Below are 252133 nucleotides of genomic sequence, written 5' to 3' on the forward strand. Positions count from 1 at the left end.
CGCACCAGCTCAAGTTCCTTCCCCGCCAATGAGGTGACATTCCACGTCCCCAAAGCTAGTCTACGCCACCAAGGGCGGTACGCCTAGATGCCCGCACCTGTCTACGAGCTCCCCCCCAGACCTGGCTCCAGGGAGAGGTCCCGGTTTCCCTAGTCCGGGCGAGGTAGTGGCTTTCTTCTTGGTTGTTGTCATCAGGGTTTTCTGAATCGCTCTTTGTCTGGTCCCTCCCCCAGGACCAATTTGCCTTGGGAGACCCTACCAGGGGCTATTGCCCCGGACAACATAGCTCGCAGGATCACAGGGACACTCAAACCCCTCCACCGCGATAAGGTGGCAATTTATCGGGGGGTGAAACTAAACATTATCATAAAAAGTATTCTGTAAATTTTGAAGGCATCACTCATTGATTTCTATAATATAATGAGGCTTACTCACTTTAAGGACATGGACTTATTTCATCACATTTCTGCACATACAATGCCCAACACACTGCCCATAAAAATGTCCTACAGCACGAATAATGTGACACAAACAGACACAAACTGAACGTTGTGATAAAGACGCTTTTATTGGAGAGCTATGATTTAAGCAGTATTCCGGCACTGACTTCTTCCCATCCTGCGGTTTACACCTAACTGCTTCTAAATACGATCAGCATCAGTGTGTGCTGCTGGATGTTTACTATTGTGTGTTTATGCTTCTTTACCTGTGTGTGCATCCACTTTTCTCCCAGATTCAGCTCTCCTGTAAGCCTTTACTGTATAATTTAACGTTTCCCTTCTTTTACCCCCTCCAGATACCCCTTTGTTCCCCTTCTCCACCTATTCCACATCCCCTCCCTCGTCCTCGTCGTCAGCACATGCTGTGAACTCCTTCTCAGGTAAGAGGCCGTATTCATTGAGAAACCCTTCCACATCCGTTGCAAAGAAATCCTCGTTAAAGTGTTTGGTAACAGAGAGGAAGTTCCCCAGTAGTTCCCCGGCCTTGTACACCAGCAGGGCAGGAAGAACCTGGAAGGACAGCAACAACTATTAAATGTACTTTTAAGTTTTCTAAAAATATATATATATATAACTTAATAGGGACAGAAATACAGCAATTACTCTGATCAGTAATAACCCTCTTGTAGCGATAATTTTAAGGTCGGTCGTGTTACTGCAGCTGCCATCAAGCTATTTTTGTGTTTTTGTTGTTGAACTTCTGTGTACAACAAGGAAACAATTGGTTGCATCATCGCTGCAGCTATCATGATTAACTAGGCATTTAATATTTTTAATATAAAATTTAAAATGGCATGACACGGTTTACAGTTCAAGCAGTGATACACACAATAAACAGGCTATAAGTTTTCCTGCAGTCATCCTTTTTAAAATCTGAAATGACAACTGTAGGGTGCAGGTTTCATCAGCTGCTGTCACCTAAATAAATTACTTCATTGTTAGCAGGTCTTTGGCTTACTTTTTATTGTTTCTAGCTGACTCTTATGAAAACAAAAAACGGAAAAAAGGAAACTCGGAAACTAAATCTCCATTTTAGCTGGAAAAGCTAGAGTGAAAATTAGGTGTTAAGGGGCAAATTTTCAAAGGTCCAGCAGACGAGTTCTTCTGAAGATGAGTTTTCAGGGTTCACAGTTGCTAACTGGTGAAACACAGACACAACTTGTGTAGAATTTTATTCACAAAATAAATAATGCCACGTGTAACTACAATCTGTATACACAGAAAGAGATTACAGCTTCAACAAGGAAAAGTTAGAGACAAAGTTCCTGCTTCAGTTCCACAGTTCCTGGAAACCTGGTCAGTGCCAAATAAAAACTTCAAGTTGTATTGTGTGACCTCTGGTTTTGAAAAGACAAAAAAGTTCTTGCATATCAAGTCTCATTAACCTCTCGTAAACTCAGTTCTTCATAGCATCGTGTCTACAGACAGTGTTGCATCACTACTAGATATTATACTGCTAACACTGCGGCCCCGTGTCCCAATAGGCAGAATTATAATCCAATCAATTTGTAGTAAAACCTATTGTTCATATTATTACAATACAATTTCTGTTTACATTTTTAAAACTGTACTAACCTCAGCAGAGAAGCGCTCTGCAGCACCCGTCTCCACAGCATCAATACGACAGAATTTGACATTAGTGTACTCCAGAGCCAGGCAGTCCAGACATGAGTTCAGCTGCTCACAGCCTGAGAAAATACAGACGGTGGGTTAATAAATGACTTCCTCCTGCACTGACGGATGTATGAAGTAAGACTAACCTTTGACACCGTGCTGGTAGATGTGGACCACCACTAGGGTCAGCCGATGCTCCTTCTCTATCACTTCCAGGAAAGCTTCTCCACTGTCCAGCTCATAGACATATTCAAATTTGGGACCAAAGCTCAGGCGCTCGTGCATTTCCTGCATACATTGTTTTCTGTAGCGTTTCAGGCAACGTTCATCCTCCTCCTGGATCAGTTCATACTCCTGAGCGCTCATCTAGAGTTGAGCATAAATGTGTTAGAGTCATTTTTTAGTTGCATGAATTTATTTGTGTGTTTCTGTGTGTGAGGTTTGGTGAGCGTGTCCATCCACCTTTCTGTTGAGTCTCTCTTTGTCGTCCTCTCGAGGACTGGACATTTGTCTGAGCAACTCTCTCTTATTCTGAGGGACAGTCTGATCCACGCTGTCCAACTTAAACCTTCGCCAGTCATTAATTACACCTTTTGGACCTGGAGAAAAAAAGAAAAGTCCACAAAAACATCTAAAAATTACTCAAAACAATAAAAACATATTCAAAATGACTCATAAAATAAGTGTGTTCTCAAAAATGTTGTTAAAATCACCCTAAAGGAGCAAAATGACTAGAAATTACTGAAATTTGTTAAGAATTTCTTTTAAAAAATCCACCTTAAATTACTCAAAATGTGTCCAACATGACTTTAAAATGTCTTCAAGCTAATAAAATTTTCTTTACAATTCATTTTACAATTTCATTTCGCAGACGCTTTTGTCCAAAGCGACGTACAACACAACATTTTTCTTTTTTTATAACATTTTTCTTTCCAAAGTAAAACAGTTAGTTTTATAAACATTTGTGGTCCGCAGTGGTGGATTTGTAGTAGGATCACAATCATGTTGTGATCAATCATGTGTGTCACTTGTTGTCATGGTTACAGTGATGCCGTGTCACTGCCAATAATACAGAAATCTTTTAACAAATCCGTGGAGGCAGACTATAAGCTGTATCACTGCCAAAACCTAATCACTTGGTCCCTGAGTCATTTCTGATCTTTCTTGAATGCTTCATTCAAATCCGTTACTCCGTTTTTGAGCAATGTTGCCAACAGACAGACACACACACACATACACTGATGTCACATGTGCTGAAATATTCACTAACAAACCAATAAGGTAAACTGCATTGGCCGGGAATCGAACCCGGGCCTCCCGCGTGGCAGGCGAGAATTCTACCACTGAACCACCAATGCTTACTTTTAGTAACAAGAAACACCAATCACAGCCTTCTCACAGCATTTTTGGTTGTGCGAGAGAACTACTTTCTTTCAAACAGCAGTGAACTTCAGATAAATAAAGGAATGCTCCTGTACAAAGAAAAAAAGATAGCACTCCCCGTCGGGGAATCGAACCCCGGTCTCCCACGTGACAGGCGGGGATACTCACCACTATACTAACGAGGAGAAGACATGTGTCAACAGTAGACACACAAGTCTAAAAGTGTACACATTTCTGTTAGCTTTTCGTGCATTCTTTACACCGTTGTATACGATTGCTGTTAGTACTTTATGCAGATCTTCATGTTTTTACTTATAATCATATGCAACTTGTATATAGTGAATTATGCTATGTTGGAGACTTTTGAAATGTTTAACAAGTAGGACTCGATAACTTTTTTGTTGTTGAGAGCAAACAAATGTACTCACCACCACTGAGCATTAGTTTGCTTAAAGCTGCATCACTGCCAAAATCTAATCACTTGGTCCCTGAGTCATTTCTGACCTTCCCTGAAAGCTTCATTCAAATCTGTTACTCCATTTTTGAGCATTGTTGCTAACAGACTGTCAGACACACACACAGACAGACACATGTACACTGATGTCACATAACTCTGCCAAGGAACACAGAGTAAATATCAAAACACAGTTAAAACAGTGACAACGTATTTAAAATTATGAAGAGCAAAATGTACTGACACCACAGTCAATATTTTCATTGACACATCATCAGTAGATTAGCATTGTATCCTCATTGCTAAAGGTCTGTAACATCTGTCTGTCTATGTCTCTAACCTGTGTGATTGGCAGGCAGCTCCTCTTCTTCTTGGGTTGAAGCAGACATCTTACCAGCAGCCTGCAAAGCAGAAAACACAAACTGGAAAACCTGACAAATCCAGACAGAAAGCAGGTGATGTGTCAGCCATGTTAAAAGCTCATCTCAACTCTTAAAGATCTCACATTTAAGCCTTGTTTTGAATCTCCTTTATAGGCACCAACTTATCAAGCCCTCTCTCCTACTTACATCATAACCTGCTCTGTTTGACTGAAGATGTGACCCAAGATTCAACCAATTCCAATATTTCCTATTTAACATTGAACATTTTCTAATGCTGAATACATAAGGTCATGTCTTGGTACTTAACAATTTAATAATTACTTTTTTCAAAGTAGCCTGGGGTTTCTAGTTTGGCTTTAGCACTACTTTCTGATAAAGGAGGAAAGACTACCTCCAAATCAAAATGCACCTTGCATAGGCTAATTAATCTGCCTTTCTGTTGTGATACAGAAACTGCCCTGTGCTTAAAACCTTCAGTCCTGAGGTAAGAATTTCAAATGTTATTAACACTTTAGTAGTTTTAGAGGACAGGAGGTGCCCTGTATCACACTAATCCACTCCAACGCTCCCTCTCATTGGTTCCCATGATGATTAATTTAGCTTATTTAGGAAACTGAATGGTTTCTTTGCACCTGTCCTACAGATTTGATAATGAGCCAGTATTATTTTATCAATATTGAACAATGAAATCTAAGTATCTGCAGCATGTTGTGAGTTTGTGTGTCCATGCAGTTGAACATACTGTCACAAACACTTACTATGAACCAGGCTGAGGTTTACTTATCAGATTATGCAGAGATTACCAGGACATGCACGCACGCCGAGGACATCTTCTCATGTACGTGCGTGTGTAAATGTGACATAATTTGCTAGCTAAGCCTATCATTGTGTCTACCTTAAAGAACCCCAAACAAAATGTATTCTATTGTTGTGATCTTGAAAATAGTAGACCAACCTCTGGAGACACATTCAACTTTCAAAATGTAAAAAAAACCTCATGCTGCTAGAGCTGAACCATCAGTGACAACACAGTCCTAACTGAAACTACGTCACTCATTCAAGTGATAAAGCTCCGTTAATCCGAGGAAGCTAATTCCTTCATGTAATCAAAGCGATACATTTCTGCACAGCTGGTATTAATGAACCTAAATGCAGTTGAGGACGTGAACTTTCACCCTCAAGTGCAATTAAGAAACTGTTTGATAAAAACAATAAGGACAAATAAAGGCATGTATGCAAATTAATCACGATGTGCTGTGGGATAAAACAACTTTTGAGCAACATGTATTACAACAGTGCATATACAAAGAAGGCATCTGATTATAAATTTACTGCAAACGTATCACAACTGCTCCAGAAATAACTTTTTTTTTGATGCAAAAAAAGCGTATGGTACCTAGCTAAAACAGTTGGCATTTCTTACCTTTGTGTCTTTAGTGGTAACGGGTGTTTGGAGGCCAATCAGTCGACTGCTTTATCTTTGAGTCTTCTGTCGGTCTAGACAATCACTGAGCCGTATGTCCAAACAGAGAATTACCAGCAGAGAGGGGAAGACAAGTTTAGAAAAGGGTGGAGGGAGAGAGATGAGGGAATAAGCTTTATCTACACTGTCATCGATATGATGTCTCATATGATTAGGGGTAACACCAGGCTTAGTGGATTATTGACAGCAAAGCAGAAAGAAGACATATTTTCAAATTTGTTGCATCGGCAGCTAAAAGAAAGCACATTCAAATATACTGATACTTTCATAGCTTCGAAAGTGTAGGAAAAGAAGCATTGATAAATATTGGCATCCAGTCATTATTTAGTCATTGTGTTTACATTTAGGGACTTAAGCTGTGTAGCTTTTGTCATCTTTGTCAGATTTTTTTTACATTTTCTCTCTTTTCACATGTCTAGGTCTGTGGTGGCAGGAAGAACAATCTATTTACCATTTAAAAAGTTTCATTATAGGGGTTCCGGTTCCGGTCTCGAGCCTGATGGCAGCTTAAGACTTGCGCTCCTCCTATTAGATTTTATAAATACCCCATAAGGTATAGAAACATCTGGGAATGACTTATCTACAAATCACGAACGGGGTAAGATGATGGAAACACGAGAGAGAAGTAAAAGAAATGCCACCGACGTGCTAGACACCGAAGACGAGCCACAAGCCACTGGCAGCTATGCTAATGCTAAAGACGGCGCCGGAAAATCAAAAGGCACTGACAAATCCAAAGTTAATTTGGAAATGATTCTCCGAGAAATACAGGAATTCAGAGACGAAAACAAAGAGCATCTGGATGTCATCAGAGAGGATATTAACAATGCAAATCGAAGACTTGGAGAAGCGGAAGATTGCATAGGGGCAGTGGAAGCTAACCACCTGCACCCCAATCTAGATACTTCAAACCAGAAAAGTTTGAAAAGAAAGAAAAGATAGACTTGAATGTGACAACACAGGGCTGACACGTTACCCACAAGTACCCAAGGCCAGGAAAAAGAACACAAACACCTGAAAGGGGCACTGAAAACTTGTGGATACCCTGACTGGACCTTTGTGAAGGCTCACACAAGATCCAGAAAGGAGAACAACCCAGTGAAGACGGAAGAGAAGGAGAGCAGGCGCAACAATATAGTGATCCCATATGTGTCTGAAAAACACCAGATCCCTGTCTTTTTTAAGCCAAATAACACCCTCAGGCAAAGACTGGTCCACCCAAAAGACCCCACACCACACAGCCAGAAGAGCAACCTGGTGTATGCAGTTAAATGCAGCGAGGAATGCTCAGATCTCTACATAGAGGAAACCAAACAGCGACTTAACAAGCGCATGGCTCAACACAGAAGATCCAGTTCCTCAGGACAGGATTCGGCAGTCATCCTTCACCTTAAGGAAGAAGAACACTCGTTTCAGGACACCAATGTTCAGATTTTGGACAGGGAGGACAGATGGTTTGAGAGAGAAGTGAAAGAAGCCATCCATGTCAAAGTAGAGAAGCCATCTCTGAATGGGGGGGGGGGGGGGGTCTGCGACATCATCTTTCGCCAATTTACAGTCAGGTCCTTTCAAAACTCCCCAAAAGAACTACTCAGCAGACTCATGCTAATGACCACCATTAGCACACAAGGGCTCAGTGACGCATTTCATCGACCCCCACCAATACTCACAACGACCATTGTTGAGTAGTCAGATGAGTTTTGGTATTGGTCGTTGGAATAATAGCCCTGGACACACCTCACAGACGTTTAAAAGCTGAGGCAACACCAACCACCACCAGAACTGAAGAAGCCTCTTGGATGAGAGGTCAAACATCTTCAAGGAACTTTCTGAAAGTCCAGTGGATTGATTTAACCTACTTTGGATAACAAACCAAAAAAGGTGAGTTGCATTGGCCGGGAATCGAACCCGGGCCTCCCGCGTGGCAGGCGAGAATTCTACCACTGAACCACCAATGCTTATGCTCAGTAACAAGAAACACCAATCACAGCCTTCTACCAGTATTTTTGGTTGTAAAAGAGAATTACTTTCTTTTAAAACAGCTGTTAACTTCAGATAAATAAATAGAATGCTCCTGTACAAAGGAAAGGATAGCACTCCCCATTGGGGAATCGAACCCCGGTCTCCCGTGCATAGTCAAGCTTAACTTCCTTAACTTTTCCCATTCATTCTCTATGGTAGTTCCTTACAATACGAATGTAATATATTTTTGGCCACTATGGAGATTTGTGGGGTGCTGTTTCATCCTTTTGGTAGCGCTTAAAAGATTTGCATTCTACTATACTGTACTACATGTTTTTAACATAAACTTTAGCTTAATAATGTAATCTGTTGATTTTAACTCTGAGTATGACTGGAATTGAGTTCGGCGATCTACATGACTTTAAGTTACTGGAATTGTGTCGGGTTTTTGTGTGTATTTTGTAAGATTTGTAACAGTTTTTAAAAGAGAAATGTGACTTTTACTTGGGGGATATTGTACTCAATGACATTTGCCATCTTAAAAATGTGAAAAAAATAATAGCTTAACTGAGCAATGTTTTCCATTAACTAGTGTTACCAAATTACCAAAAGAGCTAAGCGTTAATATTAGATTTATATTTGAGAGACTCAATGCTGAAACAATACTTGATATGAAACAACAGGTTGATACTCAATATCTGATTAATCTTAAGAAATGTTCTCAATTTTGGTGTAATTTACAGTAAATTAAACACATTGAGTGTAAAAAATACATTTACAGTTTTACTGAGGCAGTATCTATCAGGGCATTATGTTTTGTGGATATGCAATATTATGTCTTCAAATGGAATATTTTAAATAATGTAATTAAATTTACTGTAACAGGACAAACTGCTACCCTGTGGAATTTTTTGGGCCAGATATTATTATTATTATTTTTGCCATATAATACTTAATTTTGAATTAAATGTATTTAAGTATTTTAATTAAACTATTTAAAACACAGAAAAGTTTAAATATTGTCAGTACTGTAGGGAAAATTTTATAAAGAAAGCCTTACCATTACCTGTGTGCCTTTCTGTAGAGCCAAGTTTTCTTTTTACACAGAATAAAAGCATAACAATAACCATTCTTATACATAACCACAATATTTTTTGTACTCTTTTCACCCTTGGTATTATTGATTTTGGGACAGCAAAAATATTTTCCTGTTTCTAAGAGTGTAAACAAACTTTGCAATCCACACATTTTAATTTTGACACACTCTTACAGAATAAATGTCATATTTGTATTGTGTTTTAGCTGTATGTTATGCTTTCTAAATGTATACCCCTGCATATAATAATCAGGCCTTGGCAAAAATACTCTGCCATTTTCAGAATTTGTCCCAATTTACTTGTTTTCTTGTTTATAACTTTACTGCATGCTTGTGCTTTACTGTGTACATAGGAAAATGAAGAAAGGGGTCATCATTTTTCCTGGAAAGATACAGATATACGCGGCTTGATTCCCCATCTGGCAGAGAGCCTCCATGTCTCCAATATTTTCTGTTACAAGTATCTGTGGCTGGCCCCCACTTGACAGGCAGGGATACTCACCACTATACTAACGAGGAGAAGACGTGTCCACGGTAGACATACAAGTCTAAAACTGTACACATTTCTTTTGGCTTTTCGTGCATTCTTTATCTAAGGTATTTAGCCTTAGATGGAGTTTACCACCCGCTTTAGCATATACTGCACCGCGTACTATTGGCGTCCACTTTACAAAAGTAGAGCCACGTTTTAGACCTTAGAGGCATCTTTTCCCCCCACTTCGACGACACGCTACACAACTGCAGTAAAGTCAATGTACCTAACGTGAAACCTGTCTGTGAATAGGCGGGGCGCGTCACAGCATGTTTTTTTCCGGCTTGCCGCAATCACGTGTAATGTTACAGCCAATCACAGGTTTGCTTTATCATAATCACATGATAAGTACCGGAACATGGAATCGAAAGACGAGGCTTATTTCGATACTCATTACTACCGAAACATTTCGGTCGGTGCCATTAAAGAACCGAAGTTATGTACTCAGCCCTATTGCTAGTATATATATGCTATACCAGTATGTCAGAAGTTGTCTTGATATATCACCAGTATTTATTTTGTTCAAATAATACACAGTAGCTCAAGTTTTAAGAGAAGTAACCTTCCATTGAGACGCCTTTCTTTGCTAATGTTATCTGACCTAACACACAGAGCTACAGTTAGCTAATGTTAGCTAGCAACTTACCTTAGCACAGATGTAGGTGTTCTTTTTGATTTTGGAGGGATTCAGCTGATTATGCGGTCTCCCACACTGCTTAATCCACACGCGGCACCTTTCTTCTTGTGTCTTTGGCTTGGGGAATGCAAAAAAATCAACACCACCCTCCAAGCTTTGCGGATAACGAGTGTCAGACTTGCAAGTACCGTACGCACACCGCTTCGACATATTGTCTTCTGCAGAAAGCTTGACAGACCTCTCGTGCCTAGTTACAGTTGCTAAGGTAGGATTGGACAGTAGCCATTTGTGGGAAGGGCTTAGCGAAGGGTCAATTGTCACTTGTCTCCCACAATTTTATCACAACAAATAAGCTTAAAACATCGCAACTTTTATCGCAATTTTTTAGAAAAGCTCCGGCGAATTCAGGCATTTTAGGCCGCAACAATCACGAAAAACACCTGCGAAATTCTGGAGGGACTGTTATATATATGAATTATACTATGTTGGAAACTTTTGAAATGTTTAACAAGTGGGACTCGATAACTTTTTTGTCGTTGAGAGCAAACAAATGTACTCACCACCACTGAGCATTAGTTTGTTTAAAAGTGCCAAGGAAACCTTTACACCACAGCTCTTACAGACACTATACTGAGATTTTACATGTATGGGTAAAATGAATTGTGTAAATTTGTTTCCATTCATCCAAAAGTACCTCCCCGTCGGGGAATCGAACCCCGGTCTCCCGCGTGACAGGCGGGGATACTCACCACTATACTAACGAGGAATGGCCATGTGCCACACCTTGTCGTGAAGCACTTTGAAAAGACACTAAATGAACTGACCCATGACTGTCAGATTACTTTCTTTGATATCATGAAAGCAACAGCAGATTACAGGCAATGCTCTAATAATGTTTGCAAGCTCTTGGATAAACGGTAATTATATGATGACGATGTCTTGACATTATGTTAAGACGTTTCATCTCTTACCCCAGAGCCTTCCTTCACTCTAATTAACTGGCCAAAAGTCTCAGTTTTTTCCCAACCTGTGGCTAACGACCTGTTAATGACCCAACACTCACATGGCTTTAGGTGTGAATGGCTACGAAACTACGAATATACCAGTTTAATAGTCATTTTCCAGTGCAGTTCTTCCAGGTACAAACTTTAAATACTGGCAACTGAACAAACACATGGAGGATCATTACCAAATGGAAGTATAGATGTCAGTAAAACTTTAAGTATGAGCAGATTTTGCATAAAAAAATAGTGTAGTATAAAAGCAAAGAAGAATGAGGGAAAAAATAACCTCCCCGTCGGGGAATCGAACCCCGGTCTCCCGCGTGACAGGCGGGGATACTCACCACTATACTAACGAGGAATGGCCATGCTCCACACCCCGTAGTGAAGCACTTTGAAAAGTCACTAAATGAAGTGACCCATGACTGTCAGATTACTTTCTTTGATATCATGAAAGCAACAGCAGATTACAGGCAATGCTCTAATTATGTTTGCAAGCTCTTGGATAAACAGTAATTATATGATGAAAATGTCTTGACACTACGTTAAGACGTTTCACCTCTTACCCCAGAGCCTTCCTTCACTCTAATTAACTGGCCAAGAATCTCATTAGTTTTTCCCCAACCCGTGGCTAACGACCTGTTAATGACCCAACACTCACATGACTTTAGGTGTGAATGGCTATGAAACTACAAGTATACCAGTTTAATAGTCATTTTCCAGTGCAGTTCTTCCAGGTCCAGACTTCAAATACTGGCAAATGAACAAAAGCAGGGAGGATCATTACCAAATGGAAGTATAGATGTCAGTAAAACTTTAAGTATGAGCAGATTTTTCATACAAAACAGTGTAGTATAAAAGCAAAGAAGAATGAGGGAAAAAAATAACCTCCCCGTCGGGGAATCAAACCCCATGTGATTACCACATTTGAAAGCTGACAACCTGAATTTTCACCCAGTGCAGTCAGAATTACTCAAGGTGCTACTGGCACAGAGTATTTATATTGGAACACACCACAAACCGGCAGCCTGAACGAAGGAGCTGGAACTCCCCGCTCACATCCCCTGAATGAGGAGTTCCAGCTCCTTCGTTCAGGCTGCCGGTTTGTGGTCCCTCAGGGACGGACAAAACGCTATAGGTGCAGTTTTGTACCCTCAGCTATTTTAATGCTTAACTGCAAGTCCACCAGGTGAACACTCTTGTGCAGATTGTTTTTAGGTAGATCAGGATATGTTGGAGCAGTTTCCCTTTTCTTTTATTTCCAATTATGCTTTTTGTGTGATTTGTCTGGTCTGAATGTTTGTTGGGCGTTTTGTTATTTCACTTGTTGTTGGGATCGCCGAGTTCCTTTTAGCACAACAATTTTACCATTTGGTACAATAAAGAAACTTTGAACCTTGAATTAGGATGATTTTTTTGCCTAAATTTTTTCACTAATAAAACACCTGAAAATAAGCGTGGCAGTACCGTGAGAGCTTCAAAACACAAAAAGGCAACAGCCTTGGGTATTACCTAGTTCAGATCAAAATTTCAGAGCAATACTACAAGAAATGAGTGTTTTACACATGTATTTGTAGAGATATGCACAGGCGTTGTACATTCTGTACACCCTCTGCACCCCCTGGGCACAATGGTATATTTTCGTTTTCCAGTCCATTTTGAAGTTATTTTCACTCCAAAAACTCATAAACAACTCAAAAACAGTCAATAATCAGCTGCAGTGAGGAGCACTCCAGTGGGACACTCTGTGCTCCCAGCTGCAGACACACAGAGCAGCAGGGGAGGGGGGGGAGAGGTGTGAAAATTCACACAACCTTGCTAAACAAGGCTGTTTTTTAGAGCCTGCTATTCAGCAGGCTCATTGGCTACAAGACCTGTCAGTCAAAAGTTTCCTCCGACGTGATTTGCTCGGCGTTACTAGGGAAACAAGTCCCGTCCAAATTTGTCACCAGCAACAACGGTTGGCTGTTTAGCTCAGGAAGGCCCACCAGAGTCACTTGATTGGTTGAAATGAGATGTCAATCAAAAGGTTAGCCTTCAGCCGCCATTTTGAGCAGTAGTTCAGTAAAAATAATATGCCACATAAGCTTACATAGAGATATGAAGAGAAATGTAGAGTACGGAGCGCGCATCGCGACGTGCACGTGCACAAAGCCAAGTTATTTGTGGATTATTTACTGATTTCAAGACATGTTTTGGACAAAATATTTTACTTGCTAGTTTTGTCTGAATTATGGCCGTGTCTTGTGGAAATTTTTCATCTCTGACCAGTTATGAGTCTTCAAAGGTGAGTTATGCTGTTTACGTGATTTGTTGTTTGTTGGACAAATGTGTTTATATTACCCGCTGTTGTAATCACATCTGAAAGTGGCTTATTCCGGCGGATTCATGAGAATCTAAGCTTTCCATGGGTGTATAGTGTTTCTATCATCTAGTTTGCAGCTTTGGACATTTGATAAAATGCTTATGCAGATACTGAAGCGCAACGGGTTAAGCATGACTTAACCTGTATTTTGTTCTTTAACCCTTTACGCTTCAGTGCGTCGTAGGTGTACCGCCGGCGGTACACCTACTAATTTGCATAGGAATTTCAAGAATGTCCGACGGCTGCAAACACGATTATACAAACACTATACGCCGATGGAAAGCTTAGATTCTCATGAATCCGCCGGTATAAACCACTTTCAGATGCGATTACCACAGCGGGTGAGAAAAACACATTTGTCCGACAAAAACAAATATTCATCCATCCGTTCTCTATACACGGCTTCAACGCACACAGCGCGACTCACATTTCCGGGTTTATTATTACACACAAAAAAAAGATTCCACAAAAAACGGCCATAATCCAACCTTTTACATCCAGATGACACAAGCCAGTAAACTATTTTGTCCAAAACATGTCCTGAAGTCGGTATAAAATCCACGAATCGGTCGTTTTTAAGGAAATGCACCTCGCGATGTGCGTCCAATATTCCCTGTATTTTTCGTCATTTTTTTTATTTAAAAATGGAATATTAGCGATTTTTTGTACTGAAAACGGCTGGAATTGACTGAAGCTTAAAGGGTTAAACCTTATTCATATCATGATTATTGAATTATACGGTAACAGAATTACTTGGCAGTAGTTATAACATAATTTAAGCACAATATATACCTTCATATGCCTTACTTATTTTGAGATGAAAATATTTTTGCATGACTTTGTGCAGTTACAGATTAATAGTGCTTAAATGGTTTTACTCAAATCAATTCAGCATTTGTACACACAGTAATTACCATAAATGTTGAACACAAAAATTGATCATGATGTGATTTGAACTGGTTTTGATCCCACACCTGGCAGACGGCATCAGACTCTCTGCTACGGGTATCCGTGGATGGCCTGCCAAGGAAACCTTTACACCACAGCTGTTACAGACACTATACTGAGATTTTACATGTATGGGTAAAATGAATTGTGTAAATTTGTTTCCATTCATCCAAAAGTACCTCCCCGTCGGGGAATCGAACCCCGGTCTCCCGCGTGACAGGCGGGGATACTCACCACTATACTAACGAGGAATGGCCACGTGTCACACCTTGTCGTGAAGCACTTTGAAAAGACACTAAATGAACTGACCCATGACTGTCAGATTACTTTCTTTGATATCATGAAAGCAACAGCAGATTACAGGCAATGCTCTAATAATGTTTGCAAGCTCTTGGATAAACGGTAATTATATGATGAAGATGTCTTGACACTACGTTAAGACGTTTCACCTCTTACCCCAGAGCCTTCCTTCACTCTAATTAACTGGCCAAGAGTCTCATTAGTTTTTTCCCAACCTGTGGCTAACGACCTGTTAATGACCCAACACTCACATGGCTTTAGGTGTGAATGGCTACGAAACTACGAGTATACCAGTTTAGTCATTCTCCAGTGCAGTTCTTCCAGGTACAAACTTTAAATACTGGCAAATGAACAAAAGCAGGGAGGATCATTACCAAATGGAAGTATAGATGTCAGTAAAACTTTAAGTATGAGCAGATTTTGCATAAAAAAATAGTGTAGTATAAAAGCAAAGAAGAATGAGGGAAAAAATAACCTCCCCGTCGGGGAATCGAACCCCGGTCTCCCGCGTGACAGGCGGGGATACTCACCACTATACTAACGAGGAATGGCCATGCTCCACACCCCGTAGTGAAGCACTTTGAAAAGTCACTAAATGAACTGACCCATGACTGTCAGATTACTTTCTTTGATATTATGAAAGCAACAGCAGATTACAGGCAATGCTCTAATAATGTTTGCAAGCTCTTGGATAAACAGTAATTATATGATGAAAATGTCTTGACACTACGTTAAGACGTTTCACCTCTTACCCCAGAGCCTTCCTTCACTCTAATTAACTGGCCAAGAGTCTCATTAGTTTTTTCCCAACCCGTGGCTAACGACCTGTTAATGACCCAACACTCACATGGCTTTAGGTGTGAATGGCTACGAAACTAGGAGTATACCAGTTTAATAGTCATTTTCCAGTGCAGTTCTTCCAGGTACAGACTTCAAATACTGGCAACTGAACAAATGCAGGGAGGATCATTACCAAATGGAAGTATAGATGTCAGTAAAACTTTAAGTATGAGCAGATTTTGCATAGACACAATGACAGATATGGAGTTTGAAGAAGAACAACTGTGAACGAGTTTTGTGACGCTGTTAAGAGCATGACAGGCGGGTGAGGTTGCCAGTAGTGGTCAACCAATTATCGGCCAGGCCAAAAATAAAAAAAAGACATGGTCCTTGATCAACTACCACTGTCTTAGCTAAAAGATAACGCTTGCATTGGCCGGGAATCGAACCCGGGCCTCCCGCGTGGCAGGCGAGAATTCTACCACTGAACCACCAATGCTTACATTAAAAAAAAATGCTGACACCGGGTTCTAAAAACAGATAGCAGCCCACTGGTAGACACCCAAGGGTAAAAGGGTAAAATGAAAAAAAAGGTTCGTTATACCAAATGAAACCACCAATGTTGGGAAATTGAATTTGAGAAGGAACCTGGAAAAAAAAACACAACAGGCAAAGCATGACATGAGACAAGGATGGAGTAGTGGGGCGAGAACCAGAATGTAATCAGTATCCTTCTTGTTTAGGCGGGGGAGAGGAGCAATTTCACCTTGTTTGTTCTCAATTCTTTTAGACCTCAGCTGTGGCAATCCTCACCCATTATTACCATCACTGCTTTTACACTACATAGTTTCACAACCATTCACACCTTGAAACACATTCGTCCAGGGTCGTCAATGGGCCATTAGCCATGAAAGTGATGATAAACATCTGAAAATACAAATAAATACAAATACAACCATTTGAAACTCCCATCAGTCAGTGACCTACATAACTAAGAACCGACAAAGACAGATGTCTGTCATTCAGGCAAACCGAAACAATATTTCAAAAAACTCAACAGTTGCTTAATAGTTACCTAAAGTACAGAGTAATTCAAATACAGCATTTAGAAAATTTGTCACAGATGTGCACTTACTTGCACATGAAATTCTAGTTTGTTTAAAAGCTTTTATTTTGACCTGATCTCACCGGGTTGAGAGCAGGCAGTCTGTCAGTGAGGCAGAAGAGGTATTAGCCGTGGGGCAACACTCCATGTTGGTTCAGTACATTCACCCCTCCCCCATCAGCCACAGGGAAAATGTGTGGAATACAGACCACAATATAATCAAGTATGGTACAAGTTTTAGCAACATAATGCTATTGCAGAGTATAGATAGACCTGGGGCACTGCAACATGACTAATAGTGATATGATATAAATGTTTGAACCATCCCTTTAAAAAGAGCACAGCAACAAAAGGATCTCATCGTCCCTGGGTGGGCTCGAACCACCAACCTTTCGGTTAACAGCCGAACGCGCTAACCGATTGCGCCACAGAGACAGATGCACAGCTGTCCCCACAAGAAGAAGATGTGTGTGATCATGTGCACACCAACTGTCCATTTACCAAGATTTCTTCACATCACAGGGATGTGAATAGCTTTTGTGTTCCACTGAATGACTTCATTTGCAAGCTGCTGAATTTCTTACTTTGAAATTTTTGCATCAAAATTATGTATGTGAATTTAGCTCATCAAAATTCTAAAAACCAGTTAAAAATTCAATGTGTTTGAAATTCGCCATCAAAAAAAAATTCAATGTGCTTCCATCGCCTGACAATGTCTCCAGTACGAGTCAACAGTTGTCCACCTTGACTGTACATAGCCTGAGCAAAGCCCTGCATCCCCTTTCTGAGGTGTTGAATTGTTGGCCAGAACCTCCTTGAGGCCAACCAAAAGTCCTTCTCCATAGCCTCCCCGAACTCCTCCCACACCTGAGTTTTAGCTTCCACAACTGCCACAGCTGCAGCCCTTTTGGCCGACCGGTCTATCAGTAGCTTCAGGTGACCCCAGAGCCAGTCAGGCGACCCCCGAGCCAGTCAGGCCCAAAAAGCCTCTTGGTATCCACCAGCGGGTTTTTGGGTCGCCACCATGACAGGGACCACCAATTTTCTGGCCACAGCTCGGAACAGGTGCGTCAACAATGGAGATTTTGAACATGGACCACTCACACTCCATGTCCCCAACCTTCCCCGGGATGCAGAAGACACTCTTCCGGAGTTGAGAATTGAAAACCCCACAGACAGGGTCATCCACCAGACATTCGAAGCAAAACAAGGCCTTCCCTGGGTGGGCTCGAACCACCAATCCTCCCACATAACAGGCAGGGATGCTCACCACTATACTAACAAGGAGTGGCTGGCCTCTTTTCACCGGCAGTCTTTTTGAATGCAAACACTTGTCAAGCGGCAAACAAAGACACGATGACAGATGTGAAGTTTGAAGACGACCAACTGTGAGTGGGTTTTGTGGTGAGGTTGCTAGTTGTGGTCGAGGTATTGGCCAGGCCAAAAAACAAAAAAAGACATGGTCCTTGATCAACTACCACTGTCTTAGCTAAAAGAACATGCTTGCATTGGCCGGGAATCGAACCCGGGCCTCCCGCGTGGCAGGCGAGAATTCTACCACTGAACCACCAATGCACTCTTGTGAGACACACTGACACCATTGGTTCAGGACATTAACCTGTCACTGATCAGCCACAGGGCAAACGTGTGGATAACAGCTTCCAGTCATTTGTTGTAGTTTGTAATGCGTCTGTCATCTCCTGAGGAATCCCAGCCCCTTTTGACACTCAGAAAGCACTCTCCAGTCCCCCTTTTTAAAAATGGGAACCACCACCCCAGTCTGCCACTCCACAGGCACTGTGCATGATGCCCACGCGACATTATAAAGATGTGTCAACTCGGGGTGCCGCGGTTCTCGTTTTTTAACTGAACCGTTCGGTACGACATACACGGATCAATACGCTTATAAACCGCGATCTTTTGTTGCGCAATTAATTAATTTCTTATAGCTGGCCACTGACTTGCAGAACAGATCTGCAGTCACTGTGTGTGCCTGCCTGCAGAAGCAAGCACTCTGCCAGAGAAATCCAATAGTATGTGTCTGCAGCCGGATGCTGCACGAATATGGCCCTACACTTCCGGTAAGTTTAGAGCACTTTTTAAAGAGAGCGCCACTTACCGGAGGCTGCACGAATACGCCCGCACGAATACGGCCCTACCGCAATTTACGTGTTAAATTGGCGATTTCATTCAAAATATACTTACAACACAAAAGGATTATTCAAGGAGAATTCCCTGTTCATTTTAACCCCTGTAAGTTTTTCTACAGAGCCGGAGGCTTCTCTTTCTGGACCACACAAAGTACTACTTCATGTTCTACCTATGATTTTAAATGTTTAATTCACACAAGTAGTACTTATTACAGTGTCACAAGTTTTGAAAATATTCTTTTTATTAAGATAAAATATTAATGGACTCATCTGTAATGGCCTTTGTGGAGTCTAGATCTAACAGAAAAGAGACAAAACGCAAGGGCAACTCTTAAGACAGATATATATTTATTTTACATGATAATATGACATAAAAATAAAAGCTGCACACACACAAAAGTAAGTGAAGTCTATGACTCCCGCTGCAAAACGTCTGATCTCACTTCCTCCTGACAAAGACACACAGACATTAATAAGCATAAGTAGATATAGCACCGATTTATCTGAAACTCTACATATTTCACTTATTTAATAAAATATATTTTATTTGTAACATTTCAAGCCAATACACCTCCTTTGAAATGAGCAGCACATACCAACTGAACAGTCTGCCTGCTTTAGTCAGGTCTTTTACAACTGAACAGTCTGCCTGCTTTCTTCAGGTCTTTTTCGATCCTTCCAGAGAATTCCTCCACTTCACTGAACTAGTAGTCAGACAACATTATCACTGCAGGCTTGACAAATACTGGTAACACTTAAAGAGGATACATTCACAGACATTGGTACACTTTAACGAAGGTGGCAACTACTTGTATTAGTAAACAGTTAAAAAATGAAAACATTTTAGTGCATTGTGTAAATTTAAAAAAAGAAAAAACAAGAGTCCTGATGAATCGAGGTAGAGCATTTGCCAAAGTACGTCCTGAGGGCAACCCAAAGTACAGAAACAATGAATTTCTGGAACTCAGGAATTCTTTCAAAACGCAGCCAAAAAATGTTCTGTCCACTAATATTACTAACAAAGGCCCTATGTGAATCTTTTCTGAGTCAGTCTGCAATGATGAGAAAACAGGAACATTTTCCAAGTACCACCAAATGCTGCTCAGCTCCCTTTGACTGGATCATGAAGTCCACCAGTCTTGCTTCCTTTGCAGTGCGCTCAGTGACAGCCTGTATATGGAGAAGAACTTCCTCAGTGACAGCAGCCCGCCTTGGCACTTTGTAAATGGGCTTCATGGTTCCTTGGAGCAGGCTTCTGGCTTCATTCGTCCAGAAAGCGAACCTCTTGCCATACCTTTCAAACAACAAAATTCATTCAAGATAAACAATGGGGAAAAAGGCCAACACAGTGATGAAAAAAATGACATGCACAAATACTCTCGACAAAGACTGCCATCCACAGTCTGATGAACTTAATGTAGTTACCAGATGCTCTACTGACATGGCACTGATCGTGTAATAGCAGTTTGTAGAAGTGGAAGTGAACCCCTACCTTGCAACTAAAATTTATATACACGTTTTGTTTCAGGCTGTCGTACCCCTCTGTTTGGAAATGCTCCATGAGAAGAAAATACCACTTCCGTACCAAAGGCATGTCCATCTGAAAGCAGTGTGACAATAGAAAGAAAAAACTGAGTTCAAAATGTGTCCTTTCTCTTCCAAATGAATAGTATGTGGCAACAACAAAAGCATTTGGAGAAATCAGTTTCTTCTTTGTGTAAACCTTTTTAAAACTAACTTCCTGGAATTCAAACCCTTGGTTTGTGACAATGGAAAGTGTATACTGTAACAGATAAGATGGAAACAAAGCATTTTATTTGTAGTGTTGACAGAAGCTTCAACATACTCAGTTTAAAAAAAAAAAATGTGACCTTACCATAAGCATAAAAATCCCACAGACATCTGGCGTGGCAGGCCCTAAAATAAATAAAACAGATGAGATTAGACACACAACTGAAAACTGCTGCCTTCTCCATTACATGATGATTTATATATGAAGTAAGCAGTAGTATCAACAGATACAAGAATATAACTCTTGTAGTTCTTCAGTGATGATGCAAGTAAGCCTACAATGGCTGCCACATGTTTCAAAATCTATATCTAAATCTCTCCCTTGTTGAATTGTTATGTGCATCTTCAAATTAAGAGAGAAATTGAACATTTTCAGATCATTTTGTGAACATAAACATCAATCAAGCTTTATCCGAGAGGTGAACAAATACATTTAAAATGTACTGTCCTGGATTCAGTCTGTGAAATGATGCAACTTCATACAGGCTGTTCAGTAGACGGAGTGAAGGATAAGCCTACATCAAAACTGAATGTTAAATATACTAAGCATCTCAGCATCACAAAAAATGTGATAATGAAAAGTCTAACTATGAAGTAAATGTACTTTCACAGTTTAATCCTTTTCACAGCAGACATCTGAACTGGTCGCAGGTGGAAAAACTAATAACAGGTCCATAAAGTTTCTTGGTAAACTATGTCAGAGAAACCAGTAGAACACAAACAGTTCTAACAGGAAGAGATCATTTCAACATGCTTTTACCATCTGATGAAGGGTTAATTAATATGCTGCTTGTAGTTAATTATAATCACCTGGACTTGGGTCTCCAAATATGGCTAGGACTCAATTAAACAAATTATTATAGAAGCTAAGCATTGGTTTTACAGCAGCGGGACTATATAAAAGTGGTCGTCTGTGCTAATGAATGACAAGCTCAAACATAGCTTGTTCCTCAGTTTAAAAACTTTTCTCTGGAAATGAAAACAGCAGAAGTGTTTATAACGTTAAACTTTAAAACGCTCAAAATCAATCGTTTATTGTTTACCAAGTTAAACTAATAAAACGATTCACAGTTAGTACTCACGTCTTTACCGTCGTCCATCATGGCGATAGATGCTGCTAATGCTTCTTTAGCATCAACACAAACAACGGGGCCCGAGATGAAGGAGGCGGCCCTTAAATTGCCGTCTTATCGTGTGGTCCAGAAAGAGCAGCCTCCGGCTCTGTAGAAAAACTTACAGGGGTTAAAATGAACGGGCAATTCTCCTTGAATAATCCTTTTGTGATGTAAGTATATTTTGAATTAAATCACTAATTTTAAAACATAAATTGCGGTAGGGCCGTATTCGTGTGGGCGTATTCGTGCAGCCTCCGGTAAGTGGCGCTCTCTTAAAAAGTGCTCTAAACTTACCGGAAGTGTAGGGCCGTATTCATGCGGGGAGTATTCGTGCAGCATCCGGCTGCAGACATACCCTTCTCGAGAAATCCCCGCCTTGCGAGTAGCTGTCCAATCACTGGCCTCCCACATCCCCCACCCGCCTGTGTGTGAAATCTGAGCTGCAGAGGAGCAGGAGGCAGAGCCCACAGACAGAACAAAAATCAACCGTTTCAGAAAGCCATGGCGAGTGGAGGAGTGGAGAAGAACAAGAGGGAAAAGTTTGTCGAGGGACCAGCCTCACTCAAGTCTGCAGTTTGGGAACACTTTGGCTTCCCTGTTGACTATGGTGATGGGGGAGAGAAAAAAGTGGACCGAACGAAGACCATTTGTAAGCGCTGCTAACACGGGTAGCATACGCACATGGAAACACTTCCAATATGACCACACATTTACAGCGTCACCACCCAGACGCAGCCCTCGTTTGGAGCCGGCCATCCATGCAGGTAACATTGGGCAAAAAACAAAAGACAATCGCAGAATCTATGCAGCAGCCCTATAGCTTTGGTTCTGAGAAACATAAGAAAATAACCCTTGCAATTGAAAAGTTCATCGCTAAAGATATGCAGCCTCTTTCGAGTAGTAGAAGACGTAGGCTTTCGTTACGTAGTGAAGACACTTGACCCACGTTACATTTGTCCCTGGCCGTACTCATTTTCACGGACAAAGTAATCCCTGCCATGTATGAAACTGTGCGCACAGAGCTTGCAGACGATTTGGCTAATGCCCCAAGCCTCGCGCTGACCACCGACAGCTGGACGTCCCGTGCGACAGATGGTTACCTCACTGTTACAGTTCACTATTTGTCAGAGTGGGAAATGAAAAGCGCAGTGCTGCAGACGCGTGCAATGCACGAAGTCACACACAGTGCCAACTTGGCAAACGAGGTGAGAAGTGTAGCGACGGAGTGAAGTTGAAGCGACCGCTTTTAAGCATCCCAGTCGCCACTGATAATGCATCAAATATAGTGAACGCTATCAAATGAAGTGGATGAGCTCGGCCACAGATAGGAACCACTGATATGTCTAATTGCCAAAACTTTGCATCTTGTTTTTGCACTAATATTTCATACTTGGAAATAGTAGGTTAAGTTGAGGCACTTTAATTTTGAATTTGTGCATTTTTCTTCCATGTAGTTAAATTCAAAACTTCAAAAAGGAAAATAAATTTTTTTGAAAAGTCTTTTTTTTGTGCGTGTGTTCTTATATGCAAAATACATACCGAAAGTGAACGAACCGTGAGCCCAAACTGATCCGTGGGAAAACTGTACCGTGGCACCCCTAGTGTCAACCAAGACAGTCCAACAATGTCCAGAGCCTTCAGCATCTCAGGGCGAATCTCGTCCACACCTGGCGCTTTGCCACCAAGGAGCTTCCTTAACTACCTTGGCTACCTGTTGCTCTGATAAACATTTGAAACAAGTCAGTCTGAATCATAAACATAAACATCCATAACCTCAACAAACAGTCCTATAAACAATAAAATCATAACTAAGCACACTCTGAATATACTGTGCAAATAAAAATTATCTATATCTGTATATCATGTACATAGGCTCCAGAAATGCACCATTTCCACTGATCACTTTAAACTAAATTACTTTATGTTGTTATGTCATGGTATGTTACGTTACGTTAATTTTTCTTATTACATAATGTTAAAGTTATGTTAGTATTTTTTTATATTTTTGTTACATAATTTATGTTTATTATTTAATTTTCCATTTGTCTAGTAGAAGAGGGTACTGTAAAATACGGAGTCAAATTCTTGTACGTGCTCACATACTTGGCAAATAAAAGTGATTCTGATTCTCTTCTAGGATCCACATTTCCGCCACCTCTGACCCTGCTGTCCTCACCAACTGCAACCCACACTGGACCTATAAAGACTGGTGGGAGGGTGTTTGTGCTGACCACAAGCGCTGGCCAGCTTCCATGAAAAGACGACAGGCGACCTCCTTCAATAAACACCGTGGCAAAAAGGACATGCTGAAGCTGGTGGACCAGGAGTATGGTGCTCTAGTTCACAACAGCTGTAAAGACCCGAACAGCACGCTCCATCCCCACCACTAAGCTGCACATAACACAATATATTAAACACCTGAGCAGCTGCAGAACACCAGCTCCTCTTTGAACACCAGCCCAGAGAAGGTGGAAGAAAGGCCAGCAGCTTTGGCAATCTCTGACAGAGGCAGTGAGACGACCAGCGTGCCAGTCGTTGCCATGCCGGTTGCTGTTTTTAACCCCCCTACACCTGTTCAGGACACCCTAACGCAGGACTCAATAGAGGAAAATCGTTAAAAGTATCTTGACCAAGCAGCAGCAGCAACCACCACAGCAACAGCCGGGGAAAGAACCCAGATGAAGAAGTGCCTGTCCTGTGGCCAGCCTAAGTCCAGATATGAAAATGACGGTTCTTCCGTCCATTTCTTCTATCAACAGGGCCCGGTCAGGTACTTCTACTGTTCAACTAAGGTTTTTAAAACATATGGTGCTGAAGGTCTGACGGATGCAAATGGACTTCGAAGACTTTGCACAGACAGAATTCTTTCAGCATGAACTGGAGGCAACAAAACAAAGGGTGGAGGAGAGAGTACAGCAAAAAGAAAAAGGACTGACTCCCAGCCGACAGGGACACGCAAATGCCGGTTCTGCAGACTGGAGCTAAAGCAGGGCCTGGACAGTCCTCACATCCACACTGGCTTCCCTGGAGTAGCAGGGAAGTACATCTACTGCCCAGCAAAAGTCTTTTCTTTCTATAAAGATAAGGGTATGGACAAGGAGATGACCTGGAGAGAGTTCCAGGAGTCTCCTTTCTTTGAAGTGGAAAGGCAGAGGTGGGAGGCTGAAAAACGAAAATGAGTGAGAGGGTGGGCTGGTGGCTTAGCATGTGTGTCTGTATATATGTATATGTAATTTTTGCTCTTTGTTCAATTTGATTTGTTTGTGAAACAGTTGAACTGTTGTTCTGTGTGAATAAAGAACACATTTCATTCAGTTACATCTGCAGCTCTCATTTATATGTGTGTATAATGTACAGTAATCAGAATATTGTCATTGAAACTTTGAGGACATTGAACCAAGTTAGTCACTTAAAGAACATTCCCTTATCTTTGATTTGTTTTCGATTTAGTTCTTCATTTCTGACATGTAAGTAGTACTAAGAAAAGAAAACACAAAAAATGGAAAAATACAATAATAAATCTACCAGAGAATCTCTCTGTAGTTCATGCACAAAAGAAAAATAGAAAGGTTTAAACTAATTTAATCCTCCCCCTTGATTTCATTCATTTTTCCAATCGCGCAATCCTGATGAGACCCCAGCACTGGGGCAGTGTCAGGAATGCTGCAATTTCATTGGCTGTCACTGATTTCCAACTATACATGACTGGCCCCGCGTGGCAGGTGAGAATTCTACCACTGAACCAACAATGCCTTCATGAGAGACACACTGACACTGTTGGTTCAGCACATTAACCCGTCCCCGATCAGCCACAGGAAAACGTGTGGATACAGCTTCCAGTCGTTTGAACGAATCTCTGACATCTCCTGAGGAATCCCAGCCCCTCTTGACACTCAAAAAGCACTCTCCAGTCCCCTTTTTTAAAAAATGGGAACCACCACCTCAGTCTGCCACTTCACAGGCACTGTGCACGATGCCCACGCGACGTAGAGATGTGTCAACCATGACAGTCCAATCATGTCCTGAGCCTTCAGTATCAAAGTGGATCTTGTCCAAACCTGACGCCTTGTCACTGAGGAGCTTCTTAACTACTTCGCTGACCTCTGCCATGGATATGGGACGAACAGCCCCCGAGTTTTCAGGCTCTGCCTCCTTCATGGAAGATGTGTTTACCGATTCAGGAGTTCCTTGAAGTGCTCTTTCCATCGCCTGACAATGTCTCCAGTACGAGTCAACAGTTGTCCACCTCGACTGTACAGCCTGAGCAAAGCCCTGCCTTCCCTTTCTGAGGTGTTGAACGGTTTACCAGAACCTCCTTGAGGCCACTGAAAGTCCTTCTCCATAGCCTCCCCGAACTCCTCCCACACCTGAGTTTTAGCTTCCACAACTGCCACAGCTGCAGTCCTTTTGGCCAACCGGTACCTGTCAGTAGCTTCAGGCGACCCCGAGCCAGTCAGGCAAAAAAAAAAAAAAAGCCTCCTTCAGCCTCACGGCTTCCCTCACTGCTGGTGTCCACCAGCAGGTTTTTGGGTCACCGCCATGACAGGGACCAACGACTTTCTGGCCACAGTTCAGAACAGCTGCTTCAACAATGGAGGCTTTGAACATGGACCACTCAGACTCCATGTCCCCAACCTTCCTCGGGATGCAGAAGACACTCTTCCGGAGTTGAGAATTGAAAACCCCACAAACAGGGTCATCCACCAGACATTCGAAGCAAAACAAGTCCTTCCCTGGGTGGGCTCAAACCACCAATCTTCCCGCATGACAGGCAGGGATGCTCACCACTATACTAACAAGGACTGGCTGGCCTCTTTTCACCGGCAGTCTTTTTGAATGCAAACACTTGTCAAGCGGTAAACAAAGACACGATGACAGATGTGAAGTTTGAAGAAGACCAACTGTGAGTGGGTTTTGTGGTGAGGTTGCTAGTAGTGGTCGACCATGTAAAGCCTCGCCAGCATTTTATGCATCTTTAAGTGGTCATTTCTCAGCCTCTAGACATACCAGAGAGCTGTGAGTTGGTAAACAAGACCTATGCATGTAGATAGTGCCCCACAAACATCCTCAGGTGTTTCCCTACACTCTGCAGGCCATGGGGGCTTGCTAAAAATTAAGAGATACCTATTCACGAGTGGGGTTTGGGACCTTAAAAGTAATAGAAATACTGCACAGAAGTGTTCCAACACCCCTGGGTTCCATTCTACACAAACTTGTGTGATAACTTAGCAAACTGGAGCTTTCTAGGTACCTCAGTTTGGAAAATATGAGCTCCCAAAGTTGGACGAGATTTTTAATCTATGAGTCTACATCCAAAATAGTGATCAAGGGCCATAACTCAGTTAAATATTATCGAACAGGTCTCATTTTCAAACTTGATCAAGGTGTCCATGGTGTGAAGCTACACACTAAATTTCGTAATCCTAGCTGTAATGGTTTCCGAGAAAAGCTGTCCCCTTCATGTCCGACGGACGGACGGACGCACGCACGCACGCCAAACCTGTATCCCCTTTTCCACTTCGTGGAGGCGGGGGATAATAATTAATGTTACAAAGCATTTTGACAAATGGAGCATAACAGGAGTCAACTTCTGAGGTGTCTATTTGTTAGATATGCATCTGAAATGGAGCCACAAGGCCCGCCTCATGAACAATGGGATTGGGAACAGAGGTGAATAAACCAGCTGACTTCACCTAAGACGTTTTACTTTTCCCTTTTAACAGAGGACACTCCTTTTTAGAGTGACCCTCTTGGCGACAGTAGTTACACACATATGAATTATTTTTATCTTTACCATGCTGTTGCAACTTTGGGGACAAAGAATCTGCTGTCTGGGATTGGTCCATCTGGTGCCGCTCACCAAAAATGCACTTGTGTGTTAATACATTTTCATCAGCCAGCACAGCGGCCTTATGTGGACAAGTGATTTTGTGTTCATTAATGTACACTCCCTGTCAAAAGTTTTAGGACAGGTTCTAATTTATTTGAATGAGAAAGTGTCCTAAAACTTTTGACAGGGGGTATACATTGCAATATAATCTGGTACAGACTGCTTAAACTGCTCCAGTACAACTAGATCAACTAACTTATCAAAGGTTGTCACACCAGATGAAGAGCATCATTGAATAAAATGTGACATCAAATCATGTGCAAATTCCATATGGGTTTGTCTACCAATCTTCCGCCAGCTCCGGAAATGTTGACATGCTTCAGGAATTAACTCATATGCTTTCAGGACAGCTGCTTTAACAGTCTTGTAATTTTTACAGTCTTCAGAAGAGAGAGCGGAATAAACCTCTTGTGCCTTACCTGTAAAGACACATTGCAACATTGGAGTTCTCTGCTCATCCAGCCAGCTCCTTGAATCTGCTACACACTCAAACATGGGGAAAAAAATCTCCATCTCTTTTTCATTAAACTTTGGTAGTAATGTCAGGTCACTTGCAATATCAAAATGTGGACCACTGGTCTCCCCATTGAGAACAGCTGCCGACATTTTACCATCCTTAATCATTGTTAGCGTTTGCATTTCCAAATCCAACTTATTTGCTCTGCTTTGTATTTGATCCTTTCCATTTCCTTTTCATGCTCCATTTTCAATAACAGCAGTTCTTTCTGTTGTTCAAACGTCAAAGTCTGAGTAGTACTTACTCCACTCTTACCTTCTGTATCAGTGAGAATCCCACCCTCTTGCAGATTAGCCATTATGATACATTTGAGGTTTTTCCTTTGTACGTTTGAGATAAACCTCAATAGAGTAATGCTGAGCAATCTTCACCAACTGTTCCTTGGTGCACTGTTCCAGCAGCTCTTCTGTGGGAGACTGAATAAACTCATCAACAATAGTAGTCATCCCCACCAACCAAACTTAACACTTTATCAAAACCAAATCAAACTGCCGTACCAATCAATGCCATGTACATGTGACCAAACAAAACTGGCATCTCCTCTTGCTAACTACCTAGCCAAACAAATTAACTAACTCATTCCTAGTCTTCGTACAGGTACTTGTGGCGGGTACTTATTCACTTGAACTCAGTGGCCTTGGAGAGCAACTGTATAAGAAATACTCCAAAAGCCATGAATGTGATCCCGAGCCAATGGCTCCAACCACTTTCCCTGTCACACTAAGAACTTCTTGCAACAGATTCTCTATTAGAACCTGCTGCTACACCTGACAGAGGAGAACACCAGTCAAAGTAACAAGAAGTCCAAACAATGCACAACTATATTCTCATCACAAAAAACCAATTCACAAGCTGAAGTTGTTCAGACGAGCCCCCATTTTGTCACAACCTGGCTCAAAGGAAGGACAAAAGATGGAGATGACCCATAGCAAATTAAAGTTAAATGCAATTTATTAACAAACTGAGGTAAATCTGCAATCAGTTCATCAGTAATGTATGTAATGAATGGATGGATGGATGGATGGATGGATGTGTGGTCGTGTGTGAGAAAAGAAAATAGCTTTGTCAAACCATACCCTAGGAAACCCAAGAGAAAATGGAGGATGAGCCCCATTCCCAGCTAAACACCAGTTTATATAGAAGACAACCCAGGTGTCAGAAATCAGGTGAGCAGTGAACCCAGGTGTCAGCCATCATGGCCAATGAGCCACTCTCCCAGCCCTAGCAACCAGCTGAACAGGAAGAGGTCCTGAGGCCTAGGAGCTGTCACAACCTCTCTTCACCCGAGTTTTGAAAACATACAGCCACGGGTCTGGGGCCTGTTTCACAAAGCAGGTTGAACAAACTCTGAGTTTAAATGGTAAATGGTTGTATTTATATAGCGCTTTTATCCAAAGCGCTTTACATGATACGTCACATTCACCAGTTCACACACACATTCACACACTGATGGCGGAAGCTGCCATGCAAGGCGCTAACCACAACCCACCAGGAGCAATTAGGGGTTCAGTGTCTTGCTCAGGGACACCTTGACATGAGCTTGATGGGCCAAGGATCAAATCTTCCAGTTACAAGACAGCCACTCTACCCACTGAGCCATGCTGCTTAATCCTCAACTCTGAGTTGATCTACTACGAGATAGGAAACTTTGAGTTTTCGGTTTCACAACGGCTGATTTGAGTTGGTTTAATCAACTCGGAGTAGTTTCACTCGGAGTTAAGCGCGTGCACCTCAACTCTGAAATGACTCACTCATATGGTGAGTTTGAACACGTTTTAAGAAAGAAGTGCAACACCGCTGCAGCTGCAAAAGAGAAGGAGACAACATGGAGAACATTGCTGCCCGGGTCAATGCGTAAGTTTAAATGTAGTCCTTTGTAATTGCAATAATATTACAGGGAAAAATTGTCTGAATGGTAGCCTATTAAGTTATTTCATTTAGGTGAAATCCTGCGGGGGAGAAGCTGAATATGAAATATAAAAACATTGTTCAAACAGGTAAGACCTTGGCATAATTTCATGGAGGTACTTCATGTTGACCATGTTTTACATTGTGAAGTAGCCTACATATTAAGTGGCCGTTTGACTGTGCAGTTGTTTTATCCACACATAGCCTAAATGTCTGCACCAATATCATGTTCTGTTAAATAATTAAGCCTATTTAAAATGCGTAGGTTCTCATTCATCCAGGTCATGGTTATCCAAAGTTGTTTAAATCAATCCACTGGACTTTAAGAAAGTTCCTTGAAGACGTTTCACCTCTCATCCAAGAGGCTTCTTCAGTTCTGGTGGTGGTTGGTGTTGCCTCAGCTTTAAAACCTCTGCGGAGTGTGTTCAGGGCTATTATTCCAACGACCAATACCAAGACTCGTCTGACTACTCAACGATGATCATTGTATTGGTGGGGGTCGCTGAAATGCACAGATGTCACTGAGCCCTCGTGTGCTAATGGTGGTCATTAGCATGAGTCTGCTGAGTAGTTCTTTTGGGGAGTTTTGAAAGGACCTGATTGTAAATTGGTGAAAGATGATGTCGCAGAACACCCCCCCTGTTCAGAGATGGCTTCTCTACTTTGACATGGATGGCTTCTTTCACTCCTCTCTCAAACCATCTGTCAGTGCTATAGATAAGATTTTGCCATAGAAGAATAATGCAATTCTTATGTAGTGATGGAAGCACCAAACAGACTGCTCTCGACCAGAGTAACAACAAAAAGTCCACGACACAACTGCAACACTAATGCAAACAAAAGAAGCAAATCCTTGGAAACAACAACTCAGCATCATCATGTCAGTGAAATCAGCATAAAAATTAACCTCAGAGGAGCGACTCACCCTTACGATATCAAAAGTATATCCTGTAGAAAGTAAATTAAGTAATTTCCGATCTTTAAAAACACATCAGTGAACCTGTAAGGGCTGCAATCACTTTTTTGAAACCTCTTTTCTTGTTTTAAAGTTACAATTTGAGAATAAACGTAGACAAATTGCGCCATCTTGTGGTGTTACTTCTCGACAAACATTTATGCACACAAGAAATGGGGAAAAGAAAAACACAGTAGAATGAATCAGTAAAACATCCTTCATGTAATTTTAAGCTATTTCTTCCGTTTCTGTTGCTTTTTTTAAAGTAAACAAACCAATAAATCTCATCCAGTGTGGACGTTTATCATGAAATAAAGCATGTATTTTTTAAATAAATTTCACACAGCAGTAGGGAATATAGCAGTGTAATGTAAACTGTCTGTGTGCGAAACATTTTGAGGATGCCACATTTAACAGTTAAATTGACTTGCCTTATCAATTCTGCCTTCTATAAAACCCCAAAAACAAATTACATGAAGAAATCCAATACATTAGCTTGACTTGTTGATGCCCCTTAGCTGAGGTAACTTTAACTCGTCAAAGTAAAACTCCTAAAAAAATATACAAATTCTAACTACCATGAATTCCTCTTAAGTGTTTCTTTTTACTTGTGACAAATTAGATAAACATGGACAAGTCTACATAAATTGCAATTTACTCATAATCGGACGAAGAATCTAGCAAAACATACGGCCACGGGTCTGATGATATGACTATGAAGTCGATCATTCGACCTAAGGTGCTCTGGTACCAAATACACTTATGAGCCACCTTATGCTCGGACATTGTGTTTGTTATGGACAATCTATGACTAGCACAGAAGTCCAATAACTAAACATCCCTCGGGTCCAGATGGGGCAGGCCGGTCCTAACAATCATCCCCCTCCAGGTTTCTCTGTCGTTGCCCATGTGAGCGTTGAAGTCTCCCAGGAGAACTATGGAGTCCAAAGGTGATATCGCTTCCAGGACACCACCCAGAGACTCCAAGAAGGCTGAATACTCTTAAGTGCTGTTTGGTGCATAAGTACAAACAACAGTCAGATGGCAAGTCTGAGTGCCAAATTCAAGGAGCCATAAAATGTCAGTCCACGCAAAGTCCAAACCAAAAATGTTTTCTCTGAAAACCTGTGAACCTTCAAATATCCCTGGAAAGAGAATACGCAAAACAAGTTCGTCCCTGGGTGGGCTCGAACCACCAACCTTTCGGTTAACAGCCGAACGCGCTAACCGATTGCGCCACAGAGACGATGTCTTTCAGCGTACCATGTGATGTTTTTTTTCAAACACTCAAACACGCTGAATGTGTGGCGAGTCAGTGTGCAAACATACTATTAGCGTGCATGCATACTACTGGGGTTGGATTTGCGACAATGAGATAATCACAACTGTGATATCACAAAAACATCAATACTGTCTGAGCAACAACAAAAACTGGCATATTTTAACATTGAAACACAGCCCGGCTAGCTCAGTCGGTAGAGCATGAGACTCTTAATCTCAGGGTCGTGGGTTCGAGCCCCACGTTGGGCGTTAACTTTTCGTTCATTGTGTTTTTGTATATATTTACATACATTCAAGACAAATTCTAATTTACTTAGGCCTCTTACAAATTTCAGTGAAAGAGAAATACCTGATGTTTGCTCTGATAAAATGCCATAGTATTCTACATCAAGCTACAAATTAGAGGAAAAGTCATCTGAATGTATACAAGGTCTGTGGTTAGCACGCATATGGTCAAATTAATAAAATAAATAAATAAATAGGTGAGAGAGAAACATAAGCATGTTTCCGCCCGGTTTCGAACCGGGGACCTTTCGCGTGTGAGGCGAACGTGATAACCACTACACTACGGAAACCCTGATGACCCTGCCCCCCACAGGGACCTACACAAAGTAGCCATCCAAAAAGTCTGTATGAGCCTTTTCACTGCAGCTCCACACTGACATAATTGTGAGTTAGCAGACAAGTCATTTGGAGCAGTTTAAAGATATTCTGCTCATTGAAGTCTACAAAACAGTAAATGTGGTGGTTAGCATAGCTGTCTTCCAAACCGTTGACCTGGGTTCGATTGCTGGCCAACACATCACTTTTTACACCTTTTTTGTCTTGTTGATAAAAAGTACACAACTGCATTCGGTTTTGTTGTCATTTGTACCGTTTCACTACACTATTCAACGAGAAAAGTGCAACAACAGCAGACACATGAATAGCAGAAAAAAAATGTCACTACAACTTTACCGTTATAGCAGGAGTAATAACTGAATCACCAATCATAATAGTAGTAGTGATGACAGAAGTAGAGATGCTAGCAGCAGTAACAATATGGATAATACTACGAGCATTAGCAGTTTTCATACATTGAAAGTAGCAGTACCTAGCAGACTTCATAGTATATGTAACAGTAGAAGCAACTCCCTTTATATGTAAAATGCACATTAGCACCGGTAGCTAATGCTATTTTGATGGTGATCCCCTTCCAGAAAGAAAGAGAGGCAAAAAAAAAAGGGTATTCTACTAACACTAATGAATTAATGATTACGTTTAAGTCTAAATTATTACAAGTGATGGAAGCACCAAACAAACTGCTCTAGACCAGAGTAACAACAAAAAGTCCACGACACAACTACAGCACTAATGCAAACAAAAGAAGGAAATCCTTGGAGACAACAATTCAGCATCATCATGTCAGCGAAATCAGCACAAAAATTAACCCCAGAGGAGCTACTCACCTTTACGATGATCTCTTGCTTCTGAAAGGCTTGCAACTTCTGTCTTTGGGTTTAGACAAAATACGCTATAATGAAGAAAACACATACATGTTAGTGTCCAATTTTAAACACGATAACCTAACATTTCCGATCATTACAAATAGCCTATGATTCTCCCTTCATATGGATCATTCTCATAGCTGAATCATACACCCATTTGTGTACGTAAGTACAGAATTTTGAGGTTTACCTTTTAGCTCATTTCCTGTGAACTTACATGACTTTTGTGCAGAAAACACTACTATAGCATAAACATATCATCCATACCCGATTAACATATTTAGCAGATGTGTTTTATATACGTAATTAATTTAAACCTAATCAATTTATCAAAAGTATATCCTGTAGAAAGTAAATTAAGTCATTTCCAAGCTTTAAAAACACATCAGTGAACCTGTAAGGGCTGCAATCAATTTTTTGAAACCTCATTTCACGTTTAAGTTATATTTGAGAATAAACGTAGACAAATTGCGCCATCTTGTGATGTTACTTCTCGACAAACATTTATGCACACCACAAGAAATGGGGATAAGAAAAACACAGTCGAATGAATCGGTAAAACATCCTGTTTATCATGAAATAAAGCAAGCAATACACACAATCATCTCAAAATCCTAAGTGTTAAATGCTTTTTACCCCAATAAACAATATAATACGTTTGCCGATTTAACATTTGAGGTAGGAAGTGGTGCAGTTTTCCTGTATCTTATATAAATTTCACACAACAACAGGGAATATAGCAGTGTAATGTAAACTGTCTGTGTGTAAAACATTTGCAGGATGCCACATTTAACAGTTAAATTGACTTGTCTTAGCAATTCTGCCTTCTATAAAACTCCAAAAAAAAAACAATTACATGGAGAAATCCAACACGTTAGCTTGACCTGTTGGTGTCCCTTAGCAAAGTTGACTTTAATTCGTCAAGGTCGACAAAACTCCTAAAACATACAAATTCCAACTTCCATGAATTCCTCTTCAGTGTTTCTTTTTATTTGTGACGAATTAGGTAAACGTAGACAATTCTACAATTTCATTTAGCAGATGGTTTTGTCCAAAGCGACGTAAAACACAAGCAAGAATTCAGACATAAGGAAAAACCTGTAGTAAGTGCAAAAATGCTTCAAGTGCCATTGGTCAAAAGTGTTGCCATCAAGTTGCAGAAGAATTGCCAACAACCCCCCCCCCTTCCTGTTTTTTCAACTTTGTCAGCGCTAAATAAGTGCTGGGTTTTGGACCACCTGACTTATTCTACCCCTAAGGCGGAGTCGGATTAAGTGCCTAGGTGTTCTCTGAACAATTGAGTCTTCAATTGTCTCTTAAAAGTAGAAAGGGACTCAGTAGAACGCAGAGAGTTTGGTAGTTTGTTCCACCATTTGGGAACAACAGAGAAGAGTTTGGCGAGAGAGTTCGAGCTGTGCTGGGCTGGAAGCACCAGGCGTCTCTCACATGCAGAGCGAAGTGGGCGTGAAGAGGAGTAGACTTGGATCAGGGAATCCAGGGAGCCTGGGGCTGTTCTTGTAAATGTTTTGTAAGCCAGGAGGAGAGTTTTGAATTTGATTCTGGCTGCAAATGGAAGCCAGTGAAGGGAGATGAACAGGGGAGTGACATGAGCGCTTTTGGGCTGGTTGAAGACCACACGTCCTGCTGCATTCTGGATCATCTGTCGCGGTTTGACTTTACATGCAGGGAGACCTGCCAGAAGAGAGTTGCAGTAGTCGATGCGTGACATCACAAGAGCCTGAACCAGAAGTTGTGTGGCCTGTTGGGTCAGGAAGGGTCTGATCTTCCTGATGTTGTAGAGGGCATAACGACAAGATCGAGAAACTGAGGCCACGTGAACCTTAAAGGTTAGCTGGTCATCAATCATGACACCCAGGGTTCTGGCTGAGTTTGTGGGCACAAGTAGGCTCGAGTGAAGTTGGGACACTGATCTGAGGCTGAACAGATGGACAAGCTGGAAAGACCATGAGTTCAGTCTTAGCCAGATTTAGCTGAAGGTGCCGTTCCTTCATCCATGTGGAGATATCAGCCAGACATGCTGATATCCGAGCTGAAACTGTTGTGTCGTCAGGTGGAAAAGAGAGGAAAAGCTGAGTGTCGTCAGCATAACAGTGGTAGGAGAAGCCATGGGAGTGGATCACTGCACCAAGTGAGGTGGTGTACAAAGAAAAGAGTAAGGGACCAAGCACTGAGCCCTGAGGGACTCTTGTTGATAGGTCATGTGACTTTGACACCTCCCCTCGCCATGACACTCTGAAGGATCTGCCTGTGAGGTAGGACTTGAACCACAACAGGACAGAACCTGAGATGCCGAGCTCAGAGAGTGTGGAGAGGAGGATTTGATGGTTCACGGTGTCAAAGGCAGCAGACAAGTCCAGTTTTCAACCTGGGCTGAACAAGTCTACATAAATTGATGCTATTCACAACGGCAAACGCTACGCTAACAACTTGCAGCTAAATTAGTGTCTGGAAAACAACAGCTAATAATGCTTTAAAATTTGAGACTTTATGGGCAAATAAAAGTGACTGAACAGCAAAGAATGAATAAAATCGAAAAACTGTAAATGTTACAGCAGGAGACAAACAAATCAAATAATCAGTAGAGCATCTTCAGATGTCATTACTCATGTTTCTATTGTGCAGATTCAGTCACAGTAATTATGATTAACGAAGTTAAGAATACTTGATGCTGTCACATGCACGCATATTTTCAAACTAATAAAATAAATAAATAAGATGACATGGTCATCAATATCCCCCGCCACATGTGATGTCTATGAGTCTATATCCAAAATAGTGATAAAGGGCCATAACTCTGTTAAATATTATCGCACAGGTCTCATTTTCGAACTTGATCAAGGTGTCCATGGTGTGAAGCTACACAGTAAATTTCATAATCCTAGCTGTAATAGTTTCCAAGAAAAGCTGTCCCCTTCATGTCGGACGGACGGACAGACGGACGCACGGACGGAGGCCAAACCGATATCCCCCTTTTCCACTTTGTGGAGGCGGGGGATAAAAAGGAGAGAGAAAAACATAAGCATGTTTCCGCCCGGTTTCGAACCGGGGACCTTTCGCGTGTTAGGCGAACGTGATAACCACTACACTACGGAAACCCTGACAACCCTGCCCTCCACAGGGACCTACACAAAGTAGCCATCCAAAAAGTCTGTATGAGCTTTTTCACTGCAGCTCCACACTGGCATCATTGGGAATTAGCAGACACATCATTTGGAGCAGTTTAAAGATATTCTGCTCATTGAAGTCTACATAACAATCAATGCTCTACAAATCTGAACCTGAATCTGGACCCTGCAGATCAGTTGGTAGAGCATAAGACTCTTAATCTCAGGGTTGTGGGTTCGAGCCCCACGGTAGGTGTTAACTTTTCGTTCATTGTGTTTTTGTATATATTTACATACATTTAAGACGAATTCTAATTTGCTCAGGCCTCTTACAAAAATCAGTGAAAGAGAAATACTCACCTAATGTTTGCTCTGATAAGATGCCATAGTACTCTACACTAAGCTACAAATTAGAGGAGAAGTCATCTGAATGTATACAAGGTCTGTAGTTATCACGCATATTGTCAAACTAATAAAATAAGTAAACAAATAAAAAGGAGAGAGAGAAACATAAGTATGTTTCCGCCCGGTTTCGAACCGGGGACCTTTCGCGTGTGAGGCGAACGTGATAACCACTACACTACGGAAACCCTGACAACCCTGCCCTCCACAGGGACCTACACAAAGTAGCCATCCAAAAATGTCTGTATAAGCCTTTTCACTGCAACGTTATTTGGAGCAGTTTAAAGATATTCTGCTCATTGAAGTCTACAAAACAGTAAATGCGGTGGTTAGCATAGCTGCCTTCCAAGCAGTTGACTCATGTTTGATTCCCGGCCAATGCTTCACTTTTTTGTCTTGTTTATAAAAAGTACACAACTGCATTCAGTTTTGTTGTCATTGGTACCGTTTCACTACACTATTCAGGAAGACAACTGCAACAACAGCAAACACATGAATAGCAGAAACAATAAATGTCATTACAACTGGTTACAGTTATAGCAGGAGTAATCCATCCAAAAAGTCTGTATGAGCCTTTTCAATGCAGCTCCACACTGACATCATTGTGAGTTAGCAGACACATCATTTGGAGCAGTTTAAAGATATTCTGCTCATTGAAGTCTACAAAACAATAAGTGCTTTACAAATCTGAACCTCAATCTGGACCCTGCAGCTAGATTTAACAGGTTACGCAATCCAGCTGTAACAAGCGTTGGTGGTATAGTGGTTAGCATAGCTGCCTTCCAAGCAGTTGACCCGGGTTCGATTCCCGGCCAACGCATCACTCTTCACACTTTTTTTGTCTATGTTTATAAAAAGTACACAACTGCATTCAGTTTTGTTGTCATTTGCACCGTTTCACTACACTATTCAAGGAGACAACTGCAACAACAGCAAACACATGATTAGCAGAAACAATAAATATCATTACAACTAGTTACCGTTATAGCAGGAGTAATAACTGAATCACCAATCATAATAGTAGTAGTGATGACAGAAACAGAGATGCTAGCAGCAGTAACAATATGGATAATATTATTAGCATTAGCAGTTTTCATACATTGAGTGCTGCTGCATTCTGGATCATCTGTTGCGGTTTGACTTTACATGCAGGGAGACCTGCCAGAAGAGAGCTGCAGTTGTCAATGCGTGACATCACAAGAGCCTGAACCAGAAGTTGTGTGGCCTGTTGGGTCAGGAAGGGTCTGATCTTCCTGATGTTGTAGAGGGCATAACGACAAGATCGAGAAACTGAGGCCACGTGAACCTTAAAGGTCAGCTGGTCATCAATCATGACACCCAGGGTTCTGGCTGAGTTTGTGGGCGAAGGCTATGCTAACAACTAGCAGCTAAGTTAGTGTCTAGAAAACAACAGCTAATAATGCTTTAAAATTTGAGCCTTTATGGGCAAATAAAAGTGACTGAACAGCAAAGAATGAATAAAATAGAAAAACTGTAAATGTTACAGCAGGAGACAAACCAAATAATCAGTAGAGCATCTTCAGATATCATTACTCATGTTTCTATTGTGCAGATTCAGTCACAGTAATTATTATTAATGAAGTTAAGAATACTTGATGCTGTCACATGCACGCATATTGTCAAACTAATAAAATAAATAAAAAGGAGAGAGAAAAACATAAGCATGTTTCCGCCCGGTTTCGAACCGGGGACCTTTCGCGTGTTAGGCGAACGTGATAACCACTACACTACGGAAACCCTGACAACCCTGCCCTCCACAGGGACCTACACAAAGTAGCCATCCAAAAAGTCTGTATGAGCCTTTTCACTGCAGCTCCACACTGATATCATTGTGAGTTAGCAGACACATCATTTGGAGCAGTTTAAAGATATTCTGCTCATTGAAGTCTAGTAAACAATCAATGCTCTACAGATCTGAACCCTGCAGATCAGTTGGTAGAGCATGAGACTCTTTGCAATTTGCTCAGGCCTCTTACAAATTTCAGTGAAAGAGAAATAATCACCTGATGTTTGCTCTGATAAAATGCCATAGTATTCTACATCAAGCTACAAATTAGAGAAGAAGTCATCTGAAAGTATACAAGGTCTGTAGTTAGCACACATATGGTCAAACTAATAAAATAAATAAATAAATAGGTGAGAGAGAAACATAAGTATGTTTCCGCCCGGTTTCGAACCGGGGACCTTTCGCGTGTGAGGCGAACGTGATAACCACTACACTACGGAAACCCTGATGACCCTGTCCCCCACAGGGACCTACACAAAGCAGCCAATCAAAAAGTCTGTATAAGCCTTTTCACTGCAGCTCCACACTGACATCATTGTGAGTTAGCAGACACGTCATTTGGAGCAGTTTAAAGATATTCTACTCATTGAAGTCTACAAATCAATAAATGTGGTGGTTAGCATAGCTGCCTTCCAAGCAGTTGACTCGTGTTCGATTCCTGGCCAACGCTTCACTTTTTTACACTTTTTTGTTTTGTTTATAAAAAGTATACAACTGCATTCAGTTTTGTTGTCATTTGTACCGTTTCACGACACTATTCAAGGAGACAACTGCAACAACAGCAAACACATGAATAGCAGAAACAATTAATGTCATTACAACTGGTTACCGTTATAGCAGGAGTAATAACTGAATCGCCAATCATAATAGTGATGATTGAAGCAGAGATGCTAGCAGCAGTAACAATATGGACAATACTACTAGCATTAGCAGTTTTCATACATTGAAAGTAGCAGTACCTAGCAGACTTCATAGTATATGTAACAGTAGAAACAACTCCTGAGCCATTAGGTGGAATGGCTGGCAGCTGGGGTTCCACAGAGACTCTGAAATGACTCCGAAATCAACCCACACATGCAATCTCTGACACACAAAAGCCCAGCAGAGAACCACCCAGAAACCAGATGGCACACAGATACCTTGTGGCCGTAACAAGCGCTAATAACAGTAGCAGCACTAATAAAAGGCTACAGTGACACTCAGAGCAATAAAAGCAACAGAAGTACCAGTATTGGCAACAGTGACAACATTAGCAATGACGGTAGTACTAACAATAAGACTATATTAAGGACAGAGTAGGGTTGGGCGATATGACGATAGATATCGTCTGGACGATAGAAAATGTCTATCGTTTTATGTGAAGATCCTATCGTTTATATCACAGTGTCGCAAAACACGCTTTATGGCAGTATTTTACATCACCCACGTGCCTTACGGCAAGCCCAGGCACGCGGCAATGTCCCAACTTCGCGACTTTCTTGCTAAATCTAGCAACTTTCCAAAGCGTCCTCGCGACTTCTTTTGTCAAAAGTGACTAGCGACTTTTAGTGCAGTTTTGGAGGCTCGGACAGGAAAACTCGGATCATTCTGCAGTTACTGTCTTCAACAAGCAGCAGGTGCTGCTGTGAGCTCCTCCCTGTCCCAAAGCACAGGCTGTCAATCCAGTGACTCAGTAACCTGCAGCAGTCCCAGTGTCTGACTAGGGGAGACCCACATCACTCCGCGGCCAGACGACAGATGAATCGCGCATGCACAAAGTCACTACAGATCCCATCCAGACTTACAGAGCGGAATATAAATGAAAATGTTTTCTTCACTGTCATCCTAAAATAAACCACAGCATTTAGCCTCTAGTACAGGGGTCTCAAACTCGCGGCCCGTGGGACGATAGTTTGTGGACCCCGTCTTAATATGAAAGACTAATGTTAGTGCGGCTCGCAAGTTTGATATGAATGACACTTTAAAGTGTTGTGCGCGGAGCTGAACGAACCTACCAATCACAGTGGGGTATATGGCTCTTGAGGGTGGGACATCGGCCAGGCTTGTTGCGAGCTCGCGACATTAGCTTACGTTGCTGCTGAGCGGGACAGAAAAAGAAGCGGAAATGACGCACATTGCGGACATTAAGTTCTCCGCGCATCGGCAAAACACTGAAACTGTCTATGTATAAAACTCCCTGCAGAAGGAGCCACTTCCTGTCTAGCCCTCGGACTCAGACACACGTGCGACACCTAGCTAGTTGCTCTACTATCATATAGAATAGATATTTTCTGTTCACCAAGCAGAGCTGCAACTGCCGCTATACCTGTTTTTTGTTGGACGGTGTGCGTCTGTGATAGCGCAAGTCAGTTCCACATCTCTTTCTTTACGTTACGTCTGCTGTAATAATGATGTTATTTAGCTACGGGAGTTACAGATTATATCGAATGTTGTTAGCATGCTTTAGCTTGTGTTGTATCATGCACCGTTCTGCACCAAACGGTTGTGCAAACGCTGTTCTCATTACCGCATGTTGTTCATGCCGAAACTGGTCTGTATAATTATGTTGCATATGATGTATACGTAAATAACTGTTGTGCTGATGTGTCACATATATTATAACGGAGCATTGAGCTCTATTGCACACTGAATGTCGATAGTTAATCCCGGTCACGTGACGATACGCTGTGAAGCTGTGTTTTTCCCTAAGTTTCATTTGTGGTCAGAGTGTGACCCCTTCTGACCATTTTGTGGTACTGCTTGTGTGTAACACTGCATTTATTTGCAATCCTGTTCCTGTTAATCTTAGAACTCCTTTATTTTCATTTCAGATCATAAACCACACAGACATACAAAACTCAGACGTTGCAATCAAAGTTCAAGACTGTCAATCTGCCTATTCAGACTGCATTTGGAGGAATAATTATACATCATTCTGAAGCAGAGAAGTTGCTGCGTTTTCTCTGACCGGAAAATTAGGCCAGTGGTGCACAGCCAGACAACAATCAGGTGGAATGGCTGGCAGCTGGGGTTCCAGAGAGAGACTGAAATGACTCAGAAATCAACCCACACATGCAATCTCTGACACACAAAAGAACCCGGGGGGGAACCACCCAGAAACCAGATGGCACACAGATACCTTGTGGCCGTAACAAGCGCTAATAACAGTAGCAGCACTAATAAAAGGCTACAGTGACACTCAGAGCAATAAAAGCAACAGAAGTACCAGTACTGGCAACAGTGACAACATTAGCAATGACGGTAGTACTAACAATAAGACTATATTAAGGACACAGTACTATTAATAGTGTGCAAAGACAAAATAGTCTTACTCTATGTCTCTGCTTTAGGTCTACTTTATATGTAAAATGCACATTAGCACCGGTAGCTAATGCTATTTTAATGGTGATCCCCCTCCAGAAAGAAAGAGAGGTAAAAAAAAAAAAGGTATTCTACAAGACACTAATGAAATAATGATTACATTTAAGTCTAAATTATTACAACAATTACATGTAATCAGTGCTATAGACAAGATTTTGCCATTGAAGAATAACGCAATTGCAGATGTGTTTTATATACATAATTAATTGAAACCTAATCAATTTATCAAAAGTATATCCTGTAGAAAGTAAATTAAGTCATTTCCAAGCTTTAAAAACACATCAGTGAACCTGTAAGGGCTGCAATCACTTTTTTTGAAACCTCATTTCACGTTTTAAAGTTATATTTGAGAATAAACGTAGACAAATTGCGCCATCTTGTGGTGTTACTTCTCGACAAACATTTATGCACACAAGAAATGGGGAAAAGAAAAACACAGTAGAATGTATCGGTAAAACATCCTTCATGAAATTTTAAGCTATTTCTTCCGTTTCTGTTGCTTTTTTTAAGTAAACAAACCAATAAATCTCATCCAGTGTGGATGTTTATCATGAAATAAAGCAAGCAATACACACACTCATCTCAAAATCCTGAGTGTTAAATGCCCCCCCCCCAATAAACAATATAATAAGTTTGATGATTTAACATTTGAGGTAGGAAGTGGTGCAGTTTTCGTGTATCTTATATAAATTTCACACAACAACAGGGAATATAGCAGTGTAATGTAAACTGTCTGTGTGTAAAACATTTGCAGGATGCCACATTTAACAGTTACATTGACTTGTCTTATCAATTCTGCCTTCCTATAAAACTCCAAAAATCACAATAACATGGAGAAATCCAACACGTTAGCTTGACCTGTTGGTGTCCCTTAGCTAAGGTGACTTTAATTCATCAAGGTCGACACAAAACTCCTAAAAAAAACATACAAATTCCAAATTCCATGAATTCCTCTTAAGTCTTTTTTACTTGTGACGAATTAGGTAAACATAGACAAGTCTACATAAATTAATGCTATTCACAATGGCGAAGGCTACGCTAACAACTAGCAGCTAAGTTAGTGTCTAGAAAACAACAGCTAATAATGCTTTATAAAATTTGAGCCTTTATGGGCAAATAAAAGTGACTGAACAGCAAAGAATGAATAAAATAGAAAAACTGTAAATGTTATAGCAGGAGACAAACCAATCAAATAATCAGTAGAGCATCTTCAGATGGTATTACTCATGTTTCTATTGTGGAGATTCAGTCACAGTAATTATTATTAATGAAGTTAAGAATACTTGATGCTGTCACATGCACGCATATTGTCAAACTAATAAATAAATAAAAAGGAGAGAGAAAAACATAAGCATGTTTCCGCCCGGTTTCGAACCGGGGACCTTTCGCGTGTTAGGCGAACGTGATAACCACTACACTACGGAAACCCTGATGACCCTGCCCTCCACAGGGACCTACACAAAGTAACCATCCTAAAAGTCTGTGTGAGCCTTTTCACTGCAGCTCCACACTGATATCATTGTGAGTTAGCAGACACATCATTTGGAGCAGTTTAAAGATATTCTGCTCATTGAAGTCTACAAAACAATAAATGCTCTACAAATCTGAACCTAAATCTGGACCCTGCAGCTAGATTTAACAGGTTACGCAATCCAGCTGTAACAAGCGTTGGTGGTATAGTGGTTAGCATAGCTGCCTTCCAAGCAGTTGACCCGGGTTCGATTCCCGGCCAACGCATCACTTTTTACACTCTTTTTTTGTCTTGTTTATAAAAAGTATACAACTGCATTCAGTTTTGTTGTCATTTGCACCGTTTCACGACACTATTCAGGAAGACAACTGCAACAACAGCAAACACATGAATAGCAGAAACAATAAATGTCAGTACAACTAGTTACCATTATAGCAGGAGTAATAACTGAATCACCAATCATCGTAGTAGTGATGATAGAAGCAGAGATGCTAGCAGCAGTAACAATATGGATAATATTATTAGCATTAGCAGTTTTCATACACTGAAAGTAGCAGTACCTAGCACAGGGTTCTCGCCAGCGCATTTCAGCGTAACGGGCCGTTACGCTGTCAGTTTAAAAGATTACGCTGTGATTAGGGCTGCTCCGCTGCCTTTCAAGTTGTGGTATTGTATTTTGATCACATTTGCTTGCATAATATTTCCATATTTACATGAGAAAACTTCTTTATTGGGGCAGTTGGCGCTGTGAAAGAGTAATTTTGACAGATAACACCATGTGCATTTGTTTTTATCAACTGGGTGCCTATCTAGGTTAATTTATGTCTCCCCACCTCAGCCGTACTTTCCTGACGATTGACCCGTTCCCGTCTAAAATTAAGAGTCGCTTGCAATCTCAGGGTTACAATTAGCATGTCTCGGTTCTTTCCGTGAGCCATATATGGTGAATAGTCACCTAAAACACGAGCATTTGGAGCATCTGCATGACGCTCATTGGCTGACATCTGGGCCGGCCGCTCGTGAGATTTAATGAAGGCTATTGCGCATGCGCGTAGTATCGGGCAGTCCTGACCTGCCGTTACGCTGTAAAAAAATCCTGGTGTGAACCCTGTAGCAAACATCATAGTATACGTAACAGCATGAAGCAACTCCTGAGTCATTAGGTGGAATGGCTGGCAGCTGGGGTTCCACAGAGACTCTGAAATTACTCCGAAATCAACCCACACATGCAATCTCTGACACACAAAAGAACCCGGGGGGGAACCACCCAGAAACCAGATGGCACACAGATACCTTGTGGCCGTAACAAGCGCTAATAACAGTAGCAGCACTAATAAAAGGCTACAGTGACACTCAGAGCAATAAAAGCAACAGAAGTACCAGTATTGGCAACAGTGACAACATTAGCAATGACGGTAGTACTAACAATAAGACTATATTAAGGACACAGTACCATTAATAGTGTGCAAAGACAAAATAGTCTTAATCTATGTCTCTGCTTTAGGTCTACTTTATATGTAAAATTAACATTAGCACCGGTAGCTAATGCTATTTTAATGGTGATCCCCCTCCAGAAAGAAAGAGGTAAAAAAAAAACAAAAATAAAAAAATCGGTATTCTACAAGACACTAATGAATTAATGATTATATTTAAGTCTAAATTATTACAGGGTGACCCAAAAGTTTGGAAACAAAGTTTAACTGCAGTGTCTATCAGAGTTGGGGGTGCATGAATTCACTCTTATTTTACCCATTATTGTTATAGCATAATAAAATAATTTAAAAGCATAGTATTTGCCGAGTGCAATAACTCGGAAGAAAATTAATAGAACCATAAGGTACAGGTATGCTGGAGCATATGTTGAAAATGCAGGCCATCAGTGTCAGATTTCAAAACTCTTGATGATAAAGTATCTGACAGTTTTAATTGTTTTAAACATCCAAAAGTACTATGAGGCAACATTTACTGGCCAGTTTGAGGAACCTTCATAAGCGTGAATGAAGATACATTCCAGAAGATACCAATGTAACCAGGTGGTGGAAACGATCACAACTTTGAAACAAACATGAACACGTCGAAATATGCTCGTTTTACACTAATCTGTTACTCTTCTCAATATATCTGTGGTCCTGATTTATTGAAATAACATTTATTATTTGGATTATAGACTTTTCATTTGTTTCCAAACATTTGGGTCACCCTGTACAACAATTACATGTAATCAGTGCTATCGACAAGACTTTGCCATTGAAGAATAATGCAATTCTTATGTAGTGATGGAAGCACCAAACAAACTGCTCTAGACCAGAGTAACAACAAAAAGTCCACGACACAACTACAGCACTAACGCAAACAAAAGAAGGAAATCCTTGGAGACAACAATTCAGCATCATCATGTCAGCGAAATCAGCACAAAAATTAACCCCAGAGGAGCTACTCACCTTTACGATGATCTCTTGCTTCTGAAAGGCTTGCAACTTCTGTCTTTGGGTTTAGACAAAATACGCTATAATGAAGAAAACACATACATGTTAGTGTCCAATTTTAAACACGATAACCTAACATTTCCGATCATTACAAATAGCCTATGATTCTCCCTTCATATGGATCATTCTCATAGCTGAATCATACACCCATTTGTGTACGTAAGTACAGAATTTTGAGGTTTACCTTTTAGCTCATTTCCTGTGGACTTACATGACTTTTGTGCAGAAAACACTACTATAGCATAAACATATCATCCATACCCGATTAACATATTTGGCAGATGTGTTTTATATACGTAATTAATTTAAACCTAATCAATTTATCAAAAGTATATCCTGTAGAAAGTAAATTAAGTCATTTCCAAGCTTTAAAAACACATCAGTGAACCTGTAAGGGCTGCAATCACTTTTTTTGAAACCTCATTTCACGTTTTAAAGTTATATTTGAGAATAAACGTAGACAAATTGCGCCATCTTGTGGTGTTACTTCTCGACAAACATTTATGCACACCACAAGAAATGGGGAAAAGAAAAACACAGTAGAATAAATCGGTAAAACATCCTTCATGAAATTTTAAGCTATTTCTTCTGTTTCTGTTGCTTTTTTTTTTAAGTAAGCAAACCAATAAATCTCATCCAGTGTGGATGTATCATGAAATAAAGCAAGCAATACACACAATCATCTCAAAATCCTGAGTGTTAAATGCATTTTCCCCCCCAATAAACAATATAATACGTTTGATGATTTTAACATTTGAGGTAGGAAGTGGTGCAGTTTTCCTGTATCTTATATAAATTTCACACAACAACAGGGAATATAGCAGTGTAATGTAAACTGTCTGTGTGTAAAACATTTGCAGGATGCCACATTTAACAGTTACATTGACTTGCCTTATCAATTCTGCCTTCTGTAAAACCCCAAAAACAAATTACATGGAGAAATCCAACACATTAGCTTGACCTGTTGGTGTCCCTTAGCTAAGGTGACTTTAATTAGTCAAGGTCGACACAAAACTCCTAAAAATATATATAAATTCTAACTACCATGAATTCCTTTTAAGTGTTTCTTTTTACTTGTAAAAAATTAGGTAAACGTGGACAAGTCTACATCAATTGCAATTTACTCACAATGTCTGTAATCCAGCAAAGAATCTAGCAAGGTGCTAACGTTAGCCAACAATTGCTACACAGCGCAGCATGCTAATTAGCCAGCTCGCATCGAGTAAAGTAACATTTACCTGTATCCTCGGTCCATATTCGGCAGATGTCTCAAACGCAAACGGGCGAAAATAGTTCCCAACAAAGTTTTCTTTACTGTAACACTGAACCATACCAACTAAAATGAGTTAAGATAAAGTTTCTTCTCCTTTTACAGGTTTGACCTTGTCCACTTGAACTTGCTAACTAACGTCCGAACCCCACCCAGAGTCACCCGCACTGACACGTGACTCGAGCTGCGTTCAGGTGCTGGCGGTGTTAAATCACTGTTAGATCAGTGATAGGAGATGTGTAATTTGCTTTAATTTGTGAAACATATGCAGCACACCACATTTAGCAGTTTAATTACGGGCTTTATCAATTCTGCCTTCTGTAAAGCCCCAACAAACAAAATATACGGAGAAATCCAACGTGTTGGCTTGACCTGTTGGTGATCCTATAGCTAACGTGATTTTAACTCCTCAAGGTCGAGGCAAAACTCGTAAAAAACATACAAATTCTCATTTCCATGAATTCCTCTTCAGTGTTATTCTCACTTGTGACGAATTAGGTAAATGTGGAACAGTTTACTTAAATTACAATGTACTCAGAATGTCTATACTATCGGGCTAAGAGTTTGGAACATGTTGTGAGCTAGCAAGGCGCTAACGTTAGCCGACGGTTTCTATGCACCGCAGTATGCTAATTAGCCAGCTCGCATCGAGTAAAGTAACATTTACCTGTGTACTCGGTCCATATTCGGCAGATGTCTCAAACGCAAACGGATGAAAATAGTTCCCAACAAAGTTTTCTTTGGTGCAATACTGAACCATACCGACCAAAACGAGCTAAGATAAAGTTTCTTCTCCTTTTAAAGGTTTAACCTTGTCAATGTGAACTTGCTAACTAACGTCCGAACCGCACCCAGAATCACCCGCACTGACACGTGCTCGAGCTGCGTTCAGGTGCTGGCGGTGTTAAATCACAGTTGGATAAGTGATAGGCGATCTGTAATTAGTTTTAAATGGCGAAACATATGCAGGACACCATATTTAACAGTTAAATTACTGACTTACTTTATCAATTCTACCGTCTGTAAAGCCCCAAGAAAGAAAATACACAGAGAAATCCAACGTGTTGGCTTGACCTGTTGGTGATCCTTTAGCTAACGTGATTTTAACTCCTCAAGGTCGAGGCAAAATTCGTAAAAAACATACAAATTCTAATTACCATGAATTCCTCTTCGGTGCTATTTTCACTTGTGACGAATTGGGTAAATGTGGATCAGTCTGCAAAAATTACAATTTACTCAGAATGTCTATACTATCGGGCCAAGAGTTTAGAGCATGTGAGCTAGCAAGGCGCTAACGTTAGCCGACGGTTTCTATGCACCGCAGTAGCTAATTAGCCACCTAATAGCCAGTAAAATAACGTTTACCTGTGTCCTCGGTCTCTATTCGGCAGATGTTTCAAACGCAAACTGGCGAAAATAGTTCCCAGCGCAATTTTCTTTGGTGCAATACTGAACCATATGGACCAAAACGAGTTAAGATAAAGTTTCTTCTCCTTTTAAAGGTTTAACCTTGCCAATGTGAACTTGTTAACTAATGTCCGAACCGCTCCCAGAATCACCCGCACTGACATGTGACCCAAGCTGCGTTCAGGTGCTGGCGATGTTAAATCACTGCTCCATAAATAATAGGCGTTGTGTAATTTGTTTTATATGTGTAGACACTGGTGTGATAGTGTTTAAGGATCATGAGCAATTGTGACTGTGGGATATGTGCAATAGTGCTGATGATATGAAATGCACTCTTATATACCCTGGGAATACAATGAAGCTGAAGCATGTCAAGCAGGACATAAAGTATTATGGAATCACTTGCATTTTATGCCGTGTTCATTGTAATCTTCAGGTAATGTATGTGCCTGTGATACCAGGCATCAAAATGAACATGAAATTTCAAAAAACAAGGGTGGTCTAATTAATTTTTTACATGACTGTATTTATATATGTTATATATTTATTACTTAAAATAACAGACAGATAAAGCATTATTACAAAGCGGTGTGCTTTATTATACATTGTACCCAAAATGGAACCATCTTTTACAAAATAAACAACATGTTGTATTTAAAGATGTCTACAGATTGAGATCATAAATTCATTTGGAAAATACTAAATGAGGAAACAGATCCAGTGAGAAGAAGGTTCATGTTCTAACAGACTTCTACACAATCTGGCTTTGTGCGTTCGCTTCACTTTAAAGTTCTGGAAGTTACATGCATGATTTATACAAAAACGATTCATCAATTATCGGCCTGGTTAATTATCAGGGACGATATCCTGCATCTTTTTCCCAATTATCAGATATTCATTTTACAGTCTGCTCTAACTGCCAGATGTTTCTCTTCAGCAGAAACACAACCTGGGAAAAAAAAGAACAGGAAGCACAGCTGTCACCAAAAACCAGGAAATAAGATGTTATTGATAAGGCTACGCTAACAACTAGCAGCTAAGTTAGTGTCTGGAAAACAACAGCTAATAATGCTATAAAATTTGAGCCTTTATGGGCAAATAAAAGTGACTGAACAGAGAAGAATGAAAATAACAGAAAAACTGTAAATGTTACAGCAGGAGACAAACCGATCAAATAATCAATAGAGCATCTTCAGATATCATTACTCATGTTTCTATTGTGGAGATTCAGTCACAGTAATTATTAATAATGAAGTTAAGAATGCTTTCTGCTGTCACATGCTGTTAATACATAATGTTTAATGTACACGACCGGTCAGAAGTTTGGGCACAACTTCTCATTCAGTGATTTTTATTTTTAAGTATTATTTTCTACATGGTAGATTAACACTGAAGATTAACATTTTTTTGCTTACAACATAATTCCACAGGCATTCTTTTACAGTTCTGATGTCTTCGGTATGAATCTACAATATTTAAAATACTTAAATTAAAGCCATTGAATGAGAAGGTGAGTCCAAACTTTTGACTGGTAGTGCACATCAGTTCCAAATATTGATCATCATTATTATTTCTTGAGTACCAATCATTGATATCAGTATCGACCCTGAAAAACAACAACAAAAACATTAGTCGAGTGCTAACTGCTGTCAGCTCTTAGTGTTTGTGTTGGCCCAAGACACTAACATTAGCACGTACCTAAGATTTACAAACAGAGATTTTGCATAATGTCTGGATCTTACGCTTGATTCTGTCGCCTACTAGAGTGAGCGTTATGTGACATAGTTCTATTTTACTCACTTAACTGTGATCTTTTACTACAAGACTCTATGTTAAGACCTTTTTATAAAAAAAAGAATTGTTCACTTTTGTTCACTGTGAACCTGTAATTTCTTCTCGTATGAACAATAGATTAATGTCTGCGCTGCGGAATCAAAGGAGTGCCACAATAAAAGACAAATCTGTTCAACAATAAGGAAATAAATGTGTAAATATAAAGAGGAATAAATAAAAGAATGAATGAAAAATCTGTTGAACAATGAGACAATATAAAGAGGAATAAATGAAAAAAGTAAACAGATTTATTTTAATTCTTTTTATTTATTCCTCATTATATTTGCACATTTATTTCCTTATTAAGTTTTATTTATTGCTATTTATATTTACACATTTCCTTATTTTTAACAGATGTTTTTATTTATTCCTCTTTATATTTACACATTTATTTCCTTATTTTTAACAGATTTAATTCTTTTTATTTATTCCTCTTTATATTTGCACATTTATTTCCTTATTAAGTTTTATTTATTGCTATTTATATTTACACATTTCCTTATTTTTAACAGATATGTATTTATTTATTCCTCTTTATATTTACATTTATTTCCTTATTTTTAACAGATTTAATTCTTTTTATTTATTCCTCTTTATATTTGCATTTATTTCCTTATTATTAAGTTTTATTTATTTATTGCTATTTATATTTACACATTTATTTCCTTATTTTTAACAGATATATATTTTTTATTTATTCCTCTTTATATTTACACATTTCCTTTTTTTCTTGACAAATACATTTTTTATATTTTTATTGTTTCCTCTTTATACTTACATGTTTATTTCTTTATTTTTAACAGATTTCTTTCTTAGTTTTTTATTTATTCCTCTTTATATTTACACATTTCCTTATTTTTTAACATATTCATTTATTGTTCATTTTTCTTTATATTTACACATTTATTTCTTTATTTTTTAACAGATTTGTTTATTAGTTTTTTTTATTTATTCCTCTTCATATTTACACATTTCCTTATTTTTTAACATATTAATTTATTGTTCATTTTTTCTTTATATTTACACATTTATTTCCTTTTTTTTAAAAACAGATTTATCTTTTACTATGGCACTGCTGTGATTCCATCCTGCGCTGATGTAAACCGGCCTAGAAGCACCACGGAGCGTCTACAGCTGGGTGCTGTTGAGCGTCTCTGACAGACCGGTGGGACCATCAGAGGCCTGGTGTCGGTCGTCTTGAACCTCAGAGTCGGACTGCAGCCTTCTCCTGGTCAGGTATTGGCTGCAGGAGCAGAAGGTATGGTAGAAGGAGGAGGAGAGTCCAGCGATGTCTGTGGAGATGTAGGGCAGTACCTCTGGAGACGCCTGGTTGTAGTAACTGATCTGCACAGACGCACAAAATAATCGCAGTCAGGGTTGAGAGATTAAGATCGAAAAGTTTCCAGAGAAAATGCATCGAGTCTCACCAGGGACTTGTTCTGTTTGGTTTCCAGAATAGTAAATCCAGCACAGAGGACCTCTCCTCTGTTGAATCTCTCAGTAGGAGGGTGAGTAGGGAGGGTGACTGAGCGCAGAGCGATAACGTACGGATCTCTGAGCAGGAATAGAAACAGAAAGAGACAGTTAGTGCTGCTGGACAGAGCTGGATGAGCTTCAACAGTAAGTGGGATTAGATTAGGAATTATTTTGTGCCGACAAAGTGAGTAATGTTTCGATGTCTGCAGTCTTCCTCAGAGCGCCATCTGTGTGTCTGTTTGTTTTGTAATTTTGTTTCTCACTTTTATCATTTTTTGTCTCATTTTTGTTGCTTTGTGTCCTTTTTTACTTGCTGGTGTTGTGTGTCTAATTTCTGTCGCTTTGTAACTCTGTTTTTGTTTTGCTTCATGTTGTTTGTGTTACTTTTTGTAGATTTCTGTCTCGTTTTTGTCATACTTTGTCTTGTTTTTGTTGTTTTTTCTCTTTTTTTGTCTGACTTTTGTCGTTTTGTTTCTCCTTTGTGTCGTTTTGATTCTCGCTTTTGTCGTTCTGCGTTTCCTTTTTGTCACGCTTGTGTTTTTTTGTCTTAATTTTGCCATTTTGTGTTTTGCTTTATTCGTTGTTTTGTGTCGTTTTTGTCATTTTGTGCTTTTTGTCTCGCTTCTGTTGTCTATTTGTTTCTCGCTTTTGTCATTTTTTGTCTTTCTTGTGTTGTTTGTCTTAAGCAATAAACTCAAACTTTATTCATTTATACAAATAAATAAATAACGTTTGAGTTTATTCTTTTGTCGCTTTGTAACTGTTTTGTCATTTTTTTTGTCTAATTCTTTGCCATTGTATGTTGTTTTTTGTCTCATGTTTTTCTAGTTTTGTGTTTCCTTTTTGTTTTTTGTCTTTTTTTTCATTTCGTTTTTTGCTTTATTCGTTGTTTTGTGCATTGTTTTTGTCATTTTGTGTCTTTTCTTTGCCTCAGTTGTGTCATTTGTCTCATTTTTTTGCTGCTTTGTAACTTTTTGGTCTCATTTTTTTGTGTAATTTTGTGTTTTGTGTCGTTTATCTCTGTTATGTTACTCAAATGGGAGCGGTTAGATTCTGTATGGTACAGTTTTACATTTGAAACCCAAAATGACCCTCAGCCTTGTTTTAAATTTGTCAGGATAGCAGCTCATTTGGTCGGTTTCTACTTGCTAGGTCACTGAATAATTCTTCTGTGAGAACAACACTGGGTGGAACGTGTTTGTTTGTTTTACAGAGAAACAGTTGCGCCTTTTTTCTTTAATAAGAAAACGACACAACGGACACAATCAATCAACCAGTGTGACCTTCATTACCCGCTGCCACACGGTTTCCTTCTGGAAGCCAACAAGATGAAATCCTGTAGAATCCCTCCTGGGCTGTTGGCTGAAGTCGGGGATCCCACGGCTCCAGGAGGAACTGATGGAGTCACCACACGATAGAGGAAGTCGTCGTCATCCACCCGATGAATCCGCTCACATTTCCTGGTGCAGAAAGAACATACGCTGATGAATGAAGCTCTTCTGCTGTTCCTTTATCCAGCCAATCGTTTCCTTTTCCATCATCTGCTCGTAAGGTAACCTTGGCAACAAGGACAAGAAGTCCCTCAGGAGGATAGTGGACGTAGCCTCTAAAGTAGCCGGGGTATGTTTGGACAGTTTCAGACATTTTTAATGCACAAGTTAACCTCCTGTTGTCCTCATTTACAGGCACCAAAAAATACTGTTTCCTTGTCTGAAAAAAAAAACAAAAATTCCACAAATTTATGAAAATTTGCAAAACCTTCAGGAAGAAAACTCCAATAATTCCTTAAAAGTTTCCCTTAAAAGTTAATTTAAAAAAATCCCCCAAATTTGGCAAGAAAATTCTTGTAAATACTTTCAATAAATGAGTAAAAATCTTCCAAAAAAATCCTAAAAATATCTAAAGTGATTACATATATATCAGTAAAACTTCTAATATTTTCTTGAAGAACATTCACAGAAAAATCAAGCAAAATCCAGCAAATTTCACTGGATTTTGGTTGATTTTTTTATTGTGAATGTTCTTCTTTTCCACCAAAAAATGTTAAAAGATTTTCCAATAATGTTAAAAATGTGGACATCAGAAGTTTCACTGTGAAAATATATATATTTTTTCACATTGTCAAACTTTAAAACGAGTCGATTTGACCCGCAGGACGACACAAAGGTCAAGAACCTAAACGGCCTGAACCGTCCAGCTCAAACTGATTTTTCAAACAGTGTGTGTGTGTTTCTATGAAAGCATTACTTGTAGTGTGAATCCCAGCTCGGTCTGTCGCTCAGCTCGGCCAGCAGATAAAACGCCCTGTCAGCGGGAACGTCCACCTCCGCCTCCACCCGGAAACTCAGCATGGATTTCTGCTCCAGGGTGTAGAGACGAACCTGAGGACGAAGAATCACATCCAACATTCAGCTGCTTACACAAAACAAGACAAAACGACACTCATAGAGCGTGTGAACAGAAGATACCGTGTCTTTCTCAGAGCTGAGACGCCAGTTGTTTCTAGCAGACAGCATCTTCAGAGCCGACACGTTGTTGTAGCTCAGATACACCTGGAAACAAACACACAGAGCCGTCATGCTGCGATACACCTTCCCTGATATTATTTTGTTCAAGAACTAATACTAATGTCTTTTTAGGGTCCGAGCACCGATTGAAACTCTACGGTTTCTTTTTCTTCTCCTTCACTCTTTTCAAACTCCACTTTGCCGGTCTAAACATCCCAAAACATGTCAAACTTTGCATGCACAGGGCTGGCGAAAAATCTGATATTTTATGGGAGTTGCGCACACGTGTGTGGCAAAATGGCTCCATAGCGCCCCCTGTAAAATTGAAAACGTGGTCACTAGGCTAACTGCTGACTGAGCCGTCTGCAGCTACACAGACTCATACAACAAGCTACTATAGCAGCTAAAAGGTGTTTTTTTTTTCTGTGATTGAACCAACATTTGCTTCCTGAGAGCATCGGTGATCCGTAGAAAGCCATGACCCAAACAAATGTGACTATTTGGAGCAAAATCAGCATTAATTAGTGTGTCATTAGGCCTGAAGTTTGCGCTCACCTGGTTTGATGGGTTCCAGGGTACAGACAGAGGGACTTCAGCCTGCTTACGAGAAATTATGTATTTTCTAAAACACAAGAAGAGCAATTAGAAGTGAATGACAGTTACATTAAAACCGAGTTTTTTAACCTCTTCTACTATTTCAAATGCAAAGAAACAGACAGGTATCATGCAAACTGTACCAACCCCTGATACACACAAGAAGATTAAGAAGGTATGAGCCGGTAAGTGCTGTTAATAGACTGATATGTCACCTGTCCAGTCTGATCTTTTTTCTGGCTATGGCCTCCTGGAACCTCCTCTCACCTTCCTGTAAATCATAGAAACAGACAGAAGAGGATAAATAAGCAACTCAGTTCAACTTTTACATCCTGCATCAGTTTGTCTGAGGTAGGAGTGGCTGTGTCCGTCTTTCTGGTCATCGATTTAACTCCATAAACTCATTTCTGCCATTTAAAGTTACACATCTAGAAGGCTTTGCTGTGAAAATAATCCCTTCCTGCCTTACACTGATTAGATGTAACTCTATGACATCCCAGCCTTTTCCTCCAGCCACCAGTCCGCTACTTGCTGCAGCTAGAGCACACCGGCTCACCCACAACTCTGCTTAAACCACTGCAAAATCACTTTACACGACAGTATTAAAGCTGAAGAATGACGCTACAGAAAGCCCCACCATGCACGCTGACTCGATTAGTTTCTTGCTTCTGAAAGCCCAGAAGTCTGAATCTATGTTTCTGAGACTATTATTAGCACACTGAAGTGGAAAACTATGCTTCTTTTTCTTCTCATGATGTGTCTTCAAATGTATAAAAAGGCACCACATGGACACGTTAAAACATGGTGAGAATCTTGAATTTCACAGGAGACGTCTTCAATCAATGATATCATTTGTTCAAGACGCTCCAAAAGTTTAGTCCATGACGCTGGGCGACTCCACAGAGATTCATAAAAGGTCTAAATTAAAGCATCACACTCAGATATCCTCATTTTTACGGCCTGCTGTGGGACAAACTCACTGATTCCTACACTTCTCTTTCAGGCGCTTCCTGTTGTGAAAACATTTAACACAGACCCGAGCTGAAATAACCCTCAGCGTTGATTATTTCTCTGTGATTTCATTAAAAAAATGTCTCCAGAGCTACACCCCCTGTCAAAAGTTTTGAGACACGTTCTAATATATTTGAATAAGAAAGTGTCTCAAAACTTTTGACAGGGGGTGTAGATAGCTCCAACAGAGCTACGCTAAAATCCACGGTGTCCAAAGCAGAACTGGAGGTGATTCTACATGCTCTTATTTCATCCTGTTGAGATGACTATAAAGCTGTTTTTACCTGTTTAAAACAATCCTTTTTTAACCGGCTTTATTTTTATTCATTGTTTTGACGCACTTTATTTTAGCTGGTTAACAGTTTAATACCTTTAGCATTATTCTCTTTGTTTTTATCCGTGTTTTATGATGGTTGCAAAGCACTTTGTGATTTTGTGTCTGTAAAAAGGTGCTATATAAATAATTTTTACCGACTTACATAAGACATAAAACAGCTTTCAGCGACTTAGCGGAGCTTTTCTTGGCCAGAAAACTGATCCCGATGTGTAGATTCAGTGCAGCGAACCTTTAATCTTTCCTGCTTTTGTTTACCTTGATGATGTTATTATCTCATGAAAACACAGCACCTTTCACCTGTACTCTTTATCTCCTGTAAGTGTGACTCAAGACTGATTAGAGCTGCTTTAGTGAACACTAACGCTGCTTCTTCAAAGCGTTTATGACGGACGATATTTATCGTTCCAGCTCTGATCTTTGTTCTGTCAAACCTTCACACCAACACATTCATAAACTAAATAAACAAAAATACAACACGTTGAGGTACGAGCTGTGCACATGCTTTAAGTGTGTTGTCGAGCAAACAATAACAATAATAATATTCTACATCTGGAAATGTGTTTTAAACACAGAAGAAACTTTCGTCAGTGGTCCAAACTTTCTGCAGCCACAACTTCAAAATTCACATCAAACAATTCAGACTTCAGGAATGAAATATGTTCATTTCATTTACTAATTTGTTATTTAGGACCCAAAACTAAGGTCTGAAAAATTTGTATTTTTGCATCTTCACCCTCAGGAATGTGTTTCATCTGGAAAACCATCTTAAAGGTTCTCCAAAAACACAACTCCCAATGTGACAAACAGATACAGAAGAAAGTATTTCAGCAGAGGCAGATTTTATTTAAAGTATTGGTGCTTGAAAATGAGAAAAAAAAAAAAGCAAAAACTTCAAACAAGCCCAGTTTTGTGACCCCAGGGATCTCCTCTAAGTGTTCATCTATGAACACATCTAAATTTCTCCAACTTTGGAGTCTTCTAACAGCAGCAGATTTAGTAAAGCACGGCAGCTTTTTACCGTTTGGATGCGACAAAATGGTGTTTATTGTCATGTGTGTAAAGTTACAAGCTGTTCCTAAGCTTTCTTTCTGATGAAATTAAACAATATAAGAGGCTGACTTTGCCTCCCATAAATACTAGATACCACACTTCACACTAAATCATATTTTTATTAAAATATATTGAACATTTTGTACTGTCTTCTGTGGTATTCTGAACATTAGCCGAACTAGGGCTTCACTGACACTATCTAATGCAGAATTTGGCTGTGATGTTCTCTAATTGACCTCATTTTTGTGTATTTACTGATTAAGAACACGGATATAATTCCCATCCTCGTGCTCCTACAGGGACAGGGTCTCCTATTGGCCAACTCACCAGAGGTTCAGGTCGTATCCGTGGTAACGTGCATGGCTTCCCGTGGTCGTCGAGCACCTCAAAGGTCATGAAGGCTGAGTTTATGTGTCGGTTAGGCCCCTCCTCATGGTAGGCTTCTGCACGAACTCCCACCTCCATGCTGCAGGAAACACACCAGATCTGTTTTCAACCTCTTCTTCTCTGCTGGAACACCGAGCTGTTATCAAAGCCCATTTTCTCCCCCACGGTTCATTTTATCTCATCTCATCGTCCGTATCTTCACGACTGATCCTGAATACCTGTTTTTGAAGGCGTTGTTGACTATCGCCCTCATCAGCAGTCTGTCTCCAACCTGAGAAGGTCCTCTGAAGGTGAACATGTCGATGGTCCGAAGAGTCGGATGAGCCTGACACAGACGGCTGAACGGAGGAAGAAAAGGTGGACAGAAAGATGGAAAAACAAGAACCAGAGAAGTTTGGAGCTAATTTCTGTTATCTAGTTAAGCTTATTTGTACTTCTTGTTGTCGTTTTGCTGTATCTCTTCTGGTTTACTTTAAATAAACTCGTGACTGAAAACATTTTCTGTGCAGACAAGCTCTAAAAATATGTGTTTCTGCTTCTCTGGTGCACAGCCGGTCATTAAATAGAATTTGGAGAGGCCTTAAAGCATCCATGTTTTGGTCTCTGAGGCATTTTTTGATTCTCTCATTGAGTCTCGGTTATGGCTGCTAACACCCACCAGTAAACACATCCTGAGTGTGTGAATGTGCAAAGAAGGTATTTTGAATGTCTGTGCTTTGTTCCATCCTCCTGACACACCACGATCAAATTAAAAGAGAAACTACATGTATGTTTGTGAATGTACCTGGCAGCAATCGTTGCTACATTCACCATCCAGGCCATGATCTGTCCTCCAAACGTGTTCACCTGATATTTAGACAAACAGGAAGCATTTGACAGTGATGAGAAACGAAACACACGGACAAAAAGCCGCCACATTCACCAAAGGCCACGGGCCTCATTTTTAAAACTCTACACAGGGATCCATACCAAAAGTCGAGAAATTTTCTGCCCCTTCTAACGATGATCTTCAGTCACTCCCACCCAGAAGCTCCCACAATTAACCCTCCTGTCGTGCTCATTTACGGCACCAAAAAATATTGTTTCCCTGTCTGCAAAAAATCCAAAAACTCAGGAAAAAAATTCTCCAAATTTGTAAAAATGTGCAAAATCTTCAAGAATATATTTTTTTAAATGTTTCCTTTAAAAGTCTGATTTTTCAAAAAAAAAAAAATCCCCAAATTTGGCAAGTAATAAATTTTTTAAAAAATTGCAAATATTTTCAAAAAAATGAATAGAAATCTTCCAAAAAAAATCCTAAAAATATCTAAAGTGAATCCATATATATCAGTAAAAGTCTTAATATTTTCTTTAACAACATTTTTAACATTTCTTTTTTCCATCAAAAAATGTTAAAAAAAATTTCCAAAAATGTTGAAAATGTGGACATCAGAAGTTTCACTGTGAAAATATTTTTTTTCCCCACATTTTCAAACTTTAAAATGGCTCAATTTTGACCTGCAGGACGACACGGGCGTTAATAAACTAATGATGTCACGCATAATAATTTATCAGTCAGAGGGACCAAACCAATGCTTTTACTTTCATACTTTAGCCCTATTTTGCAGCTGATATTGACATATTTTCACTTTAGCTGGATTTTCATGCAGGACTTTTACTTGTAATGAAGTGTTTTTAAGCTGCTGTGTTAGTACTTCTATTTAAATGAAGGGTCTGAAAACTTCTCCCACCTCTGCTCGTCACTAATTAGTAGCACAGCAATGAGTGAACAGGGACGCAAAGGAAGCAGCTGAAGAAGAACAAGAAGTGAGTCAACAGCTTCTGAAGACAGCTGATGTGTTTTCATTCATGCTTCGTCCATCCGTATGCTGACTTAAAGGGGGCTGATATAAGGCAATCTAAATAAACATTACCACATCTGAATCCCCTGAAATTACCGCAACATCAGAAAATGCTGTATCTTTCAGCTTCACTGCACATTTGTTTTACTGCACATATAAGACGTCCACACAGTGCAAGCAAGACACAAAGCAACACAAAATGACACAAAATGACTAATACGACACACATGTCGTATTAGTAGTTCGTGGATAATTGATAAAAACAACACAAAACCGCATCCTGCTCAACATAAAAACCGCAGAATTACATTTAAAACATTTTCCGGAAAAATGTCCCTTATTACCCCGCTGTCATAAAAATAAAAATCAGCCTCTTTCAGTTCCAGATATGAAGCTGGTCGAAGCAGACAAAGTGCTCCGAGATAAGATAACGCTACTGTACTGTGTGTGCTCAGACGAATGATGCATAAGTGAGCACATGGAAGTGAAAGGGGAATCGCACTCATAACGTATCCAAAGAAGGAAGTGTGGGAAGAATGAAAACAGTTCGTGCTCTCTTGAAATTTCCCCAGTGGGCTGCGAACACACAACACAAGGTGAAGACATGCAGTGTGTGTCTGTTTGTTTTAAATGCACGGCCTCCTTCAGTGGCATCATGTGTTTCAGCCTACGCGTCAACATGTGCATTGCTGGTTGTACTATCAGCGGGTGACTCACCGAGGCTTATGAAAGCTCCGAAGGATGTCAGAATAACCTTCCTCTGGAATAAAAGTCAAATGTTTGGCCTTTTCAGTAGTTGTGTGTGAGACTAAAAGATTTGGCATCGATCTTATTCTTTATTCGGATCCCCATTAGCTACCACTGTCGTGGTCGCTAATCTTCCTGGGGTCCACATAAAACATCACAACATATACAAACACTAATCATACAAATAAAAACTGATGTCGTCAGGATACAAACTACATTACATTAATATACCTATCGCTGTTAAAATTCAAAAACAAACAAACAAACAACAAAATACAAATATACAAGGATTGATTATTCTAATTGTACTAATTGTGTGGTCTCACTCATAAATACTTTTTAAATAGATTGTTTAAATAAGTATTTGCTTTTAATTCTTTTCATATTTTCAGGTAGTAAATTCCATTGCTGGATAGCTCTATAAAAAAACTGTTTTTTTAAGCAATTCCGAATTCGGTTTTGGACATTTCAAATACCCCAAACTTACTTGTCTAGTTTTATGACTATGTTTAAGACCTGCATTTAATAATCGATCACTAAAAAAATTGGCGTCCCTTCCATATTTGCATTTCTAGAAAACTTTATAATACTTGATGTTAACTTGGCCTCTACAGGTAACCATGCCAAACTGTGATGCATCCTAGCCACATTGGTTTTAAATGAGCAATTGAGTATTAATCTAGCGGCTCTATTTTGAACTAATTGTAGTTTTTTTATGTCCATTTTAGCAGCAGAGGACCACACAACCATACAGTACTCCAAATGTGAGAGAACTGATCTGATACCAAGTAAATACAAGGCCAGTGTTGGCGATACGAATACTGATATTTCAGATTGACTTTTACAGCAGTTGGTGGGTTTAGAACAAAGGTTAGATGCTGTATATGGTCACCCACATCTGGAATGAAGATGGGGCTGTAAATGCTCACAAGGACTAAAGGCTGCAACACACTGTGCGATGAAAGATAACAACCATGAGAGAATTGTGGAGAAATCTTTGGTCTTGGCTCTAAATTGATGGTCCACGAGGGTTAATTATAAAAGGACAAACCCCTGCTGACTGAGTGAACAGGACACTTCTGATGTGGGCTGTTCAGGAGCAGGAATGTGCTGATGATCCAGCAGTGGATGGAAGCTGCACAGTCAGCTGTTAAAATAAAACACAGCTATAAAGGACTATGATTTGGTTTGGCCTGTGTGTTTTAAATGGAGAGGTGTCTTTTTACGCACATAGATATGAGAACACTTCTGCCTTGAACAGGTAGAATAAAGAGAAAACCGCTGTTGGATTCCCAGCCTGACTGGATCTATCATCCTCTTAGCTTCATAAAATGCACTGCTCTGTGCGTACAGTTAGAAATGAAGCCTCGGTATTTAGATTCACTCGGAAAACTTTTACTGATGAAGACATGACAAAAATCCCAATCTAACTGAAACATAACAGCACCAAACACAGCATCAACTGATATCCAATATTTGAAAACTGCTGCTTCCTCTCCTTAAAAGTGCCACCAACAGACAAACAGTTAAATGAAGGAATAGCTGACCTGATGGTTTGCATGTGGAGGTAGAACCAGCTCAACGCTCTCCACCTTGGTCTTCTCTGCTGCCACTTTATTGGAGACCACTGAGCTGTCGGCTGACACACACATGCACATCTGAATTTTAATTATTATTCACCGATTACATGACTTTAAAGTCAAGTTCAATATATACTAGGAACCACTAGAGGGGAAAAAAAGAGCCATCCATCCTTCAAAAAGTCTCAGATGTTGACTAACTAGGCCAATCCAAGGACCCAGAGACTTACAAAGGCAGAGAAATCTGAGCCAAACAATTAAAACGGATGCATAAGGTGTTAAACAAGCAAAATAAAAAAACAATACACGATCTAACATGATACATTTCTATATTATTGTTTTAAAGCTTTTTTGTGATATGATAATACTAGATTTATAGAATTTTGGCAAAATAAACTGCACTATGCTTTTTAACCCTCCTGTTGTCCTCATTTACGGGCACCTAAAAATATGGTTTCCTTGTCTGAAAAAAATGCAAAAAAATCTGCAAAAAATTCCCCAAATTTATGAAAATTTACAAAACCTTCAGCAAGAAAATTCCAATAATTCCTTAAAAGTTATATTTAAAAAATCCTCCAAATTTCACAAGAAAATTATTGCAAATATTTTCAAAAAATGAGTAGAAATATTCCAGAAAAATCCTAAAAATATCTAGAGATATTTGGAGAATATGTGAAGGCTTTGTTGTGGCCAGGCAGCGTAATATATCGTAACATAATAACAGTTTCTCACTGTTTTCAGCTCTTGACAGCCAGCAATATGATGCACGCTGTCTGACTTTAGTCCTATTTCATGTTTGATCACTGCTTCACTGTATTTCAATAAATAATACTCTATTACTGTACTCTATTCAGCTGCTGTCAACAACCTGATCATCTACAATTCCCTCAGGATTAATAAAGTGTCTATCCATCTATCATCCATCCATCTATCATCCATCCATCCATCCATCCATCCATCCATCCATCTATCATCATTCATCCATCTATCATCCATCCATCCATCTATCATCCATCCATCTATCATCCATCCATCCATCTATCATCCATCCATCTATCATCCATCCATCCATCCATCCATCCATCCATCCATCCATCTATCATCATTCATCCATCTATCATCCATCCATCCATCTATCATCCATCCATCTATCATCCATCCATCCATCTATCATCCATCCATCTATCATCCATCCATCCATCTATCATCCATCCATCCATCTATCATCCATCCATCCATCTATCATCCATCCATCTATCATCCATCCATCAATCCATCTATCATCATCCATCCATCTATCATCCATCCATCCATCTATCATCCATCCATCTATCATCCATCCATCCATCTATCATCCATCCATCTATCATCCATCCATCAATCCATCTATCATCATCCATCCATCTATCATCCATCCATCCATCCATCTATCATCCATCCATCTATCATCCATCCATCTATCATCCATCCATCCATCTATCATCCATCCATCCATCCATCATCCATCCATCATCCATCCATCCATCTATCCATCCATCCATCATCCATCCATCATCTATCATCCATCCATCTATCCATCCATCCATCATCTATCCATCCATCTATCTATCCATCCATCCATCCATCATCGATCCATCCATCTATCATCCATCTATCCATCCATCCATCATCTATCCATCTATCCATCCATCCATCATCTATCCATCTATCATCCATCTATCCATCCATCCATCATCTATCCATCTATCATCCATCCATCCATCATCGATCCATCCATCCATCATCAATCCATCCATCTATCCATTCATCATCCATCCATCATTCATCCATCATCTATCTATCCATCCATCCATCATCCATCCATCTATCTATCCCTCCATCCATCATCCATCTATCCATCCATCAATCATCTATCCATCTATCATCCATCCATCCATCCGTCCATCCATCCATCCATCATCGATCCATCCATCCATCCATCATCAATCCATCCACCTATCCATCCATCATCCATCCATCATTCATCCATCCATCTATCTATCCATCCATCCATCATCCATCCATCCATCCATCCATCTATCCATGCATCAATCATCTATCTGTCCATCCATCCATCCATCATCCATCTATTCATCATCTATCCATCCATCCATCCATCCATCCATCATCCATCCATTCATCATCCATCCATCATCCATCCATCCACCTATCCATCCATCATCCATCCATTCATCATCCATCCACCTATCCATCCATCATCCATCCATTCATCATCCATCCATCATCCATCCATCCACCTATCCATCCATCCATCCACCTATCCATCCATCCATCCATCCATCCATCCATCCATCCAGCCATCCATCCATCTATCCCACAGTGTCTGTTTTATCAAGGACAGCATTCATGTGGTCTACCCTACCCTGCTGGATCGACCCACTGGACAGCAGATCCTTGATGATGTCATCGTGGACCATCCGGACCCTCCTCCTCTCGGCCGCCACGCTGTACTCCACCTGCTCCTTCTGACTGTGAGGGACGATGGGCTTCAGAGTCACCTGAGACGTAAAGAGTAAATTTAACCTGGACTTCATCACAAACACACGCAGACTAAACCTTAACAGCACCGAATGACCTCTGATCTACTTTAATTTCTGTAAACTGACATAAGAAGTCAGTGCACTTCTTGTTTTTTATGACTCTCTGATCTCCAGAGAAAAGCACGCTATCCACAAAAAATTCACCAAAATGACAAAATTGAAGCTGTAAAACAAACAATCAAAAAGTCGTTGGATTTTCCTCTTTCCGGTGGTCCATGAACCTGTCATAGGTGACCTACGATCGCGTCTGGAAAAATAACTACGCTAAAATGTGAGATATTTCTTCAAAAGCACTTCATTCTACATGTATGATTCTGTAAAAAACAACCACAAATTCTGCTGTCCTCACCACGACTGACTAGCTATGAGCAGAAAGGACACAGGAAGGGAGATTAAGAGGAAAATAAAACATATTTAGTCAGTAAAATAACTGCAGTATGGCTCAAAAATGGAATACAGAGGAGCAAGTTGTCAGCAAGTTGTTGGAAGATACAGTCAGTTCCATAAATATTTTTATTTATTTTAGCTCTGTACGCCACCACAATAGGTTTGAAAAGAAAAAAAAATAGATGTGCTTTAAGTGCAGACTTTCAGCTTTAATTTCAGGGCATTTACATCCAAATCAGGTGAACAGTGGAGGAATTACAACACATTTAAGATTCGCCCTCTACCTTTAAAAGCACCAAAACTGATTGGACATTCGGCTTCTCTGCTGTTCCAAAGTCAGGAGTGTGTTATTCCCTCATTATTCCATTTACGAGGAGCAGATAAAAGGCTTAGAGTTCATTTTAAATGTGGTATTTGGAATCTGGTGAGGACAACTCTCAAAAGAGCCGTCACTGTCGGTGAACCGAGCCGTCGTTAGGCTGAAAAATCAGAACAAACTGTCGAATAAAACTGCTAAAACTATCTGCGGAGTTGTTGTGCAGAGTGGTGTAAAAATGTCTATGTAGAGGCTATAAAAATGTGATTTGGCTCGTTCAAATAGACCTAGTCGTAGCTGTGCTTCTTCAACAGAGACGCAGGAGTCGATGTCACAATGAAAAATGAGCCAACAGTGAGTAAAAATGAGCAATGAGCAAAAGAAAGGCAAAGAAATGGCTTTTGGTTTGGAGGGTTAATTTTATGACAGACAAAATCCAGAAAGCTCTTAATCATAACCTCTTGTCATGTAATCCCCTCACCTTCTGCCCTGTGCTTGTGCGCTGCGTTACAAAGGTGGCGTAGGCTTGACAAACCCTCCAGTGACGATCAGTGAACAGGTCCTCGCAGCTCACCTGTACGCCCACCTGTAGTGAAATACACAAGAGATAATCCATGGTCGAAATCTATCACAGCGCTTCTTCACATGTTGAGGGAAACATTCTATTTTAATGATGACACAAGCTGATGAAGCCTTTAAACAGCAAGAATCAGTGTTACCTTTATCCTTCATGCTCACAAAATTAATCACGATAGACAAAAATGACCCAAAACACATTACGAAAGGTCAAATCTGCTCTTGGAACTGGTAATGGCTTCTGACATAGCCGATTAACCCTCCTGTTGTCCTCACTTACAGGCACCAAAAAATAGTGTTTCCTTGTTTGAAAAAAATCCAAAAATTCAGCAAAAAAATTCCACAAATTTCCGAAAATTTGCAAAACATTCAGGAAGAAAATTCAAATAATTCCTTAAAAGTTATATTTTACAAAAATCCCCCAAATTTGGCAAGAAAATTCGTGTAAATATTTTTCAAAAAAACGAGTAAAAATTTGCCAAAAAAATCCTAAAAATATCTAAAAAATGATTACATATATATCAGTAAAACCTCTAATATTTTCTTTAAGAACATTTTTAACATTTCTTTTTTTCCACCAAAAAATTTCCCAAAAATGTTAAAACTGTGGACATCAGAAGTTTCACTGTGAACATATTTTTTTCCCCACATTTTCAAACGAGTCAATTTGCCCCTCAGGAGGGTTAAAGGGTGGACATTTCTGTGCTGTTTCCTTCACAACAGAGAAACTACTGACGATGAATATCTGCAGCAAACTAAGAAAAAGAACCAAATCTTCCATCCAAAGACATTTGAAGCACCAACCCCAAAAGATTTTAGTCACAGCTAAAGGAGAAACTCCAGCGCCGAAATGACAAGAAGTGAGAATGTTTTGTTTCTTGTCATTTCATTTCATCAAGAATAGCACATTTTGTTCTATGAAGTGATCTGAAATGACAGGAAAATGCATTGATTTCTATTAATGAGGTAACACAGACTCATTTTCAACTGTTAAAGTCATCTAAGACAAAAGCTGACAGTTGAAATTAGAGAATGAATGTTGATCCCTAATTTTTATGAGTGTTGATGTCGTTATATTTAATAACAATTATTGACAGAAATAAATCAAATGTGCTACTTTAGCTCTGATGCAGACGTCTTTCTCTCTGTATAGTCCCTCTAGTTACATGACATGAGCGCCATCCAACACTGAAATCTGACGTTTACTGACAGAGACGGACGACCACATTTGCAGAACTGAGCTGTGTTTTGAAGGCGAGGCAGCAGATTCTGCTGAAGTTGAAGAACCACAATGTTACACAAGCACGCCCAGTTTTACGGACAAAATGCCACAATCTTTCACTTTGTCGTCATTTTGTTGCTGTAACTGGACTTTTTTCTTTTTTTGCTGACTGTGCTCAGATGAGGCTGTCACTACGAGGTTTGCTGCATTATCTAGTGTAACATTTCACCTTCCAACAGCGACTTTGGCATCTAGCTCCCAACTGACAGACACATCACTCCAGCAGAGACACAACCTGCAGAAACTCAACGCTAAAACAGCAATCTAAAGAAATGAACAAAGTGTGGCTGACCTAACCGAACCCTACGCTAGTGGCTTGAAACATCACCGTTCAAAAGTGTGGAGTCACTTAAAAATGACCTTATTTTTGAAAGAAAAGCATATTATTTTTCAATAGAGATGACATTAAATGAATCACAAATCCAGTCTACAGGGTGACCCAAAAGTTTGGAAACAAATGAAAAGTCTATAATCCAAATAATAAATGTTATTTCAATAAATCAGGACCACAGATAAATTCAGAAGAGTAACAGATCAGTGTAAAACAAGCATATTTCGACGTGTTCATGTTTGTTTCTTATACAAAGTTGTGAACGTTTCCACCACCTGGTTACACTGGTATCTTCTGGAATGTATCTTCATTCATGCTTATGAAGGTTCCTCAAACTGACCAGTAAATGTTTGAGGTTTAAAACAATTAAAACTGTCAGATACTTTATCATCAAGAGTTTTGAAATCTGACACTGATGGCCTGCATTTTGAAGTTATGCTCCATCATACCTGGACCTTATGGTTCTATTAATTTTCTTCTGAGTTATTGCACTCGGCAAATACTATGCTTTTAAGTTATTTTATTATGCTATGACAAAAATGGGTAAAATAAGAGTGAATTCATGCACCCCCAACTCTGATAGACACTGCAGTTAAACTTTGTTTCCAAACTTTTGGGACACCCTGTAGACTTTGTTAATGTTGTGAAAGTTTGGAGGCACCCAGATAATTCCATGTTTTCCAGTAAAACTCACATTTTTATCTATGTGCTAACATAACTGCACAAGGGTTTTCTAATCATCAATGAGCCTTTCAACACCATTAGCTAACACAATGTACAGCCATGGCCATAAGTTTGAACACAAGTACCATGACGCTTGTGAATCTTAGAAAATACCACAAAATTGTCACTTACAATACAGTACACAACTCCTGAGAACTATATTAAGTTTCATATTTTTAAAAAACATCAAAAGAGTTTGGTGTCATTTTGTTATTCTTACCAAATTCGGTTGTGAAAGTACTGCTTTTTTTTGTTATTTTCTTCTAATATTATGTTTTGGGAACAAAGTTGTTCCAATTGTTGGAATTTATTGATAATATTATATCCCTTGTTGATTTGTTGACTAATTAAACTGGTGCTGTCAAAAAATATTAGTTATGTTCTGTAATGGACATCAAAACAGACATAGTAAGTCATGCTGTGTCCAAACTTATGGCCATGGCTGTAGCATTAGAACACAGGAGTGATGGTTGCTGGAAATGTTCCTCTGTACCCCTATGGAGATATTCCATTAAAAATCAGCTGTTTATAGCTACAATAGTCATTTACCACATTAACTATGTCTACACTGGATTTATCATTAATTTAATGTTGTCTTCACTGGAAAAAAAAACTGCTTTTCTTTCAAAAATAAGGACATTTCTAAGTGACCCCAAACTTTCGAACGGTGGCGTACACGCAGGTATTTAAATTTTTCCATCAAGTTGCACCTTTTGTGTCAAACTAGTGAAAAGTGACCCACATGTGAGCTACTGTGTCGACGTTTTTGTGCGCATATCTTCAATTATTTGTAATGTAAACTTCACTGACCTCCATACTGGTGTTAAAGGCTCTGTTGACCTTCGCCCTGATGTTCACCACCTGACCCACGCTGAGTAGAGACAGAAAGAATGAATTAGTGCATTTAGACCTACTCTTTTCCACACACACACACACACACACACTCTCTCACACATTTATTACCTAATCGTGTGTTCAAAGTAGATGTCGTCGATGGAAGCGGTGACGCAGGGACTTCCAGCATGCCTCTCAGCTGACCACATGACACAGAGATCAGTCACTTTCTGTCTGGTCGGCTTTGAACCCTACACTGAATGCTGACAAACGGAATAAAAGGCATTTCCACGCACACAAACCTCACCAGACAGGCAGGCGGTGGAGTCCATCCATTTGAGCAGCTGTCCCGCGCTGAGCTCCTGCCGATGGTTGCTGTGACACGGCATCACGATCTGACTCATCTTCACCTCCGTCGGGTTGATCCTCTCTTCTTCCTCCTCTTCCTCCTCCTCATCCTCCAGATCACCAAACACTCTGGAAGTCATCGCCAAAGCTGAGAGAAGAGTTTTAAAGATTAAGTTATCAATACGTACTACGATGTAATTACACCTTTCACCTAAACAGGATTACAGATTTTAAGGTTGCTAATAATGTGCAGTAAATAACAGAAGTCATCTGTTGTAGACTGAAACAATTAGAAAATTAGGAGAAAATCTAAGTTTAACCCTCCTGTTGTCCTCATTTACAGGCACCAAAAAATAGTGTTTCCTTGTCTGAAAAAAAAATCCAAAAATTCAGCAAAAAAATTCCCCAAATTTCTGAAAATTTGCAAAACCTTCAGGAAGAAAATTCCAATAATTCCTTAAAAGTTTCCCTTAAAAATTATATTTTTAAAAAATCCCCCAAATTTGGCAAGAAAATTATTTTCAATATTTTTTAAAAAATTGTAAAAATCTTCAAAAAAAAATCCTAAAAATATCTAAAGTGATTCCATATATATCAGTAAAACGTCTAATATTTTCTTTAAGAACATTCACAGAAAAACCACATTTTTTCTGTGAATGTTCTTCAAGAAACATTTTTAACATTTCTTTTTTTCCCACCAAAAATGTTCAAAGATTTCCCAAAAATGTTGAAAATGTGGACATCAGAAGTTTCAGTGTAAAAATATAGAATTTTTCCCACATTTTTAAACTTTAAAACGGGTCAATTTTTACCCGCAGGACAACAGGAGAGTTAAAGACTCAGAGAGACGAAGAAATCAGGCAGCCAAAAGTAAAATAAAACAAGAGAGAACATTTAAAATAATCAGGACATAATATATAATAAAGCACTAAGACTGATTATAGCTGAAAGTAAACCTCACATCTATAAAAGCGGGTTTCAAAAAGAGGAAATCCTCTTGTATTCAACTTAGAAGAATTGTAGTTATGATCTTTTTTTTCTGAATCAACTCATATTTAGGTGTCATTGCACAGGTTTGAACTAACTTTTTCTATGTGATCTTTACTTTAAAAGTCTGTGTCCTTTAACCATGACTCACTGGGTTCAGTGTTTACATGGAGATTACAGTCTTACTGCTAATGATGGCGACACAGATTACTGCAACAGCTTCCTGATAGTGAATCACGTCCAACTGAATGCTATTTTCCTTCAAGAGCTGGAAAGTTTATCTTGTCTCAGACAGAAACCCACCAAACCGGTTTAAATTTACGAGTTGGTATTTTGCTTGTGTTACATGGATCACTGCCAAACACAGTCTGCTCTAGTCAGCTTTCATAGTGACACACAGAGCTTGATGAGTTTTCAGTTCAACATGTATGAAGGTACAGTAGCATTAAGCTGAACAAGCTAACGTTACATACCTGTAATTTAATATAAACTGTATAGAAACGATGGACTGTATCTTTTATAAACAGTCTGTGTAGTCAACATGTTTAGCTTTGAATGGGTTTTAACCATGTCAGACGACATATAATACATATATTTACCTTTTTCAACAACATACTTGTTGGCAGAGATGAAAGTTTGCTAGTCGCTAAAGTTATCGAGTTATTAATTTTCACTCAACTTCAAAAAAACTTCCACGTTAACCGCTCAAAACGGTACCAAACACCGACATGCCAGCTGGTTAAATCACCTGCTGTTGCTAACTCTAGCTAGCTACCTAACCGTCCTCAAAATAAAACGAAATAAAACGATAATTAGTATAAAAGCGTTAGTTTAAATAAAGATGCACGAACCTGCCTGCTGACCGTCACAGCGTCAAGCTAGACACAGACACCGTGTTATGTAAAGAGACGGTCATGTTCCGGTAATGCCTTTCAAAGTAAAAGATGCGCTAACTAACACGCTCTTCCTGAAGTGCGTCTGCATCTATTCAGGGGTTGAACTGTCCTTTCAGTATCACATAATCCTGACTTTCAGGCACTGCATGTATAAAAGCAGCACAGAACATCTTAATTTACTGATTTATATAAACATTTTAAATTGCAAACATTATTTTGGTGGGTTAGGTTCACAGAGTAATATTGTTAATTGCGTCAGCTTAACATTATGTGTTATTTAAATTCAAATTCCTCAATAAATTCATATTTGCAAGAACAAAAATGTAAAATTATTGATTTAGATAAACATTTAAAGTTGTAAACATTATTTTGATGGGTTTTGTTCACATAATAATGTTGGTAATTAAAAAAATACATTTATCAATTAAGATAAACTTTCAACATTGTAAATATTATACTAAGTTACTGTAGATAGTTTAGTTGGACCGATGCAATTCAGATGTTTCATTATTTTCCTTTTGTGATACACTTTTTTAAAACTTGAAATTCATTGAACGTGTTATTTCATCTAGGTTAACATAAAGTACAGATTACTCTTTTCTCAAAAAAAAATAAGAACGCTCTGATGTTTGACCACTGATTTTTGATGATAACGGAAAACCTGTGGTTGATCTGAAGACAGCTGTTGCAGCATGTAGACCTAAAAACATTGCTGAACTGGACACCAGTGCCCATGAGGATTGGGCAAAAATTCCCAAGGAGCTGCCAGAAGCTTGTTTGAGACGATGCCTCCCGTCCACAGCAGGTCATTGCAGCTAAGGGTGCTGAAGATACAGCCTCAAAGTTTAAATTTTGGATGGATCATTATTAATTAAATCTTGATTTTTGCTTTGGTATTATATTTCAATAAACTAACTGTTCACCTTTTTTATAATTTAGTAGTCACCTGCAGTTGTGATTTTGCCAGAATGTCAGGTTGGTTGAATCATTTTGCATGCAGTTGTACACAGCAGAGTCTAACTTGAACTTCAGAAAGCAGAAAGTAAAACAGCTGTAATAAAGCTTTAATTTACCTTCCTGCATCTTCCTCTCTGTCATGTTAACTCCACCGGCTGGTCTTCTTCTGTCACTGTGAGGTCGCTTCAGTCGGTTTCATGCAACCTTTTCCTGTCATTAAAGGGCGTGAACCAGCTCCTACCTGCCGTGACCTCACAGGTTTATACACCAACATGCGTCTGGAACGTCCTCTTCCACATACTTCATGAAAGCACCATCAGTCAAAAAGATAATCTCACATAAACCGATCAAATCCGTGTTATTCCTGCTGCCCTCCCAGTAAAGCTGAAGCACAGGTCACCAGGCCAGGGGGCATTTTAGAACACGTGGTCATTAAAAGACAATCATTGACTTTTTCAGTCTTTTATTTACAATAAAGCTTCGCTGTTGTTTGATGTAGCAGATAAAGCACTTCCAGGCAACTTGCCCGGAGGAGCTGCACATATCTGCAGCTCCATGCCCTAAATAGAACCTGTTCCTGCTGCGTCCTCACATGACAAGGGCTGATTTTGAAAATATGACCTTGCTGCAACTTTTCAGCAACAGATTCTCTCCAGTGAAACTCAATTTTTTTCTCTTCCTCGAAAACGCGCACAGATAATGTTCTTTTGATGCATTGTTTTTCTGCAGAACTGGTGTCTGGTGCAAACACATATTCCTGAATTACTGCAGTACTCCAGCTTATCCTTGTGTAGTAGAGTTTTACATCGTTTGAGCTGAATTGTAGGTGAGCTGGTGTGCTCAAGCTGCAATAAGTGGGGAGTCACGAACGTCAGTGATCTGCACAATGCTGTAAAAGCAAAGGTTAAGTCATTTTTAAGAAGTAAAACAAAACTCCTTAACATGCAGCTTTGGTTCACAGAGACCAGTTTTTAGGGGTTTAACCAACGACCAGAGAGGAACTAGAACTATCTCCCAAAATCCTGGAAAAACTATGAAGAGTACCGTTGTTATCATAAATACAAAGATACAGAGTTCAGAATGTTACTGGGAGTTTGCAACGATTTGGTTAACGTTGGAAAATTTTATAAAAGGACCAATTTCTTTGCTGCATTTCTTTACTATCAGAAGATTTACATTTAAATCACTGGATAAGAGAGAGAGAGAGAGAGAGAGAAAGAAAGACAGAAAGAGATAAATGCAGAAAGAAAGACAGAAAGGAAGACAAAGAAAAACAGAGAGAACGACAGACAGAAAGAATGACAGAAAGAAAAGACGACAGAAAGACAGAAAGAACGACAGAAAGAAATAAATGCAGAAAGAAAGACAGACAGAAAGGAAGACAGAAAGAAAAACAGAGAGAACGACAGACAGAAAGAATGACAGAAAGAAAACAAATACAAAGAAAGACAGACAGAAAGGAAGACAGAAAGAAAAAACGACAAAGAAAGACAGAAAGAACGACAGAAACAAAGAGAAAGAAAAACAGAAAGACAGAAAGAACGACAAAGAAAGAAAAAAGGAAAAACGACAGAAAGACAAAGAAAGACAGACAGAAAGAACGACAGAAAGGAAGACAGAAAGAAAAAACGACAGAAAAAGAGACAGAAAGAACGACACAAAGAAAGACAGAAAGAACGACAGAAACAAAGACAGAAAGAAAAAACAGAAAGACAAAGAAAGAAAGACAAAGAACGACAAAAGAAAGAAAAAAGGAAAAACGACAGAAAGAGGCAGAAAGAACGACAGAAAGGAAGACAGAAAGAAAAAACGACAGAAAAAGAAAGAACAACAAAGAAAGAAAGAAAAAAAGGAAAAACGACAGAAAGACAAAGACAGAAAGAAAGAAAGAAAGAAAGACAGAAAGAAAGAAAATCAACCTTTGTTCTCATTAAATAAGTCGAGCAGGAAGTTCCATTCAGGTTTTATTAACACAGAACGTGAAGATGATGATAAACTAATGAACTGAAGCTTCAGTCGGTTCAAACTGTCCACAAAACACAACATGGTGTCTGTTTGACAGGAAATGAGGAGTCGTCTGCTCAGACGTTGGTTTAGAACACACACACACACACACACACACACACACACACACACACACACACACACACACACACACACACACACACACACACACACACACACACACACACACACACACACACACACACACACACACACACACACACACACACACACACACACACACACACACACACACACACACACACACACACACACACACACACACGCCCTATGCAGCTCCATGCAGGTACAGAGACAAGAACTTTGTGAACACTTCAGGCTTGTATCCAGTCAGACCAGCTGGAACCTGCAGACAGAATAAACAGTCAGAACATGTTCCCAGCTGCTCTTCTCTTCCCCCTCTATCACACAGTAAATACACAATTCATTTAATTCATTTCATATCATATGTAGAAGAATCTTTCTCTAAAATGCCATGTGGTGTTTGGTTATATGTTGAGTTTCGGCCTGAAAACAGCAAAAATGTCGACTATGACACAAAAAAGGCCCCGCAGTTATATATTGATCCTTCTATTTGACAGCTTCAAACTGGGACTAAAACAATTCTGGGAGTGAATATCGTACCTTCACTTGCTTCTTCTTGATGAGTGGTCGGACTTTTGCAAAATCGTACAGCTCGACATCGTCCTCCAGCCACAACTGCAAGAGAACGAATGAAAGAAAGAAAAAAAATCAGACAACTAATCATGAAAAGGAGACTGTGGCTGTTGGACGCGCTGCATTCAGTGTTAAAACAATGCGGGAAGACCGTTTATGGCTGCTACAGTTCCTCTGATTAAAAGGTATTTTGTGTTTTAACTGCAGAGGACGTTCAGCTCACCTGGTTCTTGATGCCGTCGTCTCCTGAGAGATCCGTGGTGTTGAGCTGGAAAACCAGAAACTGGAAAATTCTACCGTTTGTCCCGACTGCCTGCACAGTTACGGGACGATCTAGAAGCTGCTGGGGCTCAGTCTGAAACACGCACACAGATGAAAAGAGGAGGATAATCAGGACTGATGGCCAACAATCTGAGAGTGTCATGTGAGAGATTACAGCATTAAACGTGTACGCTTCGATGTTTGTTCTTACCCCGTACAGTTTGTGAGCGCGGGCCAGAGCGTTCCCAAACGTGAACATGACCATCTTGGCTCTGAACTGCTCTGGGCGGAGCTTACAACTGTCGGTCGTCTCCAGGAAGTAAAGAGTGTGAGCGTGAGGGTAAGGGTAGTCTCCTGTGAAACCTGATGACGGCAAGAGATGAGGTTTAGATAGACGTAAAGATCGAACACTAGGGCTGAAACCAAAATTCTGCGAATCAAGGCTCCTTGAATTTCCCCCGGGATTAATAAAGTTTTTATCTATCTATCTAGCAGACTTGACTAACTAACTGGCAGACGCAGACTTCATCCTATACAAACCAATAATAAATACATTATAAGTGGATTTGAAACATGACGGGACGCTTCTATTTTAACCGGCGCACCTTTTCTAATGTTTACGGCATTTATCAGGTGCTGCTCTGATAAACACTAAAGCAGGACTGAGCTACGAAGACAGTTGAACACAGTCAGACTTTCTTTGTGCGAGTCGACAAAAACTAAAGCCTCAGTCAGAGGTAACAGCTATGAAGGTGGTTTTCAGCTTTCTTTGTAAGCTCAGACTTTCTGCTACACAGTCGTCACACAAACAGGAGCCTTTAACGATCATCTGACTCGTTTTCTGCACACAATAAACCGATGGAGTTCAGCTGCAACAGTCAACAGGTTGTTCTAAAGGAGAACAACGAGGAACATAAAAATGTATGACGGTAAAAAGCTGCGACTGGAAGTCTTGTAGTTATTTTAATTATGTAAGACAGGAATTCTGGTAGAAAACATAAACGTGCGTTAATGTATTTATTTTGCTGATCAATCCAGCTGATTATTGATAACAGAAAGCTGCACAATTCATATATTCAATCATAATATTGTATTGGAGTGCATGTAGGACTGACACTGTCTCATAATGAAGGAAATCAGCTTAATTTGAACCAAATCAAAGTAAAACTAAAGGTACCGACTGAATATTCTCTGTAATAAATACTAACAGACTGATCAACGTTCTATCACATAAAAACAGATTTATGAGATTTCTGCATCATCAACTACATGTGGGGTTTGAGTTTTAGTTAAAAACTCCTGTACTACACTATACATGTATAATAGACCGCAGATGTCCACCCGTGTTCCACCAGGATGGTTATTTCTGTTGCACAGCGTCCTCACTTCCATTTTTGATGCTGTAACATGCATGACAAGCTAGGCCAGAAAATAATCAATATCTGCAGCCCTACTGAGCATAAGCACGCTCTTTGTGCTATGACACAGAAACTACGCTACGTTCCAGACGGCTATCAGCACAGACCGTAGCTGTCCTGTACCGATTCATTCAGTGTGCATACAGTTGGGATCTACTCATAGACTGTATATAAAGATGGATGTAGCATCTGGCTCCAGAATTGAAGTCCACCCGGAAGTGTCAAAAACTTGCAATATCACGCCGTCCGCTAGGGTTGGCTCCAAAAAGCTTTTGCTCCATAGACCCCAATTCATTTTTGGAAAAAATAAAATGTGATAGACTGATGTTCTGCAGCTCAGGATTTTTTTCCTGTTAGCTTTCATGGTGAAAATGAGAGATCAGGTGGCCGATCTTAAAATAAATCAATACTGAATTTTAAATAAATCGTTAAAGTTGGCGGAGCCAGGGGGCGTGGCTATACTTGATAGACAGCAACAGAAGCCTCTGCGGTAAAATGTGGGCGGGATAAGAGAGTCCTCAGCCAATCCTGCCCCTAGTTGCTCTCCGGTCCAGTCTGTTTGATGACGCTTTTTACGTCACTGGCTCCAAAAAATCCAAAACGGCGACCAGGAAGTAGCAAAATCCGGGCTTCATTTTCTCGGCGTTGAAACCAACGGGTGACGTCACGGTTAGTTTACGCCTGGATCTACTACTTCGTTGTATTTTGCACGTTAAGCTTTGACTTTTGCCGCCCGTAGTGCAAAATGAGAAGTTGTCTGTCTGTGCCTCAAACTTGTTTATACTCGTGCAGATCTTGCAACATGTGTGACGTAACTGCAAAAAGAATTATGGGTCAGAATGACAAGAAGAGCATGCTGCAAAATCCAAACAAATGTAGGAGGAAATCTGGTCATTTCTGACTACATTTGACGTGCTATATACTCTGGATGTATTAAACCTTTACCTGTTGTATTATATAGTATGTCAGTATGTTATTGGAACGACTGCAAATTAGCTGAAGCTAGACGTCTTATATACATTCACATTTTCCCATTGTGGCAATGTTGTATGTAAACATTAAACCCCTGGGCTCAGCAAACTACCATGAGAGGAGTATTTCTTAAAGATAGGACTAAACATCTTCTCACCTGAGCAGTTCACGTCCTCTTTGTACACGTTTACTTGCTGCAGGTCGATGGTGGGTGAGACGGGATAGAAGGTTTCCAGGACGTAATCGGCTGTTTGGGACACTTCATCTTTCCCAGAAACCTCCGGGAGGGGATCCATGCTGGTATGCAGCAAACCGTTTCGACCCCTGATCTGGAACAGGTCGTCGCCTGGTGCACAGATAGGAAATGGATCAGAACACATGCAGGAATAACGGCGTTCATTCAGGCATATCAAACGTGAGCGTGTGGCTCAGTGATCTCAGTGACCGTGTGATACCTCGTGTCCATGTGGCTGCCAGTGAGTGGTCTTCAGCAAGAATCCTCCTTCCAATAGCAGGATTCCTGGACTGTAGAGTCGCACAGAGATGGAGCAGGTTGAGGAGTAAAGTGTTGCTGCAGGAAAAACAAAACACACCAACAGTGAGAGAGCCGTACAGTTTCTACTCTTTCTAACAGACCGCTGTGACCAGTGCTGTACCTGTATTTCTCTTTACGCGGTCGTTCCTGCGTCGTGTCCCAGAAGCGGGCGTGTTTGATGGCGTTCTGCACACGCTCATCCTGATCTGGGATCTGGTTTTCAGGATTCTCTGCCAGCGAGAGGAGATGAGGAGGAAGACCAGGAATGACCTTGGCTTTGGTCAACCAGGCAGCCTGACGCACACCTGAGAGACAAAGAGGAGGAGACAGACGGAGCTTTAAAGGACAATCAGATCACAAATCAACGCTGACATCAAGGTTGAACAACACGCAGAAAAAAATAAGAATATTCCAATTATTTAAAAAAATAATAATGCATTTGAAATAGTGGGAACTTTTACATCTTTCTTCGCCTAAAACAAATGTTTAGATGATGTGATTTTGCTGCATTCCCTTACATCTGGACAACATGATTTGTGGCCCCGTAATGCTTCATTTATAATGACATAATATGACATATTTACTGTCATCCACCAGGACCAGGATATTACTATTATTATTGTTATTCCACTGTATTTACACGTTTAATACTCTTTTTACTATAAAGTATAAGCATGATTTTGCACGTTATTTCTTCTACTAGCAAGATTTGCAGGTTATTTTCCTTTTTTTCCGGCTCAGAAACTATAACAGTGGACGAGTGAAAAGGCCTCTGGTCTTAGGAGTTGGTATGAGGTTGTTTCTGAATTGCTTCCTTTGGAATATCTTACGAATATTGTGCACAACAAAACAGATCAATTCTATAAGGTTTGGCAGCCTTACCTACACTATCCTGGACCAGAGCTTTCATCTATTGCCATACAAGGAATAGTCTGACCTGTAATGGTTAATCAATAGTGATAAAAATAATAATAATTTGTATGTGGGTGTGGTCTGTTTCCTGTGAACTCTTATTTATGTGTGTGAGTGTAAACATATGTATTTGGATGTACTATATGTATATATTGTACCTATTGCTAGGCTCAGCTGTCTGTTTTTGTTTTGTGTTAAAATCTGGAAACCCAATAAATATATTGTCAAAAAAAACTTAAAGTCAGTGATATAAAATCAGATTGTTATAAGCAGTTTTAAAGGTAATAAGTGGTTAATTGAGTCAAACCTCATTTTAAAATTGTGGATGTTTATTTATGACCAGCTAAGGGGTGGACACATGAATATGCTGTCTAAGATATTCTTCTCAATGATCCTCAGAGCATCAGTTAAACTAATCACATGTGCTGTGTAATAATGAACCTCAAACATGATACCTGTGTGACCAATTCATATGACCAGCTATCAGATGTTGTTTTTTACACAGCATCAACGTGTTTTAATCCCTCTACAGCTGTCTGTTTACCTTCCAGTGCGCTGGTCCTCTGGTTGAACACATGACACGGTTTCTCCTTGTACAGTGGCATCTCCTGGGCAGGGGGCGCCGTGTAATACCTGGGATCCTTGTAGTCTCTCTCCCACCGGGGGTAACGGGGCTTAGCCAGCCCCGGCACAAAGTGCATCCTCTCCCCGTATGTGACCATCTCCAGCCCGGGGATCTCCACCGGTTCCCTGGGTTTCCTTGGAGGTTGGATCTTAGCTGAGAGGCAGCCGCTGACACTGATCTGTCTCCGGGATTGAAGACTGAACGCTCCTCCATGCGGACACGACCGGCTCAGGTCCTTCAAGAGGCGGGTTTGAGAGACCAGCGGAGCCGCCGCTTTTAAACGCTGAGCCGTTTCTGGGAACATGTTTCCTAGTATTCAGTTTCTCACTCAGTTTAGAAATAAATCCAGTCCTCTGACCTCTTCATTCCCATCAGTAACTGCCGCTTCTGGACGTCGCCATGTCGACTCTTCTTCTACTACTTCCTTTTCGTGTCAAGGAACCGGAAGTAGAATTACAACAAGTCGGAGCATTACCACCTCCTATTGTTGGTTTATAAACTTGTCTGCTGTGTTTGCTGTATGTATGTTCTGAAATAGCATTTTTATTTTTTGTGACTAGTTTTAAGGTCAGTATGTTTAATAATCCCCTTATATTTAATGCAGTTCTTCTAACTTCTTCTGTGACTTTTTCAGTGGCAAAAGAAAGGCATGGGAGTATAGAGCACACTCGAGAGATTACAAGGGGAACTACTCCATTAATGTGCTGGGGCCTCATTTATAAAACATTGCGTAGGATCCATACTAAAGTTTGCGTACGCCGAAAATACGAAAAGGGCGTATGCCCTTCGCCCCTGATTTATAAAACTTTGCGTAAGCACAGCTGCATGCAATTTCTTGATAAATCACACACCAGCTGGAAGATTGCACAGGTGGATCTACCTCACATTCCGCCCACAACACACCCACATTTTACCATGAATGGTCAATGCAAAGTAACTCATGAATGTATCTGTATATAAATAAGCTGCTGATCCACGGCATTTCACGCAGCGCCGGCCGACAGTCTTTTCACTGCTGTGCGTCAGGATGAATGAATCATGTGTTGACCCAGGTCACCCTGCCACTAAATTTGTTATGATCATGTCCGATGTACAAATAATTTGCACACTGATTGAATGTGCATTTTTTTGGTTCACATAGACAAATTCATCTTCACTCGGGGGTTGTGGTGTGAAGCATGTGTGCCTGTACAGGCTGATTAATGGTTGGACGCTCATCCCATTCGGCCGCATGTGGATAAATAAACAAAATTATTTACTTTTTTTTTTTGCCTTTTTACTGTGATAGTTGCAGTGAAGAGTGACAGGAAATGGGAAGAAGAGTCTGGGGAAGACATGCATAAAAGTGCCGCGGGCAGGAACCGAACCCGAGCTACTGCGTCAGAGACCACCCCTACAAATGGATGAGCAGTAAACAAAATTATTTAATAAAGATCACCGCACCGGCCTAAGATACCGGCCCTTCGGTCAAACGACCGAATGAAATAACGTTCAATCCGCTCCTGTTAATATATGAACATAGTTCTGCAAATACAGTCGTCGGCCGAATGACGCACTATATGAACATCTACAACAATGAGGGTTTATGATTATCCGGCTCTACAAGTCTAATATGTGATAACAATAAAGGTTTGAGATCAATCTGGTTTCAATTCACCACTTCACCCTCCGGCACTGCCGTTCCCTCTGTCTCCAAAATGTGCTTAAGCAAGCATCAAAGTTGGCGCACCGGTGCGCACATTCTCACGCCAAGTTTTTTTTTAGAAATCACAATGAACACAGCGTACGCCACTTTCTACGCAAAGTTTGTGATTTACGCCCTGTTTTGTGCGTAAAGAAGCATCAAGAATCAAGGTTGGTGCACCGGTGCGCACATTCTCACGCCAAGTTTGTTTTTATAAATCACAACCTTTGCGTAGTACGCCACTTTCTAGCCCTGTTTTGTGCGTACGCAAGCTTTATAAATGAGGCCCCTGAACTTTACTGCTAATTCTTATGGCTTTTGTGCAGAGCTGTTACCACAGGTGATAGATTCTCTGGTGAGTTCTGACTCTACCTTGGGGTCTCCTCACATATTCAGAAAACCAAGGAAGTCACCCAGAAGGCTAATCAGATTCCTGAACCACCTCTGCTGGCTTCTTTTGACACAAAGGAACAGCAGCTCCATTCTAAGCTCCTCATCCATGGCCAAGGCTGAGCCCAGCAACTCTGCAGAGGAAAGTCATTCAAGCCATATGTGTCCATAAGCTCATTTTTTAAATGTTTACTTAGAGTTAATGACCGCAGATGAGGGTTGAAATGTAGATCAACAGGTAAAATGAGGTAAATCCCCGTTCACCACGATGGTCCAGGACATCTGCATAACTGTTGACATTGCAACAATCACTCTATCTATACTTCAACTGCCCATCATTTGCAAACAAGATCCAAAGATACTTAAACTCCTTCACAAGGGGCATCAACTCCTCCCTCAACCCAGAGAGAGCAACCCATGAGTTTCCAGTAGAGAATTTAAGGTGAAACCACCTTAAGAATATCTGATCTTGTCTATTTTCTGAAGCTCAGCAGGGTGGACCTGATTGGTACTTGGATGGTAGACCAACTAAGTGTGAAAAATCAGGATGAGTGAATCAAAGAATTTGGTGACAATGAGTGCCACTGCCTTGTTCAGAACAGGAATAATGGGGCTCCCTTCTGGAACCAGGCCCAGGAATGGAGCTCAGGGGCTTAAAGGCTACACAGAGGTGACATCCACAAGGACAGGTGTTATGTAAGCTAGGTGGTAATCATGAGCAAGCACCTGATGGTCTAGACTAGTCTTTGGGATGTGGATAATAAATTTTGTTATGTTTTTTGTTATTCTTACACGGTTCAAAACAGTCACATGCAACAAAAATCATACAAATCATTTAGGTCCAGTTGTATTTATTAATTTACTCCTGAAGTGCCATTTGGTGTGTTAGCATCTAAAATTCTTTCACACTGAAACATGTTTAAACAAAATTAATGTTTGTATCGTATAAATGCAACTCTTACAATCCCTCGCAACATTTAAGCTACAAAGATCTAAAAGTATAAATCAAAAGTATAGAGATGGTTCTGTTGTTTTGTAATTTATAAGAATATGTTCTGGGAGCACCATGTGTAAATCTAAACTTTATATGTATATATTTACTTTAACAGCTTCAAAATATGAGATTTCTGTAATGTAGCACAAACAAACAGCACAACTGGCATTTGAAATGTCTTCGCTGAAGCAAGAACATGATGCAAAACTATACAGCTGTGTCACTGACTTAAAAGATAAAGAGTGCAGAATCTATAAAAGATGTAGTCAAAGCAGTTATAAACTGAGTGGTAGACGCAAAGCTTTGTTGTGGAGAGATATCTGAATCCTTCTTCCTCTCATCCTCTCTTGCATTTTACAGCCAGGGAGGCCAAGCTGAGGAGGAGGATGGCAGTTTTTCCCAGAAGCATCCAGTACCACATCTGACCCTGCAAACCTACATGGACACAGATGGATGGAGATTGGGCTTTTAGTTACGTAAAATCCCTTCAGAAGCAGAGCTGCAGGAACATACACAGAAATGAAATGCAGCAGAGTCAGAGGGAGTGAAAAAGAAAGACACAGCATGTAGACTTAATAAAAGACTGCACTATGTCCTAATCTGTTTCAGTGTGGGTGTCTTTCTCCTGAGCAGAAAGAGTGGGATTGACTACATTATATGTTCGCCCTTTATGCAGTCATTCATTCATTCATTTATTAACTTACTCAAAGCAGTGGAGGATGAAGGAAAGACTAGAAAAATAAGCAAATGAAATTAAAAGCAGCATGATTATTATATATAGCATTTCATTAATTCCTAGCATGCAGCAATCAGCCACATTAAATCCACTGACAGCTGAAGTGAAGAACACTGATCATTTATAATGCGATGTCCTGCTGAATCCTCCATTAATGTGAACGTTGACCATCCACCTCAGCATTGCTATAGATTATTTTAAAAATGGTGAAAGAAAAGTGAGCAAATGCATCACTTTTGCATAATTTAGTGAAAGTCCTGCCTTTAAGCACACAAAATGAACACAAAACAACCACAGTTTTAAACAAAATGAGCACAAACCTGCTGCCCTGCTGGTTTGTCGGTCGTCTCCACACCTTGGTGGACTTGTGGTGGTCAGTGTAGATGTTTCTCTTGTCAGGTTATCTGGAGAGAGCAAGAAGTAATAAATGAATATCGGGCTCGATGACTCCCATAACTCATATTGTCCATACAGGACATTATTTATGGTAATTATGTCACTTGTCCTACATATACCAATTTTCATTATTCAAGATTTTTTGGATACTTGAAACAATGGACACCTAAATCTGAACAATAATTTGCAATATTACTTTCTCAATAGTTTGTCCAATATCAGTTTCGTAGTATTTTAATACGTCAATTTTAATGTGGAATATTTTAATTGCATATGAAGTTTCATTGGCATGTAGATTACTGCAACGCACTTTACTCAGGACTCAGCAAAACCTCACTGTCGAGACTACAGCTGGTGCAAAATGCTGCTGCACGCCTCTTAACAGTTCAATTTCTAAATGCTGGGGATCCCTTCTGTACATTTTAAAAATAAGATGTTGGGGGTATCTCCTGTATAAGAAACGCCTCTTACCTGCGACCTCAATCAGTACTGAGGGGCTGATTGTATCGGGCGGCTGGGTCATGCAGCAGTAGTTTCCTGTGTCGGCCTTTGTTGCAGAATTGATGTTCAGGATCAGAGTCACGTTGGGCAGGAAGGAGGTGGCATTGACAAGAGACAATTTGTCCTGGGGGGCAAAAACAGTTGCCACAGACTGGTCTAAACATCAATGTGAAAAAAAAACAGGAATGGCTGCACCTATAAAGGAGTACATGGTTTTGGTCAATAAGTAAGAAAAAAATCTATGGTTTGTCCTAAATGCTTTGATATGATAGAAAATATACCTGAACTCTCTCGTTCAGGTCTAAACTCCCTCTCGCTGTGTCGCTACACTCAGCCATCAAAAGGCGCCTAAGACAACCACCACAACAGGGCCGGTCGATAACTAGACTCGTCTCCTCTACTCTCAGACGTACGTCACTTTGGATAAAAGCATCTGCTAAATTAAATTGTAGAATTGTAGAAGGGATGAACACATGATGTGAAGGAGAATTTACAAAGACTTAGAAAATAGTGGAGGCAGGAGAATCCCACTGTTCTGACAGTAGACTATGTAATCATGTAAAGATGTTGCATGCACATACAAATATAACACAACTACCACAGAAAGCACGACATTGTACTTTTGCCGAATAGATTATTATTTTTTTGCCATAAAGTAGCATTGAATTGCATTAGATTAAACAGAGATTCATGGCATTGTTGTGGACCAGACTCATCAGTGTGAAAACCCATTATCAGATGGTATGATGGAAAAGACTTTTTCTATGGTGGTTCAAGCCAGCGTTAGTGATCTAAATAATCCAAGGGCTCAAGCCAACCCTGCTACTTAGATAACTGGGCTGACAGCATTAGCAGCTTTGTTTAGCTAAGATTAAAAGCTAAAGGGGCTTATTTTCTGTGTCTGTGTACAGATATCTGACATTGATGTGGCTCCAGATAACCAGAGCTAACTGGATAAATATGGTAGAAATTACTGAGATTGCTGGCTTAAGAACAATGAGGCCGCACCAGCAGGAAAAGTGATATAATAGACACAAGTCTTTATGAAAAGGGACCCTGTGAAGTAAAACTTGGCATGAAATAGAGCGTATATGGGAAAAAAGAAGGGGCAGTTTACATAAAGATGCATCTACTGACATAATCAGAAGTCTTATCTAACTTTCATTTGAACAGACTTGACAAAAAGCACAAATTGAATTGACATCTCATTGAATTGTTGATTTGGTCATTAACGTCCATCCATTCTCTATATACCGCTTTATCCTCACTAGGGTAATGGGGGGTGCTGGAGTCTATCCCAGCTGACTAGGGTGAAGGCAGGGGACACCCTGGACAGGTCACCAGTCTGTCACAGGGCTACATATACAGACACACAATCACACTCACATTCACACCTACGGACAATTTAGAATAGTCAATTAATCTCAGCATATTTTTGGACTGTGGGAGGAAGCCGGAGTACCCGGAGAAAACCCACGCATGCACAGGGAGAACATGCAAACTCCATGCAGAAAGATCCCAGGCCCACCCAGGGATTCAAACCAGGATCTTTTTGCTGCAAGGCGAGAGTGCTAACCACTACTTCACTGTGCAGCCCTGGTCACTAACAGCCCTCCACATTAACACAAGTACCTTACTGAAGGTGGAGAGACTTCCAGAGACTATAGGTGGGAGTGTTGCACCAGACAGGATTACAGAAATGATTTATTGCACATGAGGTGAAGAATATACAATTAACCCAAATCATCATTATCTTTAGCATGAATATCCACATTATCATCCCAGACAAAAAAAAAAAAACATTTTAGACAATGAAGATCACGTTCCATTTCCGTGTACGAAGGAGCACAGGTAATGCCGAAACAGACAAGAAACCCTGAAAAAAACGTTTGAACTACCTCACGTTCGCATTGCCTCCACAGCTGTGCCACATGTGTGGCTCTCAAACAGGTGAACTCACAGGTCAGTTTGAAGGCCTCTCCGGCTGGAAGCACCCTGTCATGTCCAGAAATACTCACAAGAGTTCCACTGCAAGCACCTACAGACACACAGGTACAGCTGCTTAGTTTAAAATATACATAATCCACACAATTCTGTTAAGTTTTTGGAGCGATTCTGGATTTTTACTTCATTTGTTTAGAGTTGAGGGACTGAGTGCTGCCAGGTTTTATGTGTGCAGATGAAATGTGTGCACGAGACATATATAATAAATAGAATATAGAATTTAAATGCTTGTTGTTGGGAAAGAGAGGGAATTTAAGTGCTATTTAAGTGTTAGATATTTCAGTGACAGAGGAGCTAAAAGATCATTTAAGATAATAATAATGCGATAAAAAGTGGATAAATTAAGGCATTACATTTCTGACAACGGTGAGCTTAAATAATTACATAATCGTTTTGGATGGGCCTCTTTCACAGTGCAGACTTTGACTGCAGGATTGTAGGAAACACACAGAGGTTTAACCCTTTAACCCTCCTGTTGTCCTCATTTACAGGCACCAAAAAATATTGTTTCCTTGTTTGAAAAAAACCCCAAAAAATCTGTAAAAAAAATTCCCCAAATTTCTGAAAATTTGTAAAACCTTCAGGCAGAAAATTTCAATAATTCCTTAAAAGTTTACCTTAAAATTTTTGTTTAAAAAAAAAATCCCCCAAATTTGGCAAGACTTTTTTGTAAATATTTTCAAAAAATGAGTAAAAATCTTCCAAAAAAAATTCTAAAAATATCTAAAGTGATTACATATATATCAGTAAAACTAATATTTTCTTTAAGAACATTCACAAAAAAAATGTGGACATCAGAAATTTCACTGTGAAAACAGATTTTTTTTCCCAGCATTTTCAAAATTTAAAATGGGTCAATTTTGACCCACAGGACGACACGAGGGTTAATCAAAGCTCTTTGTGTGTGAAAATTGTGTTTGTATACTCTGCTATGTATTGCATGTGTAATGCCTTTTTTCAATGTAGTTAAATGATAAATTGCTTTATTAAGGTCTACTTGAATGTTTTCTGAGCTCTCCCCAACACTTGTTTAATTAATCTGCTTCTATCACAATAAATGTATTATCATTATTGTCATTTTGTTTTTGCATATTTTATGTTACTGTGTTTGTACAGCTCATAATAAAGACAATACAGCTCTTCATTAAATCAGGTGTTCTCATCATTTCATAAATTATCAATTGATGGAGACTAAAAATCTCACCTTCAGCCGGAGTCCAGTACAGCAAACTGATCACCAGAACCAGCACGTCTGTTTCGTCTCTCATCCTCTCTGCGTTCTGTCTGTCAGCATGTGGACGTTCTCTGGTTTCTGAGCTGGTTATATTTCACACTGACATGAACATGGAGGGACCGACGGACACAAGCTGCTGACACAAGGCCCAGGCAGGATGCACACCTCTGCACTTCTGGGCCGATGGAGGCTGCGATAACCAGAGCAGGAAGGCTTTCTGCTGATAACGCTGACCATAATGCCGTCTCTGTGATCTACCTGCAAATGTGGGAGGAATGGTTGAAAAAAATCCCCACATCTGCTGCAGCGTTGGAAGGTAGATGGTATACTCGAATGAACATGTTAGTATGACAGCAGGAAACAAGGCAACATTAATAATGCATTTGAAATTGGGCCAAGTGTTACTTCTCATTGAAATAGTTAGTTTGAAGCATACATAAAAAGTTGCGTGCCACCAAGAAAATCCAATCAAGTTGAATTTCTTGCCACATATCATAACTAAACCAATAAAATAAAATTCATACTATTCATGTTGAATTCACAGAGGAGTCAGCAGCTGTAGTCAATGACGAGAAATTAAGAGGCAATGGGGGAAAGAAAAGTTGATCAATGCAGCATTCTACATCAACAAAATTGATCATTCAACTTGTTGTACGTGTATAGTCATGAAAAAAATGATTAGACCACCCTTGTTTCCTTCAATTTCTTCTTCATTTCAATGCCTGGTACCACTAAAGGTATATTATGTGAAGAATACAATGAACAGGACTTTAAATGCAGCCGATTCCATGATACTTTATGTCTTATTTGACATGCTTCAGCTTCATTGTATTCACAGGGAATATAAGAGGACATTTCATGTCATCAGCAGCACTGCACATGTAAAGGTCTAGAGTGGTTTCCTGCCGACATTCAAGCCGTAGAACAACTCAGAAGTTGTCAGCTCTCACATAATGCCTAAAACTAAACAATTATGTGAAGCCACAAAAGCAGCCATCTTGAAAAAAAACTGAAGATCTCCGAGAAATCCGTTCATCACACCAAGAAAAAACAAGCCCAACATGGCTCTACCAAACTGCTAGCTGGTCAGGAAACGTCTTTCTACCACCAGATGACTGTCACTCATACGTTTCTGTGTCAGGAATTGTCCTCAGACCTCCAGGGACCTTAAAAATGAGTGGACACTGTGGAGAAACGTTCAGCAAGTTGGAAAGCGACTTGTTGAAGCTGGTCTGAAGTCACACAGGGCAGGAAGAAGCCCTTCATCAAGGAAAGGCAGAGGAAAGCCCGGTTACTGTTTGCTGGGATCACAAGGATTGGACTGTTGATGACTGGACAAAGGTTCTCTTCAGGGATGAAACCAGTTTTCAGTTGATGCCCACTCCAGCCAACTTACTGGTTAGGAGGAAGCCTGGAGAAGCTACAAGCCAGACTGTCTGCCCCTACAGTAAAATATGGGGGTAGATCAGTGACCATCTGGGGTAGTTTCAGTCTGGGTGGAACAGGGCCAATGAACCAGGTCATGTACTGGACTGCTCTTGAAAAGTCTTCTTCCATCAGATGGAAAACTCTTTCCTGCCTCCAATGACTGGATTTTCCAAGAAGACAAGGTCAGTTAAAGCCTGGATGGAGAACCAGAACATTGGGACCATGCCTTTGCTGCTCAATCACCAGATCTAAATCCAGCTGAAAACCTGTGGAACTGAATGGATTTTGGTTATTATCAAAAAAATCTGTGGAAAATGTCTGATATCAGCTCTGACATTAAACTCTTATGAGCTATTTTTGCTGTTACCATTATATTTGTCAACAAGAGTGGTCTAATCATTTTTTCCATGAATGTATAAAAGTCTTTCATCACTTTAAACACTTCTACTGGACTATAGAGACTATACATCAGTGTAACTCTGTATAAAATACATAAACACACTCATAGAGATCTGAGGAAGTCGCAGACAAAGTAAAATCAACTTTTGTCCACAAATCAAAGTGTGCGTGGCCCCCTGTCACGCACACCACGCAGATTCCGTGTGGATATTCCCCACGGATGTTTACGCTCTCCGCCTGCGCTCAGTGCGCAGCTCTGACTCGCGGCTACGCAAACTGCGTTAGCGCTCAGCGTCGAGGCTCTTCAGCTGGTTAGCCAAACATCCACAGAAAAAGAGATGAGCAGGAAAACGAGACGAAGAAAAACGAGAACAATTTATTCCCAGCTAGAAAAATAGCGACGTAAAGAAAATCTAATTAGGTAGGTGAAGTGTTTTTTTCCTTAAACTTTGAAGAAACGCGTTTGTGAAATGAACTAGCTATGTTTATGAATGACTGTATGTATGGGCACAAATTCAGCGCTAGTTAGCTAGCTGGCTAAATGTTAGGCAACGTTAGCTTCTGGCAGGCTCGGTGCGAACACTGAAGCCAGTAAACGCTACCCGACTGTTGATATAATTCTCCAGCTAAACTACTACCTGTTTGATAATATTGTCACTGTATTCTCTGATACCACTTCGCTTCACTTGCTGCTGCGTTTTCTCCACTTCGGAGTTGTTTCAATGAAGCTAATATTGTAAAGCTACACTGAGGCCAAACACACAAACTACTGTGGCCTAAACCTAACTTCCTGCGCTACCTATCTCGATGGTTCGTTAGATGCAATAACACAGTAATGTTTGATTTTACACCACAGGCCTCTAGATAACGTGTCGCAGCGACTTCGGGAGTTTATTTTCGACATTAGAGAGTCGTTCCTCCTCGAATGTTTAAATCTGCTGCAGTCGTAGCAGCTAGCGTTAGCATCGTTAGCAAGCTGGAGCTGCTTTGCTCGTCCCTTCAAAATCTTTCTGTCACCAAAACTACAACACTGACAGCCTGCGAAGCTCTAGGACGAACCCACGGTGTTTTAAAGTTGGCTTTTAAATATCCACTAGTGCTCAAAGTCGTATTCAGAAATGAGTAAGAGGTGATGTAGCCATGATTGGAGTGTGGGTGGTGAGACAAGGCCATGTTGATACCTTGTGATAAGCTGTATTTCCCCCAAAAATCCTCAACAGGAACTCTGATCAGGCTGTTGAAAACAGCCTTAAGTTAACTGAGTGATCATTAGAGCAAAGGTTGTAGTCCTCACTTGTATTGCAAACACTTATTTCTGCTCTAAGGTGCCACTGATACAAAAAATTCAGACTTTAAAAGCAATAGATCTAAGAACAGTTAATGCAGAGCCCAGTGGAGATATAATGCAGATATATGGTAGTTGGTTTATTCAGTATAAAGAATACAACGCTATCTTTATTCAGAGTAAACCGTGAGAAGTCATGCATTGATATTTATTGATAAACTGTTCTGGACACATAACTCAGTGAGCCGGCATTATTAGAGACAAGATGAAGCTGATCATGTTGGGTTTTGAATAACCATTTAGGAAGTTTACAAGTTGTCCAGGATGTTGTGTATGTTCACAGGTCACTGCTCCATCTTCACAACAAGGATGAACAATATGGGGAGTTATCTGATTGATAGATATTGTTGTTTGATGTGCAATGTTATGTTTTAAAGTCAAGCCTTAGTTCAGTATTTATTGAATAATGCATTTATAATATGTGATGGAGCATTACCACTTGAAATACCTGCAAAGTGTCGCACATGGAGGACAGCATGGATTTGTTCAACAGTTTAAATCCTAAAGTATATCATAAATTGCATCCATATTGCTTGAAATTCTGTTTTTGACTTGAAATTGATGAACTGTTTAACCCTACTTCCAACACGATTAACTAAAATACAGTTAAACCAGAGTATTGTTGGGACGGATACAAAATATGTATAATATGCTATGAAAACCATAATGTTTATACCTCACATGTGGTGCCTCATGAGGTTCCAGTAGAGGAGCAGATTTTTGCTTTAAATTTTAAAGGTGAATTAGAGGTAAACTGGCATATTTAATGAGCTGTTCCTGTGCATTAGTTTCTAGTCTTGTGGTGAAACCGTTGAATCCTCGTTGCAGTTGCTCAGTAATTGGGGTCAGGTTTGTCGCCTGCAGCAGCCTGTGCAGTAGATGCTGTTGTCTGAGGTGTCATGCAGGTTAGTGGGCGTAATAAACCACTAAACTTTCGCTGCTCAGTTTGATGTTGCCAGACAAGAGGAGACGACGACACACAACTCTGCAGACAAAAACTCAGTGTGAATACCAGGATTTATGCGTTCATTTCAGTGCTTAGCCAACATGGTTATTTGGTGTCTTTAGTGTTTTAGATGCTTAAAACGTAGCCTAATCCCGTGTAGTTTGCTATAAAGCATTTTTGTTTGTCAAAGGCTTTAAATGTCAGGTGAAATCACGATGAAAGGAAAATTGTTAAGCGGCCTGTTTTGGTGCAGTGAGTCGATGTCATTACCTAAAGACAGTTTTGTCAGACCTGTGTTTGAGTGAAGGCCTCGGCCTCTCAGATGTTATTCATACAAGAATTGCAAACTCCTCTTTTAGCTGAGGCCATCATGTGTGGGAGTGAATGTGCCTCTTGCAGTGCGCAGGCCTAACCCTCTCTCATATATGGCCTATAGAGCAGCATTGATTTTTGCTGCGAGTTGCTCAATCTAACAGAGGCCTCTGTGGGAGGGTAAAAAAAACAATGTTTGACCTGCTCCAGGGGGTGTAATTAAAAGCACAGATCTAACTTCAGCTGGGGCACAATGTTGTTTTGATTTTTTTTAATGGAATCTAATTGTTCGAAGTCTTACAAGTCGGCTTGGTGAGTTTCATGCGACCTTATTTCCTCGTTTCATAAACTCAGCTGTGAACGTTTCCCACATAAACAACAGGTTCAGGTTCTCAGGCAAAGAGCTGATGCAGCTGCACTGTTGAAGGTGGCGTCACACATTGATGTGTTTCTCGAGTGGTATCAGTATCAGCCTTTTTTTTTTTCATGCATTCAGCTACTGTTGCTGGTGACAAATGTAATGTGTGTGGTTTCTCCAGTTATGGGTTTTGATGGAACCAGAATGTGAGAATCTGACTGATAAACCTGGATAGCTGTCTGTATGAACACAGTGGCACATTAGATGCTGGTACTTCCTGCATTGTACAACTTTGTTCGTGGTTGTGTAGAATTTAGAATGATAAGACTGGTGCTTTTTCATGTACACATTATGATCCAGGTCCTCCTCTTCCACAGAATGAGCACACCTCGTTAGCCGTGAACAGTTAACCCTCCTGTTGTCTTGATTTGTGAGCACCAAAAAAATATTGTTTCCTTGTCTGAAAAAAATCCAAAAATTCAGCAAAAAAATCCTCGAATTTCTGAAAATTTGCAAAACCTTCAGGAAGAAAATTCCAAAAATTCCTTAAAAATTTTATTTTACAAAAATCCCCCAAATTTGGCAAAAAAATTCTTGTAAATATTTTCTAGAAATGAATAACAATCTTCCAATAAAATCCTAATATATCTAAAGTGATTACATATATATCAGTAAAACTTCTAATATTTTCTTTAAGCACATTCACATAAAAATCAACCAAACTCTAGCAAAATTCTCTGGATTTTGGTTGATTTTTATGTGAATGTTCTTAAGAAACATTTTTTCCATTTCTTTTTTTCCACCAAAAAATGTTGAAAGATTTCCCAAAAATGTTGAAAATGTGGACATCAAAAGTTTCACTGTGAAAACATATGTGTTTTTCACATTTTCAAATTTTAAAATCGGTCAGTTTTGATCCACAGGATGGCATGAGGGTTATTAAAGCCGTGGTTGCAGATGGTGGCTGTGTGTAATACTTAGTCCCATTAATCTATTCCAGTTTGCTCAGCTAGCTATAGCTAGCAACGATGGTACTTTCTAGTGGCATTATGCACATCATTCTTCATTTGGAAGCAGTGTGGTCTAGACTGAGTATTTATATTTAGGACATTATAGACGTGCAGTTGTTGCTATTATTTTACTTTATAGTCCACTGGAGTCATTGCGTGTGCAGGAGGTCATATATGTGTATTCTGCACAGTATTGCATTCACTCTGTGCTACTGCCACCACAAAGTCTACATAAATTTTGGGTCTGTTTGATCTCCTGCAGACTTAGGGAGATGCCAAACCCTTGCAGACATTGGAAGAATAACACCAGTCTGACTCCGCACCGCTGTCTGCCCAGCTGTGCTCTGCTACATGTGCTGCAGCCACATGTAAAACCAGAGCATTTTAAACGATAGAAATGGAGCCGCTCTGCTGGACGAACTGTGATGACCTCATTTTTAGATATCCTGAAGGATCTTTTTTTGAATTAAGATAAGATAAACTTTATTGATCCCTCACAGGGGAAATTCAGCAGCTGGATACAGAAAAGGCAGAAAGAGGCAGGAGAAGAATTACAGAAGGTATAACAGGGCTAAAAACAGAGACAATATCACAGGCATGATTAATCTGTGACATAGTGAGTTTACATATGGATTATGTTCTGTAAATGAACATGCTAATATTGATCTATCTGTGATTAGCCAGCACCTCTAATCAACATCCTAAAAGACCTCTGTTCAAAACCGTCAAGCTGATCAGCGTAAATTATTGATATCTGATTAAAGTTTGAGTGGAAGACGTCTCATTCTGTTGGACTGCAGAAACATGGATGTCTGGATCATCCCAGAAATTCAGCTGAACACAATAAAAACCCTCATAAAGGAAGGGTCGTTGTGCTCATGTTCATAGTTCTCGTGTCGCCCTGCCCTGGAGGGGCTCAGGGGTCGACTTATTCCTGTTCATGACATCAGAGGAGACGCATTGACACTCAGACGTTTCCTCTTCCTCCTCAGCCTTATCTGTCTTCTTCTGTGTCATTATCATGAGTAAGAAGTGGTCATGAACCTCTCGAGAAGCCGAGCTATTATTCTGAAGCTGACAGTCAGTACGTTTGAGTATTAATGTGGTTAGTAGGTGTGTAGCGGTACACAGAGATCACAGTTCAGTGTGTACCTCAGTTTCATAGTCACAACATGGTCTGTAGGTACAGAAGAAATAAAACAGAGCTATTTTTCTTTCTTTTTTTTTTTTTTAATCAAACAGTGGTTTATGAAACAAAATATAGCTCTGGTCTTCTTAACCAGCTCAACACAAAGCACTTTCTGGGCAATTTTTGTCACATTTTTACTCGATGTTGGCTCAATATAAAGTCATTTGCCTCCATTGAAGCATCATAACCGTGACTAAAAGTAGAATGAACTCAGAAATGTCTTTTGTGCAGCTTACCAAAGTTAGAACGCCTTAAATCAAAGTTACATTTCCTGTGATTATTCTTTTTATTTACTTTTAAATCTGGAATAAACTTATGTAACATTTTTCCACAGGTGTTACCAGCACTATAAAAAAGTGGTTCTGCATACCATAAATCTTTTATTCACTTTTTAGATTTGTTTACACACTTGTCACACAGCCCGCAGTTCAATCCAGTTCAGCTAAAAAGCCGAATTTTTTTTATCATGTTTCTATTGATTGTTGAATCAGTCAGTAACTGATTCTTGGTTGTGCTAAGGAACGCAGAATTCTTTTTTGTTTTTTACAGCATCTGGTTACTGCAAATAATTTAATTTTGGCAATATTTTTAAATTAGAAGTAGAAAGATGAAGTGATTTTGACCAAATAGCTACATTTTAGCTTCGATTTGGTTGTTTTTCCACACAAAACAAAGTTAGATACTTGAAAATTCAACAGTTCTTGCCGTGTTTCCATTCTATTGCTTTGGTAAATGGGGCAATTTTGCTGATTTTAAAAAACAAACAAGACAAAGAGATAATGAGCCTTTCAATCTTGCCGGAGAACACCCTCTGACTGAAGAGAGATGCTGCAGATAGGTAGCACTATGCTAACATGGCAACGGGACAATATTGGGCTCATCGTTTGTCCACCATCTAAGTGGAATCCAGTGAAATGAGGTCCTCTGGCAGGTACTTAGGTTTGCTTTCATCCTCGGTTGTAAAGCGCTCACCAAACAGTTTTTTCATGGTGGACTTCTTGATAGGAACAGATGCTCTGGACTCGTCTCTCTCCGGGGATGATCTGGCTTCTGTTGTCTCTGTGGCCTCATCCTGCAGATTTAAACGGCAGAAAGGATGCAGTGTATTAACCCTCCTGATGTCTTCATTTACAGGCACCAAAAAATATTGTTTCCTTGTCTGAAATAAATTCAAAAATTCAGCAAAAAAATTCACCAAATTTCCAAAAAAATTGCAAAACCTTCAGGAAGAGAATTCCAATAATTCCTTAAAAATTTCCCTTAAAAGTTTTATTTTAAAAAAATCCCCCAAATTTGGCAAGAAAATTCTTCTAAATATTTTTTAAAAATGCGTAAAAATCTTCCAAAAAATCCTAAAAATATCTAAAGTGATTACATGTACATCAGTAAAACTTCTAATATTTTCTTTAAGAACATTCACATAAAAATCAACCAAAGTCCAGCAAATGTTGCTGCATTTTTATGTGAATGTTCTTGAGAAACATTTTTAGCCTTTCTTTTTTCACCAAAAAATGTTCAAAGATTTCCCAAAAATATTGAAAATGTGGACATCAGAAGTTTCACTGTGAAAATATATGTTTTCCCCACATTTTCAAACTTTAAACTGGGTCAGTTTTGACCCGCGGGACGACACAAGGGTTAAATGACTACTCTTAACGTTGTAGCAGCAATATGGTGTTTCAAATAGAGTAATGAGGGTGTGTTTTTAGCCTGGAGTAAGATAAATTCAGCAGCTGTTTTTCAATAGCCGGTGGTGAAAGATCCTTTGAGATAGGTTGGTCTGCTGGGATGTTTAGGTGGGTGTTAAATGTCAAAGTGACCACCACAAGAATTCCAGGAAACAAGGCATCCCTGCTTTAAAACATTACATTGTACTGAAACGGTGATTATTCCTCTCTTCACCTGTCTGCTGTTTCAGGCTGATCAATTTGACTGTATTTGTAAAGCATCCGTTTTGACAGCCGAGTCCACAGTCACTGATTGCATCGACAATATTTCTGTTTTTATTGGATCTGTGCTTCCTGTCCACCCTGGCTTCCATTCTGACACTGTGTCCTTCAGCTGGTGGACTGTTTATAAGCTGTGTGAGTTTACAGAACAGGGCTGTCCATGTTCCACTCAGATGATATGTAATTCACTGTTACTGTTTAATCTCTGTCCGCTTGTTGGTTGTCAGAGTGAAGCCCTGTAATAATTGTGGACAACTGGACTGCTATTTCCCTGTTGAACTTTAATTAAAACGAGTTGTCGGGCTAGTGCTGCACCATAAAACCAAAGCGAAACTCATGCAAATAATAATATTGTTTTCAATCTAAAATAATCTTTCCCCTGCATGCGAACAAAAATTTTTTAGGAGAGCAGGCAGAGAAACAGGAGGTCTTTGGAGGTGGAGAGGTGCAGATGGGCTGGATGCAAATGGAAAGAATGGAGCGAGAGGAAAACTGAGAGGAGTGAAGGAAGGAATTAGAGGAGCCAAGACGAGTGTTATTATTAGAAGATGAAATCAGAAACACGAGAGAACATGTCCCGTCCTCCTGGAGGAAGATCTGGCCTGGTTTTCTGTTGCCGTCAGTCGGTTGCAGTTCTAGATTTTAAACAGGTAAACTTCCAAAAACGTTTCCTTATTGTAGGGTTTTTAGAGCGCTCATCGCACCCTGCCGGTGTCCCTCAGTTGCACTCGGCAGTTTGTTTTCCTGTTCCAGCCTCAAAAACAGAAAGAGGATGCTGATGTATTTGATGGTAATCTGATGGAGCTGTTTCTGCATTTAGCACTTTCAAAAAATCTAGTTCAATTTGGTACTAATTCAGCGGGATTATACGTTCTTTTTTACAGCATGATTCCTCTCCATGAGTTCATACAAAACCAGAATATATTGATTGCTGGTCTGATTTGTGATTTTCCTTTTTAAACAGCCCACAGTTTTACAGCCACACTACAAAACTTAAAGGGGAACTTCGTCTTTTTTTTAACCTGGGGTCTGTTTTCATATGTCATTTCATACATGTGAGTGATGGAGAAATGAATTTTCAACATAGCTCCAGTATTTAGCCTCGTTCCGAAATCACGCGATAGTTTTGGCACGAGCTATCGCGCGATTTCGGAACGAGATTTGCTTTCTGGCGTCCTGAGATTTGGATACAGACCACAACAAAGAGCGATCACCAGGTAATGTGGAGGTTTTCGTTCACTTCTCATCTCTAGTATGTTGTGGGACACTCGTTGAGACTATCCGAGCCGGTCAGTGTGGGGGTGGACTTTGACGCGGGGGGGCCTCTTGCCCCATACTTTTCGCTAGCTGAGCTGCTAGCTGAGCTGCTAGCTGAGCTGCTAGCTGAGCTGCTAAGCTGCCTGCCTGGCTAAATACTGGAGCTATGTTGAAAATTCATTTCTCCATCACTCACATGTATGAAATGACAAATGAAAACAGACCCCAGGTTGGAAAAAAACCAAAGTTCCCCTTTAAAATGAGTCTCTCCATCTTGCTGAAATGTCACTTAAGAGAGTTTATCTTCAATCAAGTGGGATGAGACATTTTGACTAAAAATAAGACAAATAGACTTGGGAAGATTTTGAGTTTTTGCAGTGCAAAGAGGCAGCTTATCAACTGTTGGACTTCGTGAACTGCTTTCTAAACGTACTGTGAAAACATGGTGAAATTCTTCTGAAATATTTTAATCTAATTGTTTTCCTTCTCTGTTTTCACAGGTGCCGCAACACACAGTATTCTTTGCACCCAGGGGCTAAAATTTACCTGGAGTTTTATAGGACCAAGCAGCTGTGCGATACATTATCAGCCTCTGTGGGACAAAGGACAAGTACAAAGGTCCACTAATTATTGGGACACATGATCTGAAGCCATCAGTTTACACCTATGGCAGTAAATCAAACAGCACAAGTATTCTGTCAGATGTAAGAAAGGGGAAGCTCTAAACTCCCTCTGTTTTATTTGTCTGTTGTCATGGTGGATTGTTATGTGTGAGCCTGAAGCTAGCTTAGCTTCCCAGCTTCATATAGCATGTTAGCATATGGCTAGCTACGTGTGGTGACAGATTGAGCTATTATCTTTCTCCCCTCCATCACCATCTCTGGCCCCTACAAGGGGGTATAAAGTCACTGCAAGGAATCCCCCCTCACCCCATCATCTTTTCATTTTATTTTTCATTCAGCCATCATCCACCATCCCACCGAAAGCTCATCGTTCCAGATCATTGTTTCATCTTTGACTCTCATCACCGTTGTATTCTGCTGTTTAGCTCAGTCAAATTACAATCTCCTCCTCCATGAGATCATCTTCTGTTTGAATTCATCCCACATCCATCCCAGTTCCTCCTAATCTTCCACCCCTCAGTCCTTTCCCTCTTTAAAGTCAAAGAGTGCGATTCTCTGTCGACCGCCCCGACGTCTGTTAGGCCGCTAGGCAGTTGTTTTGGTGGTTGTTTTGGTTGCATGGAATCGGCTTAACCGTGGAGAGGCCAGGCTACCACAAACTGATGGACTTTGACAAGCGAGGAGTAGGAGGCGGAGGGGGCGGGGGAGGAGGCGGTGGAGGTGGAGGAAAGGGGGAGGCAGAGGAGGGGAAGAGGATGTCTGGGAAGACGGGGAGCCGCTCGGGGCACGGCGGCCGGGGCGCCGGATCCAACTCCGGGGTGCTGATGGTCGGACCAAACTTCCGCGTCGGAAAGAAGATCGGCTGTGGGAACTTTGGAGAGCTGCGACTTGGCAAGAACCTGTACACCAATGAATACGTGGCCATCAAACTGGTAAAAACCCTTTTATTGTAACTTCCTAGCATTGTAGGATGAATATTGCATTTAAAACAAAGTTTGTTGATCAAGTATTCAGACCCTTTCACTTTATCGGGGTTTCTGCAGGGTATTGAAAAGCATTAATAGTCATTGAATTGATTTTGTTCAAATGGAGGCCTCAACCGGCATTAAAAATCATTAAATTTGATTGTCAGTGGCATTAAGAATTCTTTCTGCGTGTTTCAAGAAAAATATTTGATGATAATTATATAATAATATGTAATTATAGACTGCGATTCGTCAGACATGTGCATCTGGGTAAACATGCCGAAGCATTGCGATATTTGTTCCGACCTGTCAGGTACAATTGCCAAAAACTAAATGTTTTTAAAGTGGCCGGCAGGTTTGACCAGGTGGAGGAGAGCTGGAGATGGGGAAATGCAAAAACAAAAGGGTAGAAAACGTGGAATTTAGAGAATGACTGCAGCAAGTGGGTGGTCAGGAGTGGTTTCCAGATTCAGAAATAGTGAAATGAAAGGACAGTTTCCATATAAAAATCATCGTTTTCAAAAAAACAAACCTGTGTACTTTGTTGAGTTCACGGTCATGGCATTTATGTTTTACAGCAAAGCATTAAAATGGCATTCAAAAGCATTAAATTTGTGTGGCTGATTTCTGCAGAAACCCTGTTTATTTTGTTGTGTATTTAATTTTCAAAGGATAAAATGGGACTTTTTGATTCAATAACCCACATTAGCAACTGAAATCTGTTAAAACAATAATCAGATTGCTAATTCAGTACTTTGTTGGATCCTCTTTGGCAGCAGTTTGAGTCTTCTTGGGTAAGTCTCTGCAGGGTTTGCACACCTGGATTGGTGCAGTTTATCCCATTTCTTCTACCAGAACCCGTAAAGCTCAATCATTGGATGGAAGCATCTAAACCGCCATCTTCAGGTCTCTACACAGCTACTCTGTGTGGTTTACGTTTTAGCTGTAAATGGTTCACTCCAGGACAGTCGGAGACTCCAGTGTCGTCTTGGCTGTGGATTGTCGTGCTGAAAGGTGAACTGTCGCTCCAGTCTCAAGTTGCCTTCAGTCTGGAGCAGGTTTTTAGGGACCTCTGTGGGTTTGGCTGCATTCATCCTCCCTCAGTTCTGATCGGTCGACCTGTTGCCGAGAACAAACCCACATAGCATGATGCTGCCACCACCATGCTTCACTGCTGAGACGGTAATAGCAGGTTATGAGCTGTACCTGTTTGGCAAACTGCAAACGAGCTGTCATTTGCCTGTTATTCAAGAGAGGCTGTCATGTAGCTGTTCTGACATGAAGGCTCCAGCAACTTCCCCTAAATCCCTCCAGCACTCCCGGGAACGCTCTGACCTTTAGAAATGGTTGTATACTCTTGCATCGATTTCTGCCTTGCCACAGTTTGATCAGAGGTCTACAGAGTTCCTTGGTCTTCATGGCTTAGTTTTTGTGCTGACGTGCAGTCTGGATTGTGGGATTTTACTGAATGGGATGCACCTGACCACAATCTGGAGAGCAACAGCAACGGGTCTGAATTCTTTTGTAGATGACTTCAGTTTTTTAATAAAAGAAAGCAAATCTTACAACCTAATTACCATTTGTCAAGTGTAGCTTGACGGGCAAAAATGGCAATCGTGTCCATCTAAAATTCAATCTGCATTACCATTTTGCAAAAAATGGAAATTCTGAACATGAATTCACTGTTTGGGTCTCAAACTGCTACTGTCCTGATGACCTCTCAGTATTCTGCATTTAGTTTGGATTCTTCACTGCATCTGACGAAGCATCATTCCGGTTCTAATCCACTTTTTTTTTTTTTTTTTTTTTGCAGGAACCAATCAAGTCACGAGCGCCACAACTCCACCTAGAATATCGATTCTACAAACAGCTGGGAAGTTCAGGTGGGAACTTCTGCCTCTTTTTTTGCTTTTTTAGTTTTTGCTACCGTCATCAGGTTTTATGAGACCAGCGTTCATGAATAACAATCCGAATAGAACCGGAATGCATATTTTCCTCTGCACTGTGTTAGTTGTCCTTTTTAACTCAGACCTGAGGAGGCGTTTACACCCACGCCGTCCCTCATTGTTCACCGTTTCCCCCCATTGTGCTGCCACCCAGACCACCCAGTAGGACATGTTTGTCTGTGACACACCAGCACACACCATCGTTTTCCTTGAGAATGTTAAAGTTTGGCTGCGTATGCATTCATGACGTGAAAATAGTTTAACAAGAAAGGCTTTTAGTCGCTTTTCCACAGCTTTCAGCCTATTTTAGATGACAAACTGTGTTTAACCGTCCTGTTGTCTTCATTTACGGGCAGCAAAATGATTGTTTTCTTGTCTGAAAAAAAAACCCCAAAACATTCAGTAAAAAAATTCCTGAAATTTTTTAAAAAATTTGTAAAACTGTCAGGAAGAAAATTCCAGTAATCCCTTAAAAATTTTATTTAAAATAAAATTTCCCAAATTTGGTGAGAAAAGTCTTGGAAATATTTATGAAAAATTAGTAAAAATCTTCCCAAAAAATCCTAAAAAATATCTTAAGTGATTACATATATATCAGGAAAACTTCTAATATTTTCTTTAAGAACGTTCATAAAAAATCAACCAAAATCCAGCAATTTTTTAGTGGATTTTGGTAGATTTTTTTTGTGAATGTTCTTAAGAAACATTTCAAACATTTCTTTTTCCCACCAAAAGAATGTTCAAAAATTTCCCGAAAATGTGGACAACGGAAGTTTCACTGTGAAAAAATATTTTTTTCTCCACATTTTCAAACTTTAAAACGGGTCAGTTTTGACTTGCAAGACGACACGAGGGTTGAAAGTGAAAATCTGAAGCATTTCTATCATGTTTAGACTGTATTTGTCTTCACCTCCTCTGTTTTTCTGTTGCTTCTCCAGAGGGCGTACCACAGGTGTTTTACTTCGGACCTTGTGGTAAATACAATGCTATGGTTCTGGAGCTTCTGGGACCGAGCTTAGAAGATCTATTTGACCTCTGCGACAGGACTTTCTCCCTAAAGACTGTACTCATGATAGCCATACAACTGGTAGGACTATCATGTAACCATTGTGCTTCATTGTTGGAGCTCCTAGATTTGCTTCCGTAAGTGACCGCATCTTCTCCCGTAGATAACTCGCATGGAGTTCGTCCACACCAGAAGCCTGATCTACAGAGACGTGAAGCCTGAGAACTTCCTGGTTGGCCGGCCCGGCTCCAAGCGGCAGCACACCATCCACATCATAGACTTTGGCCTGGCGAAAGAATACATCGACCCGGAGACGAAGAAACACATCCCGTACAGAGAACACAAGAGTCTGACTGGAACCGCTAGATACATGAGCATCAACACACATCTGGGCAAAGGTGAGCTGCTTCGTCCTGTGTGCACGCTAGGGCTGCCCCGAACACTGGTTTCTGGTCTCTGGATATTCGAGCCCTATTAAAGACGAATATCCGAATATTCGTTCCGCCCCGTAACGTCCGACCGGGAGGGGCATGTACAGAATGTGCTTTTATGTGAAATTCATGCATATATTTAGTTGTCTGGTTCGTTCACATTAAGGTCAGTCCTTTTCTTCAGCAGACAGGCCAGCCTCGCAGCCTTAATTTCAACACAACAGATTCAAAATGAACGGTTCTAGTAGCTTTCTAATTTATCGTTGTAAATGTTGCGTCTTCAGTGGTGAAGAAAAGCATCTCCTCTATAATATTAGGACCGGAGAGAGCCAATCTACTATACTGATGCCGTTATTTTGAAACTAAATCTGTGGACTGAGTTGTCGTCTTTGTTTTGTAAAGTGCTGCGGTGTGTCGGCTGATCGATTTGTTTGTTGTTACTGGAGTCCAGTGCTCCACTTTATTGTTCTCTCTGTGAAGGCATGTGAGATCCTGCAGCGCTCTACATGGACTTTTCCATCGGTAGCGCTGCTCTTACCCTCTGGATCTGTCCGTTGCAGCAGCCCATCGGAACAGCCTGGTGTTAATCAGCCTTACACGCTGATGTTGTCTCAATAACTGACAGTGATTTGAGACTTTTTAGGCTGGATTTGTCTCCAGGCTTTTTCCTGAGGTTGCTTCTGAACTCTGCACATCAGCTGTTTTGTGTGAGCAAAGTTTTTTTTAGAAATTGTACGAAGCCAGAGTGATTATTTTCATTGATATTCATTTAATTTTGTGCCCTAGTGCTGCCGTTGCGACTGAGCTTAGTGCTTTTCCTTCTGCCTCCTCCTCCCTTCCCCTCGTTTTGTTGTCTCGGATAATCAGCTACAGACCACTTCATCTTAACAGTCTTAACTAAATGGATTGTTTCTCGCAGTAGGCAGAAAGAGTGCAGGTCGGGAGGGAGGGAGGGACTGAGCCAGTGAAGAAGAAAAAGTGCTTGTTTCAGCCTCAATGGCTGATGCAGGAGCTACTTGGGCAGGTGGAAGTGCAATAAAACAGCTTAATGATCATCATGCCCTCCCCGACAAATTTTACGTCACACACAAAGAACAGTCACTTAGCTCACAGTCTGGAGCCCCGAATTCACAATACGCACCTTTATCTCGCAATGCTACTGATTAAGTTTACCAATTCAAGCAGTTTTTTTGTTGTTATAGAGGATCTACAAGAGTCCTACAGCATGCACACCTTCTGGATTCATTCATTTGGTGTTGTATCAGCACATGACTTCATGAATGATGTAAAACAATTTGTGTTTGTAGTAGGACTGGCCCGAACAGTGGTTTTTGGTCTCCGGATATTCGGGCCCTATTAAAGACGACCATCCGAATATTCGTTCGTCTGGTCTCCCGGACGCAAATTTTGCACACTGCTTTCCTTTTGTCTTCAGTTAAACTGAAGAATTCCCAAACAGCGGAGGTCTTCAGCATCTTGTATTGTGTTTATGCAACGAAGTGAAGCGTGACGTCAGAGTCGGCAGCAACCCGGACATTTGGGTGGTGGTAAGAAACAGGAATGGAAGAGCCGAGATAAGCCGAACACGACGGGATGAGCTGAAGTGGGCCGAAGGTGAAGGGAAGAGATGAGCTCCGAATATTCCTATTTTCGTCTGGGGGGAGGAGGGGGTGATCACATAGACATATGTGTATATGTTTATGTGATCACATGACAGTAACGCTGAATATTTATTCCGCCCGGTAACGTCCGACTGGGGGTGGGCCAATATTCGGATACCAAAATTAATATCTGGATACCACCGTAGCGAACGGATATTCGGATATTCGGGTCCAGCCCTAGTTTGTAATTTATGCATTTTCACTCGGCTCAATTGACTGCTACCAGAAATGATTATTTTCCACGTTTGAAATGTATTTCTGCTGTCAGAATGTGAGCGGTTGATATTCAGTCCTGTGTCTGAATACTGAAATTGCTTCTGTTTCTTGGCTGACAGAAAAAATATCTATTTCCAAATTGTCTCTGTCCAATCTGAAAGTGCTATGGAAAAGAGAGTTTAAAGTTTCCCAGCTGATAAGGGTTTTGTAGTGTTTAAAAAATTGCTGCTGAAATATTTCGAGGCTCATAAAGGAACGAGTCCGTAGTGAATATTATTTTCCTGGTTCTCTCTGTACTCCACTAGTTGCCGTATTATGTCATGTTTGTCTTTATAGGCCTCTACATACTGTGTGATTTCAACCATCTTGTAAGTTCACAGCTCGCTACGACGTTCGACATGAATCTAATAATCTTTGGGCACGACGTGAAGTTTGCTCTTAGCAGATTGCACGATGAAAATGAAGCTGAATCTCAGGCTACGATGCACGGAAATGGACGTGAATAAAATTAATAAAACGTCACAAGCATGCGTCGTCCTTCCATGACAAATAAACAACCGAGGCATAAGCGGAGCTCCTACAATCACAGGGAAACTAGCCAAACAGAGCCCTCACCCGTCTGCTGCCACAGCTCTACTAGGCTGTCTTCTTTGTTTAAATCCCACATACTTGTTTTGATGCACTTTGTCATTTCATCCTGCATTTCTGTTAGTTAGTTGTTGTAGATCGCAGCAGCATCACACTGTGAGATGATCACCCAGAATTTCTGACAGTCAGAATTTTATTGCAGCTTCTCTTTGGTCACCATGACAATGGTGAATCTGTCTCACTGTGTGGTGTAGGACCACCGATTTAGAGCCAAAACCAAAGATATCGTCACGATTCTCTCACGATTATCGTGGAACGGGACGGCCGGAAATCGCACCTTTAAGAGATGTTTAATTGAACACTACTGAGGCAGTCCTGCAATCTCAACCTTTTTTTTTCTCTGTGTTACTTCAGAGCAAAGTAGGCGGGACGACCTGGAGGCTCTTGGCCACATGTTCATGTACTTCCTGCGAGGAAGCTTGCCCTGGCAGGGGCTCAAGGTGAGGAGACGGCCGACCATCCAGCCAGTGTGCTCAACAGTCCAGTCATCTTTTGTTATTTCCTCCATTTAACGTGTGGACCTTTTGTCTGCAGCCACATCCATCCATTACCTGATATGAATGAAATCCTCCCTGTTTGTCTCTCTATCAGGCCGACACGCTGAAAGAACGTTACCAGAAGATTGGAGACACAAAGAGAGACACACCGATAGAGGTTCTCTGTGAGAACTTCCCAGGTGCGAATACAACTCAACTAAAAACAGCGTTTCTTTGCAGATGTGGCGCGTAGAGCAAATGTTGATGAAATTTTGTGTGTCTGTGTGCGTTTGTGGATTGTGTGAACTGCGTGTGTGTAACAGAAGAGATGGCCACCTACCTGCGGTACGTGCGTCGGCTGGACTTCTTCGAGAAGCCGGACTACGACTATCTGAGGAAACTCTTCACGGACCTCTTTGACAGAAACGGATACATCTTTGATTATCAGTACGATTGGACCGGGAAGCCGCTGGTTAGTGTGATTTTTTTTGTGCTGTGGACCGTCGGAGCTGAGCTTTATCGGGTTTATTCCAGGGTCAGTGCTGAGAGGTCAGGTCAGCAGTAAAACACGGTCATATTACTGATGTGCTGCTAACAGGAACTGAGAGTCATGCATCAGTTTGGACTCATGTTTCCAGAAGCTCAAACACTTCCTTATTCAGTCCTTCTCATACAGTAATCTGAAGAGCTCCACTTTGAGCAAAGTCAGTAAGAGTTTAAGTGGAAAAACGAATAACATAATACTCTCAAGATTTAATATTTCCTTTTATATTGAGAATTAAGTTTGTTGTGTGGAGCGTCCCTTCACAGTACAGCAGTAAGACTAAATTTACGGATAAGAGACAGTAGAGCCCTTAATCCCGCTGAATTTTACACCATTATCGCTCATCACATGTTCACAGCTGCCTGCAACAGCCAACATTTACCTCTGCACAGTATAGAATTCCACTTATTTTGTGTCTTTTCTGTCCCACATGGAAAACGCTGTTTTTATTGTCTAGCATTAGAAAAGACGTCCACACCTCTAACTCAGTCTGCACAGGTAGAATCACATTCATAAGAATTAGTTATTCTAGAGCAGTGCGTAAGCATTTCATACATTTCTCTGTAGTGTTAATTATGTGTAGGGAAAAGCATGTTATCTTTGACTGAGAGCTTTCTACTGGGAGATCAGAGCAGGCACATCCCATGAGGCTTCATCAGATTGGGACCCTGGGGTCTCCTGTTTATTTATTTTTGACTTCCTGCCCACAGCAAAGTTCAAATTGACTGCTCCTGTGAGGTTTGCGTTGGTACGTCTGAGACCCGTGGGATAGCGATCCAAATGCAATCCTCAGTCCCCTGGGATTATTTTTAGGAGTTGTGTCCACAAACACAGCAGTCGTATGAACGTGTGTAGGTGGAGAAATAGCTTTTTTTGTTTGTCTTTTAGTGTGTGTTAATTTAGTGGGAGCTTTGGAAACAAAGCTGGCTCTAGGACTAAACATCAAGGGATGAAATGCACATCTGTCTGCAACTCTTGCAATCATAAATCAATCAATCAATCAATCAATCAATCGATCAAAGGTTATTTCTATAGACCTTTACAACAGCTCAAAGGGTGACCAAAGTGCTTCACAGTGAAAAACAAGAAAATAACTTCAAAACAACAAAACTAGATGAGCCCTCAGTAGAGGGCAGAACCACGCCCTCTGCTGGCAAAAACCCTGTCCTCCCTATACAACTGATGCAATATGTATCCATTTTGATCAGCGTACGTATCTCCCTCCCTACTTGATCTGCTGACGTGTAACTCCACAACTAAGCAGGGGACCTTAGACTGATCTTATGTGCCAAGTTTGATTATCCTGACTTCAGCAGTTGCAGAGATATCGGACCGGACATAGCCACATACATACATACATACATACTTACCTAGCCAGATACCGCACCGAATGCAATAACCCCGCCGACGTACCCGTCGGGCGTGGTTAATAAAATAACAAAGATGGCAGTAAAATATACAAGGAAACAAAACAAATAAACAGCAATAAAACAGCACTAAAATATACATCTAAAAGTAATAAAATGTCAACATGCCGCTAGATGTTAACCCTCGTGTCGTCCTGCGGGTCAAATTGACCCGTTTTAAAGTTTGAAAATGTGGGGAAAAAAAATATTTTCACAGTGAAACTTCTGATGTCCACATTTTCAACTTTTTTTTGGGAAATTTTTGAACATTTTTTGGTGGAAAAAAGAAATGTTGAAATGTTCAACATTCACAAAAAAAATAAACCAAAATCCAGCGAATTTGAGCTTAGACGCCCAGTCTGACTAATTAACGTGAAATGTGCAGATGTTGACACAAAAGAAGCTTCTAAACGCTTTGCCCTAACAGGATTAGCTTTCAGATCATTTTGATTTGGAAACATTCACTTTGTTGAGCAAATGTCTGGCATTTACTTTGTAGTTCTACTTCTACTTTATGCTTCCTCTGAGTTAGTTGACCAGCTGCAGACACATGTGGACAGCCTGTCAAACGATGCATGTATTTACCTGTTTGTGTGTTCTGGGTTCCCCTTTGTTTCATACGAGCCCCCAGCCAGCTTCTGCTACACCGCGGTCGCTACGTTTCATCATAAATTCTAATGAACCATCTGAAATTTCACCCACGGAACACAAACTCGTGGATGTAAAGTCCACATAAGGCAATGTCAGATAACTGTGTGTTTCCTCCTGTGTGTTTAGCCGACTCCTATTGGTCCGGTGGCCAGTGAGACTCCACTTCAGACGAGCAACCGAGAGAAAGCGCCGCAGACCAAAAACCAGGTACACGCTCATTCTGTCCCTGCATGCAGATCAGTGATGGAAGTGTTGCTGTACATGTGGTTTTCCAGTGAAAAATCAAGAAAACCTGAAGCTCCTTCCATAGGTCCTCTCACTTTGCTCCACCTGAGAAGAGTCAGTTGGTCTTACAGCAGGTTATCGTGCTGTTTTTTTGTCAGTTAGATGTAAGATAGCAGACAGTGAACCACAAGTTAACAGCTGAAGTTAGCAAGCTAGAAAAAATAATAGCAGTACCTCAATAGCATCATGTTAATGCTCTAGTGTTACAGCGCTAACGTAGCATTTTACTGTTTACTCAATCATGCTGGACAGTGGCTGATTTTTGACACTGATCAACAGAGCACCTGGAGCACCCTGAAAGTTGGTGTGGGATTATCTGGTAGCTGAATAGATTGCACAGCAGAAAGAGTCTGCGGTCTTTTTATTAATCTGTGGTGGTAACTACAAACAAGAGACTTCCTGATTTTAGCTTTTAAAGGATAGGTTCGCACCAGGAATGTCCGATATTGCCGATAACCGATATGCCGATATTGTCCAACTCTCAATTTCCGATTCCGATATCAGCCGTTACCAATATATGTGGGCTTAGAAATAATTCCAAACCACAGACCTATTGTTAGTCGGGTACAAAAAGCTTGTTGCTGCCGCCACAGACTTGTTTACACGCTTAAGGACACAGTTTGAAGATGTGATCGACTGGCAAAATCTGGGCGTTATTTTATCGGTTTTCTCGATAGGAAAAAACAACAACGATATTGACGTCCCTAGTTCACACTTTTCATGTATTTCTGTGTTGAAACAGTAGTCAGGTGGCCAGATGTGGATTAAAACTGTTACAATTTAAGGACAGGGGATCTTACGTTCTCATTTTCTGCTAAGATTCAAACTTGGATAAATCGAGTGAGTTTTTTCTAGAGTCTTTTTGGTGTTTGTATCAAAATCTGTGTGTCACAAGTCCTCTACAGCATTTTAGCACAAAAGCACATTCTAAAGTAACTCAAAGAGACTGTATCTTCTAAAAGATGACCACTGGATTTTATTAAAACACTCCTTACGCCTTACACTAGTTTCACATAAACACCGGAATGTGTTTTTTTCCCCAAACAATCACTGTGAATTTCGTTCCCCATCACTTGTATTAAGCATGTGGTTGTGGAAAGCGGGCGGAAACTTTAAGAGCGATTTGAAACCAATAAACAAGGACTGAGTGGGTGGATTCAGTGGAGCGCAGTGAGCCTGTGTTTACATCTGTTTACTTCTCTCCTGCTCTCTGTGCTCACATATTCTCCAAGAAGCTGTTCTCATTTACACTCTTCTCTGTTTCTGTTGTCAGACAACACAACAAATCAGCCCGTTAAGACTACATGTTAACCAGCAGTCACTTCAGAGCTATTTCTAGGCTGCCAAAATACTAATTTTACACCGCAACATTGTCTACTGACTCGCCAAACAACAGATGTGCTATGATGTCGGTGATATTTTTCATGTGAAATTATTGCTCAGAGATAAAGTTAGACGCATTAGAAAGTCCTGATTCCACACATTTCACACACTGCGCTAAAAATAATGGACACAAAGAGAGTTTTCTTCCTGAAAAAGGCGTCAACAGCAGCAGCAGCTCTTTCCTTTAAAGAGCAAAACAGCCTGTTTAGAGCAGGACTAAAACCAGAAGTTACACAATCATAGTGAAATAAACTGTCTTTGCTGTGGAGACATGAGACTTGCAGTAATTTGCTAATAGGGGAACAATATGGGACCTTTCATGCCCCATATCAGTCTGATCAGGACTTCTTGGGCTGATGTTATGTAACATAACATCAAAATCTTTTTTTTTTTTAAGATTAGATTGTGAAACCACATAGAAAAGATGCTTTCATGTTGATCAGTGTCTCAAAATCTAGTTACTGCGTCTGTCATTTAATATCGTCACGCAAAGCATGGAAAAAGTTGTGGCTCCAGTAGATATGTCAGTGCAAGTTCTATTTTTATGTGTTTTAGAGACCCAGCTTTGCACCGTGTTTTAGAATAGTTTGCAGCGTTTATAGTTTCCATGGTTTTCTGTCCAAACTTGAACCATGATGACACAAAAGATTCGCAAACTGGACACTCTCACAAAGGGCTGGGCGGTATAATCTGAAGCCAGGAGGTGCAAGTTAAAGAATAATTTTAACTGAAGTACGATCAGCTACGACATGACAACCACCAAGAAATAATGTGTGGGTTTATACAGGACTTCTGTGAGCTCTGATCGTTGAACCTTCCAGTCCCATGGGTTGAGCAGTGGGACCTCCGTAGATTGAGTTTCTTCTGGCACATCCCATGAATGCTCAGTTATGCTGGGATCTGGGCTGTCATTTGGTTCCTGGGTACTTTTTGCAGCGTGGCAAAGCATTAACAGTGCAGTAGGAGGCTGTGGTTGTTGTGGGGAGTGTGTTTGGTCATTGTTTAGGTGGGTTAAAATAGCAGCTACAGTAATGACAGGACCCAATCCAGTGTTTCCCAGCAGATAATTGCATCATAACAAGATGATCAGTGTTCACCTGTCAGTGGTTTAAAAGAGCAGGTTGTGTGTTGAGTAAGAAAGGTCTCCAGTTGGAATCTTTATATGTTTAGTGACACTTTGCCAGATTATAAGACCATATTTTTTGTGGAATCAGTTTTCGACAGTGGAGACAAACACATGTTCGTATCGATTCGTCTTTGCATGGAGCGTGGTGCTGTAAATTTGGTCTTCGAGAGAGAGAGAGTGGTTTGCAGCCCTAAAGTTGCTTACCTAGCAGTAGTGAGTCTTTTAGTCTCAGTCAGTGTTAAAAGCGTTTAATTAGTCCAGTTTTACCTGCAAGGAGACCTGATGGATATTCACAATCTCCAATGATCTGAGCCGTCCTATTCTTAACTTAGTACAGTTTGTAGCTGTGCTGATTAGACTCTGGAGCCTTATTGCTTCTCATTGTTCAGGTGTTTTTAACTGCTCAGTCAGTTGAGGAAGAATATACAGGAGATCCTCAACTAATGTCGGAGTTTCATTCCTATGGCACAACGTAGGTTGATTTTCGTCGGAATTCTGGCAAAAATGTAAACAAATCCGTGACATGCATCACGATACGGACCAGTTCTTCATAAATGTCATGAATACCAACAACTTTCATGCATGTATGAGTCATTTTACAAAGTGTTGCACTGTTTTTACAACTTCATCTAATAATTTGTCCGCTCCGCTCACCAACTAGTTCCACGAAATCTGTTCCGACTTAACGATGAAACGACGTAGGTCGAGGACGTCGTAAACCGAGGACCTCCTATACCTGGATTTAGTTTTTTCCCCATATTGTTCAAAAATGGGCATTAAAAAGAATCTGATCAAGTCCATACCTCACCCAGCTCTGTTTTACTGGTTATACCGCCCACTCCTGCTTATACATTCACAGGTTTATGAAGGCATTAGCAGTTAGGTTTTGAGGCAGGTGAGGTTGAAGCAACACAGCGAGGACCACCTCTTTCCCCTTTTTGCATGGGGCTACCACACGTGCGCACTCTCCTGTGCACTCTGGCTGCACTGCACACTTGAGTGCTCACCCTCCTGTTGCTCCTCCACCGAATACTGACTCTGAACTCACGATTTCTTTTCTGTTTCCTTTGTCGCTCTTTCCTCATTCTTCCCCCTCCTCGCCAAACTGCTCCTCTCCGCTCCATCTGCTCGTCCTCCCGCCTCCTCCCGTCACTGTCCTCCCATTCTGGTCCGCCTCATCTCGCCGGCCCTCCTTCATTATCTCCTCTTCACCTCTCTCTTTCCTCCTCTTCCTCACTTATTCCCTTTTCTCCTGCGATCGGCTTCCCGTCTCCTCTAGTCTCCAGAGGGCAAAGGCAGTGAGTCCCAGCCGACTCCAGTGACCAATCGAGAGCTGCTGGGCTCCCATCTCACTGCTGATAGGCTGGGCGGGTCTGTCCAGGTACTGAGAGGAAGGGTTAGCTCTGCTGGCTTCCTGTCTGTCTGCCTACCTGTCTATCTGTCCGCCTGCATGACCTCCTCTGTCTCTGCAGCAGGGCTGACCTCAAGTCTGTTTCCTCACAACTTCGCTTGTTCCGTCACATGGGAATATTCAAAGAGAAATCTGAATTTATCGCTATCTTTACGTTAGGTTTCCACAGTGTAACGTTAGGTTTTTGCTCTGGTGTTTGCTGTAATGGGGGCAGAAGGTGGTTGACTGGCTTCTCTGCAGACAAAGCAGAGATTTTTGTCACTTTCGGTGACAAAGCAGAAGAGGCTGGAGTTCAGACTGTTCTTGAAACCAGAACTAGAATAAACAATAGAAAAGTAGAAGTCAAGTCGGAAGTTCTTAGCTGAGATCTTAATAGTTGATTTGTTTTTAGAATCCGGCGGTGTAAAGTTCCAGTAAATGCAGGCGTGTAGGACAGAGCTGTACTTAAATAACTGTCATTGCTTTCTGTAAGGATTTTCTATCTAAACTGTTACACAGAAAGTAGTGGTCGCTATAGCAACAAATGGGCTTGTGATCAGACAGTGCAGACATAAATTTGTTGTTGTGAAGTTGATATTTACCTAGAATGTACACAAGACTTTGTCCACGTTGAAGCATGCTAATTAATTTAAAGCCGTTCTCTCTCGTTTGCTGACCCGTCCTACATCAGGTGAAGTCCCTCCTAATGGTTTACTTTGCTAGAATTACTGTCATGCTTTATATGTGTGTCTCCTTATTGGCTGCGTCCAGCTAACTAGCAGGCTGACATGTGACAAACAAAAAGAAGACGACTAATACAGGCGGTACCCACTAATTTAAATGTTTTTCTTTCCAAAGTTTTGAGCTTTTAGACATGAAAACTATGAAATAACACCTGTGGATTTATGCACAAAGCAAAAATAGTAGAAGCAAAGCAACATTTGTTAAAAACTATGTTTTTTTTTTTTTTTAACCCTTTGATGCACAGCATGGGCCAAAAGTGACCCAAATCCAATGGAAAACAGGCATCAAAGGGTTAACTTGGCCTCCTTTTGCACAGTCTTCGTTCTCCAACCGGCTTCATGAGGTCTTCACCTGGAGTTTTTCCAACAGTCTTACTCAGCACCTGTTAGCTGCCTTTTCTGGACTCTGTGCTCAGGCTCAACCACCTTATTGAGGTTTAGGTTGGATGATTGTAGACGTCGGGTTGTCTGATTCAGCACTTTGTCGCTCTTGATCAGCCAGCCCTGACAGAATCTGGAGGAGTCTCATTGTTCTGCTGAAAAAACCAGTGATGGTCCTGCACAACTCAAACCTGAGGGGATGGCGTGTCGCTGCAGGGTGTTGCCTCCCTATTTAAATGAACCAAGGTGGAAACCACACATCAGATTTATACCTCTGAATGTCACAGAGACTTAGAGGCTGTAACTGAAAATCTGATCAGACCAAGGTCCAGACTTCCACTGGTCTCATTCCAATTTGCTTCTTGGTCCAACCACGTCTTTTCTCGTTGGTTTGCCTCATTAGTTGTTTATTTGCAGTTGTTAAACCTGAAAGCCGGACTCGCGTAGTTTCCTCCCATCAGTTGATGTTGACTTGTGTCTGCTGGACGCTGGAAGTTCTAATCTGAGCGGCTGTGAACTGGTTCTATTCCTGACGTTCATCGCTGCAGTGGTTAAATCCACCTGTTTACAATGCTAACACAACATGACGCTACTGAGGGTCTCAAACACAGAACGAAGACGAGGATCCCCCCCAAGTTAACCTTCGGCATGGTTCACCTGTTAACTGGAAACCATTCATGAAGCTGGTTAGTGAGCAGAGCTGTCATTAAGGTGTCCAGTGTGGAGTCTAAAATGTGTTGTTTCATAGTTTTAATGTTTTCAGTTTTGATCTACATAAAGTAAAAAACCCTTTGATTGGTGGGTGTGTCCAAACTGTATTGGATTTCTGTATTCTTAAGTACATGAAATGTGCTACCTTCTGTTTAATCAAACTCTCCAGCCTACAGAGGAGTAGAATTTGGTAGATTTCAGCAAAGACTGATTTTTGTGGCAGTGACACAGTTTTTGTACAATTCAGCACTTTAACCCTCCTGTTGTCCTCATTTAAGGGCACCATAAAAATATTGTTTCCTTGTCTGAAAAAAATCCAAAAATTCAGAAAAAAATTCCCCAAATTTCTGAAAATTTACAAAACCTTCCAAAAAATTCCATTAATTCCTTAAAAGTTTCCTTTAAATGTTTTATTTTAAAAAAAATCCCCCAAATTTGACAGGGAAATTCTTGTAAATATTTTCCAAAAATGAGTCAAAAAATCCTAAAAATATCTAAAGTGATTTTATATATATATATATATATATATATATATATATATATATATATATATATATATATATATCAATAAATCTTCTAATATTTTCTTAACATTCACAAAAAAACAACCAAAGTCCAGCAAATTTTGCTGTATTTTGGTTGATTTTTATGTAAATGTTCTTAAAGAAACATTTTTAACATTTCTTTTTTCCACCAAAAATTTCCCAAAAATGCTGAAAATGTGGACATCAGAAGTTTCACTGTGAAAATATTTATTTTTCCACATTTTCAAACTTTTAAACGGGACTCAACATACGGCAGAGCGTTGAGAGTGTAGGTAGTAGTAATGTTACATATTTTTTATGAATCTGTCGTGCCACACATTAGAAAAAGTGACATTAATAATTCAGATTTAGATAGTTTCCTGAGGAAATGTGTCGCCTTTGTGTTTTTATAAATACCTTTTTTTTTTGAATGAGCTTCTGCTGGAGCACCGAGGCTCCGTTTGTGATCCGTCAGCTGCAGCATGATGGTGCAGTTAAAACATTTAAGGGCGCAGAGGTGCTGCTGTTTTGCATGGCAACAAAATGAATGTCGACAACGCCTGCATCTCCTCCCCGCTGGGTGTCACAGCTCTGATGGGTTTTAAGAGCGCGTCCACATTAAGCTAGCTGCATTTGAAAACAGTCTTTTCCTTTTGTGACGATGGACACGGATGGTTTTCTGTTGTTCCAGTGTTTCAGTGAAGGAAAAGAGCTTTTTAGAAATGACCTCTGCTGCTGTGGAAACATGTTGTTTTCACACGTAAATGGTGTTTTCAGATTTATCTGGCTCAGTGTGGGCTTTAATGCAACTCTTTTACTATTGTCTCACCACATTTGCAGAGCTGATCCCTCTGTATTCATCCCGTTCTTCCTCATCTGTCCTCCAGGTGATGAGTTCAACCAATGGGGAGCTGAATACAGACGACCCCACAGCAGGACACTCCAACGCACCAATCACAGCCAACGCAGAGGTTGAAGTGGCTGATGATACCAAGTAAGAACACACTAAAGTACTGTCTATACTACAGCCCAAAAGTTGCTCTATATTAATTAAGGTTGCTCTAAAATGACTTAAAGTTGCTCTATCTTAGTTAAAGTTGGTCTATATTAATTATAGTTGCTCTATATTAGTTAAAATTACTCTCAAATGAGCTAAGTTGCTCTGTATTGGTTAAAGTTTCTTTAGAATGAGTTAAAATTGCTCTATATTAGTTGAAGTTGCTCTATATTGTTAAAGTTGCTTTACATTAGCTAAAGTTGCTCTATATTAGTTAAAAGTTGCTCTAAATTAATTAAAGTTGCTCTATATTACTGAAAGTTGCTCTAGATTTGTTGAAGTTGTTCTTGATTAGTTACAGTTGCTCTAAATTAATTACAGTTGCTTTTATTAGTTTAAGTTGCTCTTTATTAGTTTAAGTTGCTCTAAAATGAATGAAAATCGCTCCTAACGAGTTTTTCAAAAATGAGTTGAAGTTGCTCTACATTAATGAAAGTTGCTCTACATTAGTTAAAGTTGCTCTAAAATGAGTTGAAGTTGCTCTACATTAATTATAGTTGCTCTACATTAGTTAAAGTTGCTCTAAAATGAGTTGAAGTTGCTCTACATTAATTATAGTTGCTCTACATTAGTTAAAGTTGCTCTAAAATGAGTTAAAGTTGCTCTATATTAATTATAGTTGCTCTAAAATGAGTTGAAGTTGCTCTACATTAATTATAGTTGCTCTACATTAGTTAAAGTTGCTCTAAAATGAGTTGAAGTTGCTCTACATTAATTATAGTTGCTCTACATTAGTTAACCCTTTAAGCTTCAGTCAATTCCAGCCGTTTTCAGTACAAAAAATCGCTAATATTCTATTTTTAAATAAAAAAAATTACGAAAAATACGGGGAATATTGGACGCGCATCGGGAGGTGCATTTCCTTGAAAACGACCGATTCGGGGATTTTATACCGACTTCAGGACATGTTTTGGACAAAATAGTTTACTGGCTTGTGTCATCTGATGTAAAAGGTTGGATTATGGCCGTTTTTTGTGGAATCTTTTTTTTTGTGTGTAATAATAAACCCGGAAATGTGAGTCGCGCTGTGTGCTTTGAAGCCGTGTATAGAGAACGGATGGATGAATATTTGTTTTTGTCGGACAAATGTGTTTTTCTCACCCGCTGTGGTAATCGCATCTGAAAGTGGTTTATACCGGCGGATTCATGAGAATCTAAGCTTTCCATCGGTGTATAGTGTTTGTATAATCGCGTTTGCACCCGTCGGACATTCCTGAAATTCCTATGCAAATTAGTAGGTGTACCGCCGGCGGTACACTGAAGCTTAAAGGGTTAAAGTTGCTCTAAAATGAGTTAAAGTTGCTCTATATTAATTATAGTTGCTCTATATTAGTTAAAGTTGCTCTAAATGAGTTAAAATTGCTCCATATTAGCCTTTCAGCACCATTAGCTAACACAATGTAGCATTAGAACACAGGAGTGATGGTTGCTGGAAATGTTCCTCTGTACCCCTATGGAGATAATCCATTAAAGATTTCCAGCTAGAATAGTCATTTACCACATTAATTATGTCTACACTGGATTTATCATTCATTTAATGTTATCTTCATTGAAAAAAATACTTTTCTTACAAATATAAGAACATTTCTAAGTGAACCTTAACTTTGAAACGGTAGTTTATGTGTAAACCACCACCAGCTCCTCTTACACCCGTTTTAAAAACAAAATTACCCACATTTAGCTTCAAAGTAACTTCTGCATTAAAAACACAAACCAGCCTATAGACAAAGGAAGTGTTGACCTTGCAGTCGCTGTGCTGACGATGCAAGAAAATCTCTCACTTCTCTCACAGCGTGGTTCATTTTAGCAGCACTGTAAATACACAAGTCAGTTCATCGTCACGTGACCCTCCTGATAGCTACTGCCCGTCTTATCAGCATCTAACAGCCTCTCCACACGGTCAAAATGATTCTATCTTTTGTGGAAATGCAGTAAATTAATTTTAGAAAATGTTACTCAGTGATGCCGCAGCAGAACATGGGCTTTATAGAATGTTTCTGGTATTTAAACCAGCTCTTTACACTTTTTAACTTTTGTGTCCCAGCATACAATGAAAGTACACAAAATTAAGCCTTAAGCAGCTTTACACTTGTAGTAATTACCCAGTTATTTAAATTGGTCTTATGAACACCGTTTTCTATTGAATGTTTACTTAAATGTGAGTTTTACAATATTCGGACCACCTGTCTGCTGTTGGCCATACCCGTAACTGTAGACATTAATATCACTGTTGTCTTCATTTATGGGCCCCAAAAAATATTGTTTCCTTCTTTGAAAAAAATCAAATAGTTCAGAAAAAAAAATCCCCAAATTTCTGAAAATTTGCAAAACTTTCAGGAAGAAAATTCCAATAATTCCTTAAAAGTTTCCCTTCAAAGTTTTATTTTTAAAAATACCCCAAATTTGAGTAAAAGTCTTCCAAAAAATCTAAAGTGATTACATATATATTAGTCAAACTTCTAATATTTTCTTTAAGAATATTCACATAAAAATTCACTGGATTTTGATTTTTATGTGAATGTTAAGACGCATTTTTAACTTTTCCTTTTTTCCACCAAAAAAATGTTCAAAGATTTCCCAAAAATGTTGAAAATGTGGACATCAGAAGTTTCACTGTGAATTTTTTTTTTTTTTTTCACATTTTCAAACCTTAAAACGGGTCGATTTGACCTGCAGGGCGATACAAGGGTTAAACTTATTCTGAGTCCCTCCATCTGCTGAAATGTCACTTGTTCAGTGAATTTATCTTAAATCAATGTGATGAGACATTTTGACCAAAAATAAGACAAACAGACTTGGTAAGATTTTGAGTTTTTGCGGCGTACGTCTAGTTATCGTTTTATCACCCAGCTCTAAATCAGACGGGACTTTTCTCTTTGTTTAGTTGTTTCTGAGTCATGCAAGCGTTAGGGTTCGCTGTGAAGAGCTCACAAGGGGGCGTTCATGTCAGTAATTCTGATGAGCTGAAATAACAGAAGAGTTGAAGAAGAAAATCTGAAGCCCGTTAGTGACGTCTGTTTGTTGTTTGTGCTGCAGGTGCTGCTGTTTCTTCAAGAGGAGGAAGAGGAAAGCTCTCCAGAGACACAAATGAAAACCAGAGACGAGAGAGAAACCCCCGCTCTCTTCTTCGCCATCTTCTCCTGCCTTTCTCTCTCTTTGTCTAGCCCTTTTCATATAACCCTGTCTCACCCTCCTCCTCCTCCTCCTCCTCCTGCGGTCCGCCTCGGCTCGGCTGGACCTCCAGGCAGCAGTTTGCTGATCTGATCTCCTCTGGATTCAACAGACAGACGGTGTTTGGAGTTTGGGCTGGACGTAGCAGCCGTGGACCTTCATGTATTTATGGTCACAGACTGAACTGAAACCAGATCAACACAAACCGCTCTGAGAAACATGTGACCACCGATGAACAGCTGACGGACTGTGAGCAGCGAGCTGATTGGCTGACGGGCTGTGAGCAGCGAGCTGATTGGCTGACGGACTGTGAGCAGCGAGCTGATTGGCTGACGGGCTGTGAGCAGCGAGCTGATTGGCTGACGGGCTGTGAGCAGCGAGCTGATTGGCCGACAGACTGGCTAGTTCTCTATTTTTTTGTTTTTTGTTGTTTTTTTTCTTCCTTACTGACTGGTTCAGAGGAGACAGAAGTGTATTTCAGAGGAGATACAGAAGAGAGGACTACAAAAGCAAGGGATGCAACGACACTCTCGGACCACATGTGCACACAAAACAGACACACACACACACACACACACACACGTACAAACACGCTGCACACTTTCCTTGATTTCATCATAAAGAGACTTCATGGACAAAGAGATGCAGCTCTCTCACATAGTCTATAAAGTTTTTATTCCCTGGGGTCAGACTAAGTACACAGTGAGCGGCTTGGTCTATTTCCTGCAGTAGACGCGGCTCGGTGTATTTCTCCTTCACCCTCAGAGGAAAACCTCACAACCACCAGAATCAAAAGTTTAAAGAGATGTTTATGTAAAATCTATGCTTTTTTTCCCCCCGTTTTAATTTGTAACTCAAAGACTGTGTTCTATTTTGAACCTGTGTTTTTCCGTCTATTTTGAGTTGTTCAGAAAGTTTGTGTTTTGTAGATTCTAGTGTGTTCCTCCAAATGTAATTTTTTTTAAATAACTTTTTAATTTTCTGTTTTTTTCCCCTCTTTCTCTCTGGGTTGGAGGATGGAAAGTCAGATAACACCATTAAAAAAACAACCAAACAAAATGCAAACTCATTCTTATTAAAGGGGACGGCTGAAGGTGGTGGAGGGGAATCGTTTGAATCCACTCACTTTTTGAACACAGTGCAGTAGATTTACTTAGAAATTGATCAACTTGGAATTTTTTCCCTTTAATCAATGGCCATTAAGCCTCGTGTCGTCCTGCGGGTCAAAATTGACCCGTTTCAACGTTTGAAAATATGGAAAGAAAAAAAAATCACGTCCACATTTTCAACATTTTTGGGAAATTTTTGAGCATTTTTTGGTGGAAAAAAAGAAATGTTAAAAATGTTTAAGAACATTCACAAAAAATCAACCAAAATCCTGTGAATTTCACTGGATTTTGGTTGATTTTTATGTGAATGTTCTTAAAGAAAATAGAAGTTTTACTGACATATATGGAATCACTTTAGATATTTTTAGGATTTTCTTGGAAGATTTTTACAATTTTTTTGAAAAATACAAGATTTTTCTTGCCAAATTTTTGATATTATTTAAAAAATGAAACTTTAAGGGAAATGTTTCAGGAATTATTGGAATTTTCTTCCTGAAGGTTTTGCAAATTTTCGGAAATGCAGAGAATTTTTTTTTTTTTTGCTGAATTTTTGGATTTTTTTTCAGACAAGGAAACAATATTTTTTGGTGCCTGTGAATGAGGACAACAGGAGGGTTAAAACTGAGGAAATTTTCCACAAATGTACTAAACATGCTGAAGGGAATTGTGATTTACTGAATAATAATGCTTGAGATGTGTCTATAACTTAATATTCCACCTGTGACAGACTGAAAATTGACTGGACATATTTTAGAAAGTCACACACCTGTGTCAAGTTCACGCAGGACAAAAACTGAGCCATGAAGTCCAAGGACCGCTGTCGACTTCTGTGAAAAAACAATCAAAATATAGATCAGGGCAAGAGTATAAAGCGTCTTCAATAACTGACATGCAAGAATGATTGCATTGGGTTTTATGAGTTCACAATCAGTTATCCAGCAGTTTGAAATCAGAAAATGTTTTTACCTGAAGGTGGTGCTAAAGGACACGTAAAGGGAATACCAAGTCACAGTTTTTCTCGATTGCTAAGACACATTTCTGGAAAGCTGCTCTCCTTTTCCCTAAACTTTGAACACAAAACCCATTTTTCTTAGATTTCTATCCATTGTAGTGCCTCACAACCCAGTGCTCTGGCTTATATGTACCCTCACATCATTAGCCACAAGTGTGATCAATTTTGAGTTGTGTTCAACCGGTGACGCCTGAGCTTTAACTGTGTTTGACTTTTGCTCACCAGTGCTCACCGTTATGCAACACATGTGCATCACAATGACAATGTGTTGACAAGATGTGTCTAAACAGGTGAAAAGGGCTTATGGTTTTGCCAAAAGAGTGACTGATTCAATAAGTGGGTTCAGACAATAGTTTAGTGTTTTGCCATTTGAGAAAAACTGTAATATCATCAAACTTCACAGCAATAGTATTTGTAAAAAAAGAAAAGATATGTCTTATTTATAATTAGAAATTTTAATAACAGAATGGTTATAGTATTTATAGTAATATATAGTTTTAACAAATTAATAAAGATATTAATACTGCTGTTCCTCAAAATAAAACACTCCCTTGTTGAAATGGGGACAGTAACCTTCAGGGAACCTTCCAGGAACGCTCCCAGAAGGTTACTTATGGAGTCACAGGAGTGCCATAATAGAAGATAAATCTGTTTGTTTTTAAAAAAGGAAATAAATGTGTAAATAAAAAAGAGGAATAAATAAAAGAATAAATAAAAATAAATCAGTTAAAAAATAAGGAAATAAACCTGCAAATAAAAAGAGGAATAAATCAAAGAATAAATAAAAATCAATCTGTTAAAAAGTAAAGAAATGAATGTGTAAAAATAAAGAGGAATGAATAAAAAAACAATATGGAAATTAAAAGGTACATTTTGTTGTTGCTTTTCCCTTTGTTTTTTCTTTTTGTTTTTCCATTTTTGTCATTGTTTTTTCCTTTAATCAGTGCTTTTCCAGGAAAAAAAACAATGACAATTATTTATTTATTCCTCTTTATACTTACACATTTATTTCCTTTTAAAATTTATTTATTCCTCTTTATATTTACACATTTATTTCTTTTTTTAACAGATTTGTTTTTATTTATTTATTATTTCTGTTTGTTTAATCAGGCAACCAAGCAAACAGTAAACTCCTCATTAATGTTCCCTGAATGTTCTCTGAAGGTTATTCTTTCCTGATTTAACAGCACAAAAGGAATTCTGCTGCATTTAAAAACAGAATATTAACAAGTATATAATGATTGTGTAATTTTCGAACTGTTTACATCACTTCCTTTTCTAATTTCCTATTTTCGTGGCCAAATTGCCGGTTTATTGACACATTTGAATATTTTATCATGCAGCAGCTGATCAGGGTCGTTGCGCATGCCCGGTTGAGAGTTTGGTCAGTCACGTGAGGAAGCGGAAATTCGAGGCTGCCGCTAATTGGCTGACGGCACCCACGCTGCTCTCCTATTGGTCGGTCCCTCTGACTCGACGTCATAGTCGCCGGTCCGCGCTGTTGTTTACATCAGTTCATGTTTTAATCGCCAGATGTGCTTCAGTCAGGATGATGCAGCTGTTTTAACGTTACACACCGAAATGTACAAAGACCCCGCCATAGAGGAGGGAGGTTCCGGTTAACGGTAAGGTCAATTACGGGTGTTTCACGTCGACTTTTTGCTAATGTTTCATCATTTTTTAAAGCTAGCTCGGTGTTTTAGATGTGATGTAAGGGGAGAAGTACGGAGGTGAAACCCCCTTATCGCCCTCTCATGTGCTTCTGTTTCGGTTTCTTTCCTCGGATGCCCCTCCTGGTTCTCCCACAGCTCCCGACTGTCACCTGATTTCAAGAGGAAACGTGCATCGACTCGGAGACTGGTTGTCTTTGTGCTTTACCTCCTAAACTCGGCAGCTCAAAACCTCACTGAAGGAACGGCGTAATGTGAAAAAGGGAACCGTCAGAGTCCGAGAAGCCGGTCTGACTTCACCAAACTGGCCGCAGCTTTTAGTGGATCCACGGAGCTCATGAAGACACATCTGTTGTGAGTGGTTTTGGTGTGTTGTTGGTCATAATGTCGGACACAGAAATGTCTCTACCTTTGGTCCGGAGGGTCAGCTATGCGGCGGGACACTTTCTCAACGATCTGTGCGCCTCCATGTGGTTCACCTACCTGCTGGTGTTCTACCACTCAGTGCTGGGATTCCAAAACACCAATGCAGGTGAGTCGTCCGTCCGTCTGTCTGTCTGTCTCATTCAAGATTTGTCACATGCTCATACAGTAAAATACTGGAAAAAATAGTCATAAAAGTGTGGAATGATTTTGTATTTGGTATGATGCCGAGTCTCAAGACAATTTAATGTTTTTTTTATGTCATTGCCCTGTTATATGGCAGTAAAGTTCTAAAAAAAAGTGTGGAATGAAGAGACTGTAAAGTCAAAGTGCAGTGAACGGTGTGCTAGTTGTAGGTGTGTCTGTGTTATGTTCATGCATACACCTATATTTGCACTGATCCAGAGTGCTGATGCCATGAGTTTGTAATGACAATACTTACAAAGCACTGTTCAGGACACTTTAAGATGCTTAATCGAGTTGCTATGATTTAGATCTGAGCTCAGATTTCAGTCCGGGCAGCACAGCTCTTCCTCAGCCTTGAGTTTAACCGGACATAGCCACTCAGACAGTCTGTTGCTGATGGTCTTCTCTGAACTCATTTACCCTCAACACGCTCCTCCTTGTGTAGACGTCTTGAAGGGTGGAAGAGTCGCGTCCATGCTGCGCTCTGTTGACCTCAGCTGTTCCTCGACCACATTCAGCAGCAGCTTGGTGGTTTATCTGTCCATCTACTTGCAGAACTGCTTGTCTGTGCAGGAAACCAATCAGCTGAGCTTCTATTTCACCCACACTACATCACCAACATCACTTTCTGCATGACATCCCATCAGTGTTTGGTATTTTTAGGATCATTTTTCTCTTCCGACAAACACTTCTGTTGCCTGAATTCCTCTAATTCCATCACGAAATCCAAGTTCACTGACATGACTTTAAAAAAAAAAAAACTGATGTTCCCACCTTTGTCCTTCACTCTTCCTTCCCTTTTCTCCCATTTATCTACTTTCACATCCACGTCACATGTTACATATCATGCTTTTTGTCTGCATATTCAATCCCAGCTCTCTTATCCATTAAACTCATGAATAACTTTGACTTCATCACTTTCTCTTTCTGCTTAAACTCACAGCTGGTGGTCGACTGATGTGTTTCTTTCAGGGCTGATACTGACTGTAAGTGATGGAGGAGAACAGACGTTTGGAAGCTCTGTACATTTACATCAGATATAAATTTGGAACAGAAACCTTAGCAGACAGTGCTGTGTGTGGAGCATTGTTTAAGACCTAAGAGAGTTGACCACAGAGAGAGAAGTGGCACATTTTCAGATGAATTTCTCAGGAATTGGTGTTAGGGAGAAGTAAGATTATACTCAGAAAAGTTCCGAATATTGGATGCGAGTTGTATTTTCCCATTAACCTTTAAAGCAGCCCTTCCTTTCTCACTTTAAAGGTTAATGCCAGAGGTACGGACCCGTTGAGCTTCAGTGTTCCGCCCGCGGGACGCTTTGAGATCTGCATAAGCATTTCCTTAAATGTCTGAAGCTGCAAACGCGATTATATAAACACTATACACCGATGGAAAGCTTAGATTCTCATGAATCCGCCGGTATAAACCACTTTCAGATGTGATTACCACAGCAGGTGAGAAAAACACATTTGTCCGACAAACAACGAATATCCATCCATCCTTTCTCTATACACGGCTTCAACGTACACAGCGCGACTCACATTTCCGGGTTCATTATTACACACAGATGAAAATATTTCACAAAAAACGGCCATAATCCAACCTTTTACATCCAGACAACACAAGCCAGTAAAATATTTTGTCCAAAACATGTCCTGAAGTCGGTATATGATCCACGAATAGGTCGTTTTCGAGGAAATGCACCTCGCGATGCGCGTCCAATATTCCCTGTATTTCTCGTCATATTTTTATTTACAAATAGAATATCAGCGATTTTTTTTTAGTACTGAAAATGGCTGGAATTGACTGCAGCTTATAGGGCTATCTCGGTTATTGCCATTTGATCTGCTGCCTTCAGTTTTCAGTCACATGTTCTCTGGTTTAGAGCCTTTTGACAATAAACCCGACTGTAGAGGATGGAAGCAGCTTGTCTCTGAGAGCTTTTTTTCAGTTTCAGTGTCGTTTATAGTCGATGCATAAACTTTGACAATCAGAACTTGTCCAGATGTTTTGTTGTTGCCGTTTAAAGCACTGTGGTTTAACTTTCAGTGTCCAGTTCTACTCTGTCCTGAAGAGATCAAATCTGCTGTTTCTTCAGTTTACAGTCATGTTTAGTCGTGTTACCTCGCCATGTATTCTCTCTGTTCTCCTCTCACTCCCTGATTATTACTGAGGTGTCCTTCTGTTCCAGGCGTGTTGCTGCTGGTCGGGCAGATCGCTGATGGCGTCTGTACGCCTCTGATCGGCTACGAGTCTGACCGAACGCCTGGCTGTGGAAACTACGGCAAGAGGAAGACGTGGCATTTAGTGGGTGAGTCGGTCAGACAGGGGGAAAAAAATGACGGCTTTACGCCAGAGCCTCGTTATCTGCCACATAAAGTTAGAGAAATGATTTACCTTCAACAGGAAAGCATCAATTAACCCTCGTGTCGTCCTGCGGGTTACAACTGACCCATTTTAGAGTTTGAAAATGTGGGAAAAAAATAGATTTTCACAGTGAAACTTCTGATGTCCACATTTTCAACATTTTTGGGAAATCTTTCAACATTTTTTGGTGGGAAAAAAATGTTTCTCAAGAACATTCACATAAAAATCAACCAAAATCCAGCGAAATTCGCTGGATTTTGGTTGATTTTTATGTGAATGTTCTTAAAGAAACCATTAGAAGTTTTACTGATAAATATGTAATCACTTCAGATATTTTTAGTTTTTTTTGGGAGATTTTTCTTCATTTTTTGAAATTATATTTACAAGAATTTTCTCTCCAAATTTGGGGCATTTTTTAAAATAACACTTTTAAGGGAAACTTTTAAGGAATTATTGGAATTTTCTTCCTGTAGGTTTTGCAAATTTTCAGAAATTTGAGATTTTTTTTTGCTGATTTATTTTTTTTATAGACAAGGAAAAATATTTTTTGGTGCCTGTAAATGAAGACAACAGGAGGGTTAAGAGACTATGTCACGGAAACACAGCTGTCTTTTATGTCGCAAACTGGAAACAATGTTGATGTCTGAGGTGGAGATGGAGATGCAGCATTTCTGTGGTTTCCTTGTCTGTTCTGTTGGCACAAATATTCATTTTCGTCACATAATGAATCTGGATTTGTAGCCGTTACATTTAGTTTTGTTACTTACTGAGCGAGAAAAAAAAATTAGTATCAGGACATTTTGTAGTGTAAAAACCAACTTATTGCATTTTCTTTTTATTGCATTTTCCTGGTTTTAATCCTAAACAGTACATGCACTGTTACAGATATAGTTGTTTTCAGTTAATAGTTTCTGGAACAAAGCTGCTTTAAGTTGCTCTTGTCAGTTAGTTCTGTCGGTGTTCTCATAAATGTGAGTTTTTATGAAATTGCTGTTTGGACTCTGCTCTTCTGCTCCACACTTTAGCCGGAGTTTTATTGATCCTGGTCTAGTTAGACAGTTTTACAAGAACCTGTCCCAGTGGAAAACAGCGTGATGCTAATGTGATCTTTTTAAACACGTCTTTGTGGATTTTCTTTACCCTAAGTTCTGTAATAAATGTCCAGATGCTGTTTTCTAATAATGAATTCAGCTCTGAGGTTTCAGTTCATCACGTTTCTTCACCGTTTGTCGTTTAATTTGAGCAAATGGCAAACAAAGTAAGCCACAGTTTCACTCAGTCTGCTTAAATCTTCTGTTTTGTGTTCTCTGCAGGTACCCTCAGTGTGATCATGTCGTTTGCCTTCATCTTCAACCAGTGTCTGGGCTGCGACTCTTTCACCCCTCAGTGGGCCAGTCTGGTCTACTTCGTCCCGTTCATCATCATCTTTCAGTTCGGCTGGGCCGCCACGCAGATCTCCCACCTGTCCCTCATTCCAGAGCTGGTCACCTGTGAACACGCTAAAGTGGAGCTCACTGCATACAGGTGGGTTCTCTCCCGATGAGTAAACGCAGGAAGGTCAGCTGCAGGTTCTGAACGTTCTCCTGTGTGTCTGTGAGCAGGTATGCGTTCACTGTGATCGCCAACATCACCGTCTACGCCATGGCTTACCTGCTGTTCCACCTGCAGGCCGGAGGAGACGACGACCCGCTGAGCGATGAGCTCGGACCCAGAGACATCCCTGTGTTCAGGGTGAGGAGGACGATGGTTCACCCTCCTGTTGTCCTCGTTTACAGGCACCAAAAAATATTGTTTCCTTGTCTGAAGAAATATCCAAAAATTCAGAAAAAAATCACCAAATTTCTGAAAATTTGCAAAACCTTCAGGAAGAAAGTTCTAATAATTCCTTAAAAGTTTCCCTTAAAAATTATTTTTAAAAAATCCCCCAAATTTGGGAAGAAAATTCTTGTAAATATTTTCAAAAAATGAGTAAAAATCTTCCAAAAATATCCTAAAAATATCTTAAAATGATTATATATATATATATATATATCAGTAAAACTTCTAATATTTTCTTTAGGAACATTCACATAAAAACCAACCAAAATCCAGAGAAAGTCGATGGATTTTGGTTGATTTTTTTTTTTTTGTCAATGTTCTTAAGAGATATTTTTAGCATTTCTTTTTTCCACCAAATTGTGGACATCAAAGGTTTCGCTGTGAAAACATATTTTTTTCTCCACATTTTCAACTAGCAGGACGACACGAGGGTTAAACTATGAAGATTTCAGGCGAATCAAATCTTTCTTAAAAACTTCATAATTTGAGATGGTCCACCTTTTTGTTCACCTTTTTTCCACCAGTTGCAGAAAACATCCAGTCTCTCCTGTGGAATTAACGTGCTATTGTTTCTGTCTCTCTCTGCATTCACACATTTTAAAGGAAGTGGAAGATCAAACCTGCTTATGTCCTACCAGCATCCAGTAAACAAGCTTTCCTGTGTTATGTTTGATTACAGAATCTGGCATTAATCGTGTTGGGGATCGGCGCTCTCTTCTCCATCTTCTTCCACGTGGGAACCACTGAGAAGAGACCCGGAGACGACGAGGAAAGGAGGAGGAAGAGGATGGAGGAGGAGGAGGAAGAGGAGGCGGAGGGGGAGCGGAGGCCTCTGCTGTCTCGATCTGAACCTTCTGCGCCTTTACTGCAGTGGAAATGTTGGCTGGAGCAGCCGTCGTTCTACCAGGTGGAGTTAAACCACATTTAACTCGGCTGGTATTGGATTAAAGGCACCAAAACCGGATGTACAGATTACCCGAGGGTTCCTCACTGGGACAGGAAAAGTTGTTTTTTATTGCACTTCCTGTTTCAGCAGTTCAGCCGTTGCCACATCTTGTGTTCTGTGAAGCATCCTGAAGCAGAAACAGAGAACTGTATTCAGAGTTTTCTCTGGCTGATGTGTGTTTCCATATGTCCCTGCAGGTGGCTTTACTCTACATGTGCACCAGATTAATCGTCAATCTGTCCCAGACGTATATCTCAATGTATCTCATCAACACTCTGCAGCTGCACAAGGTAACAAAACCCTTCTGCTTTACTCACTCAGCTCATGTTTTACATTTAATGCTTCCTTCTATTGGCACTCGCTCCCTCCGTTTTACTGGACTATCAGTCTGTGATCACCACAATATTAACTGGAAAAGCACTCAGAGAACGCAGTCCTCCTCCAAGGCTGCTCGTTCCTCCTCCAAGGCTGCTCGTTCCTCCTCCAAGGCTGCTCGTTCCTCCTCCAAGGCTGCTCGTTCCTCCTCCAAGGCTGCTCGTTCCTCCCCCAAGGGTGCTCGTTCCTCCTCCAAGGCTGCTCGTTCCTCCTCCAAGGCTGCTCGTTCCTCCTCCAAGGCTGCTCGTTCCTCCTCCAAGGCTGCTCGTTCCTCCCCCAAGGGTGCTCGTTCCTCCCCCAAGGGTGCTCGTTCCTCCCCCAAGACTGCTCGTTCCTCCTCCAAGGCTGCTCGTTCCTCCTCCAAGGCTGCTCGTTCCTCCTCCAAGGCTGCTCGTTCCTCCTCCAAGGCTGCTCGTTCCTCCTCCAAGGGTGCTCGTTCCTCCTCCAAGGCTGCTCGTTCCTCCCCCAAGGGTGCTCGTTCCTCCCCAAGGGTGCTCGTTCCTCCCCCAAGGGTGCTCGTTCCTCCCCCAAGGCTGCTCATTCCTCCCCCCCAAAGCTGCTCATTCCTCCCCCAAAGCTGCTCATTCCTCCTCCAAGGCTGCTCATTCCCCCATGAGGCATTGCCACAAATGCAACATTTGTTTATTAGTTATTGATGATCAGAAATCTGTGTCCATTTAATATAGATGTACCCAGATATAAAATGACCTTACGCTGAGCACAGGTTTGTGTTATTCACGTGTACATGATGCACAGATACTGAAGCACGTGACCTAAATATGTAGCGGGCGACAGGAATTGATGGGACTCAGAAACACCCCCACAGTTTAATCAGTCGTTCCTCGCATCATTTCTGATAAATCAGTCCTGATAAGTCCTCAGCAGTGGATCTGTAGTAGGATCACAATCGTGATCATGTAGTGTTCACTTGTTGTCGTGGTTACAGTGACGTCATGCCGCTATCTCACAATGATACAGAAATCTTTGACAAATCTTTGGATCCAGACTATAAGCTGCATCACTGCCAAAATCTAACCAATTGGTCCCTGTGTCATTTCTGACCTTCCCTGAAAATTTAATCCAAATCCGTTAGTCTGTTTTTGAGTAATGTTGCACACACACAGACAGACAGACAAACGCTGATCGTCACATAACTTAGTAATGACGCCCTGTATCACAACTTGTTGCTCTTTGTTTGTTCATTCTGTTCCTCCTTTTCCCTCCAACAGAAGTTCATTGCGACGATCCCTCTGGTGATGTACGTGAGCGGCTTCCTGTCTTCTTTCATCATGAAGCCTCTCAGTAAACTCATCGGAAAGTGCGTAAGTAGAACCTCCCACAGTCACACAGGAGTGTGATTTAATATAGTTTTTCTCTTTCAGTCTGATTGTCGTGTCAGGGCTGATCTGGTTAGTCGTCTCTTTGCGTGATCTTTGTCTCGAGAAATTCAGAAATCTGCCGGGACGCAGATTTCTGAGTCTGCTCTGTTAGAATTTAGACCGGAATCTCACCCCAACAGTCCTTGCTTGTTTTTTGCAGCTGTGCAGGTTAGTAAATTAAGTAGAGATTGTTAAAGGTTCCTATTGAATACGCTCAAACCGGCATTGGGGGAATGCAGACGCTATCTCGGCAGAATGATGGAAATTTGTGACGATCAGCGTTAAAGGATTAACCCTGGTGTCGTCCTGCAGGTCAAAACGGACCCGTTTTAAAGTTTGAAAATGTGGAAAAAATATATATATTTTCACAGTGAAACTTCTGATGTCCACATTTTCAACATTTTTAGGAAATCTTTGAATATTTTTTGGTGGAAAAAATGTTAAAAATGTTTCTTAAGAACATTCACATAAAAATCTGCCAAAATCCAGCGAAATTCTCATTCAAAAAATATTGTTTCCTTGTCTGAAAAAAATCCAAAAAATCAGCAAAAAAATCCCCAAATTTCTGAAAATTTGTAAAAACCTTCAGGAAGAAAATTCCAATAATTTCTTAAAAGTTTCCCTTAAAAATCTTCCAAATTTGGCAAGAAAATTCTTGTAAATATTTTCAAAAAATGAGTAAAACTCTTCCAAAAAAATCCTAAAATTATCTAAAATGATTCCATATATATCAGTAAAACTTCTGATATTTTCTTTAAGAACATTCACATAAATTCAGCGAAATTTGTTGGATTTTGGTTGATTTTTTTTTTGGTGAATGTTCTTAAGAAACATTTTTGACATTTCTTTTTTCCCACCAAAATATGTTCAAAGATTTCCCAAAAATGTTGAAAATGTGGACATCAGAAGTTTCACTGTAAATATATATATTATTTTTCCACATTTTCAAACTTTAAAACGGGTCAATTTTGACCTGCAGGACGACAGGAGGGTTAAAACAAATGAACGGAGAATGGTCAGCAGCTGTACACAGTAAAGGAAAGGCAGAATACCTTCTGATTTCCTCTTTGTCAGTAACTTGTCACCAAAACAAACACAGATGAATGAAGGGAAAGTACCAGCAGAGCCAGAGAGTCGACCGACTGGTTCTTTCTTGTTTCAATTCTGTGTCTTTTCTTTGGATTCTCTGACGCTTCGGTGTTCTCAGTAACAGGATGTGATTTAATCTTGCTCAGATTCTGCGTCTGCTGAGAAGAGGAAGTGCTCCAGAAATAGAGTAATGTTGTCTCACTGTGACCTCTCTTCTGATTGCTTCAGCTCACCTACTTTGTGGGCCTGCTGCTGATCATGGCCTTCTCCTACTGGGTGCTGCTGGAGGCTCAGATGGGTCAGCAGGTGTACGGGGCGGCGGTGCTGCTGGGGGCCGGATCAGCCACCATCCTGGTCATATCGCTGGCCATGACGGCCGAGCTCATCGCCGATCAGACGGTGAGAGACAGGCGGAGAGAGAGAGAGCAGGAGGAAGTGGCTTTTGTTCGCTTCATCCACCGTCTTCATCTGTACCCGTCTCTTTCTGCAGCAAAGTGGAGCGTTCGTCTACGGGGCCATGAGCTTCACCGATAAGGTGGCCAACGGAGCGGCTGTGATGATCATCCAGGCTCTGCATCCCTGCCAGTCAGTAAATCTGAACTCACAGAGCTTCTGCAGCTTCACTTTTTGGCCTTTGTTTCATAAGGAAGCCTCCTGTTGACCCTCTGAATCCCAAAACGCACCGCTGGGTCTGAAAGTCGTCAGAAGAAAACTGCAAAATTCCACCATTTGTCAGCTGATTTGTGACGTTCTGGGAAGCTGAAAATCATGACATTGCATCAAAATGACTTCATTAACTCTACATGTCCCATTTCAAATTATATCAATAGTAAATAGTTTGTACAAGATCCCGTAAAGAAATTAAAATTCAACACTCTTTGCTGCACCGGTCAAACTGATGTAGTTCTGTATTATTAACGGTCATTTATGACAGGTTTAACCGCAATTTTTGCTAAAAAAATACACATATTTAATGTTAAATACACTAACTGTGGTGCTGATGATGGAAAAAATGCTGTAATATTAATAATAAGTTCCACAAACTTTATTTTATTTGGTGTTTTCACGTAAAATATGGAATGAAGCGCGTTTTTTTAAACCGTAAATTCAACACTATCAACACATTTCTTTGCCATAAATGCAGAAAATGTTTTACTGTAGTTTTACGGTCGGGTTCGGACAACCACAGCTGTCAGAATTTTACCGTAAAAACAACTTCTTCTTTTATTTTTTACAGTGTACCGCATGTTAAGTCACATGAATGGTTTGTAGATGACCTGCAGCAGCGTGTCGCCTCTCTAACCCGCTGCTGTGTGTGTGTGTCTGTCAGTACGGTGGGTTGCTGTCCGGCCTGCGTCTGGTTCTATCACTACGTCATGGTTTTCGTAACGGGAGGCGTCGCCGTGGTGGCAGCGTTGGGTCTCTGCTCCATCCTCATCTGGCCCATCAAGATCCGCCTCCGTGAGTCCTCCAGACGCACCTCTGCTCTGTCTGTCGGTGTCCCTCTGCTTTAACGCTGCTTCTCTGTGTGTGTTTTTAGGGAACGAAGCGACCGGACTCAACTAACGGCATCTCCTCCTGCAGCAGTCGCACACAAACGCTTTCACTTTTGTTTCTTTCTTGCCTTCGTTTGGAGTTTTTCAGGGAAAAGCAGCGATGACTCAGCAGGATTCCTGACTGGCTGCTCATCTGGACTAAAACCAGAAGAGCTTTACTGACATTCACAGATGTTTCCAGCCTGGATCTGGTTTTCTCATCATTTTCCAAAAGATTTGAAGTCACTCTAAAAGCCCGGTTATTGCAGGAGCATGGACCTGTAGACAGAATATTACATCCTTCATTATTTTATTACTGGATCGATGAAACGGGGCAAAGAAAAGAAAAACAGAACAGAGACGTGCAGATTTTCTCTGCTGGAAATGATGATGACAGGATTCAGAAAAGAAAAGAAGTGGAACTAGACACTCTAAAATCAATTAATTCAAACATTAACTCAGCAGGAATGTGAACTATTTATCTGTTTCAGCTCAGTCTAAACCGGAAAGCAGACATTTCTGACAGATCTGTGGGTGTTTCCAGGTGGAATAATGTCCTTAAGGAGCCTTAATATAATTAAGTTTCCGTTTATTAAACCAGTGTTCAGTATCTGAGCTGCTGGTACCATCAGAGATCTAATATCCAGCATAAAACTCCGCTGATTATCGACCCGTTTATTGGTATTTTTGTAGCCGGAAATGCGCTAGTTTGGCTCTGAAGCGGCTGCCTTTACACACCAATCAAGACTCATAGATAAATGCAGACAAATTCTCTTTTAATTTAACAAAAACAAAATGAAACAAGTGGAACAAAATTGGAGTTTGTGTTACTCTAAATTCCGATATCGTTTAGTGGTCTTCACGATTACTTATGTTGGTGTCTAACCTGAAGAAAAACCATTGGTTGACCCCTAATTTAGTCTCAGATGATGTTGCTCTGAATTATCTGAACATAACGGATGGTTGTGAAGCTTCTTGTTGAGTTTGAGCCTCTAAACTACATTTCCAACTCAACATGTGAACACGACAGCTTACTGAGCTTAAGTTCTCCTCCAGGCCTGCTTTGTCTGCTGAACACAGAGAACTAAACCGATCCCAAAACTCCAGAAACGTCCGAGTTCCAGCATCAGTGTGTCTGATAAAAGCTTCATCACATCAGTAGAAAGTGTTACTGATTAAACAACACAGTGATGGACGTATCTGAGGGAAACAGGCGTGATGTGAGAGCAGTGACTGGATGTTTTAATCAGCTGAGAATTGTGGAAAATGATGAGGAAAGAAGCTCGTTAAACCAGGAAGGGAACATCTCATGACTGCTAAAGGGAACCGTTCTCCTCTTATGAGGGACTGAACACGATGAAGGGAACCAGAGGATTTGTGGAACAGTTGAGATGCAGGGTGCTAACAGCTGATGTCCTCTCAGTATTTAGTGACATCAGATAGTTAGCGGTTAAACCTGTCCTTGAAGGATCTTTCAGTAATAATAAATCACTACAGCGAGAAGGACGACACACAGACGGCGCTGAAGCAGGAACTTCTCTGGGCGGATTTCAACGTGAAGCACTTTGTTTGTGAGATCTGGATTCTGAGTGACTTTAAAGCAGCTTCGGAGCGTCTCCGGTTGCTTCTATTTGTGTGGATTTTATGAGGAAAAAGCACTATTTGGGGTTTTCTCCCTTCAGGAACAACCGCTCGGTGTTTTGTAGGGATTCCTCTGCGTGAGTCGTTGTACTTTATACGTGGTTTTACAATCAAAAGGAATATTATGGTACAGATATTTTTCTAATCAAAACAAACTTGAACTCTGTTTGATATTATGAGAATTAAAAGGGATCAATGCTATAAAATGTATTACTATGACATGTAAATATCAATAGAAGGGAATTAGAGCTGTGAATGGGGAGCAGGTGGGGAAACTTTTTGTTCAACCAAAGCTTTGGCTGAATCTCTCAGCTCAACTACTCTGTGTTTACTGTGTTTATGACTGATCCTGTGTGTTTGATGAAGGGACAAATTAAACGGGTTTAAGGTGGAACACTGGAGACGTGTTTGTCTGCTTCATAATGAGCAGTTACATCTACATGAATGCCTGATTAATGATCCGTTTATCGACTTAACCCTCCTGGGGTCCGTTTCACGAAGCAGGTTTAGTGAAAACTCTGAGTCTGTTAACCCTGAAATGAGGGAAACTAATTAGGCGGATAAGTCAAATGAGAGTTCACTTTTTCAGGAAAGCACCAAATTTGGTACAGACATAGTATATGACCATACAATTGATTTAAGAGGAGTACCCCAAAAATCGAAGCCCCCTGGTGGCCGCCATTTATAACACTGTTATAAATGGCTTTATTGAATCCGCAGACCCTTAAACAATGGGGGTAGACCTTGAAAGTAGCTTTGTATCTGCCGTATTAAGGGAGATAATACATAAATAGGTTTAGCAAGGCGGCCATATTTGAATTCAAGATGAAATTAAATAACCTCGTCGTCCCTGTGACATCGTAGTTTCCAAGTGACCACATGGGTGGAGCCAAGGCGGAGTCTGGGTGGAGTCAGGGTGGAGAGTAGGCGGGGAGGTGGGTGGCAGCCTCCCCCCTCTACTCCCCCACCGCCCACCACACCTTCCCACGCCCGACGAATTTTTCGAAAATCCGAGTCTCAGGTTTCCCGAGTTTCTGGAGTTTCCACCAGGTCAGAGGCAGAACAAGTTGTCATGAAGAGGTGTTGAAGTCGGCGAGGATGGAGTGACTTTTTACAGCAACTAGAAGGAAGACGACTAGAAGAGCAGGTCTTTAACCAGCATCCCAAAAATCCATGGAGTCGCTCCAGAGAAATGAAGGAAGGTCAACTTTTATCAGCCTCCATCCAGATGTTCAACTTGATATCTTTACTTTGAGATTTTTAGCACCACAAACCTTTAGTATCACACTTTATGATCATTTATTAGGACTTTAATGGAATCCAGCAGCAGATTTAGTTTTTGTTCACAAACTTTATTCTTGTCGTCGTGGGACTGCAGGATTTAAAACTGTTCCTTCTATTTGACCTCATGTTTATTAGTTTTAGTGGAGAAGGTTTTTTAATTGTCCATTAGTCTCTTAAAACAAATAATAAATTGGCTTAGTTAAGAGGTTTAAATTTCTTACTTTGTCATATTTTAAATATGACAAAAAATATAAAGTGTCTTGAGACAATTTGAACTGTAATTGGTGTTATATAAATCAAATTGAATTTAAATTGTATCTTGTCACATTGGGCCTCCTGATTTGCAAATCTGTGTTGGCAAACAGAGTTTTATGGAGGTTTATCTACTGTAGCAACGGGCACCATGACAAAGACTTCTGTGACACTTCATGACTTCCAACCAGAGCTTTTCTACTGAGGACAGTGGAATTTAAGCGCACATGTGACTGAACTGTTTAGGAAGAATTGTATCGTTTGTAATTGTTGGGTTTAATAGTAAACCATCTGAACTGAGCAGAACTGCAGAATTTTAACTGGAAGTTTAGAGAAGAAACTGGGAACCGACACAAGGAATAAAAAGGTGGACAACAGGTAACGTAGTAACAGAAAAATGGGAAATGTGGTGAAGAGCACAAGCTGTCGGGTGAAAATATGGAATAAATAAATGATGAAATACACGCCCAATTAAAAAAAATAAGCCAGGAAAAGTAATGAGTGGAAGTAGAAGAAGAAAAATCTAAATAGTGAAATAATTCAGTTTGAATGAGTTGAAGTTTAAGAGAAGACCACAGCTTTGTAGTTTTCATTGATACCTTTTTAATTATTTATTTTGATGTATCCAGTGTCTGTTACAGCCTTCAGTCAGTTCGGAGGTTTCATACAGAACAGCAGCTTGTAATTTCAATAATTATCTCAGCAGATATTATTAGAACTGCTCCTTACAGAGTCCAGTGCTTCAGAAGAGCATAAATACTGTTCAACATGTTGCAGGATGAAAATAAGTTAAAAATCCTCTTCACAATCTTCTCAGTCCTCGTTTCTTCTTCTTCTTCTTTCAAGTCTTCCTGCAGTCCTCTGTCCTCCTGTTAGGGGGCGCTGGCGTTCATCTTCTCCTGGCAGCTGTCCCAGAAGTTCAGCAGCCTGTTGTCCTTGTTGCTGCAGAAGTCGGTGAAGTCTCTCAGCAGGCGGTCGGCCAGCCTCTCGTCTCCCAGCACTCCGGTCCTCCAGGCTTTGGTCAGCATGGTGTTGTAGGCCCAGTAGTAGCCGACCCGCTCCTCGCTGCCAAACGGACCCTGGCTGTTGGAGGTGGTGGAGTTTCTACGGCGGCGCTGTTGACCGCTCGAGTATTTCCTCTTAGAGTACGGCAGCTGCAAGAACACAGTACCTGATGGAAACAGAAACAGATAAACTTAATATAGAGTCATGGGAAAAAATGATGAGACCATCCTTGTTTTCTTCAGTTTCTTGCTTATTTTAATGCCTGGTACCACTAAAGGTCCATCTGTTTGGACCAATATAATGATAAGAACAAAAATTTAACTTCAGAGCTGATATCTCGATATTTTCCATGATTTTCTTGATAATAACCAAAATCTCTTCAGTTCTTCCATCAACAGCTTTTAGGATTCCAGGTTTTCTTTTCTGTCTGTTTCAGTCACACGATCCACACAGGAGTTAGTACTTATTGCATAACAACACCAAAGATGGCGGTTGTTTGACACATGTTCTGTCCTTTTCCACCAAAAAGTCAATCATCAATCCAATCCTGTTGTTACACTGACCTGAGTGAGGTGTTGTGAGACCGTTAATGTGTTGGAAAAGACTTTTTAAACCTCATGTTGGGTCGAAATGACCACAGCTTTTAGCAGATTTAACAGGTGATTCTGAACATGTAGTTTTTAGTCTCACTGACCATTGAAATTTCATTTAAAGCTCTTCATTTAGCACAGAGGTGTAACCAAAATGGCTATTAAATGGTGAGACTCATATGGTTTTTGGCAAAACACAGTGAAGTTCTCAACTTGCAGAAAACCAGAAAAGCGGCAGCCAGTGTCTGATGCTGTGTTGTGACAAACCTGTTACGTGGATGTACTGAGGCTTGTTCTCAGAAGGGAAATTAAACGTAGAAGCAGAAAACTTGTCATGCACGAAGCCGAATCTGGTAGAAAGAGCAACAGAGAGACAAAACATTTGGTCAGAATTCTGTATTTCATTTCAAACTTTACATTTCAGCACAACTATGGAGGTGGCCCTTCACTGTAGGAACTTGAGGGAGGTCTGAGTTTATATTTCAGCCTTGATGACGATGACAAATAATAGTTGCTTGATAGAACTTTAATTCTTTCTTCCAGCCAGCAGAGGGCGACTCATCTGGTAGCAGACTGCTTAGAAGTCAATTAGAAATGACCTTACTTTTTGAAATTGTTATCTCTGTAAACATTTTCTTCAAGAGTTTTTGGTCTATATTGCTAGTTTTAAGGCTTTTTAAATACAGCTTTATGTTTATTTTCTACATTATGGCCACATTTAGAGTAAAGAGGGATGATAAAGCAGGATATGTCAGTCAGATCCACCCCATGCTCGTTAAAAAGAAAGACAGTAACTCAAAGCTTCAAAATGGTCGTCCACCACCAATGGTCACAGTTGCACCAAAGATTCCTTAAAGCTCAGCAGACGAAGCACCAACCTGTACAGTATGGCCTCCTGAAAGAGCTGCATCCTGTCCCAGTACGTCTCTGGTTCAAAACCTGTTTGAAGACATGGAAATGGACAGATGTTGAAGCTGACACACACAATAAGGCAGCGGTGAGTCAGAAGGCGTCTGTACCTTCAAACAGGTTGTCGCTGCTGTTTTTGAGCAGACAGTGGATGTTGAGAGGGATGAACAGCTGAGCTCTGAGCGGATCTCCATAGAGGTAAGACGTCAGAGCGAAAGGAACCTCCAGCACAGGAACCAACAGGAAACCACAGGAGGCTGCCTTCCTGTGCCAGCCTTGAACCTGACGGGGAAAAAAACGTTAAAAACTGGCAGCTCGATGACAAACCTGAACTCCATGAAGATTTGTTAGTTACTCCTCTCCTACTGTTACTAATTACCAACCAACAAACCAAAAACCAACCAAGCAACCATCCACCCATCCAAAAAACCAACCAACCAACCATCCAATCAAAAATCTAACCAACCAACCAACCAACCATCCAATCAAAAATCCAACCAACCAACCAAATAACCAACCATCCAATCAATCACCCAACCAACCAACAAACCAAAAAACAACCAACCAACCAACCATGCAACCATCCAACCAACCATCCATCCAACCATCCAAATAACCAACCATCCAAACAACCAATCAACCATACAACCATACAACCAACCAACCATCCAATCAAAAATCCAACCAACCAACCAACCAACCATCCAATCAAAAATACAACCAACCAAATAATCAACCAAGCAACCAACCATCCTGTTTACAAAATGTACTCTTGCTAATATATCTTCTACAAAGGTAATAATGTGCATACTTGAACTTTGGGCAGAACTTTGGGTAGATATGACCTACTGTGGTTGGATGCAATAGATTCTTCCAGGTGGACTCCAACTGAAAATCATCTAGTATTCGTCCATGTGCGTCCACACAGTTAAGGATCAAGCACTAATTGGTTCTTTTTAAAGACTGTTGGAGCCTTGCATGATGACATTAGAGGGCCTTTTTAAACATACAATCTTCCAAACTTAGAGACCAAAGTTCAAAATTACAAAACAAACAATCAGTTAATTACCAGTGATCCTGAATGTAAAATATCCCTCTATGCAGATGATATGACGCTCTTTATAGCGGACCAATCTTTTCTCTTTTCTCTTAATGTGAAAATCTCACTTATCTGAATTCCGTCCTTCATCTTGTTGGAGAGATTTTAATAGTTTTTCTTCCTTTTGTCTTTTGGGAGAACTTTGTACAGAAAGAACGTGTTGGAACTCAGTGAGATGGTGGTTGGTAGGAGTTGTAAGTTGTGTTTGGATGTATTTCTAGCTAACCAACAGACGTTGAGGTGGACGTCGGTTACCATCTCAAAGAGAACTGCTGCAGTAACGGCCATCCAGTGCAGTTTGATCTCGAAGGCGGCGTTGAGCGAGAAGTTTCCGTGGTAATAACAGCTGCACCATTCGGTTCTGTCGCTGCGGTTGTTGACGTCCACGTCCAAAGTGACAGTCTTCTGTTCTGGGACTGTAGCGGCTGGAGGACAGGTGGACAGAAGGAGGTGGACACAAAGGATGATGCGAGGCAGGAGGCAAACGCAAGAGAGGCGGAGGAAATGACGGGCAGCCAGTCAGAGGAGTGGAGGCTCAGAATTTAGAAAACTGACTCAGAGATGTGGAAATGTTTGTTGATCCTTTAAAGATCTTCACATCTGAGCTACAGTCCTTGTCAGTACAGTGGACAGTAACTCTGCCCGTCACTTGAAGACGGGGTTCGATTCCCCGATGAGGAGTGTTGAGCTTTTACAACAGCAATATTAGTGGTTGTACAGAATGTCTGCTCCATGTTTGCTCTTTTGTATATATTATTTAATCTGTGTTTAATATTGCTTTATATAATTTATCTTTGCATGCTGCTAATACAAATGATTTTCATTGTTTTTTGTAACAGTGACAATAAAAACCTATTCTATTAGATTTTAATAATAAAGTAAAAAAACACCACTTACATAGAAATTTAAAAATGTTCATAATAATGCATTTTATACTGAGTACTATAGATCTGTATATTATAGATTTTACAACTTATATTCTTGCTTAACTTATGTTTATCTATTTTGTGTTGTTTTATAATTACTTGACATTAACAATTCAGTTTTTCTTTTTGTATTTTAAAAGCTCTTTCAGGTCCAAAGTTATTATCTTCATAAAAAAAACTAAGAGATCACATTTATAAAGCTTAATATTTTGTGTTTATGGTGAAGAATATATAGCATGTGAGGCACTGACTGTCATAGAAATGAATAATTATGCCTCATTAATATATGTACGGTTTCTGTTTTGTGTCTTTGCTGGAAGTTTATTTTTAAAAACATCTGGGAATGTTGGCTGATAAAATGAATTTGTTGAGTTACTGATCATTGAAATCAAACATAAACTTAGTCAAACATAAATATACAGTGACTTTTAATGGACCTGAGAACAGCTACATCTACTAAACGTAGTTATACTGGAATTAGTAAAGAGGGAAATGTAAGAAGCAAGCATGACTTTTGAATGGTGTTATATGTCAAAATCGGCATTAAATATTCATTTATATTTACAGTGCTTTGAACGACAAGTTTATTACTTCTGTTTTTGTAAAGTGTTACATTTAGAAAATGATTGTTTGTAATTTGTTCTGTGTGAATTACCTTCAGTTCTGCGTTTAATCCAACATAACGCGAAAGAGATATCTGCATTCTAATGAGGAGAGCTTTGCTGTTCTAACCAACCCTATCAGTACAATCGGCGTCTTATTTTAGCAGAACATGAATGATATTCCCAGAAAACCAGTTCAGAGGCCAGACAGGAAACACGGAGAGCATGAATGAGTCGTTTCTTTAAAGGTGGAAGCGTTTTGATGGCACTCTGAGGTGAAGAACAGCTGCAGGAAGCGAGAATCAAGCTGAAGCAGAAACACCGACACAACCCGCTGAGCTGTGAAAGTGTTTTACGGCCAAACATCAGGAGGAGAGCGGCAGGTTTACACACCACAGCACCACCGACCCACAGCCACGAACACCACGGCATGCACTGAAACACCACACCAACACTACTACTATTACTATACTAGTACTACTGGTCAGATACACACCAACACCACAGCATGCACCGACTGGAGGTGGAAGAATTTGATCCATCAATGAGTGATGTGTCTGAATAGACTGATGAATAAAACTACAAACACTGTGCATGCACTGAACAACACACCAGCAGCTGTTTGATGCAGATCTACAGACCGCTGAGAGGATTCTGAGTCTTAAATCTGAGGGTCACACAGGAGATGATGGACAAAGATGAAGTCATGGAAAGATGGAAAGTGATGAATTTATTGTAACTGAAGCTGGATGGAGAGCAGTTTGTGTTCATGTGAGGCTCCTTATTTTCAGTTTAGACACACTTTTGTGTTAAAATCTGGGGATTCGTTGGTGTTTTTCTGAATATTTCAAGTGGAATTTTATAATTTATTTGTGTTTAGTTCATCTCCAGTGAATGAAGGGAGGTGATTTATCAGAGCTCCAAACCAACAAGATCACATCAAACTCAACTAAGATCAACAAAAACCATCCAGTTTCAAACCTTAAATGAGCTCATAAGGTGCTTAAAAACCTCAGCCACACACTCTCACCTGTCTTTGTTTCTGTCTAAAGCAACATCACACTAAAACTGTTTGAATCAAACATAAGCTGACACATTACAAAGTGGAATCTAAAAGCAGCTGGTTAACTAAAGCTTTATGCTTCTGGCTTTTATTCATTTGCTAAAATTCTCTTCATGTTTTTTAGCTAATTTTGTCACAGAAACTAATTTTATCTAATTAATGCATTTAATAAAGTGCTAAAGCTGAGCTGAGCTGGTTCATCTCAGGGTAAAGAAGAACTTTGTGCAAACCTTAGCATAAATTATTTTGCAGTTTGTCTACTAAACAGCTACACTTGCTCAGTTTGTATTAAATTTATTGCAGTTAATTCTACTTCATTGTGTTTTTCTTGATGACATCTACTTCCTCATAGGTATATTGGTGCAGTTCAGCTGGTTATTTCTTGCTGATCGACATTTCCAGAAAAAAACAGCGTCTAAATCGTCCCTAGTTGGAAGCTGAATGCAGTGTGTTGTTTGCTCCTTTATAAAATTTGGGTAATTTAGTTGAGAATTGGTCCAGACCGAAAAACAACGAGCCTCAGATGTATGTGGAGGAACGCTGTATGGGAGCTGGAGGATTCACTTGAGGACGATCAGCACATTCCTGAGTCGTGGAATGAGCAGATCCTGGTCTAAGAACAGAAAACCAACAGAGGCAGCAGCAGGACCGGTTAGGATTTCTGGTTGAATTTAAGGTTGCTATTAAATCTGACCAAGACCCTTAAACAACAAGTGCACCCTCTGTGCCCTGTGTGACACTGAAACCCAGACTCAGACGCCCCCTGAAGAGGCCTCCGTGTGATCTGCATCAGGCTGGATGAGGCCGTGGCTGGCTGGGAGGATGGGGCTGGGTGTACCTAGCAGAGCGGCCGCCTGGCTGCGTCCTCCAAAGCTGCGGCTGAAGGAGCTGTGCCTACTTGCGTAGGAGGCCGGCCGGCTGGGCAGCCAGGGCAGGAGGAAGGCCGGGAGGTCGCAGGGCCGCCGCTCCTCCAGCACGAAGGCCACCTCGAACCACTTCCTCTGGAACAGAGCGAAGTCCTCCAGAGCTGCAGCTGACCAGCCTCCAGCCGCCGTGGAGGGGAGCTGAGAGGTCAGACCTGCAGAGGAGACGTTTTCTATTCATCTGACATTAAATACACACTCACTGAGTGAACATGTGCACAAACAGAGTAGCTTGGAAAATCCAAACTGAATCTCCATGTAATCTCCTATCTCCATGTTAGGAGATACAGGAGAGTCAGTTTGGCATTGAGCGAATTGAATCACGTTTCCCTCCCGGTACAGTTTGGTACGACCAATCATAGCAGGGAGGCGGGAGTTAATGCTGCGTCATCTTCAGCGCCTGGATTACCCATAAAGATGATGCCAGAGGAGGAGGAGGAGGGGGGCCAAAGCGAATCTTTTTGTGGTCTCTTGGCGCTTTGGATGGCGTTAGTCGTTGCCTCTTTTCACTTGACGTTTCCGACGATGAGGAGGCAGTGGATGGCTCGTTACTTTCGGCTTCTTGCCATTGTTTGTACAGAGGAAAATCCCGTTCCAAACGTGTGAGTAAATTTAAGCAACTTTTACACATACGCACCGACTTGGTTTGGCTCTGATTCAAAGTTATTCCTAACACCGCTAATCGTTCGGAAGGAGTCTTTTGTTGCGTAGCCTTTTCAAAAATAAGTGTTGTACTTGAGAGTACCCCATGTATTCGCAGATTTTTGTGACAAAAACGGCAGTAATCATTCACCGCGACGCTTTCTCGGCTGCATGCCGTTGTTGTTTGGACTACATGGACTTCAAGGTCGATTTGTTTGTGCGTCACATCCATGTTACGCTGATTGGTTCTTTCTCGTTCAAGCTGCATTCGTTAGCCCCTCCTTTTTGAAATCGTCTCCTGTCATCACAATGCCAGACTGCCTTTATTTGTATTTATATTAATACATAAATAAAGTCAGTCTGGATTTTCCAGGCAACAAACAGAGACTAAACATGGACTCCTTCAGCATCTGAAGCTCACTCACCGTCCTTCTCTCCTACTATCCTGTAGAAGTAGAAGCCGTAGACGAAGGTTCTCATGGCGTCTCCTGAAGCGTGGGCCACCACACCTTCATCCAGCATTTTCTACACAAACCAGAAACACACAAAAATCTTAACACTACCATAAAATCAGGCACTCATTTTCAAAGAAGGTGTATTTTGCCTTTGAATTGCAGCAGAGTAGGAGTGTAAAGTAGCAGCAAATGAAAAACTCTAGTGAAATAGTCCAGAAGAGAAAGTTTTCATTGGAGGTGCAGCGAGTCGATGGAAGATCACACAGATTCACTTCTTCAACCTAAAAACACTAAAATTCATTGACCTGCTTCATTTTTATGTACAAAGCAATAAACAACCAACTTATTGTAAATATTCAGAACTTGTTTTTATAACAGATACGGGGGTTATTACCGGAGGGGAGATTTAAAATTCAAACGAGGTAGATTTTGTACAACATTAAAGTACTTTTCTATTTCTACATGTGGAGCGAGGTCGTGGAACGGATTGGAGGTGGAAATCAAGCAAAGTCCAAGCACTAAGCAGTTTAAAAAGCAGGAAAACAATATAGTTCACGTGGGGTACAGGAAGGAGGAGGGCCTTTGACACGTGGTATGTCAGTGATTATTTAACATTTGTTTATTTATACTATTTATTTTCTATGTTGTGTGCAAATAGGTACATAAATAAGTGTGGGAGTGGGGTGCTGAATGAGTGATGGAGGAGGAAATAAGCTCATGCTTCGTCCTACTCCTTTCGGGATGCTGTTTGTTTTTTTGTTGTTTTGAATGTTTTGATTTGTTTTTGAGGCTTTTTTTCTCACATGTCCTAAATAAAGACACTCATTCATTCATTCAGTCAGTCAGGTCACATGACTCCTACCTGCATGATGTCCACAGCCATGCCCTGAGTGGCCACGCCCTCCACGTTATTAACCAGCCAATGAACAACCTCTGCGCTGATGAAGCAGTTGAGTGGAAGACCTTTCTGCTCCGGGAGCAGCTGTACACCCGTCCTGTCACATCACAAGAGCACAAACACAGCGCTGTGAATAAAACTGTTTGGAAACACACAAAAAAATACGTGACAGAAGCTTGAAAATCAACGTGAACACTCTGATCTGTGGGACGACCGGCACTAAGGTTTACAACTACAGGTCTGTAAACTGGGGGTTGAAAACCACCTTCCTGTTGGCGGTGTACTGATTCTTTGGCAAGATTTGCAGCTATAGTTGCATTTTATTTTGATGAACTCTATACACCCTGTGCATGACAGCATGTGCTAGTTCCGGTTGAAAAACTCCGGGTGCTACAGTTACTTCCGGTCCTGCTTACAGCGCTGTCAAAATGGAAGAAGCCAGCAGTACACTTTACTTTTCCAGATGCCAAGGCAACTTGCCTAAAATTTCTGTTGACGATGTTTATCGTCTCGTTGATGATTTTTCGTCAGCTCCTCAAAGCAAACGGGAAATGGATTCAAATGTTATATATCCCAGTACATATATAACTTTGAAGGTAAGTGGCATCACATCCTACATAACTAGCGCTAGCTTAACTGTAGGGCTTGCCAAACATGTACCTTATCATTTTATTTTCTAGTATTTATACATTACTATTTTTTGCTTAGTTAGCTACTAGAATCCACTTTACACTTTAGTCTTTGGTACTTAGTCGAGTTCAGCAAGACATTTTATATTTGTAGCTTTGTTTGAACAAAATGACAAATAAATGCTTGGATTTCCTCTATATTTGATTAGGTGTCAAAACGGAATAACAAATGATTGAAGAGTGCACGGATTGTTGTTATAGTTTATCAGATATTTGCTGTTTGATCAGTGACTATGCACTAATATTCCCGATCCTCAGCTCAGTGTGAAACATTTTTTCGTCTAATTTTGGCAATCCACTGAGCCCGCAAATGCCGGTCTTTTGGAAAACGGTGAAGGCTTATAGAACCGTTATAAACACCAGAAGCCGAACATAATGGTACACTACAGTACCTCCCATATTGACCTTGAACATGCTGAAATCTGATTTTTTGTTTTGCCGCGAAAACAGTGTTTTTCTTTTTTGATTCCATGTTATCCATGCTGTGAAATAGTCTCTGGAAGGACCTGTAAGCCCTCCCGGTCTGAACCTGGAAGTTAGCATTTTGATGTGCACAGGGTCTATTCAGGATGGAGAAAACATTCTCAGCAAGTTTAAGTCATACTGAAGTGAAAAACTACACATTTCATATTTGTGTGTTGAGATTTTATAGAGTGAGGAGTTGGAGAAGTGTTAGCGCATTAGCATCACTAGCAAATTTATAAAAAAAAAAGATCTGTATTAAACATACAAAAACCTTTACAGAAGATGTTTTAATGAATCTAAAATGTGTTGAACCCGGTTAATCTGGTGTTGAATCAACAAATTAAAGCATTTCTGAGATGGTGCGTACACTCGACACAGTTTAATCCCAATATTTGAGGACTAACCACACTCATAGAAATGCATAAATCTTACGTGGGATGTTTGATGGCCTCCAGGATCTCTAGGAGTGTTGAGGAAGAGGACAGAGAGAGAACTCCAGCCGCAGACTGGCCGCTGTGAGAACAGATCAGTGTTAAGCCGTAGCTGATCATTTATCAGCTGTTTTACAACATTATAACACTGTAAAATCTGTGAGAACTTGAGGCACAATTAATCATACAATCTGTGTTTACTGGTGATAATAGTTAACTAACATTTAAGCCTTTAGAGCCGAGCGTAGCGCCGCTGCCATGATTCATTTCTGACTGGCGGTAGATTTGAAACCAGAACAGACAGAGTAATAATTCTTTTTGCTTATAAAATCTGGGGTATTCCACTAACATTTCACACATTTACAGGTCTCAGAGCACTTTTTCAGTGCAGTGATGGTCATGCAAAAACACACAATAAAGCTACATAAAAATCTTCGTACACGAGACCACGGGATATTGTGCAACTTTTATTTTACAAATTTGAGGGATACAGCCGCGCAGCTTCTGTATTTTGAAATATGTGCACAAAAAACCAAAAACATTTACATTTTTTAAAGGTTTATTGCACTTTTAAGCAATTTATTGTCGTCGTTAAGACATAAGTCAATACATATTATTAAAACTTGGGATTTAAGGATTATATGGATGTAAAGTAAATAAAAATACTCCAAAAGAAATGCACTACAGCATGTAAAATGTAAGAACACGCCCCGGTGGGTGCACAATGGTGGGTATAAAAGGGTCAAAGACAAACTCAGAATATTCCAGAGGCTGTTTACTTGCACTACGGCACATTTATTTATTTTAGAATAAATCAGTGTTTTCCTGTGCTTTCTGTGCATAAAGCTCACCTGGTGTCTGCTGTGTTTGCTGTATTCTCTGCTGCAGGCTGAGCTGCTGCTCCAGGTAGAACTCCAGGTTGAGCTCCTTTATTATCAGCAGCTTCACCGGTTTCAGTCGGCAGCTACGCGGTTAGAAATGAATCAGTAAATGAGCCGTTTCAGTCTGTGTGTTTTAAAGGAATCACCATATTTAAAAAAAGATCATTTTGTGACTTGTATCCAGTGGTATCCAGCTGTGCAGATGGTGTTAGCTTCAGACTTGCTGCAAAACCAACACAGTGGAGGTGAAAAAAAGAAATAAATCATCTCCATCTGGAATATTGTAGCTGCTACTTTGGATTATCTACCAAAGCATGAAAGAATCAGAGCCAATCAGAAGTGTTCCAGCATTCCCTCTATGGTTTAGCGACAGTACAGATCATTGTTGCTGCTGTGAGATTGTGAAGCAATTTTTAGTCCTACAGAAAAACAAATTCCTCATCGGCAGCGGCGTCGGACAGATCAAAGTCACAGCAAAGAAAAAAATGCTGTTCTGCATTAAAGCTGTAACCCAGGTGCTGCAATATCAGTTTCTGTGACGATCAATCAATCAATTCCACGCCATTCAGCGTAGGAGATCATTTCTCTCCATCTAATCTGATCTTTTTCTTTCTGAATTGTGGCTGTTGATGGTTCCATGTGTAGATCATTTTCTTTCTCTGTCCGCCTCGTCCTCTCTTCCCATTAATTTTTATACCTGTGATGATACATTGCAGGATCTCTTTCCGTATGATGAGTCCAAAAATGTTGCTTTCCGTTTCTTAATTTTGTTCAGTAGCGTATAATTTGTGCTTCGTGTTTTCAAACATCTTCATTGGTTATTCTGTCCGTAAGCATCTGTAAAACCACATCTCTGCTGCAGTGATTCTGTTTGACATTTTATCATTGATGCTCCACGATTCACATCCGTACATCAGAGCTGGTAGGATAGAACAGCTGAGACAACGCGCTGTTTTAGCAGGCTCCTTCATCAGTGTCTGTATTTATTTATAACAGAAGGTGAATTCTCTGGTGTGGCCGAATTGTAAAGAAGCCGTACTCGACTGTTCTGTTGGTTTTGTTAAATCCACGCTACATGAGGAAGGACAAAGTCCTCTTTTATCATTATTATTAGTACATTATTCCCAGCTGAGAACCCACTCAGAGTTAAATTAAACCATCCATGTGGCTTCAGATTGTGCAGCAATTCAAAGATAAATCTAATGGAGTAAAAAAGTACAATACCTCCCACCGTAATGACGTAAAGGTAGGTGTAAAGTTGATAAACATGGAAACACTTTGGTTAAAGTCTAAGCCATCTGCATGTTTAGATACCACTGGTGGGACGTAGAGAATCCCATCTTCTGTCATGAGGTGAACAAATCCAGTCCTGATATCATGCAACAAAACACAACTGGTCTTCAGTGTTCATCTGAGGGAGTCCAGTTGTAATAAAGTACATGTTAGTTCCACCGGGATAACACTTTATATGAGGGATTTTAATATGTAATGCATAAACAAACCGTCTACATCCTCAGTAGAAACCAGTAGAGTTATGCTTTAAATTATTTACTAATATGTCACTTTTTTCAGTACTTTAGTCATTTTTGGATGGATGGATGGATGGATGGATGGATGGATGGATAGATGGATAGATGATGGATGGATGGATGGATGGATGGATGGATAGATGGATAGATGATGGATGGATGGATGGATGGATGGATAGATGATGAATGGATGGATGGATAGATGGATAGATGATGGATGGATGGATGGATGGATGGATGGATGGATGGATAGATGGATAGATGATGGATGGATGGATGGATGGATGGATAGATGGATGATAGATGGATAGATGGATGGATGGATAGATGGATAGATGATGGATGGATGGATGGATGGATAGATGGATAGATGGATAGATGATGGATGGATGGATGGATGGATGGATAGATGGATGGATAGATGAATAGATGGATGGATGGATAGATGATGGATGGATGGATGGATAGATAGATAGATAGATAGATAGATAGATAGATAGATATCCAAGGAACTGGATGGGTAAATTAAGAAGGAGGTCTAACGATGCTGACTGAAACCTCACAAAAAGATTTAACAGCCTCTTCCATCATAATTCAAGAATTTTTAGAGCGTTCCTTTCAACTATGCATTCAGTCATTTAAAATTAGTCTGCTTGTGTTTTTTCTACTTCTTAAAAGTTGTGTAAAAAAACACATCAACTTTTTCAATGATCATTTCAAAAGTGCCTTTTATTGAGGATATTAAATGAATGATTTTAGAAGTCAAGACACTGTTTTAGAATTGAAACCACTGACTGTCTAAAAAGAGAATGTAATTTTTTGTTTTGTTCTATTTTTAAGTCGATGAAGACCTATTTTGTGTTTCGTTATTCAGTAGAAAGAACTAAAATTGAACTAAAATCATTTGCACAGGTACGGATCTTGACTTTTCTAACTGTTTGAACATTTTGTTGGTGCATTACATTAGCAACTCCTGCGGCACATAACCACTGACCTGAAAAACCTGAAAAGCCTGAAAAGCTTCATGTCTTTTGCACAGATAAATGATGACAAATGTGATCCCGGTGAGAGAGTTTTTCTACCTACCAGCAGGCACACTCAGTAAAAGAGACAAACACCAGGTGACTCCTGCAGTGTTACTGCTGCACAGCATGCTCATGCAGCCATGGAGGGTGAATTAAAGGAGCTACGGCACTACTACAACACAAAACACACACCAAAACACACAGCTTACAGCGATGCCCGGAGACCCTGTTACTGACCTGAGAGTGATAGATGTAGGAGGAGCGAGGGCTACGAATAAAATCCAAATAAAGGCAGCGTCCTATCAGCATACAGGAAGAACACAACCCAGGATGAAACACCCAAAGCCCAGCAGCAGGAACAGAAAACAGACGAGGCATGGAGGGAATGCAGATGGAAGGAGAGAAACTCGAGCCGAAGCTCCGCACTGAGCCCCAGCAGAGGAGAAACACGTGATCAAGTATTTGCTGCTGATAAAATAAATTCAGATGTGTCTGCAAAAGCCAAACAGCTGAAGCAGAACGACAGAAAAAAAAAACCACTCACTTTGCGAGGGCTGTCTACATATGTGGAAGCTGAGGCGACGCTGGAAGAGTCACTGACAGCCGATGAAGCTTCACCTGCTGCTCCTCCAGAGTCCTGAAGGGAGGCGGACAGAAGAGACGTCAATCTATAGCATACATTTTATTAAAAGTGGAAAAAATTAAAGATTTTTATGGTCATTATGATCATGTTTTTATAAATTCCATCATTTTTTATTATGGAAGCAATCACTTATTAATAAAAATGACTGGATATCACTAAAATGCCATTAAAAATAGTCTAGAATTACATGAATTTGTCCTAAATGATTTGAAAACTATCCCAAAGATACAAAATGATCAAAATGACGAGAAAAGATCCAAGCTGACATAAAATTTGTCGCAAATGGCAAGAAAATTGCACAAAATGACTCAAAAATTGTCCAAAATAGCTTGAAAATGATCTATCATTTTGGAAAATTACTCCAGAATGACATGAAATTTGTCCTAAATGACTCGAAAATTACCTGAAAGATACAAAAATGACCCAAAATGACGAGAAAGATCAAGCTGACATAAAATTTAGCGCAAATGACCACAAAAACTCAAAAGTTGTGCAAAATAACTTGAAAATGATCCATAATTAAAATTACAGAAAATGATTTAATGACTTGAAAATTACCGAAAGACAAAAATGATCCAAAATGACATAAAATCCAAGCTGAATAAAATTGTCGCAATGACACAAATGACTCAAAAGTTGTGCCAAAATAATTTGAAAATGATCCATAATTATGGAAAATTACTCCAGAATGACATGAAATTTGTCCTAAATGACTCAAGAATTATCTGAAAGATACAAAAATGATCCAAAATGATGAGAAAAGATCAAGCTGACATAAAATCTGTCGCAAATGACCACAAAAATTACTCAAAAGTTGTCCAAAATAGCTTGAAAATGATCTATAATTATGGAAAATTACTCCAGAATGACATGAAATTTGTCCTAAATGACTCGAAAATTACCTGAAAGATAAAAAATGACCCAAAATGACGAGAAAATCAAAGCTGACATAAAATTTGGCGCAAATGACCACAAAATGACTCAAAATTTGTGCAAAATAACTTGAAAATGATCCATAATTACAGAAAATGTATCCTTAATGACTTGAAAATTATCCGAAAGACACAAAATGATCCAAAATGACATAAAAACGTGTTGAAAATGACAAGAAAATCGTTCAAAATGACTCAAAACTTGTCTGGGTCAATCTATAACTGAGAAACTTTGGAAATCTACGGGATATGTCTGAAAACTTTTTTATTAATAGTAAAAAACTAATGTCCTTACGTTCATTATGATCGTGTCTTTACATAATCCATCATTATTTATTATGGAAACAGTCACTTATTAATTAAAAAATGACTGGATTTCACTAAAACATCAACTATGATACAAAAAGTCCCACAGTTACACCCCCTGTCAAAAGTTTTAAGACGCTTTCTCATTGAAATGAATGAGATAGCGTCCTAAAACTTTCGACAGGGGGTGTATCTACTGACCCAGAGGCAGTGACGACTCAGATTCACGTCTTCAATGAGAAGAACATGAGAGGAACACTCACTTCTGGTTCTGCTCCATCTCCAGCAGGGCCGATAAGGCCGACGTGCCTTTCTTTCCTTGCGGTGGCGGTAAAGCTTCTGTGGGATACGGAGGCAGAGGACTGGTGACCTGAAGGCCTTTCATCGGAGTTCCTTTCTGCTGCACGAGAAACAGACGTAACCAAGGGTCCAATCCATCGCAAATCATCACATTTCTACAGCATAAAACACGGATATATATGAAGATATTTGTGAAGTTTCAGCTGGATATATGAAATGCTCTTCAGGATAAAAGCTTTTCAAAATTTACCCGCTTTCAGTAAGTTTTTTGTGCGCTGAAATTTGAAGCTATGTTACATAAAAGCCTGTTAATTCTCTTTTTGACCACAAACAAAGCATGTATAATACTTTTTATTTAAATACTTTGCCACAAAAATGAAAAGTACCTGCTCGATGAGGATAGTCCAAGAAAAAGGACTTTCTTTTCATTTTTCACATTTTTGGGGGCTTAATTTGCAGATCCATCAATTGAAACTGCATTTCTTTTATTAAATAGCGTATTTTAAAAAGTGTTGAGATTCTCCAGCAAAAGCAGAAATGTTGTAAAGTAAAAAATGCTCCGTTACTCCTCAGAAAACAATGAATATCAGCACAGACACAATATTTGATATCTGACATTTCTGAGTTTTGCAGCAACCGAAGAGAAGCCGAGAGCAGACGACAAAGACGGCCTGCAAACCGTAGACGTTACGGAGGTCCTCACCCTGATGATCCTGTCCGATCGGTGGCGTCTCCGGATGCGGTTGAGGCCCTCCAGGAAGCGAATGAAGCCGTCCAGTAAGACCCAGTCCCCGCTGCCCCCCATCCCGGCGCCGGCTCCCTCCCCGTAAACGTCCCAGTGGCCTCCCCGTCCGCCCACCCGCCGACCCCCCCGGCCGCAGCAGCAGGAAGCGAGTCCTCCAGAACTTCAGCGAGTACGTCAAGCTGAGGGGTCACAGAGAGGTGGAACCATGGACTTACAGCGCCTATAAGAGCGATTCAACCCCCGTGGAAGATTTACCCATTCGTTGCTTTTCAACATTAAATCGCGGTCAGTTAAATTCGGGATCTTTGAAGCAAGTGCAGAAATGTTCACCCCCTTAAAACTGATCTGTTTTAAAGTTTGAAAATGAGGGGAAAAATGTGATGTCCACATTTCAACATTTTTGGGAAATTTCTGAACATTTTTTGGTGGAAAAAAAAGGAAATGTTACAAAAAGTTTCTTAAGAACATTCACATAAAAATCAACCCCAAAATCAGCGAATTTCGCTGGATTTTGGTTGATTTTATGTGAATGTTCTTAAAGAAAATACAGAAGTTTTACTGATAATATGTAATCACTTTAGATATTTTTAGGATTTTTTGGAAGATTTTTAGCTCATTTTTTGAAAATATTTACAAGGAATTTTCTGCCAAATTTGGTGGATTTTTTCCAGGTAAACTTTTAAGGAATTATTGGAATTTCTTCGAGAAGCGTTTTGCAAATTTTGAGAAATTTGGGGAATTTTTTTGCAGAGTTTTGGATTTTTTCAGACAAGTAAACAATATTTTTTGGTGCCCCATGAATGAGGACAATAAGAGAATTTTGCTGCATTTTGGTTGATTTTTATGTGAATATTCTTAAGAAACATTTTTAACATTTTTTTTGGAAGGTTTTGACTCATTTTTTGAAATTATTTCCAAGAATTTTCTTGCCAAATTTGGGAGATTTAAAAAAATAAAACGTTTAAAGGAAACTTTTAAGGACTTATTGCAATTTTCTTCCTGAAGGTTTTGCAAAAATCTCTGGATTTTTGGGTTGATTTTTATGCGAATGTTCTTAAAAGATATATTAAAGTTTTACTAATACATATGGAACCCATTTTTAGACATTTTAGGATTTTTTGGAAGGATTTTTACTCCATTTCTGGAACAATATTACAAGAATTTTCTTGCCAAATTTTGGAGATTTTTTTTTAAATTAAACTTTTTAAGGGGAATTGAAGGAACTATTCGGAATTTCTCCTGAAGGGTTTTGGCAAATTTTCATAAATTGGTGAATCGGGTTTCAGACAAGTAAATGAAGACAACAGGAGGGGTTAAGAAAGTATTAACCGTGAGATTTAACCTGTCCGTCTTGATCGTGGCGCTCGGTTGAAACTACAATAAGAAATGTTTTTCAAATTAAAAAATTGTGGCTTATTTGGGAGATTTTTTGTCAAATAAAACTTTTAAGGGACAACTTTTAAATATAATTATTGGAACTTTTTACCCTGGAGTTTTTGCAAATTCTGCAGATAATTGGGGAACTTTTTGCTGATTTTTTTAGACAAGGGAAACAATATTTTTTGGTGTCTGTAAATGAGGACAAACAGGAGGGTTAAAACATCTCAAATAAGGAGGTTACATGAAAGCAAAAATCTATTTTGAGTGAAAACTGCTATTTTTTGTAAACATGTCTGGCTTATTTTAAACACCTAAGCTTGAGAATCCTGTAAAATAGAGCTTAAAATAAATGTTCCCATCTAATTTTAAGATCTCAGTTTTCTAAAAATATCACATCTTATTTCAAGAAATCTTACCAAGTCATTTTTCACTTGCTCTATCGGCAAATTTTTTAACTTATTTCAACGTAAAAGTTCCTTGAAATTATTTTTTTTCTAGTTTTGAGAGGGGCATTTTTTCCAGTGCCGCAGTGGGAATTGGAAGCCGGTACAAGTATTTATTTGGGCACCATCTTGGATGACAAAGCGACTTTTGAGGCCAACACGGACCGCATCATGTTCTACATACGAACGTGACCGTGTGCACCTGAAGTCCTCGGAGCCAGCAGAGCAGATGTACTGGTCCAGGTAGTTCCACTTGTATTCCTCCAGTCTCTCGTGTCCAAACTCCACCCAGCAGGAGACAAACTGAGCGTCGGAGTGTGGAGGACAGAGGCTGTAGCTGTACTGGATCTGAGCCGACTCATACGGATATCTGAACACACACAGGACAGGACGCCTCAACGTCAGCCTGCTGCTATTATGAAACATTTTGTAAACGTAACAGAACAGAACAGAATCCCTTTATTGACATCAGCCGTCATGCTCCAAATGTGTTCTTTGAAAGTCAATATTGTTACAATCTTACAGTGACTCCAGTGCATAAGCTTTCTTCTTTTGTACATAATCCTCGGTAAAAGATTAGGAATCAGAACATTTGGGCGACTTTGTGTTTGTGTTGGATGCTGTCAGGTGAACTTACTTGGGCAGGTATCGAGTCACGGTGATGATCTTGTCTTTGAGGCAGACTTTATGGAAGGTCCGGCCCATGCTGAGCCAGTAAACCGTCTCCTCTTCCTCCGCTCGACGCAGAGACACCAGGCCTGAAATAATGTAGAGTAACATAGCATCTGTTGAAGTTTCACACCAACATCTGTTGATGAGAGGGCAAATACTAAAGCTGCAGCTTCTCACAGAGTCGCATGCAGTTCTCACTCATCACAATCACACACTAGTAGTTGTTGTGCTAACTGAGAAAGTTTGTGTTTGATTACGATTGAAATATGACTAAACTTTTTAGACACCATCGCGCCTCTTTCCTTTTCTCTATGACCAAATCAGCTCAAGTTTTCCAGGTGAAAGCACCTTTGTGAGATCTTCTGGTTCTCCAATTTTGGTCCTTTAACCCTCCTGTTGTCTTCATTTACGGGCACCAAAAAAAATTTTTCCTTGTTTGAAAAAAAATCCAAAAATTCAGCAAAAAAATCCCCAAATGTATAAAAATTGCAAAACTTTCAGGAAGAAAATTCTAATAACTCTTTAAAAGTTTCCCTTCAAAGTTTTATTTTAAAAATCCCCCAAGTTTATGAAATTTTGCAAAACCTTCAGGAAGAAAATTGCAATAATTCCTTAAAAGTTTCTCTTAAACGTTTTATTTTTTAAATCCCCCAAATTTGGCAAGAAAATTCTTGGAAATAATTTCAAAAAAATGAGTAAAAACCTTCCAAAAATGTTAAAAATGTTTCTTAAGAACATTCACATAAAAATCAACCAAAATCCAGCGAAATTCTCTTGTTGTCATCATTTATGGGCACCAAAAAATATTGTGTACTTGTCTGAAAAAATCTCAAAACGCTGCAAAGAAATTCCCCAAATTTCTCAAAAAATTTGCAAAACCTTCACGAAGAAAATTCCAATAATTCCTTAAAAGTTTCCCTGGAAAAAATCTTCCAAATTTGGCAAGAAAATTCTTGAAAATATTTTCAAAAAATGAGTAAAAATCTTCCAAATAAATCCTAAAAATATCTAAAGTGATTACATACATATCAGTAAAACTTCTGATATTTTCTTTAAGAACATTCACATAAAAATCAACCAAAATCCAGCAATTTTTATTTCTTAAGAAACATTTTTAACATTTCTTTTTTTCCACCAAAAAATGTTCAAATATTTTCCAAAAATGCTAAAAAATGTGGACATCAGAAGTTTCACTGTGAAAATATTTTTTCCCCACATTTTCAAACTTTAAACCGGGTCAATTTGGACCTGGGGGACGACAAGATGGTTAAATATGTCTAGCCTCCAAAGTTAGCTCCCTGTGCGTCTGGTCATCATAAAATAAATGTCAGTTAAAGTGAACAAAGTCATTCATTCACCTCTGGAGTACAGAGGGCTGCTGCCCAGAGGTGTGGCCACAGCTGGCTGAGGCTTCCTGTTTGGCTGAACGATGATCTGGTATCCCTGCATCAGCCTCTGACAGATAAACTCCTCAAACACCTGAGAGGCGCTCATCACTGGAGCTTCATCTTCTCGCCTGAGAAAGAGACAGAAACAAAAACAGACAGAGCTCATTTTCACAGCAGTTTTTTATGTGGAGAACGATTTTTTTATTATATAAAAAAAAAGTTTTAAGGGAAACTTTTAAGGAATTATTGGAATTTCTTCCTGAAGGTTTTGCAAATTTTCAGAAATTTGACTAATTTTTTTGGCTGAATTTTTGGATTTTTTTCAGACAAGGAAACAATAAAACGACACTGAGAAAGACTGCAGACGAGGTTGAAACATGTCTGCAAAGCAAAAAACATCTTTTCCTTACACTATTCTAAAGTGACAAAAGGCTTTATAATCTACGGTTCTGCCCCAGAACGGGAGTTACGCCTCGTGTCTACGGGTGAAGCAGAGAACATTTTGAAGCACCCTCGTTAAGGTGGTAGTCTACCCTCATTTATTAAACAACTTATTTTGTTATAAATTCTAAACAATGTAACCAATCAACACAAACTTGGCACAAAGAAAGATAGATTCAGTAGAAGCATTTTACATTTAGCTAAAGTCTGCCACATTTTATAGTTTCCATGGAAACAACAGATTTGGTGAGATACAAAAAATCTTATGGAACAAATATCTTCAGAAGGAAAACAGCTATCAACACCAAATTTGGTGTGCTGACTCCTGATGTTATTATGCATGTTTTAAGTAGACAATTTTTCCTATTTTTGTATACTTGAATGATAACCATGGAAAGAGTCCTTTTTTCTATTTGAGCAGAAATATTAGATGAAGTAAAAATCTGTCTAATAAATAAATTAGGGCAGACTACCACCTTAAGAGAACATAAAGTTCACCTCTCCAGGTCGCTGTGCGGCAGCAGGTCGTAGCAGCCTTCGGTGTAATCGTTCTGCAGCGTCTGGCGGTCGGGGAAGTAGTCGGTGGTGAGGGGGAGGCAGGCCGGCGTGGTCAGAGACTTCCAGTCCACCCCCACCGTGCAGCAGAAGCTCGGCACTGTCGGGGGCGCAGACAGCAGCAGGGCTTCACACACACACACAGAGAAACAAAAAAAAAAAACCCACGGCAAAGAAAAAATACATGTACCCGGAGTGGAGAGGTACATGTGTGTTGGGGCAGGAAGGAGGAAGACGGAAACGACAGAGTGACGGTGATGGTGATGGTGCAGACAACAAACAGAGAAGAAAGTAGAAGAAGGGGGAAGAAAAAAAAAACAAGAGAAGTGTTACTATTACTGGCCTGGTCAGCCCTGCCGGTGATTCCGGAGGAGCTGCAGCTGTGGAGCAGTGATCAGACATGCAGATTGTGGCGCCGTGACGGTCAGCCTGTGATCGCAGGAAAGTGAAGCCGTGTCCCGAGCTCGGCAAAAAGGGAGTGAACTGTGAGGTGACCGATTAAAGCGGAGAAATCACACCATGCAAACACACAGATTAAAAACTACCGTGTGAAAGAACACGGGACCAGCTGCGCAGTCAATCGAGGGACGTGAACTGTTCACGCTGCCATGCAGATGTGGGATTTGTACAGACAAGGCTAGCTGAGTGCAGATTAAACAGAGCATTTTCCACCTGCCGATACCTCACCACGACAATTAAGAGGAAGAGACCCAGATGATATGAGACAGAGAAAGGGAGGAGAAAGAGGGAGGAGAGGGTAACCCCAAACCACATGACCTGGGAGCCTTTTTTGGACTTGCAACCCGTGGAGATGCCGAGTGGAGAAACCTGCCTGCCAAAGCTGAACGAGCCCTCACAGGTTAAAGACACCTCTAATGGTTTAAAGTCATCATCAGTCGGTGATTAAAAACATCATCCTGATCCTGAGGCATGGCTACAAGAGCAGTAGGACGCATGTGGACTCACTTGGATCGGTACCGCCGGGGGAATGTTCTTGAAATGAGGCGCCGCGGTTGGTGAGGGTTCCTGTACCGAGTTCACAATAAGAACAAAAAAGAAAAAAGAGAAGCACAGTTATAGGAACGTTACTTTGTGGATTAAACGCCAATTCCCAGCTTCTGTTAAAATGTTTAACCCTCGTGTCGACCTGCGGGTCAAATTGACCCGTTTTAAAGTTTGAAAACGAGGCAAAAAAATAATAACTCACAGTGAAACTTCTGATGTCCACATTTTCAACATTTGTGGGAAATTTTTGAACATTTTTTTGGTGGAAAAAATGAAACGTAAAACGGTTTCTTTAAGAACATTCACAAAAAAATCAACCAAAATCCAGCGAAAATCGCTGGATTTTGGTTGATTTTTTTGTGAATGTTCTTAAAGAAAATATCAGAAGTTTTACTGATATTTATGTAATCACCTTACATATTTTTAGGATTGTTTTTGGAAGATTTTTATTCATTTTTTGAAAATATTTACAAGATTTTCTTGATTTTTTTAAAATAAGGAATTATTGGAATTTTCTTCCCGAAGACTTTCAGAAATTTGGGTAATTTTTAAACATTTTTTCAGAGAAGGAAACAACATTTTTTGGTGCCTGTAAATGAGGACACCAGGAGGGTTAAGATGGTTACGAAGGTCTGGAGCTAATGATAGTAAGATAGACTTTTGTTTTTTATTGATCTCACAAAGGAGAAATTTACCGTTACAGAGCTCTTAGGAACAAACAGAGGGGTGCAAAAAGTCACGAAAGGTGCAAGTACAAGATAACTCTTATATACATTGTTATAAGATAGAAAACGTTTCTTATATACATTGTTATAAGATAAAAAACGTTTCTTATATACATTGTTATAAGATAGAAAACTTATATACATTGTTATAAAATAAGATAAGCTCAGATCATAAGTTTTGATAATTTTCTGACTCAATGGAAGTAGAATTCTATAAAAACTTTGCTCTTTTTTTGTTTTGTTTTATGAACAAATCATTACCGTTCAAAATAAAAGCTGTTTCTTGCCAAATTTGGGCGACTTTTCAAAAATAAAACTTTTAAGGGAAACTTTTAAGGAATTATTGGAATTGTCTTCCTGAAAGTTTTGCAAATTTTCAGAAATTTGAGAAAATTTTTTCCTGAATTTTTGGATTTTTTCAGACAAGGAAACAATATTTTTTTCTGTAAATGAGGACAACAGGAGGGTTAACATCTGAGCTGTAAAGTTGTGTTGAAATATAAAAACTCTAAAAACTGTCTAGGTATAAGCAGTAATATCACCACTGTGGCTGCTGCTGCTGGGGCTTCCTGTGAACTCCTCCGTCCCTCCAGCGGTGTAGAGGCCGTTCTCTCCTGCATGCCTGGAGGTCGTTCGCCTGCACAAGGAGACAAACAGCAAGCATTCACCTCGTCATCTCACGTTGCTCCAGGCTGACACTGTTTACAAAGGAGAGGGTTTTGCTCCCTGCGGTGGGCGTCTCTGACCTCCCGGTGGCCTCGTGGTACGCCAGCTCCAGCAGCTCAGCGGAGGTGTGGGCCGGATCTCGCTGCTGGCTGCCCTGAAGCTCAGCCATGTTCTGTCTGGTCTGGTGGTGGATCTGGATGGCCTCCCCAGAGGGACCTGAAGAACAGGAACACACTGCTGAGGAGATGGAAGCTAGAAATACAACTGCAATCTCTGGCTATGCAGCAGGAGGAACACCTGACCATGTGGATGACCTTAGAAAATAAAAAAATGTCTCTAATTTAGTCAAGTTAACCTCCTCCAGGTAATAAGATTGTAGTATTTTAGCTACAATGTTCATAATAGGAAGGCTAAGTTCTAGCTTTATTATTATATCAGTTAAGACAATCTCTGGAATTAATAACTCTGTAGGATCTTGGTCCTGATATGCATTTTAGTCCAGTAAAGTGACATTTTACATCATTTTTGTAGGTGTTAATTCCTCATATTAATCCAACATTTCTTTTCCTTCATACCCACGATGCACCCTGAGATTTCTGCGTGTTATGCTTGCAGCGACTTATCATAAATCAATATTCGGATACTACCGTAACGACCGAATATTCGGATATTTGGCTCCAGCCCTAGTAAATTCATTTTCTTTCCTCCCCACTGTTGCCATGAGCTGCTCAGGATTCTTGCATAAATTCTGAACGATCTTCACCTTACAATGCAAAGTGCCAAGAGATGACATACACCCCCTGTCAAAAGTTTTAGGACGCTTTCTTATTCATTTGAATGAGAAAGCGTCCTAAAACTTTTGACAGGGGGTGTATGTTCTGAATTAGTGCTCGTTAACTAGTCCCCATAAACTCCAGACTGCATGAATTAAAGAGCGTTTTCCTAAACGCTGCGTGTCTCACCGACGGGGAAGGTGTGCATCCAGCGGCGGCGGTTGGAGGTGAGCTTCATAGGCATCCTGGACGGGGTGAAGGGGTTTATGAGGGCTCTCTGAGGGGTGTAGCCTCCCGGACGGATGTGCAGCGTGGACTCAGCGCTGCCCACCGTGAACCTGCCGGGGGCGCTGGAGTCCCGCTGAGAGTCCATCATCTTCTCGAGCAACTCTGGACAACACAATGAGAGAACAAGATAAAAGGAACGAGAAGACGTCAAAGCCTCTGGGAGTCCTTCAAGCTCTGCAGCCGTTACCTCTGGTGCTGGTGTATCCCAATGAACTGCTGACTTCATACTGAGCGGGAGGCATGCGAGGAATCAGCAGCATGTTGGACACCGGACCCAGACTGTCATCGGAGGCCAGACTACGCTGCTCCTCGGGACCTCCGGACCGAACAGGAGGGGAGGCACCGACGCCTGCGCTGACGTCCACCGAGCCCCAACTCTTCCTCCCGCTCGTCTCTTTATCCCGACCCATCCTGAAAGGCAGGAGAAGATATCACTGCAGTGCGTTTAATCAAGTGTGGTAAAGTGTTTCTACTCTTTAACGCTCTCATTCAGGTCTACACTTCCTCCCGCTCACTACGCTCAGCCAACAAATGGCTCCTGATCCAACCACCACAACAGGGCCGGTCCACAGCTGGACTCTTCTCCTCTGGTGGAACAAAACTCTGTTCGATCTGCAAAATCCCTCTAGTCTCTAAGAAAAGACTAAACACCTTTGCATTTGCCAGAAAGCAAAAAAATCAAAATAAAAACACCTATCATGTCTGCACTGCCTGTAAACAAAAAAACAAGATTTGTTTTAAAATTAAAATGTTTTTTATGTTAAATGTTATTGAATGTGCCTTTCTGTATTTTTGTGCATGATAAGTTAAACCACAGGCTTTAAATGGTGCAGGTTTAACACAAAGGTTAGGTGCTTTATCTGGTCCAGATCTAGAATGAAGATGGGGTTGTAAACGCTCACAGGGTCTAAGGATCAGACTAATTCCTGGGTAGGTTTTCTGTGGGTCAGACGAGGAAGAATCTGTGGTGCCGATGAAATCACAATGTGAGGGAAAACCTCCTTAAACTGTGTTCATTTTTGACAGTTTGGTCAAGATTTGTGCAATAATTCTGTTACTGAAATAGGAAATGCTCCTGCTGTCCTCATTTACAAGCACCAAAAAAAATTTTTTCCTTGTCTGAAAAAAATCCAAAAATTCAGCAAAAAATTCCCTAAATTTCTGAAAATTTGCAAAACTTTCAGAAAGAAAATTTCAATAATTCTAGAAAGTTATATTTTTTAAAAAAATCCCCCAAATTTGGCAAGAAAATTCTTGCAAATATTTTTAAAAAATCAGTAAAAACCTTCCAAAAAATCCTAAAAATATCTAAAATTATTACATACATATCGGTAAAACTTCTAATATTTTCTTTAAGGACATTCACAAAAAAATCAACCAAAATCCAGCGAATTTCGCTGGATTTTGGTTGATTTTTTTATGAATGTTATTAAGAAACATTTTTAAAATTTCTTTTTTTCCACCAAAAAATGTTCAAAGATTTCCCAAAAATGTTGAAAATGTGGACATCAGAAGTTTCACTGTGAAAATATTCTTTTTTTTCAGATTTTCAAAACTTTAAAACGGGTCAGTTTTGACCCACAGGACGACACGAGGGTTAAAATGCATTTTTCATTGAATTTTTTTGCACAAAGTTACTTTTTTAATGTTGAATACAATCTTTTTCTTTTTTCCCCTTATGATTATTGTCAGTCCTGTTATCACATTTGAACTTGTTTTATCTTATCCAGGTTGTTTTCTCCTGACTAGCTCCTTGCTCGTGTTGCATCTATTCTCTGGATAAAAGCGTCTGCTATATGAAATTGTGGACTTCTACATCTGTGAGCAGTCAGATACCTGAAGTTGGTGCTCCTCTGTATTCGTGATGGACCTGGAAGTCGGAACACCTGAGCGTCGTAGGCGTCGTAGTCCACCTGTATCAGCAGACTGTTGTCCGAGTCCTTTGGTGCGCAGAGAGCTGGAAGATCTCATGAAGTCAGCATTTGATTTGCACTTAAAATAACTAAAAGTAGAGTGGAGAGATTATTAAAACTTACTGTGCTCTTTGCTGCTCTTGAATTTTTCAGCGTGAAGCTAAAAAATAATTGTCATTTGAGTGAGAAGTTGAAACAAACAAGAAAGTAAATTTTCAGGAGAAGCAGCAGGACGTGTGGACGTACCTTACGACCGGCCAGTTTGATTCGAGGTGTGAAGGAGCTGCAAGAGTTCTGACTTTTGGAGGTGTAGAAGCTGTTGGCATAGAAGAAGATGAAATCAGTCAATTCCACCTTTGCATATAGAGTTGTAAAAAGAATTATTCAAATTTTCCACAAAGGCTTTCTGATGATCTGGATTTTTCTAAGAAATGTCGGATATTATCGGTCCGATATCGGCATAAAAAAGTAATATCGGTCAATATCGTTATCGGGTTTTCTTACCTATCATGAAAACCGATAAAATAACGCCTGAATTTCGTCGTCACTTTTCAAAATTGTACAGTATAGTTGCCACATTGCAGTAGAGGGAGGGAGAGTGTGAACTGTTGTTTGAGACAATTTTTTTTTTTTAAATGGCATTTTTTCCATAACTTAAACTGAAATAGTTTTCTTATTTTGCTCAGACAATGTTTCCATCTGAAAGCCTTGTTGCATCTGAGAATGCATCCAATGGGGCATCACAATAAAATGAGGCATGATGTGTTAATTCCACCACAGCAAATATGTGATGTTACCTAAAATTAGCTAAACAGCCCACAGATATCGATATCAGGTGATATCAGAATCAGAAATTGAGAGAAATTGACGATATCGGCATTTCGGCTATCGGCAATGAAGCCAATATCAGACATTCCTAGATTACATTTGGACCTTATAACATTAAAAGTATGCTAGGCTAAGAACACTAAATCGGTTTCAGCTGTGATGCAGACACGGATTCTGCCTGTGCATGTGTGTGAAAGCTGAGTGAAGAAAAGATATCACAACAGCAAAAAGGAAAACGCTTCAAAAAACTTTCTAAAACTCCAAAACGCTAACATTTCTAAGAGATGGCATTCAGTGTTTTTAACTTTTGGTACAGCAGCAATCTTTGGATGGAAACAAAGAAAGAAAGAAACGAAGGAAGGAAGGAAGGAAAGAAGGAAGGAAGGAAAGAAAGAAAGAAACGAAGGAAGGAAGGAAGGAAGGAAGGAAGGAAAGAAGGAAAGAAAGAAACAAAGGAAGGAAGGAAGAAAGGAAGGAAGGAAAGAAAGAAACAAAGGAAGGAAGGAAGGAAAGAAAGAAAGGAAGGAAGGAAGGAAGGAAGGAAAGAAAGAAAGGAAGGAAGGAAGGAAGGAAGGAAGGAAAGAAAGAAAGGAAGGAAGGAAGGAAGGAAGGAAAGAAACGAAGGAAGAAAGAAACGAAGGAAGGAAGGAAGGAAAGAAACGAAGGAAGGAAGGAAGGAAAGAAAGAAACGAAGGAAGGAAGGAAGGAAGGAAAGAAAGAAATGAAGGAAGGAAAGAAAGAAACGAAGGAAGGAAGGAAGGAAAGAAACGAAGGAAGGAAGGAAGGAAGGAAGGAAGGAAGGAAGGAAGGAAGGAAGGAAGGAAGGAAGGAAGGAAGGAAGGAAGGAAGAACACCATTACTCCAAAAGCTAATCTGACGTTTGAAAACAGCAGTTGAGAAAAACTCTCGTGCCTGTGGTTGATCCAGTGAGGCAGGTTGTAGTCGTCTCCCACGCGCGAGTCTCCAGGCGTCGTCCTGTTGTGCAGCTAAAGGAGGAAAACAAAGATCATTGGTGAGAAACAAACATGTGACCTGATGCCTACAGACAGCAGATGGATGTTTTACCTTGAATAACGGCACCGCATGTAACGGCTGCTCCCCCATACACACCAAATCTACACCGATGCCTAAAGAGGGACAAACGTGAGTCAAAAACATCAACTTCCTGCAATGAACTTGTAACTTCCTGTTAATTAGAAGCTTGTGTTTGCATCGTCACACTCACCGTTGTCAATCATTCTCTGTTTGGTGAGAATCATGAGCAGACGGTCGACTTCGAACACTCCGACGCCGGGTGTGATGACCACCGACATCTGGCCGGTGCGGTCGAAGTTACGGTTGATGTAGTGCTTGTCGAACACTGAAAGAGACACACTGACTGTTAGTTTTCACTCTTTAAAAGTTAGAAAACAGTGAAAGATTGTTGGTCTTACGAGCCTTTGATGCTAAAGAAGAGATTCACAATTTGACAAGCGAAAATCTGTACATAAGGTACACATACATAACACATGCCTGTGCTCAGCGCAAGGTCTTTTTTATTAAAGATTTCATCCGTCAGAAATCATATAAGGGTCATTCCATATCATTTCAACCAGTGGTCCCCCCCTGACCCTCTCAGATTTTGCTAAGTTTTTACATACATTTAGTACATTATACATGATGGGAAAATCCAAAATTTGAATGCTTTATTGTCATTAGTTTCAAAGTTACGGCCATTCGAAGTAGTTAGGGGGCACCCTATTATTGCGGTCAAAATTAAGACTTGAAATTTTTGACCATTTTCAGACTTCTATAAACTTCTGAACAACAAAAGATAGAGATCTGACATTTTCAGAATCATTTCACAGTGACCTATAGTCCTCAGAAATGTGAAAATATTTACTTTATATTTACAATTGCACGTTACAGAGAATGACAAAGTTGCGATTTTATCCATCACGAACTTCTAAACTGCTACGTTTGGCCACCCATTACACAAAAACTAATCATCATATCCATTAGAGATTTTATGTGGTATAATTTGGCTATCTAAGGGTTGGATCTGTGTAAAATGAAAGTGCTATGGTATGTAATGCATGAAATATGAACAGCTAAAAATCAAAAATATCTGTCCAACCTTCGGATTCAAAGTCAATATCAGCATGTGGGATAGGTGGTATCAAAAAATAAAAGCCATCATGTGAAATTACAGGAATTTCCCTAAATTTTGACACCAAGCACAACTTGCTTCTATAAACCCTTCTATGTTTAATGTTGAACTGTTCCCGTCATATATAATGTACTAAATGTATGTAAAAATTTAGCAAAATCTGAGAGGGTCAGGTGGGAAGTTTTCTTAAAATTGGTTGATGTCATACAGAATGAGCCATAACCATTGAGCAATACTGCGCTTTCTGAGTGCTTTTCTTGCTCTATATTTCAAAACTAAGATTATAATTTTTCCAAGTACCAGCTGTTGATCTTTTTGTCAGCTATAATCGATACCAGGGAATAATAACGGGAATACCCCACTGCTTACCATTGAAGGACAGGTTAATGGCCTCCAGATAGTTTCCCTGAGCAGCAGTGGAGTTAAAACCCACAGGAAAACCATCTGACACGAAAAGAAGAGAACACAAGGTTTTAGTTCATAAAGCAGCCCGATCCAGACGTCCGTTAGCCCGTGAAAAGCGAAAGCTCTTCACTACCTGCTTCCTTCAGCCGCACCAGAACAGGATACTGGATGAACAGCTTCTTTATCGTGACCAGGAGTGACGTCCACTCGTCCCGCCTCTCGTTCTGAGCCACGACTCTGATCACAAACAATCAAAAGCTGACATCATCCAGTCTGTCGTTCCCCTGAGCTCCTAGCATGTTAGCATGTTTACCTGTAGAAGTCTTCATAGAAGCGTCCTTCGTGATCCTGTCTGATGCATCCTCTCAAAATCTCTGGAAATTCCTCTGAGGAGAACGATAATGCACAATTTGTGTTCTTTCTAGCATTGCAGCAGTATTAATGTGTCATTGTGACGATAAAGAAAACAGACTCACCGAGAGTTTTTGCGCTGTAGAACGTACGTGAGAAAAGCACGACTGTCACCTCATGACTGCAGTTCTTCTCCTGTTTTAACATGAAACGTTACTTATGTTTAAGTCTGAAAAAAGTGACGTTATAACTAGGGCTGGACCCGAATATCCGAATATTCGTTCGCTACGGCGGTATCCGGATATTAATTTTGGTATCCGAATATTTCGCCCACCCCCCCGTCGGACGTTACCGGGCGGAAAGAATATGCGGCGTTACTGTCTTCCCTCTGCCTTTGGCCCACATCGGCTCATATCGGCTCATCCCGTTGTATCTATGTGATCCCCCTCCTCCCCCAGACGAAATATTGGGAGCTCATCTCTTCCCTTCGGCTTCGGCCCACTTCGGCTCATCCCGTCGTGTTCGGCTCATCTCGGCTCCTCCATTCGTGTTTCTTACCACCACCCGAATGGCCAGGTTGCTGCTGACTCTGACGTCACGCTTCACTTCGTTGCATAAACACAAGACAAGATGCTGAAGACCTCCGCTGTTTGGGAATTCTTCAGTTTAACTGAAGACAAAACGAAGACAAAATTTGGACCCGGGAAACCAGACGAACGGATCCGAATATTCGGGCCGTCTCCACCACAAGCCGCCACAAGCGAATATTCGGACGCCAGAAACCAGTATTCGGGACAGCCCTGGTTATAACTTACAAAGCAGGCAAATCAGGGAAAAGACACAAACCTTCCACTTGGCAAAGAGGTCAGACAGGAAACCGTTCACAGCCTTCTCAAAGTAGAGATCACCTGAAAGCAAACATAAAAACAAATGAACAAATTTAACTCTACGGGAAACACAATTATGCCAAAAACAAGCTTCTATAAGCGGCTAACCGTAGATGTCAAAGTCCCACATCTCACAGCTCATCTGGATAAAGATGTAAACCATGGCAGACGTGGATCTGAACACCACCTGAGTAACAGGATCAGACAACGTTTTAAAGAAACAAATGACTCCAACGAAACCAAATACAACAATGACGACATGATGAGAAACTTGTTAATTAATTTCTTTAAGAATAAATTCAACCTTTGATTACTTAAAGGTTTAATAAATTAATCACAACACATTTGCTATTTGTTTATTAAAAAAAAGAAATATTGACAGATCAGAGGTGAGAATTTACATCTTTTCTCTGTTTACATCAATTTGACTCAATAATTTTGAGTTTGCTGTTCGGGGAAAACCAGTAAGACGTCTCCATGAGCTACGACAAGTTGTGATGGCAAAGTCCTTTCAATTAATAGCTGAAAACATGAAAACTAATGATAAAGCAATAACATAATGATAATATTGGAATTATGTAGATACCGTTCTACTAGTAGAAACCAAACTTTTAACCCTCGTGTCGTCCTGTGGGTCAAAACTGACCCAATTTAAAGTTTGAAAATGTGGAGAAAATATATTTTCACAGAGAAACTTCTGATGTCCACATTTTCAGGAAATTTTTTAGCATTTTTTGGCAGAAAAAAAGAAATGTTATAAATGTTTCTTAAGAACATTCACACACAAAAATCAACCAAAATCCAGCGAATTTCGCTGGATTTTGGTTGATTTTTTGTGTAAATGTTCTTAAAGAAAATATCAGAAGTTTTACTGATATATATGAAATCCCTTTAGATATTTTTAGGATTTTTTAAAAAGATTTTTAGTAAGAAATTATTGGAATTTTCTTCCTGAAGACTTTCAGAAATTTGGGTAATTTTTTAAAAAAGATTTTCAGAGAAGGAAACAATATTTTTTGGTGCCTCCAAATGAGGACAACAGGAGGGTTAAGATGTTTATGAAGGTCTGGAGCTAATGATAAGCTAAGATCATAAGTTTTGATAATTTTCTGACTCAATGGAAGTAGAATTCTATAAAAACTTTGCTCTTTTTTTGTTTTGTTTTATGAACAAATCATTACCCTTCAAAATAAAAGCTGTTTCTTGGCAAACTACTCACTCTGGTGTCTTCACTGATGTACCCACAGGTCACTTTCTCTCCCTTCACCCAGAGCTCACTGGCCTGAGCTCTGGAGAGGAAAAAAATCATCATAAACATGCAAAAATTATGTCACATGGTCGTAAACAAAGACGTATCAAGTTCAGCACAACAAACGTCTGTTTTCCTCCCTTTTCTTAACCTTTTCTTCCCTGTCAGAACCTTTCTGTAAATGAAATGTACCTGATTCCTGCAAACTCCACCTTCTGGGTCACATAAGCGCATGTGCTCACCTGAAATGCAGAAAACGAGAGTTAAATTCTCAGTCGCATGCAGTAAAACACTCGAGCAAAACATTCACCCACCAGACTCTTCTTCAGCCTCCACATGTCTCCTCTGCCGATGTACTGGTCCTTGAACGTCAGCTCCACCAGGTCCAGCGTCACGTCCTGTGAAGGAAATTAAAAACCTCTCAGAGATTCTGTTTCTTCGTGGAGGAGCCGCAGAGTTCTCAGAGGGAACGTACCTTCGGGTCGACGATGTTAACGATGACATCCTGGTAGGCACGAAGCTTGAAGGCCTGAGCTACAGTCTGGTCCACGCTGATCGAATCTGGGGAAGAACGTGATGAAAAAGTATCAGGAAACCTTTGCATGAACATTTACAGTTCATGCATATTTGTCAATGTATACTCAATATTATAGAAGGTGATATTTATTATTTAATCCTAATTAAATGCAGTAAAACCACTAAACATTTTCTAAAACATTACCACTAAGTTAGCCTTCACCTCTACCGCAGACTGAAGAACATTACTGGCATCACAAAGACTCATTATTCTGAGATCTGTGACATTTCATTATGATTTTAATGCCAATCATTTTCTCAGTTCAATAAGAAAATTTAGTCAATATTCCACATTTCTGAAGCCCAGGGTTTATATCACAAAAGAAGAAGAAAGAAAAGAGAAGAAAACCAGGAATAAGGTCGTGTTAATCAAAAGCTTCAAATCTGCTAATCAGTAAATTGAGTAATTGTTCCAGGTTTGTACTCTTTCTGCAGTATTTCATCCTTTCTGTTGACTGTCGCAGCAACAAGCAGCTCTTTGCTGTGATGTGCAAATAAATCATGTTTAATCCAACCCAGCCAAACGAGATTCCTGAATAATTCATTTACCTTTCTGCAGATCCTCCTTTAAGCTCTTCACCTGCAGCAGGAGCGGACTGGGAATTTCAAAGGAGAAAACGTTAGATTATGGCTCATTAGAGGAATAATATGTGAACGGAAACACATCAGTTAAAGTGGACAGAAAGCATCTAGCGCAGTGACGTCATGTGAAGCTCACCTGTATTCATCTGTGGGATGTGCGATCTCAATTATGTCCCTCAGACCGACTTGAGGGAAAACTTTTGGGTTGACAACCAACTCATCATCTGTTTAAAGGAAGAGTCCATTTTAAAAGCAACTCAACAAACATAAAGCCTGTCACAAGAGAAACAGGAATTACGTCTGCTTACCGCTTCCTCCAAAACCTTTCTTGTGCAGCACGAGTTTGTATGACTTATTGATCTTCATGATGAACCAGCTGAAGAACAAAATAATCAGTTTATCAACCTTTTCTGAAAGTTGCAAACGAGCCTTATGTGGGTCGCCATGCCTAAAGTGATATTCAAAGACATTCTATGCCTTTCAATATTTGCATTATTTCCATATTATATTGAAAATACAGGTCGGAAACTAAACTGAAACGACCTATGAACACCACAACTTTCTGACTTCTGGATTTATGGGTTATTTTTCGACTTAACAAAAGGTGAAAGCAGACGCAGAAAGAAGAGCGGCTAACTAAAGGTAAGCATGAACACAGCTGAAGCAGAAAGCCTTCATCGCCAAGTGAGTTTGCACACACAAGGAGTTTTACGTGGTAAATGTAGCTACGGTACTCAGCAACAACAAGACAGTAAGAGAGTAAATATAGAAATCTAAATCTGAGAAACTCTAAAATTAATAAATTAGAACAATTTAATTTACAGCACTGCACATGGGTATTAACCCTCTTGTCTTTATTTATGGGCACCAAAAAAACTGTTCATTTGTCTGAAAAAAATACAAAAACTCAGCAAAAAATTCCCCAAATTTATAAAAATTTGCAAAATCTTCAGGAAGAAAATTCCAATAATTTCTTAAAAGTTTCACTTAAAAGTTTTATTTTGCAAAAAAATCTCCAAATTTGGCAAGAAATAAAAATTGAAAAAATAAAAAAAACAAAAAATGTAAACATTTTTAAAAAATGAATAAAAACTCTTAAAAAATAAGTGATTCCATATACATCAGTAAAACTTCTAACATTTTCTTGAAGAACATTCACGTGGATTTTTTTCCGAATGTTCTTAAGAAACATTTTTTTGTATTTCTTTTTTTTGCACCAAAAAAATGTTCAAAAAATTTCCCAAAAATATTGAAAATGTATAAGTTTTCACTGTGAATTATTTTATTTTTCCCCCCATATTTTCAAACTTTAAAACTGGTCATTTGACCTGAAGGACGACAGGAAGGTTAAAGTGTTGCACATGAGACTGAAATATTGTACATGTATTGGATACTGAATAACAACGGAGTAGAATGAGATGTACTACCACTAATCAGAGCTGCAAGGGTCATACTGCTGTAATAACACTACCTTTAGTGTACTACTTGCACAAGATTTTAACAAGTGGGCAAGTACTTCACATTAAACACAGTGGAAATCAGAGTTTATATATTATCCAGTGATTTATTAAATTCTCTTTTATACTCTACCATTGTAATTCTGTGACATACTTTCAGACTATTTCTTCTGGAGCTCGGCAAAACTAATTGACCCTGAAATACAGTTGTTGACACTGATGTAGGACTTTTTCCCATGATGCCCACAGCCAAACAGGTACCGTTAAGTCATTAGCATTCTCTCTATAAACATCCAAAGAAGTACAACACGCACATTCAAGACATACATAGATACCACATTAACCATATAATAAAAACAGAAGTATAAATGAGTAGTACCTGAACTCTCTCCTGGCAGTTCAAACTCGAGCGGCTCAAACTGCTATGTGCTGTTTACATTAGCTCGATTAGCATGTGGCTAATTTGAGACAAGTTACAGCTAACTCAGTAACTAAATTCACCTATTCCAACGCTACGATAACCACCCGTACTGAAGATACGTTCACATGGCGAAAATAAAATAGAAGCTCTGTTCTGGGTCGAAAAACAAAGCGGTTGGTTAGCTAACTAGCTCGCACAAGTTACACTTCCTCCAAAACATGGACACGTTCGCTGTGATTGGTCCGCTGCTGCCCAAAGAGTCTCTTAGCGGAGCGAGAGGTTTAATTCCTAGTGTTTCCAGCTTCGCTTTTATCGGGCGGTTAAAATGTAGATATGTGTCAATAAATCTAAAAACTCCCCTTAACTACGCACATATAATATACTTTCTCTACAATGAATATATATATTTTAAAGAAACACTGGTCAGTTAATGGCAGGAATTATATTTCAGGAGGACATACAACTAGAAAGTGATGCAGATTTATATTTCGTTCATCTTTGTTTAAGTGGAGCTTTGTTGTACATTCAGTGACTATGAGGGAAACACATAGATTGTATGATAATAATCTTTATTATACAGTCTATGGGGATACGTGAGTTTTGAATATCTGTAGCTCATTATCTTATTTAAATATTATGAACATGGAACACTTAACTTACTTTATTTTTACTGATTAAAAAATACTGCTCTCATCAATATACATATGTTACTATCAACAGTTACTGCATTGATTATCACTTTAAGTAATGACAATGTAATATTCTGATCATTGGGGTTGAATTATTAATCAATTTCAAACCAAAATCAGGATATACATCATGGAGTGCATCTGAGGCACAGCTTAAATGGTCTTGCCAATGGTTTTTCTAATTCTCGCCGTCCTCCTTCTGTCATAGTCACATTTTTCATGAGTAATAATTCACACACACTTTAAATCTATTACAAGGACCTTACAAAATTATACTGACAACCAAATCCTAATATCTCTAGCAAAAATTTTAATTAGATATTTTCCCCCAAATGTTTCAGCACTGCTAGCCATCATAAGTGTTGCATTAGTAGCTCATAGTTCATTAACACATAAACCTATTCAAACTTTTATATAGTCAGTAGTAAATACAAATATTTGGTTTCCTTTGTTTATAAATCCATCTGTGTACAATCAATGATGAAAGATGAGACATATTTTACAGCAATACTGTAAGAAGAAACAAACACTATCACAGTAGCAAAGAAAATCTGAAGCATCCCCATAAAACCTTTAGCAAAGGCATGATTGGCTGATCCCAAATGAGTCCCTCTGAAATGATGGACATGATGCAGTTGATATTTTAGAAATACTGCAGAGATGTCCAACATGACACACTGATCACAGCTCATAAGACTTAGAAAAACAAAATGTATTAAATCCAGTCCAAAGGTTGGTTGAACCTTCTGCAAACATCAGAATACATGGCAGTTTTGATGATTAAATAAACCCAGTGACACCTAAGGCACGTTTCCGTCCAGTAAAACTCGATCACTTCTGAATTCTGCAGCTGAAGGTCAGGATGAAGCCTCCGTCTGGTTCAGCAGCAGCTTCTCTTCACTTCCTGTGGTGCAGGCTCCTCCAGGTTTGCACAATCTGATTCTGGCAAGACAAAGGGAAGCCCAGATAGGGGAGCTGTGATGTCGTCTGTTAAAACCAGTAAGAATGCCGTTTTCATCCTCCCAAGATTTCTCCCATCAGCATCGTCCTTTACTTACTGAAACCACCGATGCTAGCCGGGGCGCTGCTCTCCATGTTCTTCAGCATGCAGTTCTCAAAAGCCAAACCTGCCACCCTGAAGAAGAATCCCTGCACGTTCTCTCCTGAAAATTAGAAAATTAAGCAGCTTCTTGAGATGTTTCTGTTTACTTCAAATGTACCATAAAGCAGTGGTCTCCTGGTTTTACCCGCTTTGGCCGAAACAGCCCAAAACTCTGCGTGCATTTCTGCTGCAATCTTGACGGCATCTTTTTCTGTCCTCTGTCTTTCTTCTGCCGGCTTAAGAACAAGATCAGTAAGTAACAGAAGAAGAGCACGGACAAAACATCCGCACAATACGAATCGAATTCAAAGATCCTCACCAGCAGGTCAGTCTTAGTGCCAACCAAGAAGACGAAGCAGGAGTCCGGCTCATTTTCTCTCATGGCCTCCTTCAACCACTGGCTGTGGAAACAAACGTATGTTGCTAAATGTATCACAACTAAAGTATAATAATGAGTGTACTCTACTAAATGTTTAACTTTTCTATGAGTATGCCATTCAAAATTGCTTTCTGGATTTTTAAATTCACAGATCACGCAAAAATAATGTTTGCAAACAAATTCTAAAAATGACGATTTTTACCTTGATTCCCCAAATACATCTTTAACCCTCGTATCGTCCTGCGGGTCAAACTGACCCGTTTTAAAGTTTGAAAATGTGGAAAAAAAATATATATTTTTACTGTGAAACTTCTGATGTCCACATTTTCAACATTTCTGGGAATTTTTTGAACATTTTTTGGTGGAAAAAAAGAAATGTTAAAAATATTCTTGATTTTTTTTTTGTGAATGTTTTTAAAGAAAATATTAGAAGCTTTACTGATATATATGTGTAATCACTTTAGATACTTTTAGGATTATTTTGGGAGATTTTTACTCTTTTTTTGAAAATATTTACAGGAATTTTCCTGCCACATTTGGGGGATTTTTTAAAACAAAACTTTTAAGGGGAATTTTTAGGAACATGAACATTCATTGGCATTGCAGTAAAATGTAGCTGAAAGCTCAAAAAGTCAGTAAGAGGGCTTCAAAGTCAACATTATTTAGTAACAGACTGATTGATTCAGACATTAAAATATAAATCTAGTACCTATTTCTTAATTATATAACCCAGTATTGGCTTGTCTGGCTGGAGCACAATGTTTACTCTGTTTGTTTTTTTCCCACTCACTGCATTCTCATCACACTAAATCTATTTATCCACTATACTGGCCTTCTTCAGTTATCTATTTAGTGATAAAGTAGATACGCAGCAAAAATCTGACTCATTTGGTGATAGATATCCGATGTTCATTCTCCTATTAGCTGATTTAGTCTCCGCTGACTCCTGAGGTAAATACGCTGCCATTTAGCCCCTAAAAGCTCCAGCAGTTTGTCCTAAACTGTGTCCGCCTGCTGTTTTTTAGTGAGCAGGGATGGACAATGGCTTCATAGTGCTTCACTGCTGGAAAAAGCAGCGTGAGGTGTCTGATAAACGCAGCGAATGTGGATGTGAGTAAAGCAGCAGACCAGAAAAAGAGCTGAATGCTGCTATGTAGCATAAACTGGTCATAAATTTATTGCTGCTTGTCCTGCAGATGTTATACAGCAGTAGAATAAACAAACCCACAAATAAAGAAACGTACCGTGTGTGATCTAGAGACTTAATGTCGGCCATGTCAAACACTGTGACTATGACTGAAAAAGATGAACAACAGATCTCTGTATTAGTAGCTCATACAAGTTAAAATGCAGAATGGTCAGATGGGACATGCAGCCATGTTTTTAAAGTGACATATTAGAACGACCTCCTACCCTGAGCCCCTCTGTAGTACGCAGAAGCAATGCACTTGAATTTTTCCTGTCCAGCGGTGTCCCAGCTAGAAGAGAAAGCCGTTCCTGATTAACGGACAAAAACACAGAGTTGGACCGCTTCCTTTCAAATCAAACTACTCACATTTGGAGGGAGAAAGGTACTCCGGATATCTCGAACCTCTCGATCTCAAAGTCGACTCCTATCGTGGCTTTGTAGTCTCTTTCAAATACGTCTTTACAGAATCTGAAAACAGCAAAAAATAAGCAACGATTTTTTGATTTGAAAACATTTCTTATCGTAGTTTCAATCGAGCACCACGATCATACGGACAGGTTAAATTCTCACGTTACATACTTTCTTAACCCTCCTGTTTTTTCATTTACTTGTCTGAACAAAAATCCCAAAATTCAGAAAAAAAAATCACCGAATTTATGAAAATTTGCAAAACCTTCAGGAAGAAAATTCCAATAATTCCATAAAAGTTTCCCTTAAAAGTTTTATTTAATTTTTTTTTTAAATTTGGCAAGGAAATTCTTGCAAATATTTTATATATATATATATATATATAATATAAAAATCAATCAAAATTCAGCGAAATTCTCTTATTGTCCTCATTTACGGGCACCAAAAAATATTGTTTCCTTGTCTGAAAAAAATCCCAAAAATTAGCAAAAAAATCCCCCAAATTTCTGAAAATTTGCAAAAACCTTCAGGAAGAAAATTCCAATAATTCCTTAAAAGTTTCCCTTGAAAAATCTCCCAAATTTAGCAAGAAAGTTCTTGAAAATATTTTCAAAAATGAGTAAAAATCTTCCAAAAAATCCTAAAAATATCTACAGTGATTCCATATATATCAGTAAAACTTGTAATATATTTTTTAAGAACATTCTCATAAAAATCAACCAAAATTCAGCCAAATTCACTTTATTTTGGTTGATCTTTTTGTGAATGTTCTTAAAAAACATTTTTAACATTTCTTTTTTCCCACCAAAAGATGTTCAAAGATTTCCCAAAAATGTTGAAAATGTGGACATCAGAAGTTTCACTATGAAAATATATTTTTTCCCACATTTTCAAAATTTAAAACGGGTCAATTTTGACCCACAGGACGACAGGAGGGTTAAACTACTGCCCAAAAGTTTGGAAGAAAGATCACATTTGTTCAAAAAAAGATCCTAGTTTCATTGGTATACTTTGTAACAAAATAAACATGAATAATATATTAAAAGTCATTCATCAGAATACATTTTACTGTAATTATCAGGTATTTGTATCTGTAATCTTGTTTCTTTACTCAGCTGTTTCTTTCCAGACATTTCTGTGGTAGTTATGGAGATGTGGACACAGCTGAGATTTATTGGGATTTTTTTTTTGCAAACTCTCAAAAGCCCAAGAGCTGAAGTGAATAAAGTCAACTGTGATTTGTTCTTTACTTTTGCACTGAAGCTGTGACTCTTGCAGATCTTCTTACCTCTAAATCTAAGCCTTTGCTTTTCTTTTGTTTACATTTCTGCAGTGATTGTCTGGTAACATCAGTGTGTACATAAAGGTAAACTGAGGAAAATAGTCTGATCATGCAGTGAATAATTCCCCAAATCCACAGAAGTCATACAGTTTTTTTGGTATTTTTAGCTTTTTAAGAAAGACATTGTGAACAGAAGCTTGAAGTTTCTACCAAATGTTTGACCTGCATCGGCCTTGCTTCCATACTTTTGGCCTGTGCTGTCTATATAACATTTGTAATAAAGTTGTTTTAGCCGTCAGGATGCCTGGCAGTCATATTACTGTTCTGTAAAGGAAGTCCACCAACATCCAGACTCATGGCTGTTTATGGAAATACCTATTAATGAGGCAGGTCTTCCCCACATTAAGGTCTCCAACAACCACCACTTTTGACATTTTCTGTCGGTCCCACCTTTAAAGAAGACAGCAGGTTTTCCATTAGTGTTCCTTTTAATGCGACGTTCAAGCAAGGTTAAGAATCACAACTAAAAGCAGGAGGCTTACGGCTGATGTCTGGCAGCTCTGTCCTTACAGGCGGCTTTAACCTCAGCGTCCCAGTCTCTCTTCAGCTGCAGGGAGGCCTCAGGTGTGTAGCACTGACATAAACAGGAAAAACACACTTGACATTTATTCTGCACGTAGCAACTGAACACCTGTTATAGAAGGCTAAAAGTCCATATATGTGTTGGCAGATGTGTGAGGTTTACTTAGAGTAGACACAGTCGTGATTTTAGTTCAGATTTTGACCCAATGAAGGTATGATATGAAAGTCAAGTTTCATGGCAATCCATCTGGGTTACTGTCGAGACATTTTCTTTAAAACCACGAATGTCAAACTCAAGGTGGCGCTAGAGGAAAAGTCCCAAGATAACCAGTCTGTATGATATATTCTCTGGAACCATGAAGGTTTGTACGAACGTTTGTGGCATCAGACGTTAGGATAGTTTACAAAATGACTAAAAGCTTCTGTTTAGTGATGCTTCTAGATGGAAAATCATCAGATCTTTAACCCTCGTCTCGTCCTGCGGGTAAAATTGACCCATTTCAAAGTTTGAAAATGGGGGAAAAAATGTTTCACAGTGAAAACTTCCACATTGTGTATATTTTTGGGAAATTGTTGAATATTTTTTGGTGGAAAGAAAGAAATATTTTTTAAAAAATCAACCAAAATCCAGCAAATTTCGCTGGATTTTTATGTGAATGTTCTTTAAAAATATTAGAAGTTTTACTGATAACGATGTAATCACTTCCTCAAGATTTTGCAAATTTTTTATAAATTTGGTGATTTTTTGCTGTATTTTTTTCATAGTTTTTTTTGCAAATGTTCTTAAATAAATCTTTTTTAGATGATTTTTGTATTCATTTTTTTAAGTATTTACAATTTTTTTCTTTTTCCACAAATTTGGGGATTTTTTTAAATAAAATCCTAAAGATTTTGCAAATTTTTATAAATTTGGGGATTTTTTTTTGCTGAATTTTTGGATTTTTTTCATACAAGGAAACAATATTTCTTTGTTGTCTGTAAATAAGAACAACAGGATGGTTTAAATCAGTAGGGTTACTTGCTGGACACTGTGAACATCTGTACCAAATTTCATGATATTTCTCTCACGGTCAACTGGGGACCATAATGTAAGCTAATTTTTTAAATTTTCTGTGAGGATGTTATGTAACACATATCATGTTCTGCATTTAACTTATTATATAAAGTATAAACTCATCAGTCACAGCATTCATGCCATTCCTGATGTTTCTGCAGTGTAGCGGGGCTCATTGTCCTGCTGCTGTTAAAAAGTCCCGTTGCCATGGGAGGCTGGGTTCAGTCCACAACAACGTTTAGGTCGGTGGTACGTGTCAAAACAACATCCACATAAACTCCAGGAGCCAAGGTTTCTCTGCAGAACATTGCATTGTAAAGGGATGATCAAAACCTGTCTGTGATGTTAATATTGAAGGTGATCAGTGTGGAATATTGCATCATTAGTCAACATGTACTTTACTGGCGATGCAAAGACAATTTCTTCCTGATACAGTTTCTCATGTAGTATATTTTTAGGTCTACTCGTGCAAACACACACTCTAACTGGGTTAGAATAAACTTGGTTAAATCTTACAGTACTGAGCTGTTAAAATGGACTCTGTGCAACATCTGACTTACATCTGCATCCTCTTTTGGTTCCCAAAACCCAGATTAAGAATGCAGTGAATCAATAAATGGATGCAAGTATAAGTTTGACCTGCTAGACGCTTTAAAGCAACTTCTCAGACTGAATGTATGTATAACTTCTAATTTGAAACACAGGGAGTGAAAGTGGCAATGAAAACAAGAAACAACCTGCAAACTGACCTCATCAGAAGCCAAAGTAAACCTGGATTTAATCCAAACTATGAATGCTAAAATGCATTATATGGGGATGATTCAGACGGTGAGATATATGTCGGCTGAGGTTGCCTATAATTACCCTGAGTGCTGTCATCTGATGCTGATTTAAGCATCAGAGAAAGTTAGGTGGGAGTCAGTCACAGGTTTCCTATGAATGAAACTTCCTCAAAGCCCCGTGTTCAAACCATTTCAACAAGAGGAAGGATTTTCCAGGGCTTGGATCAAACTGGAGCAGATTTCTTATTGCTACTAGGGTATATATATGCAAATAAAATATCATTTACCTTGGGGAAATCTGAGATAATCCTATCTTTGCTGATCGGTGGAGGGAACGACATCATCCCATTTCTGTTGTCCTGCATGATGACCTGTGGAGGAATGTGTAGCAGCAGTTAGTTTTATCTAATACCAAGCAGCTTTTCAATGAGCCAGTGTTATTGTAAAGGTCATACGTTCTATGAAGCAAAACTAGCATTTAGATTAAATTATAAGTCCCCCAAATTCTGGTAAAGAAAAATATTTAGCTTTAGTTAATCTGTATAGTAGTGTAGCATGTATATATCAGTCTTAGTAGATGCTAGTTGCGACTGCAGCATTGTAAAGTTACCCAATATAACACCGGAAGTACGGTGAGTTTGTCTTTAAAATAAAAGCAAACGGACAAGAGTCGAATCAAAACTGTGAAAGTACACGCTCATTCTAAGAATACTATTTATCACCACATACGTTGTGTTTTTCCTCAGTTTCTCCCTACCTTATAACCTAAAGCTACATTAGCTTAAGTTGTAAACTATTAATAGCTGTTTTATTTTGACGGTCCTTAGCGGATGTCTTGTCACATTCTGTTTACGCTAACACCATGCAGCTAAAACGACCTGCCCCACTGCTCCATATTACACATTTGTCGGTTATTTTCGGTTAAAAACTCTACCCGCTAACACTATGCCTGTCACCGGTAACACCGTGAAGGACTTGTACTCACCTCCGGTCAAATACCGTCGAATAATCTCAGTTTTTTTCTTCCGGTTTTGGTTGCTTGGCTCGCCGCAGTTGGGAATCGAGCCCTCGCGCTGTTTGATGGGGAGCTCGTTTCCATGACAACCACAATGTATCGAAGTGGTTACGTGACTATTAACCTTTTATTACACGTGGTTAAGAACACACAGGTTCCCATAAATTCCCTGTTTATTTACAGTCTAACGTGATTAATATGTTAATAAAGCATGGATGTTCACTGTTCACTATTATAAACTTATTTAACTCCATGATATTACACAAACATACTTACTACGTCTTCAGCACAGTGAACTTACGCAGGACAACAACCGGGCCAAACTGCAGTAATGACAACATGTTATTATATGTCATGGCCAACAAAACTTAATCTTACATTACAGAAACATATGCTCATCCCTCCTGGCCACTCTCCCTCCAGTGCTGCAGTTTATTTGGCATCCTGTAGTTTGCATTACAGTGCTATATTGCCCCCTGTTGGATGAAATTTATATAAAATACATGAAAACTGCACCACTTACTGTCCCAAACGTTAAATCAGCAAAAGCATTATATTATTTATTGGAAAGAAATATGTAACACTCGGGATTTCGAGATGATTGTATGTAGGGTATTTGCTTTGCAGCTCAGACGTTGTCAGCTCTCACATTATGCCTAAAACTAAAGAATTATGTGAAGCCACAAAGGCACTGCTGGAAATTGGCATGAGACAGGTAGAGATAAAAACTGAAAATATCCAAGGCAGCCGTTCATTACACCAAGAAAAAAAACAAGCCCAACATGGTTCTACCAAACTGCTAGCTGGTCAGGAAACGTCTTTCTACCCACCAGATGACCGTCACTCATCTGTTCCTGTGTCAGTCATCAGTTGAGCCACCAGGCGGCGCTCCGTCCTCAACCAGCAGTTCAGTTAAACTTTGCGCTGAGTTCAGGAAGGATCTAATCTGTCGCCTTCAGTCGGACCAACTTATAAACGCTCTTTAGTCAGACAACCTAATTAACACCCTGACACAGAAACTGGAGGCTGGACTTCCACGTTCCTCCTGGAGGGAGACACTCCCTCAGAGCCAGAGGAGGAGATCTTCAGCCGGCTGCTGGATGATGCAGAGAGGAGAGAAGCTGCTGACGCCTGGATCCTCCATCAGAGACTCACACAGGTAGGAAAACACACCTGGATTACTGATTTATTATACCTGAAAACACGTGTTCAGTCATGTGTTTGGAACTTTTATTCGTTTTTTCTTATTTACTATCACTGTTTTGGTTTTACATTTTGCACATTTTCCGGTAATTAATACTGTTATGGTGAGTTTTGTGCAGATAGTAGCTTCCAATATTGACTATCATGCTCAGAAAACTTTAAAAGACAACAATAAATTAGATTTTTCTACATATCATTGATTGAGTCAAACATCTCCAACTTTTGTTTGCTTGGAATGATTGTATTTAACAATACTGAGTAAAAATGAGCTGATTTAAGTAACATTTTTGGACATTAAATTGATTTTAAAAAGTACCTAGTATGTGCTTTATGCATCCTCAGTGTTACTCAGATATTATAAAGCTGCATGAAAGGAGAATGGAGGCCGTTATTTCAGAGGAAGCACCGCTGCCAGAGAGGATGTAGCGACTGACATTGTTAGGCAGTGAGATCATCTTGTTCTCCAGATTTAAATACCCATTTTGGATGAAGCGCCTTCATCCTCAGAAGGAGCTGAAAGTCTGCAAATGTCCACCAGCGTTTGCGTGTCAAGCTCCAAAGATCAGTGTTTGCACCGACATGAACGGACAGAAACCCCAAACAAGGCAGCAGCCAGTCGACTTTCACCTTTACAGTGTTGTTGTTGTTGTTGTTGTTGTTGTTGTTGTTGTTGTTGACACACTGAGATGGGAGTTTGACTCTTCAGGCTAAAAGTTGTCTGACCTGGTGACTCAGATGTTCAAGTAAACATTTGAACTACAGTATCCAAATCTAGTTAAATTATTACCTGCATGCAACCCACTACTTTTCCTTTTTCCTGTTCAGAGCGATGAAAGTTTGACTGTATCTGTCTGTTGATAACCATCATTTAGAACAAAAGTCTTTCATAGCAGCATGCAAATGATTCCAGAGTAAAGGACGACATAAAAACCACCAAACTACAGGCGCTCCGTTCACGTGATGGAACATTTAAGAGTTTGAAATTAAAAACATGGAACATGGCTGTCTTTTATCAACTTTGCTGTCTTTCTTTTTTCAGTTTTTTTAAGGATTTCTCATTTCTGAATAATTCGCTGTTTTATGATGACATTTCAACACATCAACCAAACACAACATGTCAAGTCATTTCTACGGTGCTTTGCTGAAGTTTTAACTCCCCAAATCTGTCTAATCCAGTTTAGTAGCCCTCTTTTCCTTTTGGAAAACCAAAAACACATCAAAACGATGAGGCACGGTGAAAAAAACCTCCGAAGTTGTTTATTTTTGAATGCTAAAAAATACACCGATATTTAACTTTGATAAAACCTCTAAAGATTTAGCTTTAAATGTTCAGTTCTGTAGTGAACCACACCTAAACTCAGAAAATGTTAATAAATCTTCAAAAACAGACTTTGCTTTATCCCAACAAGCCATGAAACTAACCCTGAATGAGAAACAGTTAGCAGAAAAGGTTAGCCTGGATCTAGCTAGCCGGTTAGCCTGAACAATTAGCCGGGCTCTGTTCAGAAGTAAAGAAAAAATCACCTAACAGCACCTCTACTTTATATTTAACACATTGAATTTCTGAACAAACCTCAAACTGAGGGCGCACCGGGCACTTATACAGTACTTTTATTACATTTTAGGGACTTAAGCTGTGAGCCAGAGGAGCTGAAAAATGTCACTGCTAAAAGAGACATCCGGAATGAGCTTATGGATGAGCAGAAGAAACTGGATGGTTGATTCATGGATTGGAAGATTCCAAAATGAAGACATCTGATTGGCCCAAACTCATCCAACAGCAGGACAAAGAACCCCAAAACATAGCCAGAGCCCCAAGAAGATCAAATAAGTGGATGGTTGGACTCCCACAGAGTCCTAATCTAGGATTACATGAAGAGACAGAAGACACTGAGTCAGTCTGAATCCAAGGAAGAACTGTGGAAAGTTCTCCAAGAAGGTAAAGCCAAGCAGCAAACCTCTTGGGATGAAAAATGAAGCGAACATGAAGTCAATCCCTATAGAACCCTATGTTAAAATATTGAACTTTACAGCAAAAAGAAACATGTTTTCAGCCTGATGCATAGAATGGCTTTGGTCTCTGTAGCATTTTTCCACATTCAGGACAACTGTCACCTTTTTAAACTTGTGCATATTTAGCTGTTTAGCTGATTGATTCATAGATGACCATCATAGGACAGTCAGCTATGCAGAAGTGTTTCCATACCCTAACCCTAACTTACCTTCTAAGTGTCCTAATAACCAGACACAAACACTAGTGTGTTGTTAATGTGAAAGTTTTCTTATTTTCTGCACTTTGTGTGAAGTTAACCGACAAATCTAAACTATTCATGGCTTTATTTTAGAAGAAATCATCACATTAAGTGCCTAAAATATTTCCACAGTGCAGTTTAAAAGCTACTTTAATCAGTATAATTATACCAGTTATGACTCGCATGACTATTTGTATTGAAAGTTGTTGCTCACAGTGATTGTTGCTCACAGTGATTGAATCCTGCCGTTTTCTTCAGTTTTAGTGACTTTCAGCTCGTTGTTTTGCTTTCAGACCAGCAAATTTACTGTTTTTGCTCACCTTGACCTTTACAAATCTCAGAAACCTAACATAAAGTTAGCTATAAGCTGGTGAACGCAGTGGATATCTCATCTCAGGAGTTTGTAGAGACCAAAACAGAGCTTAAAGAAGAATGATATTTCATGTTATATTCACCAGGCATCCAGAAACGTGACTCTAAATGAATGTTTCTGTGCTTCTGCTGGAAAACATTTAACAAAATCAATCAACACATCAATAAAGTCAGCTGGAGACCCAATAAACCAGCCTGGACTAGATTACTGCAGATGTGTCCATCAGTTAATATCTAACAAGAGATTGTAGTTCAGGAATCCAAAGTAGCCCTTACAGAGAATACCGACAAGTTGACCTTTCAACAGTAAAACATCCAGTATGTGTCTTATCACTACTCCTAAATCAACTAATTTAACAGGTCTGTATCAACATTTTTTGCTAAGATCTTATGCCAGTGTAACATTTATAAGATTGTTAGAGTCCCAATTACTTGTTTCTGCTTCAGAAAATCAGTTTTTAGCAGCTTTAGGTGGGAATTTACCCAACTTATTACTGTCATGCTCAGTGTCAAACTGTCAGCTCCCTCTTTGAATCCAGACTCACCGCTGTAACGTATACATCCTCCTTCATCTCATCCTCCCCTCTACACATTCTAGATGTATTAGATCATCTGTACAAGCTGCAGATATCAGCTCCAGGCAGATTATTTCTCTCCACTGACGCTCACTTCCTGCGTTTGTTCCAGAGCCTCTCGCTGCTCTGCTGATATTTTAGGCTGAGAATCCATCTCTGCCTTGTAAATTACAGGACAGCTCTTTATTTGGGACTCTTTAACAGGAGTTAAAGCGGAGAAAGTAAAGCTGAGTGTGTGTATTGTATATATATATATATTTGTGAACCGTAAACCACAATACTGTTACTTTAGAACAGCGGTGACAAACAAGGTAAGCACTATCCAAAAAAGCAAGTACATTTAACTCTTATGACATTAAAAACCCGAATGCTTAATTCCAGAACAGCAAATATGATCCTTTATGATCATAAAAGTTGGCTATCATTAACTAATATGATGCGTTTGCTGTCAGTAGCTGAATCCGTTCCCTGTATTCAGCTCTAATTGGCTTTTTCAGATAGACAAAAACACTTGCAGCCGAGATGCAACCTGTTAGGGCAAAAGCAATTACCTATTCAGCGGTCTTAGGTAGAATCTCTTGATTTTCAAAGTTCATCACCCATTAATTGTCCGTTGTGTTGTGATTTAGCGATTGCATATTTGAATATTCTCTGTCTGAAGTCAGTTTATTCCGACTCCGGGTGCCGTTACAGAGGGTGAAGTGAGGTTTCTTTGTGGTTAATGGCGTCTCCGTGACCCCGTCAGGCTCCAGCTGACAGCAGTGGTTCTGCCTAAACCCTCCTCTGGTAAAGAATCGACCCTGTTGTTGGGGAGTTAGCACATTCCTGCCTCAGAGCAGCTTTCAGTCCTATTGTGGAGGATGAAACAAACAGTCTCTGTCATCCTGCCTGCTTCTCATTTGGAAAAGACGGGCCTCGATTATGTCGACCGCATGTGCGTTTGTGTTCACACCGCGTCACAGAACACGCGTGTTTTAGGAAGTGACCAGCAATTAGAGTTTCCTGAACGTTGTCATGTCACGGTCTCCTGAGCAGCAACCAAACCTGAGCCTAAAATAGTCCAGAGAGGTGGAATTACAGTGAAGTTAAACATACTGTGTCGGGACCATCCTCAGGCTCATTTAGGTTGTTTTTCTGCCGTTTCTGCTTTGATGTTGTTTGTTGCAGTTAAACTGAACATGAACCTGCCGCATGGCTCCGAACCAAAATTAGCTCTGTGGCTGAATTTATATTTTCATGTGCCCGTAAAATAAATCTCAGGAGGTTCATGCTAGTCTCACATGTTTGCATGGATTCAGCTCACAGAGATGACTGGTTTTCTTTTCTTTAAAATACATCAACCAGCAAAGTGTGATTAAAAAGTCTTTGTCTTAATGTACAGAATCCTCCAAGACTGTTCCACATCTCAATAAGAAAATATCTGCTAAACAAGCATTCTTCTCACAGCCCTGGAAATCTTTAATTAAAGAGAAATAAGAGTCAGGAGTCTCTTGAAGTACCGTCAGAAGTCTTTAAACAACCTGTTTTTGTTCTGTTTTTCAAACATATGCCAGTGAAAACATGAAGGGCATAAAACAGAGAAACAGTCCACATTCATATGTTGAATATAAAACTTTCATTACAGTTAGAATTATCTCCCTGAAGGACATTGTTTCTGATATTCTCCTCCATATTCCCTCAAGTACTTTGAAAGAAAATAAAACTTGTTCATAGTTAAATTTATACTTTTTTCTGTGATTCTGCTTTGCATTATTTGCAATATAACAAACAGGGAAAATCTCTAAAATAACAATTACCATTAAAAACTGTTTAAAGAAAGTTCATTTTATTATCCTTGTGTCGATTCACTTTCATCTTTAGTCTATTGTTTAGATTCTTCCTGGAAAAAATGTAGAACTGCTTCTGAAATAATCAACATCAAGAATGCAGGACCTTGCTCAAAGTGCAGATTTATTGATTTATTTGGATAAAAGCACATCAGCCCAGATTTGAGGGGTCTAAAGTCTGCATCTTGGACCAGCTGAAACCTGTACTAGTGTTTGTTCATCTGTCAGTTTACAGCTTACAGTCACAGAAGCATCTGTTTTCTCTTCACAGCCAAACGCTGCTGATCCCCAGTGGTCCGGTCACCATGCCAACTGCTGCGATCCTCACGGTAACCAGGAGTCCTCGGAGGAGCTGAAGTGTATTTACGTCCCTGGTAGTAAAGAGGATCCAACAGGAGGCAGGTAGGAAGAGGAAGAAGACACTGTCGTAGTGAAATATGCAGTGATTAAGTCACATTTACCGCCTTTCCTGCTTCAGAGATGCTCGTCCGGTGGATTCTCCTGCTGGTTTCCATTCCTCTGGTGACGACTGGACTTGCTGCTGGATGTGTTTGTCCAGCTGCCACCGTTTGGTCCCAGTTTCCCTCGGAGGTTCCAGCTGATGTCTGTTGCCTGAACTTCTCCGGCTCTGCCTTCAGTCGTGTGCTCTGGTCTGTGTTTACCAATGAAACCAGCGTGGAGACTCTGGACCTCTCCAACTGTAACATCAGCTCCATTGACAGGAACGACAAAGTGACGTCCTCACTGAAGAAAGTTTTATTGGGTCAGAATAGACTAACTGAGCTGCCCAGAGAGTTTCTGGCCAATCAGCCCGGCCTGGTGGAGGTGGATCTGAGCTGGAATCTGCTGGAGGAGCTTCCTGAAGGCTTCCTTCAGGACTCTGAAGGCCTCCAGAAGTTGAACCTGCAGGGGAACCAGCTGCGCTTCCTCCCTGGTTCTATCCTGCAGAAGCCCAGACTTCAGAGGCTGGAGCTAGATGGGAACTGCTGGGATTGTTCCTGTTTGCTACTGGGAGGCCTGGAGGCAGGTGAGAAGGCCAACAGGACCACCCGGCTGCAGGATCTGGTGGAGAACCTGACCTGCTCCTCTCCCAGACACCTGGCCGGCAGGACCGTGTGGTCAGTGAGGCTCAGCGACGTTTGCCGCCCGGCCGGCCTCACAGCGCTCTTCATCATCCTCCCCCTCCTCATCCTCTCCGCCTTGCTGCTCTGCTGGTGCTGTGGGAGGAAGCGGAAGAAGAAAGAAGCTCCTGTGTTCAACATCTCTAAGAAAAGCACTCCCAGCTCCAGCTGCAACGGACAGAAACATCCCCGCAACAAGCAGCAGCCGTCGGTTACTGAACCGAGCAAAGACAAAGAGGGAATCCTGAAGAACCAGCTGCTGCTCCGTCCGGCCTCCACCCTGCTGGGCAGCACCAGGGACATCTATGAAGAAGTGGAGATCAAACTGGGATCAGTGGAGTCTCTTCCCGGAGTCTCCTCACGCTGTTCCAGCTCCCAGGAGCCTGATGGAGCCAGTAAGACGGAGCTGGACACCGTCAGTGTGACGGAAGTGATGAAAGACTCAGCAGACAGAGAGAAAGCTTACATGACTCAGTCCACCGAGTACTACAGCCTGGTACCGGGGATCGAACTGGAGGACTCGGACCACGGAGACTACGAGAACGTCGACCTCTCATGACGTCATCTCAAAGGAATGGTTCAACATTTTGGGAATTCTCTTTTTGTTTTATTGGTGTAAAACCATCAGGATGACAGAGGAAGTCTTAAAACTCTCTTCCAGAGATGCTACAGGTTTCTGTCTTTGTGTTTTTGTCTGTACATAAGAACCCCACAGTCCCGTTTGATTCAGCCATTGATCAGCTGTTATTTAACCCTCCCGTTGTCCTCATTTACAGGCACCAAAAAATATTGTTTCCTTGTCTGAAAAAAATTTAAAAACCTGCAAAACAAATTCCCCAAATTTCTGAAAATTTTGCAAAACCTTCAGGAAGAAAATTCCAATTATTCCTTAGAAGTTTCCCTTAAAATCTTTGTTTTAAAAAAAAATCCCCCAGATTTGGCAAGAAAATTCTTAAAAAAATGAGTAAAAATCTTCAAAAAAAAATACTAAAAATATCTAAAGTGATTACATATATATCAGTAAAATGTTTAATATTTTCTTTAAGAACATTCACATCAAAATCGATATGAATGTTCTTAAGAAACATTTTAAACATTTCTTTGTTCCCACCAAAAAATGTTTAAAAATTTCTCAAAAATGTTGAAAATTTGGACATCAGAAGTTTCATTGTGAAAATATAACCATGAGACCTTTATCAGTGTATTTCTGGGCAAAAAACGACAAAGTGCATTTCCCAAAATGTTCAAAATGTTGTTTTTTTGCGCTAAAGAGAGACAGTGTGAAAATACAGGTTATCTCCTGACAGACGGTGCTGCCCGACCTCTGTAGCATCAGAATGCAGAGGAAGTGATTCAATCCGAGGCTTTTCCTTCGGGACCTGAGGAACGCAGCGACGGTTTGAAAGGGAGGCCAGCTTTTCTCTCTCTGGAAGAAAAAAAAATGCAAAAACCCAAATACATTTGTTCTATTTAATGCCAAACAAAAGACAGGACATATTTTTAGTTGATGTGAAGTGAAGCAGGTCTTTGTATGTCCAGGTGTTCACCTCACCCACGTGTAATTATTAAAAGCATTCCAGTTTGACTTGTTGCTCATTACGCTGCATTCACGATATTTCCTGATGAAGCTGCACGACCAGAAATATAGGTGCTGAACAGTGACTAATCCCACCGCAATGCTCACGCTTAATTCAAAGTGAAATGTGGAATGTAAAGCTCAGGTGAGAAGTCTAAATCTGTCATGCATTGTTAATGAAGGATAGAAACTCCAAAATGTGCACGTCGGTTGGAAACTGCCGGGTCTAAATGCTGGTTTAAGATAAAAAATCTCAGTAAAACGACAGAGGAGACCTGCACAAAAGACAACGCTGTCATTGTAAAGGCGCAGACGCTCGATTGTTATCTAAGATGTGGAAAACAGACGGTCGAATCACACCCACACTGCTGGCTTTCAGAGTCAATTGGTTTGTGAGAGCGACGAGGGTGCAGCGAAGGGTGTGGAGCTTCCTGGAATTGAAAAAACTGAGGTGTATTTTCCAGACGGGTTTCTCACATATTTCCCACCGCAGCTTTATTTATCGACATTGTGAGGATCGCTGCTTTCCAAATGCCACAAGCTCCTCAGCCAAGAGACAAACAAACAAATGTGTGAATGTTGCATTCTGTACAGAAAAATGGCTTTTAGTTGTAAATATGGTTTTGTTTTTAGTTTATTTTTGGTTAATTTTAGCAACCTGGGGAAAAAATATTCCAGCATTGTTGCTTCTATGCCTTCCATTCCTTATAATGGCCTTATTGTAATGGTTTATAGTAATTTTAAAAAAAAAATAGAGGTTCACAAAATTACACTGGTATTTTTATATTTCTGTTTGGATTTTCTAGATCTTGCTGGCTGAAATGACAACTTCCTGGCAGGTATTATCAGAGTGGTAGCCAGCAAATTATGTTGTGTTTGGTGAAAACACCATCAACAAATGACTTTTTAGAGAGTCTCTCTCTTGGACTCAGTATATTCAATTTTGACATTGGCCGAAAAAACAATAAGTTCTGTATGTTTCTAATTATACCTTTGAAAGAAATCTACTTTACAAGATCTGGACTGAGTTTGATAAGCTAAGATGTCACATTTAGCTTGGTTTGCTGGAGTGGAGGTTAGCTTAAACTCTGATAGCATCCAGGACCTGCTACTCAGCGCTAAAATGCTATATTTAAAATAGAGTTCAAATGGGCTTTTAACATACAATCTGCGATCCCACAAACTGCCATAGTTAGTTACTAATAAGCGTTTTGCTTTCCTGAACTAAAGCTACTACTTACTGCTAGCTAGCTGGGCATGCTAATGCTTAGCTAACAGTCAATGAAAACCTTACACATTGCGGCTATTTGAAAACCTTATTTAGTGTTTATTAGACTCTGTATTTCTATTTGACCACTTTTCAGCCAGTTCAGTCTCCCTGAAGCTCAAAAAGTGGGTTTGAAGCAGCATTTATGCATTCATGTTAGAAAATAAACTTCAACAAAAGAACACCAGCTGAACAAGATGCAAAACATACACCACTACTTTCATATTTTTTTTGTGAAGTTTGAATTAAAATTGGGTCTCGTGAACTGTTTGATGGAACAGTTTCTTCCTCTAAATGCTAAAAACTACTTTATTAATGATTCTTTGGCAACTGAATGGGAATACTGATATCATACAATTAAAGCACTGATTTTTGTCCTTATGTGTAAACTGGAAGATGCACTACCTTGATTGTTTTGTATGCATAAGATTGTTGTAAGAAAAATAAACCCTTTTTAAATACGATTTCCGCTTTATTACGGTGATTAGTAACCCCATAAACTGATGATAAAGGACAGAAAAACCTGAAATCTATCATTATTAGTATCTTTGAGAACTTGCTCCAGATCTTTTCGTTGAGGCTTTTTTTCTCTGCGGCCTCTCGGTTCTTTTCTGCCCCGACAATGACCCAGGTGAAATCCCACTTTTCTGTTGAGCTCTGATTTCAGCCGCCGTGGGAAGTTGTAATTACAGCATTGGGTTACTGAAACGATGAGCTGCTTTCTCAGAGGTCTTAGATCAGGAAATGACTGAGCTGCTCGTGCTAATCTGGGAGGACTTTTCATCTGGATGGATCAAGGTCACAGAGAAACCATTGTCAAAAGATATGACATTGGAGCGATAACAGAATAGAAAATGTTATGCACCTTATGACTTTAAGAGGAAATAATCTGGCTAATCAGTGCTTTTATAGATAGGAAGGAGCATAAATGAACAAACAGAAGCAGTACTTAGTATGTCAGGTGTTCTTTTTGCTGTTTTCTGTCAATAAAAGGACCTTCGGGTGTGTTTATGACAAAAATACAGACAGCGAGGCCTCAGGGTCGAAGCTGGGGGCATAACATCAGCGCCATCTAGCGTATGGAATTGAAATTAGCTTTAAATAAAAGCACACTGAGGATAATTTATTGTGACAAACACATAAATCTAAGGGTAGTAAATTTATTACGGGTGCAAACAGTGTGAGAATGGGGAAGTTCTGGGTGATTTCTGGGCTCTGATGGAGGAAACATGATCCCATAAATATCCAGTCAGAGGACAGCAAACAGGACCGCAGAAAGAAGAGCGTGATTTACAGTAGACGGCCGAAACCATGTGAAAAACAAACAGGAGAACCAAAGACAGAGACCGAGAGACGGCAGGGATGGACCTGATGTTTGGACTGCTGACATGTAATCACCGTCAGTATAAATATGTACAACTATATAAATACATAAATAACCCTGAAAGCTTCTGCTGTGCATCAGTCTGTGTGTTTTATTGGATTTAGTGTGGCGAGGCAGCAGATCCACTCAGATAACTGGTCCAAAGTACCTTAAAGCTTTATTTAGCATCTCTAAATTACATTTTAAAACCATAATATTGCTTTTAATCCCTCGAATGAAAACTTTATTTCACCAGAAGTAACACAAACAGCATAAAGAACAGAATTATGAAGCATATAATACAGGTTTACAGCTAATTAGACACATATAAAGTAAGTAATCAGGATTCACGAAGCAAAACAGATCAAAATACCAAAAAAATACATCCGAAACACAATTAATTCCATTTTTTAAATCTAAAATAAAAACATAGTCATAAAACAGATAAAAAATGCTCATCACAGTATGTTGAACTATTATAGATAATATAAAAGCTTGTAAAGAAATGAATTCCAGGTATATATCTTATTAAAATGCTTAGTAATCATTTTCTTTGAACTGTATAATATTCAGTACTTATAGACTTTTAGACGTTTTATTGGCCGAGTGTTTTATTCTGAAGGAGGAAAGAGTTTGTTTTCAGTCTTTATCTGTGGGTGTGTTTCTGTCTGCAGGTTCCCAGGTAATAAATTTAAGATGTTAATTTATGACAGAACAACAGAAAGGTTTAAATTGAGGCTCAGAGGAAGAGCTTTCCTTCTCTGGATCACAGATTTCACCCGCGGGATCCAACCCTCACAGGTAAGACGTTTATTTATGGTTTAATATGCACTGCAAATAAAAATAACAAAAATAATAAAAATAGAAGTGACATTTAAAAACTTAAAATCTGGCAGCAAATCTTTGTTAAATGCTGGTATTTTTGCCAATTTAAATACAGTAGAACTGTGCTGTAAAACACTATTTACTATTTATAAAAACACAGATTTCCAGTGTGAACATCATGTACATTTCTGACTCGTGTTTCTGGTCTATCAGCAAAAATTCCGTTTGGTTCTGTGCTTTTACCAGATATTATCTGTAATTTAATGGGAAACATCTGTCATACTGTTCATTTTTACAGTGTTGTTAATTCATTACACAATACACCAGTTATTCCTGGTATTTTTCAGGGTTTTCTGCCTAAACATGACCGTTTCTTACACCCTGGAGGTGGCCAATGCCAGGTTTTGTGGTTTCTCCAGACTCCTGTTCAGGTGGAGAGGAAGCATCTACAGGCTGCTGTACAAAGAGTTCCTGGTGTTCTGTGCAGTCTATCTGTTTTTCAGCGTGTTTTACAGGTAAATTCCCAGATTTCATCCTTTCATTCAGCCCTTTGCGACAGATTCCTTGAGGTTTCATGATGTTTTTGCAGGTTTCTTCTGTCTCCGAGGCAGCAGGATCTGTTTGAGCGAGTGGCTCTTTACTGTGATAAGTTCACCAACACCAGCTTCATCCCTGTGTTGTTTGTTCTCGGTAAGACTGAATGAACAGACTCTATCTGACAAAAGTCTAATCTGAAGATCAATCCCGTGTGTGATCTGTTTCTGCTGCAGGTTTCTACGTGACCCTGGCCTTCAACCGGTGGTGGGGTCAGTACACCAGTTTCCCGCTGCCGGACAACCTAATGATGGTGGTTTCTGGAAACGTCCACGGAGCCGACGACAGAGGACGTCTGCTGCGACGGACGCTCATGAGATACGCAAACTTATCCTCCGTCCTCATCCTGAGGTCCATCAGCACCAGAGTCCACAGGAGATTCCCAACCATGGAGCATGTTGTGGAGGCTGGTAGGAACATGTCGGGATATTTACCTGGATTCTACTTTGAAATAAGATCGCAAACACGTTAGTGGGTTGTCCATAAATGTATTATTGTAAATGGTGAATGAAAGCACATCTTTGCAATGGGAAGATCTCAACAATGGGGGGGAGACTTCAGTCCTCTACAAATGCAATGGTTTTTATAGTGAACACAAACTCTTTTCCAACTAGCTTGTTAGACTACCATAGACTTCATTGCTATAGTAACAAGATCATCGGTGACAAAAACAAGACACAGAATGACAAAGCAAGAGACAAAATGACAAAAACTAGACACAAAACAACAAAAACAAGACAAATAATAACAAAACATGACACAAAATGACAGAAAAGGCACTTATATCAAAACAGGAGCATATAAGCATAAAAAGAAAGTACAGACAAACTAGAAATGCATTCATCTGGGTCTGATGTTTGCAAAAACAGATATCTGTGTTTTGATAAATTTTCAGAAAACTTTATTTTTTTAATTGTTTACTTGAGATAATATCAATCAAACTGAAGTTTAGTGGATTTGACTCAGTAGAGAAATACATGACAAAATAGAGAAAAAATTATTATTATTGTTATTATTATGATCTTAAGTAAACAGTAAAAAAACCGAGTTTTCTGAAAATGTATAAAACGGAGTTACCTGTTTTTGCAAATGAACTCTGTATATATCACATCACATCAGCATGTGTCATGTGTGTGCAGGATTCATGACGGTCCACGAGCTGAAAAAGTTCGAGTCTCTATACTCTGACTTCAACAAATACTGGATTCCTTTAACCTGGTTTTCAAACTTGGCGTCCAGAGCGAGAGAGGAGGGCCGAGTGAGGGACGACGTCGCTCTGAGGCTGCTGATGGATGTACGAGGTTCTTATTCTGTCCGCGTTAACCAGGGCCGGCCGCTGGCATAAACACTCTATGCCGTTGTTTATAGCCACATCCACTAGAGGGGGCCACACCACAATAAGTGTGTGATTCGCATTTTGTCCCTGTCGAGGATCCATTTTTTTTAAAAATAAATATTTGCTGTTAATCATGTGTATGTGTGTTTTAATCCAATTACAAGCTGTGCATGTGATTTGGTAGTTGCCCTGTGCATGTTTTGGGGCCACAAAAAAAATCTTGCTTAGGGCCACCAAAGTCCTAGGGCCGGCCCTGACGTTAACACAATATAGATCACACAGCACCCTGATGGGAGTCTGAACTGTGTTTCTCGCTGCTCTTCTGTGTTTCAGGAGCTGAATAACTACAGAGCAAAGTGCAGCTTGTTGTTCCACTACGACTGGATCAGCATCCCTCTGGTCTACACTCAGGTACCAGCAGGAACGTCTATTTACTCTGTTAGATTTATTCAGTCACTATTTACTTTGTAAATTAAGATTTTACATCCAGAATGTGTAATATTACCATACTTCAGTTGTTGCTTAATACTTTTCTATTCTAGTCTTATTTAAATTGACATTTTCTGCTTTTCACTGCATGCATTTTCATGTTTATGGGAAATATGGGGCACGAGAAATAATTAAATGTTAACAGAATTTAAAATACATCAACAAGTATCATGAATATGGCATAACTGTCAGGTATTTCTCACTGTTTTCTCAGTTTTTATCAACCAAAACAATCAACAACTCAGCCGAGAAAATAGCTGTCAGACTGAATCCAAAGTGAAAGTAAAACCTCACTGGTTGCTTCCTAGTTGATTTCATTTAATTTTAACTAATTTAAGGCCAAACATCTGCAGCAGGAAAGTTCTGTTCACACACAAGTGCACCAGTGAAATCTAATCATATAATATGAATCAACATTATTTTCACTATTTACGTGTGATTTTTATGCAGCCCTTTTCAAAACAAAGACATTCAGTGTTTTAGATTCAAATATACACTTATATTATTTAAACAGATGAAGAACACAACATTAAGAATGAGAGTTTAGTTAGAACATCTGGGTTTCAAATAAAATAAAACAAATAAAGCAGCATTAGTCAGAAAAAAAGCAGTAATTTAACCATTACAGAGGATGTTCTTCTACAGTTTGTGCTTTTCCTTTTGATTCTTGAAGGACATTTTACCCACTGTACTTTTTTTTATTAACCATTTAATCTTTATTTCAGCTCTTCCTCCACTCCTGCTCCTGCACAGTCTACCTGTGTACCTTTATAGCCGCTTCCATGTTCTGTAGATCTAATAGTCAGATTTTGAGTCTCTGTTCAGCTTTCTGTTCTGTGTTTATTGATCCTGGACATTAGTTGTGTGTAAATCTAATGAGAAACCTGCTGTCAGATTTACTGTATGAAATAAACATGCGATCCCAAAGAGGTTCAGTTTCCTCCATCAGGGAGGAGTTTTACAGAGAAAAATCTATTTTAACTTCACCTGAACACTGCAAAAACTCCAAGTCTTACCAGGTCTATTTTTGGTCAAAATTACTCATCCCACTTGATTTAAGATAAATTCACAAATGACATTCCAGCAGATGGAGGGACTTGTTTTAAGAGAATGCATCTTAAATATCTTGTGAAGTCAAACTATCTTGAAATTATCTTGCTTTAACCCTCATGTCCTCCTGCGGGTCAAATTGACCCGTTTAATGTTTTAAAATGTGAAAAATATAGATATATTTTTACAGAAAAAACTTCCACATTTTCAAATTTTTTTAGGAAGTCTTTTGAACTTTTTTTGGTGCAAAAAAGAAACGTTAAAAAAATGTTTCCTTAAGAACATTCGCATAAAAATGAACCAAAATCCAGTGAAATTATTAGAAGATATTAGAAATTTTACTGATATATATGGAATCACTTTAGATATTTTTAGGATTTTTGGAAGATTTTTTCTCTTTTTTTTAAATATTTGCAATTTTTAGATTTTTTGAGTTTTTGATTTTTATTTAAGCTAAACTTTTAAGGATTTTTCTTCCTGAAGATTTTGCTAATTTTTTTTTTATAAATTTGGGAGATTTTTTTTTTTTGCTTAATTTCTGAATTTTTTCAGAGAAGGCAACAATATTTTTGGTGCTGTAAATAGGGACAACAGGAGGGTTAAGACACCTAAGCTTGACAATCCTGGTAAAATATAGATTAAAATAAGTTTACCCAGCTAATTTTAAGATCTCAGTGTTCTAAATATCACATCTTATTTCAAGAAATCTTAGCAAGCCACTTTTCACTTGTTCTGTTGTCAGATTTTCTCACTTATTTCAACGTAAAAGTTACTTGAAATAAGCTTTTTTTTTCTCTTTTAGAGAGGGGCATTTTTTCCAGTGAAGCTGTTCACCTCCTCTGTCTTCAGTCTTTGTTTGAAATAAAGTCATTCTGAACCACGTTTAGATTTAATAAATTCCCTTTAAGACTGACTCTCTCCGTCTGGTTGTGTACCTGTTCAGGTGGTAACTGTCGCAGTTTACTCCTTCTTTGCCTTCTGTGTCATCGGACGACAATTCCTGAACCCTGACAAAGGATATGTGGACCACCAGCTGGACATGTACGTTCCAGTTTTCACTTTGCTGCAGTTCTTCTTCTACACCGGCTGGCTAAAGGTAACGTTTCATATTCATGTTTTAGGCTGCGTTAGTCAGAATCAGTCTTAATCATAGACGGTGTAATAAATCTATGGTCTTAATGCCGAGTAGGCTTTCACTGACTTGTTTTCGGCATGCAAAGCTCACAAGTACAGGATTTATAAAGGAGGTAAAAATATTTTTAAATAGCAATTATTGTAAGACAGAAAGTGTTTACCAGAAATACTACACATTAAAAATGTATCAATTTCTATGTATATTCTTTTAAATGTATTCCTACACATTAGGCATTTGGTGGACAGCAGAGTAAGAATTTGGGAAACATGTTTCCATACTGTGCACATGACAATAAACACTTTGATTGTTGTTGATTGTTAATTTGACAGTTTTCCACAGGTTATTTTCATATTAACATTTTATTATTAAGATTTAAATACATTAAAGAACTATGATAAAGTTCCTAATTGCTACTATAATAATGCCATATTATAACATACTAATGAAAACTATAGTAAATATTATAATAATACCATGTTATTATTATATAATAACACTGTTATTAATCAGATTAAATGAGTGGTTTTCAAAACATTTTGACATGTGACGAGTTATTTAAAAAGATATGTAGCCGCTCTAAAGACGGATTTCTCCTTTAAACTTCTAAAATCCGAATAACTTAAACGAGTGTGATAAAATTAAAATAAAAGTTTTTATCACAACTTTGCATAATTATCTCACGGCCCGTCAGAGTTATCTGGTGACCCTTTGGAGGGCCGTGACCCGCAGGTTGGAAAACACTGGACTACACCAATGAATATAAAATATAAAGTAAAGTAAAATACTGGCAAAGCTTTGATTTGTTCGGATTTTAAATACATTTTCAAGTCTTTTATTGTGAAAAGTCCATTTTAACGACAGTTTCTGAGTGTTTCCTGTGACTTCCTGTAGAACCAGAGGAACTGAAGCCTGTGTTCCTCTGCAGGTTGGAGAGCTGATCATTAATCCATTCGGTGAAGACGATGACGACTTTGAAACCAACCAGCTGATTGACAGAAACATTCAGGTTTAATCCTCAAAGCTTCACTCAGAAACCCCAGAAGCACCAAAAATAAAGCTAAATAATATTAATCAGTGTGTCCCTGCAGGTGTCCATGCTGGCGGTGGACGACATGTACCAGAACCTGGCTCCGGTTGTGAAGGACAAACACTGGAAGCAGAGACACTTTTCAGTCCCGTACACTCTGTCCACGGCAGCAGAGAGTCTCAGACCCACTTTCAAAGGATCCACCTTCGACATGAGGTGAGCTGAGAGCGTTCAGTCAGAGGTAAAGAGAACATTCAGTCAGAGGTAAACTAGAAGAGAACGTTCAGTCAGAGGTAAACTAGAAGAGAACGTTCAGTCAGAGGTAAACTAGAAGAGAACGTTCAGTCAGAGGTAAACTAGAAGAGAACGTTCAGTCAGAGATAAACTAGAAGAGAACGTTCAGTCAGAGGTAAAATAGAAGAGAACGTTCAGTCAGAGGTAAACTAGAAGAGAACGTTCAGTCAGAGGTAAACTAGAAGAGAACGTTCAGTCAGAGGTAAACTAGAAGAGAACGTTCAGTCAGAGGTAAAATAGAAGAGAACGTTCAGTCAGAGGTAAACTAGAAGAGAACGTTCAGTCAGAGGTAAACTAGAAGAGAACGTTCAGTCAGAGGTAAACTAGAAGAGAACGTTCAGTCAGAGGTAAACTAGAAGAGAACGTTCAGTCAGAGGTAAACTAGAAGAGAACGTTCAGTCAGAGGTAAACTAGAAGAGAACGTTCAATCAGAAGTAAGTAACTGAGAACGTTCACTCAGAGGTAAACTAGAAGAGAACGTTCAGTCAGAGGTAAACTAGAAGAGAACGTTCAGTCAGAGGTAAACTAGAAGAGAACGTTCAGTCAGAGGTAAACTAGAAGAGAACGTTCAATCAGAAGTAAGTAACTGAGAACGTTCACTCAGAGGTAAACTAGAAGAGAACGTTCAGTCAGAGGTAAACTAGAAGAGAACGTTCAGTCAGAGGCAAACTAGAAGAGAACGTTCAGTCAGAGGCAAACTAGAAGAGAACGTTCAGTCAGAGGCAAACTAGAAGAGAACGTTCAATCAGAAGTAAGTAACTGAGAACGTTCAGTCAGAGGTAAACTAGAAGAGAACGTTCAATCAGAGGTAAACTAGAAGAGAACGTTCAGTCAGAGGTAAACTAGAAGAGAACGTTCAGTCAGAGGTAAACTAGAAGAGAACGTTCAATCAGAGGTAAACTAGAAGAGAACGTTCAATCAGAAGTAAGTAACTGAGAACGTTCACTCAGAGGTAAACTAGAAGAGAACATTCAGTCAGAGGTAAACTAGAAGAGAACGTTCAATCAGAGGTAAACTAGAAGAGAACGTTCAGTCAGAGGTAAACTAGAAGAGAACGTTCAGTCAGAGGTAAACTAGAAGAGAACGTTCAATCAGAGGTAAACTAGAAGAGAACGTTCAATCAGAAGTAAGTAACTGAGAACGTTCACTCAGAGGTAAACTAGAAGAGAACATTCAGTCAGAGGTAAACTAGAAGAGAACGTTCAGTCAGAGGTAAGTAACTGAGAACGTTCGGTCAGGAACACGAGAGGTATTTTTTCTCTGCTTTGGTTCTTTTTGTTGTTCTTGTGAATTCAACAGTAGACTGTATCTTAACCCTCCTGTTGTTCTCATTTACAGGCACCAAAAATATTGTTTCCTTGTCTGAAAAAAAATCCAAAAATCTAGAAAAAAAAATTCCCCAAATTTCAGAAAATTTGCAAAACCTTCAGGAAGAAAATTCCAATAATTCCTTAAAATTTCCCTTAAAAGTTGTATTTCTTAATTATTAATTGAATCACATTACTAGTTTGAACTTGATTTGTCTCCTGTTTTTCCAGGATGAGTGCTGAAGATCTGGAGATCCACCATCCTGCTGGAGATAAACAGTATTTTCCTCTTCAGACCAAAGGGGTCAACGGCGTCCTGCAGAGAGACGAAGGTTTCCTACGAGGAGGGAGTCTTCCTTCCCTGATCGACGTCTTATCTCAGAGAGACGAAGACGAGGCCGATGAAGGCGACTGTTGATAATTATCCAGACTTCTCATGAGGTCTTCTCAGCCTTTACTGTTTCAGATAAATATGGAAAATAAATCTTTGTCACATTAAAAGTCTTGACTCATGTAAACAAGAAGCAGGAGGCAGAATGTTGCCATGGTTACAGAGAGTTATAATATGGGCTGGAACATGAAAGTTTGAGTGTTTTAGTCTTTATTTGCTCACAAAAATCTAATGACAGTTGATCAGTTATTAAAGAAAACTGTCATAATGTAATAAAGTTTTTGACGGTTTTCTGTGTGTTCATTTCTTGACAAGAAAAGATTTGAAGAAACAAAACTGCAAAAACAAATGAGCTCAATCGGGGGTTAAAAATGAAGATGTAAATTTACTTGAATAATTTAAATATTAAGACTTTACAATATTATGCAAGATTTTTTAAGAAGCTTAATTAAGTTCTTTTGCAACAAAAAAACACATTTTTAAACTAAATATTGTGCTTATAATGCAGAGGAAACCTGGGATTTTGTACATTTTTATTTAAATCTTGCAGCATGACGCTCTATGAACCCACGTGATCTGCCTTCACAATAAAAGAGCATAAAACAAAAATAGTTTATATTATTGAGACAATTCGCATAATTAATGAAATCATAAAACACAAGGCACTGTGTACAATCATGTTTTTAAAAAATGTTTTAAATATACAAGTTCTGTCAGAGAAACCTTTATTTTGAAAATGAAATCGACGGGCCTTCGGAAGGATCAAAAGTGTCTATTCGCACTTCCGCGTTGTCAGAAATCTGCAGCGACAGACAAGTTTAAAACGGACGGCAGGTATGTTAAGAGCTCTTGTTTCCTAATAGAACTGTGTCTTTTATCTCATTAAACTTTAGTCTTTCGTGACGTTTTGATAAATGTTAAACTAACTAAACAGCCGCTTTGTTGTCGGAAGTTTTCCTAAGAGCTTCTGTCATAAACCAGCTAACATGCTAACATTAGCTTTAGCTCTGAAGAAGAAGCCGATAGATGGTTAATTATCTCAAACCCGACACCTGAGTCACTCTGTCGGGAACTTTGGCCTCTGAGGAGCAGATTTATGAGGTTCAGACTGTTCGTAGGGAGATATATTTCACTGTAGTCCACAGGGTGTAGCTGCCGTTTACTGAAGCCTCTGATATTCAGGAATGTTCTCTGTTGTTCGGTCTGACAGGAGCAGATAAACAGGAGCAGGTCGGTGTGATGAAGCTGAAGCCTCCCTGCTGACCCCCACCTCCATCCTCTTCATCATCATGGCCGACAACCCTCACCTGCTGCTGGGCAGGATCCGCTTCCTGAACCGGTGTATGGAGAGCTTCCGGAGGGGTGAGCCGCTACCAGAGGCTCTGTGCTACGTCCCCAGAGAGGTGTGCTACAAGATCTGCAAGGATTCCTCGTCCTCCTCCGGAGCCTCCTCTGGGCCCTCGGCCTTAGGATCCACCGTGGGGAAAACCGTCGTGTCCGTGTTCGAAAGTCCTCATCAGATCCCCCACCCCAAGAAGCTGTGCAGGTACAGCATCGAGCCGAAGAAAGGGACCTGCATCCGGACCACCGGGGAGGAGTACTGCAACAGCCAGGGCCTGTGGGTCAAAATCAACAAGGTGAGCTGCTGTCATCATCCTCCAAATATCCAGTGAATATCCTGTAAAAATCTAGTAAAATATCCAGTATAAAATCCAGTGACATATCTAGTAAAATATCCAGTGAATATCCAATAAAATATCTTGTACATATCCAGTAAATATCCAATAAAATATCGAATAAATATCCAGTAAATATCCAATAAAATATCGAACAAATATCCAGTTAATATCTAATAAAATATCTAGTAAATATCCAGGAAATAGACTATAAAATTTCTAGTAAATATCCAGTAAAATATCCATCAAATATCCAGTGAAATATCTAGTAAATATCCAGTAAATAGCCAATAAAATGTCTAGTAAATATCCAGTAAAATATCCATAAAGTATCCAGTAAAAATCCAGTAAATAGCCAATAAAATATACAGTAAATATCCAGTAAAATGTTCTATAAAAGAGGATAAACCAGGAATCAAACCAACAACTCTATCCTGAATGGATGATCTACTTTACAAATTTACAAAAAACAACTTTTGCTCTAACAGACACCGTGTTCTCACGGTTGTAATACAAAGGGGTTTTTTTCTCTGTCTTGATGTTTTCTCCTTGCATTGTTTGGACGGTTTTAAATGTTCTGAGGAAAGAGATGTTGACCAGGTGATCCATATCTGATCCAGGAGCAGCTGGAAGAGCACCGTCCGGGCCAGGAGCTGGAGGAGGGCTGGATCCTGGTGTGTAAACACACCGAGGGAGGCGACCGGCTGGTTCCCGTGGAGCCGCCGGAGACCGTCAGCCGGCAGCAGCAGCTCTTCGGCTACGACCACAAACCCTGCAACCGATGGGAGCAGGTGGTGGACGTGGAGAACGCGCTGTACATCGGGTCCAAACCCAAAATCGCGGAGTCTGACGAGGCCGCCGTCCAGAAGCTGAGGTCAGTCTGTGGTGTGGAGAGTTTTTACACTTTCCTGGAGCAGTTTACAGTCAGATTAAACTTCTAACTTTAAACCTTGAAGGTACGTTCCTCCCACCTGGACGTACGAATGTGACGAGGATCTGGTCCACTACTTCTACGACCACATCGGGAAAGAGGACGAGAACCTGGGGAGTGTGAAGCAGTGTGTGACCAGCATCGATGTTTCCTCATGTTCGGTGAGCAGCAAACTACATCCTAAAATAAACTGAGATTACCCATCTATGTCACACCGCAGTCTAAAGTCGGACTTTTAGAGAATGTAAGACTGAAGGTATTAACCCTCATTTACGGGCACCAAAAAATATTGTTTCCTTGTCTAAAAAAAAATCAAAAAAATCCAGCAAAACATTTTTCTTGTAAAATTTTCAAAAAATAAATAAAAAATCTTCCAAAACAATCCTAAAAATATCTAAAATGATTACACATATATCAGTAAAACTTGTAATATTTTCTTTAAGAACATTCACATAAAAATAAACCAAAATCCAGCGAAATTTGCTGGATTTTGGTTGATTTTTATGTGAATGTTCTTAATTTTTTTTTGCCATTTCTTTTTTTTTCCACCAAAAAATGTTCAAACATTTCACAAAAATGTTGAAAATGTGGGAATCAGAAGTTTCACCGAAAATTTTGTTTCCTTGTCTGAAAAAAAGTGCAAAAAATTCTGCAAAAAATTCCCCAAAATTTCTGAAAAACCTTCAGGAAGAAAATTACAATAATTTCTCAAAAGTTTCACTTAAAAGTTTCATTTTAAAAATGTGTAAACATGAAACAGTAATGTCTTAAAAGTTCACAAAACTAGTGTTTGAAATTCATTAATTTTTTAAGATTGAAAAATGCATTAACAGAACAGAATGTAACAAAGTGCTGAAAGTGTTCCTTAAAAAATAAAGGAATGCAAAAGTATTGAAAGTATTGCGATACTTGATAAACGATCCGATACTGGTACTGTAGCAACAAGGATCGCGATATATTGCCAAACGATACTTTGTCCCAGCCCTATCATTTACGATATACTGGTGTGGCTGGGTGGGGGGAGGGCAAGAGGGATGTTGTTGTTGTTTTGTTCTAAAAATTGAAAATTAATAAAAAGAATATTAAAAAAAAAAGTTTTATTTAAAAAAAAAAATCCCCGAAATTTGACAAGAAAATTCTTCTAAATAAAAATCCTAAAAATATCTAAAATGATTCCATATATATAAATAAAATTTCTAATATTGTCATAAAAATGAAGCAAAATCCACCAACTTAAAAAAAATGTTCAAAGACTTCCCAAAAACTGACTTGGAAAGGTGAAGATTTATTCCTGTAATTTGCTTCTAAATGATGTTTCCTGACAGGAGGATCCCAGCGGGGGGGCGAGCTGTCTGACGGATGGAGACACTGAAACTTACTGGGAGAGCGACGGCATGCAGGGACAGCACTGGATCCGTCTGCACATGAAGAGAGGCACCGTGGTGAAGTAAGGAGCTGCTGAGCAACAGCGTTTTAAGGAAAAAGACCTTAAAGTCAGCGTTAGGGTCGATGAATCAGTATTTATAGCAGTAAAACCTGCATTTCAGTTTTGTGTTTTAACACAGTGTTATTTTGTTCTGCAGTCCTCCTCTGGTTAATATCAGTAACATGGATGAGCATTTCATCTCTCCATAGCCACAAACCAAGACAAAAGAGGTTTTGTTGTCTTTGTACAGCTGTAGCCAGCATTACAACGATATTACGGAGGTACTTCTGGACTCAAGTTTAAAAATAAAGCTAGAAGAGAATAAATAAAAGCAAGTATTTAACCCTCGTGTCATCCTGTGGGTCAAAATTGACCCGTTTTGAAATTTGAAAATGTGAGAAAAAATCTTTTTCACAGTGAAACTTCTGATGTCCACTTTTTCAACATTTTTTGGGAAATCTTTTAACATTTTTTTGGTGGGAAAAATGAAATATTAAAAATGTTTCTTACGAACATTCACATAAAAATCAACCAAAGTCCAGCGAATTTCGCTGGATTTTGGTTGATTTTTATGTGAATGTTCTTAAAGAAAATATTAGAAGTTTTACTGATATATATGGAATCACTTTAGATATTTTTAGGATTTTTTTGAAGATTTTTTACTCATTTTTAAAAATATTTATTAGACTTTTCTTGCCAAATTTGAGTATTTTTAAAAATAAAACTATTAAGGGAAACTTTTAAGAATTATTGGAATTTTCTTCCTGAAGGTTTTTGCAAATTTTCAGAAATTTGGGGATTTTTTGTTTTGCTGATTTTTGTATTTTTTTCCAGACAATGAAACAGTATTTTCTGATGGCTGTAAACGAAGACAACAGGAGGGTTAAATAAATTTACCACATTTTAAAGAACAAATAATGGCACAGGGAAATATGTGAAAACCTAATATTTGACTAATTACACTACAGCTAAAATGCCTATCTTTACAGACTGGAATTTTGTTCTTTAAATATTTAGCATTTTCGGATACGAAAATTAATATCCGGATACCGCCGTAGTAGCGAACGAATATTCGGATATTCAGGATATTCAGGTCCAGCCCTACTCTGATCAATCACAGACGTGTTTTTCTCTTTCATGGTGATCCTCTTTCTGTGCTCCAGTAAACTGATATTAACGGTGGACTCGACGGACGACAACTACATGCCCAAGAGAGTCACGGTTTATGGAGGAGAAGGAGACAACCTGAAGAAGCTGAGCGACGTCACCATAGACGAGTGAGTTTCCCTCATTTTAATTATTCCAAATCACAGTTTCACAGATGGACGCCAGAGTTAGCAGAATGTGAATATAATCAGAGTAGTTCTGTTGTTTTTAGGGCGGGACTTTACCGCCTTGATTTAGATTAATTAATTACAGAAAAAATAATGCAGCTAGCGCATTTAATCGCACCTTTCTGGGTTCCATAATTTCTGGCATACTGGCAACACCGATAAACACTCCTATAGAATCACAGGAGTGCCATAGTAAAAGATAAATCTGTTAAAAAAATAAGGGAATACATATGTAAATATAAAAAGGAATACATTTAAATTAAATAAATTTGTTAAAAAATAAGGAAATAAATGTGTACATAAAAAGAGGAATTAAAGAATAAATAAAAAATAAATCTTTAAAAATGGAAGGAAATAAATGTGTAAATATAAAAAGGAATATATTTAAATTAAATAAATTTGTTTAAAAAAAGGAAATAAATTTGTACATATAAAGAGGAATAAATAAAATAAGTAGTAAGTAAATCTTTAAAAAAAGAAAATAAATGTATGTATGTATATATATATATATATATAGAGAGAGAGAGAGAGAGGAATAAATTTAAAATGGATAAATCTGTTAGAAAAATTGTGTAAATATAAAGACGAATAAATTTAAATAAATAAATCTCTAAGAAGATAAGGAAATACATGCGCAAATGGAAAGAGGAATAAATAAAAAATATACATTAAAAATATGGAAATATAAAGGTTTGCTTTTCCCTTTGTTTTTTTTCCTTTTGTTTTTTTTAGGCAAAAGCAAAATGGGAAAAAGCAATGATAAAATTTCTATTTCCATATTTTTTATGTATTGATTTTTTATTGATTAAGAGGGTCAGTATCTGAGTAATATCATCCTGGATCTGTTATTTATGTTCATTTTCACTTCATTTTTATAGATTATATCCGCCACTCTCAGCAGCAGATTAAAACACGTTCTGATATGTTTATATTTATTTCTTCTATATATTTAAGCCTTTCTGTTGTTCTTTGCTTCTAGTAATCTGATAGGAGAGGTGTGTGTGTTGGAGGATATGAACTCACACCTGCCGGTCATTGAGGTTCGGATCGAGGAGTGTAGAGGTCAGACTCTTCATTGCGTTTTTATGCTACATTAGCATTAATTTAACATTTAAATACTTCTACAGAACCTTCTCTGTCAATATTTTTCACCTCTTTTGGTTTCGCAGACGAAGGGATCGACGTTCGTATCCGAGGTTTAAAGATTAAATCTTCCTGTGAGAGGGACCTGGGTCTGAACGCTGACGTCTTCCAGTCCTCTAACTTGGTTCGTTATCCTCGACTGCAGGGAACGCCGCCCGACGTCCTGTACCGCCGAGCCATCGTCATCCAGAGGTACAGATAAGTATTAGAAAGAGAGGTAGCTGAAGGGAGTCCCTGTTGGAGCTGCTGGGAAATAAATCACCATAAAAAATATTAAGGTTTTTTTATTCATAGTTATTGACTATTTTATTACCTATTTCTAATAAAGCAGAAAAAGGTTAATTTATCCAGTCCTCATGTAATAATTAACCCTGCTGTTGTCCTCATTTACAGGCACCAAAAAATGTTGTTTCCCTTTCTGAAAAAAATAAAAAAAGGCACAAACATTCCCCAAATTTCTGAAAATTTGTTAAACATTCAGGAAAAAAATTCAATAATTCCTTAAAAGTTTTATTTTAAAATATCCCTCAAATTTGGCAAGAAATTTTTTTTCAATATTTTCAAAAAATGAGTAAAAGTCTTTCAAGAAAAAATCCTAAAAATATCTCAAGTGATTCCATATATATCAGTAAAACTTCTAATGTTTTCTTTGAGAACATTCACATAAAAATCAACCAAAATCCAGCGAAATTCGCTGGATTTTGGTTGATTTTTATGTGAATGTTCTTAAACTTTTTTTTAACATTTCTTTTTTTCCACCAAAAAATGTTCAGAGATTTCCCAAAAATGTTGAAAATGTGGACATGAGAAGTTTCAGTGTGAAAATACTTTTTTTTTTTCAAATTTTCAAACTTTAAACCGAGTCCTGTGGGACGACACGAGGGTTAATGATGCACTAAGTATTGGTGGTTGTTGTTTCCTTGTGTCTCTGCAGGTTCATCTGTCTGCTGGACAGCGTTCTGCCTCACCTGGTGCCGGCCTGGGACTACAGCCTGGGAACCTTCAACCAGATCAAAGTGAGTCCTCTCAGAGCTTTCAGTGAACGGACGGCGATTAAAAACCAAAATAATCCTCTGGAATACACAGAGAACATTGAAGCTGCTTTCTGACACTGATGCCACGTTTAAATCACTGATGGTTTTTATTTCCTGCTGCGTCCTCTGGCGCCCCCTAGAGCATAAAGCAGTTCCTGCTGCTGTCGAAGCGGCGCTCTGCCCTCATCACTCAGTGCCTGAAGGACTCGGAGACCAGTAAGCCGAACTTCATGCCTCGACTCTACATCAACAGACGTCTGGCCATGGAGCACCGAGACAATCCATCCCTGGACCCCAACTGCAAGAACGCCGTGTTGAACCAGGTAGAGGGAGGAGGAGCTTCACTGATGGCTTCGCTGTGAGAGGATAGACAGAGCTTCATGTCACTGGGTGTCTGTTTTACCTCCTGCAGGTCTATGAAGGTCTGAAACCGTCTGACAAGTTTGAGAAGACGTTGGATTACAGGTGTTTATTTCATCAGCCTCCTCAGTTTGATGTTTCTGTCGTGAGTTTAACTCCAGAGTGTTCAAATCTCCAACGTTTCCTTCTGGACCATCAGATGGCCGGCTCGCTACGACCAGTGGTGGGAATGCAAGTTCATAGCAGAAGGAATCATCGACCAGGGAGGAGGATTCAGGGACAGTCTGGCCGACATGTCCGAGGAGCTTTGCCCCAGTTCAGCCAAGTGCCCCATTCCTCTGCCTTTCTTCACCCGGACGTCCGACCAGGTGATCACTGTCCCACCTTTAACCTTTAGTTTATTTTATCGTTCAGTCACAGATTTGGATTCTTCTTTTTGCTCAGCTGACCATTATAAACTCTTTTCAGAAGGGACCATTTTTAGAACAAAAAGGTGGAATTCTGTGATTTCAGCTCCATAAATTAGAATATTTCCCGCCTTCTTTGCTCCTCTGGGACCACAGACTGAATATCTTTGACATGTTCAGGACTTCAAGGGAAACACTTGTTGACACTTTCTAGACCAGATAATGAGTTGATTAATAGAGATAACCATGTAGAGATGAGTCCACAGCCCTGGTTCTCACTGCTTGTTGTGTTTTCTCTCAGTTCTCCTCGGGGGCCAGAGATTATTACGTCCCAAACCCGTCCTGTAAAGAATTCCATAAATACGAGTGGATCGGTCAGCTGATGGGAGCTGCTCTGAGAGGGAAAGACTTCCTGGTGGGTGGAACTGATTCTCCTTCTCCTGTCGGTGTATTCTCAACCCCAGGATGATCATCGGTAGCTGCAGATATTTCATGTTCGGACTGTTTTCCTTCTGTTGCTGCAGGTTTTGGCTCTTCCTGGGCTGGTGTGGAAGCAGCTGACTGGAGAATCCATCAGCTGGAGTAAAGACTTCCCTGCAGTCGACTCCATGCTGGTGAGGACGTTTAAATGACGTTATTTGATCTCAGTCCTTTGAAGGAAGAAGAATTACTTAATGCAGCTTTATTTATGCTCCAATCATTGATCCAGAGTCCAATCTTTAAGCTCCACAGCAAACTGAAGCCTTTTTTCTGATCATCCTCACTGATCAGTGGTTTTCTTAGAGCTACAGCTGTTTAGTCCCAATCCCTTGAGTTCCCTTCAAGTGTAAATGTTCTTACTTTCACTATTAAACATAACCGTGAGTTCTACTGTTGGTTTCCTACGATCATCAAAGAGAAGCTGATGGTTCTCCACTATCCTTCAGGTTTTAATGATGCGTTTGGACGATTCTTACCCTGATTTTAGTCGTTTCAGCTTCTCAGTCGTTTCCTTTGCTTGATGCAGGCCAATAATTTGACCCTTCTGAGACAGATTAACATTCCGTAAAATGGAATCATTGACAGAATAAACAGTCTGGTTCTCGTGGCCTTTGCCTCGTGGTGAACGTTCTTCAGGTGAACCAGCTGGACTCCATGGAGAACATGGACCGGGAGACGTTTGACTTCATGTTTGGGGAGGAGCTGGAGTACACCACCCTGCTGAGCGACGGCCAGATGGTGGAGCTCATCCCCGGAGGCAGCAACGTTCCGGTTCGCTACGAGGATCGCAGCGAGTTCAGCCGGCTGGTGCAGAAGGCTCGGCTGGAGGAGAGCAGGCAGCAGGTGGGACCGTCGGTGGAGTTGGAAGTCCTCTTGTCGCTTTTATTCCTCCGTCTGGACTCCAGTGACGGAGCTGATGATGTGTTTGTGCGCTACAGATTGCAGCCATCCAGGCCGGGCTGCTGAAGGTGGTTCCTCAGGCGGTGCTGGACCTGCTCACCTGGCAGGAAGTGGAAAAGAAGGTGTGTGGAGACCCGGAGATCACCGTGGAAGCTCTGAAACGACTCAGTGAGTGTCCAGCTCGGAATGCAACTGAGCCACTCTGACATTAAGTGAACGTTTTCTGTCGTAATAGAAGAGGTGACGCAGGACTTTCTTTTTCTTTTTTCTTTTTTTTTATTATTATTACAACAGTGAACATAAAAGACATACAAACAGGTCAGTTCTACAATATAGAGGATAATGCTAAACAAAGTAGAGAACAAACATTAATAATGAGTAATAACGATATATATATATACAACAAAGACGAAAAAAGGAGAGAAGAAAGGTAAAAATAAATTTAAAAAAAAGGACTTTCTGCGTACAAAATACCAGGAAAAGTGTGTAAATTGAATTAAATGTCAAGTTTAGTTCAAGTTGAATCTCATTTAGTTGTTTTAGTTGCTTGTTTTGAAGGATTCTGAAGTTTTTCTTGCGTGTTTCTCTCCAGTGTCCTTTATGCATTTCATGAAAAGCTGATTTTTAATGCGTTGTAGACATCCATGTTTGACTAGTGGTTCTACCTTTTATTTCACAGCAGGAAAAACACAAAAATATATTACTGACGATATCAGCATTTAGACAACCTGCTAATGGATTTGTCCCCTGATCTCTGTTGAAGCTGCTTTTTATTCTGTCATGAGTAACTCACACAGAGGGATGAGCTCCTTTAGATGAGGAGTTTCTCTGCAGGAAGTAATGAAACAGAATAAATCCGAATGAGCCTCATCGTGATCCTCTCTAATCTCTCCACCAGCTCGGTATGAAGACCTGGAACAAAGTGACGTCAGAGTTCAGTACTTATGGGAGGCGCTGACCAACTTCACCAACGGTCGGTTCACCGTTTATTAACGAGTCTTCACAAAAAGAAGCCAAACTGTATTTATGCCATCAGTTACTGACTTTGACTTGTGTTTTCAGAGGACCGCAGCAGGTTTCTGAGGTTTGTAACTGGTAGAAGTCGACTTCCTGCTCCCATCTACGTCTTCCCTGATAAACAAGGGTGAGCACGTCGCTATGAGCACTTCTGAGTACAAAGCAGTTTGCTGTGTGTTGATTTGGAAAACGCAATAATTTGATGTTTTCTGCTCTGCGACTCAGCTCTGAAACGACGGATGCACTTCCACAGTCCTCCACATGTTCGAGTACCCTTTATCTACCCAACTACCCCAGGTACCGCCGTGTTCTGGGTTTCACATACGAAGTCTTGTGGTGTTTATTGATTCATGTCGTCCTGCGGGCCAAAATTGACCTGTTTTAAAGTTTGAAAATGTGGGAAAAAAATCTATTTTCACAGTGAAACTTCTGATGTCCACATTTTCAACATTTTTGGGAAATTTTTGAACATTTTTTGGTGGAAAAAAGAAATGTTAAAAATGTTTCTTAAGAACATTCACATAAAAATCAACCAAAATCCAGCACATTTTGTTGGATTTTGGTTGATTTTTATGTTAATGCTCTTAAAGAAAATAGAAGTTTTACTGATGTATATGTAATCACTTTAGATATTTTTAGGATTTTTTTTTTCTATTTTTTGGAAAATATTTACAAGAATTTTCTTGCCAAATTTGAGGGATTTTTTTTTAAATGGGACTTTTTAGGGAAACTTTTTAGGAATTATTGGAATTTTCTTACTGAAGGTTTCGCAAATTTTCAGAAATTTGGGGGATTTTTTTCTGAATTTTCGGACTTTTTTCAGACAAGGAAACCATATTTTTTTGGTGCCTGTAAATGAGGACAACAGGAGGGTTAAATGTCTTTCCTACGGTTCTGTTCATGTAAACCTCTGGAAGCAGATCAGAATTACTGACCGTCATGTCTCCTTTATCTCTTGTTGTGCAGTGCGAAGGTTTGTGAGGAAAAGCTGCGTTATGCTGCCTACAACTGTGTGGCCATCGACACCGACATGAGTCCCTGGGAGGAGTGAACTTCTTCACCTGAACGCTCCACAGATCAACGCTGAACGGAGAAAACTCGCCAAGTCTATTGTCTGTCTTCTGCCAAATAACCAATAGCTGTATATAATAAAGAACTATATGGAAACGTGGACGCAACTGATTTTTATTAACCACTAAAATGAATGCATGAGTTTTAAAGGATGTATTGAATGAAAGCAGGAAAAAGCAAATTATAAGGACAGAGTTAGAGCTCAGGGATAACAAACAAGGCAGACAAAACCAGATTAGTTTTAGTTGTATGTTCAGATAAATACGAAGCAGAATCTCAGACAACAGGAGGGTTAATGTGCTTCACTCTTATCTTTGCCTGAAATGTACTTTCTACATAATCTTGCTAGTTTAAAATTATATAAATGTATGGAAGTGAAATTATTTTTCTTAACATGTAAGTTCTAAAAATGTTAATACATGAAATAATTAATGTTAAATAATACAAATAAATATTAGACATAAAATATAAGAATGCTTCATATTTATTTATTAAAGGTGTAAGTTAAAGTTGTTAATATTTGCAAAAATTAAAGTTTCTGAAATTATAGAACATTAAGAGAAAAAATTTCCACCTTCACTAAAAGTTTTATGTTAAACAAAAACATCTTGTTAAAATTATACAGTACATAAAGAGAGCTTATAACCTTTTGTTAATATATGAAAGATTTAGCATAACTAAATACAAAGAAATCACTTAATATGTTTATTACATTTTTATTAATAAATTAAATATTAAAAATACCAATTAAATAAATAAACATAGTTTATAAAAACAAACATTTATTATAGATTTCACTTATTAGATTTTTCATATCAGTATTTACAGTAAATTATGTAAAAATGATTTAAATCAGAGATGGACGTGAAGAAAATCTCGTTCTCAGTGGCTTTAATTCTCGCGAGAACAAGTAGCTTCAAACCTCCCCATGATGCTTTGCGCTTCCTCTTTCTAGCCGGCGCCTGAGAATGGGTGAGTGTTAGTCCGACACAATCGTCCTCCATCTGGCGTTTTAATGAAGGAATAGTCCTATAATGGTTTGCCGTATTGCAAATAAATGTTACCCGAATAGATGTTGCAGTAACTTTGCTGTGTAGACTCGATAGATTCTGTTTTAATAAAATAGATTCCAGTGGATGTTAGAAATGCTCCAAGATGGCTTCTCTGATGGCCCGTGTCGTTTTAGCTCCGGAGGCTAGAATGAGGTTAAAAGAGCTCATTTGGCATTTTTGTGATGTTGTAGGAGTTGTAGCAGGAACAAACGTTGTGTGCTGAACATGTCAGCCGTCGTGGAGAGATTTTATACTTGTACTTTTGAATTTAAAAGCTAACTTGAGAGGTGGTGTTAGCGTTAGCTAGCAGGTCATGCTGCTGCTCCGACAGACTACAGGGATAAATTTAATAAATAATTAATCATTCAGTCACTTACTGTGATTTAACTACATATTCTGACTTGAAATAAGTTATCAGATGTTATTGTGGTTACTGAGAGGTGGTGTTAGCATTAGCTAGCATCTGTGAAACACTGCAGGCACACTTAATTCTGCTGTTGGACGAAGTAATTCAGTGCATCTAATGTGATTTCACTTAATAATTTGACTTGAAATACGTTAGTAAATGTGCTTGTGGTTACTGGAAGTACATGCTAATTCCTAATAGCCACAGCATGGCGTGAAGTTACAGAAATTGGAAAATTAGTAATACTGGATTTTTGTGCCAATATGACTTTATCTTATGAGAAATCCTGAAATCGGTGTAAAGGTCAGTATTCTGAAGTGTTATATTTAAAAAGGGAAATGGTAGCAGTATTATGTTCAACGGTGTAATTCACAAACTATTCAGCATCTCATAATGAAAACACTGACTGCACCACAATCTGAATGTGTTTGAACTCTGTTTACTTTATACAGTGTTCTGAAAGTAAAATAAAAGGTATTATTAGTGTTATTATTATTGCTATGTGCTGAGCTGTTATGGTTAGGGTGCTCAGCTACATGTGCTGCAGACGGTCCAGATAGTTTTTTTTTATTTTGAGGTTTGAGCTTCTGCTGGACTAAGTGTTGCATAACTAATTCTAAAAGACCCTGAACATGTTTGTTGGTCATGTAGTCGGTTAAGAAGTTTTCATACCGATGCATTTCTGACAGCATTAATGCAGATATCAGCCAACAGACGAAGGTCAGGTTACTCCTTAATTCTGCTAAGGGCCACAGCAAAGTTTGGTTTCTGGACTTTAAACAGTTATAAATGCAGTTCAGTGTGACATTGAGACTATTTAGCTTTTAAAACTTCCACTTTTTAGCTCAGAAAGGAGTTTTCAGTTGCTTGAGTGACATGATGAAAGAATTTTTTGCGGAATCCGAATTGAATTGCGGACAACCTTTACCTTGGAGAACTGATCACTCAAGCATAGAAAGTCGTTTTCTGTCGAGCGTCTTGTGAGTGCTCTGATCTCACTCCTGGCTGTTTTTCCATCTTCTCAGGTATCTCACGGGACAACTGGCATAAACGCCGCAAGACCGGCGGTAAACGCAAGCCCTACCACAAGAAGAGGAAGTATGAGCTCGGGCGTCCTCCTGCAAACACAAAGGTGAATAAAATCATCGGTTCTGTGACTTGAACTGAGTTTAAAGCGATGTAGCGTGGGTGATGAAAACACAACCTTAGGTAGGTCTTTTTTGAGCCGTTTTGGTTCAAAGCTTTGGGCTTACCAATGCTAGGATCGTCATAGTTACACTGACACGCTTCAATGCATGTTAACCCTCTGAACACCTCAGAAAATAATGTTCTGTCTTTAAAATGATGACCTTTATGCTGTGTTTCCATTGAGCACATGGGGAATAGCAGTAAAAGATCTATTGCTGGTAACGACAGGAGGAACTTAGACATATTCTGGATGTAATAACTTCAGTTTCTGTTGAACAAGCAAAGAACCTAAACTTTGATCTTGTGTATTTTTTTTAATGAGAAAGATGTGTGGCATCAAGGTTTGGTTTTGCTGCACAAAGACATTTATGAATTTTCCCTGTTTCTAGCCATCGTTGAGCATTTTCTTTGGAGATGCAGGATTTTATATTGCTGAGAAAAACATGGCATAAAATGAACTGCTGGAGTTCAGAGGGTTCATCTAACTGTTGTTCTCTCAGCTATCAAAAAGGTTCACACTAATGTCAGAACTAATGAATGGTGTGTTTTTGTTTCTTCAGATCGGAGCTCGTCGGATCCACACAGTGAGGGTCCGTGGTGGGAACAAGAAGTACCGTGCTCTGAGGTTGGACGTTGGAAACTTCTCTTGGGGCTCTGAGTGTAAGTTTCTCCGCTGTTACCTTCTGAACCTTCTCTGATGTTCTTTCCATGAGGATAACTTTGTCCAGTTCTGCTACTGAATGCTAGTGGTGATATCAAAGACTCTGAGAAAGACCAGGTCCTGTGTTGATGCTTCACAAAAAGATTAGTCTGAGTTGACAGGATGAACAGGTAGTTTTCTTGTGCTGACGACGGTTAATTTTATCCGTTCAGGCTGCACACGTAAGACCAGGATCATCGATGTGGTCTACAACGCCTCCAACAACGAGCTGGTCAGAACCAAGACCCTGGTGAAGAACTGCATCGTCCTGGTGGACAGCCTTCCCTACAGACAGTGGTATGAGGCTCACTACGCCACTCCTCTGGGACGCAAGAAGGGAGCCAAGCTGGTATGTGGACAAGCTTCATCTAGCATGGAGAAATGTCTGCGCTTTAGGGGAAAATCTGTTGTCATGTCTGTCTGTAATGCTACCAGAGGTTAACATCAGCTTTACCACGTTGCCTTAATGCTAACCGGTCCACAAGAAGCAGGTTTAGATTGGAAATACATGTTAAGTATGATTTAACCCTCCTGTTGTCCTCATTTACGGGCACCAAAAATATTGTTTCATTGTCTGAAAAAAATCCAAAAATTCAGCAAAAAAAAAGTTGCCCAAAGTTTGCAAAACCTTCAGGAAAAATATTCCAATAATTCTTTCAAAGTTTTATTTTAAAAAATCCCCCAAATGTGGCAAAAAATCTTAATATTTTCAAAAAAATGAGTCAAAATCTTTCCAAAAAATCCTAGAATTATCTAAAGTGATTACATATATCAGTGATACTTCTGATTAAGAACATTCATAGAAATTAACCAAAATCCAGCAAAATTCACCAGATTTATCTTAATGTTCTTAATAAACATTTTTTTTCCACCAAAAACTGTTCAAAGGTTTCCCAAAAATGTGGAGGACAGAAGTTTTACTGTGAAAACATTTTTTTCCCACATTTTCAAACTTTAAACCGGGTCAGTTTTGAGTGCAGGACGACATGAAGGTTAAGCTCACTTCTTGATCTGACACAGCGCTACGGTGGCAGAGTGCTGTTTGTTTCGGTGCACGTCTTTCCATGATGATAACTTTGTCCAGTTCTGCTACTGAATGAAAGTGGTGATACCTACGACTCTGAGAAAGACCTGCTGCCTCCACACACGTGCTGCAGGGTTCATTCTACGTTTAAATCACTAGAGGGTTTGGTGACGATGTGTCAAAACTGGTTTCTGCTGCAGACTCCTGAGGAGGAAGAGGTCCTGAACAAGAAGAGGTCAAAGAAGACCCAGAAGAAGTACGACGAGCGTAAAAAGACGGCCAAGATCAGCACTCTTCTGGAGGAGCAGTTCCAGCAGGGAAAGCTGCTCGGTAAGTCCAGCGTCTGGTTCTTCACCCTGAGTGACTTTAATCTGGGAAAACGGTTCGTCTCATGTAGAAGAGTGGACCGCTGATTGGCTGGAAGCGTCTTTATTCAGGACATCAGTTTATCTTGTATTAGACAGTATAACTTCACTTTAGAAGAGGAAACGACCAGGTCCTGATTATTACTAGTTAAACTTCTACATTCATGTTTTATTGTGGGAAAGGAAACTTTTAAACTGGCATATTTAACTTTATTTTTATTTACTGAAGGAGGTGAAACTGAAAAGAGATGAGCTCTTTAACCTGCAGGGAACAAACGGTGGTAGAAGTTGAATTTAACGGATGCGATGTTCACCTACTGGGAACGTTATTTAGCTGAGAGATGAGGTGTAAATTCTTCTACACACAAGACTTTTACCCTCTGAGAGAACATGAACACAAAGAAGATTAACTTCATGTAGGCATCTGGGAGGAGAACCTTTCTGTTCCCTCAGAACTGCATGTCTTTCCTGAAATTTGTACCTCACCATGTGAACTGCCTGAGCCTCCTCCACTGACCGGGTTTCCGTGTCCTCCTGCAGCTTGCATCGCCTCCAGACCCGGCCAGTGCGGCAGGGCAGACGGCTACGTCCTGGAGGGCAAGGAGCTGGAGTTCTACCTGAGGAAGATCAAGGCCAAGAAAGGCAAATAGATGTACAGCTGTTTGATACGTCAATAAAATCCACACGTCCCACGACTGTCGGCTCCCGCTGTGCTTTTTATTCAAATCCAAATGCTTCACACTCAATATTTCAGGGTTTTTTTTTCATTACAGCAACAAATCAACCATTTCTCATCTTGGTGAACTTATTTAAAAGGTCACAAGATGGCAATGATTAAAACGGTTTAGAAATAATCTGTTTTTAATGCTGTTCATGTGACCTTTTGTTCTCTACATCAAATCCTACCACTTCAGTTTTCTTTGAGTTGTGGAATAAAAGTAGCTGAAATAAGGTGAAGTTCCTAAAAACTACTAAAGAATGGTCAGTAATGTCAACAGAAAGAAAATAAAACTTAGTGAATCATGAAGGGAGTTGTTGTGTCAGATGTGATCGAGGTATGGTACGCTGCTGAAAGTACAATATATGCTGGGAATATAAAAGGAAAAATGCTTTCAATGAATCTCTGGTTGTTGAGGAATATCAGTGAAAACACTCTGTCCTCTTAAATAACCTCGTTCCATCGCTTTTTTCCCGACATTTCCAGATGTAAACAGCAGCACTATGTAAAGTCTCTGTCATGTATTTAATGGGTTTTATTTGAAATATTTTATAGACTGGTTTATCACAGGGACAAGTTTTGGGTTGCCAGGTTGTAGGAAAACCTCCAGAAAAATACTCCTTTTTTTTTTTTTTTTTTTAGCACTTGAACTGCTTTGGACCATTTCTAGAAACACAAAAATTAAATACTGATTTACAACGCTGTTTTTACTGTTAATTAAATGATTTCTTGAATTGACGTGATTAATATAGTATGCTGGAGTCGCTGGTTAATATAGGGACTCTATAGTATACATGCTGGTAGCGCCATCTGCTGGTAGATTCAGGGCTGTGCTGTTTGTTCGTCATGTGATCCCATGATGCACTGCAGTATCTGTGGACAGAAAAACAGTTCAATAAAAAATGCAGTGCAGGAAAACTGTCTTGAGTTTTGCACATTTGAACAGCAGCTCTGGTTTTAATTCTAACAGGCCTTCACTGCCTATCTGCCAGTATTTATGAATAAAGAAGAACAGCAGAGTCTCTGAGGGTCTTTTACATAATTACCCGTCTGCTGGAGTGTGTTTTGTTTCAGTGGAGGTGAGTTTAGTTGCTCAGCAACTGAAGTGAGGCAGTAAAAAAGTGGAGGTGGGTTTGGTTTATCAGGAGTTTTGTTGTTAGATAATTGAGCCGGGCAGTAAAAGGGGAGTTTTGTTGGTTTTGTCAGTAGTTTTATTGGGTTTGTTAGTAGTTTTATTAGGTGTTTTAGTAGTTTTGCTGGGTTTATTAGTAGTTTTGTTATGTATATTAGTAGTTTTGTCGGATTTATTTTGTTATGTTGATCAGTAGCTCTGTTAGGTAATTGAATTGGACAATTAAAAGTGAATTTTGTCAGGTTTACTACTAGTTTTGTCCAGTTATTTAACAGGTAGCTGAAGTGGGGTAAGAAAAGGTGATTTTTGTTGGGTTTATTAGTAGTTTTGTTACGTTTATTAGTAGTTCTGTTAGGTAACTGAGTTGGGCAGTAAAAGGGGATTTTTGTTGGGGTTATTAGTAGTTTTGTCCAGTTATCTAACAGGTAGCTGAACTGGAGGAAAAGTGGAGGTGGGTTTGGTTTATTTGTAGTTTAGTTCATAGTTAACTAAATTTGATCAGGTTTATAAATAGATTTGTTGGGTTTATTACTTGAAAAGAGTTTGCAGTTCTTTCAGATCAAAATAAACACAGTGTAGGCCAGATATTTGAGAAGCCGTGGATGATTTATCCCTCATGTTATCCCACAGGATGACACTTTTATTTTTAGGTATCAGAACTGGGCAGAAAAAAAGGTAAGTTTTGCTGTTGGATAACTGAACTGGGGCAAAAGTCACAGCGAGGATGCCAAGGAGCGACACGTGACCAGATCCCGGCGCTCTGATTGGCTGAGAGGCCGCTTGTGTGGCAGTGGAGCAGTGGTAGCTTCCAGTCTTTGCTGTTTGCCCGACATGAAAATGCTGCTCAATAAGGTGAGTTTAATCTGCGCTAGTCGTCATTTAGCTTCGTGTTTTCTATAATATAAGTGAACTAAAGTATGCTCTGAGCGGTTGGTTGTCCTCCTGACCAACATTTCTTCCTTCCTCTGACCAAACAGAAGCTTTGATTGTTGCGTCACGGGCTAACGGTAGCTAGCAACGAGCTGCAGCGGTGAAAAACATAGACTACAGTCTATGGTTAAAACACTTTGTTTTAAAAAAAATTATTTTATGCTCAACACATTATTAAAAGTCAAAAGCTGTGTGGGACCAACATTAGGTCAGTCTGGGCCATAGAGCTAACCACCAGTTTATATGTAGGCTAACCGACCCGGTGCTGTGAAGGTCCTTGAAGGTCCAGCGAAATTCTTGTTTTCATTCTGTGTTTTGGAAATGTCTTTACATAAATCCTATTAGTTTACATTTCTCCAGCCGAAAGATAGTCGGTTAAGATCTAGATCTGATCTGATGAAGGGTAGAGGGTGAAAATCACTCCTATCTGTTTTATCTAGTGAAGTAAAGTTCATATATATTTGATTTGATGCAGCCTAGAATGGGAAATTACTGTTTATTTGTGTTTTAAGAACTGAAGTAAAGCTTCACTAATGTGAATATTTGCATTTTATGGCATATTATTTATTTTGTTATTTCCGTAGTATGACTGTGTTTAGTGTAGACCTGCCTGGTGGCGGTCCAGATTTGTTAAAAAAAAAAAGCGGTGAAATTGTAGTTTTTCATGTTTTTATGAATGAAGTGAAGGTTTCACAAGCTTGAAACAGCTTTTTAAAAACATCTAGTCCAGATGCGATGAGCTGGCCTGAATATTATGCTTAAAAATGTTGCAATTATTTGTACATTTTCATGCCACTTATTGTTTTTCTGGATAAGACATAGAGCTGTAGTAGTCTGAGATATTTCTAAAGATTCTAGAAACATTCTCACGTTTTACAGAAGAAGATACTCAGCACTCAGATGTGTCGGCAGTGGTCCATCTGGAGCTAACTATAATTTGCTAACGTCCTGCTGTCACCTACCTGAGGTGTGAAGGTAAATGTAACTTTCTGCTGGTTTTTAATACCAGGTGTTCAGAGCCGGTCTGCGGTCTGGGATCCGTCTCCAGAGTTCAGCTGCAGCCAACGCAGCGTTGTCCAGCAGCAACGGATCTCTGGGCTTCTCCTTTGGTGAGTTTAATGTAGAAAGCTTTATTTAAAGGCCTTAAATATGCCTTAACCCTCCTGTTGTCTTTATCAGTCCCTCCAGGATTTCGCGGGCGTTTGATTGTTGCGGCCGAAAATGCCTGAATTCGCGGCAGCTTTTCTAAAAAAAAATTGCGATCAAAATTGCGATTTTTAAGCTTATTTGTTGTGATAAAATTGCCGGAGACGGTTACAATTGCTAAAAAGATGCATTTTTTCCAGCTTGTAGAACATGTTTCAACACTGTAACTGACAATATTTATCCCAAAATGAATTATTTAACGTTCCAACCCATTTCCACAAAAGCTGGCACACCACGGTGGGACATTAGCAGCAGCCAGATACTGGTTTAATATGACGTGACCTAACTATGCAGGGGGTGACGGGAATTGATGGGACTCAGAAACACCCACACAATTTAATCAGTTGTTCTTTGTGTCATTTCCGATACGTCCACAGTGATAGATTTGTTGTAGGATCACAATCATGTGATCGTCAGCAGGCCGCTGAGGTAGCGTTCACTTGTTGTCATGGTTACCGTGCTGCTATCAGACGCCATGCCGCTATGAATCCTTAACAAATCCGTGGATCCAAACTTTAAGCCGTAATCACTGCCGAAGTCTAATCACTTGGTCCTTGTGTCATTTCTGACCGACCCTGAGAATTTCATTCAAGTCTCTGAGTCTGTTTTTGAGTGACGTTGGTAACAGAGGAAGGATTCACACACGCTGATCGTCACCAGGCGTAAACTAACCGTGACGTCACCCGTTTGTTTCAACGGCGAGAAAATGAAGCCCGGATTTTGCTACTTCCTGGTCGCCGTTTTGGATTTTTTGGAGCCAGTGACGTAAAAAGCGTCATCAAACAGACTGGACCAGAGAGCAACTTGGGGCAGGATTGGCTGAGGACTCTCTTATCCCGCCCACGTTTTACCGCAGAGGCTTCTGTTGCTGTCTATCAAGTATAGCCACGCCCCCTGGCTCCGCCAACTTTAACGATTTATTTAAAATTCAGTGTTGATTTATTTTAAGATCGGCCACCTGATCTCTCATTTTCACCATGAAAACTAACAGGAAAAAAATCCTGAGCTGTAGAAAATCAGTCTATCAAATTTTATTTTTTCCAAAAATGAATTGGGATCTATGGAGCAAAAGCTTTTTGGAGCCAACCCGAGCGGACGGCGTGATATTGCAAGTTTTTGACACTTCCGGGTGGGCTTCAATTCTGGAACCAGATGCTACGTCCACTATATATACAGTCTATGATCGTCACATAACTCCGCCGTGTTCTTTGGTGGAATAAGTAATCTAATTTACCTTCATTCTTTCAGTGCTCTAACGGATCTGGATGCAACAGTTTCCATCATGGTGATTTGTCTAGTCTGTTGTCCGCTCATTTCAGCCGTTCTAATATACTACATGTTTAAAAAAGTGTGTATCAATCGATGAATTTTTTTTCTTTGTTTGTATTCCACCACGGTATTGCACGATTGTAAAACAGTTTGGCTCCGCTTTGGTGAAGAACATCAGTGAATTAATTGTTTATCACGGTCTTTAGCAGTAATTTTTGTTGGTAAATGAGAGACATGAGTATCGCACACGTTAGCATCTTCAAACCAGAAACAAGGAAGTGAATTCGGTGACGTACGTGCATTAGGTTTGCGCTGGGGACTGCTCACGGGAGGCGGGCCAAAATTGCGGGAAAGTTGCGGTGATTGGACAAAATTGCAAGGCCGCGCAAAATTCGCGGAGATTGGTTGATTTCGCGTGAAATTGCGCGATTGCAACATCGCGAATTCCTGGAGGGACTGCTTTATTTATGGGCACCAAAAAATATTGTTTCTTTGTCTGAAAAAAATCAGCAAAAAAATCCCCAAAATGTCTAAAAATTTGCAAAACCCTCAAGAAGAAAATCCCAATAATTCCTTTAAAGTTTCCCTTAAAAGTTTTGTTTTAAAACATCCCTCAAATTTGTCTAGAAAATTCTTTTAAATAGTTTCAAAAAATTAGTAAAATAAATCCTAAAAATATCTGAAATGATTACATATATATCAGTAAAAGTTCTAATGTTTTCTGTAAGAACATTCAGAAAAAAAATCAAAGATCCAGCGAATTTCGTTGGATTTTTTTGTGAATGTTCTTAAGAAACATTTTTTTAAACATTTCTCTTTTTTGCATCAAATAATCTCCAAAAATGTTGAAAATGTGGAAGTTTTCACTGTGAAAATGTTTTTTTTCTCTCCACATTTTCAAACTATAAAACCGGTCAATTTTGACCCACAGGACGACACGAGGGTTAAATCAGAGGCATTAAAGAGGCTTTAGTAGTTGGTTTATAGCTTAATGATGTTCGTGAGCAGTCATTCTTCATAACGTGGTGCTTTCAGAGCTGACGGATCAGCAGAAGGAGTTCCAGCAGCTGGCCAGGAGGTTTGCTCGTGAAGAGATCATTCCTGTTGCTCCTGCTTACGACAAAAGTGGAGAAGTGAGTCTGAGATTGGACTGCAGATCGTAAATACAGCTTGAATTATTGATATTAAAGCTGTAAATGTTATTGTGCTTCATATTTCCTGGAGAGTCTGTGTGCTGTCATTTGACGTAGCTTTACTTTTCAGTGGTGTTTTTCCTCTGTGCTGTTATCAGTGAGACAAACAGCAAGAACCTATATCTGGCTGTCTATCTATATTTTTTGTGTGTTTGTTTTTGTCAAGCAAGGATCGAGTTGTTCAGCTGTTTATCTCTATGAATTTAAATGCTTTTATAAGTGGATTTCTGCCAGATATGAGTTGGTAATTTGGAGTTGTCGTCCTTAAATATTTACTTATGAGTGTTTTTCTGCTCTAATATTAAACTTTTCCCTTCGGCATCAGTCAAGCTTTATCTGCTTTTTCTGTCTTTTCCTTTTCCAGTATCCAGTCCCACTCATCAGGAAAGCGTGGGAGCTCGGCCTGGTCAACGGTCACATCCCACAGGAATACGGTACGCTGTTTTATTCTGAGGTGGAAAATATTCACTTATATTTAAAAGTCTGACAGTACTGTTTGTCCTGCAGAGTTTACATTTGGTTAGCTGAAGCATTTTAGGCGTGTATGAGCCGACACGGGAGACGTTTTTAAATTTAACCCTCACATGCAGCAAACGTTAACCTCGTAAACATTCAAATAGTTTCTGATATCATCCTGTTAGATGTGGAAACAGCAAAAAAGAAGAAAACTACGGTATCCAAGCTGTTTTTCTGACTTTCCTGGTGTCGTCTGGGCTCCAGACTGGAACCAAAATAGCTGCATTTGTGACCTTTTTTTGACGAGTTTAAGGCGATCGTTTTGTGTGAGGATGTGGTGGGTGTAAAGAAGTACCACTGAAACCTCTGTGTACTGTGGTATTTATGGGCATTTATGCTTAAAATGAGGTCATCTCATCTACATGCACCGTTTGTTTACCACGTAGTAAAGAGCGCTGGTAGAACAAGACAACACAGATCTGACATTAGAACGCCCAGTTTAACTCGCTTTAACCCTCCTGTCGTTCTGCGGGTCGAATTGACCCGTTTTAAAGTTTGGAAATGTGGGAAAAAAATCTGTATTTTCACAGTGAAAAATTCCACATTTTCAACATTTTTGGGGAAATTTTTGAACATTTTTTTTTGATGGAAAAAGAAATGTTAAAATGTTTCTTTAAGAACATTCAGGAAAAAATCAACCAAAATCCAGTGAAATTCACTGGATTTTGGTAGATTTTTTTTTATGTTCTTAAAGAAAATATTAAAACTTTTACTGATATATATGGAATCACTTTAGATATTTTTAGGACTTTTTAGAGGATTTTTAGTCATTTTTTTAAAAAAACATTTACAATTTTTATTTTTTATTTTTAGCACTTTTATTTCTTGCCAAATTTGGGGATCTTTTTTTAAAATAAAACTTTAAAGGTAAACTTTTAAAGAATTTTTGGAATTTTCTTCCTGAAGATTTTGCTCATTTTTATAAAGTTGAGGATTTTTTTTCTGAATTCTTAGATTTTTTTTAAAGTTCTTAAAGAAAATATTAGAACTTTTACTGATATATATGGAATCACTTTAGATATTTTTAGGACTTTTTAGAGGATTTTTAGTCATTTTGTTTGAAAACATTTACAATTTTTATTTTTTATTTTTAGCATTTTTATTTCTTGCCAAATTTGGGGATCTTTTTTTTTTTTTTTTTTTTTTTTTAAATAAAACTTTGAAGGGAAACTTTTAAGGAATTTTTGGAATTTTCTTCCTGAAGATTTTGCTCATTTTTATAAACTTGGGGAATTTTTTTCTGAATTCTTAGTCTTTTTCAGACAAGGGAACAATATTTTTGATGCCTGTAAATGAGGACAACAGGAGGGTTAAGATCATTTTTGGTCTCCGCCTGTCTGAGCGTCGCAGCGACCAATCAGCAGCGTGGGGCATTTAGGGAACATCTGTAAATTGATTGTAGCATCTGCCTATAAGAAACTGTTCAGCAGGTGATGTGTTTTATCTCTGACAAGCTGGGAGGTTTGACCAAACGAGAGAGCTGGTCTGGAGCCCTGGTAGTGTCAGACTCGAGATTTTAATTAAAAAAAGAACAATAAGAGCACATCCTGATCATGCCCCTAACAGCCTCCCTGACTAAACACAGGCTGGATGTGTTCAGTGGCAGAATCATGTCTCTGATTTAGGGAAGTAGTCAGCCCTGTGTTTGAACCCTGTGAATTCCTGTTTGTGTCCAGGTGGGATGGGTTTGTCCAACTTTGACAGCTGCCTCATCACAGAGGAGTTGGCTTACGCCTGCACAGGGGTCCAGACCGCCATGGAGGCTAACTCTCTGGGAGTAAGTTTGTTTTCTTTAGAAGCTCCACTGACATTTTTTAGATCGAAATAAACACAGTACGCGCCAGATATTTGAGAAGCTGTGGATGATTTAAACCTCGTGTCGTCCTGCGGGTCAGACTAATCCGTTTTAAAGTTTGAAAATGTGGGAAAAAAAATAAAAAAATCACAGTGAAACTTCTGATGTCCACATTTTCAAAATTTTTGGGAAATTTTTAACATTTTTTGGTGGAAAAAAAGAAATGTTAAAAATGTTTCTTAAGAATATTCACATAAAAATCAACTAAAATCCAGCAAATTTCACAGGATTTTGGTTGATTTTTTTTGTGAATGTTCTTAAAGAAAAAAATAGAAGTTTCACTGATATATAAATATGTAGTCACTTTAGATATTTTTAGATTTTTTAAAATCATTTTTACTCATTTTTTGAAAATATTTACAAATTTGGGAGATTTTTTTTTAAATAAAACTTTTTCTTCCTGAAGGTTTTGCAAATTTTCAGAAATTTGGGGATTTTCTTTTGCTGAATTTTTGGATTTTTATTTAGTTTTTTTAAATGAGGACAACAGGAGGATTACAGAAACCAGGTCAGCAGAGCAGAAGAGTGGCTTCTGGAGTCATTTATGGGGCGTTTGCTGGAGGCTGAATCAGCTTCTAATAACACAACAAACGGCACTCAAACCGATTTAGTTTGTGGAGCGAAACATCACCTCAGCCATCACATCAGCCTCAAGCGGCTTTAAAATGTAGTTGGTATAAACAGAGCAATCTGTCTGGAGACTCAGATCAGGAATAAGAGGAGTCAGTCCTGAAAAATAACATGTTTAACCCTCCTGTTGTCTTCGTTTACGGGCACCAAAAATATTGTTTCCTTCTCTGAAAAAAATCCAAACATTCAGTAAAAAAATTCCCAAATTTTTGAAAATTTGCGAAACCTTCAGGAAGAAAATTCCAATAATTCCTTCAAAGTTTTATTTTAAAAAATCTCCCAAATTTGGCAAGAAAATTCTTTTAAATATTTTCAGAAAATGAGTAAAAATCTTCCAAAAAATCCTAAAAGTATCTAAAGTGATTACATTTATATCAGTAAAACTTCTGATATTTTCTTTAAGAACATTCACATAAAAATCAACCAAAATCCAGCAAAATAAACAAATAAAATCGGAGCGTTTCCTATCAGACCTGTGCTGACGCCGGACCTAGAATTAATCTGTTTGTTCCTCACAGCAAATGCCGGTTATCCTGGCTGGAAACGATGCCCAGAAGAGGAAATACCTGGGAAGGATGACTGAAGAGCCTCTCATGTGTGTAAGTGTTTCATTTGGACACTTTTAAGATGCTTTATTTTTGTCACCACATTCCTCAGAAGGAAATAAAAGTCACAGTCTTTAATCATCTGCAGTGGTTTGCTAGTTATTCGACTGAAGATTTAAAAAAAAAAAAATCTGTATCAATCTGATCATTTTTAGCTCACTAATTAGAAAGTTTCAGCCAAATTAGTGCTGATAGTGAATTCTCTTGCGCTGTGGACGTTTATTTTGTTAAATTCAAACCTCCAGCCGTAGACTGAAACCACAGAACGCCTCAGGAGCTCCTTCCTCCCCGTGATGCGTGATCAGTGGACTTATTTTCAGCTCTAATATCATCAGACTTTTCCTTCGTCTCACGTTCTGGATTGTCATTGTATTTCTCGTGCAGTGCATCTGTTTGCTTTCTGTTCATTTTCTTGTTATTTAGTTTACATCTTGTACTTGTTATCTTGTTTATTTTGCATTTTGTGCTTTATTATTTGTATTCTACTACTAGCCTCTGTGTAATTGTGTATATTCCACTAACCTTTGTTTGTTGTTTATAAAATAATTTCCTCCAGGATGAATAAAATAAATCTTATCTTAACTTATCCTGTGGGACGACAGCAGCTTTGTCTTGCTCCGGTTCAGACCTCGTTAACTCCTCCTGGTTTGTATTATTATTTTTATTATTGTTTTATTTTGGCAGGCCTACTGCGTGACTGAGCCCGGAGCAGGCTCTGACGTGGCCAACATCCAGACCCGAGCTGTGAAGGTGGGAGACGAGTACGTCGTTAACGGACAGAAGATGTGGATCACTAACGGAGGAAAGGCCAACTGGTGGGTCCTCTCCACAGGATTTACTGCAGCGTTTCGCTCCTCAAACACCTCCGCTGTCTGGTTGTTTATCCCTTCACGGCTCTTTCATGCTTCCAGGTACTTCCTTCTGGCACGAACAAACCCAGACCCCAAATGTCCCGCCAGCAAAGCTTTTACCGGCTTCATCGTGGACGCCGACACTCCGGGAGTCACACCAGGAAGGAAGGTGAGATTATTTTCTGTCCAGCACGTGTTCAGTGAGGAGAGTTAACTCCAAAGTATGAAGCAGTATTTACTGAGGGAGGAAGGTTTGGTACTTTGAAATGTAGAATGTGGAAATTCAGTCATGGAGGAATAAAGACAGAAGCAGCAGATCTTCTTCATCGAGCTTCATCCACTTTTTATAGATGGAAGACGTGATGTCAGCAGCTCTGACTGTGAGGCGTTCAGGGTCATTATGGAGCTGTCAGTCTCCATCATTTAGCAGCTCTTAGCAGGAAGAAACAGACTGAAATTGTAAAAACCACTTTCCTATATCTTAGACCAGGGATGTCAAACTCATTCCACAAAGGGCCGGTGTGTCTGCAAAAATTAGACCCTCCAGAAAAACAGGATTATGTGATCGCATGAATTCCCACATTAATCACCAAAATACCGCTGATTATGCGGGGGTCAATTATTTCCCAAAAGGCCACATAATCCCCACAAAACAGCGCATAATTCCCGCAAGAATCTCACATTTCCACGAAAACAAAGAGAAATATGCGGGTCCTGCTTGATTTCACAATTTCCGCATAAACGGAGAAAACTATAACCGATATAAATGGAGTTGTGAGTTTTTATGTGACGCCCGGCCTGACGTCATCAGTTCACGCATTCACACACACACTAGAAGCACGAGCTGATGCGGAGCGCGGCGCTCAGAGACGAAAAACAAGAATGGCGAATGTTCAAAGATCACATTTACCTACGAATATTTCAGCCAGAGGCAAAACAGTACCCAGATTTACTGCACGGAAGTGGGGGGGGAACTTTTTTGCACCCCGTGCAACATCGTTCTGGAGCACCGAAGAAAATCAACCGTGTTGCAGATAGTTTGCTCTACCTCACAGTATAATTAAGCAGAAAGAATGTTTTATTTCTGAGAAATGTGTGACTGAGGAATGTTTAAGTCCTGCTTAGGCTGATAATAAATGAAACACTGGCAGCTCTTACTGTGATGTGTCTTACATGTAGTATGTCTGTTTATCTTTATTTTGCTCTTTTTCATTCAGTGGTAGCCTAGTAACAGGATGTAGGAGAACAATCACCTTTTTTCCCAGTTCTTACATGTTTCGCATCTTTTAGCATATTTCACAACTATTCGCATATTTTGCAACTTTCCGCAATTTGCCCCCATAAACTGGCATAAAAACTGCGCATATTTATTCGCATAATCAGGATTTTAGCCCACGTTTTTCTGGAGGGTCTAATATCTATGCGAAGCACAGATATGACTGATTATGAGGCACGTTCTGCATCCAGACGTCGTGGAAACTGGTGCTGTTTTTTTCTGATTGTCACATCTGTTGTCTTATCAGTGGGAAACTAAAGACGGAAATGTTTAAGCAAAGAAAAACTACAAAGCTGCTTCTCCACGTTTACATGAAAGCTCAGTGGACGTAGAACACTGTCACTGATTCATCGGTAAGACGGTTCCATTAGAACCAGTAAAACCCAGAAAATTGAACTATTCTGGTGTGAAACAAGAAAACCAGTCAAAAATACGAGACTGACCTGGACCGTTAGAGCTCCATGGTTTAGAGACCAGAACCTGCTCAACTGTTGCTGCTGATGTGAGTGGAATATAAATTATTATTAGATATCCAACCGGGATGGTTCAGTCATCTGCTTTAGTGTGAATCCATCCTGGATATAACTGTTTGCTTTGTGCTGGTAGGAGATGAACATGGGCCAGAGGTGCTCGGACACCAGAGGAATCACCTTTGAAGACGTGAGGATACCGAAGGAGAACGTCCTGATCGGAGAGGGAGCCGGATTCAAAATCGCCATGGGAGCCTTCGACAACACCAGACCTCCAGTAAGTCTGAAGCTCGTTTTATGCTCGATGCGTCCGTGCGGCTCAGTACGGACGCATTACGTCATCTGAGCAGCCACGCCCCCTCCAGCGGCCCTGTGTTCCACGTCATTTCTAAAAGTTTCTATAAATCTTAGTTTAACCTGCAGGAGTTTCTGTAGTATTGTGGGATTCGTTTTGCTGCCACAGAGGAAATTAATTCATGACAACAGTAGGGCTGGACCCAAATATCCGAATATTCGTTCGCTACGGCGGTATCTGGATACTAATTTTGGTATCCGACTGTCTCCCCCCCTCCTCCCCCCAGATGAAAATATTTGGAGCTCGTCTCTTCCCTTCGCCTTCAGCCCACGTCGGCTCATCTCAGCTCCTCCATTCATGTTTCTTATTGCTGCCGACTCTGACGTCACGCTTCACTTGGTTGCATAAACACAAGACAAGATGCTGAAGACCTCCGCTGTTTGGGAATTCTTCAGTTTAACTGAAGACAAAACGAGGGCAAAATTTGGACCCGGGAGACCAGACGAACGGATCCGAATATTCGGGCCGTCGTGTTCGGCCATCTCCGCCACAAGCCCCCCCCCCGGATGTTACGGGGCGGAACGAATATTCGGATATTCGTCTTTAATAGGGCCCGACTATTCGGAGGCCAGAAACCAGTATTCGGGCCAGCGCTAGACAACAGATTATTTACTGCAGAAATGAAGCAGTGAGGAAATCTGTCCAAAGGATTCCAACCGTCACTCAGACATGAGAAGAAAAGCTCTAAGAATGAGGACTCTACTCTCCCAGAGTTTTATTTACTCCAAGCTCTTCTTAACTTTCTGTTTTCTCTCTGTGGACGTCTGCTGTCCTTAGAGAAATCCGTGTCCAGCTACCAGCTGTCACAAAAACACAGGACGGATCGTTCTGTTGACAGCATGGTGGAACGTTCTGTTTGTACGTTTCATGATGCTTTCAGTGCATCTCAGAACCTTCTGATGGACCTCTGTTGTGTCTAACTTATGGATCTGTGTGGACGTAAAAGACGACAGATTTCCACTTGTCCACAATACATAATATTTCAGGACATCTCCAGTGTAATACTTGTGTTTTAATGAACTTTTTGTCTGTTTTTCAGGTGGCAGCAGGAGCGACCGGTCTGGCTCAGAGAGCTCTGGATGAAGCCACCAACTACGCCCTGGAGAGGAAGACCTTCGGCAGAGCTATAGCTGATGTTAGTTAGTAGACTCAGTTTTTATGCTCCATCGCTGGCATCAAAGAGAACAGATCTTTACTGTCATTAACACGCAACAATGAAGGGCAGATTAGCACAAAAAGATTACAACCAAAGAGTCATTAGAAAATTAAAGTTTAAACACAATCAGAAACAGGAATGCAGTGTGTGAAAACAAGAGTAAAGGTAAAATAATAACGATCAGAGCAGCTACTAAACAGGAAACAAGCAGTCTCCTGAGTCTTTTCTTGATTAATTCTAGTTTCTAAGCTGATATTTTTAGCTGGAAAGCTGCTTTTAAAACCCAAACATACCTCCTGACCACCAGATGATCAGGACCAATGAGCTGCTGTCTCCTTCCACAGCACCAGGCCGTGTCCTTCATCCTGGCTGAGATGGCCATGAAGGTGGAGCTGGCCAGGATGGCGTACCAGCGCTCGGCCTGGGAAGTGGATCAGGGCCGCAGGAACACCTACTACGCCTCCATCGCCAAGGCCTTCGCCGGAGACGTCGCCAACCAGGTGGCCACCGACGCCGTGCAGGTGTTCGGAGGCAACGGCTTCAACAGCGAGTACCCGGTGGAGAAGCTGATGAGAGACGCCAAGATCTACCAGGTGGGTGAAGAAGATGATGCACCAAACCAATACGTCTGTGGTCAAACTTTATTTAATTCCTGTCTGTTTTTAGATCTACGAGGGCACAGCTCAGATCCAGAGAATCATCATCGCCCGAGAACACCTGGGAAGATTCAAGAAGTGAGCGCCTCGTCCTCGTTCACGCAGCTTTTCTATACGTAACACGAACAGAGTGTTTGCCTTAATGTCGCTTCATCCCGCTGCGGGGACTCGAACCCCGCAGGGCCATCGATCAATTTAAATGTCGTTTAAATGACAAAATATCGCATTACTATTTTATGTTTGTCAAGTTTGCTTTCAGGTTATTATCAGTTGTAAATATAAGTTCCAAAAATCCTCAGCAGGCTGTAAATACTGGCCGCAGAAATCAAACCCCACAAACAAACCGTTTATTAACCTGCTGCTGTTTACCACTGACCTGCCAAGTGAGACTGTGAAAGTGCTGCTACCAGGTAAAGGTTTTATTTAATGATTTTATACATTACAGATTAATACTGAAGACATCAGAACTGGAAAAGAACATATGTGGAATTATGTTGTAAACAAAACGGTGTCAATCCTCAGTATTGATCTATAATGTAGAAAATAATACAAATAAATAAAAAGCACTGAATGAGAAGGTGCATCCGGAGTTTCGACTGGTAAGTTTTAGGTTTTCTTTGTGAGGACAGATGATCAGTTTGGATAAGAAGATCAGCCTTATTCCCAGAGGGTTAGAGTTGGGGTTTGCAGACTTGTGCTGATTCCTGTCGCCGTCCTGATTGTCAGTAAACAGATGATTTATTTTCTTCACGCCTTATTGCATCTTTCATCTCCTGCGTTTGCTCTGAAGATCAAATTGTAAAATAGTAAAATCCGTTTCTGCACGGATTGTTTGGAGACGTATTGTTTGTAAAACCGCATTGCTTCCTGCTGTTTAACTCCTGACCTGTGCAGACGAAAGTGTAGAAGTCACTCGACATAACGGTGAAATCTTCTGTCTGCCATCCGTTTTTTAAATTATTACATTCATCTGAGATGCTGTGGTTGTTTTTGGTACATTGCTAATGCAAATAAACATGTTTTATTGGAAGAACTGACTTGACTCGGGTTGAATTTGCTCAGAGATGACAATAGAAGTGAAACATGAGGAGGTTTCTTGCAGATATCCACTTGTGAGTTAAATCTGGAAATGAAAGCAACCAGCTACACTGGAAAGAAGCCTCATCGACGGGTGAACGCATTCTACAGAGAAACTGAAGCAGATTCCTGGCAGCAATCATGTTCACGTTCAAAAGCTCAGACTTTGATTAAAGCATCGCATTTTATTCACTCATCAGTGGTTTGTTTTCGGCCGCTGTTTGCCTCTCAGAAATACAACTTTGGCTCGAATTTCCAGCAGAAAGTAGCATCGTTATCGTAGAAAACAGAAGTCAAAGAAGGACTCAGTGAAATCATGGTTAGGCTATTGTTTTCTAAGTAAATACACCACAAATAAATGCATTTTCATTTTAATTCTGTATGACACTAAACTACAACAAACATTGAGGTTCTCATTAGTATTTAATCAGTCTCTTTCAGTTTCATTTTCTGGCAGTTTTATTGGTTAATGCTGTATTTAAAAATAGGGAAAGCCCAAAGGATTTACAGTTTTGTTCAAACAAAGGGCCTAAAATGATTAAAAATCATAATTACTATTTTAAAAAAACAAGCGAGAAGGAGCTTTTACTGACCATAGCTGCCTGTTAGTTTCATTTATTCCAAATTTCATGCTTCATGTAAAAAAAAGTTTTCATTTTTTAAGTTACTACAGCTGCCATATGACAATATCCTCTCTTGATCTGATGTATACTGACAGTCAATACAAAGTTTGAGGTAGAAATGTACACAGAAACATTTCTACTTGTAGGGGGGGGGGGGTTGTAATTATTCATGTGGATTTACTGATGATCTGGTGCCCTGGTAGTTGAGATAATGATGAGTTGTCATTTTGTCATGATTCATTGCACATGGGTTGGTCACTTTGCAAAAGTGAACCAAATACACACCAAGCAATACTCAGTGAGTATCTGCACAATGTGAGAATGGGTTCTGAAGGCCTATATAAAGGCCCAAAAAAGGCCACCATTGTTAGTCCAGTGAACAGCATCATGCCGCGTCTATCACATGAACAACGTCTCCGGGCACTGGGTATGGTGGAGGCCGCTTTGAGCTACAGTGATGTATCCAGGCGTATGGGCTGTTCCCAACCCACAATCAGAAGCCTGGTCCAAAGCATGCGCCGACGGATTGCTGCCTGCATCCAAGCCAATGGAGGCCATACTCGGTATTGACTGTAGTGACTTTGTGTTTGGCAGGTGCCGTTTTCTTTTGTGAAATTCTTTATTTTGAAATCATTCTTGAAACTTTAGCTTCTTGTTTCTGTATGCCAAAATGCTAAACAAATGATTCATATGAAGAAAATCCAGTTTCGGGCTTCAAAATAAAAATTATGTTGAAAAATATGGTCTCAAAGTTTCTATTGACCGTCAGTGTACTTCGTAGCTCAGTTTGTACTTGATTCATGTACTTTCACGAGTGGACACGTGATGGTTTCCCTCCAAAGCAGAAGGTGGCAGGCAGTAGTGCACGTAAACCAGCTGCTGTAAAAACTGCAGTAGAAGAAGAACCGGAAACGAGCAGCGGTAGTAGTAGAAGAAGAAGCAGCCTGATGATGTCAGAATGGTAACGTTCTGTTTGTAGAACTCAGTTTATTTTGAGACAGAAAATAATCATTACCTTAGTGGTTCTAGCTGTTTATTTATCTCACTTATGTTCAAACTTTATCCTCTCGTCGACTGTTTATCTGTGAAAGCCGTTAGCTAGGGAGGCTAAGTGTAGCATCGTTAGCATGTAGCTAGCTAATGACAACAAGCCGGTTAATGTTTTCATTTTCTGTCATTTAGTCTCATAACCGGAGTTAACTTAGTGCTGGGTCTGACGGTAAAAGGATGGAGGGTACATACGAGCAATCAGACGCCAGCTCAGGCTGTACATGAAGCTGTGATCTCCTCCCATATCTTTGCTGTCTGACAGTTTGGGCTCAGGTTCATCAAAAAAAACCAAGCTTTGCAAATTCTGGATAAAAAACAATTCGGTGACGTCACTGTCTTTTTTAATGAATGTTATCTATGTAGATTGCGTGGTCCCTGATCAAATAAATAAAATAAAATTACTGAAAGTTGTGTTTGACGGCTGTTTTTGTGTGTTTGGAACCAGGGGACCCAGGTGAAAGATGTGATCATTAAACCCGACGCTCCGAGCTCTCTGCTGCTGGATAAACACGGAGATTACATCGCAGCCTATGGCTCCAAGAAGGACGACTATGTGAGGAAAACAGTCTCATGGCTCTTTATTTTCTGCTCTGTCTGCACCAAGTATATTGCAGTATTTATATGTTACAGGCGAAATTAGAATCCAGGCAGATTTTAAATCCGCCTAGGCAGAATTAGAATTTTGATTTCACCTCGGCGAGATCAAATCCTACTACGGTTGTACGGATTTCAATCTTGATATATCAATAGTCTGTATATTAGAAAGAATAACCCTAACCCTCTAACAGGATTTTGGGATACAGTATATGAAAAAAAAACAACCATAAACTACTTTGACAAGATAATTTTTTCCCTGTTTATTTTGCCAAGTGTTGAGGACAAAAGTTGACATTACTTCTAAAGTAATTATTTACCTTGTATCTAAAACCAAATTTCAAGGTCCATAATGTTAGGGAAAACAAATAATTACATTAACAGAGCATATCATATTCAAAACCCTTCAAATTTCAATCTAGCCTAGGGGAAATCAAAATTCTAATTCTGCCAAGGCGGATTTAAAATCTGCCTGGATTCTAATTTTGCCTGTAACATATACATATATATGTATGTATGTATATCTACTACTGTGTGTATATACTATGAATAAAAGTGTGAGCTTTCATGGAAAACAGGAAAATGTCTGGCTGACAGTAGTGTATTTAATTAAATGTTAGTATGATATGTGTTACTGTGTGAATTCATCCAGGAGTACACGCTGTCAGAGTACCTGAGGATGAGCGGCATCTACTGGGGGCTGACGGTGATGGACCTGATGAGCCAGCTGCCCCGGATGAACCGGCAGGAGATCATAGACTTCATCAAAGCCTGTCAGCACGACTGTGGAGGCATCAGCGCCAGCATCGGACACGACCCCCATCTGCTGTACACCCTCAGCGCTGTGCAGGTGACTCTATCAGTATTACTATTGTTGTTATTTTAACAATGCCCTTTACTCTGTTTTTGTCTCACCGTGTTTCTCCTCCTCAGATCTTGTGTTTGTACGACAGCGTGGACGCGCTGGACGTGGACAGAGTGGTGGAATATGTCAAAGGGCTGCAGCAGGAGGACGGCTCTTTTGCTGGGGACAAATGGGGTGAGCAAGCTTCTAATCCATGCTGCTCATGAAGTAAAAAATAATGAATGAAAAGCCACCTGAGGATTTCTGTACAGTGGGGAACACAACCGGAAAAATCAAGTCGCGCTTCATATATTCTGTCTTTTAAATGTAAACCCAAGTTGAACTGCTCGTGTCTTCTGGAGGTTGGAAGCATCTCATTGTGTTGCTGCTTTGTTAAAGGTGTATATTTCTCATTATTTGTCTGTAAATGTCATTTTAGTGTGACGTCATGTCTTTGATTCTCATCGTTTTATCAGATTTTATCCATTTGTCCAACAAAGTTCAAAGAGTTTTTTCTGGTACAAAATAGTGTAAATGAAGAAATCTGACTTTCAGTTAAAATGAAAAGACTAAAATGTAAAAGCTGCCGTTCAGTCATGTTCCTGTTTCTGTTAAAATATAATTTTAGTGTAACTGGAGTTGTTTGTCTTTACAGGTGAGATAGACACACGCTTTTCCTTCTGTGCTGTTGCTACTCTGGCTTTATTGGTATGTATTTAATATTCTTCAACAAGTTTCTGTAGTTTTTTTATTTAAATACACGGAGGTTAAAGTGCTGTGTGTAATCAGGGAGTAGATCAGTTTAAACTGTTGGAGAGAACTCCTCCTTCACCTGTGATTAGTTTGGAAGGATCACACAGTTTTATATCAGTTAGAGCACAATGCAGAGCTGCAGTAAACTACAGTTAATTCATTCAGTCAACATCGTTCTAAAACAACGGGGACTTTAGCGATTATGAGATAGATTTATCTAATAAACTGATTGATGAGAATGCAGATAATTCAACTCTTTAAATGATTTGTTCTCTCCAGGGTAAGATGGACACGATAAACGTGGACAAAGCCGTGGAGTTCGTCTTGTCTTGTATGAACTTTGATGGAGGTTTTGGCTGCAGACCGGGTTCAGAGTCTCACGCTGGTCAGGTGAGTTTAGACCGAAAAAGAGAAACCAGATTTCTACTAAATAATGTCAATTAATAAAACGTGAAATATACGATGAGTAAAAGCTGTCCTGAAAACTGAACCAGCGTGTAGGAAAGAGACTAGTGAGGGAGACCACTCCTCTGGTGTTTTCTGAGGAAATCTGTCTTTACTTTGAGATGAAAGAGTTTTTGTTCAAATTCTTGTCAAAAAAGAAATCGGTTTAATCCTGAGCAGCAGTAAAAGAGGAAAACTTCCCTGAATGCTTTTTACTGTTCCTGTGAAGCAGCAGCGTCCTTCAGAAAAGTGAAGCTGCTCTGCTCCTGGTCTGAATGTTCACGATGGTTTTCACAGAGAGAACGTTCTGTTGTTCTACCAGATCTACTGCTGCACCGGCTTCCTGTCTCTGACCGGCCAGCTCCACCAGCTGAACGCCGACCTGCTGGGCTGGTGGCTCTGTGAGAGGCAGCTGCCGTCTGGAGGCCTCAACGGACGTCCTGAGAAGGTCTGAGGTTCCAGATGTTCACTCAGATGTCTGTCAGCTGTAAACAGAGAGCAGCTTCCTGTGCTCTGATGGTTCACATTTCTGCTTTATTGGGAGTTAAAGTTTCATTTACAGTGGAACAATTTGAACCGCAGTAGTATAGATTTAACAGTAGATAGAGAGTAAAGCTGTTGGTGTCGCAGCATTTATCCTAACAAATAAAGGTTTTCAAGCAAACAGAGACAGATAAAGAATTTTTAAAACTTTGCTGACAAACTGAGATGTTCCCGGATGTTTCAGGCTTCAGCTAGACGGTTAAAGTTCTGTCAGAGTTGTGGTGAACCTTCGGTCTCCTCCAGCTTCCAGATGTTTGCTACTCCTGGTGGGTTTTGGCGTCTCTGAAGATCATCGGTAGGATTCACTGGATCGACAAAGCCAAGCTGAGGACGTTTATTCTGGCCTGTCAGGACGAGGAGACGGGAGGTTTTGCTGATCGACCAGGAGACATGGTGAGGAGTTCCACCCAGACGGGACAGAAAGCCCCCCTGGTTTTACTTTATTTTACTGTCAGTACATGTCATACTTCCCTCATTAAGTTCTGCTGAGGCCGTACAACAGAAACACACCAGTTTGTTTTCGTATTTCTCCTTTAACTTTGTCCTTCTGGACTAATAACAAGAAAAGCCCTCAGAGAGCGCAGTCCTCCTCCAAGGCTGCTCATTCCCCCATATGGCATTATCAGAAATGCAGCATATTTTTGTAGAAATGCACCATTTTATTATTATTATTATTATTAATGATGATCTGAAATCATGGCACCATAGAATGCGTCCATTTACTACAGATGTACCCACAGACTAAATAACCTGAGCACAGGCATGTGTTCTGCAAGCTCCTTAAGTTTTGCTTAGTTGAAGAAATTGCAAATAATAGTTTATTATTGTGGCAAAGTTGAAAAGTTAAAGTCCAGTCAGTGCTGTTTATATGTTTGGAAATGAAGTTATGTTCATGTTTAAGTTCTAAATAATCTAAGTAGAGATGTCTGATATTGTCTTTTTAACCGATATGCCGATATCGTCCAACTCTTAATTTCCGATTCCGATATCAACCTATACCGATATCTGAGGGCTGTTTGACTAATTTTACGTAACATCACATATCTGCTGTGGTGGAATTAACACATCATGCCTCATTTTATTTTCTAATGCAACAAGGCTTTCCAAATGTAAACATTTTCTGAGCAAAATAAGAAAACCACTTCAACTGCAGTTATGGAAAAAAATGACCTATTTATGCCTCTTTTCTTTTTTAAATAGTCTCAAACAACAGTTCACTCTCTCCCTCCCTCCATGAGTCGGTTAATCCAGGCAATATTTTATCAGTTTTCATGATGGGCAACAAAAACAATAACGATATTGACCGATGGTACATTTTTATGCCGATATCGGGCCGCTGATATCGGTGGGCCGATATTATCAGCCCGACATCCCTGCATGTCAGCTTATTTTACCTTGATATCTGTCCCTCCTCTCTGCAGGTGGATCCCTTCCACACTCTGTTTGGAGTCGCTGGTCTCTCCCTCCTCGGAGACGAACAGATCAAAGCAGTAAATCCAGTTCTGTGTATGCCTGAAGACGTCCTGCAGAGGATCGGCCTGCAGCCAGACCTCCTCAGCTAGCCGCCTGACGCTATCCCACACCCTCACACACACACACCTTCCCACCCTCACACACACCGTCGCACAACTCCACAACACCACTCCTGTCCCTCAGCCCGGTGACGGCAGCAGAGAGAGGACCGTTCAGATGGAGGATCCTCGGTAGAGACCTGGAGGACAGACGGAGAATCTTCAGTTTAAATCCTGCTTCTCATCATCAGGCCACTTTTCCTGTTTGACTGCAGCAGAGCGAGGCGTTTAAAGCGTCACTGTACTTTCTGAAGTCTAGAAATCATTAAACAACATTCCTTAACTTTGAGGGAAATCGTGCAACAGTCGAGATGTTTCCTGGTCTCATCAGCTTCCCAGTAGATTTATCTATTAGTGTAACGACACGCCTGTTTGCTGCTTTAGGAGGCGTGGCGGTTAAATAGTGACGGCATGGAGTGTAGAACATGTGGCAGAAGCAGCCCCGAATGTTTCCGTCTGCTCCACACATCCACAGCTCAGCATCAGGCTGTCTGAAGAATATTCTGCTGATCAAATGACAGATCTGACCCTGAAAAGTCGAAGCTTCATTCATTCAGATGAGTTCACTGAGGGAGACTGAAGGTAAAAGTCAGATTTACTGCTTTATTTATTTTATTACATTCTGACCACGGTTCAGTTTAAAGGCTCCACATCTCTTTCTTTCCTCATCATCGTGTTGTTTTGCATTAAACTAACTTCTGTATCTGAGGACTGTGAAGGGCAGCAGGGTGATCGCTGACCAACGGCTTTAGTCTGCATTAGAATTATTCCTGGTGGGCTTTAGAGGAAATGTTCTGTTTGTGAGGAGGTTTTCAGCACATTTAAAGTCTATCCACAGCTCCTCTCTTTACTTAAATCCACGTTACTCACCGCAGCTGCTGTTGATCGGCCTCCACACCGTGAAACAATCGGGAAACATTTCCGGGTTCGGATTGTGTGGAACGGCTTCTGGGAAACTCATGTTGTCTGTGTGGATGAACTTTTATCTGTTAATGAACTGTTCAGTGTCCATATTGTTACAGAAAGTAAATAAATCACATTTTAATGCATTAATCTTCGAGTTTCTGTGATCTTAAGGTCGCTGTTTGAAAGAAGCTGAAGAGGAGGCAGCAGCTGGAACATGACGGTAGAAACGCTTCATTAACCCACAGAGACGTTTGTCTGTTTTATCAGGAGGAGAAATACTCATAGTTCAGGTTAATGTTATATCTGTGAATGAATTTCAGCTCTAAATAACAGTGGCTCATCTTCAGAAAGTTTTATAATGAATAAAAGCACGTGTGTGTGGTGAATGAAGGCCAGAAACATGATAATGAGGTCCAGTCTGACGTTTTCTCGTCGTCTAATCTGTGGTCTGGTTCACAGATCTCCCTAGTAATGCTCTTTATCACTGAATCCTGGTTCATTAAATGGAGTTTCGGACAGAAATGTTCCAATAAAGTCTCTTTCATGTCAAAGTGAAACAGATTTCTACTAAATGAGGTCATTTCCTGTGCAGATGGATCTCAGCCAATCAGTTTTAATCCGTTGTTTTTTTGCTCTTGTGCTCATCGTTTTACGTCTGCGTCTGATAGTTCTGCATCTGTTTCTCTTATTAAGCATTAATTTGTGGTCATTTTGCATCTATTGGCGGTCATTTTAGAGATTTTTATGGTTACCGTGCTTCATTTTGTGGCTGTTTGTGGTCATTTTTCCTGTCATGTATCCGTTTCTGGTTATTTTCAAGCTTTTTGTGGTTGTTATGCATCCGTTTATGTCACTTTGTGTTTGTGCTTGTTGTGCGTCTGATACAAGTAATTTTGCTTCTGTTTGTGTTCATTTGTGTTTGTGTTGCCTCTGTTTCTGGTTATTTGGGGTCATTTAATTTCACAAGTCTGATGATTTAAGATGCGTCTGGACCAGAGAATGAAGATCATGTAGAACATCTGGAGACACATCTGGCAGGTTTCCAGTTTATAAAGACAGTAACACCAGAGAGGGAGAGGTTTACCGTGAAAGGGGAGGAGAGAGCCTTACTGCTGTCAAAATCATACAAAATGATTTTGGTTTAAGAAGCATTTCCTCAAAGTTTCTCAGGTTGAAGCAGCACTGGTGGAGAGTTTGAGAACAAAGCATCAGATTTACAAGAGGAGTTCCTAAAGTAGACAGTAAAATCAGAAAATCTCTTATTTTTGTCCGAATTCTAGTGAAGTAGAAGCATAATGTGTATTTATGAACAGAACTTAGACCCTTTCTACTGCTGGGATTTAAAGGAAAAGTGAAATATAATAAACTATTAAACTGGTAAATGTTCGGTTAGTGCAGAGCCAAAGAAATGTTTTATTATTTTATATGTTTCTGTATTTATTTCCTTTTTTACTCTAACACCTGATATCTGCATTACTCACTGGTTTATATTTATGTACTCACCAGAATTTCTACTTTTATAGATCCTTAATGATTTTTCTGAAACTGGATCAGCCTGTGTGTTGTTTTGCCACTAGGTGGCAGCGTCAGCATTCCACATCATGAACCAAACGTCTGATAAAAGTGGATTTCCTGTTATTTTGGTCCAAACTACCGACTGAACGTGATGTTTTCTCACCAGACATCCAATAAAAACTGATTGTAAGCGATTACAAACAGATGTGAGCTGATGGAGGTAATAAAATGTGTTCAGCTGCTCCACTCCTTTTATGAACTCACCTGTTGATCCGATCCAACACCGGACAAGTTCTGGCTTCACTACAGAGACGTTCACGTTCAGCTATGAGGTCAGAACTGAGGCTGAAAGGCTGCAGAGGGTTTTATTCTTTATTCTCAGAAACATGAAAAATTCTGCTGGATAGCAGAAAAACCTGAATGAAAAGTAGACTGGTCCTGGTCTTTGTTCAGGTTGTGGTCCCGGTTCTGGCTGTGGTTCAAGTCCTGGTTCTTGATCTGGTTTTGGTTCTGGTTCTGCTCCTTTTTCTGGTTCTGGTTTTGGTCTTGGTTCTGGTGTTTTTTCTGGTTCTGGTTTTGATCTTGGTTCTGGTTCTGGTCCTGGTCCTGGTTCTGGTACCACAGGGTCCAGTCAGACTCCATTCCATGCTGCTCTGCTTCATGTATTTTTCATTCAGTGTTTGTGTGTTTATTCAGAGGAGGGGAGCAGCAGTCTGCTGGTCGGTAGAATCTCACAAACCCCAGCGGCTCTTATTAGTGAGGAAGGAAGACATGAAGACAGAAGGATGGAAGGAAGACATGAAGACAGAAGGATGGAAGGAAGACATGAAGACGGAAGGAAGGATGGAAGGAAGACGGAAGGAAGGATGGAAGACATGAAGACGGAAGGAAGATATGAAGAAAGAAGGATGGAAGACATGAAGACCGAAGGATGGAAGGAAGACATGAAGACGGAAGGAAGGAAGGATGACATGAAGATGGAAGGATGGAAGGAAGACATGAAGACAGAAGGATGGAAGACATGAAGACAGAAGGATGGAAGACATGAAGACAGAAGGATGGAAGGAAGACATGAAGACAGAAGGATGGAAGGAAGACATGAAGACGGAAGGAAGGATGGAAGGAAGACGGAAGGAAGGATGGAAGACATGAAGACGGAAGGAAGACATGAAGACGGAAGGAAGGAAGGAAGATATGAAGAAAGAAGGATGGAAGACATGAAGACCGAAGGAAGGAAGGATGACATGAAGATGGAAGGATGGAAGGAAGACATGAAGACAGAAGGATGGAAGACATGAAGACAGAAGGATGGAAGACATGAAGACAGAAGGATGGAAGGAAGACATGAAGACGGAAGGCAGGAAGGAAGACATGAAGACGGAAGGATGGAAGGAAGACATGAAGACGGAAGGAAGGATGGAAGGATGGAAGGAAGACGGAAGGAAGGATGGAAGACATGAAGATGGAAGGAAGGAAGGATGACATGAAGAAGGATGGAAGGAAGACATGAAGACGGAGGGATGGAAGTTGTGAATTATGGATGGATGGATCACGGCTTCCACTTCTCAGTCTTGTTTTTTTCTTCTCTCCTGTCTGTCATTTTCTGCAGGTTTTTCTGTCACTTTGGCCACATTTTAAGTTGTTTTGGACAACTGGATTTTGAAGTCATTTTGGTCAAATTTAGAGTCATTTTAAGACATTTTGACAAACTTGAAGTCATTTTTAAAAAGGTTTGAAGACAGATTTGAACTCATTTTTGGAAATATTCTAAGTAATTTTGGACAAGTTTAGTAATTTTGGCTACATTTAACTTGTTTTGGGCAGATTTTCTGTCATTTTGGACAGGTTTTCGTGCCATTTTGTCTTAAGTCTGAAGTTTTCAGCAGATTTTCAATCGTTTTAGTTACATTTTAGCTTGTTTTATACAGTTTCAACTATTTTCTATGGGGTTTTGTATCATTTTGGAAACACTTGTTTTTATTTCCTACATAATTCCATATTTGTTCATTCATAGTTTGATGCCTTCAGTGAGAATCTACAATGGAAATAGTCACTGATAAATGAGAACCATTAAATGAGAAGGTGGGACTGCTGCGGTAGATATAAATTACTGTTATGTTTGTCTGACTTTAAATGTATTTTCAGTGTTCCCTCTGACAGATCCTGACCTCAGCTCGACTCCACATCTTCTTCAGTGATGCAGATGTTCACGTTTCTGTCATATTTCCTTCCATGACTTTTAGAGGAGATCCTATCAGGGCTCCGTTTCCATGATAAATGTGAAGACGTGGAATGATTGAAGCTCCCTGACAGCTGCTAAATGGACGTGAGGCGCCTCGTTCCTCCTCAGTGTATTTAAAAGCAGCTCGGATGTCGTTTTTACTGCGCTGCAACATTTCCTGATTATCCGACACTACTTCTGTCTGTCGCTAATGTTCAGGTCTACTTTAATTATTCAGTAGGAAGCAACGAAGCGTCACAACGTGGAGCAGAGGTTCTACGCGTGTAGATATTTTACTACATATGTAGATATTTTACTGCATATGTCAATATTTTATTGAATATGTCGATATTTTACTGCAAATGTAGATATTTTATTGAATATGTCGATATTTTACTGCAAATGTCGACATTTTACTACACATGTCGATATTTTACTGCATATGTTGATATTTTACTGCATATGTAGATATTTTATTGAATATGTCGATATTTTACTGCATATGTCTATTTTATTGAATATGTTGATATTTTACTGCACATGTAGATATTTTACTGCATATGTCGATATTTTACTGCACATGTCAATATTTTACTGCATATGTCGATATTTTACTGCACATGTAGATGTTTTATTGAATGTCGATATTTTACTACATATGTAGATATTTTATTGAATATGTCGATATTTTACTACATATGTAGATATTTTACTGCATATGTCAATATTTTATTGAATATGTCGATATTTTACTGCACATGTAGATGTTTTATTGAATGTCAATATTTTACTACATATGTAGATATTTTATTGAATATGTCGATATTTTACTACATATGTCGATATTTTACTACATATGTCGATATTTTATTGCATATGTAGATATTTTACTACACATGTCAATATTTTACTGCATATGTCGATATTTTACTACACATGTCGATATTTTACTACATATGTAGATACTTTACTACACATGTCGATATTTTACTGCATATGTCGATATTTTATTGCATTTGTAGATAATGTTTTTTTTAAAGAAAAGGTCTGATCTCCACACTGAAGAAAACCACCAGATTTGTAAAATCCACAGTAACTGTTCTGAATTTGAACTCTATAATCACATTATTAAGCTGCCCCTCTCATCTGTAATAACTAATGTGGTATTCATTTTAAAACAAATGCAGGATAGAAGCTGTACATTCTCACATAGACTCTCCACACGTTTTCAGACGAGGTTTCTGCTCGAACAGATCCGCCTCCGTCAGCTGAAACTCCGTCTTTGTGTTTCCGTCTGTCAGCAGAGGAGGAAGGTTTCAGGAGCATCACCGGACTGAATCCTGGGAACCAGAACCGGCGTCTCATCACACAAATGGACTGAAGCTGAAATCAGAGTCGGCTTCACAGCGAGGCGTCCGGTGTTTAGAGACAAAAAGCTCTCAGAGGACAAGATGAACTGGACTGTCTGTTAGCTGTTCACGTCTTTATATAGAAGCAGTAAGCTCACCTGTCCCTGCTGTTTACACAAGTTTTACTTTAATAATTAGATGAGCAAAGGTAAAATAACTACATATGCAGTAATATATATATATATATGTATGTACGTATATAATATTGTACTTTATGATTAAAACAATTTGTCACGGTTTAGAAATTAGAGCTGTCTGAAATAATTTCTTTGAAGTTGTGAGCATTTTAAGGGACTGGATCTGACTGATGGACATTTAGAGCATTTATTAGATGAAAAGTGGCAGAGATATGGACGTTTTAGGGGACAGGATCAAGTTGTTGGACATTCAGAAGATCATCTGTTGTACCATGCAGTCTGAAAGAAGTTCTTCTGGATATCAAATGGTGGAGTTGTGGACGTTCAAGTGTCTGACATGTAGCATCCAGCAGCTAAAAACCTGTTCTCGTCTTTCTTTTGTCATCTGTGGCTTGGTGTCATTTCAGTAAAGTTGACATTTAAAGACGACCTTTTACAGTCAAAGGAGTGTGGGTGTTCTGGTCGCACTATCTCATCAGTGTCCTTTAAAGCCAAATCTGACGATATAACAAAGGAAACAGAACCCAAACACGCTCAGCGGGCAGCTGGAAGGAACAAAGAAACTTCAATGAAACTGTCTCTTAAGGTGACTGGCGATCAAAGGGACTAATCCAGAAAAAATGAATGTAAAAAGGTGTAGAAATGCAAACCAGGAGGTACGAGGAGCGCGGGAGGAGATCTACAAACCAAAACTAGAATTCAAACCCTCGACCAGGATGTGGATGAACTCACTGGTCAAGGATCTGCTGGTTTTAGAGCAGCTTTAAACCTTTTGAGGCTAAATATGACAGCAGAAGTTTGATGTTTAACCTTCTCTCCAAATCAGAAAAAAACTATCTGCTTCTTGTTGCGTTTATGTTCGTCTTCAGTGAATATAAACTGACAAAAAGTCTGATTGTGATAGTCAAATATTATTACTATATATTATAATATTGTAGTAGCACTTTAAAGCTGGTGTAGGCAGTATTTCTGCTATACAGGGGTAAAAATGACATTCTAACCCCCCAGTAGATTGTATTTAAAATAATCTAACAGGAAACTAAAGTCCTTCACCTCCTCATGGCTCCATTTTCAGGCATTAGAAAATAAATCAATCTTGTTTTAGGAGAGTTTACTAATTCCAGGTTCTTCACACGTACTAACAAAGTCCGAGAGTTTTTACTCAGGAAGGGCTGATTCCAAGTTGGAACAGCATGTAGATATAGACTAATTTTCCATGTTTGAATTGTGTTTGTGTGGTGAGAGAAGCTTGGAGCAGAGAAAAACGACAGAAGAGCCGCAGGAGGGCTTTGCATTTTCTAATTCTGGCTTTTATTTTCGCCTCCTGCTAGAGTTCTGCCCACTGCAGCTTTAACAAATAACAACGAAGCCTAAATTATCATCTAATTTACAGTAATAATGCTCCCGCAGAGCCACAAACACTGCAGATAGCTTTGAGTAAAGGGCAGCAGGCGGCTGGTTTTTCTTTACAACAACAGCTCTTGTAGCCTCCGTTATAAATCGTAGCAGGAAACCGAACACAGAGGAAGTAAAGGAGCAAAAAGGGGACAATAAAACTGCAGCACTCTCTGTAGGAGTTAGATGGGGGTATTTTACTCCTACGTGGACGATAAAAACAGGATCATTAAGGACACTAATGCCTCCTTGGTGGCGGCGCCGTCCTCAGCATCACTCGTCCTGTTGGTTGTTTGCGTGTTCTCAGTGTGGCGGCTGCATTCTGGGAAAAAATGCCCCTTTCAAAACAAGAAAAAAAAACTTATTTCAAGGAACTTTTACCTTGAAATAAATGAAAAAAAAAATCTGCCAATAGCACAAGTGAAAAATGGCTTGGTCAGATTTCTTGAAATAAGATGTGATATTTAGAATCTTGAGATCTCCAAATTAGCCGGGAAAACTTATTTTAAAGTATATTTTACCAGGATTGTCAAGCTTAGGTGTCTTAAAAGAAGTCAGATATTCTTAAAAAAAAGCAGTGTTTCGCTCAAAAATAGATTTTTGCTTTCATGTAACCTCCTAATTTGAGATGTATTTAACCCTCCTGTTGTCTTTATTTACAGGCACCAAAAAATATTTTTTCCTTGTCTGAAAAAAACAAAAAATTGAACAAAAAAAATACCCAAATTTCTGAAAATTTGCAAAACCTTCAGGAAGAAAATTCCAATAATTCTTTAAATGTTTCCCTTAAAATGTTATTTAAAAAAATCCCCCAAATTTGGTAGGAAAATTCTTTTAAATATTTTCAAAAAATGAGTAGAAATCTTCCTAAAAATATCTGAAGTGATTGCATGTCATATATGTCTGTAAAACTTCTATTTTTTTTAAAGAACACTCACATAAAAAGGGGGCGACATAGCTCAGTGGGTAGAGTGGCCGTCTCACAGCTGGAGGGTTGCAGTTCAATCCTTGGCCTGTCGTGCTCATGTCAAAGTGTCCCTGAGCAAGAACCTTCACCCCTCATTGCTCCAGGGGCGCTGTACCCCCAGATGGGGGATATGTGAAAATCAGAATTTCCCCTTGTGGGATTAATAAGGGATATAAAATAAAAATCCAGCATAATTCAGTGGTTTTTATGTGAATGTTCTTAAGAAACATTTTTAACATTTCTTTTTTCCCTCCAAAAAATATTCAAAGATTTCCCAAAAATGTTGAAAATGTGGACATCAGAAGTTTCACTGTGACAATATGTATTTTTTTTTACACATTTTCAAACTTTAAAACGGGTCAGTTTGACCTGCAGGACGACACGAGAGTTAAACTTTTTTGGAATTTTCTTGTAAAATTCAACTCAAAACAAGATCATTTCAAGACTGTTTGACTTAAGATATTTAAGATGCGTTGTCTTAAAACAAGTCCCTCCATCTGCTGAAATGTCACTTCTTAAGTGAATTTATCGTAAATCAAGTGGGATGAGACATTTTGACTAAAAATAAGACAAACAGACTTGGTAAAATTTTGAGTTTTTGCAGTGCAGTTTCCTGACTAGAGTTCGGTTTCCTGGTTTCCTCCACAGATCTAAAACATGCAGGGTTAATGTGTTGTTCCTGCTGCTAACAGACTCTGAAGCCGGACTGAGTTACCCTTGAGTCCTCCTGCGACCCTGAACCGGAAAAACCCACCATCTGTTTCCTGGGATTTCATTGCTTTTAAGGAACACAAACAGAAACTCATTTGGCTGATTCTGTAACATCGACTCTGAGAAGTTTCCCAAATCCAGCAGCTGTGGGACACAAATGATAAGTTGTGTTCACTGCAACGCTTTCAGTTCAAACATATCTGAGGAACAGAGTTTATCTCTCCCCCAGAAGCAGATAACATTAATATTCTGGTACAAAACAGAGCTGACATCCTGCAGAAACAGCAGCCGAACTGTTTTCATTTTATCACCATTACTGATACCACAGTACAATGAGGGGCTTTCTTTCTTGCATGATTATGGCCACTTTTATCAAATTATTGTCGTAGATATCACATGTTTTAGACAATATATGTGACTTTAATACCGCTGTCACCAATAATATGCAATGATATGGAAATAAGTGGTGTTTACTGGTTAATTTGTGGCCAAATGCAAAACAGGACAGTCAACAGAATGACAGTAATCGTTTTGTCAGTCAACCAGACTTTATTCACAGCATACAACACTTTTCTCACAAACACAAAGCAACACAAAGTTCTTTACAGAAATAAAAATGCAACAAAACAGTGCAAACAACCTCAACACCACCCCCATTAACCCCCCAATCACTTCTAAGAGCGACTGGCAGCCAGTGAAGAGATTCATTTATAGATTTATTTGGGTTTTTCTTTTGGTCTTAGTGAGAATTCGTGGAGTGGAATTATCGTCTTTTTAGGGAGACAAGACATTACAGGAATAAAAGCACGTATTAGTGTCACTGGATTAGTTTTAGAGAGTACTGGTCGTAGTCTGGCAGTATTTTTATGTGATTACAAAGCCCTCCGGGTTATATTCTTGATGTGGGGTTCTAAACTGACTGCTGAGTCTAAGATGACTCAGAGATTTTAACTCGCTCACATGGTTTTATTGCCAGAGCTGCAGTTGTGAGATAAGCTTGTTTAAAGGACCTCCGTCTTTTCAAAAAGTTCATTGCAATCCATGATTTAATGTCTACAATACAATTAAAAAGGGCATCAGCTGGCCTCAGGGGCATCAGGAAACACGGTGATGCACAACTATGGAAACTGGTGTCTCCTGAAGACATTTCCGACATGTAGAGATTAAAAAGGACCTAAAACTGAGCCCTGAGGAACACCAGAATTATTTCTGTAGCTTTTAGATGAGGAATCTTCTGTTTTACTCAAAACTTTAACCAGTAGAAAAGTCAAACATGTCGTCTGGTTCCCTCCATGTATTCCCAGAGCTCCAAACAAATCAAAAGAATCAAAACTTGGCAGCAGAGACTCCAAACAGACTTGTTTTGTTCCAGTCGGAGGAGGAACACACTAGAAAAATTCAACTATTCTACATTTTCTTGACACGCCTCACAAAGGAGCATTACTGGTCCCAAGAAACCGACGTGTGAACTTCAGAAGACATCAGATCTTTGCCAGACGGATGCACTGTTAAGTCAGAGCTACACGCTTTTATTTTAGCTGTTTGTCTGAAACTTGATCTGGTTTCCTCTGAAATAATAATCTGTTTCTATAAGTTCGGATCTTGTTGTTCTTTAGAATAATACTTAAACTGATTGACGACAGGAAAATAAATTATTCTTACAAGATAAAGTATAGTAGCATAGCATAGCATAGCATATAAAATGAAAACATCTTTTAGAATCCTTGTTCAATTCTCCTTCCTGTCACATTAAACGACACAATATTGTCTTTGTACAACATCTGACATCCTGAATTAGTATTAAAAAGTCATTTGTTTTTACCACCATGAAAATAAGAATCTGCTTTAAACCAGAGGGATGACCTGAATCTGTTTAGTTTTCTTTAGACGATCGTGCAGAGCTAGCGCCTGTTAGCTGACCTGTGCTGCAAGAGAAGCCGCGTCCCTGATGGTGCAGATTTCACTTTGTTTGTGCCGCCCCGAGTAAAAACACTTCTTGATTTCATAATTCATCCGCTTTATGAGGCCTGTAGCTGAATATTTTAGGAGTGTAATGAAGCAAATCGCCATGTGACATTAGTGTGTCTGAACGGTACAGAAAGCTGGAAACACCATCCAGAGCTTCAGATTGCTATACGGAGCAGTAAACGTGGTTTCACAACACGCCTTGCTTGTTTAGAATAATACTTAAACTGATTGACCACAGGAAAATGTCTTATTCTCACAAGATAAACTAGAAAAGCCCTCAGAGAGCTCAGTACTCCTCCAAGGCTGCTCATTCCAACATATGGCATGGTCAGAAATGCAGCATTTGTTTTATTTTAAGGCAGATGGTGTAGCGTTAAGGCTTTCCATGAGGCTGTTCATGACGTACTTATCTACTTATACTATCTACCAGTACTTGGTTTTTGTAGTACAACTCATCATACCTCTTTAAGATACCAAAGTTCAATAGAAATAAGTTTCTTTTCATTTTTCTGACCCTGTCTTACATCCTGACACGTGATATTTTATCAATAGTTTCCTTCTACATTTTCAATATCTTTGTTAAAGATGAGCTAAAAATAAAAGCTTCAACTGTTCTACATTCTTCAACTCACCCACAGTTAGAAACTATTTGTCCCAGAACCAAAGTCACGACGAGAAACTGTGAAAATTTCCAACTTTTATCTGAAAAAAGTTCTTGAGATACTCCGTTTGACTCGACCTCAAACTTCAATGTGTAAAACTGTTCTGAGTGGATTGTTGCTGTTCTAAATATCTGTAGTTTATGATAAAACAGCAAATCAGAGATGGTCGAGCTGATTGTAAA

The 252133-nt window shown here is 39.7% G+C and overlaps 13 protein-coding genes, 1 long non-coding RNA gene and 23 other non-coding genes across 41 annotated transcripts; 15 read left to right on the top strand and 22 right to left on the bottom strand.

Annotated features, from left to right (window-relative positions):
- Positions 1-543: 543 nt before the first annotated feature.
- On the bottom strand, positions 544-6043 carry pdca (phosducin a). The gene is made up of 6 exons (XM_022206946.2): positions 5758-6043; positions 4292-4352; positions 2577-2713; positions 2261-2480; positions 2076-2188; positions 544-1010 (listed from the first exon to the last, which is right to left on the bottom strand). The coding sequence occupies exons 2-6, from the start codon at positions 4338-4340 to the stop codon at positions 822-824; spliced, it is 708 nt and encodes a 235-aa protein (XP_022062638.2). The 5' UTR covers positions 4341-4352; positions 5758-6043; the 3' UTR covers positions 544-821.
- On the bottom strand, positions 3402-3472 carry trnag-gcc (transfer RNA glycine (anticodon GCC)). Its single transcript has one exon. It is a non-coding gene; the product is annotated as a tRNA-Gly (tRNA).
- On the bottom strand, positions 3611-3682 carry trnad-guc (transfer RNA aspartic acid (anticodon GUC)). The gene has a single exon. It is a non-coding gene; the product is annotated as a tRNA-Asp (tRNA).
- Positions 6044-7704: 1661 nt separating the features above from the next.
- On the bottom strand, positions 7705-7775 carry trnag-gcc (transfer RNA glycine (anticodon GCC)). The gene has a single exon. It is a non-coding gene; the product is annotated as a tRNA-Gly (tRNA).
- Positions 7776-10738: 2963 nt separating this feature from the next.
- trnad-guc (transfer RNA aspartic acid (anticodon GUC)) lies at positions 10739-10810 on the bottom strand. Its single transcript has one exon. It is a non-coding gene; the product is annotated as a tRNA-Asp (tRNA).
- Positions 10811-11334: 524 nt separating this feature from the next.
- trnad-guc (transfer RNA aspartic acid (anticodon GUC)) lies at positions 11335-11406 on the bottom strand. The gene has a single exon. It is a non-coding gene; the product is annotated as a tRNA-Asp (tRNA).
- A 3131-nt stretch (positions 11407-14537) lies between these two features.
- Positions 14538-14609, bottom strand: trnad-guc (transfer RNA aspartic acid (anticodon GUC)). The gene has a single exon. It is a non-coding gene; the product is annotated as a tRNA-Asp (tRNA).
- A 524-nt stretch (positions 14610-15133) lies between these two features.
- Positions 15134-15205, bottom strand: trnad-guc (transfer RNA aspartic acid (anticodon GUC)). Its single transcript has one exon. It is a non-coding gene; the product is annotated as a tRNA-Asp (tRNA).
- Positions 15206-15866: 661 nt separating this feature from the next.
- On the bottom strand, positions 15867-15937 carry trnag-gcc (transfer RNA glycine (anticodon GCC)). The gene has a single exon. It is a non-coding gene; the product is annotated as a tRNA-Gly (tRNA).
- Positions 15938-16904: 967 nt separating this feature from the next.
- On the bottom strand, positions 16905-16978 carry trnan-guu (transfer RNA asparagine (anticodon GUU)). Its single transcript has one exon. It is a non-coding gene; the product is annotated as a tRNA-Asn (tRNA).
- Positions 16979-18047: 1069 nt separating this feature from the next.
- trnag-gcc (transfer RNA glycine (anticodon GCC)) lies at positions 18048-18118 on the bottom strand. The gene has a single exon. It is a non-coding gene; the product is annotated as a tRNA-Gly (tRNA).
- Positions 18119-21899: 3781 nt separating this feature from the next.
- Positions 21900-24917, top strand: LOC110963610 (uncharacterized). The gene is made up of 2 exons (XR_007944252.1): positions 21900-22363; positions 23737-24917. It is a non-coding gene; the product is annotated as an uncharacterized LOC110963610 (long non-coding RNA).
- A 7124-nt stretch (positions 24918-32041) lies between these two features.
- On the bottom strand, positions 32042-32115 carry trnan-guu (transfer RNA asparagine (anticodon GUU)). The gene has a single exon. It is a non-coding gene; the product is annotated as a tRNA-Asn (tRNA).
- Positions 32116-32326: 211 nt separating this feature from the next.
- trnak-cuu (transfer RNA lysine (anticodon CUU)) lies at positions 32327-32399 on the top strand. The gene has a single exon. It is a non-coding gene; the product is annotated as a tRNA-Lys (tRNA).
- Positions 32400-32652: 253 nt separating this feature from the next.
- On the bottom strand, positions 32653-32725 carry trnav-cac (transfer RNA valine (anticodon CAC)). The gene has a single exon. It is a non-coding gene; the product is annotated as a tRNA-Val (tRNA).
- Positions 32726-36680: 3955 nt separating this feature from the next.
- Positions 36681-36753, bottom strand: trnav-aac (transfer RNA valine (anticodon AAC)). The gene has a single exon. It is a non-coding gene; the product is annotated as a tRNA-Val (tRNA).
- Positions 36754-37279: 526 nt separating this feature from the next.
- trnav-cac (transfer RNA valine (anticodon CAC)) lies at positions 37280-37352 on the bottom strand. Its single transcript has one exon. It is a non-coding gene; the product is annotated as a tRNA-Val (tRNA).
- Positions 37353-37912: 560 nt separating this feature from the next.
- Positions 37913-37984, top strand: trnag-ucc (transfer RNA glycine (anticodon UCC)). The gene has a single exon. It is a non-coding gene; the product is annotated as a tRNA-Gly (tRNA).
- An 865-nt stretch (positions 37985-38849) lies between these two features.
- Positions 38850-38922, bottom strand: trnav-aac (transfer RNA valine (anticodon AAC)). Its single transcript has one exon. It is a non-coding gene; the product is annotated as a tRNA-Val (tRNA).
- Positions 38923-39341: 419 nt separating this feature from the next.
- Positions 39342-39414, bottom strand: trnav-cac (transfer RNA valine (anticodon CAC)). The gene has a single exon. It is a non-coding gene; the product is annotated as a tRNA-Val (tRNA).
- A 4271-nt stretch (positions 39415-43685) lies between these two features.
- On the bottom strand, positions 43686-43758 carry trnav-aac (transfer RNA valine (anticodon AAC)). Its single transcript has one exon. It is a non-coding gene; the product is annotated as a tRNA-Val (tRNA).
- Positions 43759-43996: 238 nt separating this feature from the next.
- On the top strand, positions 43997-44068 carry trnag-ucc (transfer RNA glycine (anticodon UCC)). The gene has a single exon. It is a non-coding gene; the product is annotated as a tRNA-Gly (tRNA).
- Positions 44069-49538: 5470 nt separating this feature from the next.
- Positions 49539-72948, bottom strand: LOC110963613 (acyl-coenzyme A thioesterase 11-like). 2 transcript variants are annotated; one of them, XM_022212058.2, is made up of 17 exons: positions 72682-72948; positions 69685-69873; positions 69507-69576; positions 69354-69414; positions 66113-66217; positions 64751-64886; positions 62296-62387; positions 58945-59006; positions 58379-58498; positions 58101-58239; positions 55591-55646; positions 55337-55403; positions 54743-54826; positions 54522-54655; positions 53567-53734; positions 52226-52352; positions 49539-52142 (listed from the first exon to the last, which is right to left on the bottom strand). In XM_022212058.2, exons 1-17 carry the CDS (start codon positions 72704-72706, stop codon positions 51927-51929), a joined length of 1851 nt encoding a protein of 616 aa, XP_022067750.1. In that variant the 5' UTR covers positions 72707-72948; the 3' UTR covers positions 49539-51926. The 2 variants fall into 2 exon arrangements, with proteins under 2 accessions (XP_022067750.1, XP_022067751.1); XM_022212059.2 differs by lacking the exon at positions 72682-72948 and adding an exon at positions 71564-71618.
- A 1563-nt stretch (positions 72949-74511) lies between these two features.
- Positions 74512-80406, bottom strand: mrpl37 (mitochondrial ribosomal protein L37). Its single transcript, XM_022212060.2, has 8 exons — positions 79890-80406; positions 78555-78738; positions 78354-78469; positions 78056-78244; positions 75720-75871; positions 75471-75602; positions 75215-75289; positions 74512-74936 (listed from the first exon to the last, which is right to left on the bottom strand). Exons 1-8 carry the CDS (start codon positions 80272-80274, stop codon positions 74859-74861), a joined length of 1311 nt encoding a protein of 436 aa, XP_022067752.2. The 5' UTR covers positions 80275-80406; the 3' UTR covers positions 74512-74858.
- Positions 80407-90011: 9605 nt separating this feature from the next.
- On the top strand, positions 90012-120505 carry LOC110963604 (casein kinase I-like). Of its 4 annotated transcripts, none has more exons than XM_022212046.2 (12): positions 90012-90157; positions 98603-99657; positions 101504-101573; positions 102575-102723; positions 102806-103040; positions 105953-106038; positions 106190-106274; positions 106398-106546; positions 108802-108882; positions 112749-112850; positions 116106-116212; positions 119312-120505. In XM_022212046.2, exons 2-12 carry the CDS (start codon positions 99388-99390, stop codon positions 119364-119366), a joined length of 1389 nt encoding a protein of 462 aa, XP_022067738.1. In that variant the 5' UTR covers positions 90012-90157; positions 98603-99387; the 3' UTR covers positions 119367-120505. The 4 variants fall into 4 exon arrangements, with proteins under 4 accessions (XP_022067738.1, XP_051808881.1, XP_022067739.1 ...); XM_051952921.1 differs by having other exon boundaries at positions 106401-106546; XM_022212047.2 differs by lacking the exon at positions 112749-112850.
- A 2513-nt stretch (positions 120506-123018) lies between these two features.
- On the top strand, positions 123019-135395 carry LOC110963607 (major facilitator superfamily domain-containing protein 12-like). Its single transcript, XM_051952920.1, has 12 exons — positions 123019-123192; positions 123376-123769; positions 126038-126157; positions 127527-127737; positions 127815-127944; positions 128711-128938; positions 129175-129267; positions 130582-130674; positions 132049-132219; positions 132311-132405; positions 133151-133281; positions 133361-135395. The coding sequence occupies exons 2-12, from the start codon at positions 123622-123624 to the stop codon at positions 133384-133386; spliced, it is 1446 nt and encodes a 481-aa protein (XP_051808880.1). The 5' UTR covers positions 123019-123192; positions 123376-123621; the 3' UTR covers positions 133387-135395.
- Positions 135396-137111: 1716 nt separating this feature from the next.
- depdc5 (DEP domain containing 5, GATOR1 subcomplex subunit) lies at positions 137112-173012 on the bottom strand. Its single transcript, XM_051952915.1, is given in 46 exon segments — positions 137112-137703; positions 138395-138477; positions 139006-139066; positions 139147-139318; positions 140391-140560; positions 143565-143804; positions 144717-144816; positions 145609-145741; positions 147231-147311; positions 148081-148193; positions 150902-150951; positions 150954-150963; positions 151209-151282; positions 151285-151301; positions 152809-152945; positions 153549-153711; positions 153713-153769; positions 155616-155783; positions 156051-156171; positions 157444-157601; positions 158413-158596; positions 159436-159495; positions 160742-160836; positions 160946-161081; positions 161828-162028; positions 162114-162337; positions 163763-163883; positions 163963-163999; positions 164086-164155; positions 165580-165653; positions 165733-165794; positions 165893-166027; positions 167186-167260; positions 167355-167458; positions 167535-167607; positions 167698-167767; positions 168419-168480; positions 168568-168646; positions 169679-169748; positions 169901-169950; positions 170023-170106; positions 170184-170269; positions 170834-170880; positions 171003-171090; positions 171175-171242; positions 172703-173012. Coding segments are annotated over 45 exon segments (4752 nt in total). The 5' UTR covers positions 171233-171242; positions 172703-173012; the 3' UTR covers positions 137112-137404.
- A 282-nt stretch (positions 173013-173294) lies between these two features.
- On the bottom strand, positions 173295-181339 carry rab36 (RAB36, member RAS oncogene family). The gene is made up of 11 exons (XM_022209604.2): positions 181197-181339; positions 180499-180582; positions 178336-178427; positions 178169-178243; positions 176470-176571; positions 176328-176392; positions 176159-176210; positions 174855-174936; positions 174681-174771; positions 174492-174596; positions 173295-174375 (listed from the first exon to the last, which is right to left on the bottom strand). Exons 2-11 carry the CDS (start codon positions 180574-180576, stop codon positions 174314-174316), a joined length of 804 nt encoding a protein of 267 aa, XP_022065296.2. The 5' UTR covers positions 180577-180582; positions 181197-181339; the 3' UTR covers positions 173295-174313.
- Positions 181340-181987: 648 nt separating this feature from the next.
- si:ch211-106k21.5 (SLIT and NTRK-like protein 5) lies at positions 181988-191882 on the top strand. Its single transcript, XM_022209602.2, has 3 exons — positions 181988-182385; positions 187726-187856; positions 187933-191882. Exon 3 carries the CDS (start codon positions 187935-187937, stop codon positions 189132-189134), a length of 1200 nt encoding a protein of 399 aa, XP_022065294.2. The 5' UTR covers positions 181988-182385; positions 187726-187856; positions 187933-187934; the 3' UTR covers positions 189135-191882.
- Positions 191883-193969: 2087 nt separating this feature from the next.
- Positions 193970-201519, top strand: best4 (bestrophin 4). Its single transcript, XM_022209603.2, has 9 exons — positions 193970-194121; positions 194196-194296; positions 194377-194610; positions 195340-195494; positions 195870-195947; positions 198019-198171; positions 199136-199216; positions 199299-199453; positions 201070-201519. The coding sequence occupies exons 1-9, from the start codon at positions 193970-193972 to the stop codon at positions 201254-201256; spliced, it is 1296 nt and encodes a 431-aa protein (XP_022065295.1). The 3' UTR covers positions 201257-201519.
- Positions 201520-201951: 432 nt separating this feature from the next.
- hectd3 (HECT domain containing 3) lies at positions 201952-213108 on the top strand. The gene is made up of 20 exons (XM_022209601.2): positions 201952-202063; positions 202440-202866; positions 203526-203779; positions 203862-203997; positions 205162-205283; positions 206426-206539; positions 207576-207658; positions 207766-207931; positions 208674-208755; positions 208914-209096; positions 209186-209238; positions 209333-209501; positions 209842-209955; positions 210065-210154; positions 210657-210863; positions 210959-211088; positions 211819-211893; positions 211983-212064; positions 212163-212234; positions 212904-213108. Exons 2-20 carry the CDS (start codon positions 202519-202521, stop codon positions 212986-212988), a joined length of 2565 nt encoding a protein of 854 aa, XP_022065293.1. The 5' UTR covers positions 201952-202063; positions 202440-202518; the 3' UTR covers positions 212989-213108.
- Positions 213109-213964: 856 nt separating this feature from the next.
- On the top strand, positions 213965-218439 carry rps8a (ribosomal protein S8a). The gene is made up of 6 exons (XM_022209599.2): positions 213965-213980; positions 215492-215598; positions 216215-216314; positions 216528-216703; positions 217579-217708; positions 218284-218439. The coding sequence occupies exons 1-6, from the start codon at positions 213977-213979 to the stop codon at positions 218391-218393; spliced, it is 627 nt and encodes a 208-aa protein (XP_022065291.1). The 5' UTR covers positions 213965-213976; the 3' UTR covers positions 218394-218439.
- LOC127535623 (small nucleolar RNA SNORD46) lies at positions 215648-215754 on the top strand. Its single transcript, XR_007944497.1, has one exon. It is a non-coding gene; the product is annotated as a small nucleolar RNA SNORD46 (small nucleolar RNA).
- On the top strand, positions 216358-216426 carry LOC127535622 (small nucleolar RNA SNORD38). Its single transcript, XR_007944496.1, has one exon. It is a non-coding gene; the product is annotated as a small nucleolar RNA SNORD38 (small nucleolar RNA).
- On the top strand, positions 217414-217482 carry LOC127535617 (small nucleolar RNA SNORD38). The gene has a single exon (XR_007944491.1). It is a non-coding gene; the product is annotated as a small nucleolar RNA SNORD38 (small nucleolar RNA).
- Positions 218440-220277: 1838 nt separating the features above from the next.
- acadm (acyl-CoA dehydrogenase medium chain) lies at positions 220278-233598 on the top strand. The gene is made up of 12 exons (XM_022209597.2): positions 220278-220445; positions 221533-221632; positions 224034-224131; positions 224556-224625; positions 226384-226484; positions 227711-227791; positions 228482-228612; positions 228709-228817; positions 230531-230671; positions 231789-231884; positions 232250-232498; positions 232572-233598. Exons 1-12 carry the CDS (start codon positions 220425-220427, stop codon positions 232641-232643), a joined length of 1269 nt encoding a protein of 422 aa, XP_022065289.2. The 5' UTR covers positions 220278-220424; the 3' UTR covers positions 232644-233598.
- A 1499-nt stretch (positions 233599-235097) lies between these two features.
- Positions 235098-241113, top strand: rabggtb (Rab geranylgeranyltransferase subunit beta). The gene is made up of 9 exons (XM_022209596.2): positions 235098-235222; positions 235757-235864; positions 236558-236755; positions 236839-236944; positions 237405-237457; positions 237782-237892; positions 238269-238394; positions 238733-238882; positions 239911-241113. The coding sequence occupies exons 1-9, from the start codon at positions 235220-235222 to the stop codon at positions 240049-240051; spliced, it is 996 nt and encodes a 331-aa protein (XP_022065288.1). The 5' UTR covers positions 235098-235219; the 3' UTR covers positions 240052-241113.
- The last annotated feature ends 11020 nt before the right edge of the window (positions 241114-252133 follow it).

The sequence above is a fragment of the Acanthochromis polyacanthus genome, chromosome 9 (assembly GCF_021347895.1).
Source record: "Acanthochromis polyacanthus isolate Apoly-LR-REF ecotype Palm Island chromosome 9, KAUST_Apoly_ChrSc, whole genome shotgun sequence".
NCBI classification, from domain to species: domain Eukaryota; kingdom Metazoa; phylum Chordata; class Actinopteri; family Pomacentridae; genus Acanthochromis; species Acanthochromis polyacanthus.

What these genes read in the sequence shown, in the direction of transcription:
- si:ch211-106k21.5 (XM_022209602.2), top strand. Translation starts at nt 187,935, where the DNA reads ATGCTCGTCCGGTGGATTCTCCTGCTGGTTTCCATTCCTCTGGTGACG.
- best4 (XM_022209603.2), top strand. Translation starts at nt 193,970, where the DNA reads ATGACCGTTTCTTACACCCTGGAGGTGGCCAATGCCAGGTTTTGTGGT. An exon ending in TCTACACCGGCTGGCTAAAG is followed by an intron (nt 198,172 to 199,135) that starts GTAACGTTTCAT and finishes GTTCCTCTGCAG; the next exon opens with GTTGGAGAGCTGATCATTAA. An exon ending in GGATCCACCTTCGACATGAG is followed by an intron (nt 199,454 to 201,069) that starts GTGAGCTGAGAG and finishes CTGTTTTTCCAG; the next exon opens with GATGAGTGCTGAAGATCTGG.
- rps8a (XM_022209599.2), top strand. An exon ending in CTTCTCTTGGGGCTCTGAGT is followed by an intron (nt 216,315 to 216,527) that starts GTAAGTTTCTCC and finishes TTATCCGTTCAG; the next exon opens with GCTGCACACGTAAGACCAGG. An exon ending in CCAGCAGGGAAAGCTGCTCG is followed by an intron (nt 217,709 to 218,283) that starts GTAAGTCCAGCG and finishes GTCCTCCTGCAG; the next exon opens with CTTGCATCGCCTCCAGACCC.
- rab36 (XM_022209604.2), bottom strand. Translation starts at nt 180,576, where the DNA reads ATGCAGGACAACAGAAATGGGATGATGTCGTTCCCTCCACCGATCAGC. An exon ending in GTACCTTTCTCCCTCCAAAT is followed by an intron (nt 176,393 to 176,469) that starts GTGAGTAGTTTG and finishes TTTCTCTTCTAG; the next exon opens with CTGGGACACCGCTGGACAGG. An exon ending in GTACTACAGAGGGGCTCAGG is followed by an intron (nt 176,211 to 176,327) that starts GTAGGAGGTCGT and finishes CATCTTTTTCAG; the next exon opens with TCATAGTCACAGTGTTTGAC.
- rabggtb (XM_022209596.2), top strand. An exon ending in GCTCCAAGAAGGACGACTAT is followed by an intron (nt 235,865 to 236,557) that starts GTGAGGAAAACA and finishes GAATTCATCCAG; the next exon opens with GAGTACACGCTGTCAGAGTA. An exon ending in TCAACGGACGTCCTGAGAAG is followed by an intron (nt 238,395 to 238,732) that starts GTCTGAGGTTCC and finishes GGTCTCCTCCAG; the next exon opens with CTTCCAGATGTTTGCTACTC.
- acadm (XM_022209597.2), top strand. Translation starts at nt 220,425, where the DNA reads ATGAAAATGCTGCTCAATAAG. An exon ending in GAGTCACACCAGGAAGGAAG is followed by an intron (nt 228,818 to 230,530) that starts GTGAGATTATTT and finishes TTGTGCTGGTAG; the next exon opens with GAGATGAACATGGGCCAGAG. An exon ending in GAGACGCCAAGATCTACCAG is followed by an intron (nt 232,499 to 232,571) that starts GTGGGTGAAGAA and finishes GTCTGTTTTTAG; the next exon opens with ATCTACGAGGGCACAGCTCA.
- mrpl37 (XM_022212060.2), bottom strand. Translation starts at nt 80,274, where the DNA reads ATGTTCCCAGAAACGGCTCAGCGTTTAAAAGCGGCGGCTCCGCTGGTC. An exon ending in AGAGGACGTGAACTGCTCAG is followed by an intron (nt 75,872 to 78,055) that starts GTGAGAAGATGT and finishes TGCCGTCATCAG; the next exon opens with GTTTCACAGGAGACTACCCT. An exon ending in TCAAGAAGAAGCAAGTGAAG is followed by an intron (nt 74,937 to 75,214) that starts GTACGATATTCA and finishes TTCTGTCTGCAG; the next exon opens with GTTCCAGCTGGTCTGACTGG.
- LOC110963607 (XM_051952920.1), top strand. Translation starts at nt 123,622, where the DNA reads ATGTCGGACACAGAAATGTCTCTACCTTTGGTCCGGAGGGTCAGCTAT. An exon ending in GAGACATCCCTGTGTTCAGG is followed by an intron (nt 127,945 to 128,710) that starts GTGAGGAGGACG and finishes GTTTGATTACAG; the next exon opens with AATCTGGCATTAATCGTGTT. An exon ending in GTAAACTCATCGGAAAGTGC is followed by an intron (nt 130,675 to 132,048) that starts GTAAGTAGAACC and finishes TGATTGCTTCAG; the next exon opens with CTCACCTACTTTGTGGGCCT.
- LOC110963613 (XM_022212058.2), bottom strand. Translation starts at nt 72,706, where the DNA reads ATGACAGAGAGGAAGATGCAGGAAG. An exon ending in CTCCACATGCAAACCATCAG is followed by an intron (nt 59,007 to 62,295) that starts GTCAGCTATTCC and finishes TCTAAATATCAG; the next exon opens with GTGAACACGTTTGGAGGACA. An exon ending in AAAAAGATCAGACTGGACAG is followed by an intron (nt 55,404 to 55,590) that starts GTGACATATCAG and finishes CTTGTGTTTTAG; the next exon opens with AAAATACATAATTTCTCGTA.
- LOC110963604 (XM_022212046.2), top strand. Translation starts at nt 99,388, where the DNA reads ATGGACTTTGACAAGCGAGGAGTAGGAGGCGGAGGGGGCGGGGGAGGA. An exon ending in CAAACAGCTGGGAAGTTCAG is followed by an intron (nt 101,574 to 102,574) that starts GTGGGAACTTCT and finishes TTGCTTCTCCAG; the next exon opens with AGGGCGTACCACAGGTGTTT. An exon ending in CGCCGCAGACCAAAAACCAG is followed by an intron (nt 108,883 to 112,748) that starts GTACACGCTCAT and finishes CGTCTCCTCTAG; the next exon opens with TCTCCAGAGGGCAAAGGCAG.
- hectd3 (XM_022209601.2), top strand. Translation starts at nt 202,519, where the DNA reads ATGGCCGACAACCCTCACCTGCTGCTGGGCAGGATCCGCTTCCTGAAC. An exon ending in AGAACGCCGTGTTGAACCAG is followed by an intron (nt 209,097 to 209,185) that starts GTAGAGGGAGGA and finishes TACCTCCTGCAG; the next exon opens with GTCTATGAAGGTCTGAAACC. An exon ending in GCTGACCAACTTCACCAACG is followed by an intron (nt 211,894 to 211,982) that starts GTCGGTTCACCG and finishes TTGTGTTTTCAG; the next exon opens with AGGACCGCAGCAGGTTTCTG.
- pdca (XM_022206946.2), bottom strand. Translation starts at nt 4,340, where the DNA reads ATGTCTGCTTCAACCCAAGAAGAAGAGGAGCTGCCTGCCAATCACACA. An exon ending in AAGAGAGACTCAACAGAAAG is followed by an intron (nt 2,481 to 2,576) that starts GTGGATGGACAC and finishes GCTCAACTCTAG; the next exon opens with ATGAGCGCTCAGGAGTATGA. An exon ending in CTACCAGCACGGTGTCAAAG is followed by an intron (nt 2,189 to 2,260) that starts GTTAGTCTTACT and finishes GTATTTTCTCAG; the next exon opens with GCTGTGAGCAGCTGAACTCA.